The sequence below is a fragment of the Oncorhynchus keta genome, chromosome 27, assembly GCF_023373465.1.
Source record: "Oncorhynchus keta strain PuntledgeMale-10-30-2019 chromosome 27, Oket_V2, whole genome shotgun sequence".
Taxonomy (NCBI): domain Eukaryota; kingdom Metazoa; phylum Chordata; class Actinopteri; order Salmoniformes; family Salmonidae; genus Oncorhynchus; species Oncorhynchus keta.
In genome coordinates this window covers 48,068,262-48,356,619 of record NC_068447.1, presented here as the reverse complement: position 1 = coordinate 48,356,619, position 288,358 = coordinate 48,068,262, and the positions used below count along the sequence as shown (strand labels likewise).

Below are 288,358 nucleotides of genomic sequence, written 5' to 3'. Positions count from 1 at the left end.
GAATATGCAATGAAATCTTTTCCCTTTTTCACAAGCTGCTCTTTTAGATTGATGGACAACTGGTCTACTCTCTCGGCAATGGTGTTTCTGCTCAGACTCACATTTAAAAAGAGTTGCCTTTTTCTGGGCAAACTTCGTCACAAACTTTAATCATGCAGTTTTTGATGAAATCCCCCTCCGTAAATGGCCGGGCTGATTTAGCGATCTCTTCTGCCAAAATAAAACTGGCCTTGACAGCAGCCTGGCCTTGTGATTTGGCTTTTTTGAACAGAGCCTGTCGAGATTTGAGGCCTCGTTTTAATTCCTCTGCCTTTTGTAGCCTTTGTTCCATGTCCATATTCTTGTTTTTGTCCGCGTGTTTCGTTTCATAATGTCGTCTCAGATTATACTCTTTCAGTACCGCCACACTTTCTCCACACAGAAGACACACAGGTTTTCCAGCTACCTCCGTGAACAAATACTCCGACTCCCACCTTGTTTGAAACCCCGGTTCTCAGTGTCCACCTTCCGTTTTGCCATTTTTGATGGGTATCTGAAAGTTAATTTTACTGTGATGCTGACAACTGCTGTGCCAATAAATATTGAAATGAAGCAGCCTACTGCTCGGTGCGTCACCGTTGCATTGTGGGAAATGTAGTATTGGTGCGTGTAAAAGATCTGCGGGCTGCCGGCTTGCTGCGGTCTGCGGGCGGTTCTAATAATAAATCAAGATCATCCCAGGGGCCGTAAAAAACCTTCTCGCGGGCGGATGTGGCCCGCGGGCCTTGACTCTGACATATGTGCCCTAGAGGGACCAAATCCACCAACGTTCAGGACTTTTGGAGATCGTTCCATATGAGGGCTGCAAGAAAAACGAAATGCAGATTTACCTAACCGTAGAGGTTGAAGGGATCTCCAGGGTTAGCCATCCCTGAATCCGGGTCCGGTAACTTATATACGTCTGAAGGTTAACAATGAGTTAAGGTTATATAAGAGGGCTTTATAAACAAAAAAGAGCACAATGCGTCAATCTTTGAGACTTCAATGAGGGCAAGCCTACTCTGATACAAAATGCAATGACGTGTACTGAACCTATTACCCGTAATAAAGAGCAATGTGCTCTTGTAAACTGTGTCCAGTGGCTTCAATACAGTGGCAGCTGCATTCATAGAGACGACACCCTCAGAAGAGTTGCAAACAAGCGGATACAGCTCAGTTGGTAGAGCATGGCGCTTGTAACGCCAGGGTAGTGGGTTCGATCCCGGGACCACCCATACGTAGAATGTACTGTAATGACTGTAAGTCGCTTTGGATAAAAGCGTCTGCAAAATGGCATATATTATTATTTATTATTATAGTTCAAATTCGCTTCCTTTTTGACTGAAAAACAAATGTGGGAAAACCGCTCAGGCGTTTGCTTTTGCGCCTGCTACGTTAGGTTATGTAGAAAGTAACGCCATAGTCACTAAACGGAATGAACGTTTACTGAATTATTTGTTTTCTGTTATTTAACCAAAGACAGAACCTGTTCCTATCGAAGAAGCCTTTTTTAATTCTTAATTTCTTAACTAATTCATCAACATGCTTTTTGAAAGCTTTTCGTCAATCCAAATGCCCAGATATTTATAAGCGGGGACACGATCAATGAGGGCATCTAAAGTACGTATAAATCATCAGATACATTTTTAGATGACTTGGAAAATAATATATACTAGGTTCTAACTCCATGAACTACCAAGTTCAGTTCAACAAAGACTTTCTGCGGGGCAATAAAGGCAGACTGAAGCTCTTACAGAGTCGTCAGCTGTGGTGTCAATATCATACACCACAGGGCTGCATACAGGTAAAACGTTTTTTAGATGAACAATATTGCTTTATGTAAATTACAATATTGCTTTATCTAAAAAATATAAACACATAAAAGGTTTTACCTGTATGCCACTGCCCTGTGCTATGGCACTGTGGTGTATGCCAGCTGACCAGGCACCTGTCTCTGGATTATATCTTCAAGCTAAGGGTAACCGTGGTATGGCATTCCTGACAGGGAGACGTGTCCATCATATGCATGATGATGTATACAGGTAAGATAGTCTAGCGTTAGCTAGCTACATTTTCAGATATTACACGTTTCTAATTTTGACAGAAAGTGGTTTCATTTCAAGCCAAAGTGTACTGTTAGCTAGCTAGCTAACGTTATCTGGTTGGCTCCCTAGCTGACGTTATTATCCATTTCCCAGAGCCGTGTGCTGTTCTAGTTAGAGACTAACGTTAGCTAGCTGGCTCCCTAGCTGATGTTATTATCCATTTCCCAGAGCCATGTGCTGTTCTAGTTAGAGACTAACATTAGCTGGCTGGCTCCTTAGCTGATGTTGTTATCCATTTCCCAGAGCCATGTGCTGTTCAGATTAGAGTCTAATGTTAGCTAGCTAACATTGAACCTGGTTGGTTAGCTCCCAGCACTGTTGCACTTTGTTCATTGTTATTTAACAAGCTAACGTTTGCTGGCTGGCTCGTTAGCTAACGTTATGTGACGTGTGCACAACTCACTTGAATATGGCCGGTGTCAATAAACGTCAGCAAAAAGCATAATGAAATGTTTCCAGCAGAGCTGGTTAGGCTGTGTTCATGTTATCCAGAGGTAAACAAATCACAAATCATGGCCATAGCGTCAAGTGAGCGCTCCGAGAGCAAAAATAGATGGGTGGGGCTAAATCTTAAGAGGGTGTAAACAATGCTGAATGGGTGTATACAAAGAATAGTTCTTCACAAGATACCAAAGCATTTAAATTGTGATTTTCTCAAAAGTGAGTTTACAAGTTGATCAACTTTCAAAGCAGAAATACTTTCCCATTGTTCCTCAAATGCAATGTATGATATACCATTTTGTAGCTCTGAGTCGCTACTTTTATCCAATGTAAAAACACAATTTCAAATTTTGCTACAAAGACCTAGTACGAGTCACAACTGGTGAATATAAGGGGACCAAGAATTGATCCCTGTGAGACCCCATTTGTTATGTCCAGAAAACCTTATTTATCACGCAATAAACATACTGCATTCTGTCCTTTAACTAAATGTTCAAACCAGCGAGACGCAGGCCAATTGATAAAAGCCTCTGAATAAGTAATTAGTAATCCACAGTGTCGAAGGCTTTAGACAGACAGGTCAATAAAAGGTCTGCACAGTTTTTATTCTTACAGTATGTGAATCCAGTCCATCAATTTCTGCCTGACGAGTGACTACTACTGGTATATGAGGGGTAATGCAATTTGATATTTGGTTGGGTTCACAATTCATGCTGTCTACAAATGATTGATTATGTTATATTCACATCTCCATCTCAACCAAAAATCTAATAGAACTAAATCAAATCAAACTTTAAGTGCACTTCATATAAAGTTTGATTTAGTTCTATTTTTCAACTTGGATTTTTGGTTGCGATGGAGACGTGAATCCTACATATTAAAAACCAGCCTTCATATACAAGACAATATCCAAAGGTAAAAGTGTATTATTATCATGAATTTGGCATCCTCTTTATAGGGCTAATGGTACCTACTTCTAAACTTCCAAAGATCCAGTCAACCATGAATGAATGAATGATAGTATACCTAGCTACACATTGAAATGGTTTCATTTGTTGGGAAAATCAGATGTCGACGTAGCCTGCATAAACCCAACCTCACTCCCAATTTACTGTCACATACAGCTTGTGTAAGAATAGTTAGAGTTACTTTCAACTATTTAATGTTATTTAGGTCGTCTACGCAAATGAGTATGGAAGCTGATCAATGTCTAAATGTGTTGACATAATAGCTCAACTGAAATGTACACAGCTTGTTTCCAAAGGGTCCTGAGACGTAGCCATCAGGATGGTAAACTTGTTTTCACTGAAGTGTATTACTCCTCATATACCAGTAGAAGTCACTGTTCAGGCTACAGTCATTGGACTGTGGCTTCACATTTTACTTTTCTATATAGAATTCACATTGAAATTTCAATGTATACACAGTTCTGATTATTAGATTAATGTAACAACCTGTTAGTCAGATTAAGTCAATGTATTTACAGTTGAAGTTGGAAGTTTACATACACTTAGTTTGGAGTCATTAAAACTCGTTTTTCAACCACTCCACTAAAGCTTTTTGGCAAGTCGGTTAGGACATCTACTGTGCATGACACAAGTCATTTTTCGAACAATTGTTTACAGACAGATTATTTCACTGTATGGCAGTGGGTCAGAAGTTTACATACACTAAGTTGACTTTTGCATACACTAAAGTTGACCTTTAAACAGCTTAGAATATTCCAGAAAATGATATCATGGCTTTAGAAGCTTCTGATAGGCTATTGACATAATTTGAGTCAATTGGAGGTGTACCTGTGGATGTATTCCATGGCCTACCTTCAAACCCAGTGCCTCTTTGCTTTGCTTCAACCAAGACCTCAGAAAAAAATGATACACCTCCACCAGTCTGGTTCATCCTTTATAGCAATTTCCTGAAGGTACCACGTTCATCTGTACAAACAATAGTACACAAGTATAAAAACCATGGACCACGCAGCCGTCATACCGCTCAGGAAGGAGACGCATTCTGTTTCCTAGAGATGAACGTACTTTGGTGCGAAAAGTGAAAATCAATCCCAGAACAACAGCAAAGGACCTTGTGAAGAGGCCGGAGGAAACAGGTACAAATGTATCTGTATCCATAGTAAAAAAAAGTCCTATATCGACGTAACCTGAAAGGCCGCTCAGCAAGGAAGCCACTGCTCCAAAACCGCCATAAAAAAATGTCAGACTACGGTTTGCAACTGCACATGGGGTCAAGGATCGTACTTTTTGGAGAAAAGTCCTCTTATCTGTTGAAAAAAAAATGGAACTGTTTGGCCATAATGACCATCGTCATGTTTGGAGGAAAAAGGGGGAGTCTTGCAAGCCACCATCCCAACCGTGAAGCACGGGGGTGGCAGCATCATGTTGCGGGGGTGCATTGCAGCAGGAGGGACTAGTGCACTTCACAAAATAGATGGCTTCGTGAGGAGAGAAAATGATGTGGATATATTGAAGCAACATCAAGACAGCAGTCAGGAAGTTAAAGCTTGGTCGCAAACTGGTCTCCCAAATGGGCAATGACCCCAAGCATACTTCCAAAGTTGTGGCACAATAGCTTAAGGTCAAAATCAAGGTATTGGAGTGGCCATCACAAAGCCCTGACCTCAATCCTATAGAAAATCTGTGGGCAGAACTGAAAAACCATTTGTGAACAAGGAGGCCTACAAAGCTGACTCAGTTACACCAGCTCAGGGATAGCTCAGGGACAAAATTCACCCAACTTATTGTGGGAAGCTTGTGGATGGCTACCTGAAACATTTGACCCAAGTTAAACAGTTTAAAGGCAATAATACCAAATACGAATTGAGTGTATGTAAACTTCTGACCCACTGGAAAAGTGATGAAAGAAATAAAAGTTTAAATAAATAATTCGCTCTACTATTATTCAGACATTTCACTTTCTTAAAATGTGTGTACCCAGTGGGTGGTTTTCTAGCAAGCAAGGGGAAGAGCCTCCATAGCAACCTGTCAATCCAATGAGCGACTTGTGAACCTTGACTGGCAAAACATTCCAATTGAACAAATGACCATCCGGCCTGGGTAACCCCAGGACTATAGCCTTGTGGAAGGATGAAATAGTATGAATAAATTAATCAAAATAAAGTTAATGAAAATGTCAATCATTTTTTGAATATGCTGGTAACTGTTGAATTAAAGTGACAATGCCATCGAAGCAGTGGTTTGGAGGATATGTTGGCACGGTTTGCCGGAATGATGAAGGCAAGAAATGCAAGTAATTGTGTGCTATGCTTTGGAGAGAATACAATGTAAAGGAACATACTGGAAACCCCTGATATTATATGAGCCACTTTACAAATCATTTAGAATGATGAAGACTTTGGACCATGAATAATGTTACATGAGAGCAATAATACAAAGAGAGCAATGAGAATGGTTGCATTCAGAGATGAGAGAACATAACACATTCAGAACATGTTTAAGTCACATACACGTTATCATATGATATCTACCGTATGGATGTAACAAGGTAGAAGTCCACCCCCTGGTGGTGTGATGCAGTCAATTCCTTGACATAATCACTGATCTGGAAGTGAGTGGATGGTGCAGACAGGAGGGGGTGCGAAGGGGGGGTGCTGTGGGATTATTTAAGAAACTCTTTTTGTTGTCTTTTTAAAAATATATTTTTATTAAAGTTTTACAAAATGTACATCAATCTAAGTACAAAGATTGTACCATATCCCAACCACCCTCCCTCCATACAACACATGCACCCAACCCACCTAGTCCCTTCCCTACCTCAGTCCACCCACCTCGATTCCCTCCCAACCACCCACCCTGATCACCACATATAGCCATCCCACACCCTCCCTAAACAAGAATATGGGGGGGTACAAACAACAATACAGATTCTAAATACAAAAACATAAATAAATTATCAGTAAACCTAAGACAAACTTGCTTGAACTTGATAGCATTAAATTGATGACTGTACCTATTATGTAATGACTACTGGTAATACCTACTGGGAAATCTTTTAAAGCATCTTATCAGAGGGGAGCCTCTGCAAGCCATTAAAGTATGATATAATTGTTGCCATTTTCTAACAAATGTATCATTGGAACCCCTATGAGAATACTTGCTTTTCTCCAGCTTTAGGAAGAACATTACATCGTTGAGCCGTTGAGAAGTAGAGGGGGGCTGTGTAGACTTCCACTGGAAAATAATTCTATGTTGAGCTAATAAGGATGTAAAAGCAACAATATCGGCATGTTTGGGGTCCAAGGAGAACAAGTCTTCTGGAATACCAAAAACAGCTATCAAGGGACAAGGCTGCAGGTTCATTTCAAGCACCTCAGATAGAGTTAAAAAATAGAATCCCAGTAATTTTGTAGTTTAGAGCATTGAATGAAAATGTCATGTTTCACCATGTGACCGTAGTCACATCTATCAAACTCATAATTTAAATTTGTATATATGCCAGTGTCAGAGTCGTGTGTATAGGTGGCAGCGAACTCAAATGGAGTGTAAATGGAGTCTTTTAATAAATGCCCACTTAACATGCTCCAAACATTAATATGTACATACATAAATAAACATGGGTACGAGGACCCGTCGCGCACCTTTACAACCATAAAACAACACTGACAGAAAACAATCTCTGACAAAGACATGAGGGGTAACAGAGGGTTAACTACACAACAGGTAATGAATGGGATTGAAACCAGGTGTGTGGGAAGACACGACAAAACCAATGGAAAATGAAAAATAGATCAATGATGGCTAGAAGACCGGTGACGTCTACCGCCGAGCACCACCCGAACAAGGAGAGGCAACGACTTCGGCAGAAGTCGTGACAGCCAGCCAATCTGGATTTGGAAAAATGCACCCTCAGTAAAACCTTAAATTGTACGAGACCAAGACGAGCACAAGATGTAGTGGAGCGTACTCTATCAATTGCCTCATCCCACCACTCATGTGTAAATTCAACACCCATTTCCTGTTCCCAAGCGGATTTAATTGTTAGTGGAGTGTTTGTTCAATGACAAAATACACAGATAGATCTGAGAAATGACTGCTTTCTGTACATTTCCTTGTCCAGTAAGAGAAAGCATTAAGTCCTTCCAAGACTTGTGTAAATATACTTTTTTCTAGTTTTCCCAACTTGGCCTTTAAATACTCTTTGCCTCCATCTCACTTTTTCCGTTACCTTCAAATTAGGCATTGTGTCTCCTCCCAATTTTCTGGCTTCCCTGCCCCACCCCCTTGCCAAGCCTGGAATGGCATATTGACTCTATTACTTCGACAGAAAGCAGTAATTTCTCAGATCTATCTGTGTATTTTATCAATAGGACCCATAGTAGATGCAGCTGAGAATTTAAAAATGTCGTCAAAACTGGTACCAAATCTTAAGTGTGGAAAGCACTAGAGGATTGATCCTTTTTACAGCATTAATCCTTCCTATCGGAAAATCAGTTTTAATTTGCGAAAGAAGGCAAGCGAATAAAGAGCATGTAATGAACGAGTTGCGTTCACTCCAAGGTATTTGAAACCAGAGCGGCTGAGCTGAAAGGACAAGTCTGTCTGCTGGAGCTGTAGCGCTGCTGAATTGACTGGGAAGCACTCACTTTTCTGGAGATTCAGCTTGTAACCGGAGAAGGAGCCAAAGATCTCCAGAATAGAAAGGATCGAAAGTAAACCAGTTACTGGGTTATTTACATAGATGATCATAATATGCAGATGATTTGTTACTCTATGTTCAACTCCTTCCCGTGTTACACCTTGGAAAGAGGAGGATGCCTGTAAAGCTACTGAAAGAGGCTCGTCGGCGACGAGAAATAATAAAGGGGACAGTGGGCAGCCTTGGCGTGTCTCACGTTCCAGGGCAAAATAATCCGAACAGGTGTCATTGGTACAGACACTGGCTGGGGCGATGTATACAAGAGCTTGATCCATGAGCTAAATTTGTATCCAAATCCACACTTTAAGAACAGCAAATAGGTTCTCCCACTCAATTCTGTTGAATGCCTTCTCTGCGTCTAGGGAGATTACCACCTCGGGGGAGTTGGAGGATTGTTTAGAATAAATCATGTTAAACAGCGTCCGAATGTTAAAAAAAGGAATATCTGTCCTTTATAAAGCTGGTTTGTTCCTGTGATATGAGTCCTGGTAAGACGACTTCCAGACGCCTCGCTATCACCTTCACGTTTACATCCACATTAAGGAGACTTAGGGGGCTAAATGAAGAATAGGAAGTGGGGTCTTTTCAATCTTAAGAAGCACTATTGAAGCCTGTGTTAGAGTAGGTGGCAACGAGCCACGTTCAAGTGAGTCATTATACATAGCCCCTTTACTTGTATCTAAATTGGTATGGAATTTCTTAAAGAACTCAGTTGGAAACCCATCAGGCCCTGGAGCCTTGCTGCTCTGCACTGACTTGATAGACTGAATAGCTTCAAGGCTGAGAGGGGAATCAAGGTCATCTGCAGTTTTAACCTTAACTGTGGGAGTCTCCAGTTCACCCAAAAATTTGGTCATATTGGCAGTATCTGATGGAAATTCAGACATATACAGGAAGGAATAGAAAGATTTGAAGGTGTCATTGATCCCTGTAGAGCTGGAAATCAAGCTATGAGAGGAATCTTCCAAGGCAGTTATAGTCAATGAACTAATCACTGATCGTAATCCTGATATGATTGGCCTGACTGAAACATGGCTTAAGCCTGATGAATTTACTGTGTTAAATGAGGCCTCACCTCCTGGTTAAACTAGTAACCATATCAAATCACGTGCGCTGAATACAACAGGTTTAGACCTTACAGTGAAATGTTTACATACAGCCTCTAACCAATAGTGCAAAAAAAGGTATTAGGTAAACAATAGGTAGGTAAAGAAATGAAACAACAGTAAAAATATAGGTTATATACAGTAGTGAGGCTATAAAAGTAGCGAGGCTAAATACAGACAACGGTTAGTCAGGCTGATTGAGGTAGTATGTACATGTAGATATGGTTAAAGTGACTATGCATATATGATGAACAGAGAGTAGCAGTAGCGTAAAATAGGGGTTGGCGGGTGGGCACAATGCAGATAGCCCAGTTAGCCAATGGTTGGCCCAATTGAGGTAGTATGCAAATTGACTATGAGTTGGTCTAGGGGTTTCTGGGATAATGGTGTTGATGTGAGCCACTTACCAACCATTTCAAAGCACTTCATGCCCTCTTCACATCTTACATTTACAGAGGTCCTACATTTACTAGTGATGTACTAGGCCGTCATTTAGTGCCTTGTGGTCAGACTGAGCTCTTATCCAGAGCAGGACTTGCACAAATTGGTGCATTCACCTTATGACATCCAGTGGAACAGCCACTTTACAATAGTGCATCTAAATCTTTTACGTTGGGGAGGGGGTGGAGAAGGATTACTTTATCCTATCTCCTAGGTATTCCTTAAAGAGGTGGGGTTTGCAGGTGTCTCCTTATTGATGAGATGTGAGGGTACTATGGTGGTGAACGCTGGTGATTGACTCAAGTGTTCCTGTCCTGGCAGTGCAATAGAGTGCATCATCTGTGGAGTTTGTTCCACCATTGATGGGGGCCAGAGCAGAGCGAACAGTTTTGACTGGGCTGAGTGAGAAGGATTACTTTAACTGTACTTCCTCAGTGGTAGGGGGAGGCCAGAGCAGCGCAGGCCAGAAGGTGGATGGAACGCAGTGCCCTTGTTTGGGTGTAGGGCCTGATCAGAGCCTGGAGGTACTGAGGTGCCGTTCCCCTCACAGCTCCGTAGGCAAGCACCATGGTCTTGTAGCGGATGCGAGCTTCAACTGGAAGCCAGTGGAGAGAGCGGAGGAGCGGGGTGACGTGAGAGAACTTGGGAAGGTTGAACACCAGATGGGCTGCGGCGTTCTGGATGAGATGTAGGGGTTTAATGGCACAGGCAGGGAGCCCAGCCAACAGCGAGTTGCAGTAATCCAGACGGGAGATGACAAGTGCCTGGATTAGGACCTGCGCCACTTCCTGTGTGAGGCAGGGTCGTACTCTGCGGATGTTGTAGAGCATGAACCTACAGGAACGGGCCACCGCCTTGATGTTAGTTGAGAACGACAGGGTGTTGTCCAGGATCACGCCAAGGTTCTTAGCGCTCTGGGAGGAGGACACAATGGAGTTGTCAACCGTGATGGCGAGATCATGGAACGGGCAGTCCTTCCCCGGGAGGAAGAGCAGCTCCGTCTTGCCGAGGTTCAGCTTGAGGTGGTGATCCGTCATCCACACTGATATGTCTGCCAGACATGCAGAGATGCGATTCGCCACCTGGTCATCAGAAGGGGGAAAGGAGAAGATTAATTGTGTGCCGTCTGCATAGCAATGATAGGAGAGACCATGTGAGGTTATGACAGAGCCAAGTGACTTGGTGTATAGCGAGAATAGGAGAGGGCCTAGAACAGAGCCCTGGGGACACCAGTGGTGAGAGCGCGTGGTGAGGAGACAGATTCTCACCACGCCACCTGGTAGGAGCGACCTGTCAGGTAGGACGCAATCCAAGCGTGGGCCGCGCCGGAGATGCCCAACTCGGAGAGGGTGGAGAGGAGGATCTGATGGTTCACAGTATCGAAGGCAGCCGATAGGTCTAGAAGGATGAGAGCAGAGGAGAGAGAGTTAGCTTTAGCAGTGCGGAGCGCCTCCGTGATACAGAGAAGAGCAGTCTCAGTTGAATGACTAGTCTTGAAACCTGACTGATTTGGATCAAGAAGGTCATTCTGAGAGAGATAGCGGTAGAGCTGGCCAAGGACGGCACGCTCAAGAGTTTTGGAGAGAAAAGAAAGAAGGGATACTGGTCTGTAGTTGATGACATCGGAGGGATCGAGTGTAGGTTTTTTCAGAAGGGGTGCAACTCTTGCTCTCTTGAAGACGGAAGGGACGTAGCCAGCGGTCAGGGATGAGTTGATGAGCGAGGTGAGGTAAGGGAGAAGGTCTCCGGAAATTGTCTGGAGAAGAGAGGAGGGGATATGGTCAAGCGGGCAGGTTGTTGGGCGGCCGGCCGTCACAAGACGCAAGATTTCATCTGGAGAGAGAGGGGAGAAAGAGGTCAGAGCACAGGGTAGGGCAGTGTGAGCAGAACCAGCGGTGTCGTTTGACTTAGCAAACGAGGATCGGATGTCGTCGACCTTCTTTTCAAAATGGTTGACGAAGTCATCTGCAGGAGGAGGGGAGGAGGATTCAGGAGGGAGGAGAAGGTGGCAAAGAGCTTCCTAGGGTTAGAGGCAGATGCTTGGAATTTAGAGTGGTAGAAAGTGGCTTTAGCAGCAGAGACAGAGGAGGAAAATGTAGAGAGGAGGGAGTGAAAGGATGCCAGGTCCGCAGGGAGGCGAGTTTTCCTCCATTTCCGCTCGGCTGCCCGGAGCCCTGTTCTGTGAGCTTGCAATGAGTCGTCGAGCCACGGAGCGGGAGGGGAGGACCGAGCCGGCCTGGAGGATAGGGGACATAGAGAGTCAAAGGATGCAGAAAGGGAGGAGAGGAGGGTTGAGGAGGCAGAATCAGGAGATAGGTTGGAGAAGGTTTGAGCAGAGGGAAGAGATGATAGGATGGAAGAGGAGAGAGTAGCGGGGGAGAGAGAGCGAAGGTTGGGACGGCGCGATACCATCCGAGTAGGGGCAGTGTGGGAAGTGTTGGATGAGAGCGAGAGGGAAAAGGATACAAGGTAGTGGTCGGAGACTTGGAGGGGAGTTGCAATGAGGTTAGTGGAAGAACAGCATCTAGTAAAGATGAGGTCGAGCGTATTGCCTGCCTTGTGAGTAGGGGGGAAGGTGAGAGGGTGAGGTCAAAAGAGGAGAGGAGTGGAAAGAAGGAGGCAGAGAGGAATGAGTCAAAGGTAGACGTGGGGAGGTTAAAGTCGCCCAGAACTGTGAGAGGTGAGCCGTCCTCAGGAAAGGAGCTTATCAAGGCATCAAGCTCATTGATGAACTCTCCGAGGGGACCTGGAGGGCGATAAATGATAAGGATGTTAAGCTTGAAAGGGCTGGTAACTGTGACAGCATGAAATTCAAAGGAGGCGATAGACAGATGGGTAAGGGGAGAAAGAGAGAATGACCACTTGGGAGAGATGAGGATCCCGGTGCCACCACCCCGCTGACCAGAAGCTCTCGGGGTGTGCGAGAACACGTGAGCGGACGAAGAGAGAGCAGTAGGAGTAGCAGTGTTATCTGTGGTGATCCATGTTTCCGTCAGTGCCAAGAAGTCGAGGGACTGGAGGAAGGCATAGGCTGAGATGAACTCTGCCTTGTTGGCCGCAGATCGGCAGTTCCAGAGGCTACCGGAGACCTGGAACTCCACGTGGGTCGTGCGCGCTGGGACCACCAGATTAGGGTGTCCGTGGCCACGCGGTGTGGAGCGTTTGTATGGTCTGTGCAGAGAGTAGAGAACGGGGATAGACAGACACATAGTTGACAGGCTACAGAAGAGGCTACGCTAATGCAAGGAGATTGGAATGACAAGTGGACTACACGTCTTGAATGTTCAGAAAGTTAAGCTTACGTAGCAAGAATCTTATTGACTAAAATGATTAAAATGATACAGTACTGCTGAAGTAGGCTAGCTGGCAGTGGCTGCGTTGTTGACTTTGTAGGCTAGCTGGCAGTGTCTGCGTTGATGACACTACACTAATCAAGTCGTTCCGTTGAGTGTAATAGTTTATACAGTGCTGCTATTCGGGGGGCTACGGACGTGAGTGCTACGGGTCTGTAGTCATTTAGGCAGGTTGCTTTTGCTTTCTTGGGCACAGGAACTATGGTGGTCTGCTTGAAACATGTTGGTATTGCAGGGACATGTTGAAAATGTTAGTGAAGACACCTGCCAGTTGGTCAGCACATTCCTGGAGCACACGTCTTGGTAATCCGTCTGGCCCCGCAGCCTTGTGAATGTTGACCTGTTTAAAGGTCTTAATTACGTCGGCTGAGGAGAGCGCGATCACACAGTCGTCCGGAACAGCTGATGCTCTCATGCATGCCTCAGTGTTGCTTGCCTCGAAGCGAGCATAGAAGTAATTTAGCTTGTCTGGTCGGCTCGTGTTACTGGGTAGCTCGCGGCTGTGCTTCCCTTTGTCCTCTGTAATAGTTTGCAAGCCCTACCACATAAAACGATCGTCGGAGCCTGTGTAGTATGATTCAATCTTAGCCCTGTATTGACGCTTTGCCTGTTTGATGGTTCGTCGCAGGGCATTACAGGATTTCTTGTAAGCTTCCAGGTTAGAGTCCCGTACATTGAAAGCGGCAACTCTACCCTTTAGCTCAGTGCAAATGTTGCCTGTAATCCATGGCTTCTGGTTGGGGTATGTGCGTACAGTCACTGTGGGGACGACGTCCTCGATGCACTTATTGATAAAGCCAGTGACTGATGTGGTGTACTCCTCAATGCCATTGGAAGAATCCCGGAACATATTCCAGCTTGTGATAGCAAAACCGTCCTGTAGTTTAGCATCTGCTTCATCTGACCACTTTTTATAGACCGAGTCACTGTTGCTTCCTGCTTTCATTTTTGCTTGTAAGCAGGAATTAGGAGGATAGAGTTGTGGTCGGATTTACCAAATGGAGGGTGAGGTAGAGCTTTGTACGGGTCTCTGTGTGTGGAGTACAGGTGATCTAGAATTTGTTTCCCTCTGGTTGCTCATTTAACATGTTGGTATAAATTATGTAGAACTGATTTAGGTTTCCCTGCATTAAAGTCTCCAGCCACTAGGAGCGCCGCCTCTGGGTGAGTGGTTTCCTGTTTGCTTATTTCCTTATACAGCTAACTGAGTGTGGTCTTAGTGCCAGCATCTGTCTGTGGTGGTAAATAAACAACCACGAAAAGTATAGCTGAAAACTCTCTCGGCAAGTAGTGTGGCCTGCAATTTATCACAATATTCTCTACTTCAGGCGAGAAAAATCTAGAGACTTCCTTAGATTTCGTGCACCAGCTGTTGTTTACAAATATGCACAGACCGCCCTCCCTTCGTCTTACCAGAGTGTGCTGTTCTATCTTGCCGGCGCAGCGTATATCCCGCTAGCTGAATATCCATGTCATCATTCAGCCACGATTCTGTGAAACATATGATATTACAGTTTTTGATGTCCCGTTGGTAGGATATTCGCGATCGATACACAACCCAACCTAGCCACACTGCTTCTTAACACAGCGCGCATCCAACCCGGAAGCCAGCTGCACCAATGTGTCGGAGGAAACACCGTGCACCTGGCAACCTTGGTTAGCGCGCACTGGGCCCGGCCCGACACAGGAAAAATCGTAGTCTAATCTGAGGTGAGGGATCGCGGTCCTGATATCCAGAAGCTATTTTTTTGCCGTAAGATACAGTTGCAGAAACATTATGTAAGTTACAAATAAGTTACAAATAATGCGAGAAAAAAAATTGATTGGGTGCCCGTAAAACTGCTGCCATTTCTTCCTGCACATCCCGCCAAGACGGAGGTGATGCTAACATTTATAATAGCAAATTTCAGTTTACAAAAAAAACATGTTTTCATCTTTTGAGCTTCTAGTCAGGAAATCTATGCAGCCTACTCAATCACTTTTTGAGCTACTGTTTACAGGCCTCCTGTGCCATATACAGTGTTCCTCACTGAGTTCCCTGAATTCCTATCGGACCTTATAGTCATGGCAGATAATATTCACATTTTTGGTGACTTTAATATTGACGTGGAAAAGTTTCAGAGCCATTGACTCAGTGGGTTTTGTCCAACATGTCTCCGGACTTACTCTGCCAGTCATACTCTGGACCTAGTTTTGTCCCGTGGAATAAATGTTGTGGATCTTAATGTTTTTCCCTCATAATCCTGGACTATCGGACCACCATTTTATTATGTTTGCAATCACAACAAATAATCTGCTCAGACCCCAACCAAGGATCATCGTGCGCAATACCCTATGCAGTCGCACCCCTAAAAACAAAAAACATTTGTCATAAGAAACTAGCTCCCTGGTATACAGAAAATATCTGAGCTCTGAAGCAAGCTTCCAGAAAATTGGAACAGAAATGGCGGCACACCAAACAGTATCATGTAGTATCGAAGAGACTGTTGCAAAGCTAACTAAAAAATCAGCATTCCCCAAGACATCCTGTCTTTCACTTCAGCAGTGATAAATTCATGAACTTCTTTGATGAAAAGATCATGATCATTAGAAAGCTAATTACAGACTCCTCTATAATTCTGCACATTCCTCCAAAGCTCAGTTCTCCTGAGTCTGCAGAACTCTGCCAGGACCTAGGATCAAGAGAGACCCTCAAGTGTTTTAGTACTATATCTCTTGACACAATGATGAAAATAATCATGGCCTCTAAACCTTCAAGCTGCATACTGGACCCTATTCCAACTAAAGTACTGAAAGAGCTGCTTCCTGTGCTTGGCATTTAAATGGCGTCAGACCGAGGCTGTGCATCCGTCATCGTGTTCCTAGACCTTAGTGCCGCTTTTGATATCGTCGATCACCACATTCTTTTGGAGATTGGAAACCCAAATTGGTCTACACGGACAAGTTCTGGCCTGGTTTAGATCTTATCTCTCGGAAAGATATCAGTTTGTCTCTGTGGATGGTTTGTCCTCTGACAAATCAACTGGACATTTCGGTGTTCCTCAAGGTTCCGTTTTAGATACCACAATTGTTTTCACACCTCAGTGATGTCATTCGGAAACAGAATGTTAACTTTCAATGCAATGCGGAAGACACAAATCTCTACATTTCTATGAAACATGGTGAAGCCCCAAAGTTACCATTGCTGAAAGCCTGTGTTTCAGACATAAGGAAGTGGATGGCTGCAAATGTTCTACTTTTAAACTCTGATCAAACAGAGATGCTTGTTCTAGGTCCCAAGAAACAAAGAGATCTTCTGCTGAATCTGACAATTAATTTTGATGGTTGTACAGTCGTCTCAAATAAAACTGAAGGACCTCGGCATTACACTGGACCCTGAGCTCTCTTTTGATGAACATATAAAGACTGTTTCAAGGACAGCTTTTTTCCATCTACGTAACATTGCAAAAATCAGACCTGTACAAAAATTAGGCTGATTTTTTTTTTGTCACTTCTAGGTTAGACTACTGCAATGCTCTACTTTCGAGCTGGATAAGGCACTAAATAAACTTCAGTTAGTGATAAACACGGCTGCTAGAATCTTGACTAGAACTAAAAAAAAAAATCATATTACTCCAGTGCTAGCCTCTCTAAAGTGGCTTCCTGTTAAGGCAAGGGCTGATTAAGGTTTTACTGATAACCTACAAAGCATTACATGGGCTTGCTCCTACCCATCTTTCCGATTTGGTCCTGCCGTACATACCTACACGTACGCTACGGTCACGAGACGCAGGCCTCCTAACTGTCCCTATAATTTCTAAACAAACAGCTGGAGGCAGGGCTTTTCTCCTATAGAGCTCAATTTTTATGGAATGGTCTGCCTACCCATGTGAGAGATGCAGACTCGGTCTCAACCTTTAAGTCTTTATTGAAGAGTGATCTCTTCAATAGGTCATATGATTGAGTGTAGTCTGGCGAACGGAAAGGCACTGGAGCAACGAACCGCCCTTGCTGTCTCTGCCGGGCCAGTTCCCCTTTCTCCACTGGGATTCTCTGCCTCTAACCCTATTACAGGGGCTGAGTCACTGGCTTACTGGTGCACTTCCATGCCGTCACTAGTGTCGTGGAGGATCGTTAAAAAATATAACACTTACAAGAACTAGTGAATTCAATATAGGCTTTTAATACAAACATATCAGAAGCCTCGATGGTCCGCGGAACACACACTTTTCCAGAGCACTGGCTCTGATTTATACACATACAACATATGAGTCCATCCCACATGCAAATTAAGTTATTTCCCTCAGTCCATCTGCCACCATCATATCCCAATCGGTGCATCCTGCTTGTTCACGCCCAATAACGCCCATATTTGCTTTCAGTCAAGTTATATTGGTCACAGGACCTCTTCATGTCCCAAAAATAATACATGCCCATCTTATCCTATGGGCCCCTTATGTTCAGCTTGGTGTGGTCTTTGGTATGTCTGTCCATAGTAGACTATGTGTCTCTTCTCTTCATGTCTGTCACGTTCTGACCTTTATTTCCTGTGTTTTGTATTTAGTTAGTATGGTCAGGGCGTGAGTTGGGTGGGCAGTCTATGTTTGTTTTTCTAGGTTTTGGGAATTTCTATGTTTCGGCCTAGTATGGTTCTCAATCAGAGGCAGGTGTCATTGGTTGTCTCTGATTGAGAATCATACTTAGGTAGCCTGGGTTTCACTGTGTGTTTGTGGGTGATTGTTCCTGTCTCTGTCTTTGCACCAGATAGGACTGTTTTGAGTTTTCACATTTCTTGTTTTTTTGTAGTTAGTTGTTCATGTGTACCTTAACGCATTAAAAAGAACCATGGACAATTACCACGCCGCGTATTGGTCCTCTGATCCATTTCGCCTCTCCTCTTCGGAAGAAGAGGAGGAAATTCATTACAATGTCCTAAAAATATATGCCCGATGTCTATAGTCCATCCGTTGGTCATTTGGCTGACCACCTCCTTTGTGTGTTCCTCTGACCTTGGTATGTCCAGCTGTCCTATGCTCTCATGGCCTTACTTTGGTTTCCTGTCCTGTACAATAGACAATGCATTTTTACCAGAATGGCAAATGCACTCTATCTCTTGTGGTACAGTATTGTTTCTCCCTATATGTACATCTTTCTCCCACACTAGGAGGGGTGCGTCACTTGAGTGGGTTGAGTCACTGACATGATCTTCCTGTCTGGGTTGGCCCCCTCCTTGGGTTGTGCTGTGGCGGAGATCTTTGCGGGCTTTACTCAGCCTTGCCTCAGGATGGTACATTGGTGGTTGAAGATATCCCTCTAGTGGTGTGGGGGCTGTGCTTTGGCAAAGTGGGTGGGGTTATATCCTGCCTGGTTTGCCCTTGCCGTGGGTATCGTCAGACGGGGCCACAGTGTCTCCTTACCCCTCCTGTCTCAGCCTCCAGTATTTATGCTGCAGTAGTTTGTGTCGGGGGGCTAGGGTCAGTCTGTTATATCTGGAGTATTTCTCCTGTCTTATCCGGTGTCCTGTGTGAATTTAAGTATGCTCTCTAATTCTCTTTCTCTCGGGAGACCTGCGCCCTAGGACCATGCATCAGGACTACCTGGCCTGATGACTCCTTGCTGTCCCCAGTCCTCCTGGCCGTGCTGCTGCTCCAGTTTCAAATGTTCTGCCTCTGGCTCTGGCTGTGGGACCCCGACCTGTTCTCCGGACATGCTACCGGTCCCAGACCTGCTGTTTTCAACTCTCTAGAGACAGCAGGAGCGGTAGAGATACTCTCAATGATCGGCTATGAAAAGCCAACTGACATTTACTCCTGAGGTGCTGTCCTGTTGCACCCTCGACAACCACTGTGATTATTATTATTTGACCCCGCTGGTCATCTATGAACATTTGAACATCTTGGCCATGTTCTGTTATAATCTCCACCCAGCACAGCCAGAAGAGGACTGACCACCCCTCATAGCCTGGTTCCTCTCTAGGTTTCTTCCTAGGTTCTGGCCTTTCTAGGGAGTTTTTCCTAGCCACCATGCTTCTACACCTGCATTGCTTGCTGTTTGGGGTTTTAGGCTGTGTTTCTGTATGACACTTTGAGATATCAGCTGATGTAAGAAGGGCTATATAAAGACATTTGATTTATAGTGCGATTAATGTATTGTTTAGTGTTGTGTCATGGCTTTGCTGGCATGTATCTAAAAAAAAAATGGGGAGTTTGCCCCGCATGATTTACATGCTAAAATCGCCACTGATGGGCAGTGAAACATGACAGTTCGTGGCTGTTTCTCAGGAACCTACCAATAACAGGGGAGGTTAGAATTTTATATCATACCCCCAAGACATGCTAACCTCTCACCATTACCAATAACAGGGGAGGTTAGAATTTTATATCATACCCCCAAGACATGCTAACCTCTCACCATTACCAATAACAGGGGAGGTTAGCATTTTATATCATACCCCCAAGACATGCTAACCTCTCACCATTACAATAACAGGGGAGGTTAGCATTTTATATCATACCCCCAAGACATGCTAACCTCTCACCATTACCAATAACAGGGGAGGTTAGCATTTTATATCATACCCCCAAGACATGCTAACCTCTCCTCATTACCAATAACAGGGGAGGTTAGCATTTCTCTTTCACACTCTTCATGATTAATTAATTCATGATTATCCATAAATATGGTTGAATCCACGTTAATGACGCAGTGTTTAGAAACACATTCTAATTACAATAAACGTGACTTCAAAATAACACACTACATTATTTAAATTTCTATTGGGCAAAATAATCTTAAAACCACAACCAAAACAAACTGCAACTGCATCCAACAGTAATTTTTTCAACGGTTCACCCGATTTGGATGAAATCACAAAGTACTGGTATACAGAGCCAAAACAACAAAACATGTCACTGTCCAAATACCTTTGGACCTCACTATATTTGTATATTTGTTTATTAACCATGTATGACCAATATGTTTGTTGTAGGACCATGTCTGAGGTATTGACCATGTGTGGAGTTTTTCCTGTATTTGACCTGTGTCTCTCTCTCTGTCAGGTGGAGGTGTTGTAGATCGTAGAGATGGGTATCTCAGGCAGCAAGTCTAAACAAGAGCAGGAGGTGAGGCACAAGAGAGGGAAGGAGCACATCCCGGCCTCCATTAGGGTTAAGGATGCAGCCGAGGCCACCCTCTCCTGGTGAGATTCTAAAACCAGCACAGTGCACTAAACACCTGGGTTGTGTTCAATAGGCATAAAAATGAAGGAAAATGGTTGATACAGGGTGTATATGCCCAGACTTGTCCATTAACAAATATATTTTTGTTTTCTGTTTCAAAACACTTTGCTACGGTGTACCTTGATGAACATGACCCTTGTATTTTTGCCCAAAATTGCACATGTCCAATAATAACTAAATAAATACTGTTAATTGCTCCTGTCTGGGTAGCCACTTTGTAACCAACCTCCTCTCTCTCTCGTTGGTTTTGTTGTTGTTGTCCAGTATCATCCAGGTCCTGGGGGCCTTCCCCTCCCCCAGTGGCCCAGCCTCTACCTGCAGCCTGCTGAACGAGGATACTCCGATACGCTACGCCCGCCTCAAAGCCACAGGACCCAGAAACCTCCGCTACTTTGTCCTGGACAACTCAGTCATCCTGGCCATGCTGGAGCAACCGTTGGGCAATGAGCAGAGTGAGTGGGACTGAGCAGAACTGACAAAACCAGACCAACCTTTTTTTTTAAAGACCTGGGCTTTCACTTTATTTGGATAAACTCACTTTATTTGGATAGACTGCAGCTACTGTACATTCCTCTTATAGCGATCACATCTGTGCAGGACAATTTATTCACTATAAGCACTATAACCACATACTATAACCACATTCACTACAAGCATAGTGCACTGTATTGATTTTGACATGTAACAACTGGGTTTATTAACTGTTGTCAGTTGTATGTTGCTGTTGTTTTTGTCGTATTGTCGTGTCTGTTGGTTGATGCTTGTGTTGCTTTTTTAAAACTCAAAATCAAGCTTGTTTTGCTAAGTTTCTCAATCGTGACACTCACCTGGTACAATGAACAGCAAAATAAGTCAGATACATGAATGAAAATAGGACACTGGCTTATGAAAGTGTGTAGGCATCTCAATGGCAGATGGCTAGTCAGGCACCCATTTTGTCTCAAGCACTGGGAACCCTGGTGTAACCGCTTCTCTGGCCCGTCAGTGGCTTTCCTGATCCGGGGGGGGTGACCGGCCGGCACACCTGGACCATGCAGCTCTTCCACCAGCCCAGAGGAGCACGGGCAACCAGGGGGGGAGACCAGTTAGTTGGCCCACTGTCTGTGAGGGTATAACAGAGTATAACCTTTCACACTACCTTAATAACCCGAACCTTACTGTTCTGGCTCTGATATTGTCATAGTACAATTTAGCGTGGCTTTGCTTAGCTCAGCTCAGTAGTGTAGAAAGGGTATGAGAGCTTTGCTTCCATACAAAATGATTAGTGTAAGGGGGTGCTTTCCCCATTACCAATAGGAACATGTTAGAAATGAAATGGCTAGCAAACTACAATAACAAGCGATTTATTTGCATCTTCAAATGTTTGAGGCTTTATTTTGTGGTAGCTGTTTACACCAACTAGTATTTCTCAAATCTCTGCTGATTCCATACTCTACTCTCAATAATACACAACTGTTATACCCAGTATTATATAATAATAATAATAATAATAATAAATAGTAATTGAACATCCTCTCCTCTCCTACAGCAGGTGTTTGTCCCAGAGGGCAGCCCAGTGTCCAAGGATGACGTGGGGATCCAACGTCAAGCAGAGACCCTTCCCAGAGGAGGTGGACAAGATCCCCCTGGTCAAAGCTCACATCTGCATTCCAGACCTGGACGACATAGTCAACAAGGAGGTGTGAGCGACAATGTTGACCCCACCATGACCCCAATAGACTCTTGATTATCCTAGTCTTCTCATATCCTCTCTTACATGACCAATGATATGAAAGTACCTTGATAACATGTTCATCTTATTTCTCTCACCTATCCAGTTTTTTCTACTATCCATGATCATAAAGGAAAGAATGCAGGGACAGGAGGGTCAAAGTAGTTTAGCATATTGGAACGCAGCTCTTATCACTGTCCAAATTGAATGTAAACTTATTCTATAGTGAATGACTTTTGGACAAAACCCTAGATGTGGAGAATAAAGAGAGTAAAATGATAATGTTACCCGCGCTTATGGAGACAGACCAGCTACTATTGGGACATTCTTATTGATGTGGAATCAAGTGTCGTCTATGAACTGGCAGGATGAGGTGTGTGTGCCATGCATACTGAAATATAATCACCCACGCAGGAGTTGTCCCATCCTTTCGGAGACAGACAGGTCAAAGGTCAACCAGATCTGGCACCTCCATGTTTTATTGCAGCTTTTTGTCTTTGTTCATTTTATAGTTTTTATGTTTCTATACTGTGTCTTGTCTTTCTGTTAGTTGTTATAAAAACCACGTGCAATCTACAGTACATTTGTCACGTTCTGACCTTTATTTCCTTTGTTTTGTATTTATTTAGTGTGGTCAGGGCGTGAGTTGGGTGGGCAGTCTGTTTGTTTTTCTAGGTTTTGGGTATTTCTATGTTTCGGCCTAGTATGGTTCTCAATCAGAGGCAGGTGTCATTAGTTGTCTCTGATTGAGAATCATACTTAGGTAGCCTGGGTTTCACTGTGTTTGTGGGTGATTATTCCTGTCTCTGTGTTTTGCACGTTTATTGTTTTGTCGTGTTCATGTTTATCGGTTTTTATTAAACATGAATCAATATAACCACGCTGCGTTTTGGTCCTCCTCTACTTCACCACAGGAAAACCCTGACAACATTACATATTGAGATAAAACGTTTCCTTGGTTATTCATTTTGTCCAGAGTTGTCTCATTCACTTGTAGCTGAGATTTAAAAAAAAAAAAAAATACATTCGGATTCCATGGAGTATACTCACATTGTTACATTTCTTCCTCACCATCTAACTGAGGGTTACCGAGGGCTGTTTTATATCAAAGCCGGGGCACTGTGTTTCGCTTTAGCCATTCAGATACTGGATTTGATTAGACTAACATTAGAGCCCGAACGATAAACCAGTTGACCAATATTATCTGCCGAATATTAGCCTTCACCGAAATATGTGTATCGGTCTTTAATCCACTGATAAAGCACTGATCTTATAAACATAGAATGAACCAATGCATCTGCTCCTTTGCGGACATAAAAAAAAAAGTGAAATGGTTCCCTGAAGAGGGTGCTCTACAACCTGCTCATTGAACATCATTCATCCCTAAGTCACAACGTGAGAGAAAGTAGGCAACAGGGTATTTTAAATAAGTCAAAAATCTAAAGTACACTTCACCAAGCGCGCAGGCCTGACCTCATCACATTCTCACTTAGTTAGCGTTACCTGGCTATCTGGCCAGCAAGGTAGTTTGACTAGCTAGCTAGCAATCTGTGCAACTAATGTACAAACACTGGACTGGCGCCAAAGTGAATACTCATCCTGATTAACATAGTTACTGCCTGGGCCTGTTATGTTAGTGGGCTTATTTAGTTTGTTTTCCAAAATATACAATCTGCAAAATGAAGACAGTTGGTGTAGATCTATCATTCAGGCCATATGCTTGCATTCATGATGAGATAAGATTGTTAGCTAGCTAGCTAAATTAGAATGTGTGTGGCTAAAACCAGTGCGGCAAGCATTTTCCTGCATTTCATGCATTCCTGCATTAATGTTTTCAGTCATCAGCGCGTGCCATTTGCAGTTGAAGGATATTCAATACAAAATGTATTGGCTATAAAAGTTTAATTTACATTATAGTTTCAGTAAGAAGATATTGTTGTAATGAGCACCTAGCGTGTGCTTGTCGTAACAAGCTCTCATTGCTAGGTTGTCATAGTGATTCTACCCATTACCTTTGTTGTAATGTAGGTAGTGAATCTACTCAATACAAATGCTGCCATTTAGTGGTGACATTATGAACTGCATGTTACTGCATTTCACTGCACAGGTTGTGAACAGTGCAGTTTCAGATTTACTTTGAGACCAAGTTTAAATTATTCAGCCCTTCTTGTTTATTAGTGTGCTTGTGGTGCTTCAGCACAAACACTTCTGCATTCTTATCCACGGCCATAGATGCAAATATTTTAAGTTGTACCTAAGAAGATAAACTGAACAAGTGTTTTGTATTTAGTTTCCTAATAGAGAATATAGTTGCTTCATGTAAACCACAAATTAAATGTTCTTCAATAATATTAATTTAATATTTAGTTAAAAAGTCATAATTTAGAGTATCTGTTAAAATCATTTGGAGTACAATTTGTGTAAAAAAAATACATGTTTTTCAATCCACCTCTAAAAAACAATATCGGTTTCAGACCCAAAAATCCCATATCGGTTGGGCTCTAACATTTGTAAATAAAATGTAAAAAATGTATTTTACCCCCTTTTTCATGATATCCAATTGCAATCCAATTACAATCTTGTCTAATCGCTGCAACTCCCCAACGGGCTCGGGAGAGGTCGAGTCATGCGTCCTCCGAAACATGACGAAGCCAGCCACGCCAACGTGTCAGAGGAAACACCATTCAACTGACAACCGACCGTAAGTCTCAAGGACTCACTAGAGCGCGACGAGTCAAGTAAAAAAAAACGGCCAACCCCTCCCCTAACCTGGACGACGCTGGGCCAATTGTGCGCAGCCCTATGGGACTCCCGGTCACGGACGGTTGTTTCACAGCCTGGAATTGAACCCGGGTCTGTAGTGACACCTCAAGCTCTACGATGCAGGGCCTTATACCGCTGCAACACTCGGGAAGCCCACATTGGTCTATTCTTGATTGCAGTTCTGAATTTGTTTACAGGTATGGTTATGGCAGAACTTGGTTTACTTACATTGTTTAAGATTATAGGGTGGTTACAGTCGCGGGTACATACACTAATATGTACAAACACTACAACATGAGGTGTGTATGACTGTGTGTGAATCCTTACAGTTGCCCCTGCTCACACATACTTTACCTTTTCCATCCTCTCAGCTGGAGATGCAGCATGGTAGGCTGCGAAGCATTATGAGCCAGCAGATGGAGTATGAGAGTTCCCTGGAGCATCACAGCAAGGACATCTGGAGTTCTAAGTCCTTCCCGGACCCACTGACCGACTACAGCCCCCTCTGCCTGCCCAAGAGTTTCAGGCGGCACTCATCTTCCTCTCTCACTTTGGCTTCCTGTCTTTGGAGACACTAAAGGTAGGAAAATGTAGTTTATGGCCAATGTATAGTAGTTATTTATTTTTTTATACAAAAAACCACCAACCCACCAACCTTAGTTTTCTATCTGAAAGGTATTGCCGTCAAAAAAGCCACTACTTCTATTTCTGCCAACTGCCCTAGGCATGAATGCGGTAATGTTTAAAAGTCCTCCCAACCCCTCAGTATAAACATCGCCTCTCATCTTACCGTCTTCGGCATGCATTAAATCATGAACATTCTATTGTTGTTATCCGACATTAAACTTGTCCTTTTCCTCATGAAAAACTATAAACAAACAAATGTCAGTCTGCATTACATCTCAGCAGTCTGGTCCAAATAGCAATGTTACCTGCTCTCTATTTTTCTTTTTTTTTGCATCAAAAAACCCATCTGCTTACAAATGCATTTAGGATATGTCAATCTCACAAGACAGGCAACTAAACTAATGTTTTAGTCTGTTGCTAGCTTTTTAGCTGGCTAGCCAGCACATATCTGACAAAGTTGAGTTTTACTATAGCCAACTTTTTATTCTACATAACAGGTGTAACGTCGGGATAGTGATGGGTGTGGAGTCAGACGCAGAGAGTAGAAGGTAGACAGGGAAAAAAGATTTAATGACCTCAATCACAGTAACAGGGACAAACATGGGTGAAGCACAAAACACAGGCGCAACAAAACCCAAACCCACTGTTAACAAGATACCAGACAGCGAAAACCCAAACCCACTGTTACCAAGATACCGGACAGGGAAAACCCAAACCCACTGTTACCAAGATACCAGACAGCGAAAACCCAAACCCACTGTTACCAAGATACCGGACAGCGAAAACCCAAACCCACTGTTACCAAGATACCAGACAGCGAAAACCCAAACCCACTGTTACCAAGATACCGGACAGCGAAAACCCAAACCCACTGTTAACAAGATACCAGACAGCGAAAACCCAAACCCACTGTTACCAAGATACCGGACAGCGAAAACCCAAACCCACTGTTACCAAGATACCGGACAGCGAAAACCCAAACCCACTGTTACCAAGATACCGGACAGCGAAAACCCAAACCCACTGTTACCAAGATACCGGACAGGGAAAACCCAAACCCACTGTTACCAAGATACCGGACAGCGAAAACCCAAACCCACTGTTACCAAGATACCGGACAGGGAAAACCCAAACCCACTGTTACCAAGATACCGGACAGCGAAAACCCAAACCCACTGTTACCAAGATACCAGACAGCGAAAACCCAAACCCACTGTTACCAAGATACCGGACAGCGAAAACCCAAACCCACTGTTACCAAGATACCGGACAGCGAAAACCCAAACCCACTGTTACCAAGATACCGGACAGCGAAAACCCAAACCCACTGTTACCAAGATACCGGACAGCGAAAACCCAAACCCACTGTTACCAAGATACCGGACAGCGAAAACCCAAACCCACTGTTACCAAGATACCGGACAGCGAAAACCCAAACCCACTGTTACCAAAATACCGGACAGCGAAAACCCAAACCCACTGTTACCAAAATACCGGACAGCGAAAACCCAAAAGTACACAAACACCACTCACGTAAAATAACCACAAGCCCGCACAAACACCAGTGGGCTAAACAAACTTAAATAACACCCAACCCAAAACCCCAACAAGGAACAGGTGAAAACAATTAGACATAAACAAATGAAAATTAAATTGGGATCGGTGTCAGCTAGTCGACCGGCGACGACGACCACCGAGCGCCACCCGAACAGGAAGGATAGCCACCTTCATTGGTATTCGTGACAACAGGAAAATTAAAACATTACAAGATAAAAATGTCACAACAACAGTCAACATTGAATTACTCTTGCTAAGTTTAGGGCTGGGCCGATATATAATTCAATCGAATATTGTGATATGCAAGACTATACTCTATTTGAACTTTACAAATGAAAACATTGCAGTTTTACCAGTTAGACCGTATCAATATGCTGAAATTGAAGTCTAAATATACAATGCATTCAGAAAATATTCAGACTCCTTAACTTTTTCCACATTTTGTTATTGTCACATTGTCCTGACCTTAGTTCCTTTTTTATGTCTCTATTTTAGTTTGGTCAGGGCGTGAGTTGGGGTGGCATTCTATGTTTTGTGTTCTATGTGTTTGGCCTGGTAAGGTTCCCAATCAGAGGCAGGTGGCAATCGTTGTCTCTGATTGTGAACCATACTTAGGCAGCCTGTTTTCCCACTATGGGTTGTGGGTAGTTGTTTTCTGTGTCTGTGTTTTACCATACAGAACTTTTTTGGGTTTTCATTTATTTCTCTTGTTCTTTTGTATTCAGTGTTCGGTTACATTTAATTAAAACATGGAAACTTACCACGCTGCGCATTGGTCCGATCTTTCCTACTCCTCCTCAGAAGAGGAGGAAAACCGTTACAGAACTACCCACCACCAAAGGACCAAGCAGCGTGGTGAAAGGGACTCCTGGACAGGTCAGCAGCGCTATCTGGAGTATGAGACAACCTGGGAGGAGATAGAGAGGTGGTCGGTCGACCCAGGAAGAGTGCCGGAGCCCGCCTGGGATTCTCTAGAACTGTGCGAGGAGGGATACCGTACCGGGCGAATGTGGGCATTGAGCCTAAGGGAGAGGTGCGAGTGGTATGCACCAGATCTCCAGTGCTCACCCACAGCCCGGTTCAACCTGTGCCTGCACACTGGAGGGTCCGGGCTAAAGTGGTCATCCACCCTCGAGGAGTGGTGCCAAGGCTGCGCACCAGAGCTCCAGTGCTCCCCCACAGCCTGGTCCATCCGGTGCCTCCTCCACGCACCAGGCTTCCTGTAGGACTCCCCAGCCTGGTGGGTCCTGTGGCAGCCCCACGCACCAGGCTGTCTCTCCGTCTCCTCCCTCCAGGTTCTACCGCCTGTCCGGCGCTTCCAGAGCCGCCCTCCTGTCCTGAGCTGCCAGAGCCGCCCTCCTGTCCAGAGCTGCCCATCAGTCAGGAGCCGCCCGTCAGTCAGGAGCTGCCCGAGTCGCCCACCTGTCCGGCGCTGCCGGAGTCTCCCGTCTATTCGGGGCCAGCTGCAAGGGTCCCCAGTCCGAGGTCGGCGGCGAGGATCGCAGCTCCAAAGGCACCAAGTGGGCCAAGACTATGGTGGAGTGGGGTCCACGTCCCGCACCAGGGCCGCCACCGCGGACAGATGCCCACCCAGACCCGCCACCGCGGACAGATGCCCACCCAGACCCTCCCCTATGAGTTTAAGTTTTGCGGTCCTCTCCTTTTGGGGGGGGGGTACTGTCACGACCTTAGTTCCTTTTTATGTCTATTTTAGTTTGGTCAGGGTGTGAGTTGGGGTGGGCATTCTATGTTTTGTGTTCTATGGTTTCTATTTCTATGTGTTTGGCCTGGTATAGTTCCCAATCAGAGGCAGCTGGCAATCGTTGTCTCTGATTGAGAACCATACTTAGGCAGCCTGTTTTCCCACTATGGGTTGTGGGTAGTTGTTTTCTGTGTCTGTGTTTTACCATACGGAACTGTTTCGGTTTTCATTTATTTCTCTTGTTCTTTTGTGTTCGGTTACATTTCATTAAAATATGGACACTTATGACGCTGCGCATTGGTCCGATCTTTCCTACTCCTTCTCAGAAGAGGAGGAAAACTGTTACAGTTATGTTACAACCTTATTCTAAACTGGCTTAAATTGTGTCTCCCCCCTAATCAATCTACACAAAATAACCCATAATGACAAAGCAAAAACTGTTTTTTAGAAATTGCTGCAAATGTACTAAAAATAAAATTAATCTCTACTTTGTTGAAGCACCTTTGGCAGCGATTACAGCCTCGAGTCTTCGTGGGTATGACGCTACAAGTTTGGCACACCTGTATTTGGGGAGTTTCTCCTATTCTTCTCTACAGATCCTCTCAAGCTCTGTCAGGTTGGATGGGAAGCGTCACTGCACAGCTATTTTCAGGTCTCTCCAGAGATGTTAGATAGGGTTCAAGTCATTCACAGACTTGTTCCAAAGCCACTCCTGCGTTGTCTTGGCTGTGTTCTTAGAGTTGCTGTCCTGTTGGAAGGTGAACCTTCAACCCAGTCTGAGGTCCTGAGTGCTCTGGAGCAGGTTTTCATCAAGGCTTCGTTCATCTTTCCCTCGATCCTGACTTGTCTCCCAGTCCCTGCCGCTGAATAACATCCCACAGCATGATGCAGCCACCACCATAGGGATCGTATTGGCCAGGTGATGTGCTGTGTCTGGTTTCCTCCAGACGTGACGCTTGGCATTCAGGCCAAAGAGTTCAATCTCATTTTCATCAGTCCATAGAATCTTGTTTCTCATGGTCGGAGTCCATTAGGTGCTTTTTACAAACTCCAAGCGGGCTGTCATGTGCCTTTTACTAATGAGTGGCTTCCGTCTGGCCACTCTAGCATAAAGGCCTGGTGGAGTGCTGCAGAAATGGTTGCCCTTCTGTAAGGTTCTCCCATCTCCACAGAGGAACTCTGGAGCTCTGCCAGAGTGACCATCAGGTTTTTGGTCACCTCCCTAACCAAGGCCCTTTTCCACCGATTTCTCAGTTTGGCTGGGCGGCCAGCTCCAGGAAGAGTCTTGGTGGTTCCAAACGTCTTCCATTTAAGAATGATGGAGGCCACTGTGTTCTTGGGGACCTTCAATGCTTTAGACATTTTTTGGTACTTTTCCCCAGATCTGTGCCAAGACACAATCACGTCTCGGAGCTCTACGGACAATTCCTTCGAACTCATGGCTTGGTTTTTGCTCTGTCATGCACTGTCAACTGCTGGACCTTATATAGACAGGTGTGTGCCTTTCCAAATCATGTTCAATCAATTGAATTTACCAAAGGTGGACTCCAATCAAGTTGTAGAGACATCTCAAGGATGACCAATGGAAACAGGATGCACCTGAGCTCAATTTCGAGTCACCTAGCAAAGTGTTTGAATACTTATGTAAATAAGGTATTTCTGTTTTTTTATACATTTGCAAAAAAATCGGAAAACCTGTTTTCACTTTGTCATTATGGGGTATTGTGTGTAGATTGACGAGGACAAACATTTATTTAATCTATTTTAGAATAACGTAATAAAATGTGGAAAAAGTGAAGGGGTCTGAATACTTTCTGAATGCATTATAATTACGGTGATGCTCCAGAACGTTAGTATAATTTCAACCAGTAGTTTTGAAAGTTGTGCTCACGATAAAAACGGGTCCCTGTTTTTGTGTACTACTTCATCCAATTATGTACTATGTCATCCATTTTGTATGATATGTTTGTTACATCCTGCAAAAGTTATTATTATCATAACATTTTTACAATTCGTATATGTAACGAATCCAATTCATACAATACTTTACAAATTTGTTGTTCTTAAGGTCCCGGACTGTAATTAACAAAAATTGCACAGTTTGGAATTATCTAGCCATTACACAATTACAGTGCCTTGCGAAAGTATTCGGCCCCCTTGAACTTTGCGACCTTTTGCCACATTTCAGGCTTCAAACATAAAGATATAAAACTGTATTTTTTTGTGAAGAATCAACAACAAGTGGAACACAATTATGAAGTGGAACGACATTTATTGGATATTTCAAACTTTTTTAACAAATCAAAAACTGAAAAATTGGGCGTGCAAAATTATTCAGCCCCCTTAAGTTAATACTTTGTAGCGCCACCTTTTGCTGCGATTACAGCTGTAAGTCGCTTGGGGTATGTCTCTATCAGTTTTGCACATCGAGAGACTGACATTTTTTCTCATTCCTCCTTGCAAAACAGCTCGAGCTCAGTGAGGTTGGATGGAGAGCATTTGTGAACAGCAGTTTTCAGTTCTTTCCACAGATTCTCGATTGGATTCAGGTCTGGACTTTGACTTGGCCATTCTAACACCTGGATATGTTTATTTTTGAACCATTCCATTGTAGATTTTGCTTTATGTTTTGGATCGTTGTCTGGTTGGAAGACAAATCTCCGTCCCAGTCTCAGGTCTTTTGCAGACTCCATCAGGTTCTTCCAGAATGGTCCTGTATTTGGCTCCATCCATCTTCCCATCAATTTTAACCATCTTCCCTGTCCCTGCTGAAGAAAAGCAGGCCCAAACCATGATGCTGCCACCACCATGTTTGACAGTGGGGATGGTGTGTTCAGGGTGATGAGCTGTGTTGCTTTTACGCCAAACATAACGTTTTGCATTGTTGCCAAAAAGTTCAATTTTGGTTTCATCTGACCAGAGCACCTTCTTCCACATGTTTGGTGTGTCTCCCAGGTGGCTTGTGGCAAACTTTAAACGACACTTTTTATGGATATCTTTAAGAAATGGCTTTCTTCTTGCCACTCTTCCATAAAGGCCAGATTTGTGCAATATACGACTGATTGTTGTCCTATGGACAGAGTCTCCCACCTCAGCTGTAGATCTCTGCAGTTCATCCAGAGTGATCATGGGCCTCTTGGCTGCATCTCTGATCAGTCTTCTCCTTGTATGAGCTGAAGGTTTAGAGGGACGGCCAGGTCTTGGTAGATTTGCAGTGGTCTGATACTCCTTCCATTTCAATATTATCGCTTGCACAGTGCTCCTTGGGATGTTTAAAGCTTGGGAAATCGTTTTGTATCCAAATCCGGCTTTAAACTTCTTCACAGCAGTATCTCGGACCTGCCTGGTGTGTTCCTTGTTCTTCATGATGCTCTCTGCGCTTTTAACGGACCTCTGAGACTATCACAGTGCAGGTGCATTTATACGGAGACTTGATTACACACAGGTGGATTGTATTTATCATCATTAGTCATTTAGGTCAACACTGGATCATTCAGAGATCCTCACTGAACTTCTGGAGAGAGTTTGCTGCACTGAAAGTAAAGGGGCTGAATAATTTTGCACGCCCAATTTTTCAGTTTTTGATTTGTTAAAAAGGTTTGAAATATCCAATAAATGTCGTTCCACTTCATGATTGTGTCCCACTTGTTGTTGATTCTTCACAAAAAATACAGTTTTATATCTTTATGTTTGAAGCCTGAAATGTGGCAAAAGGTCGCAAAGTTCAAGGGGGCCGAATACTTTCGCAAGGCACTGTATATTGGATATTGTGAAAGCATATCGTGGTAGAGTTCTCCCCAAATATCACCCAACCCTAGCTCAGCTGCAGCTATGCAATGGCTATATAAAAGGCAAATGCCGACAAAAATGTGACTGAACAGATAAACATTGCCCAATTGTCTTTTGAGGCAACATTCCCGAAAACCGTATGTGAATCAGGTATACGATGCAAGTTCTCTCACTTAAAAAGATGAGAGAGGCCTGTAATTTTCATCATAGGTACACTTCAACTATGACAGACAAAATGAGAGAAAAAAATCCAGAAAATCACATTGTAGGATTTTTTATGAATTTATTTGCAAATTATGTTGGAAAAAGGAAAGGAGGAAGGGGGATCCCCACCCTGTCCCACTGGCTAGCACCGAGCAACACTTTAAGGGGCATTGCATTAATAATGGCGCTGACTAGGGAAATGTTCCCGCTGTTCTTCGTGCCAGTCTGCATGTTCAAACTAAAACAATGTAACTAATAAAGGTGTGAAAAATTCCCCTTAGACATGAATATATTAAATATCAAAGCATAAGACCTCTCACTAAAGACGTCAGTCACGGGACGCTACCCGTTCCAGGGTTAGGACCATAACCACGAGAGGACTTGAAAATGGGCCGGAGCTGAAAGGATCTCCAAAACTAAGAAGGTATTTTGGTTTTGTATATAGCCTATCAATGTGTAGGCATACTGTGTAATGAAATCGATAATTAAATAAAGGTTAAATAAAAAATAAAACAAAGAAAATTGTGTACTAAAAATGTGAATGTGTTTTTGCAGAGCATACAATCATGCTGACAAGCATCCTTGGAGATCAGTGGACAAAGGGCTGGATAACAGGCCGCACCGAAAAAGCGCATGGTTGCCAAGAAAGCGGTTCGTTTTGCAGCATTTGTGTGTTGGAATCACTTTTAATTCTTAATTGATCTACCGTTTCTATCATAGGCCACTTATCTATGGGGGCTCAGGGCGGTACCATTGTGCTCATCTGATGAAGGGGCTCATGGGTGAGATTCAAACTTTGAAGACCGAGATTGAGTCATTGAAGGCAGACCAGCAGAAAGAGAAACATTCTCTGAGGGCAGAGATATGGGCGACAGCTGATATGAGTGAGTGAGTTTCTCTTTGATGTTGGTTGTTGCTCGGACAGTTTTTGTAAAGTATTTAGTAGCCGGGTCCTGCTGAAGTATGTTAATGTCAAAAGGACATTATTCTGTTTAATTTGTTCCCAGGGGGGAAGGCATATTGGGAGTGCTTAGGAAAGAGGCCTTGTTGCGTTCCCTCCTCCAAGAGGCGTGCGTAACAATATTCTTGGTACCATTTGAAAGAAAACATTTTGACGTTTGTGTCAATGTGAAATTAATGTAGGCGAATAACACAATAGATCTGGTAGAAGAAAATACAATGAAAAAAACAACAGTTTTTAATTTATTTTTGTTGTACCATAATCTCTGAAATGGAAGTGAAAGGTCACACATTCAGCCGTGAAGCTGGATGTAATTACGATGGTGTCCACAAGAGGGCATCAGTGGATGTGCAACATTTCAGACTGATAACTTGAAGAATGAGCAAGCTACATGACATTTAGTATGAAGTCACCCAGGTGTCCTTCACGATTTGTCCAAATGTACCCAAGTGGCCGAATTGGTACATTGATACATTTTCAAGAACAAAACTATAGAAAACATACAAAAATGCTATGCTAATAAAAAAAATACAAGTTTACACACTCCCAGGAATGTCAAACATGATGGATCATTAGCTTCCCTACATAAAATGTACTAACAGGAGACCAAACACAGAGGTGAAATATTTAAGATAATATTTAAGATAAATATTTAAGATAAGATAAGTTAGCAGACAAAACTAATCTAATGTCATAAGTGAACACACCACAAACAAAGTAAAAATAAATAATAATAAGTAAAATAAAATGTACACATTATTTACAATGACCTGATCTTACAACACGCCCTCTACACAAGATTGTGCTGCTGGTCCCAAGTCCCTTTCAGCTGTACCAATTTTTTTTTTTTTTAATGAACCTTTATTGAACAAGGCAAGTCAGTACAAATTCTTATTTACAATGACGCCTGCCCCGGCCAAACCTGGACGACGCTGGTCCAATTGTGCGCATCCCTATGGGACTCCCAAAAATCAGGGCCGGATGTGATGCGTCCTGGATTCAAACCAGGTACTGCAGTGTGTTAGACGACTGTGCCAGTCGGGTGCCCAATGTGTATTGTATGTTGACTTTGACATGTTGTGACTTTCGGATTTACAATATTAAAGAATATAAATAAAAAGACTCGGATTTCACTTACCAGTCTAAGGTAACATTAGCAGGTAACGTTAGCATCCTCTCCTTTAGCTGTTGTCTTACCTTTTTCTGCAAGAATATCTTCCAAAATCTGTAATACTTGGACTTTGATTTAGATTTTCCAGTATTAGTAGCCATGTTGTAAGTTCAACATTTGCAAAACACTTAGTTTTCATAACTCACAGATATGCAAATGCACTTCGCCATATTCTTGCATAAATGGCCAAAAGGAAATTGCCTCCTGGCGCGCAAGGTAAGCTCAACGATTGTGCGACGGATACAGGTTTCTGCATACTCACGTAAAGCACAGCTCGTTGGCTATCTAGCTAGCTTCGTTTGAAGACGATTGGTGCTCATTTGACAAAGATGCAGTCAATCAAGTGAACACCGCCCGTGTCGTTGGCGCGAATTTGATGCCGTAGATACCTTTCTAAAATGGGCTTCCTATTGGACATAACGAATGCCGAACGATTTAGTAATGACTGGATAACTGTTAGGGTGTCTGAGGAATAAATACCAACGTAATTTGACTGGATGAATTCATGTTTAGAGGTAGAGTTTCACAGATTTCTTTCTTTGCAAGTTGAACGAGTGAAAATACAAAATCGATCGTGCATGCTATATGGACCTTTTTAGGGTATGAAAAATGATTTTATCTAACAAAACGACACTACATGATATCTCTGGGACCCTTAGGATGACAAATCAGAGCAAGATTTCAGAATGTAAGTAAATATTTCACCTTGTTATGTATCAAGCCTGTCACGGTGAAACAAGTGTTTTGTTGATTCCCTCAAACAATAGCATGGCATTTTTTTCGCTGTAACAGCTACAGTAAATTGAACAATGCAGTTAGATTAACAATAATTTAAGGTTTCAGCAGATATAAGACACTTATATGTACCGACATTTTATTCCACGCTAAAATCCGCGTCCATGACACATTGGGCTACATGATTTACAACTGTCCCATAGACAGGACACGATCCCGAAGAAGTTGACAGAGTTAATTGGTACTTAAGGTCACCGAGAAAGTCTGGACATGGCCTGCTCTCCCTTATGGAAGGAATTAGGCACTTTCCCATGTTTACTACAGTATGTATTGTAGGCTGTGTACTTGTCAGTAGCCTAATAAACAAATGCAGGTGGCTTATCTTCAAAATGCTTTACATGCTTTATTATCCAAATGAAAAAGCATATACTGCATAGTACTGTATTTCTTCATCTGCATCTTTATGCTTTCGTTAATACAATAATGATAAAAATACTCTTTAAAAATGCAGATGTTTATTTAGTTATAAGGCCATAATGAATTACTATGGGAATAAATATCACTGAATTACAGAAATATTGGAACAAAGTTGTCTAATGAGGGTAAACAAATGGTTGCTTACTGGAAAACACTCTTTCAAACACACATGGTCACGTTGTACAGTGCCATTATGGCTATTAGCAGTTTGCTGGACAATAGACTTGCCTAGAAGGAGGGTAGGAGGAGAATTCTATCGTCAAAAGTATTTCTTAGTCAGGTTGGCTGTGATTGGTTGCAATTTTAGTTTAATCCACCAGAAAAGACAAAAAAATAATACAACAAAAAGTATTATTATTATTATTATGTATATCATCCGAATGTGATTAGGAGACCCATACGGCGGTGCACAATTGGCCCAGCGTTATTTTGGCCTTTATTCAGATTACAATCGCTCACTTATGTTAAAAAAAAATGAAATAACCTCCAAAATATCGTTATACATTATCAAGTTGATGGCACAGTCATATAGCCTCGGCACCTACATAAAGCTGAGTGACTCACTCATTCATGGCTTTGGATCAAAATAAATTAGAACCAACATTCTTTCTGATAGTCTTTAATAAAGAAATGTTCTGGTTATCCTGACCTGGACACCATGTACAGTATTATAATAGCCCATTATGGGCTGTTAGCAGGACATTATACCTTACCAACACCTCTCTGTATTTTGATACTCTGTGGATGGCGGCTCCCGAGTGCTGCAGCGCAGTGCAAACTGCGTTCTACAGATGCAGGTTCGATACCCGTGCCGTTCGCCACCGGGAGATGAAGCAGCTTTTGGTTTTAGTTTAGAATCCTCTATATGTAATTATTGGCAGAGTCACGTCATATTTATCGATATACTGTAGGCCTACCGTAGGCGACATGAGTCTCACTAGTGTTGAGTAATGTTCTGTTAAAAGTGTGCCCGCATGTCACAGGTATTCTTTAGTTAAATAGCCTGGTACTGTAGCCTACTCCCGACCACATTGTACAGCGACATATTTTCTGTTCCATCCTAACAGAAACCCAGAGGGTTTTTCATTTCTTGTAATAGAAACACCATAATATTAAAGCAAATTAATTAAGCAAAATGTCTTAAAATCAGTCCCACATACAATGTTCATACAAGAAAGGTTCTCTGGAACAGCCACTATTGAAGGCTATCAAATGCTTCTCAAAGATGCGGTGAAGGTGGTTAAACTAGCACTTAAAAAACGTGCCATAGAATTCTGTGGCACCATGCAAGCTGTGCTGCAGTACACTGCAACTTTTAAAGGACGACCCACTGCAGATTGCATCATACTAAGTATTAAGATGGGGTTGGAACAGAGCCTATATCTCAGACAAGGTGAACGGTTAATACTTCCATATTTGCTCTGTCCCCACAGAAGAGGCAGCGACACCGGCGGATCAAATCAAATCAAATCAAACAAAGTGGCATAGTTAAAGTGGCTAGTGATACATGTATTACATAAAGATGCAGTAGATGATATGAGATGAATAATGTAGGGTGTGTAAACATTATATTAGGTAGCATTGTTTAAAGTGGCTAGTGATATATTTTACATCATTTCCCATCAATTCCCATTATTAAAGTGGCTGGAGTTGAGTCAGTGTGTTGGCAGCAGCCACTCAATGTTTTATTTATTTTATTTATTTTTGTACCCCTTTTTCTCCCCAATTTCGTGGTATCCAATTGTTGTAGTAGCTACTATCTTGTCTCATCGCTACAACTCCCGTACGGGCTCGGGAGAGACGAAGATTGAAAGTCATGCGTCCACCTTAGCTTTCTTGGGAACAGGAACAATTGTGGCCCTCTTGAAGCATGTGGGAACAGCAGACTGGGATAGGGATTGATTGAATATGTCTGTACACACCAGCCAGCTGGTCTGCACATGCTCTGAGGGCGCGGCTGGGGATGCCGTCTGGGCCTGCAGCCTTGCGAGGGTTAACACGTTTAAATGTTTTACTCACCTCGGCTGCAGTGAAGGAGAGGCCGCATGTTTTGGTTGCAGGCCGTGTCAGTGGCACTGTATTGTCCTCAAAGCGGGCAAAAAAAGTTATTTAGTCTGCCTGGGAGCAAGACATCCTGGTCCGTGACGGGGCTGGTTTTCTTTTTGTAATCCGTGATTGACTGTAGACTCTGCCACATACCTCTTGTGTCTGAGCCGTTGAATTGAGATTCTACTTTGTCTCTATACTGACGGCTTAGCTTGTTTGATTGCCTTGCGGAGGGAATAGCTACACTGTTTGTATTCGGTCATGTTTCCGGGCACCTTGCCCTGATTAAAAGCAGTGGTTCGTGCTTTCAGTTTCACGCAAATGCTGCCATCAATCCACGGTTTCTGATCCAGGTGGTTCTGTGTTCAACGGGGAAAAGAAGGTGCTGTACTATGCCGATGCTCTGACTGAGATTACCTTTGTAGTTTAATCACTGACAGACTCCTCAGGTCAGCATTTACATATACCTGTAGGTTGTATTAAACTGTCATTTTATTTAGTCTTAAAAGGACATTCTCCAAAATCTAAGTTTTCCAGATGTTTCCGGACCTAGAAAGTAGTCTAATGTCAAGATAAATCCACATCTTTCCCATTCATTTCGGATATTTGCATATAACTAAAGCTACTAAACAGATGTCCTGGGATGTGGTCTTATCTCAATGGATCACTTTTGACATGTAAAATATATGACAAACTTAGTGTTGAGTGTAATGTCTCTTTAATGCAACCTATTTGAAGACACAGTTTTGCCCATCTCTGGATGGCTCATGGCTCTTTTTGTATTTGCAGAGGATTCCTCGGTGCACAGTGACTCGAAAGTGGAGGCGGACACACACGCAGAGCTCCTGCCTTGTTTACTGAAGCAACCCAACCTAACACTGGAGCTCTTCTCCAATTATTCCGACAACTTATCAGCTTCCCAAAGGGTAACTAACTCACAATCCTACATGAAGACAGATTTGATTTAACAAAGGGTTGTTTTGGTATTGTCATCAGCGCTGAGATTTCTCAGATCACTTTGATCTCAAGGATGAATCAGTCCTTGTATCAATCGCTGTCTATGTATTTTTAGAGTCGTTTACATTTCTCCAACGCCATTACTCAGCTGTTTGGGTTTGTTGTTGTTTGAATCCCAGATTGCACCTTTAACGTTACTTGAGTTTGAATATATAAAATGTTCAAAGAATTTCAAACTTAACTTCAAGAATTTGTTCGAGGAAAATATTAAATCTCAGGGTATATCTGGACACTTCTATGCCTGGTCTATTGACATCTCTCTCTCTCTGATCTCTTCTCTCCTCTCGCAGAGTCATATGTTGAAGACCAAGATATCATCTACAGGAAAGACTGCTCCTCCCCTGGGGCCTGAGACCAAGGTGCTTGTGGTCTGGGTGGAGCACCACTTTATAACACGTTCACCCTCTGACCTGCGTCTGTGTTTCTGTCCTCATATGATTTTGCAGAAGACCACTCATGATTTGTTTTTACTGTTTCGTTAGCAGTACCTGCCTAACCAAAGTGAGAAACCAAAGTGAGACACTGTTGAAGGTGTTTCCCCTTGTTTTTCTCTAGACAACATCCCTCTGTCTAATCTCTTGGTGGAAACCAACACAGGTTTGGAGGTGAACCCTAACAACAGCACTTCCTGCAGGTCCTGAGGCCCACGCCCAACCAAACAGTAACCCTCAGGCTCATAGCCAGGCTAACACACCAAACATGGCTGTCCGTTATAGTGAAAAGAGTAATGTACTGAAGAGCCAGATGTACAAGCAAATATTTAAATGGGATGCCTTCCTCTTGACAGTTATATCCTTCTTAGTTATTTCTAAGTAGCACCTATAATAGTTCATCGGTATAGATATGATCATTTCAGCAGTAAGGAATCTTTTTTTATTCATGTCAAGTAGAATGACAATTTCAGTAGGTTACCACTGTGGACATTTTCAGTTATGACGCCCTAAAATCCCCTCCAACACAAATTTGATTTTGAATAGAATGTCAATTTTCTCTTCCCCTACCTCCCCAGGTCGGGGCTCCTGGAGAAGGACATGCCTCTGATTGTCATCAACCTCCTGAGGATGGGTTTGTTCCGGGTCAGGCTCCACAGGGCCATGGGCAAGTTGAGCATGGTCATTCCCCTCGTGGACGGCATAGTGGTCAGCGACAGAACACTAGGTGACCACTCTCTCTCTACCCTTGTCTCTAGATTAAATACTATGGTCTTATTGTCATTTATGTTAAGCTGCATTCAACCCATTTGCCCTTAATGTCTCCTCTGTTGCGGTAATCAGATTTCCATATTTTTTTTATCAAAGTGTTTATTTACTAAATAAACTGAAGTCAACTGAATGCTGATAGGTGTCGGCAGTTAACGGTTTTGTCATCTAAAGTCTAGTCCCATTTCACTTAGGGATTTGGCCCATGTTGTTACTTTCTTCTCAGTTTTTTTCCCAGGGTTCCTGGTGAGGCAGACGGGGATCAACGTGTGCTGGTGGAAGTGGCTTGAGAGTGAGACGTACAGTCCGCCGCATGTGTACCCCTACTGCAACAAGTCGCCGGACCCGGAGTTCTACACCTCACTCTTCCAGGAGGTGGGGAAGGGGAGGCCTATTCACCTTTGACCCCCCCCTCCTTGAAAAACACTAACACAGAGAAAAACACATGCACACAGTAACGGACAACCAGCCACGTGTACACACACATACACAGCCCTAGATTCTCTATATTTATAAGGTTATATTTTATTATTTATATCAAACACTTTGCTGCCACAGTACTTTGAAAAGCCCTGAAGTGAACCCTTTACTGTCTACCTGTAATAACGTGAAGTTATTTATCGCAAAGATTGAAGAGGATAAAACAACCAAACATATTTCTTTAATGTTTCATATGGGAAGTCTTAATGCACTGAGCACATTCATTTTCTCATATATTGTTTTTTTTTTTTTTTTTTTTTGGGGGGGGGGGGGAATACAGTTGCAAGAAAAAGTATATGAACCCTATGGAATTACCTGGATTTCCACATAAATTGGTTAAAAAAAAAGAAATGTATCTGACCTTCCTCTAAGTCACAACAATAGGCAAACATAGTGTGCTTAAACTAATAACACACACATTGTTGTATTTTTCTTGTCTCTATTGAATATTTAAACATTCAGTGTAGGTTGGAACAAGTATGTTAACCACTAGGCTAATGACTTCTCCAAAAGCTAATTGGAATCAGGAGTGAGCTAACCTGGCGTCCAATCAATGAGCCGAGATTGGAGACATTGGTTAGAGCTGCCCTGCAATATAAAAAACACTCACAAAACGTGAGTTTGCTATTCACATGAAGTATTGCCTGATGTGAACCATGCCTCGAACAAAAGAGATCTGAGAAGATCTAAGAATTGTTGACTTGCATAAAGCTTGATGTTCATCAGTACACGGTAAGACAAATCGTCTATAAATGGAGAAAGTTCAGCTTTGTTGCTACTCTCTCTTGGAGTGGCCGTCCTGCAAAGACGACTGCAAAGAGCACAGCGCAGAATGCTCAATGAGGTTAAGAAGAATCCTAGTGTTTCAGCTAAAGACATACAGAAATCTCTGGAAGATGCTAACATCTCTGGCGACTCTAAGATTCGTAAAACACTAAACGAGAATGGTTTTCATGGGAGGACACCATGGAAGAAGCCACTGCTGTCCAAAAAAACCACTGCTGCACATCTGAAGTTCGCAAAAGAGCACCTGGATGTTCCATGAAGCTACTGGCAAAATATTCTGTGGACAAATTAAACTAAAGTAGAGTTGTTTGGAAGGAACACACAACACTATGTGTGTAGAAAAAATATCACATCACACCAACATCAAAACCTCATCCCAACTGTAAAGTATGGTGGAGGGAGCATGATGGTTTGGGGCTGCTTTGCTGCCTCATGGCCTTGACAGCTTGCTTCCATCGACTGAAAAATGAATTCCCAAGTTTATCAAGACCATTTGCAGGAGAATGTAAGGCTATCTGTCCACCAATTGAAGCTCAACAGAAGTTCGGTGATGCAACAGGACAAAGACCCAAAACACAGAAGTAAACAGAATGGCTTCAACAGAAGAAAATACGCCTTCTGGAGTGGCCCAGTCAGAGTCCTGACCTCAAACCAATTTAAAATGCTGTGGCATGACCTTGAGAGCAATTCACATCAGACATCTCAAGAATATTGCTGAACTGAAACTGTTTTGTAAAGAGGAATGGACCAACATTCCTCCTGACCATTGTACAGGTCTGATCTACAACTACAGAACATGTTTGGTTGAGGTTATTGCTGCCAAAGAGAGGGTCAACCAATTATTAAATCCAAGGGTTCACATACTTTTCTCATCCTGCACTGTGAATGTTTACATGGCATGTTCAATAAAGACAAACGTATAATTGTTTGTGTGTTATTAGTTTAAGCAAACTGTTTGTCTATTGTTATGACCTAGAAGATCAAGATCAATTCAGGGGTGCAACTGTTCCACATGAGTTTTATCATTGGAATGTGATACAAAACGAGGAACTGGTGTTCTTTAGGACCATGCAGATGCCTCAAAGCGGTTGGGTAGGCTGTTTGGAGTGTTTATCTGACTGAAGAAGAACAAAACATGCCCCCCCCCCCACCACTTCAACGAAAGTTGCATAAATGACTTATTTGTTGTTCAGTAATATTACATATTTTATGGACAATTTTAAGGACATAACTTGTGATGTACAGAAAGCAAGAATTATATGTACAGTGGGGCAAAAAAGTATTTAGTCAGCCACCAATTGTGCAAGTTCTCCCATAGGTATACTTCAACTATGACAGACAAAATGAGAGAGAAATTAAAATCCAGAAAATCACATTGTAGTATTTTTAATGAATTTATTTGCAAATTATGGTGGAAAATAAGTAGTTGGTCACCTACAAACAAGCAAGATGTCTGGCTCTCACAGACCTGTAACTTCTTCTTTAAGAGGCTCCTCTGTCCTCCACTCGTTACCTGTATTAATGGCACCTGTTTGAACTTGTTATCAGTATAAAAGACACCTGTCCACAACCTCAATCAGTCACACTCCAAACTCCACTATGGCCAAGACCAAAGAGCTGTCAAAGGACACCAGAAACAAAATTGTAGACTTGCACCAGGCTGGGAAGACTGAATGTGCAATAGATAAGCAGCTTGGTTTGAAGAAATCAACTGTGGGAGCAATTATTAGGAAATGGAAGACATACAAGACCACTGATAATCTCCCTCCATCTGGGGCTCCACGCAAGATCACACCCCGTGGGGTCAAAATGATCACAAGAACGGTGAGCAAAAATACCAGAACCACATGGGGGGACCTAGTGAATGACCTGGAGAGAGCTGGGACCAAAGTAACAAAGCCTACCATCAGTAACACACTACGCTGTCAGGGACTCAAATCCTGCAGTGCCAGACGTGTCTCCCTGCTTAAGCCAGTCCATGTCCAGGCCCGTCTGAAGTTTGCTTGATCCAGAAGAAGATTGGGGGAACGTCATATGGCCAGATCAAACCAAAATATAACTTTTTGGTAAAAACTCAACTCGCCCTGTTTGGAGGACAAAGAATGCTGAGTTTTATCCAAAGAACACCATACCTACTGTGAAGCATGGGGGTGGAAACATCATGCTTTGGGCTGTTTTTCTGCAAAGGGACCAGGACGACTGATCTGTGTAAAGGAAAGAATGAATGGGGCCATGTATCGTGAGATTTTGAGTGAAAACCTCCTTCCATCAGCAAGGGCATTGAAGATGAAATGTGGCTGGGTCTTTCAGCATGACAATGATCCCAAACACACTGCCCGGGCAACAAAGGAGTGGCTTCGTAAGAAGCATTTCAAGGTCCTGCAGTGGCCTAGCCAGTCTCCAGATCTCAACCCCATAGGAAATATTTGGAGGGAGTTGAAAGTCCATGTTGCCCAGCAACAGCCCCAAAACATCACTGCTCTAGAGGAGATCTGCATGGAGGAATGGGCCAAAATACCAGCAACAGTGTGTGAAAACCTCGTGAAGACTTACAGAAAATGTTTGACCTCTGTCATTGCCAACAAAGGGTATATAACAAAGTATTGAGACTTTTGTTATTGACCAAATACGTATTTTCCACCATAATTTGCAAATAAATTAATTTAAAAAATCCTACAATGTGATTTTCTGGATTTTCTTTTCTCATTTTGTCTGTCATAGTTGAAGTGTACCTATGATGAAAATTACAGGCCTCTCTCATCTTTTTAATTGGGAGAACTTGCACAATTGGTGGCTGACTAAATACTTTTTTGCCCCACTGTAAATATAAAGTGAGGCATATCAGTTGTCTGTTGCGTTCCTCATTTGAAAAGGCAAAAAAAAATTGTATGCAACTAGAATCACAGTGGATAATAATGTAACCTGCATTCATTATATTTTCATTTCTTAAATGTTTAACCAACATTTGAGGAATATAGTAAAAACACAAATTGGAATTTTACTCGTTTGACACTTTAATTTGACCCAAAGTTGTAAGAGTTTGCTGCTGTGCTATGAATGAGTCCACTCTCATATTTTTAAATTCAACACGGCTCCTGCTTTGTGCTCAACTAAAAACCAACTTATGTTTCATCCGAAAATGTGGTCGGAGGCTCCGTGTGATGCAATCCCAGAGCCTCAGGGGGCACGCAGAGGCCAAATACAACTCTGCCCAGCATCTCCATGCGACTCCAAAATGTTATAACAGTGGAGGGCTCAGTATCGCACCGCATTGACATGATTGGTTGACTGTAGGTGGGGGTGGGATGTCCTGTATAAACACAAACTTGTTTCCTTGACAACAGCTCTGTTCAACCGCTATGTGCTGACAACAGCTCTGTTCAACCGCTCCGTGCTGACAACAGCTCTGTTCAACCGCTCCCCGCTGACAACAGCTCTGTTCAACCGCTCCCCGCTGACAACAGCTCTGTTCAACTGCTCTGTGCTGACAACAGCTCTGTTCAACCGCTCCCCGCTGACAACAGCTCTGTTCAACCGCTCCCCGCTGACAACAGCTCTGTTCAACCGCTCCGTGCTGACAACAGCTCTGTTCAACCGCTCCCCGCTGACAACAGCTCTGTTCAACCGCTCCCCGCTGACAACAGCTCTGTTCAACTGCTCCGTGCTGACAACAGCTCTGTTCAACCGCTCCGTGCTGACAACAGCTCTGTTCAACAGCTCCGTGCTGACAACAGCTCTGTTCAACCGCTCCGTGCTGACAACAGCTCTGTTCAACCGCTCTGTGCTCACAACAGCTCTGTTCAACTGCTCCCCGCTGACAACAGCTCTGTTCAACCGCTCCGTGCTGACAACAGCTCTGTTCAACCGCTCAGTGCTGACAGCAGCTCTGTTCAACCGCTCAGTGCTGACAGCAGCTCTGTTCAACCACTCCCCGCTGACAACAGCTCTGTTCAACCGCTCCCCGCTGACAACAGCTCTGTTCAACCGCTCCGTGCTGACAACAGCTCTGTTCAACCGCTCCGTGCTGACAACAGTTCTGTTCAACCGCTCCCCGCTGACAACAGCTCTGTTCAACCGCTCCCCGCTGACAACAGCTCTGTTCAACCGCTCCGTGCTGACAACAGCTCTGTTCAACCGCTCCCCGCTGACAACAGCTCTGTTCAACCGCTCCGTGCTGACAACAGCTCTGTTCAACCGCTCCCCGCTGACAGCAGCTCTGTTCAACCGCTCCCCGCTGACAACAGCTCTGTTCAACCGCTCCGTGCTGACAACAGCTCTGTTCAACCGCTCCCCGCTGACAACAGCTCTGTTCAACCGCTCCCGCTGACAACAGTTCTGTTCAACCGCTCCCCGCTGACAACAGCTCTGTTCAACTGCTCTGTGCTGACAACAGCTCTGTTCAACCGCTCTGTGCTGACAATAGCTCTGTTCAACCGCTCCGTGCTGACAACAGCTCTGTTCAACCGCTCCCCGCTGACAACAGCTCTGTTCAACTGCTCCCCGCTGACAACAGCTCTGTTCAACTGCTCTGTGCTGACAACAGCTCTGTTCAACCGCTCCCCGCTGACAACAGCTCTGTTCAACTGCTCTGTGCTGACAACAGCTCTGTTCAACCGCTCTGTGCTGACAATAGCTCTGTTCAACCGCTCCGTGCTGACAACAGCTCTGTTCAACCGCTCCCCGCTGACAACAGCTCTGTTCAACCGCTCCCCGCTGACAACAGCTCTGTTCAACCGCTCCCCGCTGACAACAGCTCTGTTCAACCGCTCCCCGCTGACAACAGCTCTGTTCAACCGCTCGCCGCTGACAACAGCTCTGTTCAACCGCTCCGTGCTGACAACAGCTCTGTTCAACCGCTCCCCGCTGACAACAGCTCTGTTCAACCGCTCCCCGCTGACAACAGCTCTGTTCAACCGCTCCGTGCTGACAACAGCTCTGTTCAACCGCTCCCCGCTGACAACAGCTCTGTTCAACCGCTCCCCGCTGACAACAGCTCTGTTCAACCGCTCCGTGCTGACAACAGCTCTGTTCAACCGCTCCGTGCTGACAACAGCTCTGTTCAACAGCTCCATGCTGACAACAGCTCTGTTCAACCGCTCCGTGCTGACAACAGCTCTGTTCAACCGCTCTGTGCTCACAACAGCTCTGTTCAACTGCTCCCCGCTGACAACAGCTCTGTTCAACCGCTCCGTGCTGACAACAGCTCTGTTCAACCGCTCAGTGCTGACAGCAGCTCTGTTCAACCACTCCCCGCTGACAACAGCTCTGTTCAACCGCTCCCCGCTGACAACAGCTCTGTTCAACCGCTCCCCGCTGACAACAGCTCTGTTCAACTGCTCTGTGCTGACAACAGCTCTGTTCAACCGCTCCCCGCTGACAACAGCTCTGTTCAACTGCTCTGTGCTGACAACAGCTCTGTTCAACCGCTCCCTGCTGACAACAGCTCTGTTCAACCGCTCCCCGCTGACAACAGCTCTGTTCAACCGCTCCCCGCTGACAACAGCTCTGTTCAACCGCTCCCCGCTGACAACAGCTCTGTTCAACCGCTCCGTGCTGACAACAGCTCTGTTCAACCGCTCCCCGCTGACAACAGCTCTGTTCAACCGCTCCCCGCTGACAACAGCTCTGTTCAACCGCTCCCCGCTGACAACAGCTCTGTTCAACCGCTCCCCGCTGACAACAGCTCTGTTCAACCGCTCCCCGCTGACAACAGCTCTGTTCAACTGCTCCGTGCTGACAACAGCTCTGTTCAACCGCTCCGTGCTGACAACAGCTCTGTTCAACAGCTCCGTGCTGACAACAGCTCTGTTCAACCGCTCCGTGCTGACAACAGCTCTGTTCAACCGCTCTGTGCTCACAACAGCTCTGTTCAACTGCTCCCCGCTGACAACAGCTCTGTTCAACCGCTCCGTGCTGACAACAGCTCTGTTCAACCGCTCAGTGCTGACAGCAGCTCTGTTCAACCGCTCAGTGCTGACAGCAGCTCTGTTCAACCACTCCCCGCTGACAACAGCTCTGTTCAACCGCTCCCGCTGACAACAGCTCTGTTCAACCGCTCCGTGCTGACAACAGCTCTGTTCAACCGCTCCCCGCTGACAACAGCTCTGTTCAACCGCTCCCCGCTGACAACAGCTCTGTTCAACCGCTCCCCGCTGACAACAGTTCTGTTCAACCGCTCCCCGCTGACAACAGCTCTGTTCAACCGCTCTGTGCTGACAACAGCTCTGTTCAACTGCTCCCCGCTGACAACAGCTCTGTTCAACTGCTCTGTGCTGACAACAGCTCTGTTCAACCGCTCTGTGCTGACAATAGCTCTGTTCAACCGCTCCGTGCTGACAACAGCTCTGTTCAACCGCTCCCCGCTGACAACAGCTCTGTTCAACTGCTCCCCGCTGACAACAGCTCTGTTCAACTGCTCTGTGCTGACAACAGCTCTGTTCAACCGCTCCCCGCTGACAACAGCTCTGTTCAACTGCTCTGTGCTGACAACAGCTCTGTTCAACCGCTCTGTGCTGACAACAGCTCTGTTCAACCGCTCCCCGCTGACAACAGCTCTGTTCAACCGCTCCCGCTGACAACAGCTCTGTTCAACCGCTCCCCGCTGACAACAGCTCTGTTCAACCGCTCCCCGCTGACAACAGCTCTGTTCAACCGCTCCGTGCTGACAACAGCTCTGTTCAACCGCTCCCCGCTGACAACAGCTCTGTTCAACCGCTCCGTGCTGACAACAGCTCTGTTCAACCGCTCCCCGCTGACAACAGCTCTGTTCAACCGCTCCCCGCTGACAACAGCTCTGTTCAACCGCTCCGTGCTGACAACAGCTCTGTTCAACCGCTCCCCGCTGACAACAGCTCTGTTCAACCGCTCCCCGCTGACAACAGTTCTGTTCAACCGCTCCCCGCTGACAACAGCTCTGTTCAACTGCTCTGTGCTGACAACAGCTCTGTTCAACCGCTCTGTGCTGACAATAGCTCTGTTCAACCGCTCCGTGCTGACAACAGCTCTGTTCAACCGCTCCCCGCTGACAACAGCTCTGTTCAACTGCTCCCCGCTGACAACAGCTCTGTTCAACTGCTCTGTGCTGACAACAGCTCTGTTCAACCGCTCCCCGCTGACAACAGCTCTGTTCAACTGCTCTGTGCTGACAACAGCTCTGTTCAACCGCTCTGTGCTGACAACAGCTCTGTTCAACCGCTCTGTGCTGACAACAGCTCTGTTCAACCGCTCCCCGCTGACAACAGCTCTGTTCAACCGCTCCCCGCTGACAACAGCTCTGTTCAACCGCTCCCCGCTGACAACAGCTCTGTTCAACCGCTCCCCGCTGACAACAGCTCTGTTCAACCGCTCCGTGCTGACAACAGCTCTGTTCAACCGCTCCCCGCTGACAACAGCTCTGTTCAACCGCTCCCCGCTGACAACAGCTCTGTTCAACCGCTCCGTGCTGACAACAGCTCTGTTCAACCGCTCCCCGCTGACAACAGCTCTGTTCAACCGCTCCCCGCTGACAACAGCTCTGTTCAACCGCTCCGTGCTGACAACAGCTCTGTTCAACCGCTCCGTGCTGACAACAGCTCTGTTCAACAGCTCCGTGCTGACAACAGCTCTGTTCAACCGCTCCGTGCTGACAACAGCTCTGTTCAACCGCTCTGTGCTCACAACAGCTCTGTTCAACTGCTCCCCGCTGACAACAGCTCTGTTCAACCGCTCCGTGCTGACAACAGCTCTGTTCAACCGCTCAGTGCTGACAGCAGCTCTGTTCAACCACTCCCCGCTGACAACAGCTCTGTTCAACCGCTCCCCGCTGACAACAGCTCTGTTCAACCGCTCCCGCTGACAACAGCTCTGTTCAACTGCTCTGTGCTGACAACAGCTCTGTTCAACCGCTCCCCGCTGACAACAGCTCTGTTCAACTGCTCTGTGCTGACAACAGCTCTGTTCAACCGCTCCCTGCTGACAACAGCTCTGTTCAACCGCTCCCGCTGACAACAGCTCTGTTCAACCGCTCCCCGCTGACAACAGCTCTGTTCAACCGCTCCCCGCTGACAACAGCTCTGTTCAACCGCTCCGTGCTGACAACAGCTCTGTTCAACCGCTCCCCGCTGACAACAGCTCTGTTCAACCGCTCCCCGCTGACAACAGCTCTGTTCAACCGCTCCCCGCTGACAACAGCTCTGTTCAACCGCTCCCCGCTGACAACAGCTCTGTTCAACCGCTCCCCGCTGACAACAGCTCTGTTCAACTGCTCCGTGCTGACAACAGCTCTGTTCAACCGCTCCGTGCTGACAACAGCTCTGTTCAACAGCTCCGTGCTGACAACAGCTCTGTTCAACCGCTCCGTGCTGACAACAGCTCTGTTCAACCGCTCTGTGCTCACAACAGCTCTGTTCAACTGCTCCCCGCTGACAACAGCTCTGTTCAACCGCTCCGTGCTGACAACAGCTCTGTTCAACCGCTCAGTGCTGACAGCAGCTCTGTTCAACCGCTCAGTGCTGACAGCAGCTCTGTTCAACCACTCCCCGCTGACAACAGCTCTGTTCAACCGCTCCCCGCTGACAACAGCTCTGTTCAACCGCTCCGTGCTGACAACAGCTCTGTTCAACCGCTCCCCGCTGACAACAGCTCTGTTCACCGCTCCCGCTGACAACAGCTCTGTTCAACCGCTCCCCGCTGACAACAGTTCTGTTCAACCGCTCCCCGCTGACAACAGCTCTGTTCAACCGCTCTGTGCTGACAACAGCTCTGTTCAACTGCTCCCCGCTGACAACAGCTCTGTTCAACTGCTCTGTGCTGACAACAGCTCTGTTCAACCGCTCTGTGCTGACAATAGCTCTGTTCAACCGCTCCGTGCTGACAACAGCTCTGTTCAACCGCTCCCCGCTGACAACAGCTCTGTTCAACTGCTCCCCGCTGACAACAGCTCTGTTCAACTGCTCTGTGCTGACAACAGCTCTGTTCAACCGCTCCCCGCTGACAACAGCTCTGTTCAACTGCTCTGTGCTGACAACAGCTCTGTTCAACCGCTCTGTGCTGACAACAGCTCTGTTCAACCGCTCCCCGCTGACAACAGCTCTGTTCAACCGCTCCCCGCTGACAACAGCTCTGTTCAACCGCTCCCCGCTGACAACAGCTCTGTTCAACCGCTCCCCGCTGACAACAGCTCTGTTCAACCGCTCCCCGCTGACAACAGCTCTGTTCAACCGCTCGCCGCTGACAACAGCTCTGTTCAACCGCTCCCCGCTGACAACAGCTCTGTTCAACCGCTCCCCGCTGACAACAGCTCTGTTCAACCGCTCCCCGCTGACAACAGCTCTGTTCAACCGCTCCGTGCTGACAACAGCTCTGTTCAACCGCTCCCGCTGACAACAGCTCTGTTCAACCGCTCCCCGCTGACAACAGCTCTGTTCAACCGCTCCGTGCTGACAACAGCTCTGTTCAACCGCTCCGTGCTGACAACAGCTCTGTTCACAGCTCCGTGCTGACAACAGCTCTGTTCAACCGCTCCGTGCTGACAACAGCTCTGTTCAGCTCTGTGCTCACAACAGCTCTGTTCAACTGCTCCCCGCTGACAACAGCTCTGTTCAACCGCTCCGTGCTGACAACAGCTCTGTTCAACCGCTCAGTGCTGACAGCAGCTCTGTTCAACCACTCCCGCTGACAACAGCTCTGTTCAACCGCTCCCCGCTGACAACAGCTCTGTTCAACCGCTCCCCGCTGACAACAGCTCTGTTCAACCGCTCCTCGCTGACAACAGCTCTGTTCAACCGCTCCGTGCTGACAACAGCTCTGTTCAACCGCTCCGTGCTGACAACAGCTCTGTTCAACCGCTCCCCGCTGACAACAGCTCTGTTCAACCGCTCCCCGCTGACAACAGCTCTGTTCAACCGCTCCCCGCTGACAACAGCTCTGTTCAACCGCTCCGTGCTGACAACAGCTCTGTTCAACCGCTCCGTGCTGACAACAGTTCTGTTCAACCGCTCCCCGCTGACAACAGTTCTGTTCAACCGCTCCCCGCTGACAACAGCTCTGTTCAACTGCTCTGTGCTGACAACAGCTCTGTTCAACCGCTCCGTGCTGACAATAGCTCTGTTCAACCGCTCCGTGCTGACAACAGCTCTGTTCAACCGCTCCCGCTGACAACAGCTCTGTTCAACTGCTCCCCGCTGACAACAGCTCTGTTCAACTGCTCCGTGCTGACAACAGCTCTGTTCAACCGCTCCGTGCTGACAACAGCTCTGTTCAACCGCTCCGTGCTGACAACAGCTCTGTTCAACCGCTCCGTGCTGACAACAGCTCTGTTCAACCGCTCCGTTGCTGACAACAGCTCTGTTCACCGCTCCGTTGCTGACAACAGCTCTGTTCAACAGCTCCATGCTGACAACAGCTCTGTTCAACCGCTCCATGCTGACAACAGCTCTGTTCAACCGCTCCGTGCTGACAACAGCTCTGTTCAACCGCTCCGTGCTGACAACAGCTCTGTTCAACCGCTCCGTGCTGACAACAGCTCTGTTCACCGCTCTGTGCTGACAGCAGCTCTGTTCAACCGCTCCGTGCTGACAACAGCTCTGTTCAACCGCTCCGTGCTGACAACAGCTCTGTTCAACCGCTCTGTGCTCACAACAGCTCTGTTCAACTGCTCCCCGCTGACAACAGCTCTGTTCAACCGCTCCGTGCTGACAACAGCTCTGTTCAACCGCTCAGTGCTGACAGCAGCTCTGTTCAACCACTCCCCGCTGACAACAGCTCTGTTCAACCGCTCCCCGCTGACAACAGCTCTGTTCAACCGCTCCCCGCTGACAACAGCTCTGTTCAACCGCTCCTCGCTGACAACAGCTCTGTTCAACCACTCCGTGCTGACAACAGCTCTGTTCAACCGCTCCGTGCTGACAACAGCTCTGTTCAACCGCTCCCCGCTGACAACAGCTCTGTTCAACCGCTCCCGCTGACAACAGCTCTGTTCAACCGCTCCCGTGCTGACAACAGCTCTGTTCAACCGCTCCGTGCTGACAACAGCTCTGTTCAACCGCTCCGTGCTGACAACAGTTCTGTTCAACTGTGCTGACAACAGTTCTGTTCAACCGCTCCCCGCTGACAACACACTGCTCTGTGCTGACAACAGCTCTGTTCACCGCTCCGTGCTGACAATAGCTCTGTTCAACCGCTCCGTGCTGACAACAGCTCTGTTCAACCGCTCCCCGCTGACAACAGCTCTGTTCAACTGCTCCCCGCTGACAACAGCTCTGTTCAACTGCTCCGTGCTGACAACAGCTCTGTTCAACTGCTCCGTGCTGACAACAGCTCTGTTCAACCGCTCCGTGCTGACAACAGCTCTGTTCAACCGCTCCGTGCTGACAACAGCTCTGTTCAACCGCTCCGTTGCTGACAACAGCTCTGTTCAACCGCTCCGTTGCTGACAACAGCTCTGTTCAACAGCTCCGTGCTGACAACAGCTCTGTTCAACCGCTCCGTGCTGACAACAGCTCTGTTCAACCGCTCTGTGCTGACAACAGCTCTGTTCAACCGCTCCGTGCTGACAACAGCTCTGTTCAACCGCTCCGTGCTGACAACAGCTCTGTTCAACCGCTCCGTGCTGACAGCAGCTCTGTTCAACCGCTCCGTGCTGACAACAGCTCTGTTCAACCGCTCCGTGCTGACAACAGCTCTGTTCAACCGCTCCGTGCTGACAACAGCTCTGTTCAACCGCTCCGTGCTGACAACAGCTCTGTTCAACCGCTCCGTGCTGACATCAGCTCTGTTCAACCGCTCCGTGCTGGCAACAGCTCTGTACAACCGCTCCGTGCTGACAACAGCTCTGTTCAACCGCTCCGTGCTGACAACAGCTCTGTTCAACCGCTCCGTGCTGACAACAGCTCTGTTCAACCGCTCCGTGCTGACATCAGCTCTGTTCAACCGCTCCGTGCTGACATCAGCTCTGTTCAACCGCTCCGTGCTGGCAACAGCTCTGTTCAACCGCTCCGTGCTGACAACAGCTCTGTTCAACTGTACCCCGCTGACAACAGCTCTGTTCAACCGCTCCGTGCTGACAACAGCTCTGTTCAACCGCTCCGTGCTGACAACAGCTCTGTTCAACCGCTCCGTGCTGACAACAGCTCTGTTCAACCGCTCCGTGCTGACAACAGCTCTGTTCAACCGCTCCGTGCTGACAACAGCTCTGTTCAACCGCTCTGTGCTCACAACAGCTCTGTTCAACCGCTCTGTGCTGCTCCACGAAGAGCAAGACGTATGAATGCCTGACTTCTGCAGAGGCCGTTATCTCCCTAAACGCTGCACGGCCAATGGAGACCTTGGATTGACCATGCAGCGTTTTAACACTTGAGGCAGTTGGTGGTACCGTTGGTTCTCTCAGAACCTCTTCATAAATTCAATAACAACAATCATCTATAATATTACATTGTATTCCTAAAACTGTCGACTTCATTTGCAGCCTTGACTTGTTCAATTGTTCAATAGGCCTGGACAAACCATGGCACTTTATGAGTAAAGTAAATTATTAATTAGGCTGCCTTATTGAAAGAAGAATTGGGTATAGCATATGTTGTAGGTGCAGAATTAATGATTTGATATTGAACATGCATTCGTTATGCTAATTTCACCTACAGGTGGTCGGTCCCTACACTGCGGCACTTCTGAAAGCTACCACTTGCACCAGCGTTGGCACTGCGCTTAGTCCCAACAGAAGCTGAGAAGAGGACAACAGGCACTTTTCAGACTGCCTTCTGCGGAACTAGTTACTGATTGCATCGTGTGTTGTCTCCTCAACTAACCATCCTGAGAGCTTGTGTTTTTAGCTCTCCTCTGATAGTTAATGAGCTGTAAGATTCTTATCTGAAGTTGTCTTTTCTTGTCCGGGAATCGGATCAATCAAATCGATCTGGAGTCGTTCGTCATTTATTGTGGCTTCAGTCTTTTCAAGAAACAACAAAAAAGTTCATCAAGACGTGTGCTTTTGTTTTAATACTTTTGGTTAAGTTCATGTAAAGCATATTGCGCATCCGTGTTTGGGGGTTGAAAATACGGTGTTGCAAAATGGACCTACACTGCAACTAACTCGGGATACTTTTGCAGTGACCCAAGTATAAAGAATAACTGAAAGACTTGTTTTCCCGTGCTTTTTTTGGATAAAGATCAATCATGGAAGAGGGGCAACAGAACCGCGTCCTCCACAGCACCAAAGAGTCGGACCGCGAGCAACGCTTGAGGCTCTGTGTTTTACATGAAATATTGAACACCGAGAGGGATTACGTTCGGGTATTGCTTTTCCTTCAGTCGGTAAGTTTCTGTTCACGCTTTTGGCATTAACTGAGTTTGTGTTAGTCTGCTTGCCAAACATGGTATTTGCATTGTTCAGCTGTTGGATCATGTCACAAAGTGATGGCAACAAACACCTTTACGAGAAAGTGAAGGCAAGGCTGGCTTTCTACAGCTGCTGAATGTCCTAGCATGGATCACTAGTTTATTTGTAGCACCGAAAACACAATCCAACATCCTGTCTGGTTTTAAACTTGTAGCTTCACCCTTCTGTTTAGAGCGGCGCTTTTCTGCATTTAATGAGGTTTTCGTTTGGGGGGAACGGTCACTTCACCTCATCTCCATAGACCTGCCGCTTAATGCTGTCTGACAAAAATCACTGTTCTAGTGGATATCAATACCTCGCCAAGCAACTGGTCTCTGTATCCTCTTGATCGCGCATTGTTTTCTGTATTTTACATAGCAACCATAAAAGAAACACACGCTGGACAAGTAGCCGTGATTATGCTCATTATAGTCGGGTATCACCTTTTCTGCGCTGAACTATGTAGAACATTTGCCAGTTGGAAACAACTCCCTTCTGCATCGCACAGTTCATGCATGATAGGATTTTATTTCAAGAGAAACTGCAGCGTGCATTGAGCTCACAGGAAGAAAAACACCAGAACATGGAATTCGAATAATTGAACTGACATCAGTTGTGTGGACAAATCACCAACTTTTGGTTAACCACTCAGCCCTACAAGATACCATCTGATCAGAAGATGCGTAATTGTATCCCATCAATTTAGAGACATTGTTCTGCTGATTCTGGTCTGTTTATTGGCTACGGTACTGTCTGACTGGTCCCTCTTGTCTGATTCAGATTCAGTGGTTGGGTGTCTGCTTTGATCCTATTCTGACCATGATATCATGCCAGGGCGCTAATTCACTTCCCACAAGCCATCTTCTTAGCAGGTCTCAGTGACGCTGCTAATGGCTTATGTCGGCCTGAGTAACTTCGAAGTGTGGCATCCTATGGCTTGACACACACACACACACACACACACATATATATATATATATATATATATCACTTAGTGTTTGTACCTTTTATCCATTATACACTATATTATGAAGCTATACTGTGTAGATAACTTCCGATTGCTCTACATAAATCTAAATGTTAGCATGTAATCGTATCTAGTGAATAGCTATAGAAGGGGCTGTAGTATGGAGTGGAGATGTACAAGTTACCCGACGTCTTACATCACCGGCAGATCTGAGGCCCGTATCATATTGGAACATTCCGGATCTTACAGCTATCTCTTCCCTGTCCAACTGATCTGTCACAGTGGACACACATCAATACTTCCAGATGGCCTCCACAATCCGTCATCTCCACCGCGTCACGTCACCTCTCAACATGATACCAACCACCGCGTCCCATATCCACTTCAGAAAAGCTCCACTCAAAAACCCCACTCATGCAAACGCACATTAAAGAGTCGGGGTGAACATAATTGTTGCAGCAACAGCAAACTGACTTGAAAGAGCTAAGTGCTCATAAAATTATATTTATAATCGATTTCAATAGCGTTTAGCGACCTAAGTCGGGAACACCCAAATTAGATGATTACAAAGACTCTCTCCTCCAATTGGACATGCTTCTTTACTACTGGGCCAATTAAAAGGACCTGATTCAGAGGACAAGCTGTACTAAAAAAGCTGTACATTCAACTAACCCAGAGCTTGTTGAATGTTCAGGGTTCTCACATACAGACTAGTAGCAATATGGGATGGATTGGACACTATAGCCTGTCATGATGGAACCCTCTGTTTTTCACAGAATCTTGATAAATTAGTGGTCCAATCAGCATGGCTGCAATTAGTAAAATGTTTTAGCTTGGCATTGTTGTAGAACCCATTGAGTAATATTTTCATTTTGGTTTTTCAATAATGTTAGAAAGCACAGCATCGTACAAGATTTCCAACAACCCCAAGACAAAGTGTCATGTATGGAGAGACTACTGTCAGTAGTTTTAAATGGAACCAAGCCCGTCAGACCTACAGACAAGACAACAGTGTCTGGTCTCTCTTGTCTTTGAGAGGAAGTCTCTCATCCAGTCTTCCTGTCTGTGGCACCTTTTTGACGGAGCTGAGGCGAGACCGACTAGCCTCCCCGTAGCGAGACAGCTTCCGCTGTGAGCCTCTCAATGAGCTGTGAACTTTACAGCCCTTAAAGCAGAAGTGAGCGAGAGAAAGGCACGAGACCAAAATATGACTGTTGGCGATGTGCACGGCCGAGAGAGGAGGATTGTGGGGGAGAGGGTAAGATTATGAGGATAATTTTACCCCCCGCTGTGGGCAGGCTACAAAAAGGGGATTTCTTCATTTATTTATTCAATTTTAAATCAAATTTATTTATATAGCCCTTCTTACATCAGCTGATATATCAAAGTGCTGTACAGAAACCCAGCCTAAAACCCCAAACAGCAAGCAATGCAGTTGTAGAAGCACGGTGGCTAGGAAAAACTCCCTAGAAAATCCAGAACCTAGGAAGAAACCTAGAGAGGAACCAGGCTATGAGGGTGTGGCCAGTCCTCTTCTGGCTGTTCCGGGTGGAGATTATAACAGAACATTGCCAAGATGTTCAAATATTCATAGATGACCAGCATGGTCAAATAATAATAATCACAGTAGTTGTCGAGGGTGCAACAAGTCAGCACCTCAGGATTAAATGTCAGTTGGCTTTTCATAGTGAATCATTGAGAGTATCTCTACCACTCCTGCTGTCTCTAGAGAGTTTAAAACAGCAGGTCTGGGACAGGTAGCACGTCAGGTGAACAGGTCAGGGTTCCATAGCCGCAGGCAGAACAGTTGAAACTGGAGCAGCAGCACGGCCAGGTGGACTGGGGACAGCAAGGAGTCATCAGGCCAGGTAGTCCTGAGGCATGGTCCTAGAGCTCAGGTCCTCAGAGAGAGAGAGAGAGAGAGAGAATTAGAGAGAGCATACTTAAATTCACACAGGACACTGGTTAAGACAGGAGAAATACTCCAGATGTAACAGACTGACCATAGTCCCCCGACTCAAACTACTGCAGCATAAATACTGGAGGCTGAGACAGGAGGGGTGCCATTTCATGCCATGTTGCTTGTATCTGCGATACACTCAAATGTTTCATCTCTACTGGTGGGGGGAGTGGAGTGAATTGAAAAGGTTGTGTAGAGAACCTAACAAGTGTAGTGATTGGCCGTGTTATTGATACAAATCAAATCTTATTGGTCGCATACACATGTTTAGCAGATGTTATTGCGTGTGTAGTGAAATGCTTGTGCCTAGGGTTGCATATTTTGGGGAATATTCAGAGGTGGAAACTTTCAATGGGAATTAACGGAAATAAATGCAAATTAATATTAATACCATTTAAATGTAATGTTTTATGCATTGGATATATTAAACTCATCATATGGAGACAAACCTTTTACCTTATCATAAGTAGACCTAATTGCAAATGATTAAATCCTTCTAGTAGAATATATATATATATATATATATAAGGTATGATTTAAACTTTCATTCAATGAGTTGACTCTTCACATGGGATGATTTCACTGAACAACAAAAAAGGGGATATTGAATGATCCATCGCATCTCCCAAAAACGTTTTCATCATGCATCTGTAAAATGATAGTCTAGAAACTAAAGCTTTGGTTGGTGGGATTTGGAAGATAGAAGGGAACGAGACGGATTACCAGGACGCTTACTCAAAGCATGCGCGGGCCAACTGTCAAGTGTCTTCACTGGCATTTTCAACCTCTCCCTGACCGAGTCTGTAATCCCTACATGTTTCAAGCAGACCACCATAGTCCCTGTGCCCAAGGGAGCGAAGGTAACCTGTCTAAATGATTACCGCCCCGTGGAACTTACGTTGGTAACCATGAAGTGCTATGAAAGGCTGGTCATGGCTCACATCAACAGCATCCTCCCGGACACCCAAGACCCACTCCAATTCGTATACCACCCCAACAGATCCACAGATGACGCAATCTCAATCGTACTCCACACTGCCTTCCTCACCTGGACAAAAGGAACACCTATGTGAGAATGCTGTTCATTGACTACAGCTCAGTGTTCAACACCATAGTGCCCATGAAGCTCATCATTAAGCTAAGAACTCTGGGACTAAACACCTCCCTCTGCAACTGGCTCCTGGACTTCCTGACAGGCTGCTCCCAGGTGGTAAGAGTAGGCAACAGTACATCTTCCACTCTGATTCTTAACACTGGGGCCCCTCAGGGTGTGTGATTAGTCCCCTCCTGTATTCACAGTTCACCAACAACTGCGTAGCCAAACATGACTCCAACACCATCATTAAGTTTGCTGACGATACGACAGTGGTAAGCCTGATCACCGACAACAATGAGACGGCCTATAGGGAGGAGGTCAAAGAACTGGCAGTATGGTGCCAGGACAACAACCTCTCCCTCAATGTGAGCAAGACAAAGGAGCTGATCGTGGACTACAGGAAAAGCGGGCCGAACAGGCCTCCATTCACATCAACGGGGCTGTAGTGGAGCGGGTCGAGAGTTTCAAGTGCGAATGGCCCAGTACATCTCTGGGGCCATGCTTCCTGCCATCCAGGACCTATATAATAGGCGGTGTCTGAGGAAAGCCCATAAAATTATCAGAGAATCCAGACACCCCCACCTACATGTACAAATAACATCAACTAATCTGTATCCCCGCACACTGACTCGGTACTGGTGCCCCCTGTATATAGCCTCGTTATTCTTATTGTGTTCATTTTTATTACTATTTAATTTAGTCTACTTGGTAAATATTTTCTTAACTCGTCTTGAACTGCACTGTTGGTTAAAGGCAAGTAAGTATTTCACGGTAAAGTCTACACTTGTTGTATTCGGCGCATGTGACAAATAAAGTTTAATTTGAGCCTCAGGTCCACCAGGTGGCTGCTAAGATATGTTGGCACGACTGCCATATTGCATCTCCATTCCAAAGCTCTTGCTTGGAAGTGTACTTTGTCAGATTGCCAAGAACCTTGCCCTCATCCAGGCAAAGGGGGTGAGACACGGTAGTGATGACACCATAGGCTTTGTTGATCTCTACACTAGACAGGATGCTCTTGCCAGCATACTTGGGGTCCAACATGTATGGGCGTCAGGCAGAAGTCTTCACGCTTTTTGATGTGTTTCAGAACTGCAGTGTCCTCTGCTTAGGACAACAGTGAAGTAGGCAGGGCAGTACGGATTTCTTCTCTTACATCTGCAAGCAGAGTCTGATCATCAGACAGGATGGCATTGTCTCCTTCAGTCTGTGCAATGGCTACTGCTATAGGCTTCAGGCTGCTTACCACTCTCTCCCAAAATACATCATCCAGGAGGATCCTCTTGATGGGGCTGTCCATATCACCAGACTGTCATATGGCCATTTATTTGAGAGACTCCTTCCCCTCCATGAGACTGTCAAACATAATAACACCACTCCAATGGGTGTTGCTGGGCAGCTTCAATGTGGTGCTCTTATTCTTCTCACTTTGCTTGGTGAGGTAGGTTGCTGCTATGACTTGATTACCCTTCACATACCTAACCATTTCCTTGGCTCTTTTGTAGAGTGTATCCATTGTTTTCAGTGCCATGATGTTCTTGACGAGCAGATTCAAAGCATGAGCAGCACAGCCAATGGGTGTGACGTGAGGGTAGGTAGGACTCCTCCACTTTTGACCAAGCTCATGTTCGCAGCATTGTCTCTCACCAGTGCAAATACCTTCTGTGGCCCAAGGTCATTGATGACTGCCTTCAGCTCATCTGCAATGTAGAGACTGGTGTGTCTGTGCTCTTTTTAAAATACTGGTTTAGGGGTGGAGATGATGTAGTTAAGTATTCAACCCCCCAATCAGAGATGATTGCAATACAGTCTGCTTTCTCTGATTTGCTTGACCTTTACTTGACCTCTGAACTCTGCATCTAGCAGATGAGTAGATAAAGCATGTTTGGTTGGATGGGTGTATGCTGGGTGAAGAACATTTAGTAATCTCTTCCAATACACATTTCCTGTGAGCATCAGAGGTGAACCAGTTGCATACACAAGTAAGACATTCAGAGTAAGACATTCATCAGCATTTCTCTGACTACTTTCCTCCATTTGAGTCAAGACAACTACTGATTCCAGGAGAACCATGAGCTGTCTGATTCATCATTTTCACCTCGAATAGAAGTAGAGGGACTTTTGTCAGAGGTTTCTTGTTGTGAGCGCTGAGGGAACTTTATGCACTTGGCCAGATGATTCTGCATCTTTGTTGCATTCTTTACATGATTAGGCACATTATTTGCAAATGTACACAGCTTTTCCTTCTACATTAGCTACAGTGAAATGTCTCCACACATCAGATAGTGCATGTGGCACTTTCCTGTAAAGACAAAAATGTATGAAAATAAAACCAATACAATTCCATGTACAGATTTAGTTAAGCAGTTAGATTAAACAACTTGTTTGTAAGATGCATCTCACTGGTCATCCCCAAAGCCAACACCTCCTTTGGCTGCCTTTCATTCCAGTTCTCTGCTGCCAGTGACTGGAACGAATTGCAAAAATCGCTGAAGCTGGAGACTTACATTTCCCTCACTAACTTTAAACATCAGCTATCTGAGCAGCTAACCGATCGCTGCAGCTGTACATAGTCCATCTGTAAATAGTCCAACCAATCTACCTACCTCATCCCATACCTACCTCATCCCCCAAATCATGTACGTCATATAAAATATATTCCCCCACCCAGTATTGTAATCAAAACCTACCAGAAAGCATGTAGTCCTTGGCTCACACAGTGTAATAGTGTGGGCTCAATTGCATGTCATTAGTGTGCAAGATCTTGAGAATCAGCTGTACATGCGATGGAAGAGTGGACTGTACTGTGTATGCAGAGGGTTGCAATTCCATTGAATTGTGGATAGTTTAACCAAAATATGCCACAAGACCTAGAATTGCCTTTTATCCCACAAATAAAGGTTCACTGTTATAAGCTAACTTTTTTTGATGAATTTAAGCAAAATTCCCCAAATTCCAGAGCTTAACTTCCCATGGAAAAATTCTGGAAATTTACCGTAAAGTTTCCAACCCTTTGCAACCCTAACCAGGGTCTCTTGTGACTGAGCTGGCCTGGTGCTCGTCGTAGGCTATAGCTTCTGAGTGCTGATGCAGCTATTGCTGGTGCGCAAACAGGAAAACACTCAATTTTTGTACCAGTCTCTTCCCCCTCGACCTCCACCCCTGTGCTTGGTTATATAAGACCTGCTACACTACTGTGGGAGACTTCCACCCCATTACGAATCATGGCCCTCTCCGGATGGGATGGGTTTGGTAGCATGTATTTAGAAATATGAGCAATACAGGTTTCTTATGAGATACTGTATATTCCTTTCTCTTGCCCAGTAGATACTTCCAATCCTGTTGCCTGACATGATGTTTGGCCCCTAATTCAACTATGAGAAGTGCAAGGCTTATATTTTGAAAGAGGCAATGTAGCCAATTGTGGTTTCCGTCCATATGTTTCCCATGCATTTCACACCCGCAGTCATTCTTTTGTCCGACGTAAAGGAAGGATGTGCTCCGTCTGAAACTCTCAATGTCACAGCCTCTATGATTCCCTTTCAATCCACAAATGGATTATTAACACGAATGAGCAGATGTCGCAAACAGTCCTGCCTCTTATCTCGATAAACAAAGAGCATGTTGGAGTGTCCTGTTGCCCTCAACTTCAGACCAGGCTTTCGGGCTCCCAAGTGGCGCTCCTAAGTCACTGCATCTCAGTGCAAGAGGTGTCACTACAGTCCCTGGTTCGGATCCAGGCTGAATCACTTCCGGCTGTGATTGGGAGTCCCATATGGCGGTCTACAGTATCTCAATGTTCTTGTAGATTCAAATTACTCACTTGCTCTCTTCTGCCATACTAGCGTACAATGAACCTACCAGAGGGTGAAATAGGGGTCTGACTAAGTTGCACAACTGACTGACCTTGTACCTCTTGAGCTGGTGCTTGTTGCACCCCAATTACTGTTCTGATTGGGTTGTATAGTTGAGAACGTGCAGAGCAGTTTGATGTGAACCTACACACTCTTTCACTCATAGCGAAGAGAACCATGTGATGCGCATAGTTGTTTCACTTTGCCCATGTTCGTAATTCATACCCAGATGTAATGCCAGGAAACCAATGGTCGATTTGCTTTTTCATCATAGCACTAATATAAGCACTGGTGCACTTCTACTACAGTCACAAAATGACTGCCATTTCCTTTGCTTAATAGTGGAGGAACGAGCGAGACCATGGAGCACTTCAGTGTCGATACAATTCACTGCAAAAGTACCTGCCACCCTTTTCCCCTGCCCTTATCCATCCCCTCTCTTGTGCTGTTAGGCTTTAAAAAAAAAAAATATATATATATATATATTTGTTAAAAAAAAAATTACCCTCAATGGCTGAGCGGCCCCTTTTGTGACTTCTGCTTTTCCCCTTCAGGCCTGGGCCCGTATCCACAACGGCTGAGCGGCCCCTTTTGTGACTTCTTATAAATGTGGTTATTTATTAGTCTTGTGGTTCTAAGTATTTAGACATGTGAATTAGCCCTCCATGTAAAATCATTTTGAAAAGCGCAACCAATACCTACTGTTGCATGTAGGTCTATATTATTTATCGGTTGATCATATAGAAATATCTAAATATTTCCTTTTGTTCTTTTTTTATTACCCCACTTCTCCTTTTAGCTTCACATCATTTTTTTCTGCATATCCCTGCTACTGTTCTGAGTAAAGGACTGAAAAAGGCTTTCCCTTTTTTGGTCTCCTTGGTGTAAATGCAAACATCACTGCTGGTGCAGTGGAGAGAGGACGTGGGTAGACGAATGACGGTGACTTAACAGTAGGACTTAAGAGCTTTTGACAAATCCAGTCAGACGCCGTGATGTTTCACTGTTGATCTTTTGGAGAGGTTCACTGTGTCAATGTGACTGTGTGCAGCTCTCGAGTTTTGCAAGAAATGTCAATACACGGACAAAGGGGTCATGTTCAGTTGAGTCCAACGCCAGAATAGAACCGAAATAGAACATCCTTTTGAGACAAATCAGCCAAGAAGTGCCCCTCTTCAACCCTTCCCCTGTTTCAATCATAAGGTGGTGAAGTAGAGGGCTCCAGGTCAAGGTGCTGGGATAAAACTACTCTCGAATGATCACCAACCCTCATTATCCCATGAATGCCCTGATTAATCCTGTTGAAACTGCAATATCTACATTTCTGGGCGAGCTGGCAAAATTCACATAGAAATGTTAGTTATAGATCTGTCATTCTCATTGAAAGCAAGTCTAAGGAGCGGTAGATTGGTTCTATGTGCGCTATCTATAGGCTTCCCGTTCTTAAGTTTGTTTTTGCATCTTACTTTTGTTTTTGTACACTGCTTCAAACCGGTGGTTTAGATGGTACAAAGATTCTCTACACTATAGTTGCTTGTTTTGTCACACTGACCTCAGGCAAACAATTAGAATTTTAGCAACCAGGAAATGGCGCAGCAATTTCTACATAGTGCATCTTTAACTGAATCAGGTTAACATTTTCATAGTGTCAACAACAATGTACAATCCCTTTTTTAACGAGGTGTGTGTGTGTGTGTGTGTGTGTGTGTGTGTGTGTGTGTGCGTGTGTATATATAAGCAGAAATATTACATGAAAAAAACAACAACTGCAAAAACCACAAATGAACAGCAACTAAAAATAAATAAATTGTGAAACATCCTAAGACAAATGTTACAGAAGCATACAACGACCAAAATAACATTTTACAGTGGTCTGATCCAATAGGATAGAACATATTTGGGATATATTTCAGATGAAACACAGTGCCACAAGCCAACTGGATATCTCTCACAACCGCCCCACATGCACACAAAGCATAAGCATAGTACACTACCCAGAGTTATGTTCATTAGCCACTATTTCACCCACATCACTCTGCTCAACAAAATCCAAAAATGGCCCCCCAAACCTTTTCAAAAGTGTCTTGTTTTACCCTTAACCGTATATGTTATCTTTTCCATAGTTAGGCAAGATGACATTTCCTTAAGCCATTGGGCAACACATTTCCCTAAGCCATTGGGCAATACATTTCCCTAAGTCATTGGGCAATACATTTCCCTAAGTCATTGGGCAATACATTTCCCTAAGTCATTGGGCAATACATTTCCCTAAGCCATTGGGCAATACATTTCCCTAAGTCATTGGGCAATACATTTCCCTAAGCCATTGGGCAATACATTTCCCTAAGCCATTGGGCAATACATTTCCCTAAGCCATTGGGCAATACATTTCCCTAAGCCATTGGGCAATACATTTCCCTAAGCCATTGGGCAATACTAGAAGTGTTCACCCTTTCACAGGCAAGAGCTATCAAGCGTTTTGCCTACATGCAGCAATTTTTTAAACCTTTTTAAGAACAAATTCTTACTTTCAATGACGGCCTGGGAACAGTGAGTTAACTGCCTTGTTCGGTGAGAGAAACAACATATTTTTACCTTGTCAGCTTGAGGATTCAATCTTGAAACCTTCTGGTTACTAGTCCAATGCTCTAACCACTAGGCTACCTGCCACCCCATATCTATAAGTGTTTGCACTTGGTTCTTTAGATGAGGATTGAATTGGGTACAACCCCAGGATGAACACTTTGGGATAGAGAGGCAATTTTACTGATACTATTTGTGATATAATATGTGATAATACCTTCTTCCAAAAATCTTGAATTTTCACGCAGTCCCACAGACAATGAAACAGAGTCCCATTTAGAATGATTGTGCTTGTAGTATATATCTGTAATTGTGCTATTAAACATACTTAACTTAGCAGGGGTTACATATGTTTGCATAAACCAATAGTTTTGCAGAGTATTCACATTCTGAGCCTTATTTTTGGAGTGTGGAGTAGTATATGTACTATGTCCTCCCGAATAACTTCCTTCCAAGAGTTCAGTTTGTTGGCAGAGGATTCGTTTGAGCCAGACTCTAGCATATTGTATAGAGCTGAAATTCTACCCTTACCATTACAATGGGTTGAGATCGTATTTTCTAATGTGGACAGAAGGGGTTCTGTTAGATTTTGGTTATGGGCAGCTGCGTGAGGAAGCTCCTTAGCTATAAATATAAAATAAATGTTTTCTAGGAACGTCATATTTCTTCAGATGACATATAAATACCTTCTTTATACAGGTCTTGAGCTTTTCTTAAACCCTTGCTGGCCCAACCTGGATCAGTTCTCCCAGGAGTGAAACTGTGGTTTCCCCAGATAGGACTAAAACCTGACAAAGAATGCATTTCACCAAAGAACTTCCGCACCTCATACCAAACGTTGATCGTATAATTTTTTTCTAGTGTCTTGATATCAGCTGAATAAATGTAGAGGTTAAGGGGTAATTTGGCTACAACTGAAATGTCTTCAATCTCCATCCACGTAGGTGAGAGACTCTGAGGTAAAATAGTACATAGCAGTGCGAAGCTGAGCTGCCCAGTAGTACCACTAGATATTAGGCAAATGGAGCTCCCCTCTGTCATACGGTAGGTACAATAAGGACAAGTGAACTCTGGGATGTCTGTTATTCCAGATAAATATAGTGAATGTCTTTTTTTAAGCCTTGTAAAGAGGGGATGGTGGCGGTGGCAAGAGAACGTTCTGAAATAAATACAACAGTTTTGGGAGGACATTCATTTTCACAATGTTAATCCGGCCAATTAAAGATGTACAGTAGGTAAAGATGACCATGTATCGATTGAGTTATTAAATCTACGACAGGTGCATAGTTAGTTGAGACTATGCAGTCAATCTCTGGCACATTATGAATTCCGAGATATGTAAAGCATTCCGTAGCATAAAAAAATAAATAAGTCAGAGGCGTAAGTCTACATCTTTCCTCCTCCTTTAGCATCATAATTGAGGATTTTGCATAATTTATTTTGTATCCTGAGAACACCCCAAACTCTTTGATAAGGTGCGGATATGGAATTGCACAAGTCTGTAAGAAACAAAATTACATTGTCTGCATAGAGGGCAATTCAATGTTCCATCGGATCTATTCTGATACCTGAAATATAGGGGTGGGACCTAGCATCTTTGGCTAGAGGCTCAATGGCTAGGATAAACAGGAGAGGAGAAAGAGGGCAGCCCTTCCTAGAACCCCTGAAGATGTCGAAAGGTTAAGATACCGTATTAGTAGTAAGGATCTCTGCATTGTGATTTGTATTTAGTGTCATTATCCATTTACAAAAGCTCTCACCACAACCAAAATGGGTTAACACTTCAAAGAGGTAGGGTTACTCAACCCTGTCCAAGGCCTTCTCTGTGTCCAACGACAGGATCGCAGTGTCTGACGACCCAATTTAGGGTGGAAGCAGAACTTTTAGCATTCTCCTAACATTATGAATTCCTTGACGACTTTGAATAAAGCCACTTTGGTCTCAACCCACCACATCCGGATGAAAATCCTCCAACCTCCTCACAAATGCTTTCCAAAGAACCTTAGTGTCAGAATTAAAAAGTGAAATAGCCTGATAGGGATCACGTTTGGTATGCATCTTTTCAGGTTGTAGGAGCGGAGTGATCAGAGCTGTCAAAGAAGGGGGCAGGAGACTATTTTCGTAAGATTCCAAAAACATCTTCTGGAAAGGAGTGCACAGTTTGTTCTTAAATCTCTTGTAGATGTCAATGGGCAGACGTTGGAGGCAGCAGGCCTTTTCACCCTCTTATCACTCTCCAGATGAGTGAACGCGGAATCCGATGCCAGCATATGTGCATCTGCTCGTGAACACCTGTATGTCTGGCCTTTCCTTGAATTTGCTAAGTCACAGCAAATGGCAAACTCGGGGACCAACTCACATGACCCTTTTGGCTGCAAGTCATATGAGACTGGACCATGCACTCCCTGGGTTTGACTGAGAGCGCCACCAGCAGTTTGTGGCAGAGAAATGCTATCTCTCCAGCTGTGGTGATGGTTGGGAGTTGGCTAGTTTGTGGTGCTACTAGCTTCCAATGGTCTCCATCTTTATCTATGACCTGACAGCACGGGGAAGTGGAAATAAGGGCACAGTCATTAGCCTTATGGCCCTTATGGTTGCATCTGAGGATTTGTTGCACTCCCTAACCAATCAAGAATTGTATTTGGCCTGTGTTGAATTCATCTTATCTGTTGGCCTACGACTTTTGGGAATATGTGTAAATGTCACAATACTGCAATTCTAATGCTATGATCATTTCCCATCTTTCAAGTCTCCAATATATAAGTGATAAACGGTACCATTATGTACATAACCTTGGATGACACCACGGCCAGGTCCCTTTTGAGGAGTGCAATTTTCCAAGGTCATGTACAGAACACAGGTGTTTATCCCACTATACCACAGTTGCAAAGAACCATATGAAAGCACACATTCACTGGTAAAAAAAAAGCTCACAGATCACTGCACCTGTTCATAGCCCATCTTTATACAGCCCATCTATCTACCTCATTCCCATACTGTATTTATGTATTTTGCTCCTTTTGCACCACAGTATCTCTACTTGCACATCCATCTTTTGCACATCTACCATTCCAGTGTTTAATTGCCATATTGTAATTACTTTGCCACCATGGCCTATTTATTGCCCAATAACTCCCTTATTTGACCTTATTTGCACTCACTGTATATAGACTTTGTTTTCTTCTACTGTATTATTGACTGTATGTTTTGTTCATTCCATGTGTAACTCTGTGTTGTTGTATGTGTCGAACTGCTATGCTTTATCTTGGCCAGGTCGCAGTTGCAAATGAGAACTTGTTCTCAACTAGCTTACCTGGTTAAATAGAGGTAAAATAAAAAAAGTTCAATATTTATGGACGTGACCCAGTCGTTCGTGCTTTATTTTTCGTTTGCTGGGAACGTTCTTATCCCTTGCTTGCTGCTAGCTAGCCAACAAGCTATGGCTACAAAGGCAATACCTCTGCAGCCAGAATAACTGCAATGTAGCTGTTTTTCTATTGAAGTTCATTTGGATTCATCCATGTCACTGAGCTGATAATGCCCGATTTTGCCTGGCATAGCTAGAAAGGTGTGCCTTCTCGTCAGGACACTCGTCAACACTGACTGTTAATTAAGAGGAGATTGCATATCAAACACTAGGCTAGAAGCTAGCTAAGTAGTTTGTTGCTAGCAAACCTGCCAACCAAATTAAAAAATATTCAAAGACTCATGGACACTTACTGACAGTTGTGGCTGCTTTGTGTAATGTTTGTACCCTGTGCTGCTGCCATGTTGTGCTGCTACCATGTTGTGTTGCTACCATGTTGTTGTCATGTGTTGCTGCCTTGCTATGTAGTTGTCTTAGGTCTCTTTTTATGTAGTGTTGTCTCTCTTGTTGTGATGTGTATTTTGTCCTATATTCTTATAGAATTTATTTGTATTCCAGCCCCCCGTCCCCGCAGGAGGCCTTTTGGTTGGCCGTCATTGTAAATAAGAATTTGTTCTTAACTGACTTGCCTAGTTAAATGAAGGTTTAAAAAAAAACAGCTGGTCAAATTACAAAAGTGGGAGGATTTGACAGCTTAAAGTCGGAGGGGACAGGAGAAATTCATGTTCATCACTCACCACGTTAAGTCATCAGATGCTCCCAAAAGATACCTGCAAAATCCAATCAATGCTAGCTAGCTAGGTTTTTTCCCTCATTGGGACCTGCGTTTACAATGTATACAATTTCAGTTTGTGTGGTTGATGGTTTATCTTTCTGTAACTTTGTCGCAACTACACATGCAGACCGTACGTGGTTTTTGCATCATGATTGCAAGTTGTCCTGATTTGAAAAAAATATATATATATTCCAACTGTCCGGTTATCTGGTTTTAATGTCTATTCTAGAATGCCCTTCTAGTCAATCAGAAACAAGTATTCAACAATGCTGTGGTATAAGAACTATATACATTTTTACTACAGCACAATACTGTACACTCTGAAGCTCTATCTTGGCTCCTTGCAGTGACTTTGTGCAAAACCACAAATTCTGTTCATGTATTGCATGATTGGACATGCACACTTCCTCTTCACAAAGCTTCACTTCCTGTCACGGGACATCCTCCTTGCTACTTTTGTGTCGCAAGCCAGTCACTGCGTATCTAACTTGAAATAATCAACTTTTTTTCAGACTTATACAGAAATATCTGTGGCTTTTTGTCAAATCTGACTGCTCTGTTTTCACTTCCTTTTTGAGCATCACAGAAGCACCAACAAAGAAAAGACAAACCGCAGTCAATCCTTTGCAACTGGGCTTGTACAAGCTAGTCTGCAAAAAAATAAAATTACTCAGGTGGGAAGGGGTGGTTGCGTGCTGAGTGTGTTATTGACTCAACAGTGACAGAGAGTGCAAGTCTCTTTGGCTCTCAAACAATCAATCAAGTATTGTCCTTGTCCAGAACACACACTGGAAACCAAGCTCCACTCGAGGCAATGCAGACATGGTTGAAGACTCAATTACCACAAGCGATACTCCTCCGTACTGTATAACATGTTGCTAGCAGATGGGTGATTCTTATGAAATTTTGGTTTCAAAGATTTCAAACATGAAATTTTGGTTTCAAAGATTTCAAACATGAAATCTTTAAAAAGACTTGCATCAACAAATATAATTTTTAAGCATTAATAACTAGGTCTGAAGTGTTTGAGCATTAATGTAAAAACATTTACTGAAAATTCAAACCTTTTTTTGAACATATTTTCCAAAACATGTCCTTAAAAAGCTCATTACCCCAATGGTCTGAAAAGATCAAGACTATTAGGAAAGCTAATACATTTTCATTTTTTTGTGTGTGTGATTATTAACAGTCATGCACAGTTGCTTGAAACTCTAAAATAATGTTTTTAAGTTTTAAAAATGGATTTGATTTTGACATTCTTATTACCGCAACACCTTCCGCAATCTACAACCTAATATTTTTTATATTAGATTGAAACCTGACGGAATTTTGAAAAATATGTGGCAAGCCTGCATTTAAAATAACTACTATTTTTCCTTTCATTAAATTAACAGAAAATGAACCACTGTTGCCATAATAATACAGGTTTTGGAAATGAGGTTGATTTCGATAATGATAATAGGTATACTAAGACATGTTTTTAACAACATTTAATGTAGAAAATAAATTAGACTATTGGCACAATCGTGGATTCAAGTTCAATCAATTTAATTTTGCAGTGCTTCAAAAGTAAATAACACAGGCTAAAAACAGAGAACAAATAAAAACACATTAGAACAGCACATGTCATCGTCACTACACACACTGGACTGTACAGTGTCCCTTGGGGATTATGTCTCTATGACCCCAAGCTGGTCAGCTTCTTTCTCTTCAAGCCAGTTTTCTCCTGTGACTCTTCGCTGGCCAATCCAAAATGGCTTAAATGTAAAGAATTGAGCCTTGGAAAGGTTGTGCCTTGGATTCTCAGACATAAATGTTCTATGAAGATTTGCCATAGTGTCCATTTTAAGGCTCTCTTACGGAATATCTGGTCCTTTCTCTGAATTTCTTCGGATTTCCCAGTTATTACAGTGGAGACTTCATCTTGATGAAGGAAGCGGCCAAGTTGCACATTAGTCTTCTCTGGCTGTTATTGGGTAATGTTCTCTGATGACCTCTTTGTCGTTTTCTTCTGGACCTCTGCCTTTCATGTTGACAATTACCTGCTTCCTCTTGGCCATCATCTCAACTCTTCTTTAGATTGACTATCTCTTTGGTCCTCTCTAGCAGCTTCTCTTCTGTGTCTCGCAACTTTGACCTCAATTGTGATAGTTTTCTTTCTTCTGTTTCTGTTCTGTGCATGTGTAGACTTCATAACACTGTAGGGTAATGACTGTATTTGACTTCTCTCTGTCCTTCCTTCTGGACTCTTCCAGCAGTTCTGGTTTGGTGTAAACCTTTTCTCTGAATTTTGTCAGCCTTCGCTAAAGCTTTATTTTTATCACTAGCTGACTATCTGCAATTAAACATAAAGACATAAAGCAAAATATCAACAGTTAGTAAATAATATTTAACTTTAATAGTTCATTATATTTAAAAATATAGTCTGTATGATTAAATTCTCATTACCGAAACAGAAGTTCGCTCTACCGCAACTGGCCTTAAATTGCAGCGGTAAGTGAGAATGGTGTTGCGAAGGATGAGGAAACTTAAGATGTTTTGCTAACAATAGCAAGGTCTGCACCTGTTGTATTCGGAACATGTGACAAATAAACTTAGATTTGATTTGAAATGACTCTTTGTGCAAGGTAGAGAACACTATCTTTTATTATGATGTTATTTTACTAAATGTTTTATATTTAAAATCATTACTGCCATGGTGTTTTAATGGTTTCATGAGAATGACCAGGATAGGACATTTGATCGGAGGTTGATCTTATCAGGCATTCAGTGTTGTAGCTATGATTCACAGTATTTCTCTTACTGACACCAAGTTTGTACATTCGTACATGAATGTTTGGCGTTCATTTGTCTGGCAAGCGAGGCTAGAGAACAAGCAGGTTGGAGCGGATCTCCTTTGGGAGTTCCATATGAGCAAATTCAACCTTAAAACCCCATAGTATTTTTATTTCTACTTTGCACATTCTTCCACTGCAAATCTACCATTCCAGTGTTTTACTTGCTATATTGTATTTACTTTGCCACCATGGCCTTTTTTTTGCCTTTACCTCTCTTATCTCAGCTCATTTGCTCACATCGTATATAGACTTGTATATACTGTATTATTGACTGTATGTTTGTTTTACTCCATGTGTAACTGTGTCGTTTGTGTCAAACTGCTTTGCTTTATCTTGGCCAGGTCGCAATTGTAAATGAGAACTTGTTCTCAACTTGCCTACCTGGTTAAATAAAGGTGAAATAAAAAATAAATACATAAAAATAGTCCTGCTGGCTACAGACCCTGGTGTGCAATATTGCTGCTCTGCTCCATTCAACAACTCTTCCACCGTACAGCAGCAGACCATTAATCACCTGAATGAGGATCTCCAAAAGGAACTTTGTGGCCCTGCCAGAGTACTATTTGACGTGCTGTTATTAGCACATGATGCATTGACGACCCAACTAAATTGAGTCTGCATGCTATTTTGAGCCATCCTATACGAGCACAGCGGATGACTTACTGTATACAGTGACGGGTCTCTTGCGATCATGGTTGGGGTCAATTCAATTTAGTTGACTGAGGGGAGGAAATGTATTTGACACCAACCCTGTTTACTATTTGTAACTTTGAAGAAATGTGTTCACTGGAGCATTTTCTGTCAGCGTGAATCTGGCCTGCCTACTCTATCCACATTGCTTTGTCTGCTTTTTTTCAGTGGGACACTGACTCTCCTCACATCTCTGTGTACTACTGTCCCATTTGCCCCCCCACAGATTGTTTTCTTTTAATTCTGACAAGCCAGAGTGTTATCTGATCTGCCCTTTATTACCCCTGCTCAGTGATGCTGGTGGCAGCGCTTGGATATTGACAAACTTCTCGTCTTCTTCTCTTCCAATAAAAAAAGTCTAGTCGTTTAGTAATGCAACACTGCCGATAGCCAATACAGCCTGGGTGATGGGGCATACTGCAGACACTGAAAGGACCCCTTTGTTGCTTGTGGCGTCGCACATTTGTACCACCTCTTTCTTCCACATCTGTGTGGCACATTTAGATGTTTAGGAGCGAGACCATCCACAGTGCAGTTGTACGAACTATGAAGAGCACAAATAAGGTGTTACCAAAGACACTCATGCTTTCACCTGCCCTGCTCTCCCATTCCATTGTATTTAAAAAAAAAAATAATAATGCTGATGTGTGATGAGTGTCGGTCATTCATTAAAGGATGATGTGTTTGTGTGCGTCGTTCCATGTCATTTCAGCAAGCCGTGACACCCACCATCTCCGATTTGTTCTGAAATCGTTCCTGTCGTTAGAAACAGAAGTTATCATTCCTGCAAAATGATTTTGTTGAAATATATAATTTGACTTCTGAGAAATTAAGCTAATTGATTGCACCCAATTTGGCTCGTTTTAATTCATAGGGTTCATATAATAACCAGTAAATATACACTGTGCCCAAAAGTATGTGGACACCTCATCGAACATCTCATTACAAAATCATGGACATTAATATGGAGTTGGTCCTCCCCTTTGCTGCTACAGCAGCCTCCACTCTCCTGGCAAGGCTTTCCACTAGATGTTGGAACATTGCTGTGGGGACTTGCTTCCATTCAGCCACGAGCATTAGCGAGGTCGGGCACTGATGTTGGGTGATTAGGCCTGGCTTTCAGTCGGCATTCCAATTCATCCCAAACATGTTCAATGGAGTTGAGGTCAGGGCTCTGTGCAGGCCAGTCAAGTTCTTCCACACAGATCTCGACAAATAATTTATGTATAGACCTCGCTTTGAGCAAGGAGGCATTGTCATGCTGAAACAGGAAAGGGCCTTCCCCAAACTGTTGCCACAAAGTTTTCCAGGTGGAAAAGGACAGTGTGGAGTGCAATAGAGATTGCATCATCTGTGGATCTGTTTGGGCAGTATGCAAATTGGAGTGGGTCTAGGGTTACTGGGATGATGGTGTTGATCTGAACCGTGACCAGCCTTTCAAAGCAATTCATGGCTACAGACGTGAGTGCTTTGGGTCGGTAGTCATTTAGGCAGGTTACCTTAGTATTCTTGGGCACAGGGACTCTGGTGGTCTGCTTGAAACATGTAGAGATTACAAACTCGGAGAGGTTGAAAATGTCAGTGAAGACACTTGCCAGTTGCTCACAGTACACGTCCTGGTAATCCGTCTGGCCCTGCGGCCTTGTGAATGTTGATTTGATTAAAGGTCTTACTCATGTTAGCTGCGGAGAGCGTGATCGCACAGTCTTCTGGTACAGCTGGTGGTCTCATGTATGTGTCAGTGTTATTTGCCTCGAAGCGAGCATAAAGTAGTCTAGTTCGTCTGGTAGGCTCGTGTCACTGGGCAGCTCTCGGCTGTGCTTCCCTTTGTAGTCTGTAATGGTTTGCAAGCCTTGCCACATCCGACGAGCGTCAGCCGGTGTAGTACGACTCTATCTTCGTCCTTTATCGAGGCTTTGCCTGTTTGATAGTTCGTCGAAGGGCATAGCGGGATTTCTTATAAGCTTCCGGGTTAGAGTCCCACTCCTTGAAAGCGGCAGCTCTAGCCTTTAGCTCAGTGCGGATGTTGCCTGTAAACCATGGCTTCTGGTTGGGGTATGTACATATGGTCACTGTGGGGATGATGTGATCAAAGCACTTATTGATGAAGCTAATGACAGATGTGGTGTACTCCTCAATGCCTTTGGAGGAATCCCGGAACATATTGCAGTCTGTGATAGCAAAACAGTCCTGTAGCTTAGCATCTGCTTCATCTGACCACTTTTTTTTATTGATCTAGTAACGGATGCGTCCTGCTTTAATTTTAGCTTGTAAGCTAGAATCAGGAGGATTGAAGTATGGTCAGATTTGCAAAATGGAGTGTGAGGGAGAGGTTTGTATGCGTGTGGAGTATAGGCGATCCAGAGTTCTTTTCCCTCTGGTTGCACATTTAATATGCTGATAGAAGGTTCCCTACATTAAAGTCCCCAGCAACTAAGAGCGTCCCCTCTGGTTGAGCGTTTTCTTGTTTGCTTATGGTGGATACAGCTCATTCAAGGCGATCTTAGTGCCAACCTCCTGACTGAGGTGGTATGTAAACAGCTATGAAGAATACTGATGAGAACTCTCTCGGTAGGTAGTGTGGTCTACAGCTTATAATATACTCAACCTCAGGCGAGCAATAGCTCTAGACTACCTTAGATATCATGCACCAGCTGCTATTAACAAAAATACATAATCCTCCGCTCCTTGTCTTACCAGGCGCCGCTGTTCTATCCTGCCGGTACATCGTAAATCCAGCCAGGTGTATGTTGATATTGTCGTCGTTCAGCCACGACTCCGTGAAGCATAAGATGTTAGTTTTTATTGTCCCGTTGTTTAATCTTCCCGGTAACTTGTCGATTTAAAAAAAATATATATATTTTATTATTTTTTTTGCCCAAAGATTCCACGTTTGCTAGCAGAATTGAGGGAGTTGGGGGTTTATTCGATCGCCTTCGAATTCTCAGAAGGCAGCCCGCTCTCCGGCCTTTTTCTCTGCCTCCTCTTCACGCAGATCATGGGGGTCTGGGCCTGTTCCCGAGGGAGCTGTATATCCTCCGCCTCGGGCTTGTCAGAGTCGTGAAGGAAGAAAAAGGATTCTGCTGGTCGCAGTCCTGATGTCTAGAAGTTATTTTCGGTCATAAGAGACAACAGCAGCAAAACATTATTTACAAAATGAGTAAAAAAACAAGTAATAAACAAACAAAATAACACAATTGGTTGAGGGCACGTAAAACATCTGCCTTCTGCTCCGGCGCCATCTTAACCTTAATTGTATGCTGTAGCGTTACGATTTCCCTTCACTGGAACTAAGGGTCCTTGTCCGAACCATAAAAAAACAGCCCCAGACCATTATTCCTCCTCCACCAAACTTTACAGTTGCACTGTGCATTGGGACAGGTAGCGTTCTCCTGGCATGATCTAGAAGAAAAAGAAACGCACACCTATTAAGACGAGGTGCTGGCTAGCGGAGTAGAAACTTGAAAAATAAAAGGGAGTCGCACACTCTTGGAGCTCCGATGCAAAAATGTAATACCAACGTTTCGACAGCCAAGCTGTCTTCATCAGGGTATAATCAAACACTGCGGGATGACTTGTTTATATAGTGTCAAAAGACACAGGTGTCTGTAATCATGGCCAGGAGTGGCCTAATATCATTGGTTAATAATCAAATATTAAAATGTCATACAAAGAACAGCATACAAACATAGATTAATTTGACTATACAAGTTTACACACAATTACAATGGCAAGGTCACAATAATCACAAGAAAGACTTTGATCTGAAGCCAACGTTGAGACCGAAGGGCGCAAGGGTCTTTAAATTAAAGATCCAGGCAGCCTCTCGTTTTAACAATAAATTATCAAGGTCACCCCCTCTCCTAGGGAGGGTGACATATTCGATGCCAAGATAACGCAGAGACGAAATCGAGTGGCCTGCCTCCAAGATGTGGACCGCAACTGGATAAGTAACGTTTTTACACCTAATGGTGTTACGATGCTCTGAGATTCGTACTTTTAATTCGCGCTTTGTTTTACCTACATCATTTTTACCACAAGGACAAGGACAATAAGATAAATAACTGCCTTAGTGGAGCATGTAATAACACCTTTTATTGGGATCGATTTCCCTGTTTGTGGGTGTTTGAAGGATCTACATTTATAAGTGCCATTGCATTGAGCACAGCCATTACATTTGTAATTTCCATCCAGTAGGGGCGCAAATAGACGTTGTTCAGGAATATCTTGGGGTGGTAAAATCTCTGAGATTTCTGCCCCGTGAGAATACGACCAAGGGAAGGTCCGAAAACACATTACCGAGACTATCATCGGATTTTAGGATGTGCCAATGTTTGTGAACAATTCCCTTAATTTGTTCAGAGCACTTTGAATAGCGGGGAGTTAGAACGCAAGAATGCGTCTTTTTGCGAGACTGACCTTGAAAAAGGTCATGTCTCGTTTTGTTTTGAATTTTCTCAATGGCAATATTAATCTGATCATTCTTGTAGCACCTCTCCTTGAACTTTCTTTGCGTCTCAGCCATATTTCTGTCGAAATCGGACTGTTTTTTGCTAATTCTTTTGATTCGACAGAATTTGCTGTAGGGCAAACTATCAGCCCTCAACAAACTACTACGATCAGTAGGTTTCCTGTAAAGATCAGTGTATAGAACATTATCTTCACACAAGATCAGAAGATCAAGAAAACTGATTAGACGTGTATCAGATTGCATAGTAAATCTCAGATGCTCAGAACAGGAGTTAAGAAAAGCATGGAACGCCTGGAGCTGTTTTGCATCACCCCTCCATAGAACAAAAATATCATCAATATACCGTTTCCAAATAATGATGTGAGGCAAGAAAACATTTTTGAGAGGATTGAAAATAGACTGTTTCTCCATGTAACCCACATACAAATTATCATAGTTAGGAGCCATGGGGATCTCATAGCAGTCCCTATAGTCTGAATAAAGAAATAATTTAGAAACATGAAATAATTATGCGTGAGTACTATTTCAGCCAATGTTACAATGCATGCACTGGAAGGTAGTTCATTAGGGTCACGTTGCAGAAGAAAATGTTCCATAGCTTCAACATCAAAAGTAACTAACAAGGTATTCTCAGGGAGAGGATCAAGAGATTCAATGATAGAGATCATACTGCTGGTGTCCTTTACAAAGGAGGGTAGCTGTTCTGCGAGTGGTCTAATAAAAAAAGTTAACAAAAGTACATAGAGGGGCCGTTACTGCATCAATGCCCGCTACAATAGGGCGCCCTGGAGGTTGAGTAACATTCTTGTGTAATTTCGGCAAAGTATAGAAAGTGGCAATTTTAGGGTGTTGAATAGCCAAAAAAGCATGTTCTTTTTTGGTTATCTGACGCGCAGTGTTTGTGATTATACCCTGATGAAGACAGCTTGGCTGTTGAAACGTTAGTATTACATTTTTGCATCTGAGCTCCAAGAGTGTGCGGCTCTCTTTTATTTTCAAGTTTCTACTCCGCTAGCCAGCACCTCGTCTTAATAGGTGTGCGTTTCTTTTTCTCCTGGCATCCACCAAACGCAGATTTGTCCATCGGACTGCCAGATGGTGAAGTGTGATTCATCACTCCAGGGAACCCGTTGCGCGTAGTGATCTTAGGCTTGTGTGCGGCTGTTGGAAATCCATTTCATGAAGCTCCCGGCAAACAGTTCTTGTGCAGATAGATGTTGTTTCCAGAGGCAGTTCGGAACTCGGTAGTGAGTGTTGCAACCAAGGACAGAATTGTTACGTGCTTCAGCACTCTGTTGTTCGGTGAGCTTGTGTGGCCTACCACTTCGCAGCTGAGCCGTTGCTGCTCCTAGATATTTCCACTTCACAGTAACAGCACTTACAGTTGACCGGGGCAGCTCCAGCAGGGCAGAAACTTGATGAACTGACTTGTTGGAAAAGTGGCATCCTGTGACAGTGCCACGTTGAAAGTCACTGATTTGGAGAAGAAAGTGCAATATGTGCCATGTAAGAAAGCCAACGTTTAAGTTCCTTCCTCAGAACATGAGAACAAATGAAAGCTGGTGGTTCCTTTTTAATGTTGAGTCTTCAATATTCCCCGGTAAGAAGTTTTAGGTTGTAGTTATTATAGCACCATTTCTCTCTCTACGATTTGTATTTCATATACCTCCTTACTATTGAATGTTCTTTTAGGCACTTTAGTGTTGCCAGTATAACAGTATAGCTTCTGAACCAGGAACACATCGACAACAGCCACCCTCGAAGCAGTGTTTCCCATCGCTCCACAAAAGCCGCGTCCCTTACAGAGCAAGGGGAAAAACTACTCCAAGTCTGAGCGAGTGACCTTTGAAACGCTATTAGCGCGCACCCCGCTAACTAGCTAGCCATTTCACATCGGTTACACCAGCCTAATCTCGGGAGTTGATAGGCTGGAAGTCATAAACAGCGCAATGCTTGACGCATTTTCACGCTTCGTAGCCAGATTATCTATAAGTAACACCATTGAGTTACACGATACATGTTTAAATACTTTAGGATGATTTTTAAATGAAGTGTGAAAATGCTAATATAGGTACCATTAACTTGCATTGGATTTGTGCCACAAATGTTAAAGTTAGCATTTGAAACAGTGACTGCTGTCGAACCTAGTCAATAGCCTGCTTACAGGGTAAGGAAACCAATATATAATGTTGTTATTTGGGTGAACTCTCCCTTTTAACTTTGAGCTGGTGGGGTATCTTTAAAAAAAATGTAATCTCCTAATAGCAAAAACGGCACCATCAAGTGGTCAGAATCTGGTAATATCAGGATGTAGGATAGAACATGAACTTCAATGACTAATTCCTCTGAACAGGGGAAAAAAATGTTTACTGGGAATAGGTGACGTAGGATGAAGAAGCAATATGCCGAGCCACAGCTCCATACTACTTGTCAGACCCTGACAACTGATACTAAATACTCATTGTCAGGAATGCTAATAACTGTTTCTAACAACAAACGATTTCAGAAAAATCTTTACTGGTGGGTGTCAATTCTTTTTCTTGTTCAGTTTGAGGTGGAACGACCCTGCCCTGCTCTCTCTGGCTAGGAATGGGAAGGTGTAAAACAGTGCCACCAAACCCCACAAGAAGTTTGGGTCAACATTGCAAAAGGCAGTTGAGAAATCTGTTTCCACGTTGGTGTTATTTCCCCATCTTCAGACTTTCTCTTTAGGTTTCATTAGTTGTCATTAACAATCTCAGTTATTGTAAGTGCTGCTAAAAAAAAAAAATATCCAGACACCGCTCCTACGTTGTCAAGCTATGAGTAGAAGTTTCGAGTCAGACAAACCGAGAGGAGACGGGACAGGGAAAGGGAGAGAGAGAGACTGAGGAGGCACGCTTTCCCACATCTCTTTTTCTTTTCTCTTGTCAGAATTTGAGTGGCGGCTCAACATTTCTCCAGGGAGACAGTTTCCCACATACGTTGGTTTGAATGGCTTCTGTAGCAAAGACCTACAGTATACAGTAGTTACATTCATACAGATTCCCCGATACCTGTAAGGTACTGAGGCAAAGGTAAACAAGGGTGTAGCACATTTGGGTCTTCATTCTTGCACTGTGTGTGTCTGCGTGAGACCAGGATATTCACCCCCAACCGTAACCTTAAAACTAAAGTAAACTTACAGCCTATTGCTGTAAACAAACCTATGACAGTAAGACCGGACTTGAACCAGCATCTTTGTATTTCCTCTACTACCCATGCAGGCCTTTTTGCACAGAATCCGACAAACTGCAGAGGAGGAACAGTGTCTGTCACCTGAGCATGTCAAGGTAAATATGACCTTTGCCTTTTTTTTAAACCGTTAGGATTATCCTGTAGATGTTTGGGCCATAATCGCCTTGTAATCTCTTCTGCACAGAGAAAAGTGTATTGTGGCACTGTAACGCTTTGATAACAGTAAACATTGACATGCTTTATAAGATACTGACCTTGGGTGAGTATGTGTGTCACAATTTTGAATACAAAGTGAAGCGTTGAAATGACTGAAGTACTGGGAGTGTATGTGTCTGCTACCACAGACCCTGTTTTCCAACATCGAGTCCATCCTGGACGTTCACAAAGAGGTTCTGTCTGCAGTGGAGGCCAGCCTGCAGCCGGAGCCGCAGCCTGGGCACGGCCTTGGACACGTCTTCCTCCAGTTTGTGAGTGACACACACTTCCATTCACACACACACACGTGTATACACACACAGAGACCGGCATGATCATAAACACAGTCTCACACACACACAGACCGGCATGATCATAAACACAGTCACACACACACACACACACACACACACACACACACACACACACACACACACACACATACAGTCAGCTCTACTTGTTGAGGATTAACCTTCAAGATGGCTGAGAATGTAAAAGCCCTCCAACTCTCTCTTTCACATAGTATACACAATCCACTTGCTCTCCTCCCCCTCCCAAATTCCCCCCATTTCACTCCCCCAGTCCCTCAAAAAGCCTGTATCCTGTTAACCAGAAAGACCCCTCTATCTGGGGTGGCAGGTAGCCTAGTGGTTAGATCGTTGGACTAGTAACTGAAAGGTTGCAAGATCGAATCCCTGAGCTGACAAGGTAAAAATCTGTCGTTCTGCCCTTGAACAAGGCAGTTAACCCACTGTTCCTAGGCCATCATTGAAAATAAGAATTTGTTCTTATCTGACTTGCCTAATTAAATCAGATACAATATCTGTTGCCTGCCAGCCCTATGCAAGGCCCCTGTCACTGGCATCAAATCAAAATGTATTTGTCAAATTCGCCGAACAGGTGAATACAACCTTACGGTGAGATGCTTACTTACATCCCCTTCAGCAGATTTATTTCCTCCTCCCACCTTCTCTTCCTCCCTCCTCCTTATCCCACCCTTTTTGAACTAATTTGGCCCTTGGGGACAACCAATAAGTGCCTTTGTTGGGGGAAGAGAGAGTGTCAGTCATCAATAGGACAAGTCACGGACACACTGAGGGGACTTTGTAGAATAAGAGACATTGAATGGAACATTCATTCAGTTGACGGAAAGTATGCTGCAAATGGTGTTTGTTCAAAGGGAAAGCTCCTGTAGTCAAAACAGAAATCGGTCAGTATTATCATTGTTTGTTGTATCAATTGAACGGATTTCGAAATGCCTTAAACTTCTCAATTAACATCTTCCAACTTCAGAATTTCAATGATTGAGAGACTCACCTGTCATTTTTTTTACCCAACTAAAATATTCTATAATAAGGTTTTTCAATAAGTTATAGTAAATTGGGCTGTGTAGTAGTACCTGAGAAAGTGAGAGGCATCCCAAGTATTCCACATATGGGGCTTTGGTTTACAAAACGGATGGCACTGTGATAGACTACATCCAGTTTGCTGAGTAGAGTGTTGGAGGCTATTTTATAGATGACGTCGCCAAAATCAAGGATCGGTAGGATGGTCAGTTTTACGAGGGTATGTTTAGCAGCATGAGTGAAGGATGCTTTGTTGCGAAATAGGAAGCAGATTCTAGATTTAATTTTTGATTGGAGATGTGAGTCTGGAAGGAGAGTTTACAGTCTAGCCAGACACCTAGGTATTTGTAGTTACCCACGCATGTATTCTAAGTCAGAGCCGTCCAGAGTAGTGATGCTGGATGGGCGGGCAGGTGCAGGCAATGATCGGTTGAATAGCATGCATTTAGTTTTATTTTAGTTTAAGAGCAGTTGGAGCCCACAGAAAGAGAGTTGTATGGCATTGAAGCTCGTCTGGAGGTTAGTTAACACAGTGTCCAAAGAAGGGCCAGAAGTATACAGAATGGTGTCGTCTGCGTAGAGGTGGATTAGAGAATCCTCAGCAGCAGGAGCAACATCATTGATGTATACAGAGAAGAGAGTTGGTCCGACAATTGAACACTGTGGCACCCCCATAGAGACTGCCAGAGGTCCGGACAACAGGCCCTCCGATTTGACACACTGAGCTCTATCAGAGAAGTAGTTGGTGAACAAGGCGAGGCAATCCTTTGAGAAACCAAGGCTATTGAGTCTGCCAATAAGAATGTGGTGATTGAAAGAGTCGAAAGCCTTGGCCAGGTCGATGAGTACAGCTGCACAGTAATGTCTCTTATTGATGGCGGTTATGATATCGTTAAGGACCTTGAGCGTGGCTGAGGTGCACCCATGACCAGCTCGGAAACCAGATTGCATAGCGGAGAAGGTACGATGTGATTCAAAATGGTCAGTAATCTGTTTGTTAACTTGGCTTTCGAATACCTTAGAGATGTAGGATAGATATAGGTCTGTAGCAGGTTCATTGATAAATTGTGTGAGATTGAGGGCATCAAGCTTAGATTGTAGGATGGCCGGTGTGTTAAGCATGTCCCAGTTTAGGTCACCTAGCAGCACGAGCTCAGAAGATAGATGGGGGGCAATCAGATCACATATGGTGTCGAGGGCATAGCTGGGGGCAGAGGGTGGTCTATAGCAAGTGGCAACAGTGAGAGACTTGTTTCTGGAAAGGTACATTTTTAGTAGAAGCTCAAATTGTTTGGGTACAGACCTGGATAGTAAGACAACCTGCAAAGTTCTATCTTTGCAGTAAATTGCAACACCGCCCCCTTTGGCAGTTCTATCTTGTCTGAAAATGTTATAGTTAGGAATGGAAATTTCAAGGTTTTTGGTGGTCTTCCTAAGCCAGGATTCAGACACGGCTAGGACATCCGGATTGGTGGAGTGTGCTAGGGCAGTGAATAAAACAAACTTAGGGAGGAGGCTTCTAATGTTAACATGCACGAAACCAAGGCTTTTACGGTTGCAGAAGTCAACAAATGAGAGAGCCTGGGGGATGGGAGTGAAGGTAGACACTGCAGGGCCTGGATTAACCTCTACATCAACAGAGGAGGAGTAGGATAAGGGTACGGCTAAAGGCTAACAGAACTGGACGCCTAGTACGTTCAGAACAGAGAGTAAAAGGAGCAGATATCTGGGCACGGTAGAATATATTCAAGGCATAACGTACAGACAAAGGTATAGTAGGATGTGAATACAGTGGGGGTAAACCTGTGCATATAGTGATAATGAAAGAGATATTGTCTCTAGAAATAGCATTTAAACCAGGTGATGTCGCTGCGTGTGTGGGGGGTGGAACTGAATTGTTAGCCGAGGCGTGTTGAGCAGTGCTGGAGGCTCTACAGTGAAATAAAACAATAGTTACAAACCAGTACAGCAATCGACACGGCATGGTGAAGTTAGGGAAAGGCATGCGTAGCCGGGTGATCATACAAGTCCAGTGCGTGGCTTCAAGCAGCTAGCGGCACGGGGCTAGCAGGCTAACAGAAAGGCCTTAGAGGGATGATGCGACGGAGGAAAGTCTGTTGTGGCCCCCTCGTGCAGTTACATGAGCGGACGGATCAGCAGGGCTCCGTGTGGTAAACCTGGCCAATTGGCAAAATATTTTATAGTGTCGCCGAAGAAATATGTCCGAAGGGCCTCTTAAGCCAGCAGTCCAATGTGCTTTAGATAGCTAGCAGGCCGCAGATTAGCGGCTGTGTGTTCAGGGGTCGTTAGCTACTATAATTCCAGGTGAAAAAAAATATACATCATAATAAAAATGTAATTAAAAAAATAGATTCAGAGCTTGCGGTAGGAATCTGGAGATATGGAGAAGAATAAGTCAGACTAACTCTGGTTTGAGTCGCGCTGTACAGACTGGCGAGAGTTGTCCGGGATAAAGGTAGCTGATGACCGCTAGCAAAGGATAGCTGACTGCTAGCTAGTGGCTTCGGAATGTATTCGATGTGCCTCGTAAGCCAACAGTCCGTTGTGCTCTAGACAGCTAGCATTCAGGGGACGTTAGCTGCGAAGGTCGGAAGGTGAGAAGGTTCAGAGCTTGCGATAGGAATCCGGGGATATGGAGAGAAAAAAAATAAGCAAAGAGGCACTGAGTTTGAAGGTAGGCCTTGATATACATCCACAGGTATACCTCCAATTGACTCAAATGTTGTCAATTAGCCCATCTGAAGCTTCTAAAGTCATGACATAATTTTCTGGAATTTTCCAAGCTGTTTAAAGGCACAGTCAACTTAGTGTATGTAAACTTCTGACCCCCTGGAATTGTGATACAGTGAATTATATATAATTGAAATAATCTGTCTGTAAACAATTGTTGGAAAAATTACCTATCAAATCAAAATGTATTTTTTACATACACATGGTTAGCAGATGTTAATGCGAGTATAGGAAAATGCTTGTGCTTCTTGTTCCGACCATGCAGTAATAACTAACAATTTCACAACAACTACCTTATACACACAAGTGTAAAGGAATGAATAAGAATATGTACATAAAAATATATGAATGAGCGATGGCCGAACGGCATAGGCAAGATGCAGTAGATGGTATGAATCGTAGAGTTCAGTATATACATATGAGATGAGTAATGTAGGGTATGTAAACATTATATAAAGTGGCATTGTTTAAATTGGCTAGTGATACGTTTATTACATACATTTTTTATTATTAAAGTGGCTAGAAATGATTCAGTATGTTGACAGCAGCCACTCAATGTTTAGTTATGGCTGTTTAACAGTCTGATGGCCTTTGAGATAGAAGCTGATTTTCAGTCTCTCGGTCCCTGCTTTGATGCACCTGTACTGACCTCTCCTTCTGGATGATAGTGGGGTGAACAGGCAGTGGCTCGGGGGATTCTTGTCCTGATGATAATTTTGGCCTTCCTGTGACATCATGGGTTGTAGGGGTCCTGGAGGGCAGGTAGTTTGCCCCTGGTGATACTTTGTGCAGACCTCACTACCCTCTGGAGAGCCTTACGGTTGTGGGCGGAGCAGTTGTCGTACCAGGCGGTGATACAGCCCGACAGGATGTTCTCGATTGTGTACCTGTAGAAGTTTGTGTGTTTTTGGTGACAAGACAAATTTCTACAGCCTCCTGAGGTTGAAGAGGTGCTGTTGCCGCCTTCGTCACCACGCTGTCTGTGTGGGTGGACCATTTCATTGATGTGTACGCCGAGGAACTTTCCACCTTCTCCACAACTGTCCCGTGGATGTGGATAGGTCGGTGCTCCCTCTGTTGTTTCCTGAAGTCAACGATCATCTCCTTTTTGTTTTGTTGACGTGTGAGATTATTTCCTGACACCACACTCCGAGGGCCCTCACCCCCTCCCTGTAGGCCGTCTCGTTGTTGTTGGTAATCAAGCCTACCAATCTAGTGTCGTCTGCAAACTTGATGATTGAGTTGGAGGCGTGCATGGCCACGCAGTCATGGGTGAACAGGGAGTACAGGAGAGGGCTGAGAACGCACCCTTGTGGGGCCCCAGTGTTGACGATCAGTTGGGTGGAAATGTTGTTTCCTTCCCTCACCTCCTGGGGGCAGTCCGTCAGGAAGTTCAGGACCCAGTTGCACAGGGCGGGGTCGAGACCCAGGGCCTCTAGCTTAATTACGACGTCGGAGGGGACTACGGTGTTAAATGCTGAGCTGTAGTCGATGAACAGCATTCTTACATAGGTGTTCCTCTTGTCCAGATGGGTTAGGGCAGTGTGATAGCGTCGTCTGTGGACCTATTGGGGCGGTTAGCAAATTGGAGTGGGTCTAGGGTGTCAGGTAGGATGGAGGTGATATGGTCCTTGACAAGTCTCACAAAGCACTTCATGATGATGGAAGTGAGTGCTACGGGGCAATTGTCATTTAGCTCAGTTACCTTCGCTTTCTTGAGAACAGTAACAATGGTGGTCCTCTTGAAGCAGGTGGGAACATCAGACCGGGATAAGGATTGATTGAATATGTCCGTAAACACACCAGCCAGGTGGTCTGCACATGCACTGAGGACGCGGCTGGGGATGCCGTCTGGGCTGTCAATCTTGCGATGGATAACAAGTTTAAGTGTTTTACTCACGTTGGCTGCAGTGAAGGAGAGCCCACAGGTTTTGGTAGAGGGCCGTGTTAGTGGCACTGTATTGTCCTCAAAGCGAGCAAAGAAGTTGTTTAGTTTGTCTGGGAGCAAGACATCGTGGTCCGCGACGGGGCTGGTTTTAATTTTGTAGTCCGTGATTGAATTTAGACCCTGCCACATACCTTTCATGTCTGAGCCTTTGAATTGCGACTCTACTTTGTCTCTATATTGACGCTTAGCTTGTTTGATTGCCTTGCGGAGGGAATAGCTACACTGTTTGTATTCGGTCATGTTTCCAGTCACCTTGCTGTGTGTGTGTGTGTGTGTGTGTGTGTGTGTGTGTGTGTGTGTGTGTGTGTGTGTGTGTGTGTGTGTGTGTGTGTGTGTGTGTGTGTGTGTGTGTGTGTGTGTGTGTGTGTGTGTGTGTGTGTGTGTGTGTGTGTGTGTGTGTGTGTGTGTGTGTGTGTGTGTGTGTGTGTGTGTGTGTGTGTGTGTTGGGCAGCAAAGCCCTGGTCCAAAAAAATCCCCCGCTGCATTGCCGTGTGGACCTGACACCGTCATGAAATTTGGAGGATGGAAGGCTAGATTAGACTATATAGCAGCCTAGCTTCTTGAGTTAGTATATCAAGTCAATGTATCCAAAAAGCTGTGAGAGTTGGAATTTAGAAAAGAGAGCAGGGGTGAGAGAGAGCGACAGGGAAGCAGAGGGAGATACTGAGACCAATGGAGCACCTTGTCAAGATGGTTACCTTTTACAATACTTTGTCCCATTAGAATTTTCACAATTACATCGTGTTTTTAACATTGGATGCCTGATGTGCAGCATTCTTACCTCATGCTCAATATTTTAATGGCGAACGAAAACAAATCTTTTTAAAAGCACACATCCGGCTTTTGAGAGAGTGAGCGTAATTTTTGTTGGTTGTGAAGTTATGCTAACCTTGCACACTCGGGCTAGGATTGAATTTCCTGCTCTGTTTCGGGTGACGGCAGCAGCATTTCGGGAACCAACCGTAGAGTGCAGTGCCCAGCACTGAATCTGGTTTCACTTCCTAAATGCGAGGGTACAACACAGGGGTCTATCTGGAGTTTGGGGCTGTAGCCTAAATTGAATGCTGAGAGAGTGATTGCCTATACATTGTTTCTACTGGTAGATGAATAATGCATCTATGTTTATCACAGCTATCATGTAAGTGTTCACGAGGAAAGCCTTCAGTGGCCTATTTGACCGTACAGTATATCCACTAGCTACATCAGATCGGGCACTGAATGACTTGTTGATTCTTCCTCCGACTTTCAGAAGGGGCGGTTCTCTGTGTATGGGGAGTACTGCAGTAACAACGAGAAGGCCCTGCGGCTGCTGATGGAGCTCAACAAGATCCCCGAAATCAGGACCTTCCTCCTGGTGAGGATCCCACCGCTCACGCAATTTGTCTCCTTTTCACGCATCTCCTTTTTGTCTCTTTCTCTGTCTATTATCACCATCTCTCTCATCATGTCAACTCTTCTTCCGCTTATGAACAATGAACACAGGAACTTCCTTTGACTGTGCTTCCAATGGTGATGTCATGCTCGGTGCCAGCTGCAGTGCATTGGCACAGCTGGATGGAAGATCTGAGCCTTGTTGACCCCGATGTGCTTCCTCCGTCTGGTTATTGACTGACCTGAACTTGCTCTAGTTGTGTTCTGTACATTTTCTCCCAGGCTGCTAGTGTAAAATGACATGGGGTACTTCTACTCAAGTTACATTTTTGTCTGACTAGCTAATGTTAGCTAGCGAACGCTAGACTATCTTACCTGTATACATCATCATGCATGATGGACGCCTCTCCCTGTCAGGACCACGGTTGCCCTTAGTTTGAAGATGTCATCTGGAGACAGGTGTTTTCTCCATCTCTTTAACTATCATACTCTAATTCCATTGATTTCAAAACTTGATCCTTCAGAAAGTGGAGAACACTTATGCAGCTCCACGACACAATACATTTTTGTTAATGTCGCGTTCGACAGCATTACCAAAACAGACTGAAGAGCTCAAATAGACCAAAGCCTTCTATATGGCAGACCAATCCAAACTCATCTCTCGGCATGTCCAACCCACTCATTGTCTCAGCCAATCATGGCTAGTGGGAAGGTTAACAATTTTATTTGTATTTACAGATGGCATACAAGTTTGATATTAAGGCACATGAAAGTTCACATGTTCAAGAAGGCATTTCCACCAAAAAACACATTTTGATATAACTATTTTTTTTAGATTCAAAGGGCTCTCCTGTGAAGTCGTGACTTGAGACATACGCCTAGTTTCCTGAATCGGGTCACAACCCATTCCTTTTTCAACTGGTACCGGGGTTTCTTCAGATGTGTCTTGTGAGGCCTGTTGACATTCTAGAGTCCCACCTTTGCACAGATGGGTCATATTACTGTGTATCCCAGACAGAAGTTGGCAGATCGGCTATACCGACCTCAGACGAGTCTCCTGACAGTTATGGAGGTCGTTGAGCAAAATGGACAACACCATCGTGTTTGTGAGAGTCTCATAGATGGGTCATAATAGTAATTTGTAGGCCAAACTGTTCGGATGCTACAGACGATCTTGTGAGAAGACCGAGATGTCTCATGGTCTGACAAACATGCGAAAGTGCGACATAGGCGGATGCAGTGGATTGTGATTAAAAGGAAATACGTGCCCTATACCGACCAATGATGTGCTTTCTGTTTTCTCCACTGTAGTATTCTGGTGTATCTACTTTGGTCTGGTGAATGCTGCCCTTGCTTAGTCTTGGGGACTTAGAGCACAGAGAAGAGTAAACCCTCCAGCTTTATTTCCTTTCTCTCTCTCATGCAGCTGAATAATTCTCCTCAGAAGTGTTTCACCACCAAACTGATTTCTCGGTTTAATCTTTGAAGCATGACTTTTGTTCCAGTATGCCACCCGTCCCCCATGGAGGTCATTAATGCGGCTGAGACTTTCTATGGTGTTTTGGATTTTGCTTCTTGCCCTTAACCATTTTACATGATCATTTTAGTGGAGTAACCAAGTTAGTTTGAGAAGAATAGTAAAGAATCACAAAAAGGAAATGTGTCATTTTACATGACCGTAGATGTCCCACATTAATAAATTAGTTTTTGTTCAAATCTTTCTGTGTTCCAGCACTGTATGCTGTTGGGAGGGAAGAAGAGCACAGACATTCCCCTGGAGGGGCACCTGCTATCACCCATTCAGAGAATCTGCAAGTACCCCCTCTTACTGAAGGTAAGGTCCTGCTGACCCCAAGGAGAATGTAACTCAGTCCTGCCTCCAAGTCAGAGGGGCAGTGTACTTTACGACCAATTAATACTTCCTATTAGATGTCAACATATATATATAAAAAAGTCATTCTTTGATTACTTGATTTGAATCTGAAATCAGACAACCCAAACGGTTTATTTTTTGTAGTTTTTACTGTCTAAAGTAAATATTAAATGACAAGAAAGCCAGTTCCACTGCAGTTTTTACATTTGTCCTGGTAAATGTGCACATCATTACCATATACAGTGGTCATGACCAATAGAGAACCGTTTTTAGTTTTGTCTATGTCAGGATCTGGTCATTTGTGATGAAGCCTATAAGCTACATCAATAATAAGGTATTATATAAAAAAGCTCTGTCCACGGACCTATAGGATATGACACATCCTTTTGAAACTCTGATGCGCAACCTTGCGTAAAGACCAGAGCCTGGTTTCCTAAAATCATCTTGGTTCATCGTTAGAACCTATGGTTCTAATGCTGAACTTCGCCTTAAGATGGTTTTGGCAAGCTTGGCCCTGTGCCGCATTTCCCAAAGCCTTCGTATAGCGTTAAAATCATTGTTTGTGATCCAGACCACTTATGAAGCAGCCAGAGTGCACTGTTAGGCATATTGTCTGCCTTACCACACTAATAAATTGTTTAAGAATTATATATTGAGTTTTGTGTGAATGGGCAGGATCATATGATGATAAATGTTTAATTTGGGTAATGTATAGGATCTAATGTAATATTTGAAATGCAGTACCAGTCAAAAGTATGGACACCTACTCATTCAAGGGTGTATAAATTTCTACATTGTAGAATAATAGTGATGACAACAAAACTATGAAATAACACATATGGAATCATCTACTAACCGAAGGTGTTAAACAAATATATTTTATATTTCAAATTAGCCAACATTTGCCTTGATTGACAGTTTTGCACACTCTTGGCATTCTCTCCACCAGCTTAACCTGGAATGCTTTTCCAGCTGGAGTTCACATAAAATACAGAGCACTTGTTGGCTGCTTTTCCTTCACTCTGCAGTTCAAATCACCCCACACCATCTCAATTGGGTTGAGGTCGAGTGATTGTGGTGGCCAGGTCATCTTATGCAGCACCCATCACTCTTTATTGGTCAAAAAGCCCTTACACAGCCTGGAGGTGTGTTGGGCCATTGTGCTGTTGGAAAAACAAATGATAGTCCCACTAAGCACAAACCAGATGGGTTGATGTATCGCTGCAGAATGCTGTGGTATCCATGCTGGTTAAATATGCCTTGAATTCTAAATAAATCACTGACAGTGTCACCAGCAAAGCACCGCCACACCACCTCCTCCATGCTTCACAATGGGAACTACACATGCAGAGATCATCTTCACCTACTCTGCGTCTCACAAAAACACAGCGGTTGGAACTAAAAATCTCAAATTTTCACAATGGGAAAGTAATTCTGCTTTGAATGTTGGTTAAACTTGAAAACTCACTTTTGAGAAAAGGGCCTTTTGAATGTTATGGTATCTACTGGAGAGCTCTCCTTTGTCAACACCCATTCAGCATTGTTCACCCTCTTAAGCCAGTCCCACCCATCTCTTTAAGGATTCACATGTGAGGTCATGTGCTAAACAGTGACTAGTGTAGTAAAGATTAAGACTAAAAGTGGAAGTAGCCTACAATAAGGAAAAATTATAGATAAACGGTGTCCAGATAAAAAAAATATTTTCTAAATATTAGATGATGCTGTCGTGTCTTAGGCATCATTAAAGGTGAATACTTATTTATCAAATCAGTTCTCTGTAATTATTATTACATGATTAAACTAATCATGTAAATTTAATTAACTAAGAAGTCGGGGCGCCATGGAAAATCTTCAGATTACAAAGTTTGAATTTTCCTAATAGAACTCTTCAGATATTTAATATCTGATTAATTAGTCTTCTATTAATTAATTATTCTTTACCTCACATCAGTCTCATTCCAAACATTTGTAAATCGTTGGTTATCTGCACGGACCCAGCCTAAACTATGAATCATCCATACACCAATCATTTATTTACTAGCTAAATAATCACAGAAATGCATTAACCTCTTGAGTGTGCTACATGACATTTATCATGAAGTCACCCAGGTGTCCCACACAAGTAGCTCAAATGTACCCAAGTGGCCACATTGGTGAAGTTGAACTATATACAAAATACCAAAATGGTATTCTAACACCCCCGCCCCCCCCCCCAAAAAAAAAAAAAATGGAGAAAAAACATGAAGAAAAAAATGCTTAACATTTACAAAATAAAACTTTCAATATTTGGAAAAACTTCAGTCCTCTACACAATATTGTGCTGCTGATGTCAGGTGCCATAGCAGTCTCTTTCTGCTGTAAAGCAGAGGGTCACCAAGCATGTGATGCAGGTGATGGGGGACTTCATTTAGCAAAGAACACAACGACGCCTCCATGCTGTGCCCTTTTGGCCATTCGGAGTCAGTGTCACTGTGAAAGAAAATGTTCAGTTAGAATAGTTTCACATATGAGCCCTGTATCAACATGTATAATAAACAGATATATAAAGAGTACAGGGAACATAAGGTTGAATATATTATTATAGACCTGCTAGATCTACTGTCTCATTTACATTATGACAGACCAGCTAGATCTACTGTCTATTTTATATTATGACATTTCAGCTAGATCTACTGTCTCCATTTCACTTTGGCCATTGTTGTGGGCCTGCCCCCCTCCCTCAACAGCCTCAAATAGGCTATTTCATGTGAGGCTGGGTTGGGGCGGCAGACACACTGATCTCACATTTCATTACATTACATTTTTATATATTGCTACTCAAATAAAAAAAATCACAAATAATATTTTATATTATTAATTTCAAACAACGGCATTAGCATGAGAAGAACTTACCAGTCCAAAACGATGTCCTCTCCTTTCAAAATATATTCCTCCATTTGGGAATCGCTAAATTAATCGTCCTCCAACAATCTGTCTCACTTTCCCGATCAATTTCTTCTAAAATTGTGTGTACATCTATATATATATCTAGACCTAGATTTAGCTTTCCCTGACTTAGTCGCCATACTGATTAATATATATAAACAGCTGAAAATGCGCTTTACCAAAACAATGCTGTGCGTAACATGCGTTGCTCCTTCCAGTATGAAACTTCAATGGCGAATGACCCTCTTTACGCCGGAGTTTACTACATGGGTTGGTCTTCCAACACATAAACATTACATATTGCCGTTTACCTCAGCTCATTGGCTATCTACCCAGCTAGATTTCAAGACGATCAGTGGTCATTGGGTTAAAAGTCAATCAACAGTCAATCAACGAAACAGCGGTCATATCATTGGTGCACAATGATGTCATTACTTGTTATTTTCAAATCGGTTTCTTTCAGTCAATACGTCCCGCGAAATGACCCATCACATTTGGTTGTGTTACAAACAAACCAGTTGATTACAATGAAACCAAACATGACTGGAAAAGTCACGTTTTGTGTGTGTATTTACATCAATTATGTCATCGAAATGGAATGAGACGGAATTCACAACACAAGCGGTTCACAAAATGTTAGGCTAAAAAAATGGATTTTATCAAACAAAAGACCATTCATTGTGTAACAATGAGCATTGGGATTGTAAACAGAGGAAGATCGTCAAAGGTAAGCTATTTATTTTATTGCAGTTTGTGATTTTGTTACGCCTGTGCTGGTTGAAATAGTTGTTTTTTATGGGGCTCTATCCTCAGATAATCGCATCGTATTCTTTAGCAGTAAATCCTTTCTTAAATCTGACAACGCAGTTGGATTAGCAATATTGTAGGCTTTCGAAACTTGTGAGACACTTGTATTTTCATGAATGTTTAATATGACTATTTATGTAGCGATCACCGTATGTTGTCGAATTTTATCCCGCTAACGGGTTCGGTGCGCAGAGAGGTTAAGTAAATGTAAAGATACCCTAATAGAAAATGACTGAAGGAAAATACTACTAGAGTAAAAGTCTAAAAGTATTTTGTTTTAAATATACTTAAGTACAATTATTTTTGTATTTTTATTATTTTTGTATTTTTATTCCTTTTTTCTTTTGATACTTATCTCAAATTTCTTTATATTAAACCAGGCGGCTTAATTTTTTTATTTTTTTTATTGACGGATAGCCAGGGGCACACTCCAACACGCAGACATAATTTACAAACAAAGCATTTGTGTTTAATGAGTCTTCCAGATCAGATGCAGTAGGGATGACCAGGGATGTTCTCTTGATAAGTGTGAATTGGACAATTTTCCTGTCAAAATGTAACAAGTACCTTTGGGTGTCAGGGAAAATGAGTGAAAAGGACATTATTTTCTTTTGAAATGTGGTGAAGTAAAGTTGCCAAAAGTATAAATAGTAATGTACAGATACCCCCCAACAAATACGTAAGTAGTACTTTGAAGTATTTTTACTGTAGTACTTTACACCATTGCCCAAATGCCTTCACAGCAGTACATTAGCTTACTCTATATACTGTTACACACGCATTTATCACATAGTATTCCATACATAAGTTCATGCAACCGCCGTTGAAACCTGAGTGAGGTGCACATGTACAGTACATAAACAGTAACCAGCCAAATGGTTACTTGCGGAGTAGCAATATCAGAAGGTGTCAATATAAATCAAATAATATGCAGTATGAACATGAACAATATCAATAACGATATCAGCGATAGACAAGGTAGTTAGTTATATGCATACAATCAGGGGTAAAAGTGGCTGAGCAGTAGTATAAAAAATTGAAGCAGCAACGTATGCATGTGTGTTAGGAGAGTTAGGAGAGGCACTGCAGATAGTGCTGATGACTGGATCGTCCGAACAACGCATGAACAGGGGAATCTATATTTGGACATCCTGTTTCTGTCCTGCCTTTGACTTTGGTGCAGGGCATGTGACGTCTCTATAGCCTCTTTGTTACAAAACTCCCTGATCTTCTCAAAAAGGTAAGTTTGTCTAGCTGTATCCAGTCCAGGTGGTGCTTGTACAGGCAGACCCCCCGTGGGAGGAAGGATGTCAGCTTTGTGCAAACTTGTTCTTGTTTTGGCCACTGCAGTTATTACAATTCGGGTCCACACGTGTTTCCCCAACTCCCTAGTTGGTGAAGAAATGGTGCATATAGTTGATAACTGCACTGCTGCCTTTGCTGGATGACGTGCCCTCATTAATCAAGTAGTTGACTTGTTATTCCTTCACAGCAGACACCAAACAGGCCACACTTGCGAGGAGTTAAAAAGTACATGGGACCTGGCTACATAGGGTCAGAATGATAGTAGATGGGACCTGGCTGCATAGGGTCAGAAGGATAGTAGATGGGACCTGGCAACATAGGGTAAGAAGGTTAATAGATGGGACCTGGCTGCATAGGGTCAGAAGGATAGTAGATGGAGCCTGGCTGCATAGGGTAAGAAGGATAATAGACGGGACCTGGCTGCATAGGGTAAGAAGGATAGTAGATGGACCTGGCTACATAGGGTTAGGATGATAGTAGATGGGACCTGGCTACATAGGGTCAGAAGGATAGTATATGGGACCTGGCTACATAGGGTCAGAAGGATAGTAGATGGGACCTGGCTACATAGGGTCAGAAGGATAGTAGATGGAGCCTGGCTGCATAGGGTAAGAAGGATAATAGACGGGACCTGGCTGCATAGGGTAAGAAGGATAGTAGATGGACCTGGCTACATAGGGTTAGGATGATAGTAGATGGGACCTGGCTACATAGGGTCAGAAGGATAGTATATGGGACCTGGCTACATAGGGTCAGAAGGATAGTAGATGGGACCTGGCTACATAGGGTCAGAAGGATAGTAGGTGGGACCTGGCTACATAGGGTCAGAAGGATAGTAGATGGGACCTGGATACATAGGGTCAGAAGGATAGTAGATGGGACCTGGCTACATAGGGTCAGAAGGATAGTAGATGGGACCTGGCTACATAGGGTCAGAAGGATAGTAGATGGGACCTGGCTACATAGGGTCAGAAGGATAGTAGATGGGACCTGGCTACATAGGGTCAGAAGGATAGTAGATGGGACCTGGCTACATAGGGACAGAAGGATAGTAGATGGACCTGGCTACATAGGGTCAGAAGGATAGTAGATGGGACCTGGCTACATGGGGTCAGAAGGATAGTAGATGGGACCTGGCTACATGGGGTCAGAAGGATAGTAGATGGGACCTGGCTACATGGGGTCAGAAGGATAGTAGATGGGACCTGGCTACATGGGGTCAGAAGGATAGTAGATAGGACCTGACTGCATAGGGTCAGAAGGATAGTAGACCTGTAAACAACAAAATAACATTGAGATAAATTACAATTAATTGTCTCACCCCTGTCAGTCTGTATTCACACAGCTCAGTAAAAGGTATTTGCCTGCCTCCATTTATATATACACTACCGTTCAAAAGTTTGGGGTTACTTTTATAAATGTCTTTTAAAAAATAAAGATAAGCACATGTTTTGTTGTCCATTAAATTGATCAGAAATATAGTATGACTATTGTAGCTGGAAATGGAAGATTGTACACCTATGTAGATATTCCTTTTTTTAAAACAGAGGCCCATTATCAGCAACAATCACTCCTGTGTTCCATTGGCACGTTGTGTTAGCTAATCCAAGTTTATCATTTTAAAAGGCTAATTGATCATTAGGAAACTCGCAATATGATAGCACGGCTGAAAACTGTTGTTCTGATTTAAAAAAACAATACAACTTGCCTTCTGTAGACTAGTTGAGTATCTGGAGCATCAGCATTTGTGGGTTTGATTACAGGCTCAAAATAGCCAGAAACAAAGACCTTTCTTCTGTAACTCGTCAGTCTATTCTTGTTCTGAGAAATGAAGGCTATTCCGCGAGAGAAATTGCCAAGAAACTGAAGATCTCATACAATGTGTACTACTCCCTTCACAAAACAGCACAAACTGGTTCTAACCAGAATAGAAAGAGACAACTGAGCAACAGGACAAGGACATTAGTGTCTAGTTTGAGAAACAGACGCCTCACAAGTCCTCAACTGGCAGCTTAATTTTTATTGAACCTTTATTTAACTAGGCAAGTCAGTTAAGAACAAATTCCTATTTATAATGACAGCCTAAGAACAGTTCTGCCCCTGAACAGATTTTTTAGCTTGTCAGCTCCGGGATTCGATCTACTGGCCCAACACTCTAATCACTAGGCTACCTGCCACCCCATTAAATAGTACCCACAAAACACCAGTCTCAACGTCAACAGTGAAGAGGCGACTCCGGGATCCCGGAGTCGCCTCTTCAACTGTTGACGTTGAGACTGGTGTTTTGCCGGTGCGATTTCATGAAGCTGCCAGTTGAAGACTATTTATGATCGCCATTTTCCACCCCACGTCCAACTTCTCTCTTTTCCAACTACTACATTCAACTTCCACATAATGAGCATGGTGCTTAACAGCCCCGGTGCGCTGGATGACATCTGAAACAAAAACTGTTTATGTACTGTAGTACTACTGAAGACATCTTGACTCTTTGCCATCATCCCCTTATGGTCTTTATTCCCTACTCTCTCTCCCCCCACTAGGAGCTGCTGAAGCGGACGCCCAAGAAGCACTCGGACTACCCTGCGGTGGAGGAGGCCCTGCAGGCCATGAAGGCAGTGTGCTCCAACATCAATGAGACCAAGAGACAGATGGAGAAATTGGAGGCCCTGGAGCAGCTACAGTCGCACATCGAGGGCTGGGAGGTGAGGGATACTGTCCTATTTTAGGCCATGGTGCTAGGATGCACCCTAAAGATCACCACTGATGGAGGTAGAGCGGATGGGAGTGAGGGCAGAGAACAGTGCTCAAAGGTGAGAAAAGGGGGGAGAGAAGCGTTCCATAAGGATGAGGGGTGATAGAAGGGTGAGAGGGACATGGAAGGTGAAAAGAGAGAAAGGAGGAAGGAGTAATATAAAAATGAGAAGGATGCGAGCGAGAGAGGGGTGGGAGGTGAGGAGAAAGATTGAGAGGTCTGAGATAAAGATGGATGAGAGTCAGATGAAGATGGATGGAGAGAGAGAAAAGGGCAAGGTTCTCCTTTTATATAGAAATGGGACATGTGACCTGAAAGGGATGGAAAAGGGAAGCTCTGAGTTTGGAGTTTTGTCATTGGATTTTCCCCACTCTCTTTCTAGCTCGATCTCTCACACACGTATACTGTACACACACAGACACACACACACACACGCGCACACACACTGTCCACCTCCTTGACCCCATCCCCACTCTGTCCCGGCTGTTGCTATAAAGCTTTGGCCAGTTTGAGAGTCCACTGAGCACCATTTCATTTTCTGTGACGGTAAAATGCTCCTCCAGCCTCCCAAATCACCAGCGTGCACAGTGCATGGATAGGGCTTGGGAGTGGAGTGGAGTGAGGTGCCCAGTGCTTTTTTTCACACATCCCTCACCCTCCACAACAGAGCCCATGTCTCCTGACTCCCCTTGGCCCCCGAGAGGACAATCCACTCGCTCAAGAGCCAAGGGAAGGCCAACAGGCACCCTGCCCAATGTCACGATGTCATTGCGGTCCCTTCCACAGATCAATGTGTTGTGTTGATATAGGAATGTGATTGTCGTTTTTTTCTCGAATTCAATTCTACCTACTGACGTGGGGGCAGTTGGACATCTGCGTTTGCGATTGGTTCTCTCATATCACTTTGCATTGACCCCTAGCAGTATTAGGATGAACGAGTAATGGGACATACGCAAGAGTGTATCACAGTCTCATGAAAGGCACTGCCCTTCCTTGCTCCCTGTAAGCACTCCATCTTTAGCCCGTTAGTTCTACTTTCTCCACTCCCCCACGTTCCAGTTGAATTACCTCTCCACTCATAATGGGAATGTAGTAGTGCGGAATCAAGACCCAGCCGCATTACCGTTGTCCTGATAGACAGACAGCCCCCACTATCCCTACATCAACCACCTGGCTTTCTGCCCAGTTAAACATGGAATTGGATTGATCGGGGGAAACCTTATGTCTGCTAGGCTGGTTGGAATCCATCTGACCTCAAATGGCACCTATTTTTGTGCACTATTCCCTATATCAAGGGGTACCCAAGTACTATTTGAGAAGGTCCTGTCGCACACATTTCCTAGGTGTCAAAGGTCCGGATGGATAATGTAATTTATCATCGTAGTAACAAACCCCCACCTCGCAACCCACTCGACCCGAAACTGTTCACACACCTCTTGTTGGTGGAGAGAACATTAAAAATGCACAAAGCTAATTTCCCACAATTCTGCACATTTTGCTTTGGGAAGAGATTGTTTTTCCTTTTTTAAGCTGATTTCCTACAGTTCTACGCATTCTTCCATGTCTTATGTTTGTTTATATGATGCCAGGAGTCGAAGCCCGACCAAATAAAAAATAAATAAATACATTTTGGAACCTGCTGTCCATATTGATCCCATTCCGGGCACCGTTCCGGTCTTCCAGTTGAGTATGGGGGCCCTATATAGTGCACTACTTTCGACCAGGGCCCTTAGGGTGCCATTTCAGACGCACCCCCATACGTGATTAACGTCACAGCTGAAATCCCATTGGTCAACCTTTGAAAATCCCTTTAGCTTTCTTGTTTACATTTTGTGATGGTGTATAACCCTAAAAATACTGACTTACAAATGTCACATCTAATGACTAAATTGTGATGAATGGACCTAAAGTTCAACCACGTTGTCAAAAAGGTTAATTGGCCACATACCGAGTCATATTAGAGCCTTTAGCACATACTGGATGATGTTATCCAGCTTCTAAAGCTACAAAGCTAATCAGAGAGACTTTAATATGTAGCCTGAATGATAATGTGTTATGAAACAAGTTGAATCTCTCAATTGAAAACGTGTGGGTGGCTTAAAGAAGGACAAGTGAAATAGCCAGGTATTCAGACGCGCCTGAAATGCGCCTGAATGCTTATTTAGAATGTCCAGTTTTGATTGACGCAACAGTCAGCATGTGAGCTAGCCACACTGTTTTTTCCACAGAAACCTTTAGCACAAGCACAGTCCTTACAAAGTTATGTCCTGAATGTGACTAGTTTATTTTTGGATGCAATGTTCAGACATTCACAGAAGTAGCGACAGCATAACACAATCGTCAGAACCGGAAAATGTAGGCTACATTAGTCTTAGTGCTAACTGAGGAAAGATTGACGTAACACAAGTGGTCATAGTTAGTTAACTCTCGGCTGACAGAAACTACAATATGAATTAGCTAATAGCAATTACTATTTATAATTTGTCACATTACGGGTGAGCCCACCATTGATCGAAATAATCGAGTAAAAAACTTTCTAGAAAACAAAAGTAATCCGACGATGGGGTAGTTTGTGTGCGCCTCTGTTTTTTGTGTCAACCAAAGATGGACTAGATGAGTTTGGTCTGTTTGCGGTGTGCATGTTGAAGGAGGTGTGTCAGCTACCTTCCCTTCATTCACTTCCGGAAGTTTACACGAAAGATGAGTGAACCATTCCTTCAGCTCCATTATAACGTCTTTTGTAAAACAGACGTTTAGGTGATACCCAGAATGCATTATATAATGTCAACAAACATGGCGCCACACATAGCTGGCAAATAGCTTAGCATTAGCTCATTATAATCAGTACAACTTTCAGATAAGTATTTTACACACACCATAGGAATCCAATACATTCTATACAAGAATCAGAAGGCATTACTTGTCAGCAGTACTTGAAAACATGAATTAAACTGTAAATACATTATGCCACATGCATGTATACATTCAGTTGAAGTCGGTGGTTTACATACACCTTAGCCAAGTACATTTAAACTCAGTTTTTGACAATTCCTGACATTTAATCCTGGTAACAATTCCCCAGATTTAGGTCAGTTAGGATCACCACTTTATTTTAAGAATGTGAAATATCAGAATACTAGTAGAGTGATTTCTTTCAGCTTTTATTTCTTTCATCACATTCCCAGTGGGTCAGAATGTTACATACACTCAATTAGTATTTGGTAGCGTTGCCTTTAAATTGTTTAACCTGGGTCAAATGTTTCGGGTAGCCTTCCACAAGCTTCCCACAACAAGTTGGGTGAATTTTGGCCCAATCGCCTCCTTGCTCGCACACACTTTTTCAGTTCTGCCAACAAATTTTCTAAAGGCTTGAGGTCAGGGCTTTGTGATGGCCACTCGAATACCTTGACTTTGTTGTCCTTAAGTCATTTTGCCACAACTTTGGAAGTATGCCTGGAGTCATTGACCATTTGGAAGACCCATTTGCGACCAAGCATTAACTTCCTGACTGATGTCTTGAGATGTTGCTTCAATATATCCACATAATTGTCCATCCTCATGAAGCCATCTATTTTGTGAAGTGCACCAGTCCCTCCTGCAGCAAAGCACCCCCACAACATGATGCTGCCACCCCAGTGCTTCACGGTTGGGATGGTGTTCTTCAGCTTGCAAGCTTCCCCCTTTTTCCTCCTACCATAACGATGGTCATTATGGACAAACAGTTCTATTTTTGTTTTATCAGACCAGAGGACATTTCTCCAAAAAGTACCATTTTTGTCCCCATGTTCAGTTGCAAACTGTAGTCTGGCTTTTTGTATGGCGGTTTTGGAGCAGTGGCTTCTTCCTTGCTGAGCGGGCTTTCAGGTTATGTCGATATAGGACTCATTTTACTGTGGATATAGACACTCTTGTACCTGTGTCCTCCAGCATCTTCACAAGGTCCTTTACTGTTGTTCTGGGATTGATTTGCACTTTTCGTACCAAAGTACGTTCATCTCTAGGAGACAGAACGTGTCTCCTTCCTTAGCGGTATGACAGCTGCGTGGTCCCATGGTGTTTATACTTGCGTACTATTCTTGTACAGATGAACGTGGTACCTTCAGGCATTTGGAAATTGTTCAAGGATGAACCAGACTTGTGGAGGTCTACAAAAAAATTCTGAGGTCTTGGCTGATTTCTTTTGATTTTCACATGATGTCATGGAAAGATGCACTGAGTTTGAAGGTAGTTCTTGAAATATATCCACAGGTACACTTCCAATTGACTCAAATTATGTCAATTAGCCTATCGGACGCTTCTAAAGCCATGACATCATTTTCTGGCATTTTCCAAGCTGTTTAAAGGCACAGTCAACTTAGTGTGTGTAAACTTCTGATCTACTGGAATTATGATACAGTGAAATAATCTGTCTGTAAACAATTGTTGAAGAAATTACTTGTCATACACAAAGTAGATGTCCTAACCGACTTGCCGAAACTATAGTTTGTTAACAAGACATTTGTGGAGTGGTTGAAAAACAGTGTTTGTAAACTTCCGACTTATATACATACATACATACATACATACATACATACATACATACATACATACATACATACATACATACAGCACAAGTCAAAAGATTGACACACCTACTCATTCCAGGGTTTTGACTGTTTTCTACATCAAAACTATGAAATTACATTCAATGTTGCCTTGATGTCAGCTTTGCACACTGTTGGCAGTCACCTGGAATGCATTTCAATTAACAGGTGTGCCTTAAGTTAATTTGTTGAATTTATTCCTTAATGCGTTTGAGCCAATCAGTTGTGTTGTGACAAGGTAGGGGTGTTATTCAGAAGATAGCCCTATTTGGTAAAAGACCAAGTCCATTTTATGGCAAGAACAGCTCAAATAAGCAAAGAGAAATGTCAATCCATCATTACTTTAAGACATGAGTGTCAGTCAATCAAGAACTCTGATAGTTTCTTCAAGTGCAGTCTCTCAAACTATCAAGCGCTATGATGAAGCTGGCTCTCATGAGGACTGCCACAGGAAAGGAAGACCCAGAGTTACCTCTGCTGCAGAGGATAAGTTCATAAGTTCATTAATTTGAGATTTTTGGTTCCAACTACTGTGTCTTTGTGAGACGCAGAGTAGGTGAACGGAGTATCTCTGCATGTGTGGTTTCCACAGTGAAGCATGGAAGAGGCGAGTCCAGGCTCTGTCGCAGCCGGCCACGACCGGGAGACCCATGGGAAGGCGCACAATTGTCCCAGCGCCGTCCGGGTTAGGGGAAGGTTTGGCCCGAAGAGATGTTCCCATCGTGCACTAGTGACTCCTGTGGCTGCATCGTTGAGAGCATCTTGACTGGCTGCATCACCGTTTGGGATGGCAACCGCTTGGCATCTTACCACAAGGCCCAGTACATCAATTGGTCCGAGTTCCCTGCCATCCAGGACCTCTATACCAGGCGGTGTCAGACGATGTTCCAAAACTCCAGTCACCCAAGTCCGACTGTTCCATCTAGAGGTTTTGATGCACCAAATCTGGAACCGACAGGACCCTGAACAGCTTCCACACCCAAGCCATAAGACTGCTAAATAGTTAACTAAATAGCTAGCCTATTTGTATTGACCATTTTTTTGCACTAACTCTAACCCAAGTTAACGTTACTAACATTGTATTTATCCCTTGTGTTTATTATTTTTTAAATGTTCCTCTGCATTGTTGGGGAAGGGCCCATAAGTAAGCATTTCACTTCTAGTCTACACCTGTTGTTTACGAAACGTGTGACAAATACGATTTGATTTGAGAGATTGACGGGCACCAGTGATCTAATTGCCGTCCTCTCTTGACTGTCAGGGCACCAATCTGACTGACATATGCACCGAGCTGCTGCTCCACGGCAACCTGCTCAAGATCTCCGCCGGCAACATCCAAGAGAGAGTCTTCTTCCTGTTTGACAACCTCCTGGTCTACTGCAAGAGGAAGTCCAGGTGAGATTGGGTCGGAAGGGAAGGAGTGACGGAGTCATGCACCTCAGGAAAGTGGCAGGAATGTGTTTTCATTCATTGACGAGAAGTCACCATAGAAAGAAAGCCAGACGTGGAAAAACTGAGTAAATCGCCAAATCCTGTTTGTGTAGTGTGTACCAAGCTCATTTTATATGCAAGTCTAACTAATGTGTGTGTGTGTGCATACTTGCGACCTGTGTGTGCTTGAGCACTGTATAATTGTTGTTTTTTCAAAGTTGCCAACACGTTTTTTTCTGAGCAGGAGTAACACATTTTCACAATTTTATGTTAAATTTCGTAGGGTAACTGGGAAGAAATCCACAAAGAGGACCAAGTCCATCAATGGCCCCCTGTACATGTTCAGAGGAAGAATCAACACAGAGGTGATGGAAGTGGAAAACGTTGAGGATGGAACAGGTTCGTGCCAGCCCCACCAGTCATCAGTTCATATAGGAGCATCCATCCATCCCTCTTTTCATTCATCCATTCAGTCATTTTCTTTCTTTCTAGATTAGCTGGTAGAGTAGATTATACAAAGCTAATGAGTGTTGACAATTTGGGTGTGGCAATAAAATCTTGCGTAGGTTTTTCTTGTTTGAGCTGCTTACAAACGGTCAGGTGACTATATGAATCTGCTGTCTGCACATTGGTTCAGAGCGGATGCACCGACCTGCATTTCACACCTTTGAACTACTGGGATGCATGCTGTTGCAAGAACTGGCACTTATTATTACTGTTTTGCTCATGTGGTTTATTGCACACCAGCCTGTTTTTTTCATGTCTTGTGTTGAAATAGTAGTTAAAATTGTTCAAATATAATATATATTTAATTTGAATTTTTAATTTGACCTTTATTTAACCAGGCAAGTCAGTTAAGAACACATTCTTATTTTCAATGACGGCCTGGGAACAGTGGGTTAACTGCCTGTTCAGGGGCAGAACGACAGATTTGTACCTTGTCAGCTCGGGGGTTTGAACTCGCAACCTTCTGGTTACTAGTCCAACGCTCTAACCACTAGGCTATGCTGCCGCCCCGATTGAAGTAGCCTGGGGCAGTATAACCAATGAAGTAGCCCCTAAAATGCTAATCCCTCCGTTCTTGCACTCCAGACAGGCTCAAGGAAATGTTCAAAGCATCTGAAAGATTTCAAGTACTCTTTGAACCCAGGTCTGGTTGTTTTCTGTGAGTGGGTTTCTAGTTGTAGCTGTAGGCCTTAGAGGTATGAATGCACGTCTTCTTGGGTTCACATGCCTCTTCTCTGTGCCCCACGGGTTATTTGCTGCCCGTCGCTTCGTACTTTCAGAGGAAATCACAAAGGAAAACATGTTCTCTCTCTGCATGTTTGCCAGGGAGACCGTATAACCTGATAGTGGGACCAAGGTCATGTGTCCTCTTTACACTGCCAGGTTAGCTTGTCTAAGGTTGATAACTGCACTTTTACACCATTCCATTGATTAGTTTTACAGTAATAAGGACAAGACCTAGTGGCTATTTTTTTTCTTCAACTACATATTACAACATTGACATGCACTGACAACTGCAGCTAGGCAACATGTAAACAAACAACAAAGCGTAGGCCAGTTCCTTGTTCGTAAGGAGACCTTTTTAGGGTGAGTGTGTGTGGATGGGTCTGTGTGTATACACAGTCACACTGCTTTCATTGGATGAATGCAGTAGCATCATCCTCTTACATCTACTATTGTTTGATAGCATTCCCCATGCACACCCAAACATGATTATTTCTCCCTATGCCTCCATCCGGTTTCACATTGCACTAATCCAACTCCATTACCCCAACCCATTGAGAGAGAGAGACACTCTGCTATTTTTTTCTTAGCAGTACTTACAGAATTATGGATATTTCAACTCCATGGTGTTTCAAAGATAGGTGATGCTTGAGAGTGGTGTGGCTAGGCAGGCTGTATTACCTTCCAAGTTTTCAAGAAGAGGAGTCATGGGGTGTGTACTGTACCATGGTCCCTTACTTGTTATGTACCTCTTTTCTTAGCTGACTACCACAGCAACAACTACACAGTGACCAACGGCTGGAAGCTCCACAACACGGCCAAGAACAAGTGGTTCGTCTGCATGGCCAAGAACGCAGAGGAGAAGCAGAAGTGGCTCGACGCCATCTTGAGGGAACGAGAGCAGAGAGAGAGTGAGTAGAATGACAAGGGGGATGTCACTCACACTCCTTCTCTCCCACCTCCATGGAGTGTGTGAAAGAATGCTCTCATGTTTTCTGGTTGTGCTGGCTGACCTCCTCGACTGATGCAGTATGTCAGTGTTGCTAACACAATAATGCTTCAGATAAACAAATGGTTAGTGTTGCAAGAGGGAACAAAATAATTCCTCCTGGCTGTTGTGAGAGCTCCAATTGTCGCACGCAGGCATTCAAATTAATTGGTGCATCACTAGGACTGTTGTGGTATGCTTATGGTATGTGGATTATGATGCAGTATGTCTTACTACCCAGAGTCTCTCTAGCTAGCTAGCATTTGTTTCATAAATAAAGTCTTTAAGATCATGTCGTGATGACCTTGACCTGCGTTTCCAAATGTATGCAGGTGAGAGCCTGGAGTTTAACATTCAAAGAAAAGAGCCAGTCGCCTCATGCGACGCAGTACGAGACCATGTTTTCCAATCAACACCCCTGAGAGAGAGCACTTTCTGGAGCAGTTCATTCACAAACAAATTCGAGATGTGCAAAAAAACAGACTATTCGCCAGAGCCCGAAAAAGAGCAGTAGCAGCAGCTTTGCCAGAAACCGTAACGCACCAAGCGTGCCAATAAAGCTTGAAAGGCTTTTGCAGGATTCTGTGGCTGTAGGCATGCCTGGTGATACCTGATAGCATTGGAGGCAGAAATCACAACAGCTTTCCCCAAACTGCATGCAAATGGAAATGACTCAACTTAAACAGCCAAGGGTTTTGAACAAATAACCACACCTGGTTCTAGCTGTGTACAACAATATTGAATATTTGAAATGTAGCGAATGAGCCTAACGCATGGCCTTGAGTGAGTGGTCACAGCATGCCATGGTATCAGTACCTGATCCTGTGGCTACAGTCGAGAAGTGGAGCTTTCCAGAGTACCAAGGGATATTCTGGGTATCCGGTTATGCTAGGCGGAAGTTGACCTGAGGCTAATAGATACCAGATCAGTCACAGTGCAGCCGACCCCAACCCCCCTCCCTGAACCCCCGGCCTAGCCCACATCTGGAAGGTTTGACCACGGCCATTAGATCCACGGCACATCCCTTTCATCCCTGTTTTACTATTGATACCTGACCCATTGTTGGATTCCAGTTCCCGCAGCACACCTCTTTAAAAGGGTTTTGGTTGTGGCCCCTTTAAATACTCCCAAGACAGATCAATTTGTTTTGGCCCTGGCAGCTGGATGGGTCTGAGATCGTCTTATCAGAGATTTTGTGGCGATAGAGGGAAAATGAGTGGGCTAGCATGTAAACCGGTTAGTCTGTGCCTGTGAGAGTGGGAAGAGGGGGTCTCTCGTCAGGCACTGACAGCTGGGGCAGCAGCCCGGGGTTGGGGCCCCCTGCACCAGGACCAGACCCCAGTCTGTCCAATGGCACTCTTTGCTTGAGTCTACTCCAGCTCCTGTCAAGTGTAATCCAACCCCACCTCCATCAGCGGCACCCAGCTCTGGCACACCCGCAAATTGAGTTGGAATCCCATGGTTTAGCAGGACAGTGGAATTTAGCCAATCAGAGAGCCTGATGATGGAGCTTCAAGGTTCAGAGAGCCCAACCGTGTAGTTTAGCAGCTCAGAGAGCCCCACGGTAGAGTTTAGAACAGAGCTAGTTTTACCTACAGTATATGGTTTGGTAGCTCTGTTGAGCATGGTCGACCTTCAACGGCTCAACATCAACTCTTGTTTTGAATTGCCTCTACATGTTTTTCATAATCTCAGTTGTGTTGCAGCTTGGTAAGCATAACTGCTGCTCTACACCAAAGATATAAACGCTCAGTGATGCCGCAGTACATTGGCAGGCGAGTGTCGATACAGTACATTGGCAGGCGAGTGTCGATACAGTACATTGGCAGGCGAGTGTCGATACTGTACATTGGCAGGCGAGTGTCGATACAGTACATTGTTCGAGACCTAGACAGATTAACATCTGGATTTCCATCCGAAGTAGGTGGCATACGCCCCTGTACCGTGCCAGACTCCCCAACGAGGCCCTGCAGGCAGGGACATTGCGTCTTCTGACAGCCCCGTGACAGCCTCTCCCCCTTGGGGGCTGAAACGCGTAGACGTCAGAGGGCTGACTGGAGGAAATGGTGGTGTCCCTCAGGGTTAGTTGTTGGGCCTTGTTTTTTTTGCTGCTGTAACTGCCGCAGCCCCCCTGTGCAAGTCTTGGGAATCAGCATGGCTTGTTATGCAGTGAGAGGAGGGTTGCAGTGTTTCTCTCGTTCACTCTCTCACCACACAGGGATTTATCTTTACCCCTATATTTTCTCCCCTTTCTTTCCTTTGTCTGATAACCAATTTCACAGTTGGGTTAGACAAATATTGATTGCAGTTTCTAACACCTTAGGCTTTCGATAATAACCAGGCTCATGAACGTCATATGCAAAATGCTTTGGTGTCTGACCCCTTGAGTTTTTCTCTGTTGGTAACAGGTCTGAAGCTTGGGATGGAGCGGGATGCCTACGTTATGATCGCCAAGAAAGGCGAGAAGCTTTACCATATGATGATGACCAAGAGCCGCCACCTGATCAAGGACCGGCGCCGAAAGTTGACTACCGTGCCCAAGTGCTTCATGGGAAAGTGAGTTCTTTCACCCAGAAAAAATTAACTGATGAGGGAGGTGTCTGGGAATTGTTTTCCTCCCTGTGTTGGGAGCCAAGCACTTTGTCATTGGAGGCGACAGTTCCCAACGAATACAGAAAGAGCTTCATTAGAGAAGAGACCTTCCCTTTAACTGCCAGAGTATAATTTGGAACACCCTCCCCTCAAGGTGTGTCTGTGAATTAGCATGAACACACATGCTACAGGAATCATACATTTACCCTGCTTTCACAGTTATACGCACAAACCCACACACACACTTTGGCATGAACACACATGTGGGGATCACACTTTTAGTCTGCTTCCACAGCAGGGAACACGCAAACATTGCATGAACACCCATACAGTGGCAAGAAAAAGTATGTGAACCCACTGGAATTACCTGGATTTCTGCATAAATTGGTCATAAAATTTGATATGGTTTTCTTCTTAGTCACAACAATAGACAAACACAGTCTGCTGAAACTAATAGCACACAAACAAGAATATGTTTTCATGTCTTTATTGAACACACCGTGTAAACATTCACAGTGCAGGGTGCAAAAGTATGTGAACCCTTGGATTTAATAACTGGTTGACCCTCCTTTGGCAGCAATAACCTCAACCAAACATGTTCTGTAGTTGTGGATCAGACCTGTACAATGGTCAGGAGGAATTTTGGTCCATTCCTCTTTACAAAACTGTTTCAGTTCAGCAATATTCTTGGGATGTCTGATGTGAATTGCTCTCAAGGTCATGCCACAGCATTTTAAATTGGGTTGAGGTCAGGACTCTGACTGGGCCACTCCAGAAGGCGTATTTTCTTCTGTTGAAGCTATTCTGTTGTTGATTTACTTCTGTGTTTTGGGTCGTTGTCCTGTTGCATCACCCAACTTCTGTTGAGCTTCAATTGGCGGACAGGTAGCCTTACATTCTCCTGCAAAATGTCTTGATTAACTTGGGAATTCATTTTTCCATTGATGATCGCAAGCTGTCCAGGCCATGAGGCAGCAAAGCAGCCCCAAACCATGATGCTCCCTCCCTCCACCATACTTTACAGTTGGGATGAGGTTTTGATGGTGGTGTGCTGTGCCTGTTTTTCTCCACACATAGTGTTGTGTGTTCCTTCCAAACAACTCTACTTTAATTTCATCTGTCCACATAATATTTTGCCAGTAGAACCGTGGAACATCCAGGTGCTCTTTTGCGAAATTCAGACGTACAGCAATGTTTTTTTGGACAGCATTGGCTTCTTCTGTGGTGTCCTCCCATGAACACCATTCTGGTTTAGTGTTTCATGAATCGAAGACTCATCAACAGAGATGTTTCCGTGTTCCAGAGATTTCTGTAAGTCTTTAGCTGACACTCTAGGATTCTTCTTAACCTCATTGAGCATTCTGTACTGTGCTCTTGCAGTCATCTTTGCAGGATGGCCACTCCTTGGGAGAGTAGCAACAGTGCTGAACTTTCTCCATTTATATGCAATTTGTCTTGCCATGGACTGATGAACGTCAAGGCTTTTAGAGATACGTTTGTAACCCTTTCCAGCTTTATGCAAGTCAACAATTCTTCATCTTAGATCTTCTGAGATGTATTTTGTTCGAGGCATGGTTCACTTCAGTCAATGCTTCATGTGAATAGCAAACTCACATTTTGTGAGTGTTTTTTTTATATTGCAGGGCAGCTCTAACCAACGTCTCCAATCTCGTCTCATTGATTGGACGCCAGGTTAGCTGACTCCTGACTCCAATTAGCTTTTGGAGAAGTCATTAGCCTAGGGGTTCACATACTTATTCCAACCTACACTGTGAGTGTTTTAAATGATGTATTCAATATAGACAAGAAAAATACAATAATGTGTGTGTTATTAGTTTAAGCACACTTTGTTTGAGTATTGTTGAGGAAGATCAGATCAAATTTGATGACCAATTTATTCACATACTTTTTCTTGCCATTGTATTTGGATATTAACACACACAGGGATGACCCATTTTAGACTGCTTTCTCAGCAATGCTCATGAACACACACTCGTTTTGCATGAACACACACACACACAGGAATCACACATGTGGCCTGCTTTCTCAGCAATGCTCACATGCACACAGCGAGCCACTGGACTGAGCTGCGCTCTCCTTTTTTTCTTTCCCCATCATTCTTTTGAATGCCATGAATTAACAATGAGGGCTGATTTGCCTGCAAGTAATGCATTTTTCATCATGCCTCACAGCTCCATAACAAAGTGTTTGCGAGATTCCTTTCAGGGGAAAAAAAGGGAGGAAAACGACGTTGATCACCAGGCATTCATTATGGAGTCAGTCAGCATCCTAACAAGTGTTTAATGAGTTTCTTTAGAACTGTAAAATGTCATGTCAGGGAGGTACGATTCCATGGGCGTTACGTGTGGGGCAGTTGTCATTCTGTCTTTATAAGGTTGAATTTTAAACCCAAATGAATTTGATACAGAATCCTACAATGCATATCAGTGCCCTCCCAAGTACTACTGATAAGAGAACTCATAACGCCAAGAACAATAACATTTCACACTGTCCTGACTGTCCCGCACCCAAACAAGCTCAATGCTTCCCCCCTCCGTACCTCAAGCCGTCCATCCCCTCTGGTAGTTTTCCTTGTATGACATCAATATAAACACGAGGTGCAGCATTCTTCCCTCCTGTCAGCCCTCCCTCCCTGCATCCTTCCCTTCCTGTTTTTATTGAATGCATCCTCTCTGTGTTACTGATGTTATTATAAATGAACATAGCTCACTTCAGGAGATGTCACTAAGTCTTATTGGATTAAATGATTCCGGTACCGAATGCCAATTTCACGGTGAGATTTTTCTTCGTAGCTCCCTAATTCCACAATTTTTCACCGTCGTAGTTAGGCAGTTGGTCGTATTCTTCTTTTCGCCTTCCTCTTTCTCAGCCAATTTCCTAATGCAGGTTTCTTTGCTCACATTGGTGCCTGTATTGCATCTTGGGTTTGGCAATGCACCAGGACAGTATTCATTGGCACGAAATGGAAAAGAAAACAGGCCCAAACATGAAAGGGTTACCTTAATTCTTATCTTATTGTCCTATAAGAAACACTTGTTTTAGTTTTATGTTACAAAACATTTTTCTATGTTTTGCTATGTTGTGCAGTAATGAATACGACCCAGATCTTGTGTATGCTGGATGTGCAAACTGATGTGGTTTTCACAAGATTAATTCATTCGACAGATTAGTATCTTGCACAATAGAAACAACATTTGCAATATCAAGTTCCTTGTTCAAGATGAAGCAAGCCTCATGTTGACTCTGATGTAGTATATCCAATAGCTAACTTAGATGACATTGTAGCATGCTGTGCAGAATGTCCGATACAGACACGTGTTCATATGCATGCACGCACACATACAGTACACACACACTGAGATAATCCCTTAACTTTATTGTACACCCCCCCCCCCCACACACACACACACACATTACACATTACACATTTAGCCTGCTTTGGCAGGACTACTCATGACCGTTGGTTCGTTCATACATACATACACATTTGGCATGAACATGCATGCAGAGGAATTATACATTTACCCTGCTTTCGCAGTAGGGTACACAAGCACTCTCTCATATTTTGCATGAACACACACACAGGAATCGCACATTTAGCCTGCGTTCTCAGCAATGCTCACGCACACATACACATTCAGACAGTCGCTCACATTCACTGTTCGTCGTTCAATGGGATATTGAGTTTGCTCAGTGGCGTGGAACATTGAGCAGAGGGAAATGTTATTTTATCTGCTCCAAACATCTGGTTTGTCTCAAGAGGGACAATACACTCTGAGGAGAGAAAATGCTATATTTAAATATGAGTATGCTTGTATATGAATGGTGCTACAAAAGCCATGAATATAAATTGGCACATTTTGGAGGGAGTGAGAGCGAGAAAGAGGGTGTTTAAGGCTGGTGGGAGGGAGGACACTGGGAGCAAGGGAGAAGGGGCAGAGGGATAGAAAGGTTTAGGAGATGTGGGATAGGGGATAAAGAAGGGAAGCGGGAGAGATGAATGAAAGGGAAGAGAGAAGGCACCTCTGTATCTTTTGGGAGCGCTTATCTGTTACAATGGGTTTTAAAAGGTGTGTGTGTGTGTGTGTGTGTGTGTGTGTGTGTGTGTGTGTGTGTGTGTGTGTGTGTGTGTGTGTGTGTGTGTGTGTGTGCCATTTATATAATTCAGGTGACTGCATATGGTCTAAGGTGAATAGCACTAATTTCCAGAATCAGTAGTGTCAATGCCAGGCTGAAACAAAAAGCCTGCACAACCTTTGCCTCTCCCAGAACTGTAGTTGCCCTTCTCATTTTGAACTATCCTTCCCTAAAGCTATATCTGTATTCTATACCATTGGTTCCCAACAAGGGGTACTAGGACCCCTAGGGGTACTTGAAAAGGCTGAAATGCACATGAGAAGGTACTTAAGGGGTAGTCCGGGCAGAGAAAAAACAAGTCAGGCTGGACCCCAGGAAGACCAGCAGTCATCATGGCATCAGGAAATGGGGATCTCAATCATGAATAATTAATTAATTTAATTATTGGGTTCCCCATTTGCTGATGCCATGATTACTGCTAGTCTTCCTGGGGTCCAGTCTGACTGTATCCTATGCTATTGGATCTGTGTGACTCAGGGTTCGATTCCTGCTGGGGCCACATTTATACAGAAAATGTATGCACTCACTTTGGATGAAAGCATCTTCTAAATGGCATTTGGTCTGTCTTTTTAAACGTTTTAACACCATGTTTATTTATGTTACACCTTATTATACTAAAGTGTTGTGTCCTTGTAACCACAGTGAGTTTGTGTCGTGGCTGATGGAGAGCGGAGAGATCAGCACGCCAGACGAGGGGGTCAACTTGGGTCAAGCTCTGCTGGAGAACGGAATCATCCACCATGGTGAGAGGACAGACTCTGTCCTTCATACCATTCTGTCATTCTTTCTGGCTTAACCCCCCTCTCACTTTTTCTCTCTGGCTCTCTTTGTCTTCCTCGTTCTCTCTCTGTCTCTTCTCTTGTTCTATAGATGTTTCTCTCTAATCCTCCCACTCTCTTTTATTCTCTTCTTCTCTCTTTCCATATGCCTCATTATTTGCACTTCATGGGTGTATTTGTTTGTATTATATTTTCAGTCTCACACTTCTGTCGGTCTCATTTGATATTATTTATTTATTATTTACTCCCCTCCTGTCTTGTTGTCTCCATGTTTCATTTATGTTTATTTAACCAGGTAGGCCAGTTGAGACAAGTTCTCATTTACAACTGCGACCTGGCCAAGATAAAGCAAAGCAGTTGGGACAAAAACCACAACAGAGTTACACATAAACAAATGTACAGTCAATAACACAATAGAAAAATCTATGTACAGTGTGTGCAGATGTAGTAAGATTAGGGAGGTAAGGCAATAAATAGGCCATAATGCTAAATTGTAATTATTTTGCCAGTAACACTGGTGTGTTAATGTGCAGATGATGATGTGCAAGTAGAGATACTGGGGTGCAAAAAAATAAATAACATGGGGATGAGGTAGTTTACAGATGGGCTGTGTACAGGTGCAGTGATCTGTAAGCTGCTCTGACAGCTGATGTTTAAAGTTAGTGAGGGAGATATAAGTCTCCAGCTTCAGTGATTTTTGCAGTTTGTTCCAGTCATTGGCAGCAGAGAACTGGAAGGAGATGTTTTGACGAATTGGCTTTGGGGATGATCAGTGAGATGTACCTGCTGGAGCGCATGTTACGGGTGGGTGCTGCTATGGTGACCAGTGAGCTGAGATAAGGCAGAGCTTTACCTAGCAATGACTTATAGATGACCTGGAGCCAGTGGGTTTGGCGACGAGTATTAAGTGAGGGCCAGCCAACGAGAGCGTACAGGTCGCAGTGGTGGGTAGTATATGGGGCTTTGGTGATAAAACAGATGGCACTGTGATAGCAACATGGATGCAGTCTGAGTAGTGTTTGAGGCTATTTTGTAAATGACTTCTCCGAAGTCAAGGATCGATAGGATAGGCAGTTTTACGAGGGTATGTTTAGCAGCATGAGTGAAGGATGCATTGTTGCGAAATAGGAAGCCGATTCTAGATTAAATTTTGGATTGGAGATGCTTAATGTGAGTCTGAAAGGAGAGTTTGCAGTCTAACAAGACACTTAGTTATTTGTAGTTGTCCACATATTCTAAGTCCGAACCTTCCAGAGTAGTGATGCTAGTCAGACGGGCAGGTGTGGGCAGCAATCGGTTGAAGAGCATGCACTTAGTTTTACTTTCATTTAAGAGCAGTTGGAGGCCACGGAAGGAGTGTTGTATGGCATTGACGCTCGTCTGGAGGTTAGTTAACAGTGTCCAAAGAAGGGCCAGATGTATACTGAAGGGTGTCGTCTGCGTAGAGGTGGATCAGAGAATCACCAGCAGCAAGAGCAACATCATTGATGTATACAGAGAAAAGAGTCGGCCTGAGAATAGAACCCTGTGGCACCCCCATAGAGACTGCCAGAGGTCCGGACAGCAGACCCTCTGATTTGACACACTGAACTCTGTTGGAGAAGTTGTTTGTGAACCAGGCGAGGCAGTCATTTGAGAAACCAAGGCTATCGAGTCTGCCGATAAGAATGCAGTGCTTGACAGAGTCGAAAGCATTTGTCAGGTCAATGAAGACGGCTGCACAGTACTGTCTTTTATCGATGGCGGTTATGATATCGTTTATCGGACTTTGAGCGTGGCTGAGGTGCACCCATGACCAGCTCGGAAACCAGATTGCATAGTGGAAAAGGTACGGTGGGTTTCGAAATGGTCAGTCATCTGTTTGTTAACTTGGCTTTCGAGTACTTTAGAAAGGCAGAGCAGGATGGATATAGGTCTGTAACAGTTTGGGTCTAGAGTGTCTCTCACTTTGAAGAGGGGGATGACCACATCAGCTTTCCAATCTTTAGGTAACTCAGATGACATGAAGGAGAGGTTGAACAGGCTTTGCAACAAGGGGTTGCAACAATTTTGGCAGATAATTTTAGAAAGAGAGTCCATGTGTTGTGGGATAGGACATGGGGACAGTGATGGCTTTGCCTCTGGGGTATAGGGCTGCCACTCATTAGGCACTGATCTCAAGGGGAGCACAGGTGACGGAGAATGAGATTCAGGGTGACAGCAGAGAGTGGCAAGGAAAGAAGGCAGGGGAGAGAGACCTATTTTGTTATGGGGAGCTCAATTTGTGTGTGTCGAGTCATCAGCATCTCAAAACCAATTTCCCTGTGTTTTCCCCTTTGGACTTTTCATTTATGATTTGAGAGCTCTCAATGGGTCTCCCTTTGCACTGGCTCAATGGATGTTCTGAAAGCGTTAGTCGATACACAGCAGCAACCCTACTGGTTCAATGATTAGTGATGAATGTTTAACTAATGAACCAATCAGTTGTTGAACCCTCTCTCGCTCCCCCTTTCTCTCGCTCCCCCTCTCTCTCTCCATCTCGCTCTCTCTTCCCCATCTCTATCACTCTCTTCCGATCTCTCTCTTCTTGCTCTTTCCGATCTCTCTCTTCTCGCTCTCTTTCCGTCTCGCGCTCTTTTCGTCTTGCGCTCTTTTCATCTCACACTCTCTCGCTCCCCCTCCCTCCACCCTCTTGTGCGCTCTCTCGTTCCCCCCCTCTTGCTCTCTCTCTATTCCCGTCTCGGAACTTGCGCAATTGGTGGCTGACTAAATACTTTTTTGCCCCACTGTATATAAATAAATGGGACCAACAGCAATAATAATAGTAGTAGTGGATATGGGATTACCATTAACAACAACTACACTAACAATATTAATCAGAACAACAATGCATTAAAGCAATGGTAGTAGACCGGTGTCAACGTGACTGAGAAAACACATGGTATGAAAGACGAAACAAAATGGGAAATAATATTGACATTACATTGCACTTTTCACTGGCTGTCCCTCAGGTTGTGGCAGGAGGATACATATTTGGCTGCCAAAACTGCACATTTTGGCTTTGCACCCAATGAATATTAGATGTTTTCTTCATCTTTTATAGTTTCATATTCTTTGTATTGAGATTAATTCATTAATTAATTGAATTATAATTTTTTGAAATAAATATTCTCTTAGGTCTGAATATTTGTCACAGTGTAATAGGAAATGCAGCTCTGTATCTACCTCTACCCTGGAGCATAGTGAGCACCGCCTGTCCTCTCTGGACAGCCAGGTTTGTCTGTGACGACCGGTTTCTATAGCCAGACTGCTCACTGAGTCTGTACCTAGTCAATGTTTTTCTCCGTTTTCTATCAGTCACAGTGGTCAGATAGTCTGCCACCAACTACTGTCTGTTTAGAGCCAAATAGCATTGAAGTTTACTTGTGGTGTCTTTCCAATAGGTGATATATTTTTCTTTTTGTTTTGTGATGATTTGGGCCAGATTCTCTGAGGGCTGTCCTGAGGCTCTATGGGGTTGGTTTGGGTTGGTGAACTGAGCCTCAGAACCAGCTGGCTGAGGGGACTCTTCTCTTGTTTCATCTCTTGACATTGTAGAGCTGTGTGATGAAATGTTTTGGTCGCTTGTTTTTAGATGGTTTTAAAATTTGATTGTTCTTTTTTCTTTTCGAATGAGGGAGTATTGGCCCAAATTCTGCTCTACATGCGTTATTTTGAGTTTTTCTTTGCACTTGCAATACAGTCTTGCCAAAATCTGCATGCAGTATTTCAATTGGATGTTTGTCCCATTTGGTAAAGAGATTGGATCCCATACTTCACTGCCATATAGAGCAATTGGTTCTATAACCGATTGGAAAATTGAGCCAGATTCTAATTGGAATTTCGATTTTAATGTTCCTTTTAATGGCATAGAATGCTCATTCACAACCATGTGAAACCATGTGAAAGCTACCTGAGTTGCTGATATTTAATCCTAGAAATGGTATGTGAGAATGCTGTTCATCGACTACAGCTCGGCATTCAACACCATAGTACCCTCCAAGCTCGTCATCAAGCTCGAGACCCTGGGTCACGACCCCGCCCTGTGCAACTGGGTACTGGACTTCCTGACGAGATGCCCCCAGGTGGTGAGGGTAGGCAACAACACCTCCTCCCCGCTGATCCTCAACACGGGGGCCCCACAAGGGTGCGTTCTGAGCCCTCTCCTGTACTCCCTGTTCACCCACGACTGCGTGGCCACGCACGCCTCCAACTCAATCATCAAGTTTGCGGACGACACCACAGTGGTAGGCTGGATTACCAACAACGACGAGACAGCCTACAGGGAGGAGGTGAGGGCCCTCGGAGTGTGGTGTCAGGAAAATAACCTCACACTCAACGTCAACAAAACTAAGGAGATGATTGTGGACTTCAGGAAACAGCAGAGGGAACACCCCCCTATACACATCGATGGAACAGTAGTGGAGAGGGTAGCAAGTTTTAAGTTCCTCGGCATACACATCACAGACAAACTGAATTGTTCCACTCACACAGACAGCATCGTGAAGAAGGCGCAGCAGCGCCTCTTCAACCTCAGGAGGCTGAAGAAATTTGGCTTGTCACCAAAAGCACTCACAAACTTCTACAGATGCACAATCAAGAGCATCCTGGCGGGCTGTATCACCGCCTGGTACGGCAACTGCTCCGCCCACAACCGTAAGGCTCTCCAGAGGGTAGTGAGGTCTGCACAACGCATCACCGGGGGCAAACTACCTGCCCTCCAGGACACCTACACCACCCGATGTTACAGGAAGGCCATAAAGATCATCAAGGAAAACAACCACCCGAGCCACTGCCTGTTCACCCCGCTATCATCCAGAAGGCGAGCTCAGTACAGGTGCATCAAAGCTGGGACTGAGAGACTGAAAAACAGCTTCTATCTCAAGGCCATCAGACTGTTAAACAGCCACCACTAACATTGAGTGGCTGCTGCCAACACACTGACACTGACTCAACTCCAGCCACTTTAATAATGGGAATTGATGGGAAATGATGTAAATATATCACTAGCCACTTTAAACAATGCTACCTTATATAATGTTACATACCCTACATTATTCATCTCATATGCATACATATATACTGTACTCTATATCATCGACTGCATCCTTATGTAATACATGTATCACTAGCCACTTTAACTATGCCACTTTGTTTACATACTCATCTCATATGTATATACTGTACTCGATACCATCTACTGTATCTTGCCTATGCTGCTCTGTACCATCACTCATTCATATGTCTTTATGTACATATTCTTTATCCCCTTACACTGTGTATAAGACAGTAGTTTTGGAATTGTTAGTTAGATTACTTGTTGAAAACATGAATAGATTTAGCCTTTGTTTTGGTTTACTTGTTTGTCAATTAGTGTGGAGGGTGTAATAAATGTGGTCTGTTCTACGATAATTTTTTAGAAATCCAATCTGGCTTCTACTCGGGACGTTGTGTTCATCAAGGAAATGATGTAGTCTGCTATTTATAACACAGCAGAGAATTTTCCCCTAGTTGCTGTTAACACAAATTCCTCTAATTATTTGGGTCAAATTTGTCTCTGTTTTTATAGATTGGTGTGATCTCCAAATATCGGGGAAAATACCTGCAGTGAGGGTAATGTTGAAGAGTTTGAGTATAGCCAATTTGAATTTAAAATACCATCAGCACCACAGGCCTTTTTGGGTTTGAGAGTGCATTGTTTTTCCAATAATTCTTCTTCTGTTATTGGGGTATCCACACGATTCTGATAGTCTTTGACTACTGATTCAAGGATTTTTTTGGAATATATTTTTTTTGTTCTGGGCTCTTTCCTATATTGCTGTAGAGGTTTGCAAAGGGATTTCTCCACATATCTCCATTTTTGGATTGCCAATTCCTCCTGAGGGAGTTTGTTTAATTTATTCCAATTCCGCTAGAAATGGTTTGATTATATGGATTCCTCAATTACATCCAGCTGTTTTCTAATGTGCTGTTATTTTTTGTTCTTAGGGTGTGTTTGTATTGCTTCAGTGTTTCCCCATATTGAAGGCATACATTTTTGTTGTCTGGTTCTCTGTGTTTCTGAATAGATATTTTTCTCAATTACTTAGATGTTTGCAACCATTATCAAACCATTTTTCAGTATCTGTTATTTCTGGTTTGCTCTTATGCTTCTTTAGATTAGCCAAGGAGGCTAATTTGTCAAATATAAAGTTTATGTTCCAAATGGCGAAATGGCTGGGGGGTCCAGGGTGCTGGTCCGGGTTTTGTCTCAGTGATCTCAGCGGGGTGGAGATTGCTCCTCTGTTCCTGGGTGGCGAGGTTCGGGCTGCGGTTTAAAGCGATGTCCTTGAGTCTTGGCAAGGATGGGGACTGTCTCCCTGTACAGGTGAACATGGTCATAGAGACAGTCCAGATCGAGGGTGGGATGGTGGGCCAGGTGTACAATAGGTCGCAGGGCACAGTCGTTTATTCTTTGGATTGTGGCAGGGTGGAAGTCCTTCCTCTGTAGAAGGGTTGACAGCGCGATTCTTGAGTTGGGAAAGATTGCGGAGGCCTTCTCGATCACTCCCCGTAGTGAAGTCGACACCCTCTTCTGCTGAATACGCAGGTCGTTGCTTCCGGTGTGTATGGTTATGTGGCTTGGCGACCCGAGATGGGCCTTATCAAGCAGCTCCATGGCACTCTGCGTTGTTGGACACCACACCTTTCTCGTTTTGTGTTTAGGGAAAAGTTTCTTCTCCTGAACTAACTTCCCATTTGAGTCCATCAACATGACGATGTCAGCAAATATTTCTTCAGGACTGGAGGGGGCAGAGGGGGGGCTGGTGGGTGTTGGAGCTGGGGTGTGGCTGGTCTGTGCCGGTGCCACTGTCAGTGGGAGGCTGTTCTGTGGGTTGGGGAGGAGGGGTGCAGCAGGCAGGTCTGGGGAAGCTTGGCTGGTTGAGCTGGGCTCCTCTGCTGTGTGAGGGCAGGTCATAGACCACTCTATCTGCTCCTGGAGCCAGTCATTCTGTTCTTTCTCTCCTGCAGCTCCTCTCTTAGTGTGGTCAGATTATTATTACTGCTCTGCCTGTATTTTTGGAGCTCTCTCACCTCCTTTGTTAGATCAGCCAGCTCTCTCTTGAGTCCGTCTCTCTCTTGCTCTGTCCGCACCTTGGTTAGGAGCTCCTCTAAGGTGTGGTTGTCTGTTGCTGTTGGCTCACGCTCTCCCTGAGCAGGACCACCTCCCCCTCCAGTCTGGTGAACTCATCCGTCATGGCAGCCATGGTGTTGAGGAGGACCACCTCCTCTTCCAGTCTGGTGAACTCATCCCTCATGGCAGCCATGGTGGTGAGGAGGACCACCTCCCCCTCCAGTCTGGTGAACTCATCCGTCATGGCAGCCATGGTGTTGAGGAGGACCACCTCCTCTTCCAGTCTGGTGAACTCATCCCTCATGGCAGCCATGGTGGTGAGGATGGGCCTGAGCCTGCTCTGCAGCCATGGTGGTGAGGAGGGTCTGAGTGAACTCATCCCTCTGGCAGCCTGGGGTGTGAACTCATCCCTCCACTATGGTGGGAAGAGAGGTCCTCCACTATGGTGGGAAGAGAGGTGCTGAATGTGCCTTTTTGGGTGGGGAGAGTAGGGGTGAGGGTGGTGCTGGTGGAGTTTGTCTTGTGGGAGGGCATGTCACTGGTGGTGTCCTTCTCTCTCTCTGCTCTCTCCTTAATGGTATGAAAGTCTGTTTCAAACAGCCTAATGTTACCTTGCACCATGACAGTCCCAGTCTTGTAGAGGTTGATTGTTATCATGGTGCTGTCAGGGTCGTCTGTCTCTTGATTTTCAGCTTCCACCCATTACAGATTCCCTCTTTCTTTATGGATGGGTAGTGAGAGCAGACTGCTGAGCTCCATACATTTGGCTGGTCAGTGAGGAAGATGAGATTACTCACGTCACTGTTTTTGTAGGTCTGAGGTCTGCGAAAAGGGTTTCTGGCTTCCCCTTTAGTAGTTTCTGTTTAAAAGCTTTCCTCGATGTGTCATTTTTGGCCTCTTTAGGATAGAGAATGGATTCAGCGCTGAGGGGGAGTGGGCACATGGTGCCTGTGGGCTCTGCTGCTGCTGCTCTGTCCTGCTGCCCCATTGCCATAGCAACCAGTTTGTCGGTCTGTTGCTAGCTAGCGCTAATTTAGCTCAAAAAACATTTTTAAAAAGAGTGACTAATCCTCACACACAAAAAAACAGAAGATATGTTTAAAGTTAGTCCGTGCTCCTTTCTGGTTTACTCACTCAGTTTGGTCATTTGATGTAGTTGTATTAACTCCCCTTGCTAGGTTTGTTCCTGCTCGTTTATTCTGGCTAGCTTGTTAGTCTGCTGGCTAGGTCTTTGATGTGTAGCCAGCTAGCTAGCTAGAGTCAAAACTTCTTACCTTGAGGCGCAAAGTTATTTTTTTCCTATTCTGATTGAATATGAGTTGTTGTTCATCACTTCTGGTCTGGAATTCTTTCTTGATTATAGTATCTCATTCTAAAAACCAAAAAATATGAAATATATCAGGAGCTCATGTTAAGCATGTCTCTTTCTCTCTCTTTCTCTCTCTTTCTCGCTCTTGACATTTAAGTGTCAGACAAGCACCAGTTCAAGAACGAGCCGGTGTTTTACCGTTTCCGCTACGATGACGGCACCTACAAGGCCAGGAGCGAGATGGAGGACATCATGTCAAAGGTATCTGTGTTGGTATCAATTCCATTTCAATTCAGTCAAATTGAATTGTCTGAATTTAAATCGAATTGACCCCAACCCTGTTAATATATCAAGATGAAAAACAGCAAAGCCATAAATAAACAGGCTTCTGAAAAGTAGTTGTGGGATGTTGGACTTGGGGAGGGCAAGAGCTGTTACGAGATCAGCGCTTTAAGTGATGTCTGAACACATCTGACTGACTCATGTTTTGTTGCGCAAACGATCACTTCCACCAGGTGTCTTTAGCCAACATCCTACAGCACTGCTTCTGCTTTTGAACTCTCAAGGGGAATCCTGACTTCTTCTTAAGTCAAATGTTCACTAAGTCATGCAGTGATGTCAATAGGAGACCAGGTCAAATTTGACTTAAGTTGAAGTTAGAATTTGCCCCTGATTTTGAGGGTTGCCTGTTGAGGATGCAGTGACTCAAAACTTGTTCTCTCTCTACTTCTTGTAGGGCGTGAGGCTTTACTGTCGTCTGCACAGCCTGTATACCCCTGTCGCCAAGTAGGTATCCCTCCTCCTCCCCTCCTACTCTTCCCCCATTTCTTCCTCCTCCCCTTTCCACCTCCGCCTCCCCCTACACCTCTTTCTCTGCCTACTCTGTTTCTTCCTTCTCCTCATCTCTCTTCTTCCCCCTGTCCATCTTGTCCCTCTTCACACACGCGCATACACACACACACACACACACACACACACACACACACACACACACACACACACACACACACTGTTTCGGTCCTACCGCCGCCTCTCCCTCTTGCTCTGGGGCATTGATTGGTGTTGCCAGGTTGTCTGTCTCATACTTAACAGAATGGGTTTGGGAAAATATCACACTGATAGAAATATGTAGGTCACCCTGTCATTATGTAACAATGTTGGACCCATTGGTTATTTACAATGCAGTTTAGTGAAAACTAATCTGCCAGTTCAGAATGCCAACCGTTGACTGGCAAGGTACAAGGTTTTAAGAACACAGATTTTGGTTTTCTAAAATGTTTAGTGTGATGACTGACCACAACCCCGAGGGTTGTATGGTTGTATAGAGGGTGCTACACTGTCGTTTAACATTTTGGTCAATTTGTCATCGTTCACATAGTAGTGCCTTGCGGAGACACTGTACTTAGTCACCACAGTGAGATTTATGAGCAAACACACTGTCGACGTTTTCCGCCCGTCACGTGGCAACCAACCAACCACATCCTTTCAGTGCTTCCTGAATCGCTTATTTCTTTTTCTTACAATAATGGCCTAGTTTAGATGGTAGGACTTGCCCCTAACTACCAAAACCGGCCTTCGAGTTGAAAAATAAATTCTCTCATTGAATGGCATGCTTTGAGCACTACCGAAAAGTGCTATTTGCAATGAATGAATGACAGACATTTTATTTTTGTGTCAAATCGGCAATTGGCAACCCATCCCTTTGGGGATTAATTGACACATAAACAGACATTATAATTCACTATGGTAATTAAATGATCATTAATCTTCCGGCTTTCTCTGCATTGCGCATCGCATAAAGAGAAAAATATATATTTAAAAAAAATATATATATATATATTTATCTTTTTTAATTTAATCTTTATTTAACTAGGTAAGTGAGTTAAGAACAAATTCTTATTTACAATGACGGCCTACACCGGCCAAACCCGGACGACTCTGGGCCAATTGTGCGCCGATCAATCACGGTCGGTTGTGATACAGCCTGGATTCGAACCAGGGTGTCTGTAGTGACACCTCTAGCATTGAGAGGCAGTGCCTTAGACCCCTGCACCACTAGTAAATAAGGTTATCCAAACAATAACTACAACCCTAGAGCAGTAAAATAATATCCATGCATATCCACACACACACACAGACCTAAACAAAAAAAATTCTGAATGGTTTGTCCTCGGGGTTTCACCTGCCAAATAAGTTCTGTTATACTTGTAGACATCATTCAAACAGTGTTTTCTATCCAAATCTACTAATAATATACATATCTTAGCTTCTGGGCCTGAGTAGCAGGCAGTTTACTTTGGACATGCTTTTCATCCGGACGTGAACATACTGCCCCCTATCCCAAAGAAGTTAACAAGAGATTTGTGGAGTGGTTGATACACTTAGGTTGGAGTCATTAACTAGTTTATGTAAACTTCTGACTTAAACTGTATTTGAATAGATTACCGGGCATAATACAAACAGTTGAAACCGTTATTCAGTACAATGCATCGTATTTAAGCCAATGCTATTTGTGATACAATTTTCTGGTTGTCCCGCCTTGGCCTTCCCATATAAAAAATTCCTAGAACCCTATCTTGAAAGTGTGATTATTTGCTTGAATGGGTGTTTTATGAAACCATATCCTTACTCGCCCATCTCCTTTTCACTTACAGAGATAGAGACTACCATTTAAAAACCTTCAAGTCTGTGTTGCCTGCCAGCAAACTTGTGGACTGGCTCTTGTCACAGGTACAGTGCACACACACACACACACACACACACACACACACACACACGCTCCCCACTGTGTCAACGAGGTGAAAACAACAAGTAAACAGGTGACACTCTCTTAATTGTGACTGCTTCATTCTGTTTCCAAGGGTGATTGTTCCACACGTGAGGAAGCGGTGACAATGGGGGTCGGACTGTGCAACAACGGCTTCATGCACCATGGTCAGTACAACACACACCAACGTCATGTGTTATAACTGACTGGAGGATATACTACAGGGATATTGCAGTACATTTTTCATCAGGCTCATGTTCCCCTGAGCAGATCGTCAGAGGGCCATAACATAATTTCATATAATTAATTTATGACAACACACGCTGCACTTCACTGGGGAATATACTGTACACACAATGCATTTACTACCATAATAAGGGCATGTTGGGTCTGCAAAACCACTTTTGTAGGAAGATTCTACTGCTTGGGATCAAGTGTTTCTCTGAGCAGGATATTTTTCCAGAGAACCTAATATACCTCTTGTTATAACGATTCGGTTATCAATGATGGTATAATCAAAACCATAACGTTTGACATTCACAATTTCTTCCTCATAGGTGTCAGTTGTCATGCACGTTCGGTTGTTTTCTTATAAACAATTAACACCTGGTATTGCATTGTCATATTTCTGTTTCATACTGTAACTGGCACTAGAAAGGTTTCCTATTCACATTGGAACGAATCCATACTTCCACTTTAGACAAATGTTCACTTAATCATGCATGGATGTCAATGGGAGACTTCCACGTAAATTGGAGTTAAGTGCAAATTCGGGATTTGCCCCATTTATGCCAGTCAGTAAATGTAGAAGGTCGTCCCACATCCATACATTTGAGTCAAGTCAGACGACCATAGACCACAGTCAGACATACACTGAACGGTCTACGTCATAGCATTGAACCATTGAGAGTCTTTTAAAGGTCTTCCCAGAACCCAAACATATCCCATAGCCTGGTCTGATTTAACTAGACATTCCTGTTCTTGGTAGCTATTTCCTCGGGAACGTCGAACACACTCAAACCAGCATAATATACTACATGTCCCGTGCGGACGGAGGCGTGCACATGTGCTGGCGGACGGAGGCGTGCGTGCGTGCTGGCTGGCGGACGGAGGTGTGCGTGCATGTGCTGGCGGACGGAGGCGTGCAGTGCTGGCTGGCGGACGAGGCGTGCATGTGCTGGCGGACGGAGGCGTGCGTGCATGGCTGGCGGACCGAGGCGTGCGTGCATGTGCGTGGGCGGACGGCGTGCGTGCGTGGCGTGCGGACAGGCGTGCTGCGTGCGGCGGCGGACCGAGGCGTGCGTGCGTGCGTGCTGGCTGGCGGACGGAGGCGTGCGTGCGTGCTGGCTGGCGGACCGAGGCGTGCGTGCTGGCTGGCTGGCTGGCGGACGGAGGCGTGCGTGCGTGCTGGCTGGCGGACGGAGGCGTGCGTGCGTGCTGGCGGACGGAGGCCGACGTAGGTGTGCGTGGCGTGCGTGGACAGATGGCGTGACACCTATGGCGGACCGAATGGCGTTATGTTTTGATTGCATTATTGTGCTGGCGTGGGCGGACGGAGGCGTGCGTGCGGCTGGCGACGGGGCGGACCGAGGCGTGCGTGGCTGGTGCGTGCGTGCATGCGTGCTGGCTGGCTGGTGGACGGAGGCGTGCGTGCGTGCTTGCTGGCTGGCGGACGGAGGCGTGCGTGCGTGCTGGCTGGCTGGCTGGCGGACGGAGGCGTGCGTGCGTGCTGGCTGGCGGACGGAGGCGTGCGTGCGTGCGCTGGCGGACGGAGGCGTGCGTGCGTGCGTGCTGGCTGGCGGACGGAGGCATGCGTGCGTGCTGGCTGGTGGACGGAGCGTGCGTGCGTGCTGGCGGACGGAGGTGTGCGTGCGTGCTGGCTGGCTGGCTGGCTGGCGGACGGAGGTGTGCGTGCGTGCTGGCTGGCTGGCGGAAAGAGGCGTGCGTGCGTGCTGGCTGGCGGAAAGAGGCGTGCGTGCGTGCTGGCTGGCTGGCGGACGGAGGCGTGCGTGCGTGCGTGCTGGTGGACGGAGGCGTGTGTGTGTGTGTGTGTGTGTGCGTGTGTGTGTGTGTGTGTGTGTGTGTGTGTGTGTGTGTGTGTGTGTGTGTGTGTGTGTGTGTGTGTGTGTGTGTGTGGTGGCGGACGGTGTGTGTGTGCGTGTGCGTGTGGCTGGCTGGCTGGTGGACGGAGGCGCGCGTGTGCGTGCTGGCTGGTGGACGGAGGCGTGCGTGCGTGCTGGCTGGCTGGCGGACGGCGTGCGTGCTGCGCGTGCGTGCTGGCTGGCTGGCGGACGGAGGCGTGCGTGCGTGCTGGCTGGCAGACGAGGCGTGCGTGCGTGCTGGCTGGCGGACGAGGCGTGCGCTGGCTGGCGGACGGACGGAGGCGTGCGAGCTGTGCGGGCAAACGGCTGGCGGATGGACGGAGGCGTGCGTGGACAGACGGCCAGCGTGCGGAGGAAGAAATTGTGAATGCGTGCGTGCATTATTGTGCTGGCTGGCGGACGGAGGCGCGTGCGCGGCGTGCGGATGGAAGGACGGAGGCGTGCGGCAGCGTGCGTGCCATGATTAACAGCTGGCGGAATGCGCCATCAATCCATGGGTTCTGGTTGGGGAAGATTTTAAGTCACCGTGGGTACAAAATCACCGATGCACTTGCTAATAAACTCGCTCACTGAATCAGTGTATAAATCAATGTTGTTGTTCGATGCTATCCGGAACATATCTCAGTCCACGTGATCGAAGCAATTTTGAAGCGTGGAATCAGACCAACGTTGAACAGACCCGAACATGGACGTTTCCTGTTTTAGTTTCTGTCTATGGGCTGGGAGCGACAAAATGGAATCGTGGTCAGATTTGCTGAAATGAGGGCGAGGGAGGGCTTTGTATGCATTGCGGGAATTAGAGTAGCAATGATTCAGAATTTTGCCAGTCATCAACATGTATTGATGACATCTTTACTAATGCTTCAGAAATATGCTTAAAAGCAGTATCCAGATTAATCGTATGTAGTGATCACAATATAGTAACCATCTAGGAAAACCAAAGTTCCAAAGGCTGGGCCTAATATAGTTTATAAGAGGTCATACAATAAGTTTTGCAGTGATTCATATGTTGATGTAAAGAATATCTGTTGGTCCGTGGTGTATAATGAGGAGCAACCAGACACTGCACTTGACACATTTATTAAATTGCTTATCCCAGTTACTAGTAAGCATGCAGACATTAAGAAAATTACTGTAAAAACTGTTAAATCCCTGTGGATTGATGAGGAATCGAAAAATGGTATGGTTGAAAGGGATGAGGCAAAAGGAATGGCAAGTAAAGTCTGGCTGCACAAACGATTGGATAACGTACTGCAAATTGAGAAATCATGTGACTAAACTAAATAAAAAGAAGACTACACTATGAAATGTAGATACATTACATAAGGAATGATAGTAAAAAGCTTTGGAGCACCTTCAATGACATTTGTGGAAAATACAGTGCCTTGCGAAAGTATTTGGACCCCTTGAACTTTGCGACCTTTTGCCACATTTCAGGCTTCAAACATAAAGATATAAAACTGTATTTATTTGTGAAGAATCAACAACAAGTAGGACACAATCATGAAGTGGAACGACATTTATTGGATATTTTAAACTTTTTTAACAATTCAAAAACTGAAAAATTGGGCGTGCAAAATTATTCAGCCCCCTTAAGTTAATACTTTGTAGCGCCACCTTTTGCTGCGATTACAGCTGTATGTCGCTTGGGGTATGTCTATCAGTTTTGCACATTGAGAGACTGAAATGTTTTCCCATTCCTCCTTGCAAAACAGCTTGAGCTCAGTGAGGTTTGATGGAGAGCATTTGTGAACAGCAGTTTTCAGTTCTTTCCACAGATTCTCAATTGGATTCAGGTCTGGACTTTGACTTGGCCATTCTAACACCTGGATATGTTTATTTTTTAATCATTCCATTGTAGATTTTGCTTTATGTTTTGGATCATTGTCTTGTTGGAAGACAAATCTCTGTCCCAGTCTCAGGTCTTTTGAAGACTCCATCAGGTTTTCTTCCAGAATGGTCCTGTATTTGGCTCCATCCATCTTCCCATCAATTTTAACCATCTTCCCTGTCCCTGTTGAAGAAAAGCAGGCCCAAACCATGATGCTGCCACCACCATGTTTGACAGTGGGGATGGCGTGTTCAGGGTGATGAGCTGTGTTGCTTTTATGCCAAACATATAACATTTTGCATTGTTGCCAAAAAGTTCAATTTTGGTTTCATCTGACCAGAGCACCTTCTTCCACATGTTTGGTGTGTCTCCCAGGTGGCTTGTGGCAAACTTTAAACGACACTTTTTATGGATATCTTTAAGAAATGGCTTTCTTCTTGCCACTCTTCCATAAAGGCCAGATTTGTGCAATATACGACTGATTGTTGTCCTATGGACAGAGTGTCCCACCTCAGCTGTAGATCTCTGCAGTTCATCCAGAGAGATCTTGGGCCTCTTGGCTGCATCTCTGATCAGTCTTCTCCTTGTATGAGCTGAAAGTTTAGAGGGATGGCCAGGTCTTGGTAGATTTGCAGTGGTCTGATACTCCTTCCATTTCAATATTATCACTTGCACAGTGCTCCTTGGGATGTTTAAAGCTTGGGAAATCTTTTTGTATCCAAATCCGGCTTTAAACTTCTTCACAACAGTATCTCGGACCTGCCTGGTGTGTTCCTTGTTCTTCATGATGCTCTCTGCGCTTTTAACGGACCTCTGAGACTATCACAGTGCAGGTGCATATATACGGAGACTTGATTACACACAGGTGGATTGTATTTATCATCATTAGTCATTTAGGTCAACATTGGATCATTCAGAGATCCTCACTGAACTTCTGGAGAGAGTTTGCTGCACTGAAAGTAAAGGGGCTGAATAATTTTGCACGCCCAATTTTTCAGTTTTTGATTTGTTAAAAAAGTTTGAAATATCCAATAAATGTTGTTCCACTTCATGATTGTGTCCCACTTGTTGTTGATTCTTCACAAAAAAATACAGTTTTATATCTTTATGTTTGAAGCCTGAAATGTGGCAAACGGTCACAAAGTTCAAGGGGGCCGAATACTTTTGCAAGGCACTGTAGGTCAACTCAGCTCCAACATTCATTGAACCAGGTGGCTCATTCTTTACAAAACCAACTGATATTGCTACAACTTAAATACTTTTTTCATTGGCAAGATTAGCAAATTTAGGCTTGACATGCCAGCAACAAACGCTTACACTACACATCCAAGTATATCTGACGAAATTATGAAAGACAAGACATGTCATTTTGAGTTTGTCTATCAACAATGACAAGTCACCAGGGTCTGACAACTTAGATGGAAAATTACTGAGGACAATGGCGGAAAATATTGCCACTCATATTTGCCATATCCTAAATATATCTTAAATGTCTGTCAGCTCAGACACCAATTCAGACACCCATGCATACCCCACAAGACACGCCACCAGAGGTCTCTTCACAGTCCCCAAGTCCAGAACTGACTATGGGAGGTGCACAGTACTACATGTAGCCATGACTACATGGAACTCTATTCCATATCAGGTAACTGATGCAAGCAGTAGAATCAAATAAAAATGAACAGATAAAAATACACCTTATAGAACAGCGGGGACTGTGAAGCAACACGAGCATAGGCACAGACACATGCATACACATACATTATAACATGCGCACTATACACACACGTGCATATGGATTTTGTGTTGTCGATATGTGGTAGTGGAGTATGAGCCTGAGGGCACATACCTGGTGTGTTGTGAATTTTGTAATGAATGTATTGGAATGTTTTCTAAATTGTATAAGTACCTTAATTTTGCCGGACCCCAGGAAGAGTAGCTGCTGCCTTGGGGATCCATAATAAATACAAATATAACCTAGGGAACATGGTGACGTTCCTTTTCAGACGCAGACTCCGGTTAAAGATGTATTCAAGTGAACCACATGTATCTTTAGTTCAACTCTTTGTCACAGTTCTGGAGAAGACCGAGTTCAAAGACGAGTCGCAGTTCTTTCGTTTCTACGCAGACGAGGAGATGGAGGGTACCAACTCCAAGAGCAAGCAGCTGCAGCGCAACGACTTTAAGCTCATCGAGAACATCCTGGTCAAGTCCCTAGTGGTGAGTGTAATTACAGTGGTTCCTCCTTTAAAAGTTGCGAGCTTACGCTGCAGGATTTAGAGGTAACTCGTGGTTTAGTATGGTATCCTGCCACTTCATTGCTCCAGACCACCACAAGGGGGAGTTAAGAGTACTGATTATGCTTTTGTGTCCTACTGTGTCTCTAACTGACAATGAATGGGCGACTTAAACCTAATTAGAAACTGATAATTGTGCACGACTTCAGTATTACTTACTAAAACTGTTACACTAAGGTTTTTATTATTTTATTTGTTAGGATTATTTTGCTCTTACTGTATTACTGTAGGCCACTCGTTGTACAGCGCCTGAGTGGCGCAATGGGCTATAAGCATAGCAGTGCAAGCTGTGTTGCTACGGATGCTGGTTCAATACCTGTGCTGGCCTTGACTGGGAGACCCATGAGATGGTTTTTGTTTTTTCTCCCCCTAAAATCTGAAATAAATCATTCAGAATAACAAACTGGCTTAATTTACACATTAGTAACAATGGCTCACCCCATTTTCAAGAATGGCCTTTTTCTCGCTCATTTTACATTATTTGAAAACAAAATCCTCTTCAAAATATTTAAGGGGCATTGCACTGATAATGGTGCTGACTAGGGAAATGTTCCCGCTGTTCTGTTCTTAGTATCAGTCTGTACGTTCAAACTAAAACAATGTAACTAATAGCATCTTTATGCTTTCATTAATAAAATAATGATACAAATACTATTTCAATATGCCGATGTTTATTTAGTTATGGATCCATTCCCCGTTGGGGAATTGAACCCCGGTCTTCCGTGTGCCTTGCCCGCATGACATCGGGATTCTTAAGCTAAGTAACCCAGTACTGTACTGCCGACCGTCACCTTGTGCAGCGCCATATTTTCCATTCCATCCTAATGTAAACCCAGAGGCTTTTTAGTTTTTTCTTGGAATAGAGAAACCATTATATTAATCAAATGAAATAAGCAAGTACCAGTCAAAAGTTAGAACACACCTACTCATTCCAGGATTTGTCTTTATCTTTACTCTTTTCTACATTGTAGAATAATAGTGAAGACGTCACAATTATGAAATAACACATGGAATCTGTTAAGAACAAATGATTTTTAACAAGGACAGCCTAACCCTTCCTCCACGTTGGGGAATTGAACCCTGGTGTCCTGCGTGCCTGCATTTCCATGTTTACTATAGTATGTATTGTAGGCTATGTTTACATGTCACACTGCACAGTAACCTAATAAACAAATGCAGGTGGCTTATCTTCTTTATTGCTTTATTATCCAAATGTAAAAGCATATACTGTACAGTACTGTATTTCTTCATCAGCATCTTTATGCTTTCGTTAATAAAATAATGATTAAAAATACTCTTTCAAAATGCAGATGTTGATTTAGTTATGGATCATAACGAATTACTATGGGAATAGATATCACTGATTTACAGAATTATTGGAGCAAAGTTGTCTAATGAAGGCAAACAAATAGCTTGTTACTCAAATACTCTTAAACACACATGGTCACGTACAGCATCATTATGGCTATTAGCATGGCTATTAGCATGGCTATATTTGGGCCTTAATTCAGATTACAATCGCTCACTGTCGTTTTTTTTTAAACGAAATTATCTCAAATATCGTTACTTTTTTAACAAAGCGATTTATTATTATTAATTAATTTAGAATTATATTAAAGCCCCTTAGGATCTGTGAGAATATCTAACGGAAAATGCCCCTTGGAGATTCATTTAGAATCCTCCGATCCTCTAAATGTAATTATTGGTGGAGAGTTATGTCATTGAAGAAAAATATTTTTAGATATACTGTAGGCCTACCATAGAAGAAATGAGTATTGGTCACACTACAATTAGGGTGTGGAAATGTTATGCCCTTTAGATATTAATTTAGAATCCTCCAATCCTATTATGCTGTAGCCCACTCCCGACCGTCACGTTGTACAGCGCAATATTTTCCATTCCAACACTGAGGGTTTCATTTTTCTCTGAATAGAAACACCGTAATATAAATTCAATTAATTAAGCCACATTTCATAAAGTCAGTCATACACCGTTATTCCAAAAAAGGTTTTAAATTCTCTAGTACAGACAATATTGAAGAATGTCAAATGCTTCTCAAAGTTGCCCTCTGGTGGTCAAACTAGCACTAACTTGCATTAATGTAAAAATGTCTGACAATTAAATAACGTGCCATTGAATGCTGCTGCTGCAGTATGACACAACTTTTAAAGGAGGAACCACTCGACACACACAAGAATCTACACAAATACACACACAAGAATGTATCCCCACACACATGAATGCACACACACACATGAACGCACGCACACGTACACGCACACATGAACGCACGCACACACACGTACACACACACACATGAACGCGCACACACACATGAATGCACGCACACTTACACGCACACACATGAACACACACACAAGCACATGAACACACACACACATGACTGTACACACACACACACACATTAATGTACACACACACATGAACGTACACACACTCACACAAGAATGCACACACGTCCATACACGAACGTACACACACACACACACATGAACGCACACACACACGCATGAACGCACACGCGCAAGCACATGAACGTACACACATGAACGTACACACATGGACGTACACACACATGAACGTACACACACACACACATGAACGTACAAACACATGAATGTACACACACACACACACACACACTCACACAAACATGCACACACGTCCACACACATGAACGCACACACACACACATACATGAACACACACACACACACTTGAACATACACACACACACACTTGAACGTACGCACACACACACACACACTTGAATGTACACACACACACTTGAACGTACACACACACGCGCACACACACACACACACACACATGAATGTACGTACACACACGCGCACACACACACACACACACACATGAACACACGCACACACACACACACATGAACGCACACACACACACACACACACACACACACACATGAACACACACACATACATGAACGCGCGCACACACACACACACACACACATGAACACACACACACACACATGAACGTACACACACACACACACATGAATGCAAATACACACACAAATGTACACATACACTCACATGAACACACACATGAACGCACACACACACACAAATGTACACACACATAAATGAGCACACACACACACACACATAAATAAGCACGAACACACCACACACACACACACGAATGTACACACACATAAATGAGCACATACACTTGTGTGAACGTAACAGCACTGTACATTTGTTACCAGTCAGTAATTCATTGAATGGTTTGTCCGCTGCTGTAACAATAAGCTGTCACACAGTGGTATTTAGAGGAGCAGGTTTTTTGACTTCCCCAGAAGTCTGGGCATGATCAGAAACAGCCATGTCCTTCACTCTGCAAGGCCCAAGTGTGTGTGTGCGTATGTTCGTGTGATGACTTTAACCACATCTGGCTGTGGGTATCAGAGAGCACTTGGAGACATCTCATCCCCTCAGTGTCTGATGCAGCTCAAAACATCTCCTTTGAAGATGAGACCGGGCTTTGAAGTCCAACTGATCCATTAATGGCAGATGTCTTTGGGAAATCAGCAGTGTGTGTAAGGAAGTCTCATAGGATGCGAGCATCAGGAAGAACAATTCAAACTAATGAGTTCAGTCGCTTTTGAGGAGTTGACAGTTTGCTCCTATTCAAACCGAACATTTGACAACATTAGTTCCGATAAAACGGTTAAGATATAAATATATTCCACAATATATATAAGGAAAATCAAGTATCAACACCCACAGACGGTCATGAGTTCTGTTGAAATGGATGTAATTATTTTCTCCATGGGAGTAAAGTCAGAAAGATGTTCCAAGAGAGGAGCCGTAACGTTACGTGTTTCCATTGCGTGAGCCGCAATTAGAATTGAATTAACCCCCCAACTGTGTGTGAAGATGGTAATTACGAATGGCTCTCCTATCCAATCAAATCTGATTCAAATCAAATGTTGTCACTAACAGTGAAATGCTTACTTATGGGGCCTTCCCAACAAATGCAGAGAGATAATTAAAAACAAGAATAAATACACAATGTGTAACAACAACTTCCCTATATATACACGGGATACAAGTATCGAGTCAATGTGCAGGGGTACGAAGTACAGTTGAAGTCGGAAGTTTACACACACCTTAGCCAAACACATTTAAACTCAGTTTTTCACAATTCCTGACATTTAATCCTAGTAAGAATTCCCTGTCTTCGGTCAGCTAGGATCACCACTTTTATTTTAAGAGTGTGAAATGTCAGAATAATAGTAGAGTGATTTATTTCAGCTTTTATTTCTTTCATCATATTCCCAGTGGGTCAGAAGTTTACATGCACTCAATTAGTATTTGGTAGCATTGCCTTTAAATTGTTTAACTTGGGTCAAATGTTTTGGGTAGCCTTCCACAAGCTTCCCACAATAAATTGGGTGAATTTTGGCCCATTCCTCGTGACAGAGCTGGTGTAACTGAGTCAGGTTTGTAGGCCTCCTTGCTCGCACACACTTTTTCAGTTCTGCCGACAAATTTTCTATACGATTGAGGTCAGGGCTTTGATGGCCACTCCAATATCTTGACTTTGTTGTTCTTAAGCTATTTTGCCAAAACTTTGGAAGTATGCTTGGTGTCATTGTCCATTTGGAAGACCCATTTGCGACCAAGATTTAACTTCCTGACTGATGTATTGATGTTGCTTCAATAGATCCACATAATTGTCCATCCTCATGATGCCTTTTATTTTGTGAAGTGCACCAGTCCCTCCTGCAGAAAAGCACCCCCACAACATGATGCTGCCACCCACGTGCTTCACGGTTAGGATGGTGTTCTTCGGCTTGCAAGCCAAAAAGTACGATCTTTGTCCCCGTGTGCCGTTGCAAACCATAGTTTGGCTTTTTTTTTGCCGGTTTTGGAGCAGTGGCTTCTTCCTTCCTGAGCAGCCTTACAGGTTATGTCGATATAGGACTCGTTTTACTGTGGATATAGATACTTTTGTACCTGTTTCCTCCAGCATCTTCACAAGGTCCTGAACTGCTGTTCTGGAATTGATTTGGGAGATGGAATGCATTTCCTTCCTGAGCGGTATGATGGCTACGTGGTCCCATGGTGTTTATACTTGCATACTATTGTTTGTACAGATGAACGTGGTACCTTCAGGCATTTGGAAATAGCTCCCAATAATGAACCAGACTTGTGAGGTCTACAATTTCTACAAGGTCTTGGCTGATTTCTTTTGATTTTCCCATGATGTCAAGCTGAGTTTGAAGGTAGGCCTTGAAATACATCCACAGGTACACCTCCTATTGATGTCAATTAGCCTATCAGAATCTTCTTAAGCCATGACATAATTTTCTGGAATTTTCCAAGCTGTTTAAAGGCACAGTCAATAAAAAGAATCTGTCTGTAAACAATTGTTGGGGAAATTACTTGTCATACACACAGTAGGTGTCCTAACCGACTTGCCAAAACTATAGTTTGTTAATAAGAAATGTGTGGAGAGGTGTATATATGCACATATAACTAGGAATAAACTGACTAGGCAACAGAATAGACAATAAACAGTAGCAGCAGCATATATGATGAGTCAAAAGAGTTTGTACAAAAAGGGTCCCAACAAATTGTGCTATTGTGTTTTTCTCACTTTTTTTGTAACTTAATTTGTACATCATGTTTCTGCCACCGTCTCATATGACTGAAAAGTGCTTCTAGATATTCAGGACAGCGATTTATCACCTTGGACTGGAAGAATACTTTTTCTTTAACGAGCCGGACACAAAGGATTTACTTCAGACATCTGACAAGGCCCTCATCCCCATCATTCGCAGGAGAAAGAGGCGGAGATATCAGGGACTTAGGTCTGGGTGCCTTGTAAGGATCCGACAGAGAGTGGGTAATCTGCCTTTACCATCGGTCGTATTAGCCAACGTACTATCATTGGATAATAAAATGGTCGACCTACGATCACCTTTATTTTCTACCAATGGGACATTAAAACTGTAATATCTTATGTTTCACTGAGTTGTGGCTGAATGACGACATGAATAGCATGCATCTGGCGGGCTTTACACTGTATCGGCAAGATAGAACAGCAGCCTCTGGTAAGACAAGGGTTCTGTGTATATTTGTAAACAACAGCTGGTGCATGAAATCTAATAGTAAGGAAGTCTTGAGGTTTTGCCCGCCTGAGGTAGAGCATCTCATGATAAGCTGTAGACCACACTATTTACCAAGAGATTTTTAATCTATATTCTTCATAGCTATCCATTTACCACCACGAACTGATCCTGGCACTAACACCGCACGCAATGAGCTGTGTAGGGCCATAAGCAAACAGGATAATGCTCATCCAAAGGCGGCGCTCCTACTGGCCGGGGACTTTAACCTCTTGATCTTAGCCATCCCGGATCCGAGATCGTGACTACACCCTCAGGCTCATTACCATAACGCAACATTAACCTGTTAGTCCTATAGGGGCAGTATTTCATTTTTGGATAAAAAGACGTGTCCGTTTTAAGCGCAATATTTTGTCACGAAAAGATGCTCGACTATGCTTGGAATTGATAGTTTTGGAAAGAAGACACTCTTACGTTTCCAGAACTGCGAAGATTTTCACTGTGAGTGCCCTAGAACAAATGCATCAGGCAAAACCAAGATGTTTGACCGACCAGGAAATGAACAGGATTTCTGAGGCTACATTTTCCATGATCGCCTTATATGGCTGTGAATGCGACAGGAATGAACGGACACTTTCTCTTGTTTCCCCAAGGTGTCTGCAGCATTGTGACGTATTTGTAGGCATATCATTGGAAGATGGACCATAAGAGACTACAATTGCCAAGTGTCCCGCACGGTGTCTGCGTGGAAATTGGTGCGCAAAAGTCAGCTACCAGTATTTTTCCATCCGAATCAGAGAAGAATGCAGGCTTCCAGGGACGGCATTTCAATGAAGAGATATATGACAAAACACCTTGACGATTGATTCAAACAACGTTTTCCATGTTTCAGTCGATATTATGGAGTTAATTCGGAAAAAAAGTTCGACGTGTAGGTGACTGAATTTTCGGTTAGTTTCGGTAGCCAAATGCATAGTAACAAACGGAACGTTGTGTCCTACACAAGAATCTTTCAGGAAAAACTGGACATCTGCTATGTAACTGAGTCTCCTCATTGAAACATCTGAAGTTCTTCAAAGGTAAATTATTTTATTTGATCCCTTTGCTGGTTTTTGTGAATATGTTGCGTGCTAAATGCTAACGCTAAATGCTAAGCTAGCTATCACCACTCTTACACAAATTATTGATTTTCTCTGGTTCTAAAGCATATTTTGAAAATCTGAGACGACAGGATTGTTAAGAAAAGGATAAGCTTGAGAGCAGGCATATTTATTTAATTTCATTTGCGATTTTTAGAAATTGCTAACGTTGCGTTATGGTAATGAGCTTGAGGCTGTAGTAACGCGACCGCATGCGGGATGGGGCGGACTATGAGGTTAACGATTTCTAAAAATCGCAAATGAAATGAAATAAATATGCCTGCTCTCAAGCTTAGCCTTTTCTTAACAACACTGTCATCTCTGATTTTCAAAATATGTTTTTGAACCATAGAAAATCAATCATTTGTGTAAGAGTATTGATAGCTAGCATACCATTTAGCGTAGCATTTAGCACGCAACATTTTCACAAAAACCAGAAAAGCAATCAAATAACGTAGCAGGATTACTATTGCAACAACACATCATCAGTAGGGTAAAACTAACCTGAGTGTGAAACTTCAATCAGTAATATGGGGTGGTGGGGGTTTAATTGTCCGAAATAATTTACCTTTGAAGAACTTTGAATGTTTTCAATGAGGAGACTCTCAGTTACATAGCAGATGTCCAGTTTTTCCTGAAAGATTCTTTGTGTAGGACAAATCGCTCCGTTTTGTACATCACATTTGGCTAACGAACCGAAAACTCAGGCACCAAAACGTCAAACTTTTTTCCGAATTACCTCCATAATGTCGACCGAAACATGGCAAACGTTGTTTGAATCAATCCTCAAGGTATTTTGTCACATATCTCTTCATTGATATGCCGTTCGTGGAAGCATTCTGTTCTAGGGCACTCACAGTGAATATCTTTGCAGTTCTGGAAACGTCAGTGTTTTCTTTCCAAATCTATCAATTCCATGCATAGTCAAGCATCTTTTTGGGACAAAATATTGCGCTTAAAACGGGCACGTCTTTTTATCCAAAAATGAAATACTGCCCCTAGAGTATCAAGAGGTTAATGCAGGGAAACAAATCTGGTTTACCTAATTTCTTCCAGGATGTTAAATGTACAACCAGAGGGGAAAAAAATCTTGGACCACCTTTACTCCACACACAGAGACTGGTACAAAGCCGTTCAGGGTCCTTCCTGTTCATTCCAGACAGTACATCTTGCCATGTGGTAGCAGAGAGAACAGTCTGACTTGGGTGGCTGGAGTATTTGACAATTAAAAAAAATATTTTTTTCCCAATTATTTTTCTCCCTTTTATTCTCCCCAATTTCATGGTATCCAATTGTTAGTAGTTACTGTTGTCTCATCGCTACAACCCTTGTACGGACTCATTGCGAGCTCACAGAACAGGGCTCCGGGCAGCCGAGCGGAAATGGAGGAAAACTCGCCTCCCTGCGGACCTGGCATCCTTTCGCTCCCTCCTCTCTACATTTTCCTCCTCTGTCTCTGCTGCTAAAGCCACTTTCTACCACTCTAAATTCCAAGCATCTGCCTCTAACCCTAGGAAGCTCTTTGCCACCTTCTCCTCCCTCCTGAATCCTCCTCCCCCCTCCTCCCTCTCTGCAGATGACTTCGTCAACCATTTTGAAAAGAAGGTCGACGACATCCGATCCTCGTTTGCTAAGTCAAACGACACCGCTGGTTCTGCTCACACTGCCCTACCCTGTGCTCTGACCTCTTTCTCCCTCTCTCTCCAGATGAAATCTCGCGTCTTGTGACGGCCGGCCGCCCAACAACCTGCCCGCTCGACCCTATCCCCTCCTCTCTTCTCCAGACCATTTCCGGAGACCTTCTCCCTTACCTCACCTCGCTCATCAACTCATCCCTGACCGCTGGCTACGTCCCTTCCGTCTTCAAGAGAGCGAGAGTTGCACCCTTCTGAAAAAACCTACACTCGATCCCTCCGATGTCAACAACTACAGACCAGTATCCCTTCTTTCTTTTCTCTCCAAAACTCTTGAACGTGCCGTCCTTGGCCAGCTCTCCCGCTATCTCTCTCAGAATGACCTTCTTGATCCAAATCAGTCAGGTTTCAAGACTAGTCATTCAACTGAGACTGCTCTTCTCTGTATCACGGAGGCGCTCCGCACTGCTAAAGCTAACTCTCTCTCCTCTGCTCTCATCCTTCTAGACCTATCGGCTGCCTTCGATACTGTGAACCATCAGATCCTCCTCTCCACCCTCTCCGAGTTGGGCATCTCCGGCGCGGCCCACGCTTGGATTGCGTCCTACCTGACAGGTCGCTCCTACCAGGTGGCGTGGCGAGAATCTGTCTCCTCACCACGCGCTCTCACCACTGGTGTCCCCCAGGGCTCTGTTCTAGGCCCTCTCCTATTCTCGCTATACACCAAGTCACTTGGCTCTGTCATAACCTCACATGGTCTCTCCTATCATTGCTATGCAGACGACACACAATTAATCTTCTCCTTTCCTCCTTCTGATGACCAGGTGGTGAATCGCATCTCTGCATGTCTGGCAGACATATCAGTGTGGATGACGGATCACCACCTCAAGCTGAACCTCGGCAAGACGGAGCTGCTCTTCCTCCCGGGGAAGGACTGCCCGTTCCATGATCTCGCCATCACGGTTGACAACTCCATTGTGTCCTCCTCCCAGAGCGCTAAGAACCTTGGCGTGATCCTGGACAACACCCTGTCGTTCTCAACTAACATCAAGGCGGTGGCCCGTTCCTGTAGGTTCATGCTCTACAACATCCGCAGAGTACGACCCTGCCTCACACAGGAAGCGGCGCAGGTCCTAATCCAGGCACTTGTCATCTCCCGTCTGGATTACTGCAACTCGCTGTTGGCTGGGCTCCCTGCCTGTGCCATTAAACCCCTACAACTCATCCAGAACGCCGCAGCCCGTCTGGTGTTCAACCTTCCCAAGTTCACTCACGTCACCCCGCTCCTCCGCTCTCTCCACTGGCTTCCAGTTGAAGCTCGCATCCGCTACAAGACCATGGTGCTTGCCTACGGAGCTGTGAGGGGAACGGCACCTCAGTACCTCCAGGCTCTGATCAGGCCCTACACCCAAACAAGGGCACTGCGTTCATCCACCTCTGGCCTGCTCGCCTCCCTACCACTGAGGAAGTACAGTTCCCGCTCAGCCCAGTCAAAACTGTTCGCTGCTCTGGCTCCCCAATGGTGGAACACACTCCCTCACGACGCCAGGACAGCGGAGTCAATCACCACCTTCCGGAGACACCTGAAACCCCACCTCTTTAAGGAATACCTAGGATAGGATAAAGTAATCCTTCTCACCCCCCTTAAAAGATTTAGATGCACTATTGTAAAGTGGCTGTTCCACTGGATGTCATAAGGTGAATGCACCAATTTGTAAGTCGCTCTGGATAAGAGCGTCTGCTAAATGACTTAAATGTAATGTAAATGTAATGACTCAGGAGAGGCAAAGGTCGAGAGCCATGCGTCCTCCAAAACCCAACCAAGCCACACTTCTTAACACAGAGCTCATCCAACCCAGAGGCCAGCCGCACCAATGTGTCGGAGGAAACACTGTACACCTAGCGACCTGGTCAGCGCGCACTGCGCCCGGCCCGCCACAGGTGTCGCGTGAGGAGACAAGAATATCCCTGCCGGCAAAACCCTCCCTAACCCAGATGATGCTAGGGCAATTGTGAGTCGCCACATGGACCTCCCGGTCGCGGCCGGCTGCGACAGAGCCTGAGCTCGAGTATTTTACAATTTATAGTGACTCCTCTGACACTACCTTGTATAGAGGTCCTGGATGGCAGGGAGCTCAGCCCCAGTGATGTACTGGGCTGCACACACTACCCTCTGTAGCACCTTGCGGTTGGATGCCGAGCAGTTGTCATACCAAGCGGTGATGCAGCCAGTCAAGAAGCTCTTAATGGTGCAGCTGTAGAACATTTTGAGGATCTGAGGGCCCATTCCAAATCTTTTCATCCTCCTGAGGGGGAAGAGGCATTGTCGTTCCCTCTTCACAACTGTGTTGGTGTGTGTGGACCATGCTAATTCCTTAGTGATGTGGATACTGAGGAACAGGCCTACCACCGTTGTGTTGTCAGCAAACTTATTGATGGTGTTGGAGTCGTGCGTGGCCACGCAGTCATGGGTGAACAGGTATTACAGGAGGGGACTGAACATGCATACCTGAGGGGTGCCCGTGTTGAGGGTCAGCGTGGCGGATGTGTTCCCTAACCTCTCACCACCTGGGGGAGGCCATTCAGGAATTCCAGGATCCAGTTGCAGATAGAGGTGTTCAGTTGCAGGGTCCTGAGCTTAGTGGTGAGCTTTAAGGGCACTATGGTGTTCAATGTTGAGCTGTAGACCATGAACAGCATTCTGTTCATTCACATAGGTGTTCCTCTTGTCCAGGTGGAAAAGAGCAATAGAGATTGCGTCATCTGTAGATCTGTTGCATTACAGGTGTAGCGAAAACAAGCATTTCGCTACACCTGCAATAACATCTGCTAAATATGTGTATATGACCAATAAAATTGGATTTGTTTTGATGGGGTGGTATGCGAATTGGATGTGAATCTGGGATGATGGTGTTGATGTAAGCCATGACCAGCGTTTCAAAACATTTCATGGCTACCAATTTGAGTACTACAGGACTATAGTAATCTTGAAACGTCCACTTGGCATTCTTGTGCACAGGGACTATGGTGGTGTGCTTGAAACATATAGGTATTACAGACTGGGTCAGGGAGAGGTTGAAAATATCAGTGAAGACCCTTGCCAGCTGGTCAGCGCATGCTCTGAGTACGCGTCCTGGTAATCCATCAGTCCCCGAGGCCTTGTGAATGTTAACCTGTTTAAAAGTCTTAATCACATTGGCTAGAGAGAGCGAGATCACACAATCATCCGGAACAGCATGGTACATGGTTCGGTGTTGCTTGCCTCAAAGTGAGCATAAATGGCATTTAGCTCATCTGATAGGGTCACATCACTGGGTGGTTGGGTTTCCCATTGTAATCTGTGATGGTTTGCAAGGATCTTAGTCCTATTTTGATGCTTAGCCTGTTTGATGGCTCGTCAGAGGTCATAGTGGATTTCTTATAAGCTTCTGGATTGGCGTCCTGCTCCTTGAAAGCTGCAGCTCTAGCCTTTAGCTCATAGCGGATGTTGCCTCTTTCATGTCTTCTGGTTGAGATATGTACGTACGGTCATTGTGGGGATATCATTAATGCACTTATTAGCCTGTCTGGCAGGTGGGACGGTAGCGTCCCACCTCGACAACAGCAAGTGAAATTGCAGGGCGCCAAATTCAAAACAGAAATCCCATAATTAAAATTCCTCAAACATACAAGTATTATACACCATTTTAAAGATAAACTTCTTGTAAATCCAACCACCATGTCTGATTTCAAAAAGGCTTTACGGTGAAAGCACACCGCGATTATGTTAGGTCAGCGCCTAGTCACAGAAAACCATACAGACATTTTCCAGCCAAGGAGAGGGCTCACAAAAGTCAGAAATAGCGATTAAATTCATCACTAACCTTTGATCTTCATCAGATGGCACTCACAGGACTTCATGTTACACAATAAATGTGTGTTTTGTTCGATAAAGTTAAACTTTATGTCCAAAAACCTCAGTTTTGTTGGTGCGTTTTAGTTCAGTAATCCAAAGGCACAATGCGCGCCCGCAACATCCAGACAATAATATTTTAACCGGACAAAAGCTTCATCAATAGAAAAGGTAAACATGAAATGCGCGCTCCCGGTCACGTGCTTGGCTCATGTCTGGAAATTTCCACTGCCCACTCATTGAAAGTGCTGTATCTCCCTAATTCTTCAGAGTAAAAGCCTGAAACAATGCCTAAAGACTGGCCACATGTAGAGGAAGCCATAGAGATCGTGAACTGGGTCCTAAGTATTTGTATGGTGGATAGGCTTTCAATGGAAAAACAGCCTTTCAAAATAATAGTACTTCCTGGATGGATTTTCCTCAGGTTTTCGCCTGCCATATCAGTTCTGTTATACTCAGACATTATTTGAACAGTTTTGGAAACTTTAGAGTGTTTTCTATCCAAATCTACTAATCATATACATATCCTCGCATCTGGGCCTGAGGAGCAGGCAGTTTATTTTGGGCACGCTTCTCATCCAATCTTCCGAATGCTGCCCCTACCCGAGTGAAGTTAATGAAGCCGGGACTGATGTGGTGAATGTTAGCTGATGAATCCTGGAACATATTCCATTATGTGCTAGTGAAGCTGTCCTGTAGATTAGCATCCGCTTTATCTGACCATTTCCATATTGTGCATCACTGGTACTTCCAGTTTTGAGTTTTTGCTTGTATGCATTAATCAAAATATAGCATTATGGTCAGATTTGCCAAATGGAGTGCAAGCCTTCTATGTGTTTCTGTATGTGGAGTAAAGGTAGTCTAGAGTTGTATTGCCTCTTGTTGCACAGGTGACCTTCTGGAAAATATGAGGTCAAACTGATTTCAGTTTCCCTGTATTAAAATGACTGGCCATGAGATATGTATTTTCTTGTTTGCCTATACAGCTTGTTGAGTGCGGTCTTAGTGCCAGAATCGGTTCGTGTCGTGGTAAATAGACAGCTACGAAAGATATATTGCTTAACCTCTCTGGGATATGTGGTACGCTAGCGTCCCACCTGGCCAAAAGCCAGGGAAAATGCAGAGCACCAAATTCAATTAAATTACTATAAAAATCTAACTTTCATTAAATCACACATGCAAGATAGCAAATTAAAGCTACACTTGTTGTGAATCCAGCCAACATGTCAGATTTCAAAAAGGCATTTCAGCGAAAGCAAACGATGCTATTATCTGAGGATAGCACCTCCGTAAACAAAGAGAAAGCATATTTCAACCCTGCAGGCGCGACACAAAACGCAGAAATAAAAAAATAATTAATGCCTTAGCTTTGACGAGCTTCTTTTGTTGGCACTCCAATATGTCCCATAAACATCACAAATGGTCCTTTTGTTCGATTAATTCCGTCGATATCTATACCCAAAATGTCAATTTATTTGGCGCGTTTGATCCAGAAAAACACTGTTTCCATCTTGAGCAACGTGACTACAATATATCTCAAAAGTTACCTGTAAACTTTGCCAAAACATTTCAAACTACTTTTGTAATACAACTTTAGGTATTTTGTAATGTAAATAATTGATCAAATTAAAGACGGGATGATCTGTGTTCAATACAGGAGTCAAACAAACTGTAGCATGCTTTCTGGTCACGCACCTCTATCTAACAGTACACTTCAAGTGACCCTTGTTCAAGATGGCCGTACTTCTTCATTACACAAAGGAATAACCTCAACCAATTTCTAAAGACTGTTGACATCCAGTGCAAGCGATAGGAACTGCAAGAAGGTCCCTTAGAAATCTGGATTCCCAATGAAAACCCATTGAAAAGAGTGACCTCAAAAATACAATCTGAATGGTTTGTCCTCTGGGTTTCGCCTGCTATCCAAATCTACTAATAATATGCATATCTAATCTTCTTGGGCATGCATTTCATCCCGATGTGAAAATCCTGCCCCCTGTCACCAAGAACTTAATAGTATGGTCTGCAGCCTATCATGAGCTATTCTAACTCAAGCGAGCAAGAACTTGAGACTGTTTTTAACATTAGAAATTGTTGCACCTGCTGTTGTTAAGAAATAAACACAACCCTCCTCCGTTCGTCTAACCCGAGGCTGCTGTCCGGTCTTAAAGATGTATTATCCATATCCATACCATCAATGAGATGTGCGTTGTCCTTGTTCAGCCACGACTACGAGAAACTTTTAATATTACAGTTCTTCAGGTCCCATTGATAGGATGGTCTCAAACGGAGCTCCTCCGGTTCCTTCTCTAGTGACTGTATGTTCTCCAATAGAAAGGAAGGTAGAGGCGGTTTATTTGCTCACCAATGTTGTCTCATCAGGGTACTGGCTCGTCTGCCTCTTTTACATCGTCGCTTCCTCTTTCGAGTCTGGGGCATTAGGGCCTGGTATGGAGTAAGCTGAACGTCCACAGCTGCCGACTTGTTTACATAGAAATTGTCATCCAGATCGAGGTTAGTGATCGCATTCTGATGTCCATAAGCTGTTTTCGATAATAGGAAATGATGGTGGAGACATTATGTAGATAAGTGTTTAAAAAAAACACAAAATATCAGAATTGTCACATTTACCAACAGGTGCTGGAAGAATGAGAGGAATTTCGAATCCCCTTAACCCCTTAAGAAAACTGGAAACTGTTACATTGCCAGGCTAACATTAACGCATTAGCTTTCCCAAGTGTTTCTTCAGAAGAACAAAGTAGGAAGTAGACATGATGCCCCATCCCCAATGATTAGCTCAAATGCTAATCCTTCCAGCCATGATTGAAGTGATGGACCCCAACACACACACACACACATATCTCTTTGACGCTGCAGAGACCATTGTTTTAGCCGTTCTCCTGTTACCAGTCTCCTCAGACGGCGTTAGCGATAGCCACACAACTATGCAGAAGGGAAATAACCCCCACCTTGCAATTGGCGACTCTCCCGTTATTGCTCTGTAATGGAATAGTCCCAAATAAACCCAAATGTGATGTACGTATTTTACGCAGGTCTGTCATTGCATTGTCATTCGTTTGTTATTGACTGCACAGAGAGAGCCAGATAAAATGTCCTGCTTTTGTTGGTTTGTTGTTCTGATGCATGAATGAATGAATCAATGTCGGTCAATGCCTTCTAAGCTCCTTTGTTGATGTTTTTTTTGTCTCCCCATAGATCCACCCGGAGGAGGAAGACTACGGGTTTGAGATTGAGGAGAAGAACAAGGCCATCGTGGTGAGGTCTGTCACCAGGGGCTCTCACGCTGAGGTGAGGAGTCTATAAACACACACACACACATAGACACGTAAAAGACACACACATAGATGACGACATACACACACACCTATGCTTCCTCCTCCTTACTGACAGAGCCCGTTAGTCCCAGTGTGTGAGACAGTGGTGGTACTGTCTCTCTCCTCATGGGGACTTTATTCTCAGTGTGAGGATCAGAGCTGTTAGACATGCCTGCTCACATTCTCCCCACTGCCATCTCTCTCTCTCTCTCTCTCTCTCTCTCTCTCTCTCTCTCTCTCTCTCTCTCTCTCTCTCTCTCTCTCTCGGGGGGTTCTGTGCATACGTGTTTCTGTCGTTCTGTCTGAAGCTGGAGGACATCCTTATATCTACTCTCTTTCTGAATCAACTCCTCAAGGTCTTGTTGGATCAGAGCATATGTGCAACGACTGGGGATCCCTGAGGAAGGGATTGGTAAACACAGTCTTACAGCACTCTTTCCCTAACTGTCTCTGTGTTCCTTAATATCTTACTCCCCTCCCTCGCTGCCTGCTCACTCCTCCCGCCCTAAGGCCTACAGTTGTACCATCATCCTTACAGTTCCTAAAACAAACCTCTCACACTCCCTCTGTGTCCCCTTACCCTACACTCCTCCCTCTCGTTTCCACTCCATCTCACTCCTCCTCATCCCCCTTCTATTCCTCCCCTCCTCTGCTTCAGACAGTGCCAGTGTAGTTGGGCCCTGGCTGGCACAGAGCGTGTGTATCCGAGACTGCCCAAACAATGAGTCTGTCTTTGTGTGTGTGTGCGTTGTGAATGAGGCTCAGCTGATTCCCAGGGCCCAGTGGGGAAAAAACCTGGGAGAGCCAGGGACTCCGGGAGTGTTGTGGGGAGAATACCGAACACACAAATGTGAAAACGCACGCAGGCACACTCACTCACTCAGTGGGCCACTGTGAATTCCTGTTCTGGGCTGTTCTCCAGAGCCAGCCCCCCCAGACAACCAAAGCCAAGTGTCATACTGGTGGATCTGGTCCCTGTGTCCTGGGCTAGCCAGAGAGGATATAAAGGCTGCCGTGGGAAGAGCTGTGTTTTTGATCATTTAGATGTTATTTTTATGCTATTTCCATCACTTATCCAGGTTTTATAAGTGAAATCTGGTCGAAAATTGTTCACACTATTTTACATCTGAAAAACAAAATGGACACTGACATACCAGAAATGAAGAGACAACCTACCCTGATGTGCCGCCGTTGTTGTCTCTCTCTCTCCATCCTCCCCTCCAGATGGCGGGGCTGCAGGAGGGCAGGAAGATCTTCACCATCAACGAGGACCTGGTGTTTCTCAGGCCCTTCCAGGAGGTGGAGACCATGATCAGCCAGGCCTTCTGCATCCGCCGCTCTTTACGCCTGCTGGTCAACACCAAGTCCAAGGAGTGAGTACACAGGCATGTGTATACACACAGACAAGTATCCTCCACACACCTACACTAGTGGCAGTCGGTGCTGTTTAAGATGAGGGAGGACAATTGTTTTTTTAGGAGCATGGCCTTATTTCAATTACAGCATATTGGAAGACTGTCGTATTCCATTCATCCAGCTTAATGTAACACCGATAGGTTTAGGCTACTACATGATACTCATTGTTCCTATATCCATCATGCGGTTGGCTGCAAAATAGCCTATGAATGAAAGTTTACAATGTCGGTGAACAGGTAGAGAGAAATTTGAGTCACGGTGACAGACATTGACACATTCAATACCGCCTTGCACAATCTTACCTGCATCTAGCTGATCTAGTGTGTAGTCATTAGTCCACCAGTTGCAAACGAGTTTCTATTGAACAGGTATGTTTATCCCTGTTTTTGTTCTGTTTGCTTCTGTTTAAGAAACGTTTTTCTACAGAATCGGCGGAATGAATACACACCTGATCACATGCAAGGGTGTGTCGAGTAATCAGAGAAAACGAGTATCGTAACGCATATGGGCAATTTTCTGGATCAGATTACAGATTAGTATCGGGACAAATAATGCTTCACAAAAGCAGTGCACTGGGCCTTTACTAGTCCTCCATTAGCAGACCCATATAGCCTTCTGAATTGCACCCCCAAAAATAAAGTGCCTAAATATAAGTCTGTTTATTGCATAAATGATGCATGGATTTGAATGAGTTCCAGTGTAGGCTAAACTATGACACAATGTAAATGGAGAAGGCTAAAACGTGGTCAGCAGCAGATCAAAATGTCAGCACCAAGTCTCCGGGTGAACGGAGGTGTTCATGGTGCTGTCATTCAATATCCTTTATTTACTCTGTTCGCACAGGAAGGTTGCATTTTGGCTTCTGCTCAGATGGCTGAAGCGAGCGGGGAACACATGCAGCACACACACACCACCGGCTACAGACCTACCACAGATCTTACTTGCAGTGCTGTAGTGCTATTTCTGTAGATGGGGGAGTGCACAACTTGTATATATATATATATATATATATATATATATATATATATATATATTGGAAGTTGGAAGTTTACATACACCTTAGCCAAATACATTTAAACTCAGTTTTTCACAATTCCTGACATTTAATCCTAGTAAAAATTCCCTGTTTTAGGTCAGTTAGGATCACCACTTTATTTTAAGAATGTGAAATGTCAGAAAAATAGTAGAGAGAATGATTTATTTCAGCTTGTATTTCTTTCATCACATTCCCAGTGGGTCAGCAGTTTACATACACTCAATTAGTATTTGGTAGCATTGCCTTTAAATTGTTTAACTTGGGTCAAAAGTTTCAGGAAGCCTTCCACAAGCTTCCCAAAATAAGTTGGGTGAATTTTGGCCCATTTCCTTCTGACAGAGCTGGTGTATCTGAGTCAGGTTTGTATGCCTCCTTGCTCGCACAAGGTTTTTCAGTTCTGCCCACTTTCTCTCTCTTTGAGTCAATTACTAACCACATTTTATGCACTGCAGTGCTAGTTAGCTGTAGCTTATGCTTTCAGGACTAGATTAATTTTCTGATCCTTTGATTGGATGGACAACATGTCGGTTCATGCTGCAAGAGCTTTGATGTCATAATTACTGTGGAAGTCTATGGAAAAGGGGGGGTGAGAAAGACGAGCCTCCTAGGTTTTGTATTGAAGTCAATGTACGCAGAGGAGGATGGAAACTAGCTGTCCTCCGGCTACAACATGATGCTATCTTATAAAATGCTGTTGAGGCTACTGTAGACCTTCATTGCAGAACAGTGTGTTTTAATCAAAATCAAATATTTGGTGATGTGAATATATTAAGTATAGTTTTATCTAAAAAGTTTAAAAAACTTTTTTCATGCTTCACTATTGTTTTAAGTTCACTGGCGCTGGTCCTCCCCTTCCTCCTCTGAGGAGCCTCTACTGACCTACACACACACACTCTCGTTGTTATAGGATTGTGAAGATTCCAGACACTCCCTATGCCCTGTCCTTCAAACTCAGTGGCTCTGCCCCACCTCATGTACATGCAGTAAGGAAAGGTGAGTAACAACCTCTCTGATTGGGAAAGGGGGATACCTAGTCAGTTGTACAACCGAATGCATTGAACTGAAATGTGTCTTCCGCATTTAACCCAACTCTTCTGATTGGGAAAGGTACGGGGGGCTTCCTTAATCATCATTAAATTATAGGATGAGGCGTTACCTGCCAGCCATGCACCTGTTAAATTCACTTCCAGTTTCTTGAGGCTCTGCTCTTTAGGACCACATGTTGGCCAGGCTATGGTCAAAGTACGTTTTAAAAAGGAAAGAAAAAACACCGATTTACAACTGAGTCACGAGCAAGGGATCGGTCCAAATGTGTAAAACAGTTGGATGAGGAAGGAGGAAACATGACCGCCTATTTTCTGCTGCATTGAGGGAGAAGGAGTCACGACCCGGGGTCTTGCTTCTCTTTTATTATGTCAGAGGGAGCTCATACACTCTGATCTGAACAGACACACGCAGGCTCCTTTCAGCTACTGGCCCCATGGGAGTTTCTGAATGATATCATACTCCCCAGCTCCCTCTCTCTTCTCCTAAATCAGGATCCTGGTTGACGGCTGGGATTTGGTTGGCTTGGGTTGGCTGCTTAACTGAAGTTATGGAGTCGTGTGCTTAGTGTGAGGTGGATCACTGGGGAAATTATGCGATGCCTGTTTTGTTTTTTAAACGGGACAGGAGATCTGTTCTTATTTTAGGGCACAGCTAAAGTGTTACCAGACAACTTATTTGAGTACCAAAACAATATAGGAACTTTAATTATTATTAAACACATAGCTTTTATAATAATAATATATGCCATCTAGCAGATGCTTTTATCCAAAGCGACATACAGTCATGTGTGCTTACATTTTATGTATCGGTGGTCCCGGGAATTGAACCCAAAACCCTGGAATTGCTAATGCCATGCTTTACCACCGAAGCCACGCACCTATCTACTTCTGAGATAAGCAGATGGTCTTGGACATGCCTTGTTCTCTGATGATGATAAAAACAGATGGGATCTCCAAATAAAATAGAATTAGCTAAATATGTACAGAATGGACCAGATAAGGATACATTGTACACATCCTGTTATTATAGAAAAACACTCGTTCAACATGCATACATTCTGTGACATCGGTGGTTACAGGATTTACACATAAGAACTGTGTCCCTGCGGACTTTGACCCCTGCATGATTATAGGGTCGGAGGCGGCGGTGGCAGGCCTCCAGCCAGGTCAGTGCATCCTGAAGGTGAATGGCAACAACATGAACCATAGCGACTACCAGGAGGTCCTGGAGCACTTCACCTCCCACCACGGCCAGCAGGATCAGCCCGACATGGTGAGATATAGTTTGCGTGCAGAGCTGTGGTCCAGTGGTAACACTGCCGGAGCCATACATACATGGGACTCCCTACTGGGAAAACAGGGTTCAATCCCTGTCTCATCCCCCTCTGATTCTTATTGTCTGTCAACAAAGCATTCAAATACATAGGGAGAGTCTCTTTTTTTTAAGAAAGAGACATTTGACGACAAACATTGTTTTAGTACTTTACGCACAATATTAGGGAAACATACATGATCAGAGATTCAACCATGATGGCATTAGCCTAATGTACCATTGTGACTTTTCTACCAGTGTCAAGACGTGTTTCAATCAAACTACTGTAGTGTGTTCCCTTCTACAGTGTCACATGCAAGGCTTTGACTGGTTTAATGCATCACAACCAGGGTTCTTCTTCATCCTCAATTTCACTCTTCTATTGTTTACAGCGAACTGCCAATATACCTACTTTTCCCCTTGTTTATATTTTCCTACTGTGACAAATATGTTGGCTTTATCGGCTTGGAACAGTGCAGGGTATACTATGGAACCAGAGGTGAGACCAAGTCATTGTTTTACAAGTCACAAGTAAGTCTCAAGTCTAAGCACTCAAGTCCAGTCCCAAATCAAGACAGGCAAGTCCCAAGTCAAGACCGATAAGTGTCAAGTCTCAAGTCCTAAACTTTGAGTTTCGAGTATAACAAATAAATGTTATTGTGATCGACTACCGAGGTTCGCTATGGGGCGAAATCAGGTGATGTATGCTTGTAAAACAATCGTATAACCTCAATCGCCCAACCTTGATTTAGGAACATCTGGCGGGATTTAGGCTACCAACTGCCTAGCCAGTTGTAGCTCAATCTTGGGTGCAATGATCACGTTCCCGCACTGATTGTGTGGAGGCTCATTGATTTAACGTTACGCTAGCCTACATGACACTAGCAAAGTAATAAAATGTATAGCTGTCGGCTATATTCGCCACGCCTTACCATTCTTTGTGCAGCTTCAAATGCCGAACAAAGTTGGAAATTGTTGCGTCGCCGTCTAATTTTCTTCCTGATTGTTTTGCAATCTGTTTTGCAATCCGTTTTTTTGTTGATACAGCGTCATCTTTATATCCGTAAATAATCATTTTGGGTATCATCTTTCCAAGGGCTCCATCTGAATTTTTTCTACTTTTTCTCCGCTGGCACAATTTGATTGGCTGCTGTCCGATTCAAACTGTAATCCGATAAATGAAGAGTTGATGCACTGCACACTTTTTTTTTATAGCATATTTGTATATATTTGGGCTTGGGGAGGGTATCAAGTCAGGTCGAGTCAAAAGGCTCATGTCCAAGTTAAGTCACGAGTCATTGGTGAAAGTCCAGTTGCAAGTTATCATATTTGTGACTCGAGTCTGACTCATACACACCTCTGCTATGGAGTGCTTTTATTAGAAGCTCCTGTGTTGATGTTTACTCTGGCTCCTCTCCTCTTCACCAATTCTCTGCTTTGTTGATGTTTAACCTGGCTCCTCCTGTCCAATGCCCTGCTTTGTTGATGTTTAACCTGGCTCCTCCTGTCCAATGCCCTGCTTTGTTGATGTTTAACCTGGCTCCTCCTGTCCAATGCCCTGCTTTGTTGATGTTTAACCTGGCTCCTCCTGTCCAATGCCCTGCTTTGTTGATGTTTAACCTGGCTCCTCCTGTCCAATGCCCTGCTTTGTTGATGTTTAACCTGGCTCCTCCTGTCCAATGCCCTGCTTTGTTGATGTTTAACCTGGCTCCTCCTGTCCAATGCCCTGCTTTGTTGATGTTTAACCTGGCTCCTCCTGTCCAATGCCCTGCTTTGTTGATGTTTAACCTGGCTCCTCCTGTCCAATCCCCTGCTTTGTTGATGTTTAACCTGGCTCCTCCTGTCCAATGCCCTGCTTTGTTGATGTTTAACCTGGCTCCTCCTGTCCAATCCCCTGCTTTGTTGATGTTTAACCTGGCTCCTCCTGTCCAATCCCCTGCTTTGTTGATGTTTAACCTGGCTCCTCCTGTCCAATCCCCTGCTTTGTTGATGTTTAACCTGGCTCCTCCTGTCCAATCCCCTGCTTTGTTGATGTGTAACCTGGCTCCTCCTGTCCAATCCCCTGCTTTGTTGATGTTTAACCTGGCTCCTCCTGTCCAATCCCCTGCTTTGTTGATGTGTAACCTGGCTCCTCCTGTCCAATCCCCTGCTTTGTTGCTGTTTAACCTGGCTTATCTCTGTTTGGAGCACATCCTAATGTCTCTTTTACTTCATTCACACACAACTTCTTTAACTGCCAGAGAAGCACATGTGATTCCAAGCACACTCTTGCACAGAAACCTAGACACACACTTGAATGTATGCACGCATATTATACACCTCGAGACACAAACACACCAGTGTTTGACCCTGGTGTGTCCTCCATGTGTCCTGTCAGTGTCAGTGGGTGTACCGTGCGTTTGAGGACGTGGAGGAGGAGGGGGGCTTGTTAAAGGCCTGCACAGAAGAGAAATGCTCAGACATAGATGAGGAGCACGGCAGGAACGGAACAGGTACTGTACACCACCTCACCGTGTGTGTGAGAGAAAGATTGGGAACGGATCAGGTACCTTACACTTCTATGGTGAGATTGTGTATGTTTGTGTCTGTCTGCGAACAGCTGTGTACATGAAAGTAGGTACTCAAAAGCGTCTCTTTGTCCGATCCAGACTACAGGGGGGGCCTGAGCCAGCTGTCTCTGTCTGATGACACGGTGCCCCTGGTGAGCATGACGGTGGACAACGTGCACCTGGAGCACGGCGTGGTGTACGAGTATGTCAGTACAGCCGGCATTAAGTGCCACGTCCTGGAGAAGATGGTGGAGCCCAAGGGCTGCTTCAGCCTTACTGCGAAGGTACAGCACATGTCCACTGTTTTTGTAGTGTTTAGCATGCCAACACTACGCTTATCATGCTAGCAGCAGTATGTGGTTTATTTTCATGTTTTTATTGTGATGTACGCTAGCACAGTGACATGCTTTTCTTTCTTGCTCTTTCCCAACAATGCAGTATATATATTTTTAAGTAGAACAAAAACACTAGAAATAGGAAGAACACAAATCAGTAAGAAACCTATATACAGGGTCAGTGCAAACAACATATTTATCATGTGCGGGGATACTGGAGTGGCAGGGCTAGATATGTACAGTTGAAGTCGGAAGTTTACATACACCTTAGCCAAATACATTTCAACTCAGTTTTTCACAATTCCTGACATTTAATCCTAGTAAAAAATCAGCTGTCTTAGGTCATTTAGAATCACCACTTTATTTTAAGAATGTAACCAGGTAGGCCAGTTGAGAACAAGTTCTCATTTACTGTGACCTGGCCAAGATAAAGCAAAGCAGCGCGACACAAACAACAACACAGAGTTACACATGGGATAAACAAACATACAGTCAATAATACAATAGAAAATGTCTATATACAGTGTGTGCAAAAAATATATATACACGGGACACGACGAAGATAAAGACGTCTGACTGCTACGCCATCTTGGAGTAGAGAGAATTATTTCTTTCAGCTTTTATTTCCTTCATCACCCAGTGGGTCAGAAATTTACATGCACTCAATTAGTATTTCATAGCATTGCCTTTAAATTGTTTAACTTGGGTCAAACGTTTCGGGTAGCCTTCCACAAGCATCCCACAATAAGTTGGGTGAATTTTGGCCCATTCCTCCTGATAGAGCTGATGTAACTGAGTCAGGTATATAGGCCTCCTTGCTCGTACACACTTTTTCAATTCTGCCCACAAATGACTTGTCACGCACAAAGTAGATGTCTTAACCGACTTACCAAAACTATAGTTTGTTAACAAGAAATGTGTGGAGTGGTTGAAAAACAAGTTTTAGTGACTCCAACCTAAGTGTATGTAAACTTCCGACTTATGTATGTATGTATGTATGTAAACTTTACTAACTGTATAGGGGTAAGGTGACTAGGCATCAGGATATATGATAAACAGAGTAGCAGCAGTGTGTGTGTGTGTGTGTGTGTGTGTGTGTGTGTGTGTGTGTGTGTGTGGAAATGATGAGTGAGTGTGTAGAATGTGCATAGAGAAAAATAAATAAATAAAATGGACGGGTCAATGCAGATAGTCACTGTAGCCTGAAGCTTTCTTTTGCCGTCAAGGAACAGGAAATGTCCATTGTTGTAGTCTACTAGCATTAGCATAGACACTTTGGTTTTATCCTTATTGCATAACCACTGCCATGATTTCTACCATTTAGCATTTATGATGAGAACAATAGGAGTGAATGGTTCCCAGGTTGCTTCATGCTCTTCTCTCCATGCAAAAAATCATTTCAAATAACTTGAACTTGAAGACGTGAACCCAAAGGGATTTAAAACATACACTCTGCCCTGTCAGATCCTGGAGGCCTTTGCAAGAGACGACAGTCATTTTGTGCGTAACTGCAGCCAGCTGATCTCGCAGAGTGACCGCGTGATGTCCATGCCCCAATTTGAGTTCAGGAACATCTGTGATACCAAGCTGGAGAGCATCCGCCGGCGAATCAGCAGATACCAGCGGGTACAGGATCTACAGGATCCCTCATCATAGCCCCTTTTGTAGTGCAAGAGCAGCTACAAAGTCTTCAAGTTCTCTCTCTTTCTCCCTCTTCTTTCTCCCCTTCTCTCTCCCCCTCCCCCGCCACACACACAGACACTCAGATCAGCAGCGACTATTGATCCATCATTATGTGATAGCGGTAATTATACAGTTTTTCATTAGCTGTGGTTTTCAGTTTGCCCAGGAACTGAGGAGAAAGGCGTGCCCCACATTCAAGAAGGCAGGCGTACTGACCCACCCACTGGGCTGCATGGACTTTGTGCCCACCAACTGCCACGTCAACCTGATGCAGGTGTCCCACCCCAAGACCACCATGGTGTCCGGCAGGGCCTTCAGCTTCCGCTTCGGACGCAAGAACTCCTTCTACGGCCTGGACCCCAACCAAGGTGGGGTGAGAAGACAATGCAGACGTGTGTGTGTGTGTGTGTGTGTGTGTGTGTGTGTGTGTGTGTGTGTGTGTGTGTGTGTGTGTGTGTGTGTGTGTGTGTGTGTGTGTGTGTGTGTGTGTGTGTGTGTGTGTGTGTGTGTGTGTGCTAATTAATTACAAATTAAAAGCCGAAATGTCTTGAGTCAATAATTATTCAACCCCTTAAGGCAAGCCTAAATAAGTTCAGGAGTAAAAATGTGCTTAACAAGTCACATAATAAGTTGCATGGATTTCTGAAATGTTGCCTCATTGACCACAAAGACCAGGGAGGTTTTCCAATGCCTTGCAAGGAAGGGCACTATTGGTAGAAAGAAGACATTGAATATCCCTCTAAGAATGGTGAAGTTATTCATTACACTTTGGATGGTGTGTCAATAAACCCAGTCACTACAAAGATGCAGTTGCCAGAGAGGAAGGACTTTTGAACAGGTACAGAGTTTAATGGCTGTGATTGGAGAATATAACAAAACATGCATCCTGTTTGCAACAAGGCACTAAAGTAGTACTGCAAAAAATGTGGCAAAGCAATTCTTTTGTTGTCCTGAATACAAAGTGTTATGTTTGGGGGCCAATCCAACACATTACTGAGTACCACTCTCCATATTGTCAAGCATAGTGAGAGTGAGAGAATGTTTTACACGTACTTAGCTGGTGAATTCAGCTTGATAGTCCAGCCTCCTCAAACAGAGACGAATGCTATGTGAGCTAGCTGGCTATGGCTATCCAACACTGGAACTCTTCCTATGAAAGCTTTTGGTTGTATTCATTTATTGCCACTGGGGCCCGCTGGTGTAACTGTCCAATAGAAAATCTTGTTTGCAACGGTTGGACCAATGATTACACCCTAGATCCGCGAGATGCAGGTAAGATTGTGCAAGGCGGTATTGAATGTGTCAATGTCTGTCACCTTGATGACTCAAATTTCTCTCGACCTGGGCACATACGTTGTAAACTTTAATTCATAGGCTAGGTTGTAGCCAACCGCATGATGGATATAGGGAACATTTGGGTATCATGTCGTAGCCTAAACCTATCGGTGTTACATTAAGCTGGATGAATGGAATACGACAGTCTTCCAATATGCTGTAACAGAAATAAGGCCATGCTCATAAAAAGATTTGCCCTCCCTCATCTTAAACAGCACCGACTGTACTGTACATGCACACACATATAGTACACACTCATACACACACATACCTTTAGATTACAAATAGAACAACAGTACAGCAGCACACATACTACACAGCTCTATACCAACTCTGTAGAGTTGTCAATGCCTCAGTTCTGTTATTTTGTGGAATTCTAGTCCCAGTTGAGTTTTGCCAACAATAGCCAAGATCCCCTTTACAACATTGTGCAGAGCTAGCCTATAATCCACCATAAATCTTAAAACAAAGAGATAATTTCAACTCAATACCATCTTTGATCAATTAAATCCCACAGTACAAATGACTTTATAAGCTCTTGTGATGAAACAAACTGAGTTAATTAGCCTTTAGCCGCATATAGTGACAACTCCCACAGTACATTTGCGGTAAAGTAGTTGTAATCCCACCACTCTAATCGTCTCCATTGGTTTCCCATTAAACAACCATTAGCCTCAGGCGCCCCCCACTCTGAAATGTTTATCCATCCTCTCTGTGGGTGTTGGTGAATGTCATCAAAGCGGTCCCTCTAAGACACCAGGGGTGGAATATTCTTCAGAAAGTGAGGGGAGAGAAGGTGATCATTGGATTACTTTTTCTGTTTAGATGGACAGGGAAAGAGAGGGGGAAGGACAGAGAAGAGGGAGAGAAACAGAGCGGAGAGAGTCGGCGGGAGAGATATTTTACAGGTGTAGCCCTTGGCCCCATCCTCAGAATTAAATGGAACATTATGTATCTCTATGGGCCCATCTTGTCCTGTCTGTTTTGTCGGTCTCTGCGGTTTTGGTAGCCTGCCTTTCGGCCCGTCACGCAGGCCGCTCTGACACGGCTCAGAGAAACACTAAGACGGGAAGAGACAGAGGAAGCTGCAACAGACAGACAGCCAGATGTCTGACTGGAAGATTAGCATTGTTAGTATTGCTTCAACCTTCCTCTCTCCTCAGTTCCTCGACTTAATCATAGCCTGTGCTATTATGTGCTAACATTACACCCATAGGCTTCTAGATCAGGCAGTAGAATTGTGAATTAGACATGATTATTCACTGTGTTTTTATCATGTTCCAGGCATTTTTTCATGACTCTCAAGGCAGTAGAATGTACATAGAACAGCGTAATGTGTAATTGGCCCTTTATACACAAGCACACTGTTTTTGTCAAAATGATAGGCTCAACATGTGGTGTAGGTATAGGTCTCTGGAAGTGAAAGTTGATTGTCTCTCCCTCTCCCCCAATGTGACGTGCAGCTTTTCTGATCAAAAATTTGAAAGACGTAGACACTTATTTTAATACTCTTTCACTTCCTTTACCTCCTATTTATTCATCTATTTATTTTCTCTCTTCCCACAGCTAACCTGTCTCGCATGTCTCACACCCAACACTGTGTGACTAGCATGGGTGCCCCGTCTTACAGCTGCAGCGATCCTGGGGAGGAGGGGGATGGTGAGGAGGACATCGAGGGCTCTGGAGAGGGCATCCCAGACAGGATGCAGCAGGCCAACCGGGGGAATGGCCTCAGCTTCCTGCTCAAACAGGAGGACATGGAGATCCAGGAAGCATACATCCACCTCTACAACCGCCTTAACATCGCCGTGCAAGAGATGAGGCAGTACGTCACCCAGATAGACGTGTAAGTACACATATATGAAAATCCTTGCCAAGTACCTACCGTACGTCAGGAATCTCAATCCGGTGGCCCTCGAGCCAGACGTGTTCCGCGAGCTCGTTTAATGTGGCCAAATATACAGTGGGGTTCCAAAAATGTTTACACACTTGATAAAGACGAGTAAAAATATATCTATAAACCACAGGTTGCCAATGTGATTCAAGTCCTGAGACTGAGATGGCCATTGCAAAATGTTGATTTTTTTGCCCAATTAATCAATTCTTTGTGGATTTTGATGTGTGCTTGGGGCTATTGTCTATATATAATTTCTCTTCTTTTTTTTTAGCATACAATATAATTTAGCTCAGTATTTATCAAGGGTGTTATTATTCTGCATTAAAATGAAAGGCCAAGATATTATGGAACCGTTGTCCCCAAGGCTGTCTTCTGAGGCCTGGCCCTGTTTGTCCGGCTTCCTGTTTTTCTTGTTTAAAGGAAAGAGTCACCCATTTTGCATGCTATATTGTATTTGTGCATGTCTGAGAGACGTTCTATTTATTCCTGGGGTCATTTTATGTTTTCATCTGTATATGAGCTATTCACCGTTCAAGCAGACAGAAATACAGCCGGTGTGGCGGGTTTTGCATCATATGACATGTCATTCCCGCTGTATTTCTGCATTCTTGAACGGGAATCGTTTCCATTAACGAGTCAAACAAGAAGGATACACTGCTTTCCCGGGAACAAGCCAACATCCCAGGAATTTGCTTGAATAAAAGACAGAGGAAAAGAGGGCGCAGGTCAGGCTGCTTTCTGAGAATCCATAGGCGAGCGAGTAAACTCCCACTGTCATCCGTTCTACTCGCTAACATGCAATTATTGGAAAATAAAATTGATGACCTACGATTTTCCTACCAATGGGACATTAAAAACTGTAATATCTTATGTTTCGCCGAGTCGTGGTTGAATGACGACACAGATAATATAGAGCTGGCGGGATTTTCCATGCACTGGCAGAACAGAGAATAAGCTACGTCTGATAAGACGAGGAGTGGGGGTGTGTGTCTTTTTGTCAGTAACAGCTGGTGCACGATGTCTAATATTATTGCTCTGCGGAGGTAGAGTACCTTATGATAAGCTGTAGACAACACTATTTACCAAGAGAGCTCTCATCTGTATTATTCGTAGTCGTTTATTCGTATCACCACAGACCGATGCTGGCACTAAGACACACTCAAGACTAAGACACACTCAACCAACTCTATAAGGCCATACAGCAAACAAGAAAATGCTCATCCAGAAGCGGTGCTCCTAGTGGCCGGGGACTTTAAGGCAGGCAAACAGACAATCAGTTATACCAAATTTTTACCGTCATGGTTCACATCAACAGCATCCTCCCGGATACCGTCCACTCCAATTCGCATACTGCCCCAACCGATCCACAGATGACGCAATCTCAATCGCACTCCACACTGCCTTTTTCCACCTTGACAAAAGGAACACCTACGTGAGAATGCTGTTCATTGACTACAGCTCAGCGTTCAACACCATAGTGCCCACGAAGCTCATCACTAAGCTAAGGACCCTGGGACTAAACACCTCCCTCTGCAACTGGATCCTGGACTTCCTGGCAGGCCTCCCAGATGGTAAGGGTAGGCAACAACACGTCTGCCACGCTGAACCTCAACAGGGGGGCCCCTCAGGTGCGTGTACTTAGTCCCCTCCTGTACTCCCTGTTCACCCACGACTGCGTGGCCAAACACGACTCCAACACCATCATTAAGTTTGCTGACAACACAACAGTGGTAGGCCTGATCACCGACAACGACGAGACAACCTATAGGGAGGTCAGAGATGTGAGCAAGACAAAGGAGCTGATTGTGGACTACAGAACTAAAGGTGGGCCAAACAGGCACCCATTAACATTTACGGGGCTGTAGTGGAGCGGGTCGAGAGTTTCAAGTTCCTTGTTGTCCGCATTACCAACAAACTAGAATGGTCCAAACATACCAAGACAGTTGTGAAGAGGGCACGACAACGCCTTTTCCCCCTCAGGAGAATGAAAAGATTTGGCATGGGTCCCTAGATCCTCAAAGTTCTACAGCTGCACCATCGAGTGCATCCTGACCGGTTGCGTCACCGCCTGGTATATGGCAACTGCTCGGCATCTGATCGTAAGGCGCTTCCTGCCATCCAGGACCTATATACAGTGGGACAAAAAAAAGTATTTAGTCAGCCACCGATTGTGCAAGTTCTCCCACTTAAAAAGATGAGAGAGACCTGTAATTTTCATCATAGGCACACTTCAACTATGACAGACAAAATGAGAAAAAAAATCCAGAAAATCACATTGTAGGATTTTTTATGAATTTATTTGAAAATAAGTATTTGGTCACCTCCAAACAAGCAAGATTTCTGGCTCTCACAGACCTGTAACTTCTTCTTTTAAGAGGCTCCTCTGTCCTCCACTCATTACCTATATTAATGGCACCTGTTTGAACTTGTTATCAGTATAAAAGACACCTGTCCACAACCTCAAACAGTCACACTAGTGAATGACCTGCAGAGAGCTGGGACCAAAGTAACAAAGCCTACCATCAGTAACACACTACGCCGCCAGGGACTCAAATCCTGCAGTGCCAGACGTGTCCCCCTGCTTAAGCCAGTACATGTCCAGGCCCGTCTGAAGTTTGCTAGTGAGCATTTGGATGATCCAGAAGAAGATTGGGAGAATGTCATATGGTCAGATGAAACAAAAATATAACTAAAAACTCAACTCGTCGTGTTTGGAGGACAAAGAATGTTGAGTTGCATCCAAAGAACACCATACCTACTGTGAAGCATGGGGGTGGAAACATCATGCTTTGGGGCTGTTTTTCTGCAAAGGGACCAGGATGACTGATCCGTGTAAAGGAAAGAATGAATGTATCATGAGATTTTGAGTGAAAACCTCCTTCCATCAGCAAGGGCATTGAAGATGAAGCGTGGCTGGGTCTTTCAGCATGACAATTATCCCAAACACACCGCCTGGGCAACGAAGGAGTGGCTTCGTAAGAAGCATTTCAAGGTCCTGGAGTGCCCTAGCCAGTCTCCAGATCTCAACCCCATAGAAAATCTTTGGAGGGAGTTGAAAGTCTGTGTTGCCCAGCAACAGCCCCAAAACATTACTGCTCTAGAGGAGATCTGCATGGAGGAATGGGCCAAAATACCAGCAACCGTGTGTGAAAACCTTGTGCAGACTTACAAAAAACGTTTGACCTCTGTCATTGCCAACAAAGGGTATATAACAAAGTATTGAGATAAATGTTTGTTATTGACCAAATACTTATTTTCCACCATAATTTGCAAATAAATTAATTTAAAATCCTACAATGTGATTTTTTTTCTAATTTTGTCTGTCATAGTTGAAGTGTACCTATGATGAAAATTACAGGCCTCATCTTTTTAAGTGGTAGAACTTTTGGTAGCTGACTAAATACTTCTTTGCCCCACTGTAATAGGCTGTGTGTCAGAGGAAAGTCCATAAAATTGTCGGACTCCAGTCACCCAAGTCATAGACTTTTCTCTGCTAGCGCACGGCAAGCGGTACCGGAGCTCCAGGTCTAGGACCAAAAGGCTCCTTAACAGCTTCAAATCAACACCAGACTATTTACATTGACACCCTCCCTCCTTTTGTTTTGTACACTGCTGCTACTCGCTGTTTATTATTTATGTATAGTCACTCCAACCTACATGTACAAATTACCTCAGCTAACATGTACCCCCACACACTGACTCGGTATCGGTACCCCCTGTATATAGCCTCGTTATTGTTATGTTACAAAGTTTGATTTGAATAGCTCTGATACACATTCTCTATCTCGCTCTCTCTCTCTCGCTCTCTCTCTCATAAATGGGGGAATTCTTCAGTGCAAAACTGTTCATGGACTGGGCAAGCAGGAATCGGCTGAGAAACCACAACCCCATTGAGAGGAGGGAAAACCTTCTTAACTCTGTGTGTAACCTAAGTGTGCGCTTATAAAAGCAAAGTGTGTGTGCATAAAAGACACACATTATGAGAATATTTCTTATATAGTTCCCTTTCTCTTATTTTTCATGTGATTCCTCCAATGTGGCGGCGGGAATCACAGCCTCCTTTTGTCCATCACGGAGCCCACCCAGCCACAGGGCAGCGAGTCCCCAGCCTACGAGGCCATTCAGCCCCCTTCCGTGACCCCCGAAGAGGGGGACCAGGAAAAGGCGGAGCACGGGGGCATCAAAAGGGTCTGCTTCATGGTGACGGAAGAGGACCAAGAGGACTCGGGCCAAGACACCATGAGCTACAGGGACTCCTACAGGTAAGATAAGAAAGACTTAAGACAATATATAATGGTGACTCGTTTCAGGAAACTAGGTGAATGTTGTGCGTCACTACTTCACAGTAGAGCCATTTGAATGTAAACTTTTTTTTAAAATCAAAATGTGTTTTTTGGCAGAAATGCCTTCTGGAACATGTGAACATTCATGTGCCGTATGCTGTCTGTAAATAGGAATAACATTGTTACATTACGAGCCTAGTTGGTTTAGCCACGGAAAAAGTCAGCAACCCTCCCGCTAGCCATGATTGGCTGAGATAATAAGTGGGCTTTGACATGCCGAGAGATCGAGTTTTGAAATCAGTATGATAGCTGAGCAGATGGACAAAACGCCTGTCTCCGGATTACATCTTCAAACTAAGGCCAACCATGGCATCCGTGACAGAGAGTGAGAAGTGTTCATCCATGTATACGGGTAAGATTAGCTAGCTACATTTTCAGATATTACATGTTTCTAATTTTGTCAGAAAGTTATTTTCTTTTCAAGTTAAAGTGTACTATTAGCTAGCTAGCTAACGTTAGCTGGCTGGCTCGCTACCTAACGTTACGTGTATAATCTTTGTCGTAATATTATTTGTATCTCAGAGCCATCAGTCTAGTTTGTCTCCCAGACAGTCAGTCTCTTCACATCTGGAGAGGGTAGGCTGCTCCAAACCTACCATGAGGTGCGACTAAATTTGGAACCCTCTGCCAGAGAGCATGTGTGTGTGTGCACAAGAGTGCCTGTGTATGCGGAGGAGATAATCAAGGCCAAACTCCCGTGTGTTTTACGTAAGGGTTGGCACTTCAGTCCCAGCTCGACGGGAATGATCCAGCATCCCATTGGCAGACCCATTAAGATGCACACAGTTTATAGGGCAGGCAATAATAGAGACAACACCCCGACTCACAAACAACTCACTAAGCTTAGTGTCTTCCTGTGGTTTCCAGTTCACAGTGTGGGCCAATTTGTTGCTGAGCCAAGCTGGATGATTATAGTAAAACAAGAGTAATTGTTTAAGTGCGATGCACGATGACAATGCTACTTCTGGCTCCTTAATCCTCAACGCACACAGAGATGTTCACAACAGTAGGGCTGCCTATTAAAATGCATTGAAAATGTAGAGATAATTAGAGAATAACTATTGAGCATTAACTCTTTTGGGATATTCATCTCATATGTATACGTATATACTGTACTGTACTCTATCATCTACTGCCACTTTAACTATGCCACTTTGTTTACATACTCATCTCATATGTATATACTGTACTCGATACCATCTACTGTATCTTGCCTATGCCGCTCTGTACCATCACTCATTCATAATTCTTTATGTACATATTCTTTATCCCCCTACACTTGTGTGTATAAGACAGTAGTTTTGGAATTGTTAGTTAGATTACTTGTTGGTTATTACTGCATTGTCGGAACTAGAAGCACAAGCATTTCGCTACACTCGCATTAACATCTGCTAACCATGTGTATGTGACAAATAAATGTTGATTTGATAGGGGGCAGCATTTTCACTTTTGGATCAATAGCGTGCCCAGAGTGAACTGCCTCCTACTCTGTCCCAGATGCTAATATATGCATATTATTATTAGTATTGGATAGAAAACACTTTCTAAAACTGTTTGAATGGTGTCTGTGAGTATAACAGAACTCATATGGCAGGTGAAAACCTGAGAAAAATCCAACCAGGCAGTGGGGACATCTGAGGTTTGTAGTTTTTCAAAGCTTTGCCTACCGAATACAGTGTCTATGGAGTCAAGTTGTACTTCCTACGGCTTCCACTAGATGTCAACCGTCTTTAGAAACTTGAATGAGGATTCTACTATAAAGGAGGGGCTCATGAGACCTGTTTGAGTCAGTGGTCTGGCATAGTGCCTTGGTCTCATGACGCACGCTCCCGACAGAGTTACCTCTCGTTCCAGTGCTTTTCTTCAGACAACGGAATTCTCCGGTTGGAACATCATTGATGTTTTATGTTAAAAACATCCTAAAGATTGATTCCATACATTGTTTGCGAAAGTATTCGGCCCCCTTGAACTTTGCGACCCTTTGCCACATTTCAGGCTTCAAACATAAAGATGTAAAACTGTATATTTTTGTGAAGAATCAACAAGTGGGACACAATCATGGAGTGGAACGACATTTATTGGATATTTCAAACTTTTTTAAACAAATCAAAAACTGAAAAATTGGGCGTGCAAAATTATTCAGCCCCTTTACTTTCAGTGCAGCAAACTCTCTCCAGAAGTTCAGTGAGGATCTCTGAATGATCCAATGTTGACCTAAATGACTAATGATGATAAATACAATCCACCTGTGTGTAATCAAGTCTCCGTATAAATGCACCTGCACTGTGATAGTCTCAGGTCCGTTAAAAGCGCAGAGAGCATCATGAAGAACAAGGAACACACCAGGCAGGTCCGAGATACTGTTGTGAAGAAGTTTTATGCCGGATTTGGATACAAAACGATTTCCCAAGCTTTAAACATCCCGAGGAGCACTGTGCAAGCGATAATATTGAAATATTGAAATCTACCAAGAACTGGCCGTCCTTCTAAACTTTCAGCTCATGCAAGGAGAAGACTGATCCGAGATGCAGCCAAGAGGCCCATGATCACTCTGGATGAACTGCAGAGATCTACAGCTGAGGTGGGAGACTCTGTCCATAGGACAACAATCAGTCGTATATTGCACAAATCTGGCCTTTATGGAAGAGTGGCAAGAAGAAAGCCATTTCTTAAAGATATCCATAAAAAGTGTCGTTTAAAGTTTGCCACAAGCCACCTGGGGGACACACCAAACATGTGGAAGAAGGTGCACTGGTCAGATAAAACCAAAATTGAACTTTTTGGCAACAATGCAAAACGTTATGTTTGGCATAAAACCAACACCCTGAACACACCATCCCCACTGTCAAACATGGTGGTGGCAGCATCATGGTTTGGGCCTGCTTTTCTTCAGCAGGGACAGGGAAGATGGTTAAAATTGATGGGAAGATGGATGGAGCCAAATACAGGACCAATCTGGAAGAAAACCTGATGGAGTCTGCAAAAGACCTGAGACTGGGACGGATATTTGTCTTCCAACAAGACAATGATCCAAAACCTAAAGCAAAATCTACAGTGGAACGGTTCAAAAATAAACATATCCAGGTGTTAGAATGGCCAAGTCAAAGTCCAGACCTGAATCCAATCGAGAATCTGTGGAAAGAACTGAAAACTGCTGTTCACAAATGCTCTCCATCCAACCTCACTGAGCTCGAGCTGTTTTGCAAGGAGGAATGGGAAAAAATTTCAGTCTCTCGATGTGCAAAACTGATAGAGACATACCCCAAGCGACTTACAGCTGTAATCGCAGCAAAAGGTGGCGCTACAAAGTATTAACTTAAGGGGGCTGAATAATTTTGCACGCCCAATTTTTCAGTTTTTGATTTGTTAAAAAAGTTTGAAATATCCAATAAATGTCGTTCCACTTCATGATTGTGTCCCACTTGTTGTTGATTCTTCACAAAAAAATACAGTTTTATATCTTTATGTTTGAAGCCTGAAATGTGGCAAAAGGTCGCAAAGTTCAAGGGGTCCGAATACTTTCGCAACGCACTGTAAGTGAATATTTATGGTGTTATTTCTAGCTTCTGTCGACTCCAAAATGGCGGATATTTCTCTGGCTGGATTGGGCTCTGAGCGCCGTTCTCAGATTATGCTTTTTCCGTAAAGATTTTTTGAAATCTGGCACAGCGGTTGCATTAAGGAGAAGTCTATCTTTAATTCTGTGAATAACAATTGTATCTTTTCGCTAGCGGAACACCTGCCCTAGAAAGGTTAAAGGGATGGTTCAGCAAATTTACATATTTGTTTCCTTACGTTAAAAGCAGTCTATGGACAAGGAGTGACAGCAATCCAAATGTTGGTGTTGTTAAACTAGCCACTGCCAAATGGAAACATATCTAAATGTAATTTTTTTTCAGAACTGTCGCTTTAAAGCAAAGACTTTGGTGTTGTTTACATTTGTGGAGGCATTTGATTTTCTTTCATGTTTGAGTATCATTTGACTTCAACTTTTCTGGTATCTATTATTTTAACAATCTTCTTTGGGACATTGGTCACACCTTACGACATTATAGTGGAATGCATTTTAGTCATGCCAATGAAGTAAGTTGATGTTTGTAAGAAGCATTTGACTACTGCTCGCTCTTCCTATAATTACAAGACAGACTCCACATTTGACCTTGTGTTTTTTCCTGTAGGGAAAGAATGTACTCTGGGTTTGTTTTTCAACCGTTTCTGACTGATCTCTCTTGCTCTCTGTGGTTTCAGTGAATGTAACAGTAACAGGGATTCCGTCTTGTCATACACAAGTGTACGTAGCAACAGCTCTTACCTGGGGAGTGATGAGATGGGTTCAGGTAAGAAACAGTTCATAAAGTAACGACTAGACAAAGATGTTCATACCCCTGTAGGATAAAAAATATCACATTGGTTTGCCTTATGTGGAAAAATGTACAATGTCCCTTCCATCTCTCTCTCTCAGGTGATGAGTTGCCCTGTGACATGAGCATTCCCTCAGACAAGCAGGACAAGCTGCACGGCTGTTTGGAGCACCTTTTCAACCAGGTGCTCCATCTTTACCACAACACTATCTTTACCACAATACTACTTTTACCATTACCTCTGTAATCAGTCAGTAGCAATGCTGTTCTCAATCTTCTCACTCTGTTTTGTAATAAACTGTGTTCACGTGTGTAGTGAAGATACTGTTCTGCACTAATATTATGCATACACATGTACACACACACACACACACACACACCTTTTCCATTAGCCCTCAGAAACATCATGTTAATAGTAATCAGTCTGGTCTACATCTGTAGTGCATTGCCTTGTTGTGCTATCTCTCTATTCTCCTCTTTGTCTTCCTGTCTTTCTCGCCCTTGCTCTCCACACACACACACACACACACACACACACACACACACACACACACACACACACACACACACACACACACACACACACACACACACACACACAGACATGTGTTCCTCCTTGCATCTACTCTTACCGATATCACATGCCCTTTGACCTCTCCCATACTCCCCGAGGGACACCACCATTTTGGCTCCCGTCGATTTCCTGGGCCCTAGTTTCCTGTTGCTGAGAGACTATGGCCAGTCTCTTTATGTTGAGGTCTGACTGGTAGTGACTATCATCTGCAGGTGGACTCCATCAACAGCCTGCTCAAAGGGCCCGTCATGACCAAGGCCTGCGAGGAGACCAAGCACTTTCACCCTGACCACCTTAAGCCAGGTAGCAGCTACGTTTTGTGTGTGCAAGACATGTCTGAGTATGTTTGTTTAGAGTTTGTCAGGGTTCACTGAGAATGTGTGTGTATAGATGTGTTATACTAAAGAATTCTCATAACATTTATATTGGTAATTAACCAAATCATTGAAACCCCCTGTTTCCGGAGCAGAGTTCCGTCACACTGAAGACTGGATGGTGCACTGTCACATCATCCACAAGAACATCCAGGAGGACCCTTGGAACCTGCCCAGCTCAATTAAGACACTGGTGGAGAGCCTGCAACGATTTGTGGATGGTCAGTAAAACACACACACGTGTAACAAATGCACACGCCGCAGAAACCCACGTGTAACACACCCATCACGCAAACAAACACAGACACACACACATAGACACCGCAGAAACACATGTGGATCACTCCGGTAATAAAATCCTCCTTGTTCTGTAGATGGGAAGAACCAGGTGCTTCTGGCTCTGCTCAAATGTACAGGTAAGCCTTGTGTCATATTTAGATGATTGATTGTCTTACTTCTCTGAGGGACCAGACAGAGGCAGTATTTATGTCAGTGTTTTGGGTTGAGAGTAATAACGGTTGTCAAAATCCTGTCAACCATCCGTCTCGTATACCCTCTTTCACTCTCTTTCACCCTTCCCTCCTCTCTCTTTAACCCTTCCCTCCTCTCTCTTTCACCCTTCCCTCCTCTCTCTTTCACCCTTCCCTCCTCTCTCTTTCACCCTTCCCTCCTCTCTCTTTCACCCTTCCCTCCTCTCTCTTTCATTGTTTGTCACTGTCATATCCTCTTTCTTTTGCAATTACCCCTCCCTTACCTCTCTTTCTCCAACCTATCTCCCACCTCTTTCCATTATATTCCTCTCTCTCTCTCAACCCCTCCGCCTGTCTAATGACTTGCATAGTCCCCTGCCTTCCATATGGTTTGTATGTTGCTGTTTTTGAAATGTCCTGTGAAGAGTGTATATGTGAAAACCGACAATTAACAGACAAGTATTTACCCCTCTCTTCCACTCCTCTCGGCCCCAGACACGGCTCTGCAGCTGCAGCGGGACGTGATCTTCTGCCAGAGTGCGGTGAGCGCTGTGTGCACACTGGCCGAGCAGCTCCTGGCGGCGCTGCGGGCGCACTTCAACAACGCTGGCGAGTACGAGGAAGACTGCAAGGACACGAGCCGTAAGTGGCTGGAGCAGGCGGCCGCCATCGGCGTGCTGCTCAACTTCCAGGCAACGCTGGCACCCCACGTGGTAAGAGCCGGTACTGTGGTGGAAGAATATCTGGATACATTGAAGAATAGCCAAATACTGTTAAAAATAACCAAATACTGTAAAAGAACACGCATCAGAATGAATAGGCTCTGATTATTAAGAGAACACGTTAAACATTAATGCTGTATGATTTATTTCCCTTTCGACTCAGCAGACCGGAGTCAAATACTTAACTTGAGCTTGATTTAGTTTGACCAGTAAGTATTTTGTTTAGACATGTAGCTAGCTAGCTAAACATTGAACCATAATCCAATAATCCATAATCCAATAATAATAATAATAATCCAATAATCCTCATAACGTTACTACCATGCATGAATCTGCAGGTAGCTAAAGCTAACCAACTAGGTTCAATGTTAGTCTAAAGTTAGCTAGCTAGCTATCACTAGCAATGCAAATGGCTTTCTGAGATACTAATAATATTACTATACAGGTCATACATGTAATGTTAGCTGGCGAGCCAGCCAGCTAACGTTAGCTAGCTAGCTAGCAGTAGGCTTTAACTTGCAATGAAAACAACTTTCTGACAAAATTTAAAATGTATAATATCTGAAAATGAAGCAAGCTAGACTATCTTACCCATGTACATGGATGAACACTTCTCCCTCTCTGTCATGGATGTCATGGTTGCCCTTAGTTTGAAGATGTAATCCGGAGACAGGAGTTTTATACAACAAGTGTTGTATAAACAAGTGTTGTATGTGTTCCCTTTTTGATTTTCTCCACATATTTGCAAACAAATGCCAGATTTTTCTCCATCTCCTTAGATATCATACTCTGTTTCCACAGAGCATTCCACAGATGTCAAAACTCCATCAACTTCTTCTGTTACAAGAACACTGTTGAACGCTGTTTTCATTGTCTGGGATCAAAGAAAGTGTTTTTTTTACCTAAATCAGGAATTTTCTCATTGTCTGATTTATTTTCAGAGTCAGAGTCAGCATGGCATGATCGTCCTCCAGAAAGTGGAGAGCATTAGCAACACTTTTGCAGTACTTTGTGATTATTATAATTTTTTAAAGCCATGTTTGAAAGGATTACCTACATATACTAAGCAGCTCATGTTATTGACAGCTGCTCATGCATGCTACCAATCCAAACTCATATCTCGGCATGTCCATCCCATCCATTATCTCAGCCAATCATGGCTAGCAGGAAGGCCCTGCCTATTTCTGTAGCTAAACCAACTAGGCTCGTAATTTAACAATTTGATTTATAGATGGCATAGAAGTTTGTTATTAACGCACATGAACATTCACATGTTCCAGAAGGCATTTCTGTCAAAAAACACATTTTGATAAAAAATATATGTTTGTGTTCAAATGCCTCTCCTGTGAAGTAGTGACGTGTGACATATGCCTAGTTTCCTGAAACGAGTCACATATTCAGTATTAGCCTCGGAATATGAGTGCTAATCGGTCCATATAATCTTATTCATTTTGATCTAAAAGGCTAAACTGATTCAAGCTCCACACTCCTACTCTGAGACGCTTTCTGAATATGGTCCCTGGTCTGTTAGCTGAGCTTTGTGTCTTCTCTCTGCTGTGTAGAAGGAGGAGAGGACAATGCTGGAGGATACTCAGGCAGCCCTGTTTGACCTGGACAAAGTCACCGTGTTCTTCCGCCAGCTGGAAGATGAACGCCTGGTTGTAAGTAAGTAGACCCTTTCCCATAGCAATGGTGGCCAGTTTAAAGAGTTGTGACTTGTGTTTACGCATGGTGGAGGAAGACACACACGACATGTGCATCCCCAACATGTCTCTTTTCACTAACTGTAATATGGTTAGCCGAGATTGCTGTGTTAAGCACATCGGATGCATTTCCCATTTACGGGGAGAAAGCCACGGATACAATTGGGAGGTACTATTCTGGGTTACTGCTCAACAGTAAGCATAACACACACACACATAATACAAAATAACTCTTTGGAACATGGGCCCAGTTTAGCAGTATGGCGCGGTCTAGCTAACTAGCACCAGCACACCGTAGCGGCCGTTGCTTAGGCAGACAGTTTGTGGAGGCGATAAGCTCATCTGACAGTATTGATTGTATAAAAGCCTGTTCAGTAACCCCCCTGAACTCTCGGTTTAGTAGAGCCATTTGTAAACATTATGAAGGCGGAGGATTCCATGAAAGTCTAAAACCCAATCCCAAAGGATTACAGGTGGATGGTCTTCAGAAGGTCTGCTAACCTCACAGGAGTTGTTGTTCCTAGGGATGATTAAGTAATATATTTATCTGTTGCAGAGTTTACTACACTGAATACCGATATTGTCATATGCAACATAGTAATAGCTATGAACAAGTTTACACGAAGTAACCAGTAGTGCTGTATTTGAGGAAAATGTACTTACTATGACTGTGATGTGGTTGTCTCACCTAGCTTAAGATGGCTACTCTAACTCTAAGTTGCTCTATGTAGGAGTGTCTGCTAAATGACTCAAATGTAAATGTAAGGCCAATAAGGACAATCAGTAAGCCAATGGGTAATTGAAGGGAAAAATACCCCCATAACGAACCTCCCCTTGGGGTCAAATGTGAAAGCTCAGCGTATTTCTGTGAAGCGTGTGGGTTTTTTCCCCCAGACACGCCGGTGTGTTACCACGTGGAGGGCACCCGGCAGGCCCTGAGGGTCACCATGTACCTGGACAGCTGCCACTTCAGTGAGCTCCCCACACGCCTGCAGAATGGGGGCAGCCTCAAACTGCACACTGTACTCTTCACCAGCGGTGAGTAGGAAGAGAACAGCCCGCTAGACTCAAATTTTGCTGAACTCCGTTGAGTCGAGTCAATTGAGAATTCAATTGAGTTGATATGAATTATCATCAAAACAAAGTTGGCTGAATTAGAGCCCAGGCGGTGGTCATCAAAACCTCATTGAATCACAGTTTAATGAATTGAATTGGAGTCGAGTCAAATGGCATTGGATTGAATTTTATGAAATGCACTAGAGGCACCTTCAGGAAATATGTTGCAGGTCCATAGATACAGACTTTCACAATGCCGAAGTATAATTAAGCAATGAGGCCCGAGGGGGTGTGGTATATGGCCAATATAACAGGGCTAAGGGCTGTTCTTATGCACGACGCAAAGCGGAGTGCCTGGATACAGCCCTTAGCCGTGGTATATTGGCCATATACCACAACCCCCCAAGGGGCCTTATTGCTATTATAAACTGGTTAGCAATGTAATTAGAAGAGTAAAAATACATGTTTTGTCATACCCGTGGTATGCGGTCTGATATAGCACAGCTCTCAGCCAATCAGCATTCAGGGCTCAAACCACACAGTTTATAATGCCTAACAATTTGCTATAATCTTAAATATGTACACAGTTTTAAAGAGACAGTAGCAATTAGATGTATAGAACATTTACATTTACCTATAACATTAGCCTGGATAAGTCATGCCAGGCACCCTATTCCCTAATATTCCCTAATACTATAATACATACTAAATAAGAATGTACTATATAGGGAATAGGTTGTCTACACTGACCATGTGTGGGACCCAAATGGCTCCCTATTTAGTGGCCAAAAGGAATGTTTTATTTAGGGAGTAGGGTGCCATTTGGGATGCAGGCCACGTGTCTATAATAATCAAGTTCAACAGAGTCTTTTACTCAGTAGCTCTAAATCGCTTTCTCCTTACTGATTAGATCAGGGGTTCTTAAAGTTTTTCAGCCTGGGACCCAAATGAGAAGTTATGTTTTTCCTGGGACCCAAGCTTAGGAAAACATGCAACTATACATAAATATCGCTACATTTCATTGCCCTTATGCCTAAAACAAATGCAATATAGACAAAAGCAAATAACAATGAAATTATATATCCATATCTACAGTTGAAGTCGGAAGTTTACATACACTTTTGTTGGAGTCATTAAAACATTATTTACAATCACTCCACAAATTTCTTGTTAAACAAACTATAGTTTTGCCAAGTCGGTTAGGACATCTAATTTGTGCATGACACAAGTCATTTTTCCAACAATTGTTTACAGACAGATTATTTAACTTATAAATCACTGTATCACAATTCCAGTGGGTCAGAAGTTTACATACACTAAGTTGACTGGACCTTTAAACAGCTTGGAAAATTCCAGAAAATGATGTAATGGCTTTAGAAGCTTCTGATAGGCTAATTGACATCATTTGAGTCAATTGGAGGTGTACCTATGGATGTTTTTCAAGGCCTACCTTCAAACCCAGTGCCTTTTTGCTTGATATCATGGGAAAATCAAAAATAAATCAGCCAAGACCTCAGGAAAATAAGTTGTAGACCTCCACAAGTCTGGTTCATCCTTGGGAGCAATTTCCAAACACCTGAAAGTACTGCATTCATCTGTACAAACAATAGTACGCAAGTATAAACACCATGGGACCACGCAGCCATCATACCGCTCAGGAAGGAGATGCGTTCTGTCTCCTAGAGATGAACGTACGTTGGTGTGAAAAGTGCAAATCAATCCCAGAACAGCAGCAAAGGACCTTGTGAAGATGCTGGAGGAAACGGGTACAAAAGTCTCTATATCCACAGTAAAGCGAGTCCTATATCGACCTGAAAGACCGCTCAGCAAGGAAGAAGTCACTGCTCCAAAACAGCCATAAAAAGCCAGACTACGGTTTGCAACTGCACATGGCTACAAAGATCGTACTTTTTGTAGAAATGTCTTCTGGTCTGATGAAACAAGTATAGAACTGTTTGGCCATAATGACCATCGTTATGTTTGGAGGAAAAAGGGGGACGCTTGCAAGCCGAAGAACACCATCCCAAACGTGAAGCACAGGGGTGGCAGCATCATGTTGTGGGGGTGCTTTGCTGCAGGAGGGACTGGTGCACTTCACAAAATAGAACATCTCAAGACATCAGTCAGGAAGTTAAAGCTTGGTCGCAAATGGGTCTTCCAAATGCGCAATGACCCCAAGCATACTTCAAGTTGTGCTAAATGGCTTAAGGACAAAAAAGTCAAGGTTTTTCCCCCATTAAAACACTCTTACATATCTGTCTAGGTTGGATCTGTTGCTGTTAAAATACAATAAATAATTGTAATTCTGAACTGGAATAAACAGATTGATTACATCACACAGATGTACAACAGAAAACACACACAGTCCTAATGAGAGCATGTCTATTCTGGCCTCTGTTTGTAACAACACTGACTTCATGCTCAGCCTTGAAACTGTTTCTGTACTTGATTTTTAAGTACATCAGAGTTGAGAACCCTGACTCACATAGGTATGTGGTGCCAAACTGGACCAGAACATCTACTGCTTTCTCAGTCAGGCAGGAGACCGCTTCCTGCTGTAGATGAGCAACCCAGAACTGTGAGTGGGTTTACCTCAAAAAGCATCTTGCTTCAATCAGTTTATTCCAGTTCAGAATAACAATTATTATTGTATTTTAACAGAACAGTTTTCAACAATAATTTATACAGTAAGATGTACAGTAGGCCTGATCATTTCTACAGGAAGATGTACAGTAGGCCTGGTCATTTCTACAGTAAGATGTACAGTAGGCCAGGTCATTTCTAAAGTAAGTTGTACAGTAGGCCTGGTCATTTCTACAGTAAGATGTACTATTACTTAGGGTTGCACCATCAGTAGCTAGCTAGCTTGCTTTGGCAAATGTTAGCTATTATCTGTTTGAAAGAGAAATTCACATCTACCACTATGAGAGTTAGTTAGTTCGTACTCCCTTATTACTGCTGATCATCACCGGTTAAAAAATGACAACAGTGCCTTGCTAGCTGACTTACTTTTCCACTGTTGAAGCCCTGTTTCCTGAAGCATTCTGCCCTGTTCTGAAAGACCTCCCTGGGTTTACCATCATGCTGTGGATGTTTGGTCAGGACCTGTCGTTTTATTAATTTCTTCTTTATGCGAGTCTCATTACTAAGCACTTCCACACACAAAACACCATTGTGGGCGCTCCTCATTATAAGTTTGTATTTAAGAGAGAGAAACTCATCGCTGTATATGCGTTTCATGACAATTGAGCTCAGTCAGAACTTGTGGGGTATTTCTTATGTAATTGCCATTTACGGTGTCATAACTACCATTTGAATAACGTACTCTGACGTAAAACCAGGAAATGTATTCTGTGCCTACTTATCTACTTCCTCTTCGCTATTATTTCACTGCCGTGTCCTTTCGACCTTTGTTTGGTCCATATAAATGGCTGGAATTATGCTGGACTCTCTGTGCTAGGGAACCATTCATTTTCAATCCACAGCCAATTGGGACAGTAACCCTACAGGGAGGCTCACATTGTTCAGTGGCTGCAAAGCACAAGCCTGTAATGTAATACTATTCTGCAGTCGGAGACCTGGACAACTAGGTCTAAATTGGGTGTCGCCGCCACCTACAGGCCACTCGTATTGAATACAGTTTTGTGTTCAATGGTCTTATTCAGCTGTCAGAGTATAAACTTGTACATTTTATCCATTATAAAATAATATTAGCAATGTGTCTGTCTGTCTAGGTGCGTGCATGTACTGTATATTTATGTGTCTTCCTATCGTGTGTGTGCTTTTCTGTGTATGTATCTGTGTTTGCCTGCATGTACTGCATTTTTACTGTGTTATATCTGTTCCTGGGTCAGCCCTGGAGAGGCCAGAGGGAGTGTCCGAGCAGGACTACGTGTCCATAGAAGAGTTCCAGCAACGCACCAACGCCGTCGCACTGGAAAGGGTCAAAGCCTACTACCGAAAACTCAGGTAGCAACCCACGCACTTTCTATTGTGTTATACAGTATGTGTTGTACTACCCACTGTGTTGTACTACCCACTGTGTTGTACTACCCACTGTGTTGTACTACCCACTGTGTTGTACTACCCACTGTGTTGTACCACCCACTGTGTTGTAGTACCCACTGTGTTGTAGTACCCACTGTGTTGTAGTACCCACTGTGTTGTAGTACCCACTGTGTTGTAGTACCCACTGTGTTGTACCACCCACTGTGTTGTACTACCCACTGTGTTGTACTACCCACTGTGTTGTACTACCCACTGTGTTGTACTACCCACTGTGTTGTACTACCCACTGTGTTGTAGTACCCACTGTGTTGTAGTACCCACTGTGTTGTAGTACCCACTGTGTTGTAGTACCCACTGTGTTGTAGTACCCACTGTGTTGTGGTACCCACTGTGTTGTGGTACCCACTGTGTTGTGGTACCCACTGTGTTGAGGTACCCACTGTGTTGAGGTACCCACTGTGTTGAGGTACCCACTGTGTTGAGGTACCCACTGTGTTGAGGTACCCACTGTGTTGAAGTACCCACTGTGTTGAGGTACCCACTGTGGTGTAGTACCCACTGTGGTGTACTTCCCACTTGCATAAAGGGGTATCTTTTGCTGATTAGTTTGACTACTGTATTAGCTTTAGAAGGTGGATGACGTTTGTTGATGTGAAATTTTTACAGGAAATAGAGAAAATTGAGAGTATCAATGGATTCATTAATTGTTCAATAGCAGTCATATTGAATGATGACTTGAGCAAATTGCTCCTGGGTCACCATCGAAAATGGTAGAACCTGGCCGTGACCACACTCCGAGGGTTTCTCAGGGAGAGTGAGATATGCAAAACACACATTTCTAATTCATACATATGTATTAACAAACATGTGTACATGTGTGAAATAGGGCAAATATAATAACGACAACTGTTATTATTATTATGAATTATTATAACCCTTTACTGTGTTCTTACAGGGCTTTTTACCTGGAAAAGTCAAATCTTCCCACCGACTCCAACACCACAGCTAAGAAGATAGACCAGGTCAACAGAAATCAAAACTACTCTTTGTTTACAAACAAGCTCAGGGGCAGTACGTTTGACAGGAAAGGAAAGTTAGAGTACTTATTTTAATAGTCTTTACCCCTAAATCCCCTGTCTTCTGTCCCCCCTCTCCTACCCAGCTCCTCAGACCCCTCAACACTCTGGACGACCTGTGTCGTCTGATGCAGTCATATGTCAACGTGCATCCCAATGCCGCAGGCCACCCTTCTGGCGTCAGCGTCCTGTGTGTGTCCTCCGAGCTGTGCAACCGCCTGGGCGCCTGCCATATCACCATGTGTGCTACTGGCATGCAAAGGTCCGTCGTATGACCTTGAAAGTGATGTGATAGTACTGCCAGTTAGCGTCAGCTGGAGCAAACACTCGTGCACATCTATGTGTTGCTATGTCAGGTGTAGTACTTAGACATGCACTACGTACAGTATGCCTTACCCCTTTAAAACAGTGTGTTTTCAACTCCTTGCCATTAGGTAATCACTAACACAGTCAAAACACCTTTGACCTGCTGAATTCTGACCTTTGTGTTGAGCAGGTGCACCCTGAGTGTGACCCTTGATCAGGCTATGATCCTGGCGCGGAACCACGGCCTCATGCCCCGCTGCATCATGCAGACCATGGACATCATGCGCAAACAGGTGCCCTAACTACACCCTTTTTACATGCCTAGCAACAGATCTGGGTCATATTCATTAGGGTACACCGTAGCAAAACATTTAGCGAAGGTGCCTAATGAATACAGCCCACATCTCTCTCTATCCCCTTGCTAATCTTTAATGACCAGTGGCTCAAAAATGAAAACGGAATATGAAAGGAAGCAACTTCCCACCTATTGTATAATTTAGCATTACTAAAAAAGTACTTTACTGACAAACAATAATCTACTGTACTTTGAACATGGTCTTTGAGCTGAATTCTAAGACATTCACTGCATACTATACAGTACCATCAGGACAACGATGCAGTGGGATGGGTGAATGTAGTCTTTCCCCGATAGGTGTGGGTCGCTCTCAACCTAAAGACATTAGGTAGAAATATAACTCTGAGTACACTTTCTGAGCAGCAGATTTGGGTGCAGTAGCTGCAACCCTGTGGGCACTTGTCAGTCTAAATATGTAAACCTTGTGTAACCCTCTCTTCTCTCTGATAGGGCACCAGGGTAGAGATCTCGGCTAAAAACCTCAAAGTGATGGACCAGATGCCGCCCGCAGCCCCAAGGTATAGACAATAGGAATGAGTTCAATCTCAAGCCTTGTTCACATTGCCAGGTTGAAGTGACTCGAATCCAATTTCTTTGCATGTCTGAACAGTCAAAAAGCACATGGAATCGGATATTTCAAGCCACATTTCAAACCACCGTAGTAGGTGGTGTGAATGGTCAAATCTGATTTGTTTGCCCTCAAGTGGTTTTTAGACTGTTATTTTGCATATCTTCGCTTGCGTGCAACTCTGTTGACAGTTTGACAAGTACATATGGTAGCTAACCAGTTTGCTAATTGTTCACAAACAAATTAGTGAACATTTTAGAAAGCTAAACAGCTACCTAGCTTGCGAAGTAACTGCTGTTAATAGGCAAAAAGGACTTGTTTTGAAAGTTGGATCATCTTGTCCTTTGAGGCTTTAAAGGTATTCTTCCACTATGATTTTGAACATTGAACGTAACTGGGAAACGTCCATGGCAGGCATTGTTGTCACCTTCGCCTACTACATAACTTCTGAGTGATAGCAAGCACGAGCACCAATCAACCTACACCATTACACACACACCTGTCATTACTATGACAACTAGTGTAGCCATGTCAGGACTGCTGGTCACTTGTAACTTGCTGTTTGGACAGTCGGTATTCCAAAACGGATTTGAAAAAACAAAATTGATTTGAGCATTAAGGCCTGCAGTGTGAACAAGGCTTTAGTTACACAGTACTAGCCTGGTTTCAAATCCTTTCGTGCTGTGGGATTCTGCAAGATGGCACAAACACATCTGGAACCAGGCTACACAAATATCAGATCTTCAAATAATGTTCAACCATTTTTACTTCCCACAGGCTCTTCAAGTTGTGTCTGCCACCCGAAGACGGAGATCTATAAGAGACTAAGCATCGCTGTGTTTTTATTCCACTCTGCTCATTTATTTAGCCAAGATGGTCCTCAGTAACAATTGTCAGTGTTTTTCCAGGGAGTCCTCGGTTCCATAGAATCAATAAAAACATATACAGCATACCCATTGGCATACATACAAAAGCACATCAAAAATCACAGCATGCACAGAAGCACACACATCATACGCGGTAGCATACATACAAAACAATGCTCACATTACAGCTATGTGTACTGCTCTTTTGAAGGCGGGCATGCTAGCTAGCTAGCTGTCGTGTGGATCAGTCAAGCTTGTTCCAGAGCAATGGAGACTGCAGACTGCCTTGAAAGGCCATATTTTTCGCTAATGGTTGTGCCAGTAGATGTGGGTCCCATTGGTCAGAGGCTTTGACTGCTGCTCTGGTGTGCCCCCGGAGGATGGGTGGAGACTCCCACCTGAACAGGTCTGACATGTGTATTCAGGCAGTCTGTGCTGTGTGTCGTTGAAAACAGTCACTGGGGTGTTGTAATGGATCGTGACTGTCAGTGGTTTCGATTGCAGCTTTTTACAGAAGAAACTCTGTTTTTATGTGTTCCCTCCGTGAATGCCCGGTCATGATACCAGCAGCCCTGTTGATGATACGCTGTAGCCGGTTAAGACCTGTCTTATTGTCCTGATGTAGGATGGGAAGCGATACTGTGGCACAGTAGTCCAGGTGAGTTGTTATGGTGTGGTAAATTGTTTCCAAGGACATCATTCTGACAAAGTCCCTTGCTCTTTTTAGCCCAGACAGTAGTTTCCCTGTGACCAGGCTGGCGTGTTCAGTCCAGTGTAGGTGTGGGTCCAAGTTCATAAGTGTTGTGGTACTTTTGCCTGTGTATCTCAGCTTTGTGGGTTGCCAAACAGCATTGCCTTGGTTTTCTGAGGGTGTAGGGAGAGCTTGTTGTCAGCAAACCAAGCTGCTGCCCTCTTGATGTCATTTGACCCTGACTCCTCACTCTCCCTTGTGGTATTTGCTGAGTAGTAAAGGACTGTGTAATCTGCATATACAGTACATTCTGAAAGTATTCAGACCCCTTGACCTTATTCTGAAATGGATTAAATATGTTTTGCCTCATCAAACTACATACCCCATAATGAAAAAGCAAACGTTTTTTTAGACATGTTTGAAAATGTATAAAAAATAAAAAACATACCTTATTGACATAAGTATTCAGACCCTTTGCTATGAGACTCAAAATTGAGCTCAGGTGCATCCTGTTTCCATTGTTCATCCTTGAGATGTTTTCTATAACTTGATTGGAGTCCACCTGTGGTAAGTTCAATTAATTGGACATAATTTGGAAAGCCACACACCTGCCTATAAGAAGGTCGCACAGTTGACAGTGCATGTCAGAGCAAAAACCAAGCCATGAGGTCGAAGGAATGGTCCATAGATCTCCGAGACAGGGTTGGGTCGGCACAGATCTGAGAAAAGAGCAAGATGGTGCCGACAGATGGTCCCCTTCTTTGTCCTTAGGAAACTATGCAGTAATTTGTTTATGTATTATTTCTTACATTGTTAGCCCAGAAAATCTTAAGTGTTATTACATACAGCTGGGAAGAACTATTAGATATAAGAGCGACGTCAACTTGCCAACATTACGACCAGAAATACGACTTTCCCGAAGTAGATCCTTTGTTTGGACCTCCACCCTAGACATTGGTTCTTGACCCAAAACAACGTCATCGCCGCAGGAGAGGCAAACAGAGCGGGCTCCTGGTCAGACTTAAAAGGTGAGCACACCATCCACTGTTTCCGAGCGTATTACTCTGACCTAGAATTCCTTACAATGAAAAGCCGACCCCATTATCTTCCAAGGGAATTCTCTTTGATTATCGTCTTTGATTATAGTCTCCCCCCAAGCAGATACCTCGACGGCCCTGAAAGAACTTCACTTGACTCTATGTAAACTGGAAACCATATACTACGGTTGCATTTATTGTAGCTGGGGATTTTAACAAGGCTAATTTGAGAAGGTTACCGAAATTCTACCAGAACATTGATTGTTGCAGCTCCTCGAGCAAAACATTGGACCACTGCTACTCTAACTTCCGCAATGTGTACAAGGCCCTACCCCGCCCTCCCTTTGGCAAATCTGACCATGACTCCATCTTGTTGCCCCCCTCTTATTGGCAGAAACTAAAGCAGGTCGCATCCGTGCTTAGGTCTGTCTATCCAACGCTGGTCTGACCAATCAGATTCCATGCTTCAAGATTGCTTTGATCACGTGGAATGGGATATGTTCCGGGTAGCCTCAGACAATAACATCAACGTATAGGCTGACTTGGTGAGTGAGTTTATAAAGAAGTGCATTGGAGGTGTTGTACCCACTGTGACTATTAAAACCTACCCTAACCAGAAACTGGATGGATGGCGGCATTCGTACAAAACTGAAAGCGCAAACCACCACATTTAACCATGAAAAGAGGTCTGGGAATATGGCTGAATATAAACAGTGTAGTTATTCCCTTGGCAAGGCAATCAAACAAACGAAATGCCGGGACAAGGTGTAGTCGCAATTAAACGGCTCAGACACGAGACGTATGTAGCTCCCAAAGACCATGAGCTCTCCTTCAACGTGGCCGACGTAAGTAAAACATTTAAACGTGTTAACCCTCGCAAGGCTGCCAGCCCAGACGGCATCCCTGCACAGACGGCATCCCTAGCCACGTCCTCAGAGCATGCGCAGACCAGCTGGCTGGTGTGTTTACGGACATATTCAATCAATCCCTATCCCAGTCTGCTGTCCCCATATGCTTCAAGATGGCCAGCATTGTTCCAGTTCCCAAGAAAGCTAAGGTAACTGAACTAAATGACTAATTGCCCCATAGCCCTCACTTCTGTCATCACAAAGTTCTTTGAGAGACTAGTCAAGGATCATAACACCTCCACCCTACATGATACCCTAGACCCACTCCAATTTGCTTACTGCCCCAATAGGTCCACAGACAATGCAATCGCCATCACACTGCACACGGCCCTATCCCATCTGGACAAGAGGAATATCTATGTAAGAATGCTGTTCATTGACCGCAGCTCAGCATTCAACACCAGCTCAGCATTGAACACCATAGTACCCTCCAAACTTATCATTAAGTTTGAGACCCTGGGTCTCGACCCCGCCCTTTGCGACTGGGTCCTGGACTTTCTGACGGGCCGCCCTCAGGTAGTGAAGGTAGGAAACAACATCTCCACCCCGCTGATCCTCACCACTGGGGTCCCACAAGGGTGTGTTCTCAGCCCTCTCCTGTACTCCCTGTTTACCCATGACTGTGTGGCCATGCACGCCTTCAACTCAATCATCAAGTTTACAGACGACACTACAGTGGTAGTCTTGATTACCATCAATGATGAGACAGCCTACAGGGAGGAGGTGAGGGCCCTCGGAGTGTGGTGTCCAGAAAATAACCTCACTCAACGTCAACAAAACAAAAGGAGATGATCGTTGACTTCAGGAAACAGCAGAGGGGACATCCACCTATCCACATCGACGGGACTGTAGTGGAGAAGGTGGAATTTTTTTTTTTTTTTCCTCAGCATACACATCACGGACAAACCTGAAATGGTCCACCCACACAGACAGTGTGGTGAAAAAGGTGCAACAGTGCCTCTTCAAACTCGGGAGGCTGAAGAAATGTGGCTTGTCACCTAAAACCCTCACAAACTTCTACAGATTCACAATCGAGAGCATCTTGTTGGGCTGTATCACAGGCTGGTACAGCAACTGCACCGCCCTCAACCGCAAGGCTCTTCAGAGGTTGGTGTGGTCTGCACAACACATCACCGGGGGGAAACTACCTGCACTCCAGGACACCTACAGCACCCGATCTCACAGAAAGGACAAAAAGATCATCAAGGACAACAACCACCCGAGCCACTGCCTGTTCACCCCGCTATCATCCAGAAGGTGAGGTCAGTACAGGTGCATCAAAGCTGGGACCGAGAGATAGAAGATGTTTTTCAATCTCAAGGCCATCAGACTGTTAAACAGCCATCACTAACATAGAGAGGCTGCTGCCAAAATACAGACTCAAATCACTGGCCACTTTAACAAATGGATTTAATAATGGTATCACTTTAAATAATGGCACTTTAATAATGTTTACATATCCTATGTTACTCATCTCATATGTATATACTGTATTTTATATTTAGCCTATGCCGCACGGGCATCGTGCATCTATATATTTATGTGTACATATTCTTATTCCATCCCCTTACATTGTGTATATAAGGTAGTCATTGTGAATTTGTTAGAACCACAAGCATTTCGCTACACTCACATTATCTGCTAAAAATGTGTGACCAATTAGATTTATTTGGGAAGGGTAATAAAAATTGTCTGCAGCAGTGAAGTTCCCCAAGAACACAGTGGCCTCCATCATTCTTAAAAGGAAAAAGTTGGAACCACCACGACTCTTCCGAGAGCTGGCCGCCCCCAGCCGAACTGAGCAAAAGGGGGAGGGCCTTGGTCAGGAAGGTGACCAATTATCTCTCTGACAGAGCTCCAGAGTTCCTCTATGGAGATGGGAGAACCTTCCAGTAGGACAACCATCTCTGCAGGACTCCACCAATCAGGCCTTTATGGCATGGTGGCCAACCGGAAGCCACTCCTCATGAGGTAAAAGGCACATGACAGCCTGCTTGGAGATTGCCAAAAGGCACCTGAAGGACTCTCCGATCATGAGAAACAAGATTCTCTGGTCTGATAAAACGAAGATTGAACTCTTTGTCCTTAATGCCAAGCTTTACGTCTGGAGGAAACCTGGCACTATCTCTACAGTGAAGCATGGTGGTGGCAGCATCATGCTGTGGGGATGTTCTTCAGAGACTGGTCATGATCGAGGGAAAGATGAAAGAGCAAAGTACAGAGAGCTCCTTGATGAAAACCTGCTCCAGAGTGCTCAGGACCTCGGACTGGGTCGAAGTTTCACCTTCCAACAGGACAACGACACTAAGCACACAGCCAATACAAGACACGAGTGGCTTCAGAATGTCCTTGAATGTCCTTAAGTGGCCCAGCCAGAGTCTGAATCAAACATCTCTGGAGAGACCTGAAAATAGCTGTGCTGCAACACTCCCCATCCAACCTGACAGAGCTTGAGAGGATCTGCATGGAAGAATGCGAGTAACTCCCCAAATATATGATTGCCAAGCTTGTAGTGTCATACCCAAGAAGACTCAGGACAATAAACTGGGTAAAGGGTCTGAAGTTTGTTTAATACATTTGCAAATATTCCTAAAAACCTGTTTTGCTTTGTCATTATGGGGTATTGTGTGTAGATTGATGATGGGGGGAAACTATTTAATCCATTGTAGAAGAAGGCTGTAATGTTAAAAAATGTGGAAAAAAGTCAAGGGGTCTGAATACTTTCTAAATGCACTGAATATGTATATGGCAATTCTCCAGCACTGATGGGGGGGGGGAGGGGAGTAATTTATGTAAATGCAGAACAGCAGGGGTCCAAGCTCACTCCCTTGTGGTACTCCATTCACCACAAGTACCTGGGCTGATTGCGTGGCTTGCAGTTTGGTGTACTGACTTCTCCCCTGTAAGTATAATGTGAACCACTTGATTGCAGTGCTGTCAAAGCCTAGTTTCTCAAGCTTCCTCAGGAACTTGTGTTGGTGGCCAGTGTCAAAAGCTTTCTTCAAATCCAAGAAGATTGCTACAATGACTGCCTGACTGTTATAAGCCAATGTCATGTCCTCCACAACCTTTTGCGCTGCTGTAGATGTGCTGTGTATCTTCCTAAAACCTCTTTGATAGGCTGTAAATAGGCTGATGAGTGAGAAATAGTTAGCAACCTGTGCACGCACCAGCCTTTCCAACGCTTTGGAGATAACGCATAGAACTGACACTGGATGGTAATTGGCCACATCCGATTTATCCCCTGACTTGTAGATTGGTGGTATATTATAAGCCATTTTCCATTGACATGGGAGCTCCCCTTTTGAGATTGACAGATTGAGGATATGAGTCAGTCGCCATGGCATTTCTCTAAAAAAAAAAAATTTAAAAAGTGCTATCACTGCAATATGAAGGCATTAGTTATTTATCGTATTGGGAAGGAGCATTTGTATTCCTCAATAATATCAGGTATTCAATAATTGAAAGCATTCCAGCCTACACATCATGCAGTATTAAATGGAGCAATGGCATGCCATGTTTTTTAAAGAACTCCTTGGTCATTGTAATGCTTACCGGTCTAATGATCTGATAAATGTGTTGAAATTGAATAATAGATCTATTATCAATTCTTCTATTTACTTTTTTTTTTACACTAACATTTAGATTTTTATATATTTTTTCACGTTTTCCAATGTGCATTTATTCATTTGAAAAAATGAAAGTTGAGTGTGGGGGAGATTAGCTTTGCCTACACTATACAATGAAGTGTTAAATCAATGTGGTCCTTGGAGACAAAGTCAAACATAGATACACACACCAGATATCCCCAAAGCAATGCCATATAAAAACTTACCATGACATTTTCTCTCCCATGTAGATGAAACTTCTGCACCCGAATATGATAGCTAATCCCTCCTCATCAAGTTGTGAATAGGTATTCTCTGTAGGAGGGAGAGTGCGTAATACAAATCCTATTCCCCCCTCCGGCATGCGATGAGACAATACTGCCCCTACCCAGTAGGGCGAGGCATCACAGGAAAGTATCAGTTATTTTCCTTCGTCATAATGCATTAACACTCTGCTCGACTGCAACATTTCTTTTGACAGCTTGAAAGCCTTTTGTAGTTCTGATCCCCAACACCATGGCTCGTCCTTCCTCAGCAGCTTGTGCATAGGACCCAATAGTGTCGACAGATTCGGTCGGAGACCTATTGTAATAGTTTAATAGGGCCAGATACAATTTCAGTTCTGTGACTGGTGGGCATTGGTGCGTCCTGCACCGCCCTTACATTCTCTGGCACTGGATGCTGTTCAGATGTGGTCCTGATCATTTCTTCCTGTCAGGAGAATATCATTGAGATACACTGGGTAAATCCCCTGTAGAATCTCCTCCAGAGTGTGCTGGAAGATAGTGGGACTGGAGCTGACGCCAAAGGGTAACATGGCTTAGGTGAATAGTCCTTTGTGTGTGTGTTCACTGTGACATATTTCTTTGAATCTTCATCTAGCACAATCTGCTGGTAAGCATGACTCATGTCTAGTTTGATGAATTCTTCTCCTCCAGCTAAGGTTGTGAACATGTCCTCCATTTTAGGAATGGGGTACTGTTCTAGTGATGATAACTCTGTTTACTGTTACTTTATAGTTGCCACACAATCTCACTGTACCGTCTGGTTTTAACACTGGGACTAACAGTGCTGCCCAGTCTGAGAACTTCCCTGGTTCCATGATTTTGTTGTCCTGGCAACGATCTAACTCAGCCTCTATCTTAGTTTTCATTACAAATGGTACTTACCTTGGTTTGAAGAAACGGGGTGTGGCATCACTTGATACATGTATCTTTGCTGTAAATCCTTTCAACCTGCCCAACTCATCCTTGAACACTTCCTCATGTTTCTTTAACACTTCCTGTAGAGCATCTTTGCTGTCAAGCATCTTATTCATGGTATACCAGTCCACATCCAACATGGTGATCCACCCTCGCCCCAGCAGGTTTGTTCCTGACCCAGCTACAACTACAACTGGTAGCTCTTTGATAATTCCTTTGTATTCAACATTCACCTTAGCTGATCCTACAATGTCCACGTTTCTGGTACGTCCTATATATGTTTTCAGACTGCTTTACTCATCCTGCAGCCATTGTTTAGGCCTATAATTCCGTTATACTATAGTCTAATTTACTTTCACTTGCCCACTGTAACCTGCTGTTAGCCTACAGGTTATGGGTACTCAGTCTAGTGGGCCGCTATAGGTTTAGTCTGTGTTTATAATGGGCTGCAAAATAGCGGTGTTGTAGCGAATTTGGAGGGCAGCTCGACATGGGAAACATACACACTCATAGCCCCTGGCCTCCAGGATCCCAAAGTAATTAGCCTCATTAGAAGGATAAGGGGGAAATACTGTTAGTAAAGCACCATGGGTAATGTCATTAACCTCTAAAAGTCTAAGCCATTGGTGGGAGGTGGTACTACGCTAACATATGGAATTGTTTTAAATTGGTCATTTAGCTATTTGATTTAGAATTTTAGGACCCCTTTAGGTATCTAGCTATTTGATTTAGAATTTTAGGACCCCTTTAAGTATCCCCCAAAATATTATTTTGTCAAATGCATTGAATAACACATTTATAAATGGCAAAATACAGTAAATTTAGCGCATTTTCTATATTAGCGGGTTAGGGTCAGGTGCGGGCCTCAGATTTTCACTTCATAAAATATTGTCTGGTGGTTGCGGATGGGACATTAGCAATTACGGCGCAACACTGGTGTGCACAGTGACGCCTGTTATACATGCATGCCACCAAACGTCTGCTTGTGTGTGTGAGAGACATTTTTCTCCAAACGACCCCATTCATTTACCACTTTGGATGAGCAGTGTCTTTACATTCGCACTGTGATAGTGCGGCTGGGCTGGGCTGGATAGTAGCATCCACTTGAAGCACGTATTTAGAAATCACCCAGTTTTCCTAACTGCAACAAACTTACATTTTTCAAATGACTCAAGGTAAATAAAACATGTAAAACTCCATTTCTATGTGTCAATTTTATGAATGGGTCAGAATATTTAGAGATTGAAACAAACATTCAACTTGAAAGATCGTATTAGAGCATTGGCTTGATAAGCGTTACATGCAGCCTCCTTATTCTATTTTTTTTTCATGTTTTGATTTTGTCTTTGTCATTTCCTCTGGAGGGAGACAACTTTCAAATCTCAGAGCTGTTTGTGTGTGCCAATCCGCATGCCTGGTCAAAAGGTTGGAATATTTGAAGCCTTTTAAAGTATTAATATATAATTGTTAATAGTGGGAGACTGCCTCCTGTTGAGACAGCCAACTCACCAAACCAATGTTTTGCGGAGACCTTGTTGCAATTTTGAATTTAATGTAGCTGTAACTATCTAGCTGCTTTGAAATCTGAATGTTTCAATATTTAAATGGCATAAGGATTAATCTAATCACTCTGCAGTGTCAGCACGACGTACAGTAAACCGCCCGAGGATGAGGACAACAAAGGGATCATTGACATTAACATATTAGCATTATTTTCATTAAGATTTTGTGTTATTTTTCTTTTACATACTTACTGGAACCAATGTCTTTATCAGAGACAATAGGATATGGTCTATGCCTTTGGCAGCAGAGTTAATGCTATAATTTAAATTAGAAACTGGGTGGTTTGAGCCCTGAATGCTGACAACCGTGGTATATCAGACTGTAAACCACAGGTGTGATAAAACATTTATTTTTACTGCTCTAAACTGGTAACCAGTTTATAATAGAAATAAAGGCCCCTCTGGGGTTTATGGTATATGGCCAATATACCACGGCTAAGGGCTGTGTCCAGGCACTCAGTGTTGCGTCGTGGTAAGAAAAGCCTTTAGCAGTGGTATGTTGGCCATATACCACAACTCCGTGGACCTTATTGCTTAATGATAATATTTTTATAGGCTACCTGAGGCGGCAGGTAGCCTAGTGGTTAACGCGTTGGACCAGTAACCAAAAGGTTGCTAGATCGAATCCCTGGAGCTGACAAAGTACAAATCTGTCGTTCTGCCCCTGAACAAGGAAGTTAACTCACTGTTCCTGGGCCATCATTGTAAATAAGAATGTGTTCTTTCACTGACTTGCCTGATTAAATAAAGGTTAAATGTTTTTTTTTTAATATATATATATATATATATATATATCATCTAAAAAAACAAACAATTGTATTCATATTGTATTTTTAAAAATAACACAGATTTTTGGTTCATGCATATCCACACTGACGTTATTGTTATTTACTTTATTTAGAAGTTCTTGTCAGGTCCCAGTTCTGCAGGGTCGTGTTCATAAGGCAGCAAATGGAACAGAATAGCGTGAAACATGAAGGGGCTACCTGAACTTGTCCAATTAGGAAAAACTTACTTCAGTTTGTTGCAAAAGACACACCCCAGATTTAAATTCTCTTTACAGCCTCTGATGTTGACATATCTGTCATTTAGTAGGAAATATTAAATTGCATCTTTAGAAGTTAGACATCCCTAAGTGATCAATTGATCAAATGTTGTACTCTTACCAGTTCACCCCTTGATAGAAATGTATACAGTTATCCTGCCTCTTGGTCAAATTCATGTAATAAGTGTGTCTAACTTGCGTTGCTCCAATGTCAGTCATTAGCTAATGAATCCTGTACTGTCTGTCGGTGTAGAGGGAAAAATATGTCAATATGTAACATTTACTTGTTCTAATTTCTCATCATTGTATATACTTTATTTGCATTTTTTTTATATTTATTTTTAAAAGTAGTATTGTAAATTGAACTTTAACAAGCTAGTAAAATAAAATGCTCTTCACAAAACACTGTGTTGAATTCTAAAGCTTAAGTATGAAGTCCCCACACATTTTCTTGATACCGGGTAAATACCCAGCCGTCTGTCTATCTCTTGGAAATACTGCTGCTGTGTTGGGTAGCTTTGTACACTGATTTTACAGGTCTAGTAAGTGCTGCTGTCCCATCTCTAGAGGCCTTCCATATAGGGGCCCTCCAAGCCTTAACTTAGTAAATGATTGAGGGAGCGTTATTGCTGTGACATGTACCCCTTACTCTCAATCCCAACCGAGACCATTATAGGGGAGAAACACACAGGTAATTAGGTTTAAGTGTCCATTGTCTTGATTAAGGAAAACTGGACTGGTGTTATACATATTGTATTAGTGTGCAACATATAATAAAAGCCTTAGGATATGCTCTCCCTCGTCATAGTGTAAGGGGAATGAAGAACAAGACTTGAGTGATAGCAAATAAGGATATTGGAATGATTCTTGGATGGAGAAGTTAAGATTTTTCGAACAGCAATTCATTGGGGGCTGTGCACTTGCATACAGAAATCTTGTCTACAATGTACAACTTGTTAATTAAAATCTAAGATCATCCTAAACAATCCATGTGCCATCACTCTAATGATCATAAACCATTAAGGTATTGGTATTACTACATGTTTTGCTTCCTAGCCTACTTCATCACCATTCTATTTTTAACATTTTGCTTACGTTTTCCTATAGATTCTAAAATATGTCAAGCTCATTGCCCCCGACCCGGGCTTGTCAGATGGCCGGGAGAGAAAAGCCTATACAGTAGCCTATACTCATTGCCGATTCGCAATCGCATGAACATTGCAACAGCTGTTCCAGGCGGACACCAACTGCCTTTACGCGCACATACACACCTCACCTGTGATGCCTCCCACAGCAACGAGATTAAAAACTCCCAGTTTGCGTTGCCTTGTCCTTAGAAGATTGCCGAAAAATGTCAACGATGTGCTTTACCCAAAGCAAGCCGGAGAGAAGAAACACGAAGTCAGCTTTGGTAGGATTGGACCCCGGGGCACACGAATCAAGCAGGGACGGGGTGCAACTGATAATGGGCTCAGAAAGCACCACGCGGAGGTCCACTGCATTTGGGAAGTTGCTGCGTGCAGTTTAGGCCACCCGTTGTAACTCGTTGTGGGCGTGCTGGCAGCATGTTCGATTGTGCGTTAAGATTTCAGCATAGCAAGTTTGTGTGAAGGTCTGGTTATTAAATGTGTACATAGTTCACTAGTAATATCCTCTAAAATGCTCTGGTGACAAACAAACTTTGCTGCTCTGTTTCCAATTGTCCACATGGTTGGGAAAACCTAATCAAGTAAGTAAATATATTTTGAAAATGTAAAATAAACGATGCATTAGCTAACTAGCTACAGTGCAGGCTAACCCACGTGAGCTAGCTAGCCAACGTCACATACTGTATAGATAGGTTGACGGTGATATTTAATTAACTTAGCCAACTTCATATTAGCTAGCTATCTTGATGTATTTATCACTGTAAAAAAAACTCAATCAATTTGTAGGTAGCTAGCTAACAGCCATGGTGGAGGGTGAGAGGATAGCAGCCCCAACTGTCAAAGAGAGTAGGCTATTCTGGATAGGGCAGGTACTTTTGTGTAGTTCCTGTCCCTAGAAGTGAGGACGGAAATAGTAACATAATATTCAATACGGTGTAATTTGACTTCTTGTTAGGTTTTCTGTCCTCAGATAAAGATAGCTGTGAAAGCCTGTTGACATATGAAGAGTTCCCAATGAAGAGCAGGGGTTCTCCGTCCTGGGGACTCAGAGGTGCACCTTTTTTTGTTTTTGCCTTAGCACTGCACAGCTGATTCAAATGATTAACTCAACAAGCTTCAAATGGTATTTATGTATTCATTTGTGATGCTGTCCTTTATGATCCTGTTATTGTCACATACATGCACATATGTGTGCCCATGCATCTATCAATCCAATGTTATCATGATTTGTTATCAGGGATATTATACTTCAGTAATCCACAATGACCTGGTGATGTAAAAGTCTAATTACATTGTCTTCCATATTCCTACAGATGCCTTGTAACTGGAGATTCCTTCAAAACGATTGCCTACGGTTAATGTGTAGGGCACTGCAAAGTTGGGTGACCAGGGCCATCTGGGACTGCATCCTGGAGGAATTCAGGTGTGTGTGAAGGCTACCTGTGTCCTGCATAACTTCATGAGGATGGACTCGAGGATCTGAAACTCGCCGCCATGTGCCAGAGGAGGAGTCTGCTGCTCTGCAGGATGTTTCAAGGATGGGGTCCAACAACGCAGCAAGAGAGGCAAGAGTGTGCAGGAGATCTTCACCTCCTACTTCTTTGAAGCGGGTGCAGTTCCCTGGCAAACACCATAGACTACACTATGCACAACCAAAGGCTATTTTAACTTCTCTAGGTTAGGGGGCAGCATTTGAAATTTTGGATGAAAAGTATGCCCAAATTAAACGGCCTGCTACTCGGGCCCAGAAGATATGATATGCATGTAACTGGTAGATTCGAATAGAAAACACTCTAAAGTTTCTAAAACTGTTCAAATAGTGTCTGTGAGTATAACATAACTGATTTGTCAGGCGAAAACCTGAGAGAAATCCATTCAGGAAGTTTTTTTTGTGGGGGTTTTGTAGTTTTTTATTCAATGCCATTACAGTATCCATTGACTTAGGACTCAATTTGCAGTTCCTATGCCTTCCACTAGATGGCAACAGTCTTTAGAAATTGTTTCAGGCTTGTATTCTTATAAATGAAGGAGTAAGACCAGTCTGAATGAGTGCACCCTGATGTGTTACAGAGCTTTTTCATGCGCAATCATGAGAGTGCATTTCTTGTTTACCTTTTATATTGACAACGTTATTATCCGGTTGAATAGATCATTTAGGCTAAAAACACCCTGAGGATTGAATATAAACTTATTTTGACAAGTTTCTATTAACTTTACGGGTACAATTTGGATTTTTTTTGTCTGCCTGTTTTGACTGCGTTTGAGCCTGTGGATTACTGAAGAAAACGTGTGAACAAAACTTAGGTTTTTGGATATAAAGAGACTTTATCGAACAAAAGGAACATGTATTGAGTAGATTAATGTATTCTGAGTGCCACCATATGAAGATCATCAAAGGTAAGGGATTAATTTAAATATTAGCGCTCTGCAATTTCACTGGATGTTGTCGAGATGGGTCACTTGAGGCACGCCTAGCCCAACTGGTAACAGATGTTAATTCAACATCTATTCCACGCTGGTGTGACTTGGAAACAATGTTGTTTCAGTCAGTGTGTGCCCAGTGGGTTGGGATTTCTTTCCTTTGCCTGTGTAGTATTTGTGGCTCTGGAAGCATCCATTTTCCCTGGTACCAAAGAGTGGCTTCAAACCCAGGTAAGAGCACCACCTGATGCAAGTACACACTCATCATCATTGGTCTGAAGGAAGCAATGTTAGGCTCATGAATTCCGACACAGGTTAAACCTGTGTAAATTGAATGTAAATCCCTTTTTATGACTTTTCTCTCAACATGTATCCTGACCTTGTGGCGGAGGTGTGTCTACAGATACCCTGTATTCTGACCTTGACTTAATTCCCTCATAATTCCACCACCTTTACGCTCAATGAATTAGTTCAAGCAACCTGTCGGTTCCAAGTGAAACATCTACTTCATTTTTTCAGCTAGAAATGGCACCATTCTCCATGCATTGTTATATACAAATTGATTACAGCTTTTGATAAGAGTTAGGTAAATGACTATCATTTGGATAAGGAGATTGTAAATATAAATGACAATTGTTTTAGATCTATTTTACCTTATGATTGCTGGAGACAAATTTGAAATCAATCATATGGCAGAAGCATATCAACAAAAACCTATTTTCCACAGTGAAGTTAATGAAATGCTGGCCTTAAAACTTTCAATGAAATTTGGAGACCCAAGCTATAGGCTTCTGTAGCCATATGCAAATGACTGTAGGTTTAACCCTATACTGAGTTGATTTATGACTTGACTTAATGTTTTCATTATATGCCCAGATGTTTGACTGTACTATTTTTTTCAATTTGTATCGTGGCAAATATTAGCCACTATCAGTGCACACTGTTAGTTATAAATGTATGTGGGTATAACTAACACTAAAATCAGTGACAGTTTTCTTACATTTTGCATCATTCCATTACATCATTAGTTTGCCTTTCTTTCCTGTCATGTTCGTGTGCTTGTTCCAGAGTTTCGCTAACAACAGTGGATCATATTAGGCTAACTTATTACAAGTTGTGCAATAATTTGGGACGTGTAGCCTATTTGAATCATTATGGCATGCAGACCTGTAGCACGGTTCACGACTTCTGGACCATTGTCATAGTTCTATGATTATTTTTTCTTATATTCAATGACTGCCTGGGAACAGTGGGTTAACTGCCTGTTCAGGGGCAGAACGACAGATTTGTACCTTGTCAGCTCGGGGGTTTGAACTCGCAACCTTCCAGTTACTAGTTCAACGCTCTAACCACTAGGCTACGCTGCCGCTCCAAATTATTGAGGATTATTAGGGTACATTTACAGACTACTGTTCAACCCCTATTGTACACTTCTCTTCTTCCAATAGATCATGGATTGAATAATTTAATATGGTAACTTTCAGCTTGAATCAAAGCACTTTTTATATTCGGCAATTTTTTAATAAATCTTTTCCTAACCCTAAATAATATTAAGGATCAGAGTATTTTTTTAATCAACCAAAGTTCAAGGCCGACGGCAGTACTCCAGGCATTGTTTGCAGAAAACAGGATCCCCAAATTATAGTGAATGGGAACATGGCAATCTTTGTGTAAATAAAATAGAAAGTCAAAGACAAGTATGGTACCAATCATTTCTTCTATTGCACCAGATGTACTGTATGTCCTTGATCCGATTATTTTTAAATCACACACAAAATAAGTTATAAGGATCATTTAGTAGTTAATGGCAGCCTGCAGTATCCTGGTCGGCTTTGAACTTGAGATAATCAATTAGAGGGAGCAGCATTGAGCTAGCCTGCCACGTTACTTCCTGGAGTGTTATGTCTACATAAATCTCCCACATGAGACACCATCTTAACGGACTTCCTTGGCTTCAAATGCACTATTGAGTCTTCATAGGAATAAGTTATCATGATCGATGGCTTTGTCCATTCATATATACAGTCATTGCTCATTATTTGAGTTACACTGTACCCAAAACACAAACTTGTTTTAATCCATTGTTAACAAAGTAATTGTAAACAAATACTGTATAGCTTCGAAACATAGTTCAAAGTATAGTCCTACATTTTGATCCATATGTCGGTCTATGAATTTGAGAGTGGTTATATTTCTCAAGCCCCATGTCAGCTGACTACTAGAAAAGTGGCAGACGGCTGTTTTGTTGCTGTTTGAATTATGGACCGCAGCTTTAACCTCTGCTCAGAGAGAATTCTGGAAAAAATAATTCAAAAGGTGTGATTTTTCTGGTCAATGACCATATAACGAGCAACTATTTTTCCATCTTAAATCTTGACAGAATCTTAGTCATTTCTTTGTTGTACTCTCCTCGGTATATTATTTCCGTGTACTGCCTGTTTTATATGTTTTATGTTGACAACTAAACCCCATTAATAAACTAAGAAATCCACTCCAAATTTGAAGTAATTTACAAATATTCACTGTTTAGCATTTCCCATAGCAATGCTGACCGTGGGTAATGGAGCTACAGTCATTGTAGCTAAGGAAGTGAGCAATGGAAAGCACCTCTATTATTGTGGTCATCCATTGCAACAATAAGCTCAGAGCTGGAAAAAAGTGTCTCCCATGGCAACAATATTCTCCTTGTCTTGGTACCACTACTTTACTTGGAATTATTTATGTTAGACACAAGACAGTCTGAGCTATGAGGATTTTCTGTTTTTAGTGTTCTTATTTTAGCAGAAAGTGCCTTTCTCAAGGGCACAATGGCAGTATTTGACATATGAGATATTGATGCCAACAACCAAGCTTCTCCCGCAAGATTTCCCCTGTCGGCCCTGGGATTTGAACCGGAACTATCTTCTCTGTGTCCCTCTCTCTCACCTCTCAATTTCAATTCAAGGGGCGTTATTGGCATGGGAAACATATGTTAACAATGCCAAAGCAAGTGAGGTAGATAATATACAAAAGTGAAATAATCAAAAATTAACAGTACAGAATACAGATACAAATACAGAAGTTTCAAAAGAATAGACATTACAAATGTCATATGTATGTATACAGTGTTGTAACGATGTACAAATGGTTAAATTACAAAAGGGAAAATAAATAAACATAAATATGGGTTGTATTGACAATGGTGTTTGTTCTTTACTGGTTGACTTTTTCTTGTGGCAACAGGTCACAAATCTTGCTGCGATGATGGCACACTGGTATTTCACCCAGTAGATATGGGAGTTTAGCAAAATTGGGTTTGTTTTCGAATTCTTTGTTGATCTGTGTAATTGAGGGAAATATGTGTCTAATACGGTCATACATTGGGCAGGAGGTTAGGAAGTGCAGCTCAGTTTCCACCTCATTTTGTGGGCAGTGAGCCATGTCTGCGTACAGTGGCCTTTCTCAATAGCAAGGCTATGCTCAAGTCAAAGCTTTCCTTAAGTTTGGGTCAGTCACAGTGGTCAGGTATTATGCCATTGTGTACTCTCTGTTTAGGGCCAAATAGCATTCTAGTTTGCTCAGTTTTGTTAATTCTTTCCAATGTGTCAAGTAATTATATTTTTTCTCATGATTTGGTTGGGTCTAATTCTGTTGCTGTCCAGGGGCTCTGTGGGGTGTATTTGTGAACAGAGCCCCAGGACCAGCTTGCTTATGGGTGGTTGTAGAATTTAACGTCTTTTTTCTGGATTTTGATCATTAGCGGGTATCGGTCTAATTCTGCTCTGCATGCATTATTTGGTGTTCTATGTTGTACACAGAGGATATTTTTGCAGAATCTCAATTTGGTGTTTCTCATTTTGTGAATTCTTGTTTGGTGACCTCCCAACCATAAACCTCTCTCTGTCTCTCTCATTTCAGCTCTTGCCATCAAAAGGGTAATCTGAACCTATCTGTGGCAACATCTACCAGGAGATAACTTTCACACTCAACCTGTCTTTTGTCATGGTGGTGGTGTATCTTAAGTCCCAACATCTAATTTAGAGAAAAGTTTATGCTAGCGCATGAGAAAGGCATTGACACCTCTGGTATTACCATTTCTGTTGGTCTTTCAATTGATTGGGCTTAAAAGTGGCTTATTGATGTTTTCCTTCACTCCTGTCCCAGGGGCATGCTGGGAATTCTGTATGATAGTAAGTCGGGTCCTATTTTGACCGTTTATTGGCGTGAACTCATCCCCATGAACTCATCACCCAAGGTGTAACGGCTGTTGGTGGAAGAAGGTGAGGACCAAGGTGCAGCGTGGTACGTGTTCATGCTGTTTATTGACACTGAACACTAAATACAAAAATAACAAAGGGAATAACCGAAACAGTCCTGAAAGGTGAAGAAACACAACAGAAACAGAAATGAACTACCCACAAAACTCAAGTGGGAAAAAGCTACCGAAGTGTGGTTCTCAATCAGAGACAACGATAGACAAGCTGTCTGTGACTGAGAACCATACCCAGCCAAACAACAAAGAAATACAAAACATAGAAAATGAACCTATCGGGGAGGGTCTGTGTGGGCATTTCTCCGCGGTGGCGGCTCTGGTGAGGGACGTGGACCCCGCTCCACCTCTGGCTCGGCCCACTTAGGTAACGCCTCTAGAGCGAGGACCCTCACCGCCGACCACTGACTGAAGGCCCTCGTAGAGAGCTCCGGACAGGCGGGAGACTCTGGCAGCTCCGGACAGGCGGGAGGCACAGACCTCACTGGGCTGGGGAGACACACAGGAGACCTGGCTCTGGGAGCAGGCACAGGACTCACCGGGCTGGGGAGACATCCAGGAGGCTTCTTCCTTGGCTGAGGCACCGGATACACTGGGCCTTGGAGGCGCACTGGCGGTCTCGAGCGCAGAGCTGGCCCCACCCGTTACCAAGGGCGGGACCCAGATGCAGACACAGAAGGCAGATGGTTGCAGTCATACAATGTTTAATAATCCAAAAGGAGTAGGCAAGAGAATAGTTGTGGACAGGCAAAAGGCCAAAGGTACAGAGTAGCAGAAAGGTACAGAGTCCAGAACAGGCAAGAGTCAAAACCTGGAGGACTAGAAAAAAAGAGAATAACAAAGGCAGGAGTACGGGAAAACTGCTGGTTGACTTGGAACATACAAGATGAACTGGCAAAGAGAGACAGGAAACACAGGGATAAACACACTGGGGAAAACAAGCGACACCTGGAGGGGGTGGAGATGATCACGAGGACAGGTGAAACAGGCCAGGGTGTGACAAATCTGAAGCGTCTTAAGGTTGTCCGGTGTCTGGACATCAAGACATGTCAAAGAAATCCAGGTGTAAACTAATACGTTATTGATCCTGAGCCTTTAAAAATAGAAGAGGATGCCAGATTTCTGGCCCATCAACTTTGATTGGGTGGAGACGAGGACCAGAGTGTAAGGCCAGCATGCTGAGATACAATGCGTCACCGACTCACCAGTCTTAATGTTCATACTTAGGAATCTTTGCTGAAGCCTGTTTAAAATCATAAAGGGCAGGGTATGCTCAGTACTCAATACACATGAAATGTCAGGGCAAGAGAAAGAAGGAATAAATAAAAGACTGGGCTTAAACATCACCCAGGCTTTGTGCTCTTGCTCTCCTCCTAATTGTTCTCAGACATCATTAGGTCATCCTCCCTGCTAAATGAGACCATTTTTAAAAGGAGGAATTGTTATTGACTTCACTCATCTGAGCCGAATGGGAGATAAGAGAGAGGAAGAGAGAAAGAAGAGAGAGCAAGAGAGGGATGAGAGGCTTCTCGTCTGATTGTACCATCGGCATGTCCTCTGACTGGGCGTCAGCCTTCCTTCCTCTTTTTCATCCTCTTGTATCCCTCTCTTTCTCGGGGGGGGTGTACAGTTCATACTCAATGAGTGACCTTTCAATTTCTACCTCTATTAGAGCTCTATTTTTAGATGATACTACCTGGTTATGATGATTTTTCACTCAGTTTAAATGTAGGGGAGTTAGAGCTCCAGTGCAAAAGTATGTATAAAGGTTAAAATAATCCAATATTTAAAACGTTGGAATAACCTTGTTAATTATTGTAACACCAAATGAGTCTGAGCAAAATCGTTGGTAAAGATAAGCAGCAGGAATGAGAGATGATTGTTGTCTAACTGGTGTAAAAGTTTTGTGACGTGACTATCATTAATGTAATGACTGCTATTTATCTAAAAATTACTACGTTTAATTATTACTCGATTTAAATTAATCACGTTACAATTAACTCATTAGGAATTTGAGTGACCACGGGAAAAGTTGTTTACCGAGTTTCTATCGTCCAACTAACTCTGAAGATATATAAATATATCTTACATCAATAACAGTCAATTATTAATTATTACCTCATCAGGCTCATTCTGAACGTTGCATAATTCGAAAATCTGCACAAACCTGAGTTTCACTGATCATTCTGTACCAAACACTGATCATTACAAACAAACTAAGTGATAACATAGGATAGACACACACATGGTATAGGTTATTGATTGTAAACTTAATACAATGACAACGGGTCCCTAGCGGACCAACACAATGTTACACAAGACTTCAACCCAGTTTTCAAATACATTTTAACTCCGTTTTGAACCATTCCTGATATTTAATGAAGTAAAAATTCCCTGTCGTCTTAGGTCATTTAGGATCATCACTTAATTTTAAGAATGTGAAATGTCAGAATAAGAGTAGAGAGAATAATTTATTTCAGCTTTTATTTCTTTCATCGCATTCCCAGTGGGTCAGAAGTGTATGTACACTCAATTAGTATTTGGTAGAATTGCCTTTAAATTGTTTAACTTGGGTCAAATGATCCGGGTAGCCTTCCACAAGCTTCCCACAATAAATTGGGTGAATTTTGGCCCATTCCTCCAAACAGAGCTGGTGTAACTAAATCAGGTTTGTAGGCCTCTTTGCTTGCACACGCCTTTTCAGTTCTGCCCACAAATGTTCTATAGGATTGAGGTCAGGTCTTTGTGATGGCCACTCCAATACCTTGACTTTGTTGTCCTTAAGCCATTTTGCCACAACTTGAAGTATGCTTGGTCATTGTGCATTTGGAAGACCCATTTGCGACCAAGTTTTAACTTCCTGACTGATGTCTTGAGATGTTGCTTCAATATATCTACATACTTTTCCATCCTCATCATGCCATCTATTTTGTGAAGTGCACCAGTCCCTCCTGCAGCAAAGCACCCCCATAACATGATGCTGCCACCCCCGTGCTTCATGTTTGGGATGGTGTTCATCGGCTTGCAAGCCTCCCCCATTTTCCTCCAAACATAATGATGATCATTGTGGCCAAACAGTTATATTTCTGTTTCATCAGACCAGAGGACATTTCTCCAAAAAGTACATGTGTCCCCATGTGCAGTTGCAAACCGTGGACCGTCTTTGAAGCAGTGGCTTCTTCCTTGCTGAGCAGCCTTTCAGGTTATGTCGATATAGGACTCGTTTTACTGCGGATATAGATCTTTTTGTACCCATTTCCTCCAGCATCTTCACAAGGTCCTTTGCTGTTCTGGGATTGATGATTGCTGTTCTGGGATTGGGTCCTTTGCTGTTGCTGTTCTGGGATTGATTTGCACTTTTCGCACCAAAGTCTGTTCATCTCTAGGAGACAGAATGTGTCTCCTTCCTGAGCGGTATGACAGCTGTGTGGTCCCATGGTGTTTATACTTGCATACTATTGTTTGTACAGATGAACGTGGTACCTTTAGGTGTTTGGAAATTGCTCCCAATGATGAACCAGACTTGTGGAGGTCTACAATTTTTGGACTGATTGGCTGATTTCTTTTGATTTTCCTATGATGTCAAGCAAAGAGGCACTGAGTTTGAAGGTAGGTCTTGAAATACATCCACAGGTACACCTCCAATTGACTCAAATGATGTCAATTAGCCTATCAGAAGCTTTCAAAGCCATGACATCCTTTTCTGGTGTTTTCCAAGCTGTTTGAAGGCACAGTCAACTTAGTGTATGTAAACTTCTGACCCACTGGAATTGTGATACAGTGAATTATATGTGAAATAATCTGCCTGTAAACAATTGTTGGAAAAATTACTTATATCATGCACAAAGTAGATGTCCTAACCGACTTGCCAAAACTAGTTTTTTAACAAGAAATTTATGGAGTGGTTGAAAAACAAGTTTTAATGACTCCAACCTAAGTGTATGTAAACGTCTGACTTCAACTGTTTGTCTCCACTGACACTTTGCTTATTTTTGCTGGATAAGCATTTCAGTTTTGAGATTGAACTCGTGCCCATAAGATGCATCCATCAACGCCTACACTCTAGTAATTAGGGGTTCAACAAGGGTTCTTCTAAGAATCTCAAAGTTCTTAGGAGAAATGTGGGTTCTTGGCACTGAAAATGGCCCCGAAAAGGTTCTTCCAAGAACCCCATAGGAGGTGGGGTTCATCGAGGAACCTCCTTAATTGGTGGGGGTTCTTGCAGGACTGCCCAACTGAAACATTAGGATTTGAATTTGAACGGACAGCAGGAGCACGCACTTATAACAGGAAACCTGTTCGATCACCATGCACTGCAAAATCATTCTGGCTATTTATACGGAGAACATCAACACATTAACATCAACAGCCCAGAGGATATACCCATTGGACTTGGTACTCTGCTGGGAGTTTACCTCATATTTAGATTTTTTTATTCTGCTTTGCCGCTAAAATCATAATAAACACTGACAACTAAAATATTGTGTTATTGTTGATATTGCTGTGCGTATTATTATTAATAATAATAATTGGAGAGGGGGTAGTTCAAAAATGAACCCCAAAAAGATATTCAAAGGGTTATGCGAGGATACATTCAAATTAGTTAATTGAGGAATCCTTTTAAAGGGTTCTTTTGAAGAATTTATAGGGGTTCCCCCACAGTTTCAATTTGAAGAACCCCTAAAGGATACTCCAGGAACCTTTTTCTTTTTAGAGTGTATTCATTTCAAATGGAAAGGGAAAATGGAATTCCTAGTCAGTTGCACAAACTGGAGGCATTCAATCAAAATGTGTCTTCCACATTATCTCAATGCCTCAATGTTATTCAGAAATTGCTTAGCCTATGTCATATTGAGGATCCAACATTATTTGATGTGATGCAAGTTGTACTGTAAAATGTAACTCACAGTAAGTGACATTGGCACAAAATGAGTGGTCTCATCAGCATCTGGACCAGTAGCCTATTAATCTCACGATGAAGATCGCTTTTAAAAAATTCCATCAAATGTTTACCCGTTTGAATATTTAGCGTTTTCTCAATAGCCTAACGTTTAGCCAATAGGTAGGATAGGTGACTATGGTAACTTTGTCTATAGCATACAGTGCATCAACACGAGCCTACACCCCATCTACAATAACGCACGCGACTATCCTTGAAATAATAGAGCCTTTCTACGCCTCCTACCTCATATTGTGCTCGCCATGGTAACTGACGGGAGACGATATGGTTGTGTATCCTTCCTTGTCTGGGAGCAAGCTGTCCGCTGCCTTGTTATCAAACAGTGAACGATGCACTCAGTCAGATGTTACGCAGTCTCCGTCAGATCTAACGGGCTGGCTGTGGTCTGTCAAGAGGAGGGGTGATGGGAGGTGGAGGCGTTAGTGATCTGAAGACATATCACGCACACAGGATATGTGGATGCAAGGATAGACACAAAATTACACTGATTTGGCCAATTGCTACAGTACTAAACTGAAATTCCGAACTTCCAAAAAGAATATCCTGTCCTGTTTTAAGAACATGTTTTCCATAAGGACCTATAAGATCATCCCATTACATACAGTCAGGGGGAAAAAATACCCATTAATACACACAACATACAATGTGTTTGAGTTGTCACTAATTGTTCCCGTGTTGTCTATGAGAAAGGAGCCTTGTGGTACCTTGAGGCATGGGGGTAGGTGTGGTTGAAGGACACACCCTTCAGCAGCATGGACTGAGCCAAGCCTATTTGTAGCCTATTCGCATGTATTCATTCAAATGGAAAGTTGTATGCAACTGCTTTGAAATCTATAACCAATACTCCTGTCACATGTAATTGTCTCTGTGTTCACACTCCTAAAATATATCTTTCTCTCTCCACATACCCAGTTAAATAACCCATACAGTTCATCAATAAATATAAATATATAAATATTCCCTAATTGCATTCAAATATTTTGGGTTGTAACTGGTTTTGCGAAATGGTGCTTCCGGTCATTTGAAATATTGTCTTCTCTAAATTGCATATTTCCCATAGCAAAACTGCACATCTCTTCTATCAGAGCCAGGTATAATTTTAAGCAGCAATTCTAATGCTTGATGAACACTTTTATATATTATGCATACTGGAGATTCAACATAGAATTTAAATAAGGATCGGACCCTTTTTTTCCCATTTCTGCCTAAAATCCCACATCTAACATCTGCTCTATACCTGAAGCAATGATATGCATATTCATGGTACCATTTGAAAGAAAACACTTTGAAGTTTGTGGAAATGTGAAATTAATATAGGAGAATAACACAACAGATCTGGTAAAAGATAATACTAACAAAAAAACATGCATTTTCAATTTTTTTTTAATCATCTTTGAAATGCAAGTAAAAGGCAATACATTGAGATTGGATTCTATATGTAATTTAGACGTTGACCACAAGATGGCAGCAGTGTGTGTGAAAAGTTTCAGACTGAACCAGTGAAGAATTACATAACTGCACATTATTATGTATCAAGTCTGCCAGGAGTTTGCCCAAATGTGCCGAATGGGTCAATTTCTACATTTTCAAGTTCATAACTATAGAGAACATACAAAAATGCTATGGTAATAAAAAATGTAAATTTACATACTCCCAGGAATGTCAAGCATGATGGATCATTAACTTCCCTACAGAAAATACACTAACCTTCACACATCTAGATGGCCGGGGGGTGTAGCCAAAGGCAGCAGTTGGGTCAAACTGTAGAACCCAGTCCCTACATTTGAAAATAAAAATGGATTTAAAAAAAATAATCTATGCTACATTTTATGTAAATGTAAATGTAAATTTTATCTCTGGGACTCTCAGGATGACAAATCAGAGCTAGATTTACCTTCAGAGGAACTTTTTTACCGTTTTGCTCTAATTGCTACTGTAAATTGGACAGCGTAGTTAGATTAACAAGAATTTAAGCTTTCTGCACATTAAAGACTTGTCTATGTCCCCGAATTGGCTGTTAACTACCACATCATTGCAGTCACATTATGGCGTATTGAGCAACAACTGTTGCTAGAGGTTATTAACACTTTTTTGGTTACTACATGATTCCATATGTGTTATTTCATAGTGTTGATATCTTCACTATTATTCTACAATGTAGAAAATAGTCAAAGTAAAGAATAACCCTTGAATGAGTAGGTGTGTCCAAACTTTTGACTGGTACTGTGTATATAAATATATATTTACATGTATTAAACCCTTATTTTTGGCACTAAACAGTCTCCATATAATAATTATAAAGTACATTTATACTTCCATACATTTTTTTCAACTGGTACCGGGGGACATTCAGCCGAGTCTTGTGTGACCTGTGGGCGTGCCAGAGCAAAACAGAGAACACCAGTGTGTTCGTTATTAGGCCAAACCATTCAGATCCTATAGATGATTTTGTGAGAAGACCTGAGATCAACCTGCTCTCCTCTAGGTGTTAGGCAATCTGGCCACTGCCTGATCAGTCTCTCTCTCAAATCAAATCAAATCAAATTTTATTTGTCACATACACATGGTTAGCAGATGTTAAATGCGAGTGTAGCGAAATGCTTGTGCTTCTAGTTCCGACAATGCAGTGATAACCAACAAGTAATCTAACTAACAATTCCAAAACTACTGTCTTATACACAGTGTAAGAATAAGGAACATGTACATAAGGATATATTAATGAGTGATGGTACAGAGCAGCATACAGTAGATGGTATCGAGTACAGTATATACATATGAGATGAGTGTGTAGACAAAGTAAACAAAGTGGCATAGTTAGTGGCTAGTGATACATGTGTTACATAAGGATGCAGTCGATGATGTAGAGTACAGTATATACATATGCATATGAGATGAATAATGTAGGGTAAGTAACATTATATAAGGTAGCATTGTTTAAAGTGGCTAGTGATATATTTACATAATTTCCCATCAATTCCCATTATTAAAATGGCTGGAGTTGGGTCAGTGTCAATGACAGTGTGTTGGCAGCAGCCACTCAATGTTAGTGGTGGCTGTTTAACAGTCTGATGGCCTTGAGATAGAAGCTGTTTTTCAGTCTCTCGGTCCCAGCTTTGATGCACCTGTACTGACCTCGCCTTCTGGATGATAGCGGGGTGAACAGGCAGTGGTTCGGGTGGTTGATGTCCTTGATGATCTTTATGGCCTTCCTGTAACAACGGGTGGTGTAGGTGTCCTGGAGGGCAGGTAGTTTGCCCCCGGTGATGCGTTGTGCAGTCCTCACTACCCTCTGGAGAGCCTTACGGTTGAGGGCGGAGCAGTTGCCGTACCAGGCGGTGATACAGCCCGCCAGGATGCTCTCGATTGTGCATCTGTAGAAGTTTGTGAGTGCTTTTGGTGACAAGCCGAATTTCTTCAGCCTCCTGAGGTTGAATAGGCGCTGCTGCGCCTTCTTCACGACGCTGTCAGTGTGAGTGGACCAATTCAGTTTGTCTGTGATGTGTATGCCGAGGAACTTAAAACTAGCTACCCTCTCCACTACTGTTCCATCGATGTGGATAGGGGTGTTCCCTCTGCTGTTTCCTGAAGTCCACAATCATCTCCTTAGTTTTGTTGACGTTGAGTGTGAGGTTATTTTCCTGACACCACACTCCGAGGGCCCTCACCTCCTCCCTGTAGGCCGTCTCGTCGTTGTTGGTAATCAAGCCTACCACTGTTGTGTCGTCCGCAAACTTGATGATTGAGTTGGAGCGTGCGTGGCCACGCAGTCGTGGGTGAACAGGGAGTACAGGAGAGGGCTCAGAACGCACCCTTGTGGGGCCCCCGTGTTGAGGATCGGGGAGGAGATGTTGTTGCCTACCCTCACCACCTGGGGGCGGCCCGTCCAGGAAGTCCAGTACCCAGTTGCACAGGGCGGGGTCGAGACCCAGGGTCTCGAGCTTGATGACGAGCTTGGAGGGTACTATGGTGTTGAATGCCGAGCTGTAGTCGATGAACAGCATTCTCACATAGGTATTCCTCTTGTCCAGGTGGGTTAGGGCAGTGTGCAGTGTGGTTGAGATTGCATCGTCTGTGGACCTATTTGGGCGGTAAGCAAATTGGAGTGGGTCTAGGGTGTCAGGTAGGGTGGAGGTGATATGGTCCTTGACTAGTCTCTCAAAGCACTTCATGATGACGGAAGTGAGTGCTACGGGGCGGTAGTCGTTTAGCTCAGTTACCTTAGCTTTCTTGGGAACAGGAACAATGGTGGCCCTCTTGAAGCATGTGGGAACAGCAGACACACTGCACTGCAGTCAGTGTATTCCCTGCAGGTGTGTTCCCTGATATGCTCAATCACACTGTTTCAAGTTACCCTTTTGTAATATACTGTTTCTAAACTGCCCTTTTTTCTAACTTTCTCTGAAACAATCTTTCATGGTTCCTGATATCCCAGGGGGAGTAGACATGTCCTTGGTATGATATGTCTTTCTCTTGTGCCTGTTATCTATTGCTAAGCAGAAGAACCGGACTCATTCGAAGAGCATGTGTAACACCACACCCATCCTGGGTCTGTATAAATGTCTGTGAGAGCAAAGAGCGAGTCTAAGTGGTTTTCCCATGCATGTTCAAATAAAGCTTTTGTATGTTGAGATCGGACTGCCTTCTTAGTGATTTTTCCACCACAATTCATGTGGCCATGACCCGGATAGCTGTAGCAGGACCCAAACCCATATTGCCCGCTGGAAACCTGACTTCACCTAGCTAAATCTAAGAGGTAAGGGACCTTTTTTCTAAATCTCTATATGACAGTTGTTTGTTTCTCCAGTGGGTGGTGGGGTTTCCCCTATCATAAGCGATCTACAAACTGAGGGTAAATTGGCTGTCCTTTCTCAAAATACTTGTAATCTGTCTGAAAGTATAAGAATAACTCTACTGTAACCGGTAACAGTAGACCCAATCTGTATTTGCAAGATGGCGCCGCTGCAGAAGGGGCAGACGGTGCGGCCTCCTGGTCAGGCTCTGTAGACGTGCACATCGCCCACCGCTCCCGAGAATACTACTCGCCGAAATTCAAGCAAGGGTTGCCTTTCAGAGATTGTAACATTCTCTGTTTCACGGAAACATGGCTCACTCTGGATATTTTGTCGGAATCTGATCAGCCACCAGGCCATGAATTGCGACGACAGAGATAAACACCTCTCTGGGAAGAGGAATGGCAGGGGTGTATGCTTCATGATTATCAACTCATGTAATCATAACAACATACAGGAACTCAAGTCCTTCTGCTCACCCGACCTAGAATTCCTTACAATCAAATGACGGCCATTTTTCCTACCAAGAGAATTCTTGTCAGTTATAGTCACAGCGGTGTACATTCCCCCTCAAGCAGACACCAAGACAGCCCTCAAGGAACTTCACTGGACTCTATGTAAACTGGAAACATACAGTGGGGCAAAAAAGTATTTAGTCAGCCACCAATTGTGCAAGTTCTCCCACTTAAAAAGATGAGAGAGGCCTGTAATTTTCATCATAGGTACACTTTAACTATGACAGACAAAATTAGAGAAGAAAAATCCAGAAAATCACATTGTAGGATTTTTTATGAATTTACTTGCAAATTTGTTGGGAAGGCCTATGATTGGTTTTGTTATGAAGAAACAGACTACATTGTTCAAATTGAAACCGTTTTTCTATATTTGAAAGTGTATTGCATATTTTCATTCCAGGTTAAAACATATGTTTGACCAGGTTAAAACATATGTTTTTTTGTTTTTTAAAATATATTTGTCATGTAACCCTCACACACTAGCATAAGAAGCATGATATTTCACCAATGAATGTGACCAATGGTTTCACTGTGTAATCTCTGAGATTGAACTGCACAACTCTTAAACTCTTCATACATCACTGGTTTTGCAGAGGTGTTCGACACCAAGACCGCCATCTTTGAAGCCCTGGAGCAGATCACTGGATACCTGGTTGGAAGTGAGTCTCTCTGCCACCTGTTCGTATGGCTCTCCCTTTATTAAGGCCATCTGATGTGATATTCTCTAATTACATTTTGTTGAATTAAGAAGATGACTAATTCTGAAAAATTATTGAGTTACGCCCACTTGTTTCAAGTTCTGATTCATTGCGATCTTAAGAGTCAAGTTACGCCTCCCATTTTTTTAAATGTCTGCCTTTTCTAGTACCTTACATTGTCAATTTGACTGCTGACTGTGAGCCTCTGAACATAGTTAATGATGGTGATAATACTGCCAGGCACATTCATGAACACAACTGGATTACAGAAATTTGCGGACATAATTCAGGTTTGTGCACTTTTAAAGCCTTTTTTTTTCATCCTAAAACAATTATTTGTAAAAAAATATTTTGCAAATAAAAAAACAGTAGTCAGATCAGGTTAAGAAACAAAGCGGGTGAAAGAGAAGGATAAGAGAAGGGAGACATTATTGAAGTAAAGTCAAATGCTCAGCATTATATCAGGAACAATGTCTTAAAAAAAAAAAAATACAAATAAAATGTATGTCCAATCTGCAATGCATGCAATAATATGTCATGTATTTTCTTATTTATCTCGTTTTAATCTTTTCTCTCACTAGCTGGTGTTCATGCTTAATCCACAAGAGGGCGGCAAAGGTGCAAATATGCAGCCTAACATGTAATCCAGCACCACTCAATATAAGGTGTGCAGTAGGCACGGCAGTCACTACCACATATCTGGAGAAATGGTATATTTGAAGCATGGTTTTAATACGGTTGGCACATATATTCTTTCTCATAGGTCCCATAAAGACACCAGAAATAATAAGAAACAACAAAACGCCTCCAAAAGAGGTAACAGTCAGAGTCAGTTTTCCTCTTGAGGACACTGTAAAAAAAAAACAACACACAATTTCAAGACAAATGGGTTAATACTCCCCAGGACTACATTATATAGCACTAAACAGCTCTGAACGAGAGCTACATCCATGTAAAATACTCTCTTGAGGACTCCATTGTATTTTATAATCCAGTCATGATGTCTGTAATGTGATATAATATTTCATGGAAACGTACACCTCGATCTCAACTTGTAAGACAAGCGCCTGTATTCACAAAGCGTGTCAGATTAGCAGGGCTAGGATCGATCCTAGATCAGCACTTCTTTTCTGAGATGCTTTGTGGATATGGGCCCAGGACTACATTATCTAGCTTTAAGCACGGAGATAGAGCTTCTTTTTAAGTCAATCTGAATCAACCTGCCATACTACAACCAAAATATTATGTTGTGTGCAGGCAACTGAGCTAGACGGTGTATTATGCACGTATGCGCTCATGTTAGGACCTGTAGTGTGCAGGAAGGTTAAAATAGTACATGCTGAATGAAATGAATGGGTTGAATGAAAATTCTTGTTTTGTTACGGTGGTTCTGGTAACCATTGTGTGTGGTGTTTTTTCTTGCGATGGTTTCCCCCAGGAATTGTTCTGAGTTAGTGGTGCATCTTCGTTCGATCTCAAGATAATAATAATCACAATGTAGAGTCATGCTGTGTTTTGTTTATATCTTCTCGTTCCCCAGTTGAATGAAAGATCATGGTGGTTTCATGATTTTGGGTAACCATTGGTTGTGTGGTGTGTAGTTTTCTGGTGGCGTATTCCGGGAAGTGTTCAGAGTTACTGGTATTTCTCACCTGGATTCAGCATGCAGGAGCTGGTGACGCTGGGTGTGTGCAGCATTATCCTCACCAGCTGGAACCTCTCCCCCTGTCCCCCTTCACCTCCAAAATGCAAATGTGAGTGTGTCATCGTCTCTGACCGAGAGGTGTCTGTCTAAAGAAACACACGCCTGTGTGGCTCTTGTTCTTTTTTTTATTAAGGTGCCAAATTGACTCCTAAATAAGGAGTGAAAAAAAGCTACAACGTGAAATAAACCGTCATCTTTGTTTATCACCTGAGGTGCTGGGGTAAAAAAAAGTTAGTAAATATTTTTCTTCTATTTCTTTGGGGACAGAGCTACATAAGAACATTGCACAGTTATATTGTTTAGGTCATTTTTCAGTCGTACTTGTCTTGACATTTGCATGTTGGTCATTTAGTAGACTCTTATACAGAGTGACTTCAAATCAGAGCACATAGTTCTCTTTTTGGTGTTTTCCACTGACCGTGGTTTCCTTTTTGGGGGGGTTCGCTTCTTCTCCTGAACTCTTGCCCACATAGTCCATTTCAAGTGTGCCTGGAGAATCCCTATGTGATTCAGCATGATTAGATCTTTGTCAGCATCATCGACCGGGGTCCAGACAACATGCAACTCCGCTCAGCGTTCTACTGCAGGTGGGCACCTCCACCGCTCTGTCTACCTCTCTGTCACACTGAAAGTCTTTGAGTATGGGCCCAGGCTTGTTTTGAAGTGGGTGTGGGGAAACTATGTGTCAAAGGGTCCGATTTGAATAGATTGCAAAACAAAGACTTATGGAGTAGTGGGTACCTAGATATTTGTTTATGATACACACTAACAGGTCAGAACCTGCCATAGTAGTACTGTACAACACACTGCTCTCTGTATACTCCCATGTCATTTATTTATTTATTTAACATTTCTGTTGACCACTCGGGTCTTCATCAGGTCAAAGAAAACATTACGACTATATTGGGAAACCAAAATGTTGGATGGTTGTGTTAACATATTTAGCTTTGCTTCATAATGCCTTTGGTAGCGTTCCCTGTGGTAGCATTCTCACAATCGCAGTTAGACACAGTACATCGTTTGATTTCACACAATCAATTTTGCACTCACAAAAACCTAGCCCATTATTCCACTCAAATAGACAGACAAGTGGCTGGGTCTTGCTGTCGAACAGAAATAGTAGCCTCAGAATTTTGTCTTGACTGTGGTTCTATGACTAATGACAATCTGATGTTATAATGATATGATTGTAGATTAAATTCCCTATTTGAGTCCCTTGCCTATGCAACCATGAAACAATACTTTAAAATTACATAGTTAGTTTATCAATAATAAAGCAATGCAAGTCCTGTATACTGCAAGTCCTGTCCTGTATGACTTATATTTAAGCAATAAAGCATGATGAGGTGTGGTATATGGCCAATATACCACGGCTAAGGGCTGTTTTTATCACGACGCAAAGCGGAGTGCCTGGATACAGCCCTTAGCCGTGGTATTATTGGCCATATATCATAAACCCCCAAGGTGCCTTAATGCTATTATAAACTGGTTTACCAAAGTAATTAGAGCAGTAACAAGAAATGTTTTGTCATACCCGTCTGAATATACCACGGCTTTCAGCCAAGCAGCATTCAGGGCTCAAAATACCCAGTTTATAATGGACTATAAATTGTGCCTTCCTGTATGATACTTACTTTATGTTCATATTCTTATCTTTTATTATTTCTTATTTCTGTCGAAAAGGAACCTGCAAATAAGCATTTAGTTGGACAGTGTATATCTTGTACAATCCACAAATAAAACTTCAAACTTGATGCCTTTTATCTTTATCAGAGATGCATGATACAGTGGGGCAACAAAGGATTTAGTCAGCCACCAATTGTGCAAGTTCTCCCACTTAAAAAGATGAGAGAGGCCTGTAATTTTCATCATAGGTACACTTCAACTATGACAGACAAAATGAGAAAAAAAATCCAGAAAATCACATTGTAGGAAATTATGGTGGAAAATAAGTATTTGGTCACCTACAAACAAGCAAGATGTCTGGCTCTCACAGACCTGTAACTTCTTCTTTAAGAGGCTCCTCTGTCCTCCACTCGTTACCTGTATTAATGGCACCTGTTTGAACTTGTTATCAGTATAAAAGACACCTCTCCACAACCTCAAACAGTCACACTCTAAACTCCACTATGGCCAAGACCAAAGAGCTGTCAAAGGACATGGGTGATGTTGGTTTTTGCCAACTGGTCGAGCACCAGTACACACTACCGAGTGCACTATTTTTCAGATGTTGCCCTACTGGAGTTACACAGTAACAGCGTCACTGCTATTAGCTTCACGACTGACATTTGGACCAGTGATATCAGCCCCATGTGCATGCTGTGTCTGACAGCACAGTGGGTCGTCGAGGATTTCGTACTGAGGAAAGCTGTATGTCATGCTCATGATTGTGCTGGTTGTCATTCCGCTGCTGCCATTTCAATGGCATGTGAGAACACATTTGAAACTTGGAAACATGAACACACTAGCTTGCTCCATTCGAACAACTGACTGGAGAAATAAAGCAGACGTGATACCCTCTGTCACGGCATTGAAACGCCTGCTCAACAAAACTGCCGACACAGGCTGTGAACAAGCGATTCGGTGGCATTCTCTCTTTACTGTGTCGCCACCATGCTCGATGCAAGGTACAAGGACCGCTACTTCTTTAACAGGCATTCTCTCTTTACTGTGTCGCCACCATGCTCGATGCTAGGTACAAGGACCGCTACTTCTTTAACAGGCATTCTCTCTTTACTGTGTCGCCACCATGCTCGATGCTAGGTACAAGGACCGCTACTTCTTTAACAGGCATTCTCTCTTTACTGTGTCGCCACCATGCTCGATGCTAGGTACAAGGACCGCTACTTCTTTAACAGGCATTCTCTCTTTACTGTGTCGCCACCATGCTCGATGCTAGGTACAAGGACCGCTACTTCTTTAACAGGCATTCTCTCTTTACTGTGTCGCCACCATGCTCGATGCTAGGTACAAGGACCGCTACTTCTTTAACAGGCATTCTCTCTTTACTGTGTCGCCACCATGCTCGATGCTAGGTACAAGGACCGCTACTTCTTTAACAGGCATTCTCTCTTTACTGTGTCGCCACCATGCTCGATGCAAGGTACAAGGACCGCTACTTCGATGCAGACAAGAAACAGGGTTTACATGAAATGTTAGACACCGTTGGACAAGATGGAAACGGACACAGTAACCGTGCGCACAGAGGAAGAGAGGCCATGGACAGACAGCTGAAACTTCACTGCTTGACATGTATGATGAAATCCTGGTTGAGAATGAAACGACTGAACAAATGAACAATGAAACAGCACAGCAAGTAAGTGAAAGAAATAGGTTTTGATGTTTTACTGGTAATGGGGACATACGTAAATGCCAACAAATGACTGTTATGGTATGTGTGTAACCTTTATTTAACTAGGCAAGTCAGTTAAGAACAAATTCTTATGATGACTTTACAATGACTGCCTACCCGCCCTATGGAACTCGCAATCACGGCCGTATGTGATACAGCCTGGATTCGAACCAGGGACTGTAGTGATGCTTCTTGCACTGAGATGCAGTGTCTTAGACCGCTGCGTCCGTGTGTGTGTTAACTATTTAACTATACTAGAATGCTTAAATGGGCGCTAAAAGTTTTAACATTGGGTATCGGTATCGGGGGTTTTTTGCCAAGGAAATTATTGGATATCAGTATGTGCCAAAAATGTCATATCGGTGCATCACTAATCTTTATGCATTGTTTTAAAGTACTTAGGGTAAGCAAATTGAATTGTCCCAGTAGCGATTTGTAGAGTTGTGGTGACATGTTTTGGGGATTTAGAGGTATCTATATATTATTTTGAATGCTCAAAAGTTAACAAAAGTATTTAATATATTGTATATATCAATAAAAACATATATGTTATTCTTTAAAAGTGCCTTCCTCACCATCTTAAATAGGCATGCCCCATTCAAGAAATGTAGAACCAGGAATATATATAGCCCTTGGTTCACTCCAGACCTGTCTGCCCTTGACCAGCACAAAAACATCCTGTGGCGTTCTGCATTAGCATCGAACAGCCCCCGTGATATGCAACTTTTCAGGGAAGTTAGGAACCAATATATACAGGCAGTTAGGAAAACTAAGGCTAGCATTTTCAAGCAAAAACGTTCTGGGACACTGTAAAGTCCATGGAGAATAAGAGCACCTCCTCCCAGCTGCCCACTGAGCTGAGGCTAGGAAACACTGTCACCACTGATAAATCCACTATAATTGAGAATTTCAAGAAGCATTTTTCTACGGCTGGCCATGCTTTCCACCTGGCTACTTCTACCCCGGTAAAACAGCCCTCCACTCCCCACAGCAACTCGCCGAAGCCTCCCCCATTTCTACTTCACCCAAATCCAGATAGCTGATGTTCTGAAAGAGCTGCAAAATCTGGTCCCCTACAAATCAGCTGGGCTAGACAAGCTGGACCCTCTCTTTCTAAAAGTATCTGACGAAATTGTTGCAACCCCTATTACTAACCTGTTCAAACTCTCTTTCGTATTGCCTCACAACCCCCTTGGGTTGTGCCGTGGCCAAGATCTTTGTGGGCTATACTCGGCTTTATCTCAGGATGGTAAGTTGGTGGTTGAAGATATCCCTCTAGTGGTGTGGGGGCTGTGCTTTGGCAAAGTGGGTGGGGTTATAATCCTTCCTGTTTGGCCCTGTCCGGGGGTATCATCGGATGGGGCCACAGTGTCTCCTGACCCCTCCTGTCTCAACCTCCAGTATTTATGCTGCAGTAGTTTGTGTCGGGGGGCTAGGGTCAGTTTGTTATATCTGGAGTACTTCTCCTGTCTTATCCGGTGTCCTGTGTGAATTTAAGCATGCTCTCTCTAATTCTCTCTTTCTTTCTCTCTCTCGGAGGACCTGAGCCCTTGGACCATGCCTCAGGACTACCTGGCATGATGACTCCTTGCTGTCCCCAGTCCACCTGGCCGTGCTGCTGCTCCAGTTTCAACTGTTCTGCCTGCGGCTATGAAATCCTGACCTGTTCACCGGACGTGCTACCTGTCCCAGATCTATTATTTGACCATGCTGGTCATTTATGAACATTAGAACATCTTGGCCATGTTCTGTTATAATCTCCACCCGGCACAGCCAGAAGAGGACTGGCCACCCCTCATAGCCTGGTTCCTCTCTAGGTTTCTTCCTTGGTTTTGGCCTTTCTAGGGAGTTTTTCCTAGCCAGTGTGCTTCAACACCTGCATTGCTTGCTGTTTGGGGTTTTAGGCTGGGTTTCTGTACAGCACTTTGAGATATCAGCTGATTTACGAAGGGCTATATAAATACATTTGATTTGATTTGATTCCCATAGATTGGAAAGCTTCCACGGTCATCCCCCTCTTCAAAGGGGGAGACACTCAAGACCCAAACTGCTACAGACCTATAGCTATCCTACCCTGCCTTTCTAAGGTTTTCGAAAGCCAAGTTAACAAACAGATTACCGACCATTTCGAATCCCACCATACCTTCTCTGCAATGCAATCTGGTTTCAGAGCTGGTCATGGGTGCACCTCAACCACGCTCAAGGTCCTAAACGATATCATAACCGCCATCGACAAGAGACTGCATTTAGTGCAGCTGTATTCAGCTGACATTACAGTGCAGCTGTATTCATCGACCTGGCCAAGGCTTTCGACTCTGTCAATCACCACATCCTTATCGGCAGACTCAACAGCCTTGGTTTCTCAAATGACTGCCTCGCTTGGTTCACCAACTATTTCTCTGATAGAGTTCAGTTTGTCAAATCGGAGGGATTGTTGTCCGGACCTCTGGAAGTCTCTATGGGGGTGCCACAGGGTTCAAATCCCGGGCCGACTCTCTTCTCTGTGTACATCAATGATGTCGCTCTGGCCCTGCTTTGGACACTGTGTTAACTAACCTCCAGACGAGCTTCAATGCCATACAACTCTCCTTTCATGGCCTCCAACTGCTCTTAAATGCAAGTAAAACTAAATGCATGCTCTTCAACTGATCGCTGCCCGCACCCGCCCGCCCGTCCAGCATCACTACTCTGGACGGTTCTGACTTAGGTATTTGTAGTTGTCCACATATTCTAGGTGTCTGGTTAGACTGAAACTCTCCTTCCAGACTCACATTAAACATCTCCAATCCAAAATTAAATCTAGAATTGGCTTCCTATTTTGCAACAAAGCATCCTTCACTCATGCTGCCAAACATACCCTCGTAAAACTGACCCTCCTACCGATCCTCAACTTCAGCGATGTAATTTACAAAATAGACTCCAACACTCTACTCAACAAATTGGATACAGTATATCACAGTGTCATCCGTTTTGTCACCAAAGCCCCATATACTACCCACCACTGCGACCTGTACGCTCTCGTTGGCTGGCCCTCGCTTCATACTCGTCGCCAAACCCACTGGCTCCAGGTCATCTACAAAGCCCTGCTAGGTAAAGCCCCCCTTATCTCAGCTCACTGGTCACCATAGCAGCACCCACCCGTAGCACGCGCTCCAGCAGGTATATCTCACTGGTCACCCCCAAAGCCAATTCTTCCTTTGGCCGCCTCTCCTTCCAGTTCTCTGCTGCCAATTGTCTTGTTTTGCACACTTTGTACAAAATAATCAAATGCAGTACTACAAGCTGCGGTATTTAATCAGAGGAATAATGTTTACTTGTGCACCACTAGTTTGAACTTTAGCTTTGTGCCTTGTGTTCCTATCTCAATGTCAACAAAGGCTTGCTCTGTCTCTGATATTTGACTTTTCTGTGTCACTGAATCAATAAACAGTTCATCAGCGTTCAACTCTTTGATTGACATTTCATCTTCACTCACTGTGTGTACTGTAATTACTTTGCCACCGTGGCCTATTTATTGCCTTTACCTATCCTTATCCTACCTCATTTGCACATGCTGTATATAGACTTTTTCTACTGTATTATTGATTGTATGTTTGTTTATTCCATGTGTAACTCTGTGTTGCTTTATGTGTCGGAACTGCTTTGCTTTGTCCTCATCGCAGTTGCAAATGAGAACTTGTAATGAGTGCGTACTGGCGGCAGAGAAGTCAGGCGCAGGAGAGCAAAGACTGTTACAACGACGCAGTTTAAAAATAATATCACCATGAACAAAAACAATATATACAATGGGACAAAACCCCGTAGCACACCAGACATAACGTGCACAAGAACTTACAATAAACCATTTCGGACACGGACATGGGGGAAACAGAGGGTTAAATACACAACATGTAATTATGGAATTGAAACCAGGTGTGTGGGAAGACAAGACAAAACAAATGGAAAATGAATGGTGGATTGGCGATGGCTAGAAGACCGGCGATGCCGACAGTCATTGCACAGATACAGTACACAACGACCTCGAGCATTCCTTCCAGTGTCAAATTGTTATTGGGGTAGGGGTCGAAAATTAAAGACAATTATTAGCTAATCCCACCCTTTTAATATGTCATAAATTTGAGGATGCTATTGATAATTTGGTGTGTTTAAATTCAATGTGTCATTGTTGTTACTCAATGAAGGGAGATTACATCGTAAAATTATGAATCATTTTTAAAGGGTTAGATTTGAGCATCTGCCGCCTTCATTTAAGAAAATCATCAATAACCCAAAATGTTTAATTGGTGTTACTACTCCTACTGTTGGCACAATGTTTTATAGTGGTAAAACAATTATTTAAAGCAATTAAGCTGTCATATTAGTTGATTTAGTATGGGAAGATGTACCCAAAAAAGCATAGAATCATTTTTAGTGAATGATGGCAGGACCTACTGCCTGTAAACACACAGTCCAGTTCAAAGTGAATGACGACAGGCCCTACTGCCTGTAAACACACAGTCCAGTTCAAAGTGAATGACGGCAGGCCCTACTGCCTGTAAACACACAGTCCAGTTCAAAGTGAATGACGGCAGGCCCTACTGCCTGTAAACACACAGTCCAGTTCATAGTGAATGATGGCAGGACCTACTGCCTGTAAACACACAGTCCAGTTCAAAGTGAATGACGACAGGCCCTACTGCCTGTAAACACACAGTCCAGTTCATAGTGAATGACGGCAGGCCCTACTGCCTGTAAACACACAGTCCAGTTCAAAGTGAATGACGGCAGGCTCTACTGCCTGTAAACACACAGTCCAGTTCATAGTGAATGATGACAGGCCCTACTGCCTGTAAACACAGTCCAGTTCAAAGTGAATGATGACAGGCCCTACTGCCTGTAAACACAGTCCAGTTCAAAGTGAATGACGGCAGGGCCTACTGCCTGTAAACACAAAGTCCAGTTCAAAGTGAATGACGACAGGCCCTACTGCCTGTAAACACAGTCCAGTTCAAAGTGAATGATGGCAGGCCCTACTGCTTGTCAACACACAGTCCAGTTCAAAGTGAATGTCGGCAGGCCCTACTGGTTGTCAACACACAGTCCAGTTCCACGTGAATGACTGTAGGCCCTACTGCTTGTCAACACACAGTCCAGTTCCACGTGAATGACTGTAGGCCCTACTGCTTGTCAACACACAGTCCAGTTCCACGTGAATGACAACAGGCCCTACTGCCTGTAAACACAGTCCAGTTCAAAGTCAATGACGACAGGCCCTACTGCCTATAAACACAGTCCAGTTCAAAGTGAATGACGACAGGCCCTACTGCCTGTAAACACAGTCCAGTTCAAAGTCAATGACGACAGGCCCTACTGCCTATAAACACAGTCCAGTTCAAAGTGAATGATGGCAGGCCCTTGTGGCAAAAAGGTTTATTTTCATATAGGCCAACTGTAAGTCTTCTTTGGCTATGGCATACCAATCCTTTTTTGCTTATATTACATAGTATTGAACTGTAAAAATACACCTCCCAATAATCTTTCCATCCTCCCAAAGTATGCACTTGTTCACTTCCCTTCATCACTCCATCTAAACCATGTCAACACCAGTTTTATATTTGTGGATGGATAGGGTGCATGTGGTTTAGGAAGAAAGATGACAATTGCTTGTAGGCAAACATGACCTATGTGGTCTCTTGAGTTGAATCAACCCACATGATTTCGTTGCAAGCAATGACAACACCATGTGATATGTTCCAGACTGTCGAAAAGGCAGGATGTTTTTGAGAACTGAGCATGAGAAATGAGTCATCATCCCTATTTATCCACTCGAAAGACGGTGAACAAACCAGTTGCTTGCTGACTAGAGAGGGAAATGTATCTGGTGAGTTATTTATCTACTCAAATATACCGGCCTCTTCAGTGCCTGTAGGAATGTATATTATACCGTAGCCAATAACTCTTGAAGCTGAATAGCCTCATATGAAATTGTAATTTGATGGCATTGGACAGCCATACTGTGAGACGTAACCTAGCCTACATAAAAGTTATGATTGATTCTAAATTATAACACTGTTCTTTCTTCCAATAGCTGATCGATCTTTTTCTGCCGCTCCTGGTATTCACGCTCTGTGGCGGCAACGAGCCAGAGCCAGAGCCAGGCGCACTTACACCGACCTACATCTGGAGAGATGACGTGACAGGAGTTTCCTTTACATGCGACAAATGTCCTCCCGGAACATACTTACGGATGCGTTGCACGAAGGACAGCAAGACAGAATGCGAACCTTGCCCAAAGTCCCACTACACAGAAATCTGGAACTACATCGAACGGTGTCAATACTGCAATATTTTTTGCACGGATGATCAGTTTGTCAGCGTGCAGTGCACCCAATTTCACAACCGAAAGTGCGAGTGCAAGGACGGGTTTTACATGAGACATGGATCATGTTCAAGGCACAGCAAGTGTCTGCCCGGCGAAGGGGTGCTCTCTAATGGTAAGTGATAATATAATGTTAGGCTTTCATAATAAACATGCATTTTCCACCCCTATGTTTCCAATTGACTCTGCACACCACCAGGGTTTTCCTTTGTTGTGGTTTGCGGATGATACATTATATACGATCAACATTCTTATTTTCTAGGAACAGCATACACTGATGTGACATGTGAACCTTGCCGAGGGGGCTTCTTCTCTGCAGATTCCTCCAGCAGGAAATCATGTCAGAAGTTCACTGTGTGTACTTCAGATCGCACCACTATACCTGGCGACGACAGGCATGATGTTTACTGCTCAGCCTGTAAGAGTGGTTCGATAACACAGGAAGGTGAGAGATTGATGTTAATTTGAACAGTATAATCCACAATAAATGTTGAACATTTGAAGATTCTGGCCATGCAGTTGTTTAGTCTTTTGGATACACATTAAAAAAACATGTGTTGAATGACTAGTTTAATAATTGTATGTTGTTGTCACTTTCTTACCTACTAAAACTGACTGAAAAGCCTTTTTGTTTATCACAAATGGTGGTCTCATTTATTGGAATACAGTCAATGAATATGGTCTTGGTTGCTCTCTTTTCTCTCTCTCACTCCTTCACTCACACTCTCTCTATCACTCTCTCTCAATCACTCAGATGAAGCTATCTGTGATGGAGAGTTGATGGAATTCCTGGGACTGCAGATCCTCACATCAAGAAAGCACAAAAGACTGATGACTGTGCTCAGGAGGAGTGCAGGGAAAAACTTCACAGAAAAGTCAACTGTCCTAGACCTTCTCACAACTATTAAGAACAAACCTAGCAACAACAGACCGTTTGCGAATCGAATGCATGATATCCTGGACACAAACGGGCTGCTCCATTTAAGACGTAAAGTCAACAAATGGTTTCCTTATATGACTTTATAGGTCTAATGTATTGTAAAATGTATTTTTATTTAAGCCTATATGTGTGTGTATATATATTATATTTATATATATATATATTACAGGTATATTTTTTCAGTTCCTGCTGATGTGAGGTCTGTCTTTTTCAGAAATATGTCAAAGATTAAAAACAACCTATTGTGAAACTGTCCATAATATTGTGAACCTGTCCTTTAAAACAAATAAACACTCAAAACATCATACATGTGTGTCAAGTGCATTGAGCTCTGTAAGGTGAACTCTGTAGGTGTTGGTGAACTCTGTAGGTGTTGGTATTGATGTTCCATCAAAGGTCATGCTGCACTTCAAATGGCAATGCATGTCACTGGTACTTTCAAAAATAATCCTCCAGTCCTAAACTACCTACTCTGACGAAGACCCATCATCACCTGATAAAAACATACAGACCTGGAGGGCCTCATTTGTAAAACCACCGTAAGCACAGATTTGATTATAAATTGTACCTAAAATGAAATCCACAGCAGCAATGTGATTTATGAATCTTGAACTTGATGTAAAAAAAAATGCAATTTACATAGATTATGCATGAAATTGTGCAATTTTTAAATGAAAATGAAACAACTTTATTTGATTTTTTTTTTTTTAAGTTGTATAAATGAGCCCCCAGGTACTCTCCATCTATGACCTTATCACCTGGCATTGAAATAAACATTTAACAACAGTAGGTTTATCAGCATGTTGTGTGCCATGCATAGTGGTTAGAGCGTTGGGCCAGTAACCGAAAGGTTGCTCGATCGAATCCCTGACCTGACAAGGTGCAAATCTGTCATTCTGCACCTGAACAAGGACATTAAACCCACTCTCCCTAGGCTGTCAATGTAAATAAGAATTTGTTCTTAACGGACTTGCCTAGTAAATAAAAAAATGGTCTCCATGCATTACATTAGCCACTGCTACTAAATATCAACACTAGCCTATAAGTAATGGGTCAAAAGCACTGGCACCTCCAACAGAAAGTTCTTAGCCATTTCAATCCACAAATCCATGAAATCTGCTGTTAAATGGCATCTGGTAGCCACTGTTAATGCTAAAAATCAGCAGTAGGACAAATCAACTGCAGCCTACAACTCAAATGCTCAAACATTTCAATCCACTTATGTGGCTGTCAAAGTCCAGAGTTAGTCCTTTCCTATCCCAGTGGCATGTACTGACTTGACTTGGAACTCTTGGTATTTACATATATCTATGTTGAGACTTACTCACCCTGCAAAAGGTGGTCACCCTGGTTCCTCTGGGCAAGTATGGTATTTTTTAACCCACAGAGTCTATATATTTAAGTAGCATGATAAATACATCCCCATAACAATATGTCTGTTTACATTTGATAACACAGCCACAAAGACAAAATTGGCAAAAACATTTAACTTGTGGATCTTAATTTAAGTTTAGGGTTCGGCATAAGGTTAGCAGTGTGGTTGGGGTTAATGTTAGGGTTAGGTTTATAATAACAAAATAAATTGTAGACATGGGCAGGGTTTAGCCATAATTAAGACTTTGTCCAAGGACAGGGACTGGGAGCCTAGTCAGGATTGAGGGAAAGATGAACAGAGCAATGTACAGAGAGATCCTTGATGAAAACCTGCTCCAGAATGCTCAGGACCTCAGATTGGGGGGAAGGTTCACTTTCCAACAGGACAAACACCCTAAGCACACAGCCAAGCCAATGCAGGAGTGGCTTTGGGGCAAGTCTCTCAATGTCCTTGGGTGTCCCAGCCAGAGCCTGGACTTGAACCCGATCTAACATCTCTGGACAGACCTGAAAATAGCTGTGCAGCAACGCTCCCCATCCATCCTGACAGAGCTTGAGGGGAAATGCAGAGAAGAACGGTAGAAACTCCCCAAATACAGGTGTACCAAGCATATAGCGTCATACCCAAGAAGACTCGAGGCTGTAATCGCTGCCAAAGGTGCTTCAACAAAGTACATCCCAACCTTGAAGCACGTGGGTGGCAGCATCATGTTGTGTGGGTGCTTTGCTGCAGGAGGGACTGGTGCACGTCACAAAATAGATGGCATCATGAGGAACAAAATTATGTGGACATATTGAAGCAACATCTCAAGACATTGATCAGGAAGTGACAGATGAAACTGACTCAGTTATATCACCTCTGTCAGGATGAATGGGCCAAAATTCACCCAACCTATTGTGGGAAGCTTGATGAAGGCTAACCAAAACATTTGATCGAAGTTCAACAATTAAAAGCAATCCTACCAAATACTAATTGAGTGTATGTAAACCTCTGACCCACTGGGAATATGACGAAGGAAATAGATGCTGAAATAAACGTTGAAATAAATTATTCTCTCTACTATTATTCTGACGTTTCATATTCTGAAAATAAAGTGGTGATCCTAACTGACCTGAGACAGGGAATTCTTTACAAGGATTTAATGTCAGGAATTGTGAAAAACTGAGTTTAAATGTATTTGGCTATGGTGTATGTAAACTTCTGACTTCATCTGTATGTTCAGTATGAATAGACTCCGGATTCTGTTTCTATGTTGTTCCATGTCATTTTTTAAACTTTAAATAAATTAGCAAACATTAAAAATTGTCATTACGGGGTTGTGTGTAGATTGATGAGGGAAAAAACAATGTAATCAATTTCAGAATAGGGCTGTAACCTAAAAAAATGTGGAAAAAGTTAAGGGGTCTGAATACTTTCCGAAGGCTCTGTGTGACGGTGACAAAGAGAACCTAAAAAAATGTGGAAAAAGTTAAGGGGTCTGAATACTTTCCGAAGGCTCTGTGTGACGGTGACAAAGAGAACCTAAAAAAATGTGGGAAAAGTTAAGGGGTCTGAATACTTTCTGAAGGCTCTGTGTGACGGTGACAAAGAGTGTGCCCATGAAAACTGATCAAACACACTCAAAGCCTAATCATCTCAATTATAACTTTGACATAACAAAGGTCAACATTTCAGTTTCATTATGATGTTATTATATAAAATTAATATGGTAATTTTCCAAGACAATTTTATTACACAAGATGGTAATTTTCCAGGAAGAATTTCATACACTATGTTGAAATAGCATTCATCTCTGCTGTTGAAACCAGTAGGCGCAATGGGCAGATTGTGTCACGGATTCCGCCGAAGTCGGTCCCTTGTTCGGCGGTCTTCGGCGGTCGACGTCACCGACCTTCTAGCTATCGCTGATCCATTTTTCATTGGTTTTGTCTGGTCTTCCATCACACCTGGTTCCAATCCCATCAATTGCATGTTGTGTATTTAACCCCGTTTCCCCTCATTTTCATGTCAGTGATTGTTTGTTGTGTGTTGGTGCAGATTGTTCTGGTGGGCGACGGATTTTGCACCCTCTTATTTTATTTTGTATATTTTGGTATTCTGAGTTTTTGTATATTCATTAAACTGCTCCGTTTATACCAAGTTCACTCTCCTGCACCTGACTTCCCTGCCACCAGTACGCAGGCTTTACAGATTGGCCGTCTAGCAATTTTGGCAAATGCCAGAAGGGCCGGACTTTCTTTTATTAGGGTGAGCTGGTCGAAACTGACAAAATAATAATAATATTAATTATTTAGAGGTTGACCAGAGGGCCCGGTTTTTTGATTGGTTGAGCTGTGGCACAATTCACATTTAAAGTCAAACGCGCATCACAAAAGAGAATGAGACCAGGGGCCTGTTGCACAAAAGTAGAATTAAGACATCCGGGATAAATGACTAAGCTGAGCTCAATGAAGCCAAAACATGTGCGTCCAGGCTTAATTGGTTGCACAAAGACCAAGCCAGGATGAGCAGACACGGATTCATTAAGCCGGGTGAAACCAATCCTGGATAGGTGCGCGCTCACGGCTCACTCAAATAGACCCCGCCACAGATCACAGATTAACTGATTTACCATGGCAACTAGAGCCGCGTACTTTCCCCGTCGGAAGCACAAATCCTCATGGAGGCATACGAGGAGGTAAAATATATCATTAAGAAGAAAGGCAACACCGCCACAGTGATAAAGCAAAGAGAAAAGCGTGGCAAAGTATTGCAGACCGCCTGAATGCGTAAGTAGTGCACAATTACACACTCACCGCTCCGCTGAAACATCACAATTACAATTCAAATATTTAATTCACATCTCCAAAACGCAGTTGTACTGTAATTATGAAACGGTTAAATTTTTTTAATTGAAATGCACTGCAGATATGAGTGAAATTGTGTAAAGTAAGTCCATCACACTGTATAAAGCTATGATAAATTATTATTAAAGCCTTACATTATTATTTAACGTTACTACGCTCAGTACGGTTTAATCTAGCCGTTGTACTCTGCTTCTTGTGTTGTCCACCGTTTTTTTGTGTTTCTCCTGCTTTCATTAATGTAAAGCTGCTTTGACAGAATGAAACAATTGTGAAAAGTGCTATATAAATAAAATTTAATTGAATAAATAGATGAGCTATAATAATAATCACTTTAATTTATATAGCGCCTTTCAAAGGACCCAAGGTCGGTTGCTCACTGCACTGCAAAAATGTCTTTCTTACTTAGTATTTTTGTCTTGTTTTCAGTTTTAAAAAAATATCTAAAAAACATCTTGAATATTTTCTTGAGCAAAATTACCTAGGAAAATAAGCAAAAAAATCTGCCAGTGATGTGCATTGATTGGTGTAATATTCCTCATCTTATGATTTCAGATGGTCTGCAATGCTGACTGTGTGATCAGCAATGTTGTGGCAAAATGGCCTGGCTCAGTCCATGACTCCAGAATCTTCGGGCCTCTGAAATCTATCAGTGCCTATCACAAGGTAAGCCACACAACCCCTATTTATAACCATCATGGCTGTGTCAAGAATATCACTGTGTTTATGAGGTAGTAATGATGAGATTTTGTGTTGACAGGTGAATTCTCTGGTGTGTTGCTGGGAGACAGGGGGTATGGCTGCCAGCCTTTTCTCCTGACACCTTTCACAGACCCCCAGGAAGCACAGCAGGCCTACAACCATGCCCATGCCAGGACCAGGGCCAGAGTTGAAATGACCTTTGGCCTCCTGAAGGCACGCTTTCACTGCCTTCACAAATTAAGGGTCAGCCCTGTTAGGGCATGTGATATTACTGTGGCTTGTGCTGTCCTCCACAATGTGGCCTGCCTGAGGAAGGAGAGGGCCCCCAGAGTGCCACCAGCCATGGACTGGGACAATCCGGCAATCTTCCCTGATGACGACAGTGGTCGGCTGCTGAGGGACCAATATGTGTTGAATTATTTTAGTTAGTATGTGTGCTTTCAATTTTGGTTAAATACCTGCGGTGGCAGAGGAATTTGGTTTTTTTGGGTTCGTTTTTTTACTAATTTGGCCTCTTATGATGTTTGTGCGGTATACTGTGTGTAATACAAGGCTGCAGGGAGGCTACTGCATCCATTCATTTGTCTGTTCAGTTGATGTGTATGGATTTGTCCTGCATTTATTGTAGTGTGCAGACATGCAGGGTGTGTTATATACAGACCTTTGAATGTGTATGTATCATTTTGTATAATATGCTTGGATTCTGTGCTTTCCATCTTGTAGAGTCACTGTGACTTCAGTTTCGAAAGGAGCTGATGGTTTACCTGCTTTGTTTTGTCCTTATTCAATAAAGGAACATAATGTTACACATTGTGTTTTTATATTCATATGGAATGTGTATTTGTTTATATGACAGAGTACTAGGGCCACACTGAAGAAAAAGGATAAAGTCATAAATTTATGAGGCTGGTTCTTTCTGCAGAAAAGCTACATATTGTTTTTACAGTTTTGATACTTATGACAATGTGATACTTAATATTCTGGCACATCAGCATGTCTTTGTTTATGAAACCATACTGAAGTACAATTTCACGAAATGCCCCGATCTGTCATTTTAACAACTGTCCTCCTTTAAAACAACTGGTTACAATATTATGACTTGTCTTTTTTCCCTCTGTGGCCCTAATATTCTATCATTTTATATATAGTCTATGGAAACTGTAAATTATCTAATGATAGCAACATCTAAAAATCATTTTTTATCCAAAATCATTGAAATTAATGATCACAAACGTTTAAATAATGACAGTGGGTCTAGTTATATGTGATAACAATGTATAGTGAGCAGTGAAATAACTATTGGTTTCCATTTTGGTGACTGCTGACTGACATTAGGGATGAGATTAAATAGATCCTGGAATTTAGCCTGGTCTGGAGCAGGCTAGCTCCACAGAATAAATCTCCATGGTAATTTATACCATAACATATCCTCCTGCCCCCTATCCATCTTTAGTGCAACCGGATTACGGATCAATTGAGCCAGGATCACCAAGATATCCTGGCTTAATCCCTTATCCTAGTTTTGTGCAACAGGCCCCTGCTCTGAATCTGTCAGTCACTCAGTCAAAACAGAAAAACAGAAGGGTGGTGCCGAAAAAGTTAAACAAAAAAGGGCTCGAGGCCGATGCTGCTAAATGTACCGACTTATACAATATACAGACAAAATAACTGTCAGTAGTATATGATCCATGTCAGAGTCGTTCTGTTTTCTTCCTACCTCGACTGCACCACAGCAGATGATCTGTAATTTCTCACAAACACAGCACTCATCCCTACTATAGTATGCTAATTAGGGAAGTGTAAAGGTTTTCTTGTGTCGAAGGAGAGGCGGACCAAAATGCAGCGTGGTTGAAGTTAATGTTTTTTAATAAGACAACTAAACATGAACATAATACAAAACAACAAACATGGAACCCTGAAACAGCCCTACCTGGTGCAACAAACACAGAGACAGGAACAATCACCCACAAAACCAAACAGGCTACCTAAATATGGTTCCCAATCAGAGACAATGACTAACACCTGCCTCTGATTGAGAACCATATTAGGCCAAACACAGAAACAGACAAACTAGACACACAACATAGAATGCCCACTCAGATCACACCCTGACCAAACAAAACATAGAAACATACAAAGCAAACTATGGTCAGGGTGTGACAGGAAGGGGGATTTGGAGGAATATTTAGACACGAGGCTACTTGTAATATAGCCTATCAAGTTGTTAGATTGGCTTACATAGGTTAGGCAATATCCATCTACTTGACATTTATACAATTATTTTATTAAGTCTTTAAGTATAACAATAAAGGTGAATTAGGGGACTGTCTGTGCATTTTCATTGTTTTATAAATGTTAATTCGCTTCTAATGTCAGATTACATTACATATAGCCAATACACTGAAGAGTGGAAAATCCCACCTTTGTCCCGCATTTTTCATTCACTGAAAGGTGCGTCACCTATTGGCAGAAAGATAAGCATACACAACACTGTCAAGCGGGCACAGCACTGGAAATCTACCCATGTCCACAAAAAATAGTCTCAGCATTGTTCTTTGACAAACACAGAATGTTGTATATTGAATTCAGTAGAAGAAAACAGAGAGAGAGAGGATGAGAGAGACCACCAATTCCTTAATGTAGCCATTGGCTACAGCCAAAATATGAATGAACTGGCAGTCTCTCTCTCTCCTTTTCTCTCTGTTTTCTTCAATTGAATTACATGTAGCCTAATATTTACACTCTTATCTAAAGTGTGTAGGGGGAAACAGTTGAAATGAACTCATTTGAAATACGTAGTTAGGCTATAAGGTATTATTGTAAGCCAATGCTCATCTATAAGGTATTTACTCAGTGATTTTCTTCTTTGTCTAATAATGTGTTTATTCATTCACATCTCGGAAGTAAAACGTTTAAACGTCTGTCATAAACCATTCCTAAGGCATTCATGCATTGTGTGTTCAGCACATGAATAAACACGTCTTTTGGCAGTCCCTAATCTAAAGTCAGTGCTATTCATACTTTATGAATACTTGATGAAGGTTTTGAGTGACCAGTGTAATTTCTAAAAAAATAATGATGAGCATGCCATTGGTAGACATTCCTGCTGTACCTGGCAAAAGAACAAGCACAGAACACAGGATGTTCAAGGAAATACAATATACATGTGTGAATAACTCGCTTACAAATGTGGGAGTAGTGATTAATAAATGGTGAGCAAACGGTTTAGAAATACCTTATAAGTGGTTTATTATGGAAAGTGTTACTCTAGGATGTTGCAGATTCTTGCTATTCTGGTTAATGGTGTGTCGACTTTCCCAGACATCCAGCATGTTTCTTGGCATATTATTATGTGTTCTTTTTCACTTTCTAGTTTATTATGTTTATGGAGAAACTGGAAGGTAATGACAGTTATTTTGAAAGTGATACTGAAAGTTAACTCAGGGTTGGATTGATAGGTTTAATACTGTGGTTAGGGCTTGGATGAAAATGGAATGGAGAAAATGTTTCTGGAGAAACTGGAAGGTAATGAAAGTTATTTTGAAAGTGATACTGAAAGTTAATTCAGGGTTGGATTGATGGGATCGGGGTTGGGACTAAATGGAATTTGGATCACTAGTAGTCAACCCTGCAAATTACATACACATCACCGGTCTCCATGCTTTGTCTGCCCACACAAAACCTATTCACTTACTTACTTTGTTACGTCACTGACAGCAGCCACTGCTGCCTTTTAATCTTTGCACGCATGTGTGGTTATGAAACCAGGTGGGCCTATCATTAAACAAGGTAATCTTGATAGCGCACATTATCCTCACAATACACAAAAGTCTTAACCCACACAGTGACCCAAACAGCTACCCTCTTTCAATGGACTATTTCAGACGCACAGATTTTATTCAATTAAACCTGAGAGTCCTCACGACATGGACAATCTCTTGATATGCAACATTTTCTCAAGAGGGTTTCTAGACATGCAAGAGTGATTCACCCACTCACTGAAGGTCATGTAAATAACAATATACATACTTGTCAATAACCAACAATCAATTATTGTAAAATCTAATATTTGTTGTCTTGTCTTTAGTTTGCCCCTTGTTCATTAGTAGTAAAATATACATTTGTTTTACTAAGTAGGAAGAACATTATTTTTGACAGAATCTGGAATCCCCCAGTTGTAACGGCTGTCGTGGGTTGAAGAAGATGAGGACCAAAGTGTTCATCATTATGTAATAGAACAGAACACTGAATGACAAAAACAACAAGAGAACAAAATGAAACAGAAACATTAATCAAATGGCTACCCAGACTATTTGCATTGCCCCACCTGCCTATTTTACGCTGCTGCTTCTCTCTGTTTATTATCTATGCATAGTCACTTTAACTCTGATGCTCTAATACTGGCATCTCTCCAACATAAACCAGCCAGCTAACTAGCCAGCTAACGGTCATCAGCTAACCCCTAGCTCAGAAAGCTCTCGCCAGTTTGTACAACGCGATTCAATCAGAGCATACCAGACCTATTTTTCTCTCCATATCCCCAGGTTCCTATCACAAGCTCTGAACCTTCTCACCTTCCGACCTTCGCAGCTAACGTCCCCTGAATGCTAGCTGCCTAGAGCACAAAGGACTGTTGGCTTACGAGGCCCATCGAAAACATTCCGAAGCCACTAGCTAGCAGTCAGCTATCCTTTGCTAGCGGTCATCAGCTTCCTTTATCCCGGACAACTCTCGCCAGTCTGTACAGCGCGACTCAAACCAGAATTAGTCGGACTTATTCTTCTCCATATCTCCGGATTCCTACCGCAAGCTCTGAAATAATTTTTTATTTTATTTTTGTACATTTTTATTATGATAAAAAAAAATCCACTTGGAATTATAGTAGCTAACGACCCCTGAACGCACATCCGCTAACCACCGGCCTGCTAGCTATCTAAAGCACATTGAACTGCTGGTTTAAGAGGCCCTTCTAACATATTTCTTCGGCCACTATACATATTTTGCCAATTGGCCTGGTTTACCACACGAAGCCCTGCTGATCCGTCCGCTGATGTAACTGCACCTCCGTCGCGTCATCCCTCTAAGGCCTTTCTGTTAGCCTGCTAGCCCCATGCCGCTAGCTGCCTGAAGCCACGCACTGGACTTGTATGATCACCCGGCTACGCATGCCTTTCCCTAACATCACCATTCCGTGTCAATTGCTGTTCTGGTTTGTAACTATTGATTTATTTCACTGTAGAGCCTCTAACACTGCTCAACACGCCTCGGCTAACAATTTAGTTCCACCTCCCACACACGCAGTGACATCACCTGGTTTAAAAGCTATTTCTAGAGACAATATCTCTTTCATTATCACTATATGCACAGGTTTACCCCCATTGTATTCACATCCTACTAAACCTTTGTCTGTAAATTATGCCTTGAATATATTCTACCGTGCCCAGAAATCTGTTCCTTTTACTCTCTGTTCTGAACATACTAGGCGTTCAGTTCTGTTAGCCTTTAGCCATACCCTTATCCTACTCCTCCTCTGTTCCTCTGGTGATGTAGAGGTTAATCCCGGCCCTGCAGTGTCTACCTCGACTCCCATCCCCCATGCTCTCTCATTTGTTGACTTCTGCAACCTTAAAAGCCGTTTCATGCAGGTTAACATTTGAAGCCTCCTCCCTAAGTTTGTTTTATTCACTGCTTTAGCACACTCCACCAATCCGGATTTCCTAGCCGTGTCTGAATCCTGGTTTAGGAAGACCACCAAAAACCTTGAAATTTCCATTCCTAACTATAACATTTTCCAACAAGATAGAACTGCCAAAGGGGGCGGTGTTGGAATTTACTGCAAAGATAACCTGCAGAGGTCTGTCTTACTATCCAGGTCTGTACTCAAACAATTTGAGCTTCTACTTCTAAAAATGAACCTTTCCAGAAAAAAGTCTCTCGCCGTTGCCGCTTGCTATAGACCACCCTCTGCCCCCAGCTGTGCCCTCCACACCATATGTGATTTGATTGCCCCCCATCTATCTTCTGAGCTCGTGCTGCTAGGTGACCTAAACTGGGACATGCTTAACACCCCGGCCATCCTACAATCTAAGCTTGATGCCCTCAATCTCACACAATTTATCAATGAACCTACCAGATATAACCCCAAATCTGTAAACACGGGCACCCTCATAGATATCATCTGAACTAACTCACCCTCCAAATACACCTCTGCTGTTTTCAACCAAGATCTCAGCGATCACTGCCTCATTGCCTGCATCCGTAATGCGTCTGCGAGCAAACGACCACCCCTCATCACTGACAAATGCTCACTAAAGCACTTCTGCGAGCAGGCCTTTCTAATCGACCTGGCAGGGATATCCTGGAATGACATTGACCTCATCCCGACAGTAGAGGATGCCTGGTTATTCTTTAAAAGTGCCTTCCTCACCATCTTAAATAGGCATGCCCCATTCAAAAAATGTAGAACCAGGAATATATATAGCCCTTGGTTCACTCCAGACCTGTCTGCCCTTGACCAGCACAAAAACATCCTGTGGCGTTCTGCATTAGCACCGAATAGCCCCGTGATATGCAACTTTTCAGGGAAGTTAGGAACCAATATACACAGGCAGTTAGGAAAGCTAAGGCTAGCTTTTTTAAACAGAAATTTGCATCCTGCAGTACAAACTCAAAAAAGTTCTGAGACACAGTAAAGTCCATGGAGAATAAGAGCACCTCCTCCCATCTACCCACTCTGCCCTGAGGCTAGGAAACACTGTTACAACCGACAAATCCACTATAATTGAGAATTTCAATAAGCATTTCTCTACGGCTGGCCATGCTTTCCACCTGGCTACCCCTACCCCGGTCAACTGCCCGGCACCCTCCACAGCAACCCGCCCATGCCCCCACCATTTCTCCTTCACCCATATCCAGATAGCTGATGTTCTGAAAGAGCTGCAAAATCTGGACCCTACAAATCAGCCGGGCTAGACAATCTGGATCCTCTCTTTCTAAAATGATCTGCCAAAATTGTTGCAACCCCTATTACTAGCCTGTTCAACCTCTCTTTCGTATCGTCTGAGATTCCCAAAGATTGGAAAGCTGCTGCGGTCATCCCCCTCTTCAAATGGGGAGACACTCTAGACCCAAACTGCTACAGACCTATATCTATCCTACCCTGCATCTCTAAGGTCTTCGAAAGCCAAGTTAACAAACAGATTACTGACCATTTTTAATCACATCGTACCTTCTCCTCTATGTAATCTGGTTTCCAAGCTGGTCATGGGTGCACCTCAGCCACGCTCAAGGTCCTTAACGATATCATAACCGCCATCGATAAGAGACATTACTGTGCAGCTGTATTCATCGAACTGGCCAAGGCTTTCGACTCTGTCAATCACAACATTCTTATTGGCGGACTCAACAGCCTTGGCTTCTCAAATGATTGCCTCGCCTGGTTCACCAACTACTTCTCTGATAGAGCTCAGTGTGTCAAATTGGAGGGCCTATTGTCCGGACCTCTGGCAGTCTCTATGGGGGTGCCACAGGGTTCAATTGTCGGGCCAACTCTCTTCTCTGTATACATCAATGATGTCTTGCTTGCTCTTGCTGCTGGTGATTCTCTGATCCACCTCTACGCAGACGACACGATTCTGTATACTTCTGGCCCTTCTTTGGACACTGTGTTAACTAACCTCCAGACGAGCTTCAATGCCATACAACTCTCCTTCCGTAGCCTCCAACTGCTCTTAAATGCAAATAAAACTAAATGCATGCTATTCAACCGATCATTGCCCGCACCTGCCCGCCCATCCAGCATCACTACTCTGGACAGCTCTGACTTAGAATACGTGGATAACTACAGATACCTAGGTGTCTGGCTAGACTGTAAACTCTCCTTCCAGAGTCACATTAAACATCTCCAATCAAAAATTAAATCTAGAATTGGCTTCCTATTTCGCAACAACGCTTCCTTCACTCATGCTGCCAAACAAACCCTTGTAAAACTGACCATCTTACGGCTCCTTGACTTCGGCGATGCCATCTATAAAATAGCCTCCAACACTCTACTCAGCAAACTGGATGTAGTCTATCACAGTGCCATCCGTTTTGCCACCAAAGCCCCATACACTACTCACCACTGCGACCTATACGCTCTCGTTGGCTGGCCCTCGCTTCATACTCGTCGCCAAACCCACTGGCTACAGGTTATCTGCAAGTCTCTGCTAGGTAAAGCCCTGCCCTATCTCAGCTCGCTGGTCACCATAGCAGCACCCACTCGTAGCACGCGCTCCAGCAGGTATATCTCACTGGTCACCCCCAAAGCCAATTCCTTCCTGGTCGCCTTTCCTTCCAGTTCTCTGCAGCCACTGCCTGGAACGAACTGCAAAAATCACTGAAGCTGGAGATTCCCATCTCCCTCACTAGCTTTATGAACCATCTGTCAGAGCAGCTCACAGATCACTGCACCTGTTCATAGCCCATCTGTATACAGCCCATCTATCTACCTCATCCCCATACTGTATTTATTTATTTGCTCCTTTTGCACCACAGTATCTCTACTTGCACATCCATCTTTTGCACATCTACCATTCCAGTGTTTATTTGCCATATTGTAATTACTTCGCCACCATAGCCTATTTATTGCCTTAACTCCCTTATTTGACCTAATTTGCACTCACTGTATATAGACTTTGTTTTCTTTTTTCTACTGTATTATTGACTGTATGTTTTGTTCATTCCATGTGTAACTCTGTGTTGTTGTATGTGTCGAACTGATATGCTTTATCTTGGCCAGGTCGCAGTTGCAAATGAGAACTTGTTCTCAACTAGCTTACCTGGTTAAATAAAGGTGGGAAAAAAAACTCTACATGTACACATTACCTCAATTACCTCAACTGTCCGGTGCCCCCGCACATTGACTCTGTACCTGTACCCCTGTATACATCCTCTGTATACATCCACGCTATTGATATTTTATTGCTGCTCTTTAAGTATTTGTTACTTTAATTTTAAATGTTTTATTTTGTACTTATCTATTTTTTACTTAACACTTTCTTAAAACTGCATTGTTGGTTAAGGGCTTGTTAGTAAGCATTTCACTCTAAGGTATTTTGTATTCGGCGCATGTGACAAATACAATTTGATTTGATTTGATTCTACTGAGATTGTGACAACCGGTTAAATGGCATCCCTTGAGAAGGGAATATGTCAGGAGAAGTGCAGTATTAGCATAAGGAGATACATAATTGGAATAAGGAGGAGGAATGGAGTGAAAAAAAGAGACAGAGGAGGTCTTAAGAGTGAGAGGGAGGTAGAGGGTGAGCTTGAGTCGGTTAAAAATGGCAGAAAAAAGGGAGAGTTTGTAAAAGAAGAATGGTAGAAAGTGTAAGCAGAGTGAGCTGAAGACGAGGAGAAATGGTAGTGAATGAGGGTGAAGTATTGGAGGTGGTAGGTGTGGTGAAGTTCTCGGAGCCCGAGGCCTGCATCGAGGGTCAGGATAAAGATGAGTCTGTGACAGTATGAGTGAAGTTTTTGGAAAAAGTGGACCCTTGCCTTTTGGCTGATCTATTTGGGTTTTCAGGGTGGGTGAAAACAGAGTTGGGTGCTGTGGAATCAGTGAGGGTAACCAGAAGTGGTCTTGTGATAATTGTTTATGTTTCTGCTGGTCAGAGGGAGAAGGTGCTCCAACAGAAGAAAAAGATTCACAGTGTTTGTGATTCTCGTCGTTTGATGCGACGCAGACAGGGTGGCATGAGTGGTGAAATAGAAGAGTTATTATCTGTTCTTTTGACTTTAGATGTTGAGTCTTTGACCAACAAAGTGATGTTAGGATTTTGAAGTTATCCTTGACGAGCTTTTGTGCCGAATACATTAAGTTGTTACAGGTGTCAACCTTATGGGCATGTAGCAGCAGAGTGTAGGAAGGAGGTTCCTAGGTGTGAGAAGTGTGCAGAAAGGCATGAGACAAAGGAATGTGTAGCATTGGGGAAAGTAGTGAATTTACTAATGCACCCAAAGTATCACACAGTCTGAGATACACTACTTTATTTTGTCCATTTATTGATTTATTGCGCTACAGGAAATAGGGTCCTCATGATTGATCACACACACATTAGTTACACTTATCCATTATGTTGAAACACTTTTTGAAACGGTCAAGATTGTTTAATATATGTACCTTGAAATAAAATCTACTAAATGGAAGAAAACGTATTGTCAACCTATATAAATTGATATTTTCTGCCAATTCTTCACTGTTTAATGATTCTATAATAATACTTTCAAAATACTTGTATTTCGTGAAGACGCAGTGGGAAATGAATTACTTCCGGGTTACGTTTCATTCGCACGGACATCTTCGGCGGCCTGCTTGTAATTTCCCCTATTGTTGTTATGTGTTCTCTTGCAACATGACTTTAAAGTTCTCCCCCCAATAGGCGTTTTTGTAGAAAAGGGATTGCATGTCACGAAGTAAGTATAACGTTTCTAATTGAAGTGCTAGCCTGCTGGCTACTGGTACTTAACATCTAGATAGCATACATTGTTAGCTAGATTATCATTGCATTAGCTAATTGTGTTGCTAACTAGCAGCATTATTTGTGATAGCTTCCTAATTTACGATTTGCCATTTACTTTGAATGTTATATGGCTCGGTAACCTTGGCTAGCTATGCCCCATGATTCATTTAGCTAATTTAGTTAGCTAGGTAGACATATTCGCTAACTGAGGAACGCTCAACTCTTCTCCTAGCTATATCTGCTTTCGATATAAGAGAGCGGAGTTCAGTGTTCTTCAGCTAATCGTTGTTGTCAGAATCACCGATGAGCTCATGTCATGGTGTTTTTATAGCGAAGCATAATAGCTAACTATTCTAGCCATAGCCTAGCAAGTAAGTTAGCTGATGGATGCACATCCAGACCTAGTTATGCAACATGTTAATGATGGACACATGACACAGACACACATCTATTCATGAGCTTTTCTTGTGCCACAGTCTCCTTAATAACTAGATGTTGACCAGTGGTTGCTGCCCACCCAGGCCAGTATGGACGAAGGAACCCTGGAGACAGCCATCACGGCCTACAGCGCCCAGCTGCAGCAGGTGGAAAGTGCCCTGTTGGTCGGCCTGGACCCATCGCAGCAGGCTGACCTGCTAAAACTGAAAGAAGACCTCTCTCAGCTGATAGAACTCACAGAAGCTAGCCTAGTGTCGGTCAAGAAGAGTCGGCTCCTCGCCACTCTCGAAGAGGACGACGGGCTCCAGTCGCTAGCCACAGGCACACCAACTAACGGTGGCTTGGACAATGAGTTTGCTGCCTTCTACTCGGAAGTGGGGGAGGTTTCCGGAAGTAGCTCAGACATGAGAGAGAGGGAAGATGAGAGAGAGGAGGAGGAGGAGGATGATGGCGATGTGGAGGATGATGGCGAGGTGGAGGGAGAGGTAGATGCGCTAAGTGGCACCAAAGTGCGAGCACCCTACCGCACCTCTTGGGGGACTTTGGAGTACCACAATGCAATGATCGTGGGGACAGAGAGTTGTGACAGGAATGAGGCCCAGGTGAGGGTGCTGTATGTCCATCCCACACAGAAGTCCATGAAGCCCTGCCCATTCTTCCTGGAGGACAAGTGTCGCTTCGCAGACAACTGCAGGTATAGGGTTTTATTAAGGGGTGAACATTTTAAATTAAATTGTGATCCTTAACGTTAAGAAAGATCAGGAACCAAATTCAAATCGCATTGCAGTTATCACAAAACATGTTATTTTCCATGTGATAGCCGGACTAGATGATAGGCCTGGGAAATGTTATGTAATTGAAATAAAACCGGAGGGGACAGGCAAACTTTAGGCTACTTCGGTGAATTTGCGAGATGTGCAAGACATGTGCATCACATTTTTTTCAGCCTGCCCCTCACTTTCGTTTGCGCTGGCTCGCCTGGGCCTTGTTCATTACGCCAATTCTTTTTCAAAATGTTTCTTAAAACTCTAGTTTTAGTTGCAAACCGGAACGTTACGTTTTGCAACTGTTTGGACTAATGATTACACCCCTGCTCTTTCTCTTCACTGATGACGTGAGAGTGTTCAGTTTTTGCTCTATTGCGTGTAGAATATCCTACCCTATTCACTGATGGTAGTCCCTGTTTTACTGATGTTGCAAGAGATTGCAAGCCCAGAAATTGAGATGGATGGGCGTAGTGCACTGTTCTGGTAGATCTGCCTACACTGTGCCCTCCCTTACTGTCCCTCGCTATGAAAGATATGAATGTTCTCGGAAGTACAGCAACTAATCAGTTTCCTCCCTTCCAAAAATACTCAATCTAAGGAATCTTGACACTCAGAAATGATTTTGGAGTCCACTCTCCACCACTATGTCGTCATCATTAACAATTGGAAAAATGGCAGAAAGGCAAGCGACAGCAGCGAAGTCCTGAATGGCAATATTTTAAGAAGTTAAATGAGAAGGAAATGCTAACTTTGAGAGGTAGAATTGAGGTACGGCAATACAGGTGCAATGCTTAACCATCTGAAAGGGACGCACCGTGAGACCTAAACTGTTGCTGGCTCAGCGCAGCTGCATTGTTATTTCACATAAAATTGTATACATTTTTCTTATCGTTTTAACGGAAAACCTATCTATGATCTCACACGGATATCTTTTTACAGGGTTGGAAGGAAAGCAGAACACACATTTCCTTTCTAACTGATGAAGTAATAACATTATTGTTTTGTCATTCAAATTATAACGTTACACCTGGTTTTACACTTAATTTTAATTGCCATAAAATGTTTGAAGTGTTTTTTTTCAGTTCAATTGAAACCCTTTTCGACTACTCTCCCCAATGTTATTTTGCCTGGCTATGATACGCCGTCTCAGTAAGGACCCTCGTCTGACCCCTGTTCTGGTGCTGTAGGTTCTCCCATGGCGAGGTGGTGTATGTGTCAGAGCTCAGAGAGTTCCTGGAGTCGAACCTCACTAACCTTCAAGAGGGTTCCTCCTGCTTGGCCAGGCAAGACGACGGCATCTGGTACTCGGGCAAAATAACAGGTGTGTCACTGACTGTCCATCACCTACAGCAGGGGTACTCAACTACTATTTGAGGAGGTCCGGTCACACGCTTTCTATGTGACAAATGTCTGGATGGATATTGTCATTTATCGGCGTAGGAACAAACACTCACCTTGCAACCTATGCAACCCCAAACTGTTTTCACCCCTCTTGTTGGCCGAAAGAGAGTCTTGCAATTTTTTAAAGGTAATTTCCCGCAATTCTACACATTTTGCCATGTCTTATGTGTGTTGATATCAATCAATCAATCAATCAATCAAATGTATTATAAAGCCCTTTTTACATCCACAGATGTCACAAAGTACCTTATACAGAACCCAGCCTAAAACCCCAAAGAGCAAGCAATGCAGACGTAGTCACACGATGGCTAGGAAAAACTTCTTATAGCAGAGAGAGAGGGGGAGTGGACAACCACAGGTCTGGGACAAGGTAGCATTTGATGAACAGGTCAGGGTTCCGTAGCCGCAGGCAGAACAGCAGAAACTGGAGCAGCAGCACGACAAGGTATGATACCTGAGTGACTAAACAAAATCAATGGGGGTCAGGGCTCCTGGCCATGATAACTGCAACATTTACACTGAATAAACACAATATGCAACAATTTCAGCGATTTTACTGCGTTAGTTCATACAAGGAAATCAGTCAATTTAAATTAATTAATTAGGCCCTAATCTATGGATTTCACATGACTGGGAATACAGATATGCATCTGTTGGTCAAAGATACCTTAAAAAAAAGTAGCGTCGGGGATCAGAAAACAGTGTGACCACCATTTGCCTCGTGCAGCGTGACACATCTCCTTGTCATAGAGTTGATCAGGCTGTTGATTGTGGCTTCTGAAATGTTGTCCCACTCTTCCATGGCTCTACGAAGTTGCGGGAACTGGAACTCACTGACGGACATGGCGATCTAGAGCATCCCAAACATGCTCAATAGGTGACCATGGAAGAACTGGGACATTTTCATCTTTCAGGAATTGTGTACAGATCCTTACGACCTGGGGCCATGCATTATCATGTGATGGTGGTGGATGAATGGCACAACAATGGGCAGGCCTCAGGATCTCATCACTATATCTCTGTGCATTGAAATTGCTATCGATAAAATGCAATTAGGTTCATTGTCCGCATCTTTTGCCTGCCCTTATCATAACCCCACCGCCACCATGGGGCACTCTGTTCACAACGTTGACATCAGCAAACCACTCGCCCACACGAAGCCATACACGCTGTCTGTCATCTGCCCGGTACAGTTGAAACTGGGATTCATCCATGAAGAGCACACTTTTCCAATGTGCCAGTGGCCATCGAAGGTGAGCATTTGTCCACTGAAGTTGGTTACGACGTTGAACTGCAGTCAGGTCAAGACCCTGGTGAATACAACAAGCTTCTCTGAGATTGTATAGAAATTCTTTGGTTGTGCAAACCCAGTTTCATCAGCTGTCCGGGTGGCTGGTCTCAGACGATCCTGCATGTGAAGAAGTCTGGTGTTGAGGTCCTGGGCTGGCGTGGTTACACGTGGTCTGCGCTTGTGAGGCCAGTTGGACATACTGCAAAGTTCTCTATAATTATGTTGGTAGAGAACTTCTCAGGCAACGGCTCTGGTGGACATTCATGCAGTCAGCATGCCAATTGCACGCTCCCTCAACTTGATACATCTGTGGCATTGTGTTGTGTGACACAACTGCACATTTTTGTGACCTTTTTATTGTCCCCAGCACAAGGTGCACCTGTGTAATGATCATGCTGTTTTAATTAGCGTATTGATATGCCACACTTGTCAGGTAAATGGATTATCTTAGCAAAGGAGAAATGCTCACTAACAGGGACGTAAACAAATTTCGGCACATTTTGAGAGGAATAAAAAGTGTATGGTACATTTCTGGTGTCTTTTATTTCAGCTCTAACAGGTTGAGTTTATTGTTTTTGTTCAGTGCCTTCAGAAAGTATTCATATCCCTTGACTTGTTCCACATTTTGTTGTTACAGCCTGAATTCAATATGGATTAAATATATATTTTTACCTCACACAATACCACATAATGACAAAGTGAACATGTTTTTGTATTTTTTTCTCTCCGAATGTATTGAAAATAAAATGCAGATGTAATTTACAATTACTCACAGCTCTCCAAATTGAGCTCAGGTGCATACAATTTCCTTTGATCATCCTTGATGTGTTGCTGCAACTTGATTGGAGACCACCTGTGGCCAATTAAATTGTTTGGACATGATTTTGAAAGAAACATACCTTTTCTGTATAAGGTCCCACAGCTGACAGTGCATGTCAGAGCAGAAACTACAAGGAACTGTTTGTAGATCTCTGAGAGAAAATTGTGTTGAGACATATCTGGGGAGGGTATAAAACTATTTCTAGAGTAATGAAAATGTCCAAGAGCACACTTGTCTCCGTCATTAGGAAATGTGAAAAAAGAATATGGAACTGGCCAAACTGAACAACCGGGCAAGAAGGACCTTGGTCATGGAGGTGACCATGAACCCAATGACCACTCTGACAGAACTACGGAGTTCCTTGGCTGAGATGAGAGAACCTGCCTAAAGGACAATGGTCTCTACAGCATTTCACCAATCTGGGCTTTATGGAAGAGTGCTGTTTTCATCTCACTCGCTCACGCTCTCACCTGCTTTCTCGACCTCTGAATGCTCGGCTATGAAAAGCTAACTGACATTTACTCCTGAGGTGCTGACCTCTGTTGCAACCTCTGATTATAAATGACAAGCAGGGTCAAAATAATAAACGTTTGAACATCTTGAAGAACAATCTGGCCTTAATGTCCTGTACTCTTATCTTCCCCCTGCACAGCCAAAAGAGGACTGGCCACCCCTCGGAGCCTGGTTTCTTCCTAGGTTCCGGCCTTTTCTGGGAAGTTTTTCCTAGCCACTGTGCTTCTACAGCTGTGTTGCTTGCTCTTTTGGGTTTTAGGCTGGGTTCTGTACAGCACTTTGAGACCTGATGAGGTAATAAGGGCTTTCTAAATACATTTGATTTGATAAGTGGCCATACGGAAGCAAGTCCTGAGAAAAATACGCATAACTGGAGTTTGCCAAAAGGCACGTGAAAGACAGAGCACAAGGCAAAAGTTTCTGTGGATAGATTAAACAAACATGTAATTCTTTGGCCTGAATGCAAAGCACTATGACTGGAGAAAACCAAGCACAGCTCATCACCCATCTAACACCATCCCTACCGTGAAGCATGGGTGCAGTAACATCATGCTATAAGGATGCTTTTCAGTGGCAGGGACTGTGAGACTGGTGAGGATAGGGAACAATGAATGGAGCCAAGTATAAGCAAATCCTTGACGAGAACCTAATCCAGAGTGCAAACGACCTTAGACTGGGATGAAAATGTACATTCCAACAGGACAATGACCCCAAGCATACAGCTAAAGCAACGCTGGAATGGCTTCAGAACCAGAAGTTCTTGAGTGGCCCAGCCAAAGCCCAGACTTGAATCCCATTGAAAATGTGTGGAAAGACTTGAATGCTGTTCACCTCCGCTCCCCATCCAATTTAAGAGCTTAAGAAAATATGCAAAGAAGAATTGGAAATCCCCAAATCCAGTTGTGCAAAGCTGATACTGACAAGCCAAAAGCTGTAATGGCAGACAAAGGTGCCTCTAAAAAGTTTTGACTCGGGTGTAAATACATTTTATTTCATTTTGAATGAATTTGCTAACATTTCACACAAAAAAAACACTGTCATTTTGTGTGTGTGTGTGTAGATGGGTGATCCTTTTTGAATTCAGGTTGTAATACAACAACTTGGAATAAGTCAAGGAGTATGAGTACTTTCTGAAGGCACTGTTTCTTATTTTGTAAGTCATGCCCAGCGATCTATATTGACCCTGTTCTGGGTCCAGATCCGGACTGTGGCCCGCCTGTTGAGTATGGCTGACATACAGCATAACAAGCATTGCCTTTCTCAAACCCATTCAATTTCATCCAATTTACCCACTACTAGAGATGTAGCCTATTGAGTCCCAAATTAGTTACATCATGTTGGGTGTCATGGCAATGTTTTGTAGTAGACAATATTAACATCTGATCAGCTCAGATTACTGTGTTCCACTAACCAAGGTGATTGAAATGCTCTTGTCTGTCTGAGTAGACATCGACAATGATTTCTACACGGTGAAGTTCGACTCGGCCTTGCTGAAGAACGTCATGGTGGAGGCTGACGGGGTCATCCCACCGTTGAGAGAAGATGACCTGCCCTCCTGCTCTGACTCGGAGGATGATGACAACGGAGAGGGCGAAGCAGCGTTCCCCATAGGTAGGTACCTTTTTCAACCATTTGTAGACCATATTCACTGAACAAATATAAACGCAACTTTCAAAAATGTCAGTTTTTACTGAGTAAAAGTTCTTACAAGGAAATCAGTCAGTTTAAATACATTAATTAGGCCCTAATCTATGGATTTCACATGACTGGGAATACATATATGCATTTGTTGGTCACAGATGCCTTTTAAAAAATGTAGGGGAGTAGATCAGCAAACCAGTCAGTATCTGCTGTTACCACCATTTGCCTCATGCAGCGTGACACATCTCCTTCACATAGAGTTGATCAGGCTGTTGATTGGAATGTTGTCCCACTCCTCTTCAATGTCTTTGTGAAGTTGCTAGATATGGAACTGGAACGCACTGTCATACACGTCAATCCAGAGCATCCCAAACATGCTCAATGGGTGATATGTCTGGTGATTATGCAGGCCATGAATGAACTGGGACATTTTCAGCCTCCAGGAATTGTGTACAGATTTGCATTATTCTGAAACATGAGGTGATGGTGGCGGATGAATGGCAAGACAATGGGCCTCAGGATCTCGTCATGGTATCTTTGAGCATTCAAATTGCTATCGATAAAATGCAATTGCGTTCATTGTCCGTAGCTTATGTCTGCCCATACCATAACCCAACCGCCACCATGGGGCACTCTGTTCACAACATTGACATCAGCATACCGCTCCCCCACACGATGCCATACATGCAGTCTGCCATCTTGCCGGTACAGTTGAAAATGGGATTTATCCGTGAAGAACATACTTCTCCAGCGTACCAATGGCCATCAAAGGTGAGCATTTGTCCACTGAAGTCGGTTACAACGGTGAACTGCAGTCAAGTCAAGACCCTGGTGAGGACGACGAGCACTCAGTTGAGCTTCCCTAAGAAGGTTTCTGGCAGTCTGTGCCCACAGTTTCATCAGCTGTCCGGGTGAATGGTCTCAGATGATCCCTCGGGTAAAGAAGCCGGATGTGGAGGTCTGCTGTCGTTACAAATGGAGCCGGAGGGTGTGGCTGCCGTAAACTGGATGAGCTCCGTTTGAAACTGTCCTACTGACGGAACATTAGAAACAAATCTCTTATGTTTCAACAACTCGTGGCTGAACGAGGAAATGGATAATATACAGTTGGCTGGGTTTTGTATGTCTATTTGCCACCACAAACTCATGCAGGCACTAAGACCTCACTCAATGAGCCCTATAAGGCCATAAGCAAACGAGAATGCTCACCCAGAAGCGGCGCTCCTAGTGGCCGGGGACTTTAATGCCTGGAAACTTCATCCGTTTTACCTCATCTCTTCCAGCATGTCACTTGCACACACAGGGGTTATAAAAAATAAAAAAAAACTATACCCCCTTTACTCTACTCACAGAGACGGGTACAAAGCCCCCCCCCATTTGGCAAACTCTATCCTCCTGCTTAAAAGCAAAAACTACAGCAGGAAGTACCAGTGACTCGCTCAATGCGAGTGGTCTGATGCTCAGTTACAGTACTGGTTTGCTAGCACAGACTGGAATATGTTCCAGGATTCATCCAATGGCATTGAGGAGTATACCACATCAGTCACCTGTTTCATCCAATAAGTGCGGTGACCGTACGTACAGTTGAAGTCGGAAGTTTACATACACCTATGCCAAATACATTTAAACAAATTGTTTCACAATTCCTGACATTTAATCCTAATAAAAATTCCCTGTCTTATGTCAGTTAGGATCACCACTTTATTTTAAGAATGTGAAATGTCAGAATAGTAGATTTTTTATTTTTTTATTTCTTTCATCACATTCCCAGTGGGTCAGAAGTTTTACATACACTCAATTAGTATTTGGTAGCATTGCCTTTAAATTGTTTAACTTGGGTCAAACGTTCCAGGTAGCCTTCTACAAGCTTCCCACAATAAGTTGGGTGAATTTTGGCCCATTTTTCTCCTGCCAGAGCTGGTGTAACGGAGTCAGGTTTGTAGGCCTCCTTGCTCTCAAACCTAAGAATTTTTACAAGGATTAAAAGTCAGGAATTGTGAAAAACTGAGTTTAAATGTATTTGGCAAAGGTGTATGTAAACTTCTGACTTCATCTGTATGTTCAGTATGAATAGACTCCGGATTCTGTTTCTATGGTGTAGACCCAGCTTTGTCTTGAGGATTTCCATGTAATGATATGCAGCTACCTTAAAGACATTGTTATGGATGACTCTACCCCAGCATGGTCAGAAATTATTTTGGTTATAACAGATTGTTTTGACAAATCTCACAAAACAACTTTGTTGGAGGTTTAAAATGATTTTTACATTTGTGTCAAAAAAACATTTTGGGGGGCGGGCATGATGAAAGTGTCAATTTTAGGCCCTTTTGAGAGCTATACATGCCCCCCCTCATTGTACTCCAAGGTGGTGTTTGTATCATGTATGGTTCACGGATCAAAGAAATTGGCCTAAAATAGCCACTTTCATCATGATTTTCCAAAAAAATTGTTTGACACAAATGTCAAAACCATGTTAAATCTCCTTCACCCCAATGACGTTTCGATAAACAATCTGAGGTGACAAAAATATTTTGGGGCATGCTGGCATGGAATCGACCCTAATGTAGAAATAGAGGATGTTATTGATTTGTAATTTGCTTCCCATTTGAATCTGTTTTTCCTTTCGCTCTAACCACAAACATTAGTGGAATACATGACACCTACTTACACAGTAACTTGGCTGAATGTTTCTTTGTACAGATGCCCTGCATGTAGCTAAAAGTATTGAGTTTGTCTTCTCATTGACCCATCAGTTTTAACCCAAGAGGAGGATTGGGCGCCGTCGGGAAGTTCTTCTACCTTTGGTGGCTGGGAGGCACACACAAGAGGCATAGGCTCCAAGCTCATGCTCAAAATGGGATACGAATATGGGAAAGGTAAACAAGTGATTATCAGTCAACAAACATGGATACAATGCAGATAAGTAATACTTTACTGTAAAACACAATGTAATGAAAAATGTTGGGCTACTCTAAAATCAAATTCATATTGCCTTGTGGCACATTTTCTGGTGAATGAAATTGTCAATTTAAAAGGTTAGTTCACAATCAAGGATAAGTGAAACACTCTGTTAGGTGCAGCAACAGTTTCCACTTCTGTCAGTCAGTCTCAGGTCATCGTCTTCACCATGCCCCAGCTCTGCTGGTGTTGATGGAGCTCAGTCTTGATTGTTCTCTGCAATGTTTTTTGGGCCTCTCCCTCTTACGTCTCCCCCTAGATTTGTGAAATGTGTGGATTAGTAAAAGCAATGTCCCATACAAATCGTACTCTAAGTTTAAAGCAATTTTACTGTGGTCATTTCAAGTTGACACCCTTAAAATCCACTTTAAAGCATCACACAAATGGCCATTGTTTTAGGCTTTCAGTTGAATTGCTATTTGAGATACAAGCCACAATTTGCCACTCCCAGCAAGCCCATAGTAGATGCGTCTGTGCCCAACAGGTCTGGGTAAAACGTCAGAGGGTCGGGTGGAGCCAGTGCTGGCGGTGGTCCTGCCCAAAGGTAAATCTCTGGACCAGTGTGCTGAGCTCACTGCGAGGAAGACGCAGAGCAAAGTGGCCAAAGGCAAAGATGGGCAGAAGGTGAGCCGCAATAAGAGAACGAGAAAGGCTCGTGCACATAACACTGGTGGGTGCCACAACGTCTTTGACTTCCTGAACCGCAAGCTGGGCAACGGGGACGCCAACCCTGAGGCAGGAGGCACTTGTGGCCCCCCTCCCTCACATACTCCATCGTCTCAAGGGGCCGGAGTGGAAGCTTACAAGGGGGGGAAGAGCACCAAGAGAAACCTAAACGTGAAGCTGTTCCAGGCGGCAGAGAGGGTGACCCAGACGGAGAGGGAGATCCAGAGACTCACAGAGTCCCTGAGCCGACGGACTGGGAGGTAAGGAAAGGAGGGACCCTGGGAACTCACTTCGCCTCTCATGTCATAAGATGGATGCCCAACAGCCATCAGATGTGAATGGCAATGTACCCTAGTTGTTAAAACAATGTTGTCTAAACTCATGTCAATGATAGTTTGATCTTTGCTGACTAGAGATGGGTTTAGGATTTGCCGCAAAACACAAATATAGTAGGTCCCTATTCTCCCAAATCAGCCTCTCCCTCTCTTAGATCTCTTTAGTTTTCTTCCTCTGTAGCAACTTTGCTTCTGTAGATGAACTTCTACAGTGTAAGTCTGTAAAGCAACTCCCCCCCATGTCTATGTAGATCTTATTAAACCACTGTTCCCTCTGTGTCCCCACAGGGATTCTTCCATGGTGACTCACCTGGAAGAGAAGCTGTCTGCAGCCCGCAGCCTGCTGGTCCAGCAGAAGGCCCAGGAGCTCTCAGCCCAGAGGGAGAACAGGAAGGCTGACACTCACAAGAAAATGACAGAGTTTTGACCACACGGTCCTCCAGTGATTTAGAACCCACAAACAATTTGTCAACTGAGAGAGGTGCCTCCTTAAGCTTATTTTCATCCATTTGACTCAAGACTTTGGATTGTCTTAAGGCCTCTGGTTGTTGGACTTTTGCCTTTTTTTGGAGTCATCAACTGGCTCCATGCATGAGTTATTTCTGTTAATATTGGTCCTTTTCTGTTTATGAAATGTCGACATGGGTTGCAGTGGTGGAGATTTTAAGTGTTGGTCAGTTGCTGATGACCCTCTTGTTGTTAAAGGATGAGCCATGACACACTTGGATAAACTGTTTATGATGGATGTGACGGCTACATATAAGTGGATATGACAGATTTTGGTTTCAGGTCCATAATTCTCTTATGTTGTTTTTCAAGTTGGGGCGGCTGGTAGCCTAGTGGTTAGAGTGTTGGGCCAGTAACCGAAAGGTTGCTAGGTTGAATCCCCGAGCTGACAAGGTAAACATCTGTCGTTCTGCCTCTGAACAAAACAGTTAACCCACTGTTCCTAGGCCGTCATTGTAAATAAGAATTTGTTCTTTACTGACTTGACGAGTTAAATTAAGGTTAAATAAAATAAAAAGTCCCACCAATGTAACTAACCATTTTCTTATGTTATATAGTTTGGAGTGGACAGCTTTCTTTAAATAATTGTTTTTATTATTTTGCCAATGTTTTCAGAACTCACTGTACATTTTCCATTCTTTGTAAATATAAACCTCATGCATAACCTAAGCGTGATATAAAAAAAAATGTATCCCATGAAATGCTTGTGTGTTCATACTGTTATTCTTATGGCACCTTTGACAGGTTTTGTCAGAAGAAATTTGAATTATTTTGAACAGATGCCAGTGCCAGCATTGATCTCTCGCCCACCTCAGATTTTTGACTGACTTGGGGATTGAAACCTTGAGTTCAGAGACCTTTCGAAGTGTTAAAATCCTCAGCAATCTACATACCATACCCCATAATGACAGCTCTGAGACAGGATTGTGTCGAGGCTCAAATCTGGGGAAGGGTACCAGAACATTTCTGACGCATTGAAGGTCCCCAAGAACACAGTAGCCTCCATCATTCTTAAATGGAAGAGCTCTTCCTAGAGCTGGCCGCCTGGCCAAACTGAGCAATCGAGAAGGGCCTTGGTCAGGGAGGTGACCAGGAACTCGATGGTCACTCTGACAGAGCTTTAGAGTTCTTCTGTGGAGATGGGAGAACCTTCCAGAAGGACAACCATCTCTGCAACACTTCACCAATCAGGCCTTTACGGTAAAGTGGCCAGACGGATGCCAATCCTCAGTAAAAGGCACATGACAGCCCGCTTGGAGTTGCCAAAAGGCACCTAAAGACTCTCAGACCATGAGAAACAAGATTCTCAGGTCTGAAATCAAGATTGAACACTTTGTCCTGAATGCCATGTGTCACTTCTGGAGGAAACCTGGCACCATCCCCATGATGAATCATGGTGGTGGCAGCATGCTGTGGGTTTTTTTTTCAGCGGGCAGGGACTGGGAGACTAGTCAGGATCGAGGGAAAGATTAACAGAGCAAAGTACAGAGAGATCCTTGTTGAAAACCTGCTCCAGAGCTCTCAGGACCTCGGACTGGGGGGGAAGGTTCACCTTACAACAGGACAACGCAGGAGTGGCTTCGGGGCAAGTCTCAATGTCCTTGAGTGGCCAAGCCAGAGCCCAGACTTGAACCCAATCGAACATCTCTGGAGAGACCTGAAAATAGCTGTGCAGCAACGCTCCCCATCCAACCTGACAGAGATTGAGAGGATTTGCAGAGAAGAATGGGAGAAACTCCCCGAATACAGGTGTGCCAAGCTTGTATAGTTATGTAAATATGAATGTGATATTTCTGTTTAAAAATATATATATATATAAATGAGCAAAAATGTCAATTATTATTTTTGCTTTGTCATTGTGGAGTATTGTGTGTGAATTGATGGTGAAAAGAAACGATTGAATCCATTTTAGAATAATGCTGTAACCTACCAAATTGTGGTAGGGGGGTCTGAATTCTTTCTGAAAGCACCGTCGCTCTGGTGACAACTGATTTGACTGGATTTAATTGCTTGAAGGTGATGAATGGGAACGGGGCTGTAAAAGTAGCCCAGCAGATAATTGACTGCAACGAAGCTCACTACATTTGTTCAGGTGTTTTGAGTTCGAACATTGCGCTGGTTTCACAGATATACTCTTGTACCCAGTATCTATTAGCCGAATCAGATTCAACTCAATAACGTCAGACACATTTAACTGTTATTCTTAATCACTTATCAAAGCGTTTGAAAATCAAGATGGAAGGAAAATCGCAACATTTATTAACAGTAAAGGTCTGTTCTTTCCTCAAAGATTAATTAAATAACCTGACATTTAGTGGTAATTAAGTTATTTAGTCTTATTGCTTTTTGTGTTTCCACCCATTTAAATATCGGGGCGGCAGGGTAGCCTAGTGGTTAGAGCATTAGACTAGTAACCGGAAAGGTTGCAAGTTCAAACCCCACAGCTGACAAGGTACAAATCTGTCGTTCTGCCCCTGAGCAGGCAGTTAACCCGCTAGGCCGTCATTGAAAATAAGAAGTTGTTCTTAACTGACTTGCCTAGTTAAATAAAAAAATCACAAATAGTGCAAACCAACAAAGAGAAGATTGACAATAGCAAACTTTTAAAAAGACATTGATAATTTAAGATAACATGAGCATTTACTACACTACTCAAAAAAATAAAGGGAACACTAAAATAACACATCCTAGATCTGAATGAATGAAATATTCTTATTAAATACTTTTTTTCTTTACATAGTTGAATGTGCTGACAACAGAATCCCACAAAAATGATCAATGGAAATCAAATTTATCAACCCATGGAGGTCTGGATTTTGCTTTCATCGAGACCATCATTATTCCATCAAGAAATCACATTCTACCCTATATTGTTTATCAACAGCAAAAAATAATGATTTTATTATTTCAGTCAGCAGAAGTACCCTGAAAGACCATGTGCGTTTCCATATCTTGCTTAATGGCTATTTTTTCTGTCTGTGTTTTTCTATACAAAGATCAATGCTAGTTCCTGTGCTGAGGCAGTGGAAATGCAGTCGTTGTACTTTGGTCAGGTTTGAGGTCATCTGTCCAGGCCTTCAGGTGTAACATTAGATACTATCATTGATGTCCAACAGCAGGGGGCTTTGAAAAAATGAATCTAACTTATTCATTCTGTCTGCAGAAAATAAATCTAACTTATTCATTCTGTCTGCAGTTTGGTATGGAAGAGTTGTTTATTCAAAAGTCACGAATCTAAAGGTATCAAATGTGTTTAATTGATGTACATGGACTGTTTAGACTGAAATAAACAAATTGGCAACTTTAAAACGATTTATTTTCTTTAAATAGAAGTCTAATAAATCCAATGTTAGAATTTGAATAGAACTAATTTCTGTAATGATAACACAAGTCTCAAAGTAATGTGACATATCAGCTATTAATGAAAACATCACACAAGCATACAGTTGAATAAAAATCTAAATCCACTCCAGAGTTTTGCATTTTGTTGTTTTGTGGATGAACATTTGAGCAGCACGATGAACTCCATACAGTTCACAGTACAGTATTACATGAACAGATGGCTTGTGCGTTTCAACACCAGTGGTACTTCTAGCACTACGTTGGTACTTCTAGCACTGTTGTTTTTTGTATGACAGAGTACTATGGACATGCAGGCTTTGATAAGGCTACTGGTAACCCGTAATGTGTTCATCAAATTCACAGTGGTTTCAAATCCAATTTTAACAACTATAAAGTTTGCAGAATTTATTAAATAGATTCCCATTTGAATAGCAGTGTTACAATTACAGATCTTCTGAACTGTTTATTTATTTTGTACCCCTTTTATGTGATATTCAATTGGTAGTTACAGTTTTGTCACATCACTGCAACTCACCTACGGCCTTGGGAGAGGTCAAGAACCATACGTCCTCCGAAACATGATCCTGCCAAGCCACACTGCTTCTTGACTCACTGCTCGCTTATCCTGGAAGCCAGCCGCACTAATGTGTCGGAGGAAACACCGTACAACAGGCGACCGAAGTCAGCAATGTATGCGCCCGGCCCACCACAAGGAGTCGCTAGAGCGCGATGGGACAAGGATATCCCGGCCGGCCAAACTCTCCTAACCCGGACAATGCTGGGCCAATTGTGCGACGCCTCAATGGTCTTCCGGTCGCGGCCGGCTGCGACACAGCCTGGGATCGACCCCAGGTCTGTAGTGACGCCTCAAATACTGCAATGCAGTGCCTTAGACCGCTGCGCCACTCGGGAGGCCCGTCCAAGAGTTTAATTGTAAAACTCTTGTCCATGTTTTATTTTCTGTTAATAAAAAATAGACTTTGACAAAACAAAGTTCTCTTTTCATTGATAAATGACTTTTGTTCCATCATCAAAATCAATATCTAACAGCTGAGACATTAAATAGAGGTCATTAAAATCCTGCCCCTGAAATGTAATTGAGAATCAATTTCACTCATCACCCAAACACTGGTAACCAGAAATCAAGATTTCGTGGTGATTCATCAGGTTGTAAAATATATTTGTGAACTTCATAATTATCTTTGAATGCCTATTGCTGATCATGATAATTGTTCAGGATTGTGAGCATATGTCATCAGGCCAAATAAAATTTCAGATGGACAAACATCAATATAATGATGAACCACAAATGGCTGTTTTCTGACATTTCTCTACATTGATATTGAAACTGAACACTCCCCTAGCAAAGATCCAGGTTTTCTACGTTATCCTGACCACATCCCTTTCTGTTCTTATAGGAGGATTTTCTTTGGATATGAAGAGTTGCTGTACTAAGATGACCAAAAGTAATTTTTGGTACATGGGTTTTGACATGTTTTGTTAGGGTAGTAGGTGACAGCTGCCTATGGTTCCATTGTTCTATTATTATTAACCTGCCCAATTCAGGAACCTATATTCAACATTTCAAGCTAATAACTTGTTCAATGTTCCCTCTGAGTGTGTGTGCATATGTGCATGTCAAGCCCATCCATTCATTATATGCAGGTGAAGACCTGGACCCGGTTTCCCAAAGATTGCTTCGATCACGTGGACTGGGATATGTTCCGCATAGCGTCGAACAACAATACTGATGAATACGCTGATTCGGTGAGTGAGTTTATTAGCAAGTGCATCGGTGATGTTGTACCCACGGTGACTATTAAAACCTTCCCCCACCAGAAAGCGTGGATTGATGGCAGCATTCGCGCAAAACTGAAAGCGCGAACCACTGCTTTTAATTATGGCAAGGCGACTGGACACATGACCGAATACAAACAGTGTAGCTATTCCCTCCGCAAGGCAATTAAACGAGCGAAGCGTCAGAATAGAGACAAAGTACAGTCGCATTTCAACGGCTCAGACACGAGACGTATGTGGCAGGGTCTACAGTCAATCACAGATTACAAAAAGAAAACCAGCCCTGTCGCGGACACCAAAACCTATGTAAGGATGCTGTTCATCGATTATAGCTCAGCATTTAACACCATAGTACCCTCCAAACTGGTCATTAAGCTCGAGACACTGGACTTTCTGAAGGGCCGCCCCCAGGTGGTGAGGGTAGGAAACAACATCTCCACCCCGCATATCCTCAACACTGGGGCCCCACAAGGATGCGTTCTCAGCCCCCTCCTGTACTCCCTGTTTACCCATGACTGCGTGGCCATGCACGCCTCCAACTCAATCATCAAGTTTGCAGACAACAGTACAGTGGTAGGCTTGATTACCAACAATGACGAGACGGCCTACAGGGAGGAGGTAGGGCCCTCGGAGTGTGGTGTCAGGAAAATAATAATAATAATAATAATAATAGTCAGCCACCAATTGTGCAAGTTCTCCCACTTAAAAAGATGAGAGAGGCCTGTAATTTTCATCATAGGTACACTTCAACTATGACAGACAAAATGAGGGGAAAAAATCCAGAAAATCACATTGTAGGATTTTTTATGAATTTATTTGCAAATTATGGTTGTATATAAGTATTTGGTAGTTAGTGAACCAGGCGAGGCAGCCATTTGAGAAACCAAGGCTGTTGAGTCTGCCGATAAGAATGTGGTGATTGACAAAGTCAAAATCCTTGGCCAGGTTGATGAATACAGCTGCACACTGTTGTCGCTTGTCGAAGGTGGTTATGATATCGTTTAGCGTGGCTGAGGTGCACCCATGACCAGCTCGGAGACCAGATTGCATAGCGGAGAAGGTACGGTGGGATTCGAAATGGTCGATGATCTGTTTGTTAACTTGGCTTTCAAAGACCTTAGAAAGGCATGGTAGGATAGATATAGGTCTGTAGCAGTTTGGATCTATATCTGATGACGAGGACCCCATCCCTGATCTTAGGGCTAAGGCTTTGAACTAATGGTCCACTCAAATTGTAAGAAATATCCCAAGGAAGGTAGATGTTCTTGGTGTTATACGGTAGTAGTTTTGGAATTGTTAGCTAGATTACTTGTTGGTTATTACTGCATTGTCGGAACTAGAAGCACAAGCATTTCGCTACACTCGCAGTAACATCTGCTAACCATGTGTATGTGACAAATACAATTTGATTTGTTAGAAATCAATGAATGGTAAGGATGGACATTTTTAACCATTCTGACCCCTACCCTTGTGCATTTGCTGTAAGGAAGCTTGTGTGTGATTTTATTTTTTGTTTCATTTTCTGTTCCAGATTGACTGTGTTTGGATAAGAAAGGGCTAAAACTCAGAAACCCCTCAAAAAGTTGTTAATAATGGATGAAATATCAGGCACAAACTTTGTTTGTTTAAATGTATGTTTACCAATAATCATGTAATGCTTGTACCCTTACATTTTTGTGGAAGAAGATTAGCTTCTTGAGAGGGAAATGTCAGGGAAAAATGACATACTTACCTGATTTGTTTGATATTAATAGTAATAATATAATATAATAATATATGCCATTTAGCAGACGCTTTTATCCAAAGCGACTTACAGTCATGTGTGCATACATTCTACGTATGGGTGGTCCCGGGAATCGAACCCACTACCCTGGCGTTACAAGCACCATGCTCTACCAACTGAGCTACAGAAGGACCACGTAAACGGTTATATATTTAACTAAGAGTAAGGCTGGCCTGCTCATGCTGAGTTTTTATGGTGTCCACTCTAGCTTCCTGCAGTTAGTCTGGGCGTCTGGTTAGGGACATGGGTTTTGCTAAGGATAGCTTGAGCTGACAATGACTAGGTGCTAAAAATCTAAAAGCTGGCATTCTATAGACAAGATGTGGTGTGTGTGACCCAAGATAGAGAGAGCCTGGAAGAGTTTAGAACAATGTCTCATTGTGTCATCTTCCTTGAATCTGGGAAACTAAGCCGGATTGGAAGTGAAACAACATCCCGTGCAGATAACCAGGAGATGGACCAAGGTGGCATATGGGAATGGTAGAAATGACTTACTGAGCATTTAGTGCCTATATAAGATCTGTTAAGCTCTCGGCAACACATTTTAGAATGTGCGGTCGACGGTTTCACTATTGCAATAATTAATCAATGTTAAGTAAAGATGATTGTTTGAAAAATTGTCCAGGTCTCTCTCAGTCCTGAAATTTCCACTACACAAGCCAACGGGGTCTGACAATCTAGATGGAAAATTACTGAGGATAATAGCAGACGATATTGCCACTCCTATTTGCCACATCTTCATTTTAAGCCTACTAGATAGTGTGTGCCCTCAGGCCTGGAGGTAAGCAAAAGTCATTCCGCTACTGAAGAACAGTAAAGCCCCCCTTTCCTGGCTCAAATAGACAACAAATCAGCCTGTTACCTACCCTTTGTAAACCTTTTCAAAAAAGGGTGTTTCACCAGATCCAATGCTATTTCACAGAAAACAAGTTGACAACAGACTTTCAGCACACTTATAGAAGGACATTCAACAAGCACAGCACTTACACAAATGACTGATTGGCTGAGAGATGAATGATAAAAATATTGTGGGGGCTGTTTTGTTAGACTTCAGTGGGGGCGTTTGATATTATCAATCATAGTCTGTAGCTGGAAATATGTATGTGTTGTGGCTTTACACACCCCTGCGCTTTTGTGAACAAAGAGTTACCTGTCTAACAGAACACAGACGGTGTTCTTTAATTGAAGCCTCTCCAACACAATCCAGGGAGAATCAGGAATATCCCAGGGCAGCTGTTTAGGCCCCTTACTTTTTTAAATGTTCACTAATGACATGCCAGTGTGTCTATGTATGTGGATGACTCAACACTATACACGTCAGCTACTACAGCGACTGAAATGACTGCAACGCTTAAAGAGTTTCAGTTAGTTTCAGAATGGGTGGCAAGGAATAAGTCAGTCCTAAATATTAAAAAAACTAAAAGCATTGTATTTCAGACAAATCATTCACTAAACCTCAACTAAATATTGTAATGAATAATGTGGAAATTCAGCAAGTTGAGGTGAGTATAAACTGCTTGGAGTAACCCTGGATTGTAAACTTTCATGGTCAAAACATATTGATACAACAGTAGCTAAGTCTGTCCATAATAAAGCGCTGCTATTCCTTCTTAACAACACCATCAACAAGGCAGGTCCTACAGGCCCTAGGTTTGTCACACCTGGACTACTGTTCAGTAGCGTGTTCACGTGCCACAAAGAGGGACAATTACAACTGGCTCAGAACAGGGCAGCACGGCTGGCCCTTAAAAGTACACAGGGAGCAAACATTAATGATATGCATGTCAATCTCTCATGGCTCAAAGTGGAGGAGAGATTGACTTCATCACTACTTTTTTGGAAGACGTGTTGACAAGCTGAATGTACTGAGCTGTTTGTTTATACTACTAGCACACAGCTCAGACACCCATGCATACCCCACAAGACATGCCACCAGAGGTCTCCTCACAGTCCCCAAGTCCAGAACAGACTATGGGAGGCACACAGTACTACATAGAGCCATGACTACATGGAACTGTATTCCATATCAGGTAACTGACGCAAGCAGTAGAATCAGATTTTTAAAAACACAGAAATTCTACTTATGGAACAGCAGGTAATGTGAAGAGACACACACACAGGGATAGACACTCGCACACAAGTGCTAGCAGACACACTCTACACACACGTACATTGTAATATTGTTGTATGGTGTGTTATACATTTTGTATTGTAGATATATAGTGCTGTAATGTGCTGTGCATAAATGTGTTTGGACCCCAGGAAGAGTAAAATAGAGCAGCTAATGGGGATCCCTAATATATACAAATACAAAACTTGTAAAACCATTGCAGTAGAACGTTTAAGACCTTCCCTTCATACACTTACACATATGCTTCATTACACAATTTCATTTATGGATTCTGGCAAAGACATTTCAGCTGGAGCTTTTATCGCGAGTGGCAAGTTATTGACAGATCGGTATCTCAATGGATATTTTGTTGAAATTATTATAGATTCCGTGGTGTGCAGACTGCCACAATCAACCTGGTACTGCAAATAAACAATTTTGGACAAGCCTGAATCAATTACGGGCACGATTGACCCTCCCGGCACTCATTCTTCTGGCATCTCTTCATTTTCTTCTTCAGATAATGTTTCAGTTCATCCTCCCAATGGCACATGTTCAAAGTGGATGACCATTGATTATCCCCCAGATTTTGAAACCGGGACATTATCTGATTTTCCCAAGCAGAAAAATCTTTCACCCGAGCCGCCACTGTCCTTAGCGGTCTATTATGTCTTGTCCATTTTCCTACCAGTACACCAGCAGCATGAGAGAAGTTTGTACAGGATCTCTCTCTATACTCACTCCACGTGGACTCATGTCACACTCCTGAGAGAAAAGGCAGTTGATAGCTTTGACTGGATGCTGTGCACAGGTTGCCGGCTCGGACTCCGGAAGGACAGGTCCATAGTGAACGCCATTGTTGCCATTATTTTAACCAGTCAGAGGGGGTGAGGCTACTACATTTGCACACACTGTATATAGATGTTTTTTTTCTATTGTGTTATTGACTGTAAGTTTGTTTATTCCATGTGTAACTCTGTGTTGTTGTTTGTGTTGCACTGCTTTGCTCTATCTTGGCCAGGTCGCAGTTGTAAATGAGAACTTGTTCTCAACTGGCCTACCTGGTTAAATAAAGGTGAAATAACAAAAATAAAAAAGTGTAATAGCATCCTTCTTTTTTACATTTATTTCAATTTGTGTGGAAGCTGCAGTTTTGCAAATTGTTATTTATTTTTCTTTGATATGGTGCAATAATCTATTATGCTGTTCAGATTGTATTCATTTTGAATCGCTGGATTTATATGCACTTTAAATGCAAAGTTATACTTTAAATGCAAATGTTTAATAGCATTATTATGCATAATAGACAAATGCATTTTTAAATACATTGTGGTTAAGGTAGAGTATGATTTCATTTAATAATTTAATTATAATTGTTTTAACACCAATCATAGTCAAACTATCGCAAACTGTTTGATTTGAAAAAATACTAAACATGTTTTTTTTAAAGAGCCGTTTGGGAGCCAAAAGAGCAGGCTGTTTTTGGAGAGCTGAGCCAAATGAGCCTGCTCACTGAAAAAATCCGGAATGCCCATCACTACCGTGAAGTGCACGTGTGACATATCTCAATTCGCTCGTCCACTTCTTGTAAACAACGCCATTTTTTTTCTTTGGCAAAGGGTCACGTATACAGAACATAATGCACTCTGTTCGTAACATATTTTAGATTTGGGAACAACAACATTTATTCAGATCGGACATTTCTTCAATAAGAAAATCAGCAGAACGTTCGTCAGCCCAGTTCAATCTCGCGCCTTCTTCTCTAACTGCCGGACACTGGGCTTCCTCTCCTTACCATATTTGGGGGTGAGTGGAACCGTCAACCGGATGCTTCAACTTTATACATTCGGTGAAACATCTGGCTCACGTAACCATCCACTGCGCCATAACCTACGCTCGTGAACTTTGAACAACGTTAGCGTTATTCTTGACCACTACAACGGCAGCCATTTCCGAAAAAGGTAAGACGAGAAAGGTTTACAGTACTATAAAACAGGCATATGTGTGCCTCTGTTGTTAAGCAAGCAACTGCTCCTCACGACGCAGCAGAACGTAAACACTGGACGCTTCGCGCGGGCCGTCGTAACGTGCTACGTTATTTAATCCCCACGGCGTAGATCGCTGGCTTTGGCTCGCTGTGCGTTAACTGTGAAGCTCAGTTTAAAATGAAATGTCAGTGTATGGATCCGCTAATTTAGTGAACTATCCAGCTAGAGCGCCATAGCCATAGTACAACAAGTATCTCTATGCCTTGTTTGGGTCTGGCTTGACATGATAAACTTAGCCACCCAACTAGCTTCTTATACCATGAATAATGTTGTAGCTACAGCACAAAAACTGCAATGAGAAGAACTAACGTTATATGTAACATCTAGTTAGTTCAATAGCGTTGATTCCAAATGTCTTAGTTTGTTGGTCAAGCCCTCTACATAATATGCATCCCTAACTACTTAGTAGGCATGTGCATATTTCCCTTTTCAAGACGATTCTGGCTCAGCCAATTCAAGTTTCATCAAATGTTATGTCACATACACATTGTTAGCAGATGGTAATGCGAGTGTAGCGAAATGTTTGTGCTTCTAGTTACGGCAGTGCAGTAATATCCAACAAGTAATCCAACAACTACCTAATACACAAATACTAATGGGTGAATGAGAATATGTACATATATGGATGAGCGATGGCTGTATAAAATACAGTATATACATATGAGTAATGTAAGATATGTAAATATTATTTAAAGTGTCATTGTTTCAAGTGACTAGTGACCTGTTTATTAAAGTGGACAATGATTGGTCCTCAATGTAGGCAGCAGCCTCTTGAGTTGGTGATTGCTGTTTTGCAGTCTGATGGCCTTAAGATAGAAGCTGTTTTTCAGTCTCTCGGTCCCAGCTTTGATGCACCTGTACTGACCTCGCGTTCTGGGTGATAGCGGAGGGAACAGGCAGTGGCTCGGGTGGTTGTTGTCCTTGATGATCCTTTTGGCCTTCCTGTGACGTTGGGTCCTGTAGGTGTCATGGAGGGCAGTTAGTTTGCCTCCGGTGACGCATTGTGGTTGAGGTCAGGGCTCAGTGCAATCCAGTCAAGTTCTTCCACACAGATCTCGACCAATAATTTCTCTATGGACCTTGCTATGTCCACGAGGGCATTGTCTTGCTGAAACAGGAAAGGGCCTCCCCCAAAAAGTTGGAAGCACAGAATTGTCTAGAATGTCATTGTATGCTGTAGTGTTAAGTGACATCCTATGACAGTGCCACGTTGATAGTCACTGAGCTCTTCAGTATGGGCCATTCTACTGCCAATGTTTGTGTTTTGTTTAGTTTTTTACACCTGTCAGCAATGGGTGTGGCTGAAATAGCCAAATCTGCTAATTTGAAGCGGTGTCCACATACTTTTGTGTGTGTGTCTACAGTGCATTCAGATAGTATTCACACCCCTTCCCTTTTTCCACATTTTTTTACGTTACAGCCGTACATGTTGACCGGACTGCACACGTTGAGTGTGCGAGCGTAGTAAAATAAATGTCTATCTATATAAATTGCCATAAATGTTGAATGGTTTTTGACCTGTCCCAAAATGTTTATAGTTGGTTCAGAGTTTGTTTTGATATTTCAAACTGCTTGTCCTGATTGCGTCTGGTGTGGGGGGACAAAATAAACATGCGCACAATGGCAGGTGTCTGGCGTGCGGTCTGGTCAGAGTTTTTTTTTTAAACAGATTTAAATAAAATGGCCTTATCAATATACACACACTACCCCATAATAGTTATTTAGGACATTTTTGCAAATGTATTAAATATAAAAAATGAATACCTTATTTACAGAAGTATTCAGACCCATTGATGATCCCTGAGATATTTCTACAACTTGATTGGAGTCCACCTGTGGTAAATTCAATTGATTGGACATGATTTGGAAAGACACACACTGTCAACTGCGGGACCTTATATGTCAGAGCAAAAACCAAGCCTTGAGGTCGAAGGAGTTGCCCGTAGAGCTCAGAGACAGAATTGTGTCGAGGCACAGATCTGGAGAAGGGTACCAAAAAATGTCTGCAACATTGAAGATCCTCAAGAACACAGTGGCCTCCATCAGAAGTTTGGAACCACCAAGACTTCCTAGAGCTGGCCGCCTGGGCAATCTGGGGAGAAGGGCCTTGGTCAGGTTCCTCCTAATGCAAGACAATGCTAGACCTCATGTGGCTGGAGTGTGTCAGCAGTTCCTGCAAGAGGAAGGCATTGATGCTATGGACTGGCCCGTCCGTTCCCCAGACCTGAATCCAATTGAGCATATCTGGGACATCATGTCTCGCTCCATCCACCAACGCCACATTGCACCACAGACTGTCCAGGAGTTGGCGGATGCTTTAGTCCAGGTCTGGGAGTAGATCCCTCAGGAGACCATCCACCACCTCATCAGGAGCATGCCCAAGCGTTGTAGGGAGGTCATACAGGCACGTGGAGGCCACACACACTACTGAGCCTCATTTTGACTTGTTTTAAGGACATTACATCAAAGTTGGATCAGCCTGTAGTGTGGTTTTCCACTTTAATTTTGAGTGTGACTCCAAATCCAGACCTCCATGGGTTGATAAATTTGATTTCCATTGAAGATTTTTGTGTGATTTTGTTGTCAGCACATTCAACTATGTAAAGAAAAAAGTATTTAATAAGAATATTTCATTCATTCAGATCTAGCATGTGTTATTTTAGTGTTCCCTTTCTTTTTTTTGAGCAGTGTATATACCAGTCAAGTTTGGACACCTACTTATTCAAGGGTTTTTCTTATGTTTTACTATTTTCTCCATTGTAGAATAATAGTGAAGACAACTATGAAATAACACATTGAATCATGTAGTAACCAAAAAAGTGTTAAACTAATTCAAATGTATTTTTATATTTGAGATTCTTCAAAGTAGCCACCCTTTGCCTTGACTGCTTTGCACACTCTTGGCATTCTCTCAACCAGCTTCATGAGGTGTCACCTGGAATGCATTTCAATTAACAGGTGTGCCTTGTTAATTTGTGGAATTTCTTTCTTTAATGCGTTTTGAGCCAATCAGTTGTGTTGTGACAAGGTAGGGATGGTTTACAGAAGATAGACCAATTTGGTAAAAGACAAAGTCCACATTAGGGCAAAATTCCAAGAACTTTGAAAGTTTCTACAAGTGCAGTTGCAAAAAACATCAAGCGATATGATAACCGTTACAGTGTCAGAAATTGGCCATTAACTGCACCTTAGATTGTATTTCAAATTAATTCTTCAGAGTACAAGTAACAGACATCAACTGTTCAGAGGAGACTGTGTGAATCAGGCCATCATGGTCGAATTGCTGTAAAGAAACCACTATTGAAGGACACCAATAATAAGAAGAGACTTGCTTGGGCCAAGAAACACGTGCAATGAACATTAGACCGGTGGAAATGTGTCGTATTTGTGTTGTATTTTTTTCTTCCAAAAGCTGTTTCTTTGTGAGATGCAGAGTAGGTGAATGGATGATCTCCGCATGTGTGGTTGCCACCGTGAAGCATGGAGGAGGTGGTGTGATGGTGTGGGGGTGACACTGTCATTGATTTATTTCGAATTCAAGGCACAACCAGCATGGCAACCACAGCATTCTGCAGCAAAATGTCATCCCATCTGGTTTGCGCTTAGTCCCACTATCGTTTGTTTTTCAACAATGATAGTGGAATGCTTTTCCGACAGTCTTGAAGGAGTTCCCACATGCTGAACACTTGGCTGTTTTTAAAGAAACCCTTGAATGAGTAGGTGAGTCAACTTTTGGTTGGTACTATACATATTTGGGGAAACTGAATGCAAGCATGCAGGTTAAATACAAAAACATTCTACAGGTGAGTGACTGTATTAGTGGATTCAGAATAAGTAATTATTTCTGTTTGACTGTGATCCTGGCCCAGTTGACATGCCAGTAAGTCAAATCATACAGCTGATTGAGCTGTCATGTGACCGAATGCATTCATGGGTCACTACAGAGGAGTTTTGGTTCCTGCCACAAAGGGAATACCCCACCGTCTCCCTCTGATGATTAATGCCACGTTCAACTGGGAAAATCAAGCTCCGACTGGGGGGGGACAAGTTTTGAACTGTCATCCAACTCGGAATTCCAACCCGGGAACTTGAGCCTCTTTCTAGAGCTCTGACTTTCCAACCTTAAGATCAGATGTCATGATTTGGCCTCGTAATTGTCAGTGTGCCCAGTTGTCTTGAAAGCACTCTGTGCTCTCGTCTGCATTTAAAAACAAATATCAATCCAGGTTGAATGTGACGGCAGAGATGAGCTGCGCACTGTCAACCAGGCCCCCTAACTTTGAGAATCTCCGACGCGGCATGCATCGAGCACAGCCGTCTCATTAGTGGTGGTGAGTTATGATGCATTATGTCAGACTAAACTGTCATAAGAGACATACTGTTAGGATGTTTTTCAATTGACTGCCATGGCCCCAAAGAAAAGTAAATATTGGATCTTAAATAATGGTTGGGGACGTGAGAATGTTCAGATATCAAAATTGGGTCGTGGGCTAGGGTATTTCAAATAAATGAATCCGGTATTTTATGTTTTTGAATAATACAAGTTTTAACTACGCTTTGAGTAGTGCGTGACATACATTCTAGGTGATTTCCATTCTGATTCTTTAAATAACCTTCAGCATTTATCAATTTCTTTGTTTCCTATACTTTATTATTTTTTATTTAATTTTTTTCTCCCCAATTTCGTGGTATCCAATTGTTTTTAATAGCTACTATCTTGTCTCATCGCTACAACTCCTGTACGGGCTCGGGAGAGACGAAGGTTGAAAGTCATGCGTCCTCCGATACACAAACCAACCAAGCCGCACTGCTTAACACAGCGCGCATCCAACCCAGAAGCCAGTCGCACCAATGTGTCGGAGGAAACACCGGAGGAAACAGGTCCCGCCACAGGAGTCGCTGGTGCGCCATGAGAAAAGGACATCCCTACCGGCCAAGCCCTCCCTAACCCAAACGACGTTAGGCCAATTGTGCGTCGCCCCACAGACCTCCCGGTCACGGCGAGTTACGACAGAGCCTGGGCGCGAACCCAGTCTCTGATGGCACAGCTGGCGCTGCAGTACAGCGCCCTTAACCACTGTGCCACCCGGGAGGCCCTATACTTTATTTTTTTGAACAGCTATTTTCCACACTGCCACACAGGGCTGTACAATATGAGCAAACAATCTAGGCCTTATTTTTAACCATAATGTAGTGATTGTGTTCACTTGGGTGGACTGTTGGAATCATGGAAATAGAATGATTATTCTAATTCTGAAGTATAATAGTGGGCTCTTTGAATACAGTGCCAGGGAGGAGTTATTGTGACAGGGTAGGAACCAAAGTGTCGACAAATGTTTCCTAGAGGGACCTATCATCTTTGGCTACATTGGATGGTTTCTCTTAGCTACTTCATGCAGCTAACATATTCTTGCTTTGCCTATTCTTTTGATTTAGAAGATACTGTTGCACATAAAACATGCAGTGGTAGGTCTATACCATCACTGAAATAGCCTTAGGCTGTATAGCTATTTACGTTTGCTCTGATTTAGTCAATTTATTAGCTAGCTAGTGATTAGCATTAGCGGCTAACAAGATTTAGGGCCAACATAAGAAAAGACGTGCTGCAGAGACTGAACACGAGGAGGAACAACAAATGGAACAACAAATGCGCTCCTTGAGTGACGGGGCGGGGCTAGTTCTGTGTGGAAAGCGGCATATAGCGAGAGCGGAGGGGGATGACTCAGGTAGCGAAGTCAACTATAAAAATGGACACATTCATCACATTAAAAAATGAAACATTCAAATACCATTTTATAAAAGGTCAAGTAAAATCCTAAACTGGTCCGTGCATCAGTATCGGTTTATGGTATACGGCCCAGGCCTATTGAGGGCCAAACGTTTTTGGGAACCTCTGATGAACACCTGAGCTGAGCCACTAATTAATTTGCAATGTTTTGCAGATTCAGTGTTTTTGAGCTAGCAATGTGTCAATATTTATCTTCAAAAATGAGCTTTGACGTAGCCAGTGAATATACACGGAACAAACATTTTGCGTTTATAATTTAAAGTTTTGGTCCCATATTTAATGAGCTGAAATAACAGATCCCAAAAAATGTTCCATATGCAGAAAAAGCTTATTTCTCTAATTTTGTGCAGAAATGTGAATCCTGTTAGTGAGCATTTCTTCACCTGAGAGCTCTAAAATGTGCAATTTTGTTACACACTGCTGCAGATTTCTCAAGCTTTGTGCAACTGTGCAATTTGCATGCTTACTGCAGGAAGGTCCAGAGCTGTTGCCAGAATTGACTGTTCATTTCTCTACCATAAGCTGCCTCCAATGTCATTTTAGAGAATTTGGCAGTATGTCCAACTGGCCTCACAACCGCAGATCATGTGTATGGCGTCGTGTGGGCGAGCAGTTTGCTGATGTCAACGTTGTAAACAGTGCTCCATTGGCGGTTTGGTTATAGTATGGGAAGTCGTAAGCTACGGACAATCAACACAATTGTATTTTATTGATGGCAATTTTGAATGCACAGAAAGATACCGTGACGAGTTCCTGAGGCCCATTTATTTATTAATTAATATTTATTTATTTACATTTATATTTATATATATATAAAATAAATGTAATAATAATTTTAAAGTATCTGTATTCCCAGTCACGTGAAAACCGTAGATTAGGGCCTAATTTATTTATTTCAGTTAACTGATTTCCTTATATGAACTGTAACTCAGTAAAATCTTTGAAATTGTTGCACTTTTATATTTTGTGTGTGTAGCACAACCTTCGATTTCATCCCATCCAGTCTCAAAATCAAATGGTTTAGACCATGTGTCAATCTCGTTCCACGAAGGGCCGAGTGCCGGCGGGTTTTCACTCGCTTGAACTTGATGAATTAAGGCCAATGTTAAGTAAGAAACTTCCCTGGTTGTCTAGTTGAAAGGAAGAAAGGAAGAAAATAAAACCAGCAGACACTAGGCCCTGGTCAAACTGAGTTTGACCCCCTTGGTTTAGACCGTTTGGAAGTTTTTACGGAGTGAACTTTTCTCTTGCTTTCACCGTGCTAGCAGAAGTGATTGCTGCCCTCGTTATGAAATGATCAACTTTACCCTGTATATAGAAAAAATAACATATACACTGATTGTTTAAAGCAGGGACGGGCAAATGGTCCCCCTTTTTGAAAGCCCTCGGATAAATTTCCACAAATGTATTGATTTATTTAGGAACTCAGTCAGAGTCTTAACTTACTGTTGCGAGTTAGAAAGGTAAAATACGCAAATTCAAAATTGGGTTGTTGTCGTGTCTTTGGCTATGCCGGATTAAGTGATATGACATGCTATTCTATAAAATCCTTTCTCTGTAATTAATATTAACTGATTGAGCTAATCATGTAAATGTAATTACTTAGAAAGTCAGGGCACCACGAAATAATATTTATAGAGCTGTTATCTTCCGAATAAACTCTTAAAGACCTAGTAATATTTTACATCAATAGCAGTCAATATTATAATTGTCACCTTATTTCAGTCTCATCTGAAAGTTGTAAATTATTGGTTATCTTCACGAAACCTGGCTAACAAGTTAAATTGAGCAATACATAATTGGGTTTAATTATTTATTTACTAAATACTGAATTAATCACACAGAATGAATCATACCTTGATTACAAATGACGTCATAAAGGAAAATGTCCCTAGTGGACGGAACATATATGACACCTGGTTACACAAAGAAAAACCCAACCCCCCTTAAGTGAAAGAGCGGAAAGACTGAAGAACAAAGGGAGAAGCGATGTCTCTATCATAAATACAGTATCTTATGCATTCTAAATTACTGCCCATTTGGAAAAGGAAAATGCAATGAATATTTACTCTGAGCTGCGCTTCAATAGGTTGGTGGTAGATGGAAGGCCGAGTTGCCCAAGAGTTCTTCCATCCTTTGAAGAGTGTCTCTGGTGGTGAACAGGAAACGTTGTAGTGTCGTCGTTGTGTGGTAGGCAGGATACTCTGTCTGTCCTCTCCTAGCCCACGTTTACAGTGGCCGCTGCTAACTCAACGGCTAGGCGGTATCACTTCTGTAGCGAATAAGAGTTCAAAGTTCATACCATTCGCAACCAAAGCTCACGCTGAGGTTGGCTTCACTCTGTAGTTATTATCTGAACCCTTCTGACATCGGATCGTCATCCTAATGTAACCGGAAAAGGAGGTTACATTTTCGTCAAGGCTTTTATATCGTGGAGGGAGAGAAGGGTGTGTTTCATAGTTTTATTGCCCATGTCTCTTCACAGGGGCGGGTCACTGATTGAGCAGAGCCCTAACCTTATGAAAACCCAAATCTCTCATTTGGAAGCTAAAATTACATTTCATCTTTTCACCAATTTTATATTCAAACATTTTAAATTACACTACAATTCCATGTGAATCTGATAACCATAATGTGTACACTTTCCACTGTAGAGTTTGTCATCCTATCATTGATGAGAATGTCTCAGATGACAACCAAACTGACATCCTATTCATTAAGTACCAACTCATATGTTCAACTGGTCGGATTACCAAAATATGGTTAATTTTCCCCCCACCGTCTGAATTTCCCAGAATCTCTATGTTAACCAAGGGATTTTCAAATGTCACATCAGTAGGGTAGAGGAAAAAGGGGGAGAGATATTTATGACTGTCATAAACCTACCCCCAGGCCAACGTCATGACATTGTGCATTAGCAGTTTCTCCCTTTCTCTCAATTAGCCCATGTCAGCAACATTTGATTATTTATTGCTAAGTTAGTTTAGTGGCCAGCTATATAAGCTTGTTATCATGGCCGAATACAGGCCGGGGGGCCACCATTTTTGTTAGTCGGTCTCACTCAGATATCAGACTTGTGAGCAACTGCAGCCCCTCATATTGAGTTCAGATTTTTTTGTTCCCCCACCCCCATCAAAGTTGCCCATCGTTATGGTTTAAAGCAAAACTAAACTAAGTCTCAATCAGAAGGATGCTTAGGATACTTTATTCTGCTAAAACACTTAACAGTGCATTTGATAATAGCCTAACAAATTGCATTGGTTGTCACTCAACTAATAAAGCCTAATATTGCGCAATACATTTGACAAACATTTTGAATGCTCAAGGGGGACGCACGGCCTACCTCTTGTTGTACAGTACACAGTTTAACTAGGCAACTGATATTGCTTGGGATTGTTTGGAATGCAAAATGACTTATTGATCAATGACTGTCAGCACAGTTACATGCTCAGTTCGACGCTGAAGGAGAGAATGCATCAGTTGTCACAAAAGACTAGGTATTTTTGGATGGTTAAAAGAGCCTAATATGAGAATTATTTTGTGAACTGGTGATTTTTCTGACCGACGCATGCTACATTTTAGATCTGTTCGGGGACTGCAGACTGATGCACTCATATCTTAAACATTTGAACCAGGGACCGACGTGAATTGTTACGTCCCTACTAACTAGTTTACATTGCCAAATGGTGGCCTAGGCAGAAGTATGATCATTCACCCCTGAAAGGCCAGTTGGTGGTAGCCATAGTGAAGATACCTAGTACATTTCTTTCAATTACTAATAATAGCCCACCCCATATATCATGCAAGCTAAACCAGCCTAAAAGACATTGAAGGGAGATGTACTCTGGAATGTCAAATTTCATCATTAGCACAGAACTGTGTCTGTTTCGGCTGAAGAGGTGGTGAAGACTGTGCTGGTGGCTACAGAGCTGACCCAGGCAGGGTGAGTGGTGGTACAGACACATTGAGATTAAAGTCCCATGACCGCTTCTCCAGACCAATCAGGGAAGTATTAAAGCCTAAAACAGTGAGTTAATTGTGTGTTTACCATACACACAAACCTCAGTCACTTTGAGTCAGTGATACCCCTTAGCCCTATGCCACAGGATGTTTGTGGCACCTTAATTGGAGAGGACGGGCTCATGGTAATGTCTGGAACGGAATGAGTGGAATTGTATCAAATACATATTTCTTTTCATGTGTTTGATACTCCGTTCGCTCTGTTCCAGCCGTTATGAGCCGTCCTCTTAGCAGCCGCCACTGGCCTTATGTTACATAAGACTTTTTGATGAGTTGTTCCTCATCAGGTTACATCTATTCAAAAGGTCAACCCTAGTGGTGGTAGTAGGTTTGTAATCGATCGTACCACAACCAAAGATGGACATAGTCTAGTCTTTGGTAGTGGTACGCTTGATAGTATCTGTCCCCTCTCATCTGGGTTGCTGCATATTGTCTTTGATTTTAACACTCACTGAGCTTTGTCTATGGCTTATTGGAGTTTCTCTATCTATTCAGGGAGGAACTTACAGATGGAAGCGTGGAGTCAGAAACCGACGCCACCATCACTGTGACAAAGGAGGCAGTCCTAGGTAAAGTTAACCCATTCATATCTTCTGGCCGGGGAGGTTTGTTTAGATCCCCGACACTTGCTCTAAACATTAACACTCATCACTTGCGGTACGGTTTTGGAAACCGAAGGAACATATCCTCCATATCTGCAACAATCAATAAAAGGTTTTATTACGACACCTTTTTTTATAGGGTTCCCACACTGCCCTAGTTCCATGTTGCAGCGCTTGTTTACGGAAAACAAATGAAAGACAGTCGACTACCTGTGCTAATTAGCTATATGTGTCTCCAAACACCTGTTTGTGAACCGAAGACTGACACCACAAATGTGTTGTCACTCAACCACTCGGCTGCAACTGTGTTAAAACAGTGTACAGTAAGTGTGTATTTAGCATTTTAAATCATTTTGATGTGATATGAAAGCATATGTGGCTTTGTTCTAGAACCGTACCACAATATGAGAATCAATTCATGTTTAGATGGAGTTTTTGGCTGCCAGAGACAATTAGTTTCTAAACAGAACATGTAAGGTCCTTAGGAGCCTAAGGTAAAGTGTGAAGTTATATGCTGATCAGGACATTGTCACTGCCATGAGCTTGATGATGAATCTAAACATAACTCTGTGATGTTTGTGACCGACTGTTTGGAAACTTCTCTAGCGGTATTCATATTGCATTTATAATAAATAATATCCCCTGTACCAAAGGGCACAGCTAGTTCTGCTGTACAAATTTCTCGAACTTATTCATTGTCCCTCGAGGCAGGCCTATCAAACTAACAATCAAATTCAAATCAAACTTTATTTGTCACATGCGCCGAATACAACGTGTCGACCTTACCGTGAAATGCTTACTTACAAGCCCTTAACCAACAGTGCAGTTCAAGAAAGAGTTAAGAAAATATTTACCAGTAAAGAAATAAAATAACAACAAGGCTATATACAGGGGTACTGGTACCGAGTAAATGTGCAGGGGTACAGCTTAGTCAAGGTAATATGTACATGTAGATAGGGGTGAAGTGACTATGCATAGATAATAAACAGCGAGTAGCAGCGGTGTAAAAACAAATGGGGGGGGTGATCAATGTAAATAGTTCAGTTGCCATTTGATTTAATTGATCAGCAGCCTTTTGGCTTGGGGGTAGAAGCTGTTAGGGAGCCTTTTGGTCCTAGACTTGGTGCTCCAGTACCACTTGCCATGCAGTAGCAGAGAAAACAGTCTGACTTGGGTGACTGGTGTCAATGACAATTTTTGGGGGCTTTCCTCTGACACCACCTAGTATATAGGTCCTGGATGACAGGAAGCTTGGCCCCAGTGATGTACTGGGCCGTACGCACTACCCTCTGTAGCACCTTATGGTCAGATGCTGAGCAGTTGCTAATACCAGGCGGTGATGCAACCGGTCAGGATGCTCTCGATGGTGCAGCTGTAGAACTTTTTGACGATCTGGGGACCCATGACAAATCTTTTCAGTCTCCCAAGGGGGAAAAGGTGTTGTCGTGCCCTCTTCACAACTGTCTTGGTGTGTTTGGACCATGTTAGTTTGTTGGTGATGTGGACACCAAGGAACTTGAATCTAGAGAGCGACCGATTTTATGATTTTTCAACGCCGATACTGATTCTTGGAGGACCCCAAAAAAAAACAGTTTTAATCAGCAGATTTTTATATATATATATTACAACAATACTGAATGAACAATGAACACTTCTTTTAACTTAATATAATACACAAAATATATTTAGTCTCAAATAAATAATGAAACATGTTCAATTTGGTTGAAATAATTCAAAAACAGTGTTGGAGAGGAAAGTGCAATATGTGCCATGTGAAAAAGCTAACGTTTAAGTTCCTTGTTCAGAACATATGAAAGCTGGTGGTTCAATATTCACAGTTAAGAAATATTAGGTTGCAGTTATTATAGGAATTATGATGTGTCAACTATTTCTCTCTATACCATTTTGTATTTCATATACCTTTTGACTATTGGATGTTCTAATAGGCACTTTAGTATTGCCAGCCTAATCCCAGGAGTTGATAGGCTTGAAGTCAAACAGTACTGTGATCAAGCATAGCTAAGAGCTGCTGGCAAACACAGTAAAGTTTGAATAAATGCTTACGAGCTGCTCAGTCAGACTGCTATATCAAATCATAGACTTAATTAGAATATAATAAACACAGAAATACGAGTCTTTGGTCATTAATATGACCAAATCTGGAAACTATCATATATTGAAAACAAAACATTTATTCTTGGTGACATATGGAACCTTTCCTTATTTTATCGAACGGGTGGCAACCCTAAGTCTAAATATTGCTGTTACATTGCACAACCTTCAATGTTTTGTCATAATTATATAAAATTCTGGCAAATTAGTTCGCAACGAGCCAGGCTGCCCAAACTGTTGCATATACCCTGACTCTGCGTGCAATGAACGCAAGAGAAGTGACACAATTTCCCTAATTAATATTGCCTGCTAACATTAATTTCTTTGAACTAAATATGAAGGTTTCGAAAAATATATAGTCCTGTGTATTGATTTTAAGAAAGGCATTGATGTTTATGGTTAGGTATATTCGTGCAACGATTGGGTAATTTAACAAAGGCGCATTCATGAAAAAAGCACGTTTGACGAAGTAGGCTGTGATTCGATAAGGCACCGCATTGATTATATGCAATGCAGGACAAGCTAGTTAACCTAGTAATATCATCAACTATGTGTAGTTAACTAGTGATTATGTGAAGATTGATTGTTTTTTTATAAGTTTACCTTGGCTCCTTGCTACACTCGCGTAACAGGTGATCAGCCTGCCACGTAGGTTCCTCATCTCATAGAATGCAATGTAATTGGCGTCCAAAAATGCTGATTACCGATTGTTCTGAACTTGAAATCGTCCCCAATTAATCAGCCATGCCATCGGTCGACCTCTACTTGAGACTCTCGACCCGCTCCACTACAGCCCCGTCGATGTTAATGGGGGCCTGTTTGGCCCGCCTTTTCCTGTTGTCCACGATAAGCTCCTTTGTCTTGCTCACATTAAGGGAGAGGTTGTTGTCCTGGCACTACACTGCCAGGTCTCTGACCTCCTCCCTATGTCTCAATGAAAGATTTTTACCTTGTCAGCTCGGGGATTCGATTTTGCAACATTTCAGTTACTAGTACAACGCTCTAACCACTAGGCTACCTGCCGCCCCAGCATTCCCACATAGGTGTTCCTTTTGTCCAGGTGAGAAAGGGCAGTGTGGAGTGTGATTGAGATTGTGACATCTGTTGGGGCGGTATGCGAATTGGAGTGGGTCTAGGGTGTCCGGGAGGATGCTGTTGATGTGAGGCCTTTCAAAGCACTTCATGGCTACCGTGAGTGCTACGGGGCGGTAAACATTTAGGCAGGTTGCTTTTGCTTTCTTGGGCAAAGGAACTATTGTGGTCTCCTTGAAACATGGAGGTATTACAGAATCGGTCAGGGAAGCGTCTGGGTTTCCCTTTGTAGTCCGTAACAGTTTAAGCCATGCCGCATCCGACGAGCGTCAGAGCTGGTGTAGTAGGTTTCAATCTTAATACTGTATTGTCACTTTGCTTGTTTGATGGTTCATCTGAGGGCATAGCAGGATTTCTTATAAGCGTCCGGATTAGTCTCCCGCTCCTTGAACGCGGCAGCTCTAGCCTTTACCTCGATGCGGATGTTGCCTGTAATCCACTGCTTCTGGTTGGGATATGTACGTACGCTCACTGTGGGGAGGAAGTCGTTGATGCACCTATTGATGAAGCCGGTGTCTGAGGTGGTATACTCCTCAATGGCATTAGATGAATCCCGGAACATATTCCAGACTGTGCTAGCAAAACAGTCTTGTAGCGAAGCACCCATGTCATCTGACCACTTCTTTATTGAGCAAGTCACTGGTACTTCCTGTTTTAGTTTTTGCTTGTAGGCAAGAATCAGGAGGATAGAATTATGGTCAGATTTGCCCAATTTGAGGGCAGGGGAGAGCTTTTTATGCATCTCTGTGTGTGGAGTAAAGGTGATCCTCTGGTTAGAAATGTGACATGCTGGTAGAAATGTAGGTCAAATGGATTTGTTTGCCTGCATTAAACTCCCTGGCCACTAGGAACGCTGTTTCTGGATGTGCATTTTCTTGTTTGCTTATAGCCTTATACAGTTGGTTGAGTGGTGTCTTAGTACCAGCATAGTCTTCTTCTGTGGTAAATAGACAGTCACGAATAATATAGCCTATCATAATTACTCTACCTCAGCTGAGCAATACCTAGAGACTTCTTTAATATTAGACATCGTGTAACAGAATAACTTTACGTCCGTCCCCTCGCCCATACCTGGGCGCGAACCAGGGACCTTCTGCACACAACAACAACAGTCACCCTCTAAGCATCGCTACACAAAAGTTCTTGCAGAGCAAGGGGAACTACTACTTCAAGGTCTCAGAGCAAGTGACGTAACCGATTGAAACGCTATTTAGCGCACACCGCTAACTAAGCTAGCCGTTTCACATCCGTTACACTCACCCCCCTTTTGACCTTCATCCTTTTTCCGCAGCAACCAGTAATCCGGGTCAACAGCATCAATGTAACAGTATAATTTTAAACCGTCCCCTCGTCCATACACGGGCGCGAACCAGGGACCTTCTGCACACATCAACAACAGTCACCCACGAAGCATCGTTACCCATCGCTCCACAAAAGCCGCGGCCCTTGCAGAGCAAGGGGAACTACTACTTCAAGGTCTCAGAGCAAGTGACGTAACCGATTGAAACGCTATTTAGCGCACACCGCTAACTAAGCTAGCCATTTCACATCCGTTACAATCGCACACCAGCTGTGATTGACAAAAAGACACACACCCCCACCCCTCGTCTTACCAAACGTAGCTTCTCTGTCTTGCTGGTGCATGGAAAATTCTGCCAGCTCTATATTATGTGTCATCGTTCAGCCATGACAATGTGAAAAACAAGATATTATGTACCGTTTTTAGGATAATCTTGATTTTAGGTCATTGATTTTATTTTCCAATGATTGCATGTTGGCCAATAGAACGGAAGGCAGTGAGGGTTTACTCGCTCGCCTACAATTTCTGAGAAGGCAGCCTGACTTCCGCCCTCTTTTTCCCCCGTCTTTTTTTTTTTCATGCAAATTATGTGGATTTGGGCCTGTTCCCGAGAAAGCAGTATATCCTTCATGTCGGACTCGTTAATGGAAAAAGTTTCTTCCAGTTCGAGGGGCGTAATCCCTGTTCTGATATTCAGAAGTTATTTTCGGTCATAAGAGATGGTAGCAGCAACATTTATGTACAAAATAAGTTGCAAAAAAACTAACAAAATAGCACAGTTGTAAAACGTCAGCCATCCCCTCCGGCGCCATTCTACTTCCCTAAACCATCACTTTGTTTTTGTAAAGTGGCTGTGTGCATGTCTTAAATGATCAAATGAATTAAATGCTGGTTTGTAATCTGCCTCTCTGTCTGAACAGTGAAGCTGTCAGAGGAGATGGATGTGGAAGCTGATTTGGTCTACCCAATCACTTGTGGGGATGTGAAGGGCACCCTGGTCTGGAAGAAGTTTGTTTGCCCTGGCATCAACATCAAATGTGTCCAAGTATGTCTGATTTAACCCACTTTTTAGCCATTTTAGCCGAGTTCAACTCAGTCTTTCACAGTCCTATAGAATAATAATTTTGAGGTTTATTATCACCATGATATGCGCACAAAGAGAGGAACCATGGAGGTACCAGGTCATGTTCATTTGGCCCTAAACAAAGAAAAAAAACTTGAACTTGTCCAATAAGAAGCACTTGTTTTCTTTTACACACCATTTTGCTACGATGTGCACTCATGAATAAGACCGACATCATCGGGGTCAATCTCTGTTCCAGTTCAATGAGCATCTCATCAGTCCCAAGGAATTTGTCTATCTGGCTGGGAAATCTACATTGAAGGACTGGAAGAGAGCCATTCGCGTGAACGGCACTATGATCAGGTCAGTGGCTTCGAAGGGATGCAAACTTGGATTTTCACAAAGAATTTACAATGTGAACCGTATGGTTCTCCATGCAAGAATTAAGTAGAGTTCTCTAAGTTCACACTAAGTTCACACTGTCAGTCTGCAAAATGGATTATCAATAATTTTGTAGTTCTGAAATGTGCCACACGATGGCACTGTAACATAAAATAAACGAAGGGTGCTTCCATGGCACAAGTTTAGTAAGGCCTGGGTCATGTTTCAAATGGGCTTTCAAATGGGCTGAAACAGGGAAGGGTCTATCTGGACTGAATAAGAAATGCTTATTTTTGCTTTCAGTTGCAAAATGTTTTAAATAGTTTTCCATTGCATGCCCTAATGAACTGCACTTTGTCGGGAGATAAGACTTTCTCTGATGCTGTCTGGCAGCTGGTTAATGGTATGATATAATTCCCCATAGGAAAATCATGGACTCAGGCGAGTTGGATTTCTACCAGCACTCCAAGGTGTGCTCCAACACCTGCCGCAGTACTAAGATTGACCTGGTGGGGACCAGAGTGTCACTCAGCAGCCAGCAGGCCACCGAATATGTTCCTGTCACTCCTTCCTTATCTGACGGTAAACACTCTCACATCCTAGTCTTTGGAAAGGATTGTGTAACATTTGAGGTGTTCAAAGCTTACCATGATGTCATTCTAGTGAACGGATCACCCGCCATGTTTCCAACAGAGGTATCATCACACAACACCACGGAATGGGTCACGGCCATAGGAGGTGAGTTTCAACTGACCACTTTGCTTAGAAATTAGGCTAGATTACTTTAGACGTTCAACGTTCAATAATCAGACACTCAATCGCGTAATGGCCCCACTGCTTTTCCAGTCACATGACAGTGCACGTAGATCTGTTGACAGTTATAATTGATCATGATGTACACTTATTCTCTTAATCAATCTCTTTTTACTGTAGAGGTTTTCAAATCTCTTTGGGCACCTGCAGACGTTCCATGTATTTGAACTATTCCACAGCTAGCCCACCTAATTCAACTTGTCAACCTATATATGGGTCATGCATGCATACATACATACATACATACATACATACATACATACATACATACATACATACATACACAGAAGTATGTGGATACCCCTTCGGATTAGTGGATTTGGCTAGTTCAGCCACAGTTGTTGCTGACAGGTGTATAAAATTTAGCACACTGCCATGCAATCTCCATAGACAAACATTGGCAGTAGAATGGCCTAACTGAAGAGCTCAGTGACATTCAACGTGGCACCGTCATAGGATGCCACCTTTCCAACAAGTCAGTTCGTCAAATTCCTGCCCTTGCTTTGTTTCAGAGGATTCTGTGACCTTTTGGAGGGGTCTGAAGGAGGCTGGGTTGCTGGAGGAAGTGGTGGAGGACTTCCAGAAGGAGATTCAGGAGGTGCTAAAGGGAATGCAGGAGCGCATCACCGAGCCTCCCCTGCAGGTCAATGGTCAGTGGAGCTTCTCTCAATTAAATTATCTGTGTGTGTGTATGTATAATATAAGATGGCGCTGAAGAACATGGCTGATGTTTTACATTCTCCCAACCAATTGTGCTATTTTTTTATTTTATTTTTGCGTTTTGTATAACTTATTTTTTTACTTATTGTGGACATAATGTTGCTGCTACTGTCTCTTATGACCGAAAATCATTTCTGGACAGCGATTACTCACTGCGGACTGGAAGAAACCTTTTCCTTTATCGAGTCCGACATCCTGCTTTCACTGGAATAGTCCCAGATCCATGCCTTTTACGTGAAGAAAAGACTATCGTGCAATCATTGGAAAATAAAATTGATGACCTACGATTTAAGATTATCCTACCAACGGGACATTAAAAACTGTAACATCTTATGTTTCACCGAGACGTGGCTGAACGAAGATACGGACAATGTGGAGCTCGCGGGATTTTCCATGCACCGGCAGAACAGAGACGCTACCTCTGGTAAGACGAGGGGTGGGGGTATGTGTCGTTTTGTCAAAAACAGCTGGTGCGCATATTGATATTAGGGAGAGGCATGTGTAGCCGAGTGATCATAGGGTCCAATGAGTAGCACTAGATGATTCAGGGAGCCAATTCCGTAGTCACTGCTACGCTAGGCGAGCTGTAGACATGGCGATTCAGACAGCTAGTGGGCCGGGGCTAGCAGATGGGCATCCGGCGACATCGCAATGGAAGAGCCTGTTGAGACCACCTCGGATGGTTACGTCGGCAGACCAGTCGTGATCCAGGGTCCAGGCCAATTGGCAAAATAAGTATTGTAGCCCAATAATTGTCTGGTGGACCTCTTTGGTTAGCTGGGAGATGGGCCTAGCTTCAGGCTAGCTCCAGGCTAACTGGTGCTTGCTTCAGGACAGAGATGTTAGCCAGGAGTAGCCACTTGGATAGCAGCTAGCTAGCTGTGATGATCCGGTGTAAAGGTTCAGAGCTTGCGGTAGGAATCCGGAGATGTTGTAGAGAAAAAGCAGTCCGATATGCTCTGGGCTGATATCGCGCTGTGCAGACTGGCAGGAATTGACTGGGTTGAGGCTGGCTGATGTCTGAGTTAACGGTGAGGACCGCTAGCAGTGGATAAATTATTACTAGCTTGTTAGCTGGCTAGCTTCTGAAGGGGGTCCTGGTTCTAAAGTATAAAAATAGCAGATCCGTACCACATTGGGTGGGGCGGGTTGCAGGAGAGTATTAAGACAAAAACACACGTCCGACTGCTACACCATCTTGGAAACAACCTGTTAGTGAGCATTTCCCCTTTGTCAGATAATTGATCCACCTGACAGGTGTGGCATATGAAGAAGCTGTTTAAAACCTGTTTGGGATAAGGGGCAGCATTGGGAAGTTTGGATGAAAAGCGTGCCCAGAGTAAACTGGCTGTTACTCAGGCCCAGAAGCTAGGATATGCATATAATTAGTAGATTTGGATTTTAAAAACACTAAACATTTATAAAACTGTTAAAATAATGTCTGTGAGTATAACAGAACTCATATGGCAGGTGAAAACCTGAGAAATATCCAACCAGGAAGTGGAAATTCTGAGGTTTGTAGTTTAAGGGAATGCCTATCCAATATCCAGTGTCTGTGGGGTCAGATTGCACTTCCTAAGGCTTCCAGTAGATGTCAACAGTCTTTAGAAGTTGTTTCAGGCTTCTATTGTGAAAGGGGAGAGAATAAGTCCACTCAGCGTAAGTGGCTTGAGTTGTTTGTCGCGCGTTGTTGGTTCTTTCTTTTCTATTGTCAACGCTGTTGTCCGGTTTAAATAATATTGAATATTTATGATAAAGATCCTAAAGATTACAGACATTGTTTGACATGTTTCTACTAACTTTAATGGAACTTGTTTTACTTTTTGTCTGGATGTTGTGCCCGCGCTTTGTGTATATGGATTATTGAACTAAATGCGCAAACAAAAATGAGGTTTTTGGACATAAAGATTAACTTTATCGAACAAAACAAACATTTATTGTGTAACATGAAGTCCTGTGAGTGCCACCAGATGAAGATCAAAGGATTCATTTTAATGCTATTTCTGACTTTTGTGACACCTCCCCTTGGCTGTTTTTTTGTGGCTAGGCGCTGTCCTAACATAATCGCATGGTGTGCTTTTGCCGTAAAGCCTTTTTGAAATCGGACACCGTGGTTGGATTAACAAGAGGTTTATCTTTAAAATGGTGTATAATACTTGTATGTTTGAGGAATTTTAATCATGACATTTCTGTTTGAATTTGGCGCCCTGCAATTTCACTGTCTGTAGGCCAGGTGTTCCGCTAGCGGAACTCCCTTCCCAGAAAGGTTCAACAGCATGACCATTACACAGGTGCACCTTGTGCTAGAGACCCAAAAAAATAGGCCACTCTCAAATGTGCAGTTTTGTCAACACAATGTCAGATGTCTCAAGTTGAGGGAGTATGCCAATTGCACGCTGACTACAGGAATGTCCACCAGAGATGTTGCCAGATAATGGAATGTTAATTTCTCAACCATAAGCCACCTCCAACATTGTATTAGAGACTTTAGCAGTAAGTCCAACCAGCCTCAAAACCGCAGAACACGGGTTTGCATAACCAAAGAATTTCTGCACAAACTGTCAGGGTCTTGAACTGACTGCAGTTTGGTGTCATAACTGACTTCAATAGGCAAATGCTCACCTTCTATGGCCACTGGCACGTCAGATGAATCCTGGTTTCAACTGTAGCAGGCAGATGGCAGACTGTGTCGATGGTGCCGTGTGGGCGAGACGTTTTCTGATAACGTGACGAGATCCTGAGGCTCATTGTCATGCCATTCATCCACCGCCATCACCTCATGTTTCGGCTTGATAATGCATGGCGCAAGGATCCGTACACAATTCTGGGAAGCAGAAAATGTCCGTTGTTCCATGACCTGCATACTCACCAGACATGTCACTCATTGAGTATGTTTGGGATGCTCTGCATCGACATGTACGACAGCGTGTTCCAGTTCCCGCCAATATCCAGCAACTTCACACAGCCATTTGAAGAGGAATGGGACAACATTCCACTGGCCACATTTGAAGGGGTATCCACATACTTTTGTGTATACAGTGCATTCGGAAAGTATTCAGACCCCTTTACTTTTTCCACATTTTAAGCTACAGCCTTATTCTAAAATGGATGATTTTTCTATACAATACCTCATAATGATAAAATTAAAACCTTTTTTTTATGTTTGCAAATGTATAAAAATTGTTTAAAAAAACATGACTTTATTGACATAAGTATTCAGACCCTTTGCTATGAGACATGAAATTGAGCTCAGGGGCATCCTGTTTCCATTGATCATCCTTGTTTCTACATATGTATTTTTCTTTTTAGTTTTTGGTACTTTTACCCCTTTTTTCTCCAGAGCCATGTGTCATCCGAAACACGGCCCTGTCAAGCCATACTGCTTCTTGACACAGTGCTCACTTAACCCGGAAGCCAGCCGCACATCTTTGGGCACCGCCAAAGACAATGAGTAACAGGCAATTTACTTTGGGCACTTCAGTCAGGCGGAAATTCTGATAAAAGGACCCGAGCCCTAACAAGTCACTTAAAGCATGATTTGATGGTCATTACCTTCATTTTTTTTTTACATGAAAGGATGGGTTAACTTGGCCCCGCAGATAATTGATCTGCAATTGACCTTAAGTTTCAGTCATGGGATTTTTGTTTTAACACCTGGGAGGGTCTTATACTAAGACAAAATAAACAAAGATGGTTCTGCTTGTATGTTATGTGCTGAAACAAAAATTCAAACTTAAATAAGGACTTTGTTCAGAAATGTTTCCCCCATTCGTTGAATATAGTCATGTGGGATCTGTTTTTCTGCTGTCCTAATGCCATTCTCACTTCAATCCCTGACTTTTCATGCTCCTACCCTCTGTGTTGGACTATGTCTTCGCAGATGCTGTGCTGCTGAACAATATAGTGCAGAACTTCGGCATGCTCGACTTGGTTAAGAAGGTGCTAGCCAGTCACAAGAGCCAGATGGACCGACATAGGGAGCAGTATTCACGCAGTCTTGTCGGTGAGTTAAATTCTCACAATAACATTCTTCATTATTTTGCCTTTGAGCCCTTTGTGTTATGAGGATTTCCTAGATGTCACTATTTTCGTTGCAGCTGGCTTAGAAGCAGCTCCTTTTGCAAATAATGTGAAATGTTACTGTTTTGCGTTGTGTATTAAGTTTGGCCCGTCTTTTGCCGTAGCTCTGGAGCAGCAGTGTGACGAGCACAGGAAACGTGCCAAGGAGTTAAAGAGCAAATCCCAACACCTCAACAACGTCCTCATGACCCTAACTCCCGTGGCCGTGTCGTCCACGCCCAAATGCCCACGCCTCACCCGCGCTGTCTCGGGCCCTGCCGTTATGTCCAGTGCCCCCACCCAGATCACCCTGCCCCTCACCCAGCTGGCAGGCCTGCCTGCTGGGTGCAAAGTGCTCTCGATAGGGGGAGCCGGTGCCGGCCAGCAGACCTACACGGTGCTGACCTCCCCCACGGGCGAGCTGGGGCCAGATGCTTCCAATCTGACTGTACTCTCCACGGCCGCCGCCGTTCAGGAGGGTGCACCCGCACCATCAGCCTTCGTCAAGATGGTCAGCTCAGGCTATCAGCTGATCACGCTGCCTGCCGCGTTGAGCACCCAGCTACAGGGCCTGGCTGGGGGCACGGCCCAGGGCACCACTACCATGATGGCAGTACCTATGGGTAACAACGCACTGCAGAACACGGCAGCAGTGGTCACAGCATTGGGGAGACGGGTGGAAGTTCATGTGCAGGAGGGTGTGGCACCAGAGACTGAGGAGCAGGAGGCGAAGGAGACGGTGGAGAGTTAGAGAGATGTATTCCTCCTGTAGTGTTAAAAACACGTCGGGGACTCTTCACTGGTTTGGAGTGCAAGTACTGGAACCAGTGCCTAGGTCTAGTGGTGTGGAACTATGAAGGACCCATATCAGTAAAGATTACTTAAAATGTATAACTACATGCACTGCTCATTTTACTCAAAGCACACCTGTGTGTGTGTGTGTGTGTGTGTGTGTGTGTGTGTGTGTGTGTGTGTGTGTGTGTGTGTGTGTGTGTGTGTGTGTGTGTGTGTGTGTGTGTGTGTGTGTGTGTGTGTGTGTGTGTGTAGGTGAAAATGTCTGTGCAGAATTGAGTTTGGAATTCATAAGTGTATATTTTTATAACCATGCAAGTAGATGCCGACTCTGCTCAAAAGCCACGATCTTAGTTCTTCTCAGGTGTCCATTTTCACTGGGGTGTAGGTGCCATGTTCACATTATCTCTTTACATTGTGCTAAAAATGTAAATTCTACAATCTTTCAACAGAATGTTTTTCCTTTTCAACATTTAATAACTGTATATAACTTTTTGTTCAATATTACAATGCATTTTATTATATAGTTCATATTTTTGAACAAATACTTGTCAGTGTACTCTGTAAATGAATTGTATAAATTCTTAAATCTAGCCATTACTGGAAAACTTGAAGTATTTGGCATTTGTTTTTATTTCTAAACCAGTTGTTCAATTCACCATGAAATCAACTTTTAATAGCTTTGTGTAACATTTCTTCTGAGCAGAAAAGGCGTTGAGTTGTGAATTTCAGTCTTCTCATTAACTTAAATGACATGGCTCATGAAAGGGCAAATCAAAATGCAACCTTGAACAGTGAGTCCGCATGATCATGGCCCTCGCTTGATGGGCAAGCATACAAGCTAGGCTACATGACTGTTAAACTCTCCGTCTGGTTGCGCTGCAATGAAATACTGTAGGTAAGCTTAAGTTTGTATATGGCCCTGTTTTTACACAGGTTTTCTATTTAAACTTACTCATGCTTGTTACACGCTCTGAAAGCTGTTATTGTACTGCATCGGTCTGTTACAATAGCCAATGTTTACTATGCATGTTTTCAGACCTGTCTCTAATATGCTACTAGCCCCACACCTTGATATCAGAACATGCCGGTAGGGAGTGCTGAAGGGTTTATTTTGCTTCTCCAGATATTCCTTTATTATTTTCCCCTAACCCTACCTCCACTAATTGGAGTAAACTAATGGACAACAACACCTAGGCTTCAACTTCCAGCTTATACATGTCCAAGCTGACATGCTATATTTTACGGACGCAGTATATTTAAGCAATACGGCCCGAGGAGGAGTGGTATATGGCCAATATACCATGTCTAAGGGCTGTTCTTACGCACAACAAAACACTGAGTGCCCGGATACAGGCTGTATACTGGCCATATCACAAACCCCTGAGGTACCTTCATGTAATTTTAGCTGTAAAATTAAATGTTTTGTCATACCTGTGGTATACGGTCTTGATATACCACTGCTGTCAACCAATCAGCATTCAGTGCTCGAACCACCCAGTTTAGGATTTACAATAGTTATCTTTTGTTTATTTTTAGTCCCATCCTTCAGCTCCCCTCAACCCCTCCCATCTATCTCTGAAGACCATCCAGTTGTGATTTCTACTTGCCATATTTTTCAACTTTGCTGTTTCACAAAAGTTATGAACCTATATGAATTTTACGGAAACAGTATATTTTACATTTGTTTTCTTGTTATAATATAAATAATATATGCCATTTAGCAGACGCTTTTATCCAAAGCGACTTACAGTCATGTGTGCATACATTCTACGTATGGGTGGTCCCGGGGATCGAACCCACTACCCTGGCGTTACAAGCGCCATGCTCTACCAACTGAGCTACAGAAGTTATCCAGATACTCATCTTTGGCCAGTGACTGCCGACAGGTGCGTTGCACTTGGTTTTGGGTGCATAGAGCAAATCAGATGCCATCAACCGTGAATAACCGTTCAATGTTGAGTTTGATTTTCCCTTTCGTGATGGGAACTTTATGTTCAAAGTTCAAAACATTTTGATCGTAATGCCAATTTCAAGAATCAAATCGCTGAACTTCAAAGACTACAACAGTTTATTCAATGTGAATCATTCGAGCTGACTCATGATTGTGAATGCAATGAAAGGCGCTCTCCATGATGCTGAAATGCACCACGAGCCTATCTGCATTGGTACTCCAATGTCCAATGCGCCACGCTGTCCTCTTGGCAATGTAGGGCTACTCGTCCACACTCGTCCACAAGATGGTGCTAGTGCCAATTTCACTCATCAGCATTCCATTTAGTTGGGTGATTGATTTTAAGAAACGTTTTTGTTGAACATCGATTATAAATGAAAAGACCAAAAGGTCCTCATCATCCTCCGTTCGCTATGCTGCAGGCCTGTAAGGCCATGTTTTTGCTGATGTTTGTGTTCTTCTCGTTTGTTGAAATATTGCAGTTGTCTCAGAACCACAAGTCTAAAAAAAATAAAATAATAATGTATCAAATGAGATGATCAACTTTGACACTTAAAGACGTTTAGGGTCACAGGTTGTTGGCGGTGCCCAAAGATGTGTGTATTTACGTGTTTGGTCACCTTTGGCACTACAAGGTGAATGGCAAGATGTCCATTGGATTACATTTTGGGGGGGATTTTTTTCTATTGTAGCCAGTGGCGACCGACCATTCAGGGTTTAGGGAAAAAAAGTGTTGCCTGTTTTTGCATGTTATTTTGGCATTTAATACTTGTCACACATCAGTTTGCAAAGAATGTAAAACATAAACCGTTAATAAAGCTGCATACAAACATGGTCTCTTTTTTTTGCTTTCTTGAGTAAGGCATCTCCAAAATGCAGGTGTTTCAGCTTAGCTCCATGCTCTCTGTGGTGGAGGGTCAGACAGCAGAAAATACACAGCGTAGGGGTTTGTAATGTTCTCTAGTTGTGCCGTGATTGGCTCAGTGTTCTGTCACCAATGAGAACACATCACTGCAAAATCTACAGGGAGAGCTAGAAGGGGGGGGGGGGGACTGTCATCCAAGTCGGGAACTCAGGCCTCTTTCTAGAGCTCCGACCCGAAGATCACTGATGTCATGATTTGAACTTGTTTTTTTTTTTCAGTTCCCAGTTATCTTGAAAGCACCATAAATCCAGAGAATGCCAGACTTAGATGACAAAATTTGCCAAACTTAGATGACAAAATTTGCCCACAAGAAGGACTGCCGGGCCACCTTCCTGTTCAAGTGAGCACAGCAGTGAGTCCAAAAATGTCTTGTATGCTGCTAAAGTATACAGACACCTTGACTTTTTTCACATTTTGTTATTTTACAGCCTTACATGCTGTTTGCAGAATCAACATCTCCGCGCTCATCTTCCTCCAAAAACTCAGAGGTCTTTCTCCATATCCTCGTCTTTCTCCATATCCTCGTATTTCTCATATCCTCCATATCCTCGTATTTCTCATATCCTCCATATCCTCGTATTTCTCATATCCTCCATATCCTCGTATTTCTCATATCCTCCATATCCTCGTATTTCTCATATCCTCGTATTTCTCATATCCTCCATATCCTCGTATTTCTCATATCCTCCATATCCTCGTATTTCTCATATCCTCCATATCCTCGTATTTCTTAGGGAATGCCTTATGCTCCTTTATAAACACAATTTTCGAGCCACGGCGAGGTTAACCATTTGTTTTTGTCAATTTGTTTTAAATGAATCCACTAACGCTTGACCACGTTCACTGCACGCGACTGTAGAGTCGTCCTGCATTTATTTAACTCAGCGGTAGTCAGCAGAGTTCCCTTACATTCCAAGGCACAAGTCTGGAAGGGAGATGCAAAGATGAGTGAGCAAAAATCAGCCAGTTAACTAACCACATTATGAGAAGCCAAGAAAAGAGAAGGGAGAAAAAAAGTTGCATATATTTACACACACTCAGTTGTATAGCTTTGTTTATTACAGAACATATTTAATTTCAGTTTAACCTCTAGCGACGAGAAATCCCGTATCCGGGAGCGTAATCATAGCCTCAAGCGCATTACCATAACGCAACGTTTCCTATTCATGAAAATCGCAAATGAAATAAATATATTCAAACACAAGCTTAGCCTTTTGTTAACAACACTGTCATCTCAGATTTTCAAAATAACGCAAGACAAGCATTTGTGTAAGTTTAGCATGGCATAATGCTATGCTTGGCTGTGCTGGCAGCAGGCAACATTTTCACAAAAATAAGAAAAGCAACCAAATTAAATCCTTTACCTTTGAAGAACTTCAGATGCTTTCACTCAGGAGACTCCCAGTTAGATAGCAAAAGTTCCTTTTTTCCAAAAATAATATTTTTGTAGGCGAAAAACGTCACGTTTGTTCATCCTGCTTGGCTGAGAAATCGACAGAAAAATACTTGAACTATAACGCATTAGCATAACGCAACTTTTTCTATTCATGAAAATCGCAAATGAAATGAAATATATTGAAACACAAGATTAGCCTTTTGTTAACAACACTCATCTCAGATTTTCAAAATATGCTTTTCAACCAAAGCTACACAAGCATTTGTGTAAGAGTATTGATAGCCTAGCATAGCATTAAGCCTAGCATTCAGCAGGCAACATTTTCACAAAAACAAGAAAAGCATTCAAATAAAATAATTTACCTTTGAAGAACTTCGGATGTTTTCAATGAGGAGACTCAGTTAGATAGCAAATGTTCATTTTTTCCAAAAATATTAGTTGTGTAGGAGAAATCGCTCTGTTTTGTTCATCACTTTTGACTAAGAAAAAAAAAACTAATTCATTCACTACAACGCCAAACTTTTTTCCAAATTAACTCCATAATATCGACAGAAACATGGCAAACGTTGTTTAGAATCATCCTCAAGGTGTTTTTCACATATCTATTCGATGATAAATCCTTCGTGGCAGTTGGGTTTCTCCTCAGTAGCAAACGGAAAAGTACTGCAGCTGGAGATTACACAATAATTGCAACGGAGGACACCAAGCGACCACCTGGTAAATGTAGTCTCTTAGGGTCAATCTTCCAATGATATGCCTACAAATACGTCACAATGCTGCAGACACCTTGGGGAAAACGTGGAAACGGTAAGCTGACTCCTAGCTCCTCTACAGCCATATAAGTCATTGCCATGAGGCGGTTTAAAAAAATGTGGCACTTCCGAATTCTTTTTTATCTGTTTTTTTTCTGTAACATCAGTTCTGTGGCACTCACATACAATATCTTTGCAGTTTTGGAAACGTCAGTGTTTTCTTTCCAAAGCTGTCAATTATATGCATAGTCGAGCATCTTTTCGTGACAAAATATCTTGTTTAAAACGGGAACGTTTTTCATCCAAAAATTAAAAGAGCGCCCCCAATATCGAAGAAGTTAAATCATATTCATTTGTTTCCCAGGCTTCTGTCGAGGATATAGGGAAATTGGCAAGTTTGTCTTCAGACTATTCCCACTGGGCACACACTGGTTGAATTAATGTTGTTTGAACGTAATGTGTCAATGCATTGTGATGTGGAATGAACTTGGAAAATACTGGATATGGATATGAAAAATGTAATCAACCAGAATGTAATTCATCTAATTTCCACCAGCGTTGAAAACATTGGAATTAGGGTAAAACGTACATTTTTCTCACCAAATATACACCATATACTACCCACCACTGTCACCTGTATGCTCTCATTGGTTGGCCCTCACAACATAATCGTCGCCAAACCCACTGGCTCCAGGTCATCTATAAGTCTTTGCTAGGTAAAGCCCCGTCTTATCTCAGCTCACTAGTCACCATAGCAACACCCACCCGTTGCACGCGCTCCAGCGGGTATATTTCACTGGTCATCCCCAAAGCCAACACTTC

At 43.2% G+C, this 288,358-nt stretch overlaps 4 protein-coding genes across 8 annotated transcripts; all 4 read left to right on the top strand.

The window, feature by feature from the left end:
- The first annotated feature begins 54,240 nt into the window (after positions 1-54,240).
- Positions 54,241-189,384, top strand: LOC118360231 (phosphatidylinositol 3,4,5-trisphosphate-dependent Rac exchanger 1 protein-like). 2 transcript variants are annotated; one of them, XM_052482564.1, is made up of 40 exons: positions 54,241-54,860; positions 80,770-80,835; positions 81,085-81,207; positions 88,230-88,334; positions 90,084-90,185; positions 97,802-97,963; positions 103,858-103,991; positions 104,311-104,426; positions 106,019-106,168; positions 108,654-108,801; positions 113,638-113,738; positions 122,373-122,476; positions 122,952-123,001; positions 124,870-124,945; positions 125,077-125,149; positions 130,990-131,135; positions 147,230-147,322; positions 148,573-148,721; positions 150,708-150,793; positions 151,980-152,119; positions 154,536-154,650; positions 154,807-154,991; positions 156,507-156,668; positions 156,883-157,093; positions 159,627-159,906; positions 164,013-164,219; positions 168,549-168,637; positions 168,763-168,845; positions 169,448-169,538; positions 169,705-169,830; positions 169,984-170,025; positions 170,575-170,792; positions 172,364-172,466; positions 173,399-173,542; positions 177,415-177,529; positions 178,524-178,590; positions 178,731-178,906; positions 179,141-179,243; positions 179,756-179,823; positions 180,651-189,384. In XM_052482564.1, exons 1-40 carry the CDS (start codon positions 54,723-54,725, stop codon positions 180,691-180,693), a joined length of 4,890 nt encoding a protein of 1,629 aa, XP_052338524.1. In that variant the 5' UTR covers positions 54,241-54,722; the 3' UTR covers positions 180,694-189,384. The 2 variants fall into 2 exon arrangements, 1 of the variants encoding a protein (XP_052338524.1); XR_008083278.1 differs by lacking the exons at positions 178,524-178,590; positions 178,731-178,906; positions 179,141-179,243; positions 179,756-179,823; positions 180,651-189,384 and having other exon boundaries at positions 172,364-172,462.
- Positions 189,385-220,325: 30,941 nt separating this feature from the next.
- Positions 220,326-222,233, top strand: LOC118359509 (tumor necrosis factor receptor superfamily member 6B-like). Its single transcript, XM_035738018.2, has 4 exons — positions 220,326-220,490; positions 220,698-221,103; positions 221,251-221,433; positions 221,743-222,233. The coding sequence occupies exons 1-4, from the start codon at positions 220,482-220,484 to the stop codon at positions 222,012-222,014; spliced, it is 870 nt and encodes a 289-aa protein (XP_035593911.1). The 5' UTR covers positions 220,326-220,481; the 3' UTR covers positions 222,015-222,233.
- A 14,918-nt stretch (positions 222,234-237,151) lies between these two features.
- zgpat (zinc finger, CCCH-type with G patch domain) lies at positions 237,152-252,159 on the top strand. Its single transcript, XM_035739516.2, has 7 exons — positions 237,152-237,303; positions 237,827-238,482; positions 239,743-239,876; positions 244,027-244,191; positions 246,975-247,097; positions 247,664-248,105; positions 248,469-252,159. Exons 2-7 carry the CDS (start codon positions 237,878-237,880, stop codon positions 248,605-248,607), a joined length of 1,608 nt encoding a protein of 535 aa, XP_035595409.1. The 5' UTR covers positions 237,152-237,303; positions 237,827-237,877; the 3' UTR covers positions 248,608-252,159.
- Positions 252,160-259,513: 7,354 nt separating this feature from the next.
- LOC118360229 (glucocorticoid modulatory element-binding protein 2-like) lies at positions 259,514-285,293 on the top strand. Of its 4 annotated transcripts, none has more exons than XM_035739515.2 (10): positions 259,514-259,680; positions 270,071-270,144; positions 270,317-270,500; positions 275,602-275,726; positions 276,004-276,107; positions 276,550-276,707; positions 276,819-276,863; positions 277,451-277,588; positions 281,539-281,661; positions 281,843-285,293. In XM_035739515.2, coding segments are annotated over exons 3-10 (1,320 nt in total). In that variant the 5' UTR covers positions 259,514-259,680; positions 270,071-270,144; positions 270,317-270,499; the 3' UTR covers positions 282,469-285,293. The 4 variants fall into 4 exon arrangements, with proteins under 4 accessions (XP_035595408.1, XP_035595404.1, XP_035595406.1 ...); XM_035739511.2 differs by having other exon boundaries at positions 276,789-276,863; XM_035739513.2 differs by lacking the exon at positions 270,317-270,500 and having other exon boundaries at positions 276,789-276,863.
- Positions 285,294-288,358: the final 3,065 nt, after the last annotated feature.

Coding starts and splice junctions, on each gene's coding strand:
- zgpat (XM_035739516.2), top strand. CDS start 237,878: ATGGACGAAGGAACCCTGGAGACAGCCATCACGGCCTACAGCGCCCAG. Junction 238,483..239,742: donor CGCTTCGCAGACAACTGCAG/GTATAGGGTTTT, acceptor CTGGTGCTGTAG/GTTCTCCCATGGCGAGGTGG. Junction 244,192..246,974: donor CGAAGCAGCGTTCCCCATAG/GTAGGTACCTTT, acceptor TTGACCCATCAG/TTTTAACCCAAGAGGAGGAT.
- LOC118360229 (XM_035739511.2), top strand. Junction 276,864..277,450: donor ATGGGTCACGGCCATAGGAG/GTGAGTTTCAAC, acceptor GCTTTGTTTCAG/AGGATTCTGTGACCTTTTGG. Junction 277,589..281,538: donor GCCTCCCCTGCAGGTCAATG/GTCAGTGGAGCT, acceptor ATGTCTTCGCAG/ATGCTGTGCTGCTGAACAAT.
- LOC118360231 (XM_052482564.1), top strand. CDS start 54,723: ATGGAAGAGGGGCAACAGAACCGCGTCCTCCACAGCACCAAAGAGTCG. Junction 150,794..151,979: donor TGTACATGCAGTAAGGAAAG/GTGAGTAACAAC, acceptor GCATGATTATAG/GGTCGGAGGCGGCGGTGGCA. Junction 178,907..179,140: donor TGTGCTACTGGCATGCAAAG/GTCCGTCGTATG, acceptor TGTGTTGAGCAG/GTGCACCCTGAGTGTGACCC.
- LOC118359509 (XM_035738018.2), top strand. Junction 221,104..221,250: donor CGAAGGGGTGCTCTCTAATG/GTAAGTGATAAT, acceptor CTTATTTTCTAG/GAACAGCATACACTGATGTG. Junction 221,434..221,742: donor TGGTTCGATAACACAGGAAG/GTGAGAGATTGA, acceptor TCAATCACTCAG/ATGAAGCTATCTGTGATGGA.